The sequence below is a fragment of the Hyperoodon ampullatus genome (assembly GCF_949752795.1).
Source record: "Hyperoodon ampullatus genome assembly, chromosome: 1".
Lineage (NCBI taxonomy): Eukaryota > Metazoa > Chordata > Mammalia > Artiodactyla > Ziphiidae > Hyperoodon > Hyperoodon ampullatus.
In genome coordinates, this window is record NC_136914.1 from 229,056,184 (window position 1) to 229,300,732 (window position 244,549).

At 57.9% G+C, this 244,549-nt stretch overlaps 2 protein-coding genes across 2 annotated transcripts; one reads left to right on the forward strand and one right to left on the reverse strand.

Annotated features, from left to right (window-relative positions):
* The first annotated feature begins 49,649 nt into the window (after positions 1–49,649).
* On the forward strand, positions 49,650–229,221 carry INPP5A (inositol polyphosphate-5-phosphatase A). Its single transcript, XM_079713026.1, has 16 exons — positions 49,650–49,937; positions 111,573–111,614; positions 132,571–132,671; positions 136,159–136,246; positions 169,395–169,458; positions 177,412–177,515; positions 183,308–183,360; positions 184,782–184,901; positions 195,198–195,282; positions 209,336–209,431; positions 209,527–209,601; positions 215,452–215,525; positions 225,310–225,421; positions 228,065–228,133; positions 228,958–229,045; positions 229,129–229,221. Exons 1-15 carry the CDS (start codon positions 49,863–49,865, stop codon positions 229,036–229,038), a joined length of 1,239 nt encoding a protein of 412 aa, XP_079569152.1. The 5' UTR covers positions 49,650–49,862; the 3' UTR covers positions 229,039–229,045; positions 229,129–229,221.
* Positions 229,222–232,561: 3,340 nt separating this feature from the next.
* NKX6-2 (NK6 homeobox 2) lies at positions 232,562–233,752 on the reverse strand (the record flags this gene model as incomplete). The annotated part of the gene is made up of 3 exons (XM_079707057.1): positions 232,562–232,813; positions 233,092–233,264; positions 233,347–233,752. The coding sequence occupies 3 exons, from the start codon at positions 233,750–233,752 to the stop codon at positions 232,562–232,564; spliced, it is 831 nt and encodes a 276-aa protein (XP_079563183.1).
* Between the last annotated feature and the right edge of the window lie 10,797 nt (positions 233,753–244,549).

Genomic DNA, 244,549 nt, shown 5'->3' on the forward strand with positions numbered 1-244,549 from the left:
AGACGGTCCTGCCGAGCAGAGCAGCATTGCCCAAGGGTGGGCTCCAGGCTGGGAGGGGCAGCCAGACCGCGGGCTGGATTCCCAGGGCGAGGAGAGGGGTGACAGCCCCCTGGGAGGTGCCCAGAGGGGCTGGTGGCGGCTCAGGCATGGGGGCAGCCCCGGGGATCAGAGCCCCTGCTGGAACAAGGCTGAGAGCTGGCCAGCCCGCAGGGTCCCCAAGTCCACTTCCCACCCCACGCACACAAGTTGAGGCTCTGAGGTTCTTTGTGGCCAACATTGTAACAAATCTGAACACCACAGGCTCCGAAATGAGAGGGAGGAGGAGGGAGCGGGAGGGTGGCGGCCAGGAGGGCTGCACGCGGACTCGCTGGCCACCGGCCACCAGGAGGGGCCACAGCAGGAGCAGTGGCACCAGCCTGGGGTAGGGCTCTCTGGGCCCGTGGACCCTCCGCTGCCCCTGCCCCGGGCCCGCTCCTGCCTCCTGGGCAATGGCTGGGAGTGGCCGGGCCACGTCACAGCTGGGAGGCTCTGGCAGAGCTGGCGCTGGCCGCCTGCCCTGGGCAACAAGACACTTCCGGGGCAGGAGGTGTTTATGGCCCCTTGACCAAGAGGAGCCCAGCCAGGTCCTGTTCTGTGGCCCAGGCCCAGCACAGGGCCCTCCTCCCTGCCCCACCCCCTCCGGCCCCTTTCTTTGCTAAGTGTCCACAAGATGAAAACTCAGTGGGTTCTTCTGGCATTGGCTTTCCCTTAAAAACATGTGCTGCCTTTTCCAGTGATGCAGCTGATTTGTCAGTACAGTGGAACATCCGCAAAAACAGACATCACTCATACATCCATAGACGAAGGGACCGAGGTGACCACATTAGCCACGTCCTTCTAGCCTGCCCCCAGGACTCCTCATTGCAAATTCTGTGCCTGCCTTAGCAGTAGACAGGGTCCCTGTTACCGTGATGCTCATGCCCTGGTAGGGAAACCAACGTGCAAACCTACGAGAGACCAGGCACCAACAGGGATGAACCGGGTGTGCAGGGGCCGCCGTCCAGCCGGGCTGGCTACGGGGGTGGGGCCAGCTGAGGACGGGACATTTAAAAAGATCTGGTTGTATAAAGGAGGCAGCAGTGGGAATATCTGGGGAGAGTGTTCTGGGCAGAGGGCAAAGCAAGTGCAAAGGCCCTGGGGCAGGAGATGGTTCGTGGCAGGAGCAGAAAGGGTCAGTGAGTGAAGCCCTTGAGTAGGGCAAGCCTGGGGAGGCTGGGATCCCTGCGGGCCCCAGAGGCCCAGACAGGGGGCGGGCGTTTGGGGCAGGCAGGTGGGGGAGGTGGGGGGCGGGGATGTGCAGGGGCCCGGCGTGGAGAGGGTGTCTGCAGCAGGGTGCAAACCTGGCGTTCTGTGGTTTAACTTTCAGCAGCCCTTCCTGCACTGGGGGGGCTGCCAAGTTTGTCTCCAGGGGAAACTGCTTATTTGTTTAAGAAGATATGTTAACGGACCTTTCGTTTCTAAAAGGAAAATTGCAGGGCTTAGTCTGGACCGGAATCAAAACAGAGTCAAAGTGCCCCCCCTCCGCCCCAAGAAGGAGGCACTCTGGAAGTAAAGCTATTAGGTGACGCCCCTCCCCCAAACCTTGGGCCTACAGCAGTGGAGGGAGAGGGAGAAGGCTGGACCACGAGGTAAGGGGTAAATCGGACCTAGTTTTCACTTAATTTCTCTGATGGCTGGAGAGGTTAAGTACTTTCACTTTAGACATTTGAATTATTTTATGTAAATTGTTTTATCCTAGTCTTTCCCCATTTTCCATTGGGATATTTGTCTTTTTTTTATTAGTTTTGGAAATCTTCATCTGTTACAAATATTTTTTCCTATTTGTCACTCGGCACTTAATTTTTCAAAGATATTTGTATATATAAAAATGTTAAAATTGTATGCCCTCAGATTTATCCGTATTTTCCTTTCATGATTCTTCTTTGGGTTAATACTTAGAAAGCTCTTATCAAATTTAAAATTGGTGCAGTACCTCCATATGCCTTTTTAATTTATATCATGATTTTATTTTTTATTTGCTTCTCTAATCCATCTGGAATTTAATTTATGTGGATACTTGGCTAGGGATATAAATTTATTTTTCTCTCCAGATAATTAACCAATTATCCTGTCAGTGTTTGTTGAATATTCACTAGGTAACAGAGTTCTCATGCTTGGTCTGGTACTTTGACTAAGACTTAATAAAGGGGGTGACTCAGAGACGTGGGCAGGGTTTAAGGCAACAGAGAGGGACCGAGCCTTGCCCAGGAGTGTGGAGCTGGGGGTCCTGGGCCTGAAGCTGCACAGAGAGTGTCACAGGGCCCCACAGGGGAGCTGTTTGCAGAGAGACCCTGCAGAGTCCTGCCCCTGGGGAAGAGACATAGCCAGTCCAGAGCAAGCCGGCTGAGCCCGTCAGGAAAGAATTCCCTGACCTCTCTCTCCTCCCACGTACCCCCCTGGCAGGTGGAGGAGTTCTCAAAGGCAGAGGGAAACCTCTGCAGTCCCATCCCTCAGACCGGGTCTAACTCAAACTGCTGTCAGCCCCTCCCAGCTCTATCCTCCCCTGGACGGACTAGTCCAGCCCTCACTCCTCTGTCTAGAAGGTAATGTCTAGTGGAAGGGACGTCACCTGGACCTCACCGGTTCTTTCATGCACAGTGTTAAGCTTGTAACCAACCATTACCAAACATGGAAGAGGCAAGAAAACAGAACCAACAATTAGGAGGAAAAAGTAGACAATAAAAGTGGACCCGAAGATAGATGCTAGAGCTAGCAGACAAGGACTTTAAAATAACTGTGATGAGCGTATTACAGAAAACTGAGGAAAAGATGAATAAATAAGCAGATGAAAAATGGAAAATTTCACCAGAGAATTGAAGTCTTAAAATATGATTTAAATGATAAAAAAACATCAATGGACGTTTAATAACTACAGTAGTCAATCAATGGCTTTAACAGCAGAACACAGGATTGGTGAACTGGAGGGCAGGTTAATGGAAAATACCCAAACTGAAGCGCAGAGAATAAAAACAGAGAAACATGGAACATGCTCAAAAGTTCTAACGTACTTAGAGTTCCAGAAAGAGAGGAGAGAGAATGGGGCAGAAGCAAAGTGCAAAGAGATAATGACCTAGAAGTTTCCAGAACTGATGAAAGACATCAGCCCATGAATTCAAGAGGCCCTGCAAACCCCAAGCAGAAAAATCAAGCTACTGAAAAATAAGGAAATGATTAACTCCAGGAAAATATTAAGTTGTATAACAAAGGGAATACAATCAAATGACATTTCATAGCTCGAGTCTGAATGGCATTGACCTAATCTAATAACACAACCATCCATTTTGATTTAATAAAAAATTGTGATAAATCCCATAAAAGTGGAGGAAGAGAAGTTCATGGGTCTGTGTGGGGCAGAGGCAATGGGAGAATTTACCTTCATCTTCCAAACCAGGGAGCTGATAGAGAACACCTAAAACTGAAAAATCAAGCCATGGTAGGTAAATATGTTGTTTAGAAGTGGATTGGTAAATACCTGGGGGCATCTCTAAAAAGAGCTGAAGGCAGTGACCCCTGGGGAGCAGGGAGAGGAGAGGGTCATGCATTATATAACCCCAGACAGGCTTGACTTTTAAGGTTGATGATGAATGTCCATCGACAGAGGAATGGATACAGATGATGTGCTACTTACAGACAGTGGAATACTACTCACCCATAAAAAGGAAGGAAATAATGCCATCTGCAGCAACATGGATGGACTGGAGATGATCATACTAAGTGAAGTAAGTCAGACAGGGAAAGACAAGTATAATATGATATCACTTATATGTGGAATCTAAAATATGACACAAATGGAGTTATCCACGAAACAGAAACAGACCCACAGACGTAGAGAACGGACTTGTGGTTGCCAAGGGGAAGAAAGGGTGGGGGAGGGGTGGAATGGGAGGTTGGGATTAGCAGATGCAAACCGGTATATAGAGAATGGATAAACAACAAGGTCTTACTGTGTAGCACAGGGAGCTATATTCAATATCCTGTACTGAACTATATTCAATGTTCAATTATGATAAACCATAATGGAAAAGAACATGAAAAATAAAGTATATATCTATGTATAACTGAATCACTTTGCTGTACAGCAGAAATTAACACAATATTGTAAATCAACTATACTCCAATAAAATAAATTTTAAAAATTAAGGTTATGAATATTAAGTATTATCAAATGCCTTTTGTGGTGTCTATTGATAATCAGATTATCATATTTCTAATTTAATCTATTGATATGATTAAATTATCAATACAATTTAGATTGTATAATTTTAACTCATCTTTGCCTACAACGGATAAAATTAATGCACTCAATGTATTGTTAATTTACGATAGTGACTGAACTTAATTTGCTAAGAATTTATTTGTAATTCTTATATTTGTGTTCATAATTGACATTGTATCATAAGGGTTTTCTTGTAATGCTATCTTTGCTAAGGCTTAGTATCAAGGTTAAATTAGAGGTATAAAATTAATATTTCATTAATTATCAGTTGATAACATATATATGCATGTGTATATATATATATATATATATATGGCATTGAAAATATCTGTTCCTTAAAGTTATGAAATAATTCACCCATAAAATTGTATTGGTCTGGCACCACTTATGTGAATAATTCTTTGGCACCCCTTTCAGTTTAGTCTGTGGTTATTCATCTATTAAAGATTTCAAGTTTCCTAGTGAGACAATTTTGGAAGAGCATATTTTCCTAGAAAATTGTCCCTTTCTTCAAGATGTACAAACATTGTAATCGTGTTGTGCATGATTTCACTTATTATTTTTACCCTACTGTGTTATTTTTTAAGAATTGTTTTGACATTTAATTCTGTTTTGCAATCAACTACAATTATTTAGGCTAATTCCATGTGTAATTGCTTTCAAAACTCACTACAGATCGTTCCAATTTCAGGACGTCCCCATCCCTGTGCCCTCCATCTCCTTGGGCAGAAGGCAGGCACCTCCTCTGCCAGTTCCATCGCACAGTCCCACTCCTCTAGTTCGCTTTCATTCCTCTGTGATCCCGCTTCTGCTTTCTTTCGGTCCAGCAGCACTTTTTGTTCTACCTGATGTTCAGGCAGCTGCTCTCTTTTTAAAAATCGTACTTTATTCCACTGAGACCTCTCATTTGTCCTCTGGTTTCCTCAGTACGTTATTCTTGATTTTCAATCAAAGTACAAAGCCGACACTTTCAAATATACACTTGATTAGAAAATATTTTCCATTTTCATCTTGGTTGCTATGTTCTCTATCTCTCGGGATGGAGGATTTTTTTACAGGGCCCAAGTGGGTGTTTTGGGTGTATGCACATGGGTGCATGTGTATATATGTGTGCACACATGTGTGGGTTGTACATGGGCGTGCATGTGTGCACAAGTGTGAACACATGTGTGTATGTGAACATGAATGCACTTGTGCACGTGTGTATGTGTGGGTGTGGGTATGCATGTCCGTGTGCCCGTGTATTTGTGTATGTTTGCATATGTGAGTGTGAGTGTGTGTGTGTGTGTTACAGCCTGAGTGTTTCTTGTCTGTCACCCTGGAGAGGCCAGAGGCCCCGTGCCCTGTTGAAGGTAGACATCCGTGTGTGGAAGCTGGGGTACGTGGTGCCCCTGGCCACCCTGCCCTCTGCTGGCCCTTCACCCCACGTGGAGGCCACTGGCCATCGTCCCCCTTGAGAACCCAATCCTGGTGACCCCTGGCAGCGAGGGCCTGAGCGCCACGGCCCCAGGGTCGGCTGCACCCATCACAGACCAGGGGTGGAGGGGAAGCGCCCCCAAGCCGGCCTCCAGTGGGCTGTGCCCTGGGAACCCCAGTCCCAGAGAGGACGCAGGCAGGTGGGTGCCTGGGCTGGGACCTGGGAGCCCAGCTGCTGCCTGCGTCCGGAGGGAGTGCGTGTCCCACAGTTGCTCTGTGCCCTCCAGGGTGTGTGAGAGCCCACTGCTATCGATAAGCCACTTACAGCCGTGGAAAGGGGAGAGGTCGGCTGCCGGCCCCGTGGCATTTCGGCGGAAGAGCATTCACCGGCAGCGACCTTTGCGTCTGTCAGCTGCCTGGCCGGCCGGCCGCCCACATGTTCCAGAAGCCTGGCTGCCTGACGTGGTCACGGCCGTGGGGGTCCTCCCCGACTGGGAGGAACTGGGGGCTGCGGTTGGTTCCTCCCGTGACCCCGGCGCCTGGGAACCGGGGACCCTCTTGGACGCCCAGCCTCATGCTGGCAGTCAAGCGCCCTGCCTCTAACAGGCACCCCACCCCACTCTCGCCCCGCCACCTCCCTCCTGATAACACCTGGTGCCGGGCCCGCTGCGGCCTTCGGGAGAATCCAAGCTCCAAGCAGCAGGCTGCTCTGCCCCGCCAGCCCGGGGGTCCACCCCCTGCCCCTCCCGCCCCCACCTGGAGCCCTCTCCTCCTGGCCCAGGGGGTCTCAGGCCCCACCTCCTCAGCCTGGCACACAGCAGGGGCCTGTCGGTGGAGCTGTGGTGAGGGGGTCCTGTGTCCTGTCACCATCCTGCTAGTGTGGGCGGACCTGCTCCCTCCGAGATGACCTGGGAGACCCCTGCCCCTTCCAGAGCCTGAGGCCTCTGAGGGGTCAACAGAAGCAGGCAGGGCTGTCCAGGATGGCTGTGTGGCCAGGGGCCACGTCCATGTCCAGGGCGTGCTGGTTCACTGATGTGCAGGCCCTGGTCGCCCCAATCCACCTGCCTCTTGCTCAGAGGCAGCCCGGGGCAGAGGGCCCTGACGACCAGCCTGGTAATCCCTGCAAAGCCACCAGATGCCCCCATCACCGGGCACAGCGAGCTGTCCAGATGGCCTCGGCTATTTTTAGGTCTGGAGTCTGTGCCGGGGCGGAGGACGCCTCCCACTGGAGTGGCCGCCGGGGCCTGGGGACGTCCCTGCTTCCTTAGCAGGTGGAGACGCACCTGCTCAGGGCTCCCTTGGCCTCCGGGGTCCCAAGGGTGGGTCCGGGAGCCACAGATCCACAGCCACAGAGCTGGGGACAAGCTGAGGCCAGGCAGGGAAGGGGCCCAGCCAAAGAGCCTGGACACAAAGCAGGGCCCCTTGCTGAGTCCCCATGTCAGCCCGAGGCCGAGCAGGAGAGGCTCCACTGGGCCGGCCCCAGGGGCGCTGAGTGACGGGGGTGCTGGGGTCCCTGGGCTTCTGCCCGCTAGGAGGACCCGGGAAGCTGAGTCCTATGTCACTGTGTCCATGTGGGAACGGCCTCCGGGGGCCACTCCGCGCATCCACCGCGTCCTGGGCCTGGGCAGGTGAGGCCGGATGGAGGAGCGAGGGTGGGCCCAGCTCCAGGCCTCCCCCCGCCGCGGCAGAGTGTGCTGCCCCGCGGAGCAAGGCTGGCCGCGTGGCTCTGAGCCTGGCAGGTCCACCTGGTCCCGGGTCACTGAGCGATTTCTCGGGCTTCTCGGAGGCACGGAAGGAGACTGTGAGTCACGTCACGGGTCTGGGAAACGTCCTCCTGGAGGCCAGCAGCGGGCAGGTGTGGCGCCAGAGACAGGCCCAGCCTCGGGTATTGGAACGGCACCCGGCCACGGCCGCAGACCCCTTGACCTGCTACCCGATAAAACAGAGCCAGGAGGCTCCCACCCACCCAGACTCCACCAGTCGCAGCCACAGGCCACGGCCGGTCCACGCAGGCCTCCGGGAGCCCCAGCCCAAGGCCCCCGCCGGTTGGCTGTGGGATCCCCCCACCCTGGGGCCTGGGCTGGGTCAGAGCCTGAGCCCAGCACTGCTTGACCCCAGTGCCTGTCCCCTGACCCCCCCAGCCCTCCCCCAGGGGCCCGGGGCCTGGTGCCAGAGAGCGGAGTCAGAAACCAGAGCCGCCAAGCGGGCGTGTGCAGAGCCCTGGCCTCACAACACGCCCGCATGCAGGCTAGGCGGGCCCCACCCCGCGGGTCGCGAGGAGAGAGGAGCACAGGGTGAGACGGAGGCCAGGGGGCCCCTCGGCCTCGACCAGCTGATACTCCTCCAGCTAAAATCCAAGCAGGACAAGCTGCCGGGGAGAGCGGCCCCAGGGTCTCCTGAGCACAGAGCCTCACCCCACAGACGGTCCCCATCCGTGCGACCCTGAGAAGCTAGAGTCCTGCCCCGGCACCTGCAGAGAGCTGCGTCCTGCCAGTGGGTCAGAGGCCTCCCCGGGCTGGGGTGGGGCAGTGGCGGAGCCTTGGGGTGGGCTGGGGCTGCAGTCTCAGGCAGTTGCCCAGATCAGGATGAGGGCCCCGCCCTGAGCAAGCAGGGGCAGAGAACAGGAGAACCTCCCCACGGAAACGCCTGCCCTGGGATCGCTTGTGGGGAGCCCGAGGGCTGGGCAGGGCTGGAAGGAGTCCAGACCAGACCAGAGCCAAGACGAGCCCCCAGGGCCCCCCCACCCCGGGCAGCAATGGGAGGTGGTGCCCCTCCAAAGCTCTGAGCTCTGCCTGCCAAGCTGCACTTTATCTACAATTCTTGTAGGTACTTTAACCAATGAGAGTGGACACCCTTCCCGCTGTCTGGCAGCCGTGGAGCCCAGAGCAACCTTCCTGTCTCAAGTGTACATGGAACACTCAGGAAAAGTAACTGCACGTTACAACATGGAATATACCAACCAGTTTCCATGAAATGATACCACATAAACCATGTTTCCTGACCATAACACAATTAGTTAGAATGGAAAACAATATTTAAGAAATAATCTTAATGATTTAAGACAGTAAAAATAATCTTTTAAAATCTCCATTTATTTGGAAAATAAAATACACACTTCCAAACGATGCCTAGGTAAAAGCATAAAGCATAATGGAAACTAGAAACACTTGGAACTGGGTAACGGTGAAGATGCTCCGTGTCGTGCGTGTCGTGCCTGTCGTGTGTGGGACCACCTGTATGTGGCATATCGCAAAGCGGGGCCAGGGGAAGCTGTGTAGCCTTAAAAGAAGAAAAGAAAAAAAATAAAAGAGGCAAGTATGCAACTTAAATCAGAAAAAGAATAAGAGGCTAAAACCGATAAAAGGAGGAGGAAAAGGCACGGATATGAGCAGAAATCAATAAAATAGAAAATGAAAGGCACAGTGGGGAGAATCAAAGCTGAAAGCTGGTTGGTGACTGGACAGACAAAAGCGAGAGAGAAAGAGAGAGACAGACAGCCAGACAGCCAGATTAACATTAGGAATGAAAAGGGGAAACATCTAACACACACAGAAGTTTAAAAGATAAAAATATTGTGAACCACTCAATTTGAAATCTGATTCAAAATGAACAAGTTCCCAGAAAATTAGGACTTTAAAAAATGGATTCAAGAGGAAAGAGAAGACAAAATATTTCTATGACGTTTAAGGACGTTTAACCATTAGTGGAAAATATTGTTACAAGAAAACTCACTGCTGGAATTATACAGATGTGTTCTACCAAACTTCCAAGGAATGGCTTTTCCAGTCTTACACAAACTTACACAAAAGGGTAGACAAAGGGGGAAATCTCCCCGAATTATTCTGAGGCCAACATAACGTTTAAAACAAAACCATACGAGAATAGTACAGGAAGCATATTTTAGTCCAGTCTCACCGTTACGTAAGGATGTAAACATCCTAAACAAATTATTAGCGTTTAGCACACGGCACCCTGTGAACTGTGTTTGTTTTTTTTTTGCGGTACGCGGGCCTCTCACTGCTGTGGCCTCTCCTGTTGCGGAGCACAGGCTCCGGACGCGCAGGCCCAGAGGCCATGGCTCACGGGCCCAGCCGCTCCGTGGCATGTGGGATCTTCCCGGACCGGGGCACGAACCCGTGTCCCCTGCATCGGCAGGTGGACTCTCAACCACTGCGCCACTAGGGAAGTCCCTAAACTGTATATTTTTAAAAAGTGATGATACATATATATATATATATATATATAGAGAGAGAGAGAGAGAGAGAGACACACACACACACACACACACACACACACACACACACACACTTAGGTATGTATAAGAAAAACCAAGCGGCCCAACATAAGAATGGCCGAAGGGCATGAACAGCTGAGCAGGAGCAGAGAGGGAAACACAGTGACCCCGGACCACGCCGAGGAAGGGCCTTTTTCATCGCCCTACGGGAAACGCAAACTAGCAAAAGTCAGGAAGTCTGACCAGATCCAGTGCTGGAATGCTGTGTTCAAAAGGAACTCCTCCAGAGCATCACTGGGAGCGTACCTTGGCACAGCCTGTTCGGGAAGCATCTCGGCATCTCCTGTAAAGCTGAATATTCATAAAGCTTTGAGCCAGCAAACTGACTTCTGCACACACGCTGCTCCCTGGACGCCGGGGCTGCCTCCCTCACCTCCCTCGGGCCTTTCTCCGCGCGGCCCCTTCTCAGCAAGGTTCCCTGGCACCTCCCGTCCCCCCCAACCTGTGTCTTCGTTTTCTCCAGAGCCGCGTCACCGTCCAGAGCACCAGGGCCTCCTGTGTGTTTCCTTTGTCTGCCATCTCCTCCAGGATGGTGGCTCTGGGGGTTGGGTGTGTCTGCCACGCTCTCTGCTGTACTTACTCTGAGCCCCGGGCAGTGCCCGGCACGTGCTGGACACGCAGTACGTATTTGGTGAATAAAGGAATGAATGAGGGGACGGGGCAGTGAAGCACGTAACGCAGGGCCCTGGCCTGGCCTATTGGCCACCTACGGCAGGCACACCCATAATATTTCAGGGCCCAGGGAAAGGGTCAGTTGAGGCCACACCTCACACACCACACGTCCAAGCCTTAGGAGTTGTTCATCCCTCTCCGGTGTGGGGACTTCCCAGCTCCCGTGTCCACGTCTCCTGCAAACAGCCAGGGGCCTGGGGTGCCACTCAGGCATAGGGCAGCACCTGGAGACAGACCCAGGGGAGGGACTCACACAGGCCCTGGAGGAGAGCTTGTGACTGTGGCGCAGGCATGTGTTCTAGAGGTGGGACACGGCTCTGCATGGACTCCTCATCTGCGGGCAGGGGTGAAGCAGGCGCCTCTGGAACTGCGACGGGCACAGGGGTCCCGTGGGATCTTGTTGAAATGTGATCCTTATTTGGGGCCCTGGAGGAGCCTGAGGTGCTGCGTTTCTAACGAGCTCCCAGGTGAAGCTCAACATCCTTGGAGTGTCAGAGACCAAGGGCGCGGGGCCGGGGGCAGGATTCCTGTCCTGATGCTTAGGGACAGTGCTTGGTGCTGGACTCGACTGGCACAGACCCGGCCCAGCCGGGATGGGAGGAGGTGCGTGAGGGGCCTCGTGTTCATGGGGGCCTAGCCATACCTCTCGGGAAGGACTCAGAGGGAAGCCAACCGTCTAGGAGGCCAGGAAATGAAGTGCTCAGGAGAGAAGGAAGCTAAGGGGGAATGCGGGAGGTGGCCCTACGGTGTCAGGGAAACCTGCTGAGAGGGGGGCTCGGGGAGAGCAGGTCATGGGACAGAGGGGGGGCTGCTCTGCCTTGCGCAGTGCCCAGTACCCCCCACCTGTCCCGGTGTCCCCGGGTCCCGGGGTCCCTGGGTCCCGGCGTGCCGAGGTCCTGGTGTGCCGGGGTCCCGGGCCACACGGTTTTCCTCTCCTCCAGACTGGGCACCTCCATGCACCTGCTCCCTCTCCCGCCTCAGGCCCCAACTCTGGGACCACCTAATTCAGTCACTAAGGCCCTGCTGCCCAGGGCCCCAGACAGCGAGGGCACCTCTGGGGAGACCCTGTCATGGCAGTCTCACCCCAGTGAGGGCGGCTCCCTGCCTTGGCGGCCCTCGAGGGGCCTCACCGCGAGCTCTTGGGTTCCCGTCCCTCCGGCAGGACCCGGGTGACGCTCGGCCGTGTTCCTCTCTCTTAGGAGAAGCAAGAGCTCCTGACAGTGGAGCTGCCAGCCTCAGAAAGGCTGGACTTGGTCAAAAATGGCTAAATATGTTACCAGGGCCTGGGAGGGGCCCCTGGCCTGGGAGGCCAGCAGACGACTCCAGAATCAAATCAAGAAGCCCATTTAGCTCGGCAAAGCTCGGATTTGCAGCGGAGAGAATTGTGTCAGAGGCCTGGAGCCTGGAGCTAACGAGGTCAATGCTGAGAGTGTCGCGGGGAGATGTGCCTTGTGCACCCCCAGCCCGTCCAGAGGGCACGACCCACTCCTGGTCAGAACGTGCTTCTCCCTAAGGGGAGACACTGAGCCCAGGCCAGTGACGTCCAGGTCTTCTCACACCGCCCTCTTCGGGCTCCCTGGGATCCCCCTGGCTGGTCGGCCCTGAGGTGGGCGCACACCCCAAGAGGGTCTCCTTGCGTCCTCAAGTGAGGGTCACTCTGTGGGCCTTCCCTGAAGAGGAGGCTGTAGAGCTGGGAGCTGCAGGAGCCCAGGCCCACTTGGCCTTGTCACCGACAAATTGGCACGTCCATCCGCCTCTGCAAGGATCAAATCATGAGTTGCCCGCTGCAGCCGCTGACCTTCAACGCCCCCTAAAAGGAGCTCAGGGTGGAGATTGGGAATGAGGCCCTCTGTGCTCTGGGAAAAACCGGCAGAACAGGCCTTCAGATAGTTAGATATTTTCAGGAGCAGATGTTATGAGCCCAATTCTAGCATCTTCTTGTATCTAGAAAAGCACTAAAATCCATGGTGACGTCTCCTCCTCGTGACCGGCAGTAAACTGCAAAAGGAAAGCGCTTCACTGCACGCACTCCCCCTTCAGCAGAATCAGAGCTGTACTGACCTCCCCCCACCTCTTGGGGGAAGTTTCTCGGAGCTCTCTGAGATGCTGTCTCCTGGGCTGTAGGCCTCATTTCGCCCCAAGCAAAACGGACTTCCTCTCACGTTGTGCAATTCTTTTCTCAGCCAGCAGCCTCCACCCCCTCAGTGTGGAGCGGACCCTTCTCTGCCCGCGAACTCCTGTGCCGGCTCTGCGAGCGGGAGGGGCTGGGTGGGCTGGACTGGGGTCTCTCTGTCTGAGCCTCCGGGCCCTGCCCTCCATCCCCAGGACTCCCAGGGTGGGCAGAAGCCACAGTCCTGGATTTCCCCCAAGATCCGGGCCTTGTGTGTGTGTCGCCCCCCACCTCTGCTCAGTGCCCCCCACCTCCACTGGTTGCCCCTCCACCCCCAGGGCGGCGACAGCAGGGCCCGGCAAAGGCGGGCCCAGCGGGGGCAGAACAGCCGCCCCTGCGGGTCCCAGGGGGCCTGTCGAAGCTTATCGGGTCCCACCTAGCACATGCCCACCCACGCGCCAGGGCTGGGTCCCGGCGGCCTTACGACTATGGGGCGCCCCTTCCAGGTGCAGGCGTGTGACCAGCAGGTCCCACTGGATGAGTCTCACGTGGAACAGAGGGCGGAAGCCTGCTCCCCTGCCCTGTTAGCACCTGGCAGCTTGTAACTCTCCAGGCCCCCAGGCTCCAGTGGCGCCAGAGGACCAAGGGGACGTGCACATGGGGGGATGGAGGAGGTGGGGCTCGGTCCCCGGGGAAGCACCTCCGCCCAGCTCACAGCCCTCGCGCCTGGCCTCCAGGTGCTGGGCAGGGGAGGGGGCTGGGGGGAGTAAAGAGCGAGCTCAGCAACATGTGGTGAGAGGCTTGGGGTCTCCCCGCCCCCCTTCCTTCGAGGAAGGTCACCTCCTGAGAAGAGGGCCGCACAGTGCGGGGAGGAGAGAGGCGAGGCCGGGGCACCTGGGCTCCACCTGGGAACTCTCTTCCCAGGGACCCTCGCTTTCCTGGCAGGAGACCTGGCGCATCGCAGCTCCAGCGAGGCCCAGGCTGGGCAATTGAGTGCTGTGTCGGGTTATACCTTCCTCACCAGTCCTGGCTGGGGGGACCCTGAGACACGCTTGCTTCCGTCCAGGAGAGTCTTAGGTCCACCTTCTCTGCTGCTGCCCTGTTGAGAGTCTCCCGCAGTGACCTTGTGCCCACGTCCCTCCCATGTCTCCCCTGATCCTCAGCCCTGCCAGGTACCCCACCAGGCACCCCACCAGGCACCCCACCAGCGTGCCGTCTGGGGCTCCCTGGTGCTCACAGGGCGCTAACGGGGGGGTTTGGTGTCACGGTGCTGCACGGGGTCCCAGGAGGATGTGAGGACAGGGTCCTCGCCCTTAACCTGCTGCCCTGGGCTGCGGGAAGTCCACTCGCGCGTGTCCTCTGGCGCCTCTGCTGAGGGAACAGCCCTGGGTGGGGTGCGGGGGACACGAGGCGTGTAGGGCCCCTCGGCGCTCAGGAGGGGCAGCGGCACTGCTTCCTGTCCCGGGGCCACCATCGGGCATCCAGTGCAGCCCCAGAGAGGACGGCTGCACCTTGGGCTCACCCCTGTAAAGGGAGTAAAGCCCTCCCCTCAGGGCTCACCCCTCAGCACCTTGGGGCCTGCAGAGACGAGGACCTAGGCATCCCGGACTGCCCCTCGAGGGGCGTGGTCAGCTTGGGCCAGCCGTCCTCTGTGGAAAGGGCACCAAGCTCTCCTCGTCCAGCCAGAGACTCCGGGTCCCAGTCGTGAGACCCCGACGGCGGCTGCCACCTGCCCGAGGCCTGGGGGGTGAGAGCGCTCAGCCCCCAAGGTCTGTGGGAGCTGCAGGCGGCTGTCCAGTGGGGCTTCCTACCTGGGGAGGGCGGCCACAGGCTCACCCTTCTGAGGGCACACAGGCCGCTCCAGCGTTGCTCCTGGCCCCATCTCGTCCTGGCCCCCGAACCTCGATGACAAGGCCTGCGTGGTGCTACCTGGCCCCTCCCCACTCACCCACAGGCATCCTCTGGCCCCCAGCCTTGCTTGGGCCTGGGGCCCCTCCCCGTCGGCCTCCTTCTTGTTGGGCTGAGCCTGCTGTGAAGGGGCGGCCTGGAGGGCCCCCCAAGACTGCCTTGCTCCCCTGCCCGTGTCCACCCCTGAGCCTGGGGGGAGGACAGCGACCCCGCAGGCCCAGGTGCCGCTGCTCCCTGCTGTGTCCCCACATCTGGCTCCGCAGGCCCCCCACTCATCCCGCCGGTGTCCCTGAGGCCTGTCTCTGCCTGTGCTGGCCGCCCAGCCACTGACCCTGGCCGCGGGCACCACGCCTGGCCTGGCCTCGGGTGCCTCAGCCGGGGGCCAGCTGTCCTTGCTCTGCTGTAGGGCTTGAGCCTCATCCCCTGTTGCAGAGGCTCCCCCTCCGGTCAACTGGCCAGGCTGACGCCCCCAGTGCAGGGCTGGACTGTCTTCCGTCTGAGAAGGGCTGAAGCCATTTCCCCTGACGGTTATCCGGCCACTGCTTCCTTCAACGGGGCCGTCTCTCTTGGCTCTACTTGCTTTAAATTTTTTAATTGAAACGATTTGCTTTAAAAGTAATACCAGTTTATTATAAAAGTCTGGTACATGCATAAAACAGAAGGAAGAAAACACGCTCCCCTGGCCCCATTGCCCAGCCCACTCTCCCAAGCCCCCTGGCAGTATTTCATGCCCATGTGTGTTGTCACCCAAGAGAGGACACAGTACACAGACGGCACAATTCACTGTTTAACGGGTTCTCTCTGGTCGTAAAGGTGATACACACACATTACAGAAGACTGGATGCCTCAGAAAGGTGCCGTGCCCTGGAGCCCCCGCTCCGTGCCTGCAGCCACACGCGCTTCTCTGGGGTCTTCTTAGGGGCTCTGCTTTGAGATCATCCCACAAGCCAGATCAGCGTAAAAGTATCCGTTGTCCCTGGCGGAGGAAAAATGAGGAGGAGCTCGCTGTCAGGTAACCGACACTTGTGGCCTTTTGTTCTCTATGAATAAAAATAAATACATGGTTCAGCGAGAGGTTTCGTGACGCAGGAAGGCGTCCTTCACAGCCTTTGGCAAGAGCTGGACCCCACTCCTGACGCGCGCGTGCTTTTGAGGAGGGGGCGGGCTGCTCGTTTGGGCTTCTGCCACCAGGGTCTCAACCACATGAAAAAGTTCCACTGTTGCTGGGATGGGGGGGGGGCTGGCACTGAGCCACGTGGTTTGTCCAACAGGCAGGGAGAGGTCTGAACTCCAGGGGTGGGGACGGGGGGGAAGATATGCAGAAACGCACCTCCCAGAGCTGGGCCCAGGCTAGGGGCCAGCAGCCGGGCACCCGGCGGCCTTGTTCTGGCTGCAGAGTCTGCACCAGACACACGGCTACAGACCCTCATCGGGGGGCATGGGGTTCACGCTGCTTCATTTCTCATTTGGCCAAAGCGCATCTTCAAGGACGCTTGACAGTGTTATGTACCTTGTCATAATCATTATCACCGTCCTTTGTATACGAATATGTAATAAATGCCTTTGGTTTTATCAGTAATAAACGTTATTATTACTTTCTACCTTGGGGATAATGTAATAGCTGTGTTTGCATATCTGACGGGCAGTGGCTCGGTATTTGCAGCATTTTGAGGCAAACTGGGTCTGGGGTCCTGTTCCAGCAGTGCTGCCCAGCGTCTCCTCGAGGGGACTTGACAGGTGGCCGTCCTGCCGGCAGAGGCCCTGGGCCGCCGGCCCCTGTTGCGCTGCGGACGCCGTGCAGTTTGTCCTGGTCCTGACCCTGAACCGACTGCCGCCCCTTGAAAGGCCTGCTGAGGCTCCTGTTATTCACTTGCAGCATCTTCCCGATGAGTCTGCTGGTCCCCGGACTCTCCGGCCACTGCCCCGCTGGCCCTCTGTGCTTCTCTCTGCCTGTGCACCAAGGGCTTTTCCCATGAAGCCTCCTGACCCGATTCTGCTGCCTGCGGGTCTTCATCCCCTGAGGCGAGCCCCGGCCCCTCTTGTCATGTCTGGAATGCACTCCCACTTTGCGTGGGGCAGGGCCTCTGCCATCCTACGGTGAATGTCAGCGTTTTCTTCTTCCTCCAAAAGATCACCTCAGAGGTGGTGGTTCTTCCACGTCTTCAGAATGATGCTCCTGTTTTACACTCGTTTTCCACAGTCCCGTAAGCCCCTCATTCAGCTAGGGCTGACCATCCACCCAGACCGCCCTCGTGAAGTGAGGGGGGCCGCAGAGCCTGCTCCTCCTGTCACGGGTCCCCTCCCCGTGTCCATCCCACTGGTGTGGCGCTGGTGATCCCATCGCTCTGGACTGTGACGGTCGCTTCCCCTTGGTCACCCCCCCACCCCCCCAGCACCTGCCGAGCCTGTGGCTCCATCTGGTCCAGGCCCATCAGCTGAAACTTCTCCCGGGCCTGGACTGGCTGTGGGCAGGCTTGGCGCTGCTTCTCTGCAGGGCGACTTGATGTTCTTGACAATGATCGAGCCTCTGATCTCCCCCTGCAGTCGTCAAGAGTCTCCCACACAAGCGTGTCAATGTGTGAGCAGGTGGGTGCTTGGCGTCTCTGCGGAGACTGAGGCTTTCGCACTCCAGGAAACCTGCCCTGGTCTGGGGGCTGGACCTGCACCGGGGAGAAGCCTGGGCGCAGAGGGGGGATGCCTACCCACTCGGCATCTACTCTGTCCACCTTTTTGAGGTAAAATAAAGCTCAGATACAGAAAACCACACCATGAAGACACGAAGTTGAGTGAGAATAAACTGAGCATCCTTATAACCATCGCCCTAGCCAAAGTAGAACTTGGCCAGCCACCCCCAAAGCCCCTGTAAGTGCCCTGCCCCCAACACAGAACCCCAGCCCCCAGAGTAACCACTGGTTTCCCCGACATTGACAGTCAACTGTCCCGCGTTTCTCTGGAGCTTTGGCCCCAAGTGTGCCTATGCCGTAGTTCAGTCCTGCCCATCCAGGGGCTCCATCAGACGCAGGTCCGGTCCCTCTGGCACGTCTCGAGGGGGGTGACCGTCCCTCTAGAGGCGTGTAGGTCTGCTGTCGCCCTTTCCCTGACGTGAACAGCCGTGGGGCCTGACGCCCAGATCCTCACCCACGGGGGGTGCAAAAGGGTGACGTTTGGATTCTGTCTTTGCCCTTCAGTCCTGAGGCGACACACTTTTATAAAAAGTCACTTCCCCTCCTCTACCATTTGGTTGCCTCGTGGTCCAGTTCACAGAGAAAAGGCAGGAGAAACGCTCGATACTTTCCCTTTATCTACCAGCTCTCAAGATAATGACTTGGTTCATGTCATCTTCCCCAGATGACCAACCAGGTTACAGATCGCTCGGTTCTATGTAAACAATGTCAGCTAATGTATCCGATGGGGTGTGTCAATTGCAACGATTACATCTTTTGAGTGTCACGTTGATCCATCTTTGGTCAGCGGGAGTCCAGTCAGGTGACCCCTGGGTCCTTCTGACATGATGCTCGTGGGTTCAGCAGCATCCTCACTCTGCTGTGACTAGACGTCCCAGGCCCTCCTTTGTATTTCCTCTCCCACCTTGGGAATCAGCCGTTTCTCCAAGAACCCCTGGCTTCCTTGTTACCACGCTGATCACTGTTTCTAAACCTCTTCAGATGCCAATCTCAGGACCACAAGGCTGGGGTTTTTGTTTATTTTTTGTTGCTTCAGTTCTGTATTAGGTCTGGACTTCCTTCCTTCCGCACTGAAGATCTTTGTTCTCAAGGAAACGGGAGATGATACATTCAACAGCATTGAAACATCCCACAGTTACTGACTGACTTTATTCCAAGTTGTACATACAACGGAATCCCAATGGCAAAACGAATACCACAGTCACCTTATAATTACGGAGAAGAGTCTTTATAAATGTTTGCTGTGCTGTTCCCTGTTTTCTAACTGTGTGACCAGTAATAAATACTGAGCCCTCTCCTGCTTCACTCCCTCTTAATCTTAGTTTCGCGTAATGGTATCTGTAATGTCCACCACTGGTCCTTACATCACCAGTGCTGTTCTCGTTATTTTGATCGCCTGGAGCTTGGTAAGGGCTCATGGGGAAGTAGTTCCTGAGTTCTCGTATGTTGATAACAGTTTCCTTGTAGAGTTGAACACTTGAAAGTCAGTTTTGCTGGGTATGAAAACCCTTGTCTCACATTTTCTTCCTTTGAGTATCTTAAGTACGTTACCTAATTTTCTCCTGGCAAGAAATATTGTTTTTTACAGAAAGTCTGATGATAACCTGATTGTCTTTCCCTTATAAGTCACTGGCTCTTTTGGACTAGATGGCCGAGGGACCTGTCTTTTCCTTTAAGCTCCAGTTGCTTTACTGGACCATGTATTGGCTTTGGCATTTGGGGCAATATTCTCAGGTGCATGGTGTGCTCTTTTTATTCCAGGAAAAAAGTTTTGAATGTAAATGCTTATTCTGCTCCTTTGTTTCGGTTTTCTTCTTCAGGAACTCCTACTGATCTTCTTTGCCCATCTTCAATCTTTGTCTGATTCTTCCCAATAGTTTTAACCCCTTTCTTTTGTTCTTTTTCATTGTATTTTCCCCTCTCTTCACCTTCTACTCGTCTTAAGGTATTATCTGTGCTAATTCACGCTCATGTTCCTTTTCATTTAGTCTTCACTCCTGACATGAATTCTTTACTTTTATTTCTAATTCTGTCCTGAGTTCTGACACCTCACTTCTGAGTTTTTCTAATTCTGATTTATGTTATTCTTTCATGTCGTGTATGTATAATTTGCTTAACACCTTTTAACTTGTTTGAAATAGAAGTTTTCAATGTCATCTGTACCGTGGACACATCTTTCTAGTATCCTTTCATTTTCTGTAGGAATGTCATTGTGCTCCTTATTTAATTTCTTCTCAAAATAGCATTATATTGGATATTGCCTTGATAATTTTTAGTGTTCGCTTGTATGTTAAGTTGATTTGCATGGGCTCAGAAAACAGTGGGTTTTAAACTTTTTACACTTCCCGGAGCTCTCTGCTCTTGCCTCTGTGTAGCATGCAGACAGGGGTCCTCTTTCCCCGCTCGCACCTGGAACTTCTTGTCCTTCGTCTCCGTGGTCCCTATGTTGCTCAATGTTGTTTTCACCCCCAGAGGTCCCCTCGGTGTGCAGCCCTGTCCTGGAAGGGAGCCCTGGCGGTTCTGAGGGTGACAGCAGCCGGGCCATGGCAGCTCCTGACTGTCTTGTCCCAACATCCTGCCCACACCTGCTACTGGAACTGGCAAACCTCCGCTCACCTCCAGCTACCCTTCCCCAGGGGCTCTGTGTTCTCCAGGGTGGACCTGTGGGCTCTTTGGGGTTCTCCTGCTCACAGGTTTGTCAGGTGCCGCATTGCTTCCCTCTCTGTGTGCTTACATGATGCCTGCATTCTCGTGGCTGGTATTTTGTGGCAGGGATGAGGGAAGGACCAAAGATGGGGGCTCCCAGGTGCCAGAAATAGGGATGATGTTCCCACCCCTGGGCCTGGAGGGAACAGGGGCAAGTGGTGTCCTCTGAGCTCAGTGAGGGGCCGTCACGGGATTGGGAATAACTCCCAGCATGCGCTGTCCTACCCTTCCTCCTGGGCTGGTATTTTCAGGCTCACAGGAATCGTTCTCCCCTAATTTTGTTGTATATGTGTCCGTCGGTTGTGCTTTCTAATGGCTCTGCCTGTCTCTGGTGGGAATTCGGAGAGAGTCCGACGCTGGGCCGCCACCACCTCCATGCTTCCCACGTCCCTTCAGCCCCTGGCTTGGGCCCTCAGGTGGGAGACAGCTGTGTCATCTGCTTCATCATTTACCCTCTGTGTTAGCGCTGCTCCTTGTGGAAGCAGATGCCAAGGTGGAATTAGACATGAAGGAGGTTTCTCTGAGGGAAATACCGTGAAGGATGAAGGAAAGAAAGCTGGATAAAACCGGGAGAAAGGTCAGCCCACAGAGCAGGTCTGACACAGGTGGGAGAGGGAAATGAAGCAGTCTGGGAAGGGTATGAGTCAGGGTTCTGCAGAGAAACAGAACCAAGAGGTTTTGTGTGTGTGTGCGTGCGTGTGTGTACATATATGCAGATAGATGTACATATAAAGACAGAGAGAGAGATTTGTTATAAGGAGCTGTTTCACACGGTTATAGAGGTGAGCAAGTCCCAAGATTTATGGGAGAGTCAGCAGGCCGGAGACCCAGGAGCACTGATACTTTGTTTCCGTCCATGTCCGAAGGCCTGAGGACCAGGAGAGCCGATGGTGTGGTTCTCATCTGAAGGCCAACAGGCTCGAGACCCAGGAAGATCAGACGCCCCAGTTCAAAGGCAGTTGAGCAGAAAGAATTCTCCCTTCCTTGTGGGAGGGTCATCCTTTTTGTTCCATTTGGAACTTCAAGTGATTGGAAGAGGCCCACTCACAAGAGGGAGTGCAATCTGCTTTTCTCAAAAAATGTTAATCTCATCCAAAAACACCCTCACAGTGACACCAGCATAAATTAGACCAATACCTGGGAACCCCTGAGCCTGCTCAAGTTGACACATACAATCAACCATCAGAGGAAGCACAATTCCAAGACAGGCACAGCCAGGCCAGTGGGGAACCCTCCAGCCCAAGTCCCCAAGGGAGGGTTTCCCCACCTCCTGTGTCCTGCTTGTTACTGGTTGGGAACTGTCCGTGGGAAGAGTGGCCTTGGGTGAACGAAGAGGTGGACCCAGAGTCACAGCACCTGGGCCATCAGTGATGCTCCCGGAAGTGTAGGTCTGAGCCGTGTGTCTTCATGGCCACCACCCCTCCTGACGAGATCTCAGTGTTGAGTCATGGATTAGCCTCGGAGCTGCAGGGACTTTCTTGGATCCAAGTGAAAGAGACGCAAACCCAAACTTTAAGCCACAGGGGAAGGGGCCATCCTGTATCCACGAGAAGCTCGTTCCGGAAGGATGGCTGTGGACACGCTGGGTCACCTGGCTCAGGTGCTGTCCTCGGGACACCCCACCCTTGGCTTTCCTTCACTCTGCCCGTGGCCTTGTGTCTCCCTCATAGGGAGCCTCCTCCGTGAATCCAGGGAACGTGAACACGAGCAGCTCCAGCCGACACTGGCCCAGGTCCCCTGAGCCCCCAGGGAAGGAGGGAGACCCTGGTCTCCCGGCCCCGCTGAGCTCTCCCTCCAGAAGAGCTGACAGACCCGGTCTGTATCAGGTGCCTCTCCCTGGCCAATCCCGGTGGGCTAGGGGGAGGGCAGCAGGGTCAGCGAGGCCAGGGGGGCCAGGCCCCCACTGCCAGGAGGGAGGCAAGACACACCCTCCAAGCAAGTCCCTCCCCCGCCCTCCAGTCCACCTTGCACCCTCCCCAAAGTGGACCAGACGTCCTTCCTCCATCTCTAATTTGGCCACCACTACCATTCACCCTTGAACTGAGGCAGCATTTGGGGTTGCTGAGAAAGCACGAACGTCGAAGATGGGCCAACTTGGGTCAGGATCCAGCTCTCATACTCACCAGCTGGTTGACTTTAGGCAGATTCTTGACCTCTCTGAGCCCCAGGTCCCGACAGCACCAGACCCTCCCTTCTCCAACGGTGCTGGTGGTGCCATCGGGCACAGGTCACACCAGGTCTCAGGATGTGACTTGCTGTGGGCCACCTTGTGGACCTGGTGGGGCCTCCCCCAGCCTCCGGGGCACCCAGGGCCGCCTGCCTTCTCCCCTGGGAGCCTCATGAGTATCACAGCTCCTCCTTGGGGGAGCTCGCCTCCCTAGGGACAGAGGATGTCTCACTGTCCACTGAGGAGGCCCACCCCAAATGGAGACGTGGCAGGTGGGAGTCTGGAGCCCTCGTTTGGGGCTGACAGAGGGGTCACTCTCGGGCTGCACACCTGGCCCAGCCCCACAGCCTGGGACTGGTCAGGGCCACCTGGAGGTTAGTCTACTAGAAGGTTCCAGGACCCTGGTCGTTAGACACTCACACAGAATCACATGTGGATGTTCAAATTTGCCATCCAGCTGGGACCAAAGTTTACACTTCGTCCAAGTGACATGGGCCTGCTTAACTCGAGGTGCAGGCACACGCGGTTACACAGACACGCATACACACGCCCTCTGAGCCCCACGCCTGGCACCTCGTATGAGTCTAGTGAACACCCGTGCAGGTGACAGCCTGCTGATGAGTTTCCAGGGCAACGTGAATAAGGTGCCGATTTGATCTCAAAGGGAGGTGCTAAGGGACCCCACTCTTGGGGATTCAGGGGCCTGGAGACCCAGGGAGGGGGACCGGCCCAGGCCACGTAGACGTGTCACCTTTCAGGTCACCCCTCAAGTGTTGCTTCTTCAGAAAGGCCACGCAGACCCCCATCCAGGTCACATCCCCTCCCGAGCATCCAGCACTCTCACTGTCTCACCTTTGTTGCCTCTGCGACTCCTCACCGCGTTCCTGTCTCTGCGCTCTGGAGGGCAAGTCCCTGGGGGCAGAAGCGCATCTGCCCCGCCTGCCCCCCATTCCGGCCCCTCCTCATCGCCCGAACCACGCACCGCGCAGGCGGGCGGTAGGGGTGGGACAGCAGGGGCTGCGTCACTTGCTTCCGCCCAGGGCCTCCCATCCAGGGGCCCGTGGGGGGCCAGCAGCTCGGACACTTGAGCGGAGGTGACTGGGAGGCCGGCACCTTTGCCACTCAGTCTCTCCTAAACACCCCGGCGTGTGAGTTCCCGCCACATGGCTGTTCCAGGAGCAAAGCCCTGAAAACGTCCCTGGAACCAAAGTAGTCAGGCTGGAAACCGCACGAGAACCGCACTGGGACTACGTTTCCCAGGTCCCTGCAGTGAGAGCCGCGTGGTGGCCACGAGGTTCAGAAACACCGGAGTGGACAGGGCGCCGGGCCAGGGGTGCCTGTTCCCCTCTCGGCGGGAACTGGGTCACGGTTTTAAACCTTCTTCGTAGGAATTCTGGGGAAAGTTCACAGAAAAGAACAGGGACGCTGAGATGAGCTTCAGACATAAAATGAACACCTCCAGCTGGGCCAAAGGTGGTTCAGCCCAGAAACATCCTCTGCTTTGAACCAAATAGAAAAAGCAGCGAAGCCCAAATTCAGCCGCAGCTGCGCGAGAGTGCCACATGGGCCCAGAGAAGCCACTGTGCCAAAGCCCCAGCACAGGGACCCCGCCACCGCCAGAGGCTTGAGTGGAAGCCACGAGCCCTGCGAGCTCCGCACCAGCAGCCAGGCCCCCCGCCTGTCCCTCCTGGAGTTGCACCACGATGGGCCCGCAGCGGGGACACGCCCTGCACTGGGGACGGTCTGTAGCGGGCACACGCCCTGCAGAGAGGGTGGGAGGGCATATCTGGAGCTGGTCCTGTCAGTCTGGTCTGGTTTCTCAGGGCATCTGGGAGGACCTAAGCCCCAGAGCCCAGGGAAGCTGAGCAGATCTGAGGCTGGGACGAAGGCGCTAGGTCCTGCAGCCCTGCCCGAGGCCACACCCCGTCTGGGGCCTGTCTCCCCCAGGACAGATGACTGCAGGCTGGCGACTCTGGGTAAGGACACTGAGTTGCCCCGCTGGGCCGGAATGGGGGTGGGGCAGCCCGGTGCACAGAGTGACCTGAGCAATGGGTCCAGGCCCTGGGTCAGCTCTGCTTTCCACACGGTCACCCTCAGCACTCGGGTCGCTAGATGGCTGAAGCCACCCCAGACCCTCACACGAGGGAGACTTGGTCCCTCCGCGGGAGTGGAGAAGCTGCCCGGATGCGCCCGGCAGGCCTGGCCGTGTACCCCCTGGCCCCCTGCCTCCTCGGGACCAAGACTCCACCTCGGGCCACGTCTGACCCCACACACACCGGGGCCAGAGTGGGACCCATGCCTGAACCCCGGAGCTCACGGGGTTTGAGTTCTTGGAACTCAGACAAGGACTCACCCAGTGTCCGTCCTCTGGGTGCAGGGAGCTGGCCGTGGTCAGAGATGAAGTCACAGAATGTCTCCCGCTGTCCCAGGAGACGTCCAGAGCAGGGGACACGGAGGGACAGAAAGCAGATCAGTGGTTGCTTAGGGCGGGGTGATTACTAAGGATACGGATTTCTTTTTGGGGTAACGAAAATGTTCTAAAAAGGATCGTGGAGATGACTGTCTGTGAACAACACAAAAGTCATTGAATTGTATGCTTCAGAGAGGTGAAGTATGTGGGATGTGAGTTATATCCCAAGAAAGCTGGTTTTCTTTTTTTTTTTTTTTCTTTTTTAAAGGTAGTGTGCCAACAAAAAGAATTTTCTCAGCAGACGTTTCTAAGGGCAGGCACGGGCGAGGGCGGGACCCCAGGCCAGGACCCAGTCTGGGTGCCGGTGCGTGGGGAGGTTGTCCGCACACCCTGGAGTCCTCACCAGCCTGACCTTCCCCCGAGGGACCTGCCACAGACGCCGGGCCTCACCGCCCTGGACTCGCCTGGGGAAGGTGGCCGTCTCTGCTACACGGCGGGGTGTGAGACTTTGGATACTTGGTATGTCGGACATAAGGAGTCATGGAAATTTCCCACGATATTTAGGCCAAGATGAGTCAAAGGCAAAGGAAATCTTTTTTTAGATTTATCCCTTGTGATGATGATTTGAAAGGGCCATTGTTAAGGATCTGCCAGTTAACGTTTTTATGACTCAGTCCGAGCAAGCGAGCTTGTTCGCGGCGCCCACATGCAGCCTGCAGAGGGGGGTGCGGGCCAAGGGTGGCCGGGGGTCATCCTTCAGTGTTTTTTTTGTTTGTTTGTTTGTTTTTGCGATACACGGGCCTCTCATTGTTGTGGCCTCTCCCGTTGCGGAGCACAGGCTCCAGATGCGCATGCCCAGTGGCCATGGCTCACGGACCCAGCCGCTCCGCGGCATGTGGGATCTTCCCGGACCAGGGCACGAACCCGTGTCCCCTGCATCGGCAGGCGGACTCTCAACCACTGCACCACCAGGGAAGCCCCATCCTTCAATGTTTTAAAAAAAGGCATCGATAATAATTCTGAGGCTTCCGATTTTTCTGCCAGGAGTGTCACTTTTTCTGGAAGTTTCCAGAAAGCAACCTGTCCCACAGCAGCACTTTGGATACAGGGGGGCTGTCTGGATCCCCTGTATCCAGACTGTTGGGATACAGTCTGCCTGGACCCCCGGTCCTCCATGTGGGCTCCTGCAAGAGCTCACCAGCCCCCGGCAGTCCTTGCTGTGGCCTTGGAGACCATCCCTTCCTTCCTTGGCCTCCCTTCCCTGGTCCAGGGCCCCTCGAGGGTCCTGAGCACTCAGCTGGCCCTGCACACCCTCCCCCGGGAAGGGCCCAGCCCAGCCCAGGTCTGGGGACAGAAGGTGCGTCCCATGTGCCAGCCGAGCCAAGCCCCAGGAGCTGCTCAGGCCAAAGGGTGCCGTGGGCTGGGTGCCAGAGCCCGCAGCGGCTGACCCCCAGCCCGAACTGCAGCCCCAGGAACTGCCACCCGCCCGGTGGACAATTCCGGAGAGGTGTGCTGCCTGTATCCAGGGACCGGTCAGTGCAGGACTCAGGGTCTGGGGCCTGACTAAGACTCGGCGACCCCAATGGGCCCTGGTGGCCCAGAGCTCCCCGTGGGGTCTGCTGAGGCTCACTGCCCACGGGACCCTCTGCCCGGGCTGCTTCCCTCCCTCAGAGCAGGGGTCCCGGGATCTGCCCTGCGGGCCGGATGCAGAGATGCACAGCCCACTGCCTGGGCAGCCGGTCCCTCCTGACGGATGGTGAGGCGGGGCTCAGGGGCTATACCCCTTCTGGGAATATCCTTGGCTTTTGGAGACTGTGGGAGCTAGTTCTTGATAGACAGTCTCTGAATCACCAAACGCAAGGTGAGCTGTTGTGTTCAGGCTGGTGAACGTGGCAGGTGGAGCCGGGGGCCTACAGGGAGAGGCCCCCGTTCACACCCGTCCGCCCCCCAGCACTCCCTGTTGTTTCCTCCTGAAACCGGCTGGGCCCACGCAGCCCTGTAGTGCCCTGAGAAGTGTCCGGAGACGACCGCCACTGCCTCCCAGGGGGGCTCAGTCCCGCGAGGGTCATCCCCGGAGCTGAGCCAGGAGGGGCCCGTCCTCACCTGTGAGCTCCTACCTGGCGGGGCTGGCCCCCACCAGACCTCAGAGGGGCCCGTGTCCATACAGGGAGCAGGAGAGACAGGGGCTTGAGGCGGGGAGGGAGCCCCCTCGCACCCCAGCGGAGCGCTGGGGTCTCTTTCCAACGGCCGCCTGGCCCTGGGGCTCTCCCAGGGCCTTCCCTGTCAGCAGGACAGGACGGGACAGGGCAGGATGGTGGGCCCTGCACCAGCCTTCACGTCAGCCCAAGGCTCGGTGTCCTGGGTCCCCCCACGGGCCATACCCAAAGAGGATCTGTCACAGCAGACACTTGGCCGGCCTCTGGGCGTGAACTGGGATCCGGAGGCCGCAGAGCCGCTGGCCCTTCCAGATGCAGAGCCAGGCCTGTGGGCCGGGGGCCGTCCTTGCACAGAACAGGCAGCGTGTCCCGGGGCGGAGCGTCCTGAGCGTAAGTAGGTGGCTCACATTTCAATTTGGCAAGAAGATTATAAATCGTCCCAGAGGAGGCTGCCGGACGCTAGGCAGAGGAGCGAGGGCTCTGAGGAAACCTTCAGAAAGGGAGCCCTGGGGTCTGGGCTGCCTCTGGCTTCTGCTTCCTCTGGTCAGGCAGGTGGCTCTGGGGGGCGCGGGGGCCCTGCTCTGTGCACCCAGGGAGGCGCTCAAGGCCACCACGGCCACGCAGGCTGTGATATGGCATCAAGAGGGGTGTGAAGCCCATGACTTGGGCCTCCCTCTCCGCCGAGGGCGGGCATGAGGGCACGTTCCCACCACCCCCAAATCCCTGCCCGCCACACCTCCGCCGAGCGTCCCTGCTGGGGCCACACTCCTCTCCCTGCACCCATGCACCTCCCCAAAGCAGCCTGAGGCCCACACATCATGGACGGTGCAGCCCTTGCGTCTCCTGGAGAACTTGGACCTGGACCTGTGGACCTTCCAGCCTCTGCCTCACTCCAGGTCAGCCGCCCCCCCCGCCAGGACGCCTTGAAACGGAGGCGCGGGACCTGCCCCAGTGCAGCACGTGGCTGGACCTTCAGCCTCAGTGAATTTCAGTCTCTGCGTCCTTTCCCGATGACCCCGGGTGATCTGAGTTGGCCAATTGGGATTTGAAGTGACTTGAGGAAGAGCAGAGGGGCTGCAGCGGGGGGGCTGTGGGGAGGGGGGCACTCAGCTTCTCGCTCCCCACGACGTCAGCCAGTGGTTGGCCTCCTGGAGCCCAGAGTCCTGGGCTGTGGACGGCAAGGCGTGAGGTTCCACAAGCAGGAGTGTGTGAAAGCACCTTGTGAGCTGTCAGCATGTTCCCAGTCTTTGTCACAGAGGAGATGTCCTGAGTCCAGGTCGCACCTCGGACCCCCCTGGGGCGGGCCCCAGCATCAGCATTTCTATGAAGAGGCCCTGGTCCTTGAGAAGGCTGACACCCCGACAAACCAACACAGGTGCGCACACCCCTGGCCGTGCCAGGAGCACCTGGGCCCCGCGAGCAGGAGGCAGCCTCACAGATCCAGTGGCCAAGCCTGGCTGGAAGGACTGGAGAGCGGGGCTCTGGGGACCACGCAGGCCGTCTGGCAGGTGACCACGTCTCAGGTCTTATTAGCAGTTGGATTCTCAGCAGCCAGTTCTGGGCCAAGCGCCCTGGGAGCCAATCTCATGCACCTGCCGGGAGCTGACGACACAGAGGCTGGCCCAGCTTCCTGCCCACCAGCCCCAGGTGGTCCCAGGGAGGCTCACCACAGGCCCGGAGGTCAGAACCGGCTGGCCTGGCTCTCCACCTGCCGGTCCCGGCCAATTTGAGGTTATAGTTTACTATGCAGACCAGGCAGAAACCCTCCAAAGTACACAGAAGAGTCAGCCATGTCCCAAGTCAGCACACACGGGGACGGAGGACATCCAGACAGATGGGCCCTCCCGGTGGACAGGAAGTGGTCATGTTCCAGACAGAACGACTTCTCCACACAAGCGTCAGCAGGAGACAGAAACGTTCCCGAAACCAAAGCAGTTTCCTCGTTCGCTTCTTTGAGTCTGCGGAATGAGACGGGGAGCGAACACGGGGTCACCTGGGGTGTCCTCAGGGGATGCTGAGTGCACCTCCCGGAGAGAAGAAAATCTAGCAGTGGTGGGGACGTGGCAGGGCAGCCCCTGGTTTCTCCCAGGGGCGCTGGCCAGCTGGAGGCCACGGCAAGCCACGCAGAGCCCAGTGGAGCCCGGACCCGCTGCGCTGGCCCTGGGGGCTGGCCGGGTCAGCCAGGGAAAGAGCGTTTGCCCCCAGACAAACGGGGTGGGGAGGTCCTGGGGCCGGGGGCAGGGCACACACCCAGCCCCGCCTGACCCTGAGGACGGTCAACCTGGCTGCTTCCATCTGCCCACAGAGCCACCGGCCCCGCCCTCCTGCTCTCTGGGGCACCAGTGGGACAGTCTGTGGGGCTCCAGCGGTGTGGACGGTCCGATGTGCCAGCTGCAGCCCCTGATAAACGGCCTGGCCGCTCAGGGCTCAGCAGGGTCCCCGACCCCTGGGCCCTTCGGGGCTCCAGACTCTTCTCGGCAAACAGGGATGCAGCTGACAGCTTTCAGCCACGTGCAGCTGACCCTCCCTCGTGGAGCTCCCGAGGGTCCTGGTCCCCACGTGCTTCACCCTCAGGGCCAGGAAGTCAGGAGTGTGCACAGGGCAGAGGGCAGCCCCCAGACTCCCTGCCCTGCTCTCGGGCCCCATTGAGCAGGGAGGATCACCTCTGAGTGCAAACCCGGGAGCCGTGCTGGACCCTGGGCTCACTGCATCAATGAGGGGAAGGCTGAGGGGCAGGAAGCCAGCTGCTGCTGGGCCGGGGAGGGGCCGGCAAGGCAAAGGCCCGGAGGCAAGATGAGGCGGCAGCTTCTTGGGACGGACAGAAGGGTGGAGGGACGGAGGGAGAGAGGTGGGCAGGGGCAGGAGGCAGCTCCCTCTGCTGGGCCAGAGCCGGCCCGCGGAGCCCCCTGCAGCCCCAGGGTGGCGCGAGGGCAGCCCGAGCCCCACTGTGTCTGCAGATCAGGCGTGCAGGCTGGAATGCGTCAGACTCTGCGGCTGGGGTGGGATGGGGCCTCCACCCAGGACTCAGGAGGGAAGACCCATCATCCTTGGAAGGAGAGCCCAACTGGCTTCCAGCGTCCAAGTCAGCACGGTCAGGAGTGAGATTCCGGCTGCGGAGAGGGGGCCCGGACCTGGGCGTCTTGTCTCCGACGAGCTGGCCCTGCAGGCCGCTCCGGGCAGAGGGTCTGTGTTGAAGTGGTCCCCTCAGCCGGTGGGGCAAGGTGGTGAGTGTTCTCTGCTGCTGCAAGCTGCGTGGTTGGGTCTTGGATGGAAGTTGGCGTCTCCCAAGCAAGCACAGACATCCGTCTATCATGGGACCTCACAGCCATCCTCATCCCAGCCCTGGGTCCGGTCGGCCCAGGCTCGGCCCAAATGGCTCCTTCTCAGGAGGCACTGACCAGCAGCTCAGGTGACCTAATGCTGCACCAGACCTGGAGCCCTGACCTTTTGGCCACACCCTCACCTGGGACCCCGAGACTGGGCGGGGCCCTGTCCCATCGTCCCTGCCCCCACCACCTGGGGACACACGTGTTCTCGCGCCGGAGACACTCGGGCAGAAACCACCAAGAGCCTCGCTGGGCCACGTGGCACCCACCTGTGACCTCAGGCCAGCCAGTTGTGTCCCTGAGCCCAGGGCACGACTCAGGTGGAGGGGAATGCGGCCTCCTCCCCCTCGTAGGATTAATGGGACGGTCCCAGGGCCCTTGTCATGGCCCAGGGCACACACTGAACACTTGAGGGATGTCAGCCAGGGTTTGGCGTGATTAGGGATCCGGGGAGGTCAGCTGGGAGCTGCTGATCCTTCTAGAATAAAATGATGGTTTCATCGTGTAGAAATACAAGTAGCTGGAATTTTCAGAACAATATTAATTAATAGTGGTGAAAGGGGATAGGTCTGTTGTGACTGAAGCCCATATCAGTCTAGACTCTTAATTGCAAAAGACAGAAAAGCCAACTAAATTAGCTTCAAGGGCATTTATTCACTCACATGGCTTTGAGATTCAGGCATGGCTTGATCAAGCATCCCAGTCTAGCTTCTAAGTGTGTTTCTATGTTCCAGCTCAGCCTTCTTCTTTGTCATAACATGCCTGCAACAGCTCTAGACCATATGTCCACTTGGGGAAAAATTCAAGGGAAGGGTGAGCGTGTTTCTTCCAAAATTCCCCAAAAAAGTCTCGTTATTTTCCTTTGGCTATCACTGGGTCAGTTGCCCATTTCTGGCCAGGAGAACAGGATGTTTTGATTGACACACCTGGGTCACATGCCCACCCCAGGATGCGGGGGAGAGGAGAGAGAAGAAGTCTGGCAGGCAAGCATTGACCAGGATAACTGTTGTTCCACATTCTGTATTATTCTGTTCAGAGTTTGTTAAGAATGCTGGGAAAGAACTTAGAAGTTTATCAAATGCTCTTTGGCATTTGTTGAGAGGATAAGAGTTTTCTTCTTTGACCTTTGGCCGTTGTAGAGCTTATATGCTCCTTGAAATTAAACTATCTTTGCATTCCTGGGCTAAACCTTACTTTGGACTTCATAGGTTGTTCTTTTCATATCTTCTTGAATTTGATTTGCTAGTGTTCCGTTTATGATTTTTGCACCTGGGTGGTCTATAATTTTCTTTTTTGAATCAGTTTCAATTTCCTGATCAAGATTATGCTAGCATCATAAATTGAATTAGGAATTATCTAGTCTTTTTATCAGAAAAGTTTTTATACCTTGGGAATTGCCTGTTCTTTAAATGTTTGAGAGGATTACTCGGGAAAACTTGAGAACATTTTTCAAAAATCTTCTATTGTTATTTGCGTGTCTAGTCTTTCTCATGCTTCTTAAAGCCATTTTGCTAATTTATATTTTTATAAAATTATTTTCATTGGGATTTTTATATTTTAATTCCATGTCTGCTGTTATTATAATTTTGCTTACTTATATTTTAGTTCTTTTTCTGGATTCTAATAGCCATGGATTTCCTCATTTGTTGCTATTTTGTCCATAGACCAGCAGCTGGAGTTACTGATGACTTTTTTTTTTTTTTCTAATTTCGTAGTGTTTTCTTCTGGGATGATCTGTTCTTTCCCCAATTTTGTTTTTAACTGCTGCAGTTGGTTAATTCTAGATCTTTAGTCTCATTTAGAATGGCAACATGCCAGAATTGCGACAAGTAGTGTTTTCAATTTCACTATGTCTTACACACCCTGGGATTGTGCCTTTGCTGGTCTCTTTAACCCAAAAGCTATTTTGGAGGATTTGCTTTAATTCCTAGCTGCTGGGGGCCTCCATGTAAGCCATGAGAGGTGGCACAGCCCAGCGTGGAGGAGAGGCTCCGGGGCTGGCGACCATTGGCCCTTGGGGGGCCCTGGTCTGGGCAGAACCGCTCCGTCCCTTCGCCTGGTGGTGGGGGGCACCATGGGTCCCTTGTCCAGGGAAGTGATGGGTTAACATACCTGCGGCCTGGCCCCAGTGCCACAAGCTTAAGCTACTTCAGGGTCGCTATCATGTTGTTATTCATGTCTTGTTACTTCATTGTGGTGAAAACATGTGGTCTCTACGAAAATATTTTTTGGAATTATTGAGGTCTAGTATATGAACAAACTTTAGAAAGATCTAACACATGCTTGCAAAGAAATGTATTCTTTATACGCCACACGGAAACAATGAGGTCAACCTTGTTATTTAAATCCTACATCTCCTTAATGTGTCCAAAGCGGGCAGAAGGACATCATCATGTCCCAGCACAAGTGGACGCCTGTAAACGGGCCTCGGTGTCCAAAGTGTTTGCTCTTTACACTTGCTATGCTATCATCCAAGCCCAGGGCTTCAGGACCTTGATCCCCATCATGTCCTGTTACTTCCATCTCGGCTCACCTCGCCTTGCTGGCTCCTCTTGCCTCACGGAAACCATGGCTCCTCCTTGGCCTTATGGCCTCCCCGCCTTCCTGCAGGTTCCTCAGCTCCAAAGATTTGTTCTTCTGATTGAATCATCAGAATGATGACACTTTGTTGCCCTTAAACAGGACTCTGATGTGAGCCCTGTGACCTGTGTGCACGCGTGTGCTGTCGGCGGCGTGCGGGGGTGTGTGAGCGTTGTATTGTGTGTGTGCTACTCTGTTGTGTGTGTGTGTGTGTGTGTGCAGGGATCCACCCCATGTTAGCCGGCAGCACGTGGGGATTGGTCTTCTTCCTCCTGGTCCACCTGGGGGCTGGTCGCACCCTGTTCCACAGCTGGACAGAGCCCCTGGGCGTGCCAGCCCCATGTCCAGGGTTCCTGGGTCCTCCAGTCACCTTTGCCCCAGGCCCTGAGGTCATGGCTCCTGCTCACCTGGCCTACAGTCCCCTTGGGAGGCTTCCGAGCAGGGTCCGCGTGCACCCAGAGGAGGTCCTCAGACCTCCGCCTGCCCGGCAGGGTTCGGAAGGGACAGTCTCGGGGGATCCTCGGGAATCAGCACAGCCGCCTCGGAAAGCAGTCCATGGCTGAGGGGGCCACACGGGTCTCCAGTGAGCACCGGCTGGGGGTCCTGAGCGGGAGGCCATCCAGCCTCCCGGGGTGCCGGCAGAGGGAGCGCTGCCAGCCGCACTTCCCAGGCTGTCTGCCAGATTCTCAGAGGAGCGCATAAGCCCTGGTCTCCCCAGCTGTTGTGGGGTTTTGTGTTTTTCCTTGTCTTCGAGGGTATCTTAGTGGGAAGTTTAAGAGGACGCCTGGGACGGGGCAGGGAACCAGATATTTTTAATGGAAGACGCTTTTCCAAGTGACTTTGAAGTTAATGAAAACAACACAACGCGTTCCTTCTGGAAAACGGCTCCTTATTCACATCCCACTTCCTGAAAGACAGACTCAGGAATAAAAAAAAAGATGCAGAGTCAACAAGGTATAATTTACTGTCATTATCCATCTTTAGGAAGCAATTTCTTCCCTAAATATAACAGCATCCTGATACTTGAAGCAGAGAAAACAACCAACACACAAGGCAAAGACTGTGAGTCCAAGGTCAACACCAGCAGAGCTGTCTCTCTTAATGACCTCATTCTGGGAAACACATGACAGCGTGCACCCCGCAGCTGGACAGCATCGGGACCCTGTGGGGCGGTGGGAAGACACCGCAGGCAGACTGGGAGGCAAGGCCCCCGTCCCTTCTCTGGCGTCTGCTTCGTGTGTTTGCCGAGGCCGTGGCGGCCAAAACTACAAGGAACTGCTGGGAAGGTGCAGGGTCAGGGCCTGTAAGAACTGCCCTTTCCAGCCGGAAGGTTCTGGGGTCTCGGGTGGGTTCACCAAGTCCACCCCCACCCCCATCTCCAGGTGGTCCATCAGTTCAGTCCCCACCCACGGCAGAGTCGCCCCAGTGCCCCTCCCCACTTCGGAGCCCAGTGTCCCCACAGAGCCGCTGCCCCGCCCTGGGGCTGCCCCTGGCTGCCAGTGGTCCTCCTCTCCCCCTCTCAGTCCAGGGGTGCCGGAAGGCCTGACCACACAGAGACAGGCTGGGCCCACGCAAACCTCCTGCTGGGTGGGAAGGTGGCGGTGAGACGGACATCGTCTCTGGACCAGAGCATGCTGAAGAAACGGCAGTTTACTCCAAAGGGACCAAAGCTCCCACACACACACAAGTACGCACCTGTACACACGTGAGCATGCACAGGTGTGCACGTGAGCACGTGTGCCCACACGTGCCTGTGTGTCCACCGCCCTCCCCGTAACCCACACGTGCTTCCCCCAGGAGGGGACGGAATCGGGGCCTCCACACCGCCCAGGTGGTTGAGTGACACAGCTGGGCGGGAGTCCGGCTCCCCGGCTCTGCTGCGCTCTGGTGACCTGCTCCAGAAACCCTTCCAGTAATAAATGGCCCAGCGGCCAGCTGCTCACAGGAACTGGGCTGCTGGGGGCAGGACCAGCCTGGGGACACTTGGGAAGGCACCTCGGGAAGCCAGTGCCAGAGTGAGGCCGCCCGCCAGAGGCAGCTGGGTCAGGGCCGCATTGGGGTCCAGGGAGGGGAGAAGGGTGGGTGGCCCCCAGGACTCCCGGACGCCTGCAGGGAGCGGGGAGACCCAGGCCCAGCCCCCCTGGGGCTCAGCACGGCTCCCCAGGAGGTGAAGGTCAGGCCACATTCTTTGCTGAGGCTGGAATTCTGACATCAGATTTTCCATGCTCCGCTTGGGGGAGGAGCTGGCAACGCAGGGAGGGAGCAAAGGGGTGGGTGGGGCAGACAGAGGGCTGCCAGGCACCCACGGCTCAAGGCCCAAGGCGGGAGGTTCCACTGGCCCTGGCCTGACTGAGCCCTGGGCCCGGCCTGCCCACGCTCGGTCGCCTGGCGCATCCCAGCCATTGGCCATCGTGTGACTTTCTCATCCCAGCACAGGGCCTTGCTGAGTCACATGGGGCTGGGTTAGGGACTCTAAAAATAGTCTGGCAGCTGGGGCCAGCGCGGGAGTTATTATTAGGCTGGGACAGAACCCTCCTCCCGGGGGGCTCTCCCCTCTAGGGGGCCCGGAAGAGCTGGGGACTTGACCGGGGGAGGCCGGGCTGCTGGACACCCCACCCTGGACACTCAAGCCGATCCCTCCTTCCTGGGTCCCAGGGCTGCAGCTCCTCCACCTGAAATCTCCCTGGACACCCCCTTCTTCCCCTGGTCCCATGGTGCACCCTGGGGTGGGGTGGGGGCTCCTGGACCCTCTCAGAGGTCAGAGTGCCCCCAGGGAGCCTGCAGATGGGAGTGACCTTTGTTCAAAACGACCAAGGATCTCAAAGTGAAATCACAGCCGAGGAGCCTGCAGCAGCTTTGGCCACATCAGGGTGCAGGGTCCCTGAAATGCCCAGACCTGCAGTTTGTTTCCTTGGAAAAGCAGCTGCCAGGCCAGCACCTCTCGGGGCACCTCGAACCATTCACGTGAGGCCATCGACCTCAGGGTGGCCACTTCGGCCAGTGAAGGAACAGTGGCCCCCAGATGTGGCTCTGTGAGCAGACCCCGGATGAGAGGGCTGTGCTCTGAGCCCCTCCCTCAGAAACTCTTTGGTTAACTTCTGAGACCCTGTAGGGGACTGACCCAAGGGCATGCTCACTGGGCCTCCTGCAGGCTGGCCCCCTGTGGGCCAAAAGGATCACCCCAGGGCTCAGGCCCCTTCCCCCCCACCCCACCCTCATGCACCATCTGACCCAGCACTTTTGGAACCAGAGGCCTCGGTGACTGAGAAAGCCCCGATCCAAGCTCAGCCTCCATACCTCCAATCCAGAGACCCTTCAGGGGTGAGCCCACTCGAAGGCCGGACTCTGGCCTGGCCCCAGAGCAGACCCGTCCCCATCCCGCCCACGTGGGTCATCTCTGGTGCTAAAGCTGCATCCACTTGGTGGTGCAAGAAAGCGCTCGTGTGCCAGAGTGGACTTCTGGACTGAGAAGTAAAGAGCCGACAGCCTGGGGCAGGGCCACCTGTTTCCAGAAAGGGGGTGAGGTCCATGTGGCTGGCGGGGCTCGCTGGAGCAGCAGCTCCCCGGACCAGCGGCTGTGACTTACGGAATGCGAACAGGGAGAGCCCCTAGGTCGGGCTGCCTAAAAGGTACTCAGGCTACAGGTGTTCAGTGCCTCCCAGAGAGATGGCAGCTCCCAGGGAGCCAGAGACAGCATCGCAGTCACATCCGCGAGTTGTCCCAAAGCACAGCAGCCACCCGAGGGCGACATGGCTGGTGGCTGAGGTCGAGGCTGGCCCCCAGTGGCGGGCTCACCCCTGACCCTACAGTGGGCGCTTCCAGATGCCCCTCCTGGTCCTTTGACATTCTAAAAGAAGAGAGCATTTCCACACTTGCCTCCCACACCTTCTGGCAAAGACAAGGCTTTTCCTGCTGAAAAAGTAATTTGTGGCCTGAAAGAGGCTGCCAGCTGGTCCTCACCTGCCCGCCTCCTGATGTCCTCACGCCGGGCCGTAAGTGCGAGCAGTGCGCGTGTGGGGTGACTGTTGAGCCCCCGCATCAAACAGTCAGCCCCCCTCCCCAGCAGAGATCCCCTGGGCGCACAGGGTCCAGCTCTGCTGGGCGAAGGTCAGCGTCCACCCGCGCTGAGGGTCGCGAGGCGGCAGATCTGAGCTGTTGGGACGAGAACAAGTTTGTCCTGGGGCTCAGAGCTGCCCATGGTGTGGGCTGCAGCCTTCACATGCTGGCGGCAGCCACCTGCAAACCTCCCACTTTCCTTCCACTCGCCATCACATACATCACCAAGAGCATCAAATCTTCCTCGAGGTCGAGGGGAAAGCGGGAATTCTGCACCTGATTTCTGGCTGGTGCCCTGACAGGCCCATCTTCCCAGGCGTCCTGCTTTCAGCACCGTGCCCTGCAGCTGAGGCCTGGGGAGTGGAGCCTGGCAGCACAGCCCCTGCTGGGCCACAGGATGAGGTGACCCTGAAACAGACGCTGCCCTGCAGGACCTGCCCCAGCATCAGGACCGAGGGAAACCAGCACCCCAGGCTGCCTCTGCCCTGTGCCACCAAAGTGCCCTTAGTGCCTGGAGCCCAGGACAGGACAGTAACCTGCCCACACCCTCCCTCAGGGGATCAAGCTGTGCACAGGTGAGATGCTGAGGAAACTTTTCAGGAGGGATGGACATCTCTTGAGAGGCAGCTGGGTGGGTTCTGAGTCCGGCGTGGAGGAGATGGGGGAGGAGATGGGGCTGGAGGGCGGGGTCGTGCCCACTTGCCCTCAAGCCTTGATGAGAAATTAAAAATCCACATTTACCTTTTTGCTCAAAGTAAGTGCCGCCCTTTGAAAGGACACATCTGTTTTCAGGTGAAGAGAAGACTGACAAGGGGACGGGTGTGACATTTATGCAGCCAAGATCAAGGTCTCGGCCCGGGCAGAGGGAGGCTGCAGAGAGGAAACAGAGCCACCTGCTGTCGGGAAGCTGGGGGTCCCTGGTGGCGGCTGAGGGGGCGTCTGACACGGCCCTGGCACCTCTGCACAGCCAGCAGCTGCGTGGGACACACACGCGGCCTGCTGCTCAGCCACCACCTGCCGCCAGGCGTCCCGCCCCAGGGTCCACCCGGCCCTGCCTCACCGGCCAGACGTGCGCTGAGGACAGCTGAGCGCAGGGTCTGGGCCTCGGCCGGGAGGAGCAGGGACGAAGGGCGCTGGGCTGCCCTGGAGCTGGGCTTCTCCTGAAACCGTGGGGCACGGGGGCCTTGCACAGCGGACCTGGAGAGCAGGAGCGGCGCCCACCTGCTTAACGGTTTGAACAGACCGGCCTTCCTGCTCCAAGGGCTCGGCTGCGTTTTGGACATTCCGCTTGCGGACCAGAGCTCCAGGAGGGCTGGGTTCCCTCCACGTCCATTGCCATCCCCACCTCCTTCCTCCTCCCACCTCCCTCTCCTCCCCCTCCCCCCTTCCCCTTCCAGAGTGTGGGAACCTCCCCCCACCTCTAGGCCTCCAGGGGGCCAGACAGAGTCCAGAGGCCTGGGATCGGGGTGGACATGAGAGGCTGAGACAGAGGAGATGCAGGGAAGTGAGAAAGCCCGGGAGGTGTGGGACCAGGAGGCCGCCCAGTGAGCAGGGACCCCGTGTCCCGCCTCAGGGCAGGGCCCGGGTCCCTGGAGCAGATGACGTCCAGGCCTCTGCGGTGCTCAAGGTGGGGCGGGGCAGGGGGCACTCAGGCCAATAGCTGCTCTCCGTGGGGAGGTGAGAGACCAGCAGTCAGGCCCCAAACCGGGGGAAGCCCGGTGCCTGAGGCTGAAGACCCCGGCCTGTGGGTGAGCGGCTCTGGGGGGCGCGAGGGTCCCCCACGGTGGGCTCCCGCCGGCTCAGAGCCCCCCTGTGAGCACAGCCGAGTAAGAACCAGAGACAGGACCCTCAGCACCGACCTCTGTGCACACAGGCTAACGGGGGTCCTGAGACCTGGTGCTTCACGGCCTCACCAAGGTCTCCACTGGGGGAGGTACCACCCCAAGCCCTGCCATCTGTGTCTAGGCATCCAGCCCCATACATGCCGGGCAGTACATGGTCATCGGGGACCATGCAGCAGTGGGGTGGGGGCCACAGAGAGTGAGAGGTAGCCAAGGGCGCAGGCACCTGGCGGCAGAGGAATGCAGGAAGGGTCCCCAGACACCATCGGGGACCGTGGCCTGAGCCCTAGGGGCGGTCCTAGGGAAAGATCCAGCCACATGGGCCCCGCTGGCCGGCTCTGGGAGGGTTGGGCAGGGCTGTGCTCTCTTCTCGCCATCCCAGGTGGTGGTGGGGCCCCGCTGGGTACACCCGCCCTGGCCTCTGTCCAGCCCCCCACCGGGTGAGTCACTGCCCCTCGGCGCTTGCAGGGCCTGCCAGACCGGACTGCCTGCCTGCGTCCAGGATGCACCACACACGGAGTGGGGCTGGCAGCGGAGGCCTGGACACACAGCTTGGCCAGCAGAGGACTCAGGCCTCTGGGCCCGCTGGCCAGGTCCTCGGCTCCATCACTCCAGGGGATGGAAATGTTCCTAAACCCGTTCACTTCACAGCTGCTTTTACTTCTAAGTCTGTGCTAAAAATAGACTGGAGCGGCCGCTCGGGCTCTCCTTTTCCGCGGTTGAAAAGCGGTGCAGGCAGCGGGCAGCCCGCGGGGAGCGCTTCTCCTGTCACTGTGACGCGTGCGGCTGCAAGGCCTCTATCTGAAAGCCAGGTGAACACGTTTGCTCCATCAACTTGTTCTCTTTGGGCTTCCCTGGTGGCGCAGTGGTTGAGAGTCCGCCTGCTGATGCAGGGGACATGAGTTCGCGCCCCGGTCCGGGAAGATCCCACGTGCCGCGGAGCGGCTGGGCCCGTGAGCCATGGCCGCTGAGCCTGCGCGTCCGGAGCCTGTGCTCCGCAACGGGAGAGGCCACAGCAGTGAGAGGCCTGCGTACCGCAAAAAAAACAAAAAAACAAAAAAGAACTTGCTCTCTTTGACTCGGACCAGAGGGCTGGCGGGGAGGAGTAGGCGGCACGAGGCCGTGCAGTGGGTGCGGGGGCTGCTTCTCTCACACGGCTGAGCTCAGAGCCCGGACCGCACCCAATGGGCAGCCTGGCGCCTGGGCCAGAAGCTGGCTGGGCCCTCCCCTCACCTGCCGGCCGTGGGCGCTTCTCAGCGGCCTGCCGAGGTCGCGCGGGGGCTGAGGGAGACGCCTGGAGGCCCCGCACACGCCCGCTGGCCAAGACCGCCTCCCGCGGGGATGTCCGAGGGCCCGCCACGTCCCCTCTCTCAGGGGAAGGCGGCTGTCTTCCCATCTACCTGCGAGAGTCAGGCTGCCTGCAGGGAGCCCCTGTGTCCCCCTCCAACCCCAGGGCTCACCTTCCTGTGTTGGGTTCGGAGGGGAGCCCAGCAGAGTTCCCTGGCCAGCCTGGATATGGGCCACTGGGTTCTGCAGGTGCAGGTGACAGGTAAGCTGGCCCCCGTGGGGCAACAGTGAGCACCCGCCCCAGCTGTGCTGGTCACAAGTAGCCCCTGGACGCCAAGGAGACTCCCTGGGCCTGGAAACGGGTGACACACCCAAGGCCTAGTTTAGAGCAGGTGCACGGCCCAGCAGTGTGCACGCAGGGCACCTGTGAGGGTGGTCCGGGCCTGAGCAGAGGCCACCAACCACACAGCTGACACCCTGGACACACTCCTCTGCGCTGGCACAGACGGCGCTCATCCCGTGAGCAGGTTTCCTCCTGCGACTCTGAGTCCATTCTCATGAAGGTTTTATTTCTGGTCTTGTGAATATTTCATGCCCTGCTTAATTAACATCGGCCCTTTGCTTCTGGACGAAAACAATTGCACGGCCCCTCGCTTGGCAGCCACCGCCCTGCCCCTTCTGTCCCTGGCTTTGGTCACAACAAGGAACTTCACCGTCATGCTGTCACACAGGCCAGTGGTTGGGGACTTTGGCCCTGTGCCCCCGATTTGCACGAGAGGTCCCAGTGTGTTGAGGGTCACTGCTGAGAGCTCTGCCTGGGGTGGGGTCCCCTGAGAAGGGTGGACAAGGCTGACCGTGGCGGGCACCTGGCTGGACGGCGTGTCCCGGGTGCTGATGCGCTGGAGCTGCCAGGGGCGTCAGCAGCCTCGTGGTCTCAGTCGGTCTCTTCCTCTGAGGCTCTAGCTGCCCCAGGCTCTGTCGGCCTGCCTGTCTGTAGGTTCTGCTCTGCGTCCTTGCAGGCGGCCTCTTCTTTCCTTCTGTAGACGGCTTCTTCAGTGTCATGGGAAGTTGGCTGAAGCAGCTCCAGCCGGGGAGGTGAATCCCCCCGGACCCTGCACCCCCATGAAAGGACAAGCCCAGTCACTGGCACCAGCAGAACAGGGGAGGGGTCCCCGAGGAAAGGGACCTGGAAGAGCCTGAGTCCTGCTGGCCTTGAGGGGACGCGTGAAGGCCATGAGCGGGCCGAGGGCGCCCAGACAGTGGAGGGGGTGGTCCCGCCGTGGCTTGTCCCCCTCGGAAGCCGGAAGCCGTGCTGTTCAGGAATCAGCCAGGAAAGGGAGGGGAGCGTCCCAGAGCTGGCCGGGAGGAGCCAGTGGGCTCTGAAGGATGAGGACAGCTGTGTCCAGAGGCTGGGTGTCTGTCCCTCCCTCCCCAGGTCGGCAGGAGAGTGGGGCCCTGTGGGCGCCCACGGTGTCAGGTTTACCTCTCCCCTAAGCACCCTCGGGGAGCTGGGAATCATCTGTGCTCTGTGCCTTGAATGAGGGCCTGGGTCGGAAAGTCTGGCCAGAGAAACACAGCGCTTTGCCCGGGACCAGGATCGTGGCCTTCTCTAAACCGTGCGTGTGGTTAGAAGTACAGCCAATCTCCTATCCCCGCAGGGTCAGTCTCTGAGTCCTGGGAAGAGCCCCACGCCGCCACCCAAGCAGCCCCAGCTGCCCCCGGAGAGTCTGTGTCCTCTCTGGGTGTGGCCCACTCCGCACCCCCCCTCCCCCCATGGCCCGCTTCCCTTGGCCTCCCCAGGGCACCGCTGGAGCGCCATCCCCTTGGCGGGTCAAGCACCGAGACCCTGAGAGAGCCCGGAGAAGCTGGCCTGGAGCCGTGAGGGGGATGGGACTGTGGTTCTCTGTTTCCCCGAAATTTCAGGGGCTCCTGTCTGGTTTGTTTCCTGGGCTCTGGCTGGAAAAGGCGGAATCTGCAGCTTTAAGCAGGCTTTTAGTTTTGAATGAATTTTCTAACTAACAAGACTGTTCCAGGAATTGATCCTGGACTCATTTTAAAGGTTGGAGGGTGAGGCTGCCAGCTGCAGGGCAGGTGGGTAATTGTACCCTCTGCAGTTCGGCTGCTGAGCTTTGGGCGATTTCTCCTGCTGGCCTACGAGTGCCGGCAGAAGGTGGCTGCTGAGCCGAGCATGGCGACAGCAGAAGAAACTGCGCGGTGAGGTCGAGGCTTGAAGACCCAGGCCCCCAGCGCCGCCCTGCCCGGGCCAGCAGGACCTGCCAGGAAGGCTGTTCTTCTTAAAGAATTGCTGGAAATGGTTTATTATTCAAGGCAGGGCATTTAACATGTTCTGATAGGACAAGTTGTAAAGTAAATATGTCGTTGGCCTCATTTCAAAAAATAAACAGTTTAATTAAATCTATTTGTGGTTTGAAAAACTATCTGTCAGCTTTTTCCATTCTTGGGGATATCTTAACTTAGCTTTAAATAGCATTAACACCGTCATTTCAAATCAGTTAATGTGATTCCCTGCCTGAAAAATCCAAGAGAATGTCTAATAAATAATCAAAGAGAGAAAACCAGAAGCAATAGTTTTAACATTTTAAAATATATGTTTAGATTAGTAGCGTTTCTATTTACAAACCCCACGAGTTGGACTATGTGGTTGAAGACAGTCACAATCCTAATGACAATACAAGAGATGAAAATACCCAGGATTAAACTTAAGAAGTACGCATGACATCAAAATTTAAAAAGGAAATGACACCAAAGGATATATAAGAACCCTTGCATTAATAGAAAGTCTTGTCTTTTATACTAACACATTTTTTTTTTTTTTTTTTTTTTTTTTTTTTTTTTTTGCGGTAGGCGGGCCTCTCACTGTTGTGGCCTCTCCCCTTGCGGAGCACAGGCTCCGGAGCACAGGCTCAGTGGCCATGGCTCACGGGCCCAGCCGCTCCGCGGCATGTGGGATCTTCCCAGACCGGGGCACGAACCCGTGTCCCCTGCAGCGGCAGGCGGACTCTCAACCACTGCGCCACCAGGGAAGCCCTATACTAACACATTTTAACTTTATATTTAAGAGGATAGTAAACACTTCCTACTAAATAAACAATGCATAGTATAATATTAGAATACTCTTAATATTACTAGCAGTATATTCCTGTTTGAGGAACAAACAACATAAATACATATAACAAGAAAATGAAACATTTGGTTTTTACTAATTTTTCTTATTAGACTTGAATTTTCCTAAGATATGAACAAATGGTGAATTCAAGTAGCTCGTGTAATGAGCAAGGAGGTATATTCCTAATTAATTATAATTATACCCCAGACATCCCTGCTTTTAGAAATAAGTAAATACCGGGTAGAAATAAACAAATTAAAAAACAACTTCCCAATTTTAGAGGATTTGGGTTTATGTTACTGTGCATAAGAAACTGTAGATGTGCATAATCGTAATGATTAATTCATTTTCCTTTTCAAACATTTTAGATTCACCTTATTGAGGTATGATTTTCTTACAATAAAATGCACCTTTGTTCAGTGGACATTTCCATGAGTTTTGACAAACGTATACACCATGTAATATCACTACAATTGAGATCAGGAATGTTTCCTTCTCTCCAAAAAGTTCCCTCCTGTGCCCCTTGCACAAAATCCTCCCCCACCCGGGGCCCAGCAACCACTGATCCATTTTCTGTCACTGGAGAGAGAGTTACCTTTTTCAGAAGTTATGTAAATGTTGTCACTCCTTTGTGTGCGTTTGTGTCTGGTGTTCCTGAGCCTGTCCTGTGTCGTTTCTGTTACTGAATAACAGAATAAAAGAACAATAATAATAATAGTCCATTGTGTGCGGACTCCAGGATTCTTATTCTGGCCATTTTCTTGATGGACGTTGGAGTGTAAAAAGGATGGCTCTTTTCATTTTATTAACGGTGTTTCTCAAAGAACACAGTTTAAAAATTTCGATAAAGTGCAATGTTTTTCTTTTTCATTTATGAGCAGTGCTTCTGGTGTCTTCTCTAAGAAATCCTCACTTGCTCCAAGTCTCAAAAATGTCCTCATGTGTTCCTAGAAGTGTCATAACTTTAGCTTTTGTGTTTGGGTGTGTGATCCAGTTTTAGGTTAATTTTGGTATCGTGTGCGTCAAGGTTTATTTTGTCTCATATGGATGTCCAACTGATCCCAGCACTATCCACTGAAAAGACTATTCTTTTCCCATCGAATTAGCACCTTTGTCTAAATCCATGACCACATAAATGTGGGTTCTCTGTTCTGCGCCAGTTATTTACGTGTTTGTCCTCATGCCAACAGAACTGTCTTCATTTCTGTAGCTTCATGGTAAGTCTTGAATCAAGCAGTGTAAGTACCCCAACTTTGTTCTTTTTCAAAACTCTTCTGGCTATTCTATGTATTTTACATTTCCATATATATTTTAGAATCAACCTGTTAATTCCTAAAAAAAAAAAAAATCAAACAAAAAAAAAAGCCTTCTGAGATTAGATTGGGGTTGCATGAAATCTATTCATCAATTGAGGAGAACTGACACTTTAGTATCTCTGAATCTTTCAACCTACAAACATGATGTATCTCCCCATTTACTTAGGTCTTCTTTACTTTTAATCCTCCATGTTTTGTAGGTTTCTTGTACATCTTTTGTTACATTTATTCCTACACATTTTAATTTTCATGCTATTGTAAACAGGAATGGTTTAAAATTTTATTTTCCCATCTTTAGTTACATTTATTCCTACACACTTTAATTTTCACGTTACTGTAAATGGAAATGATTTAAAATTTTATTTTTCTAGTGTTCATTTCTGATATATAGCCATATAGTTGATTTCTGAATATTAACTTGTATTCCATGACCTTGTTAAATTCACTTATTCAGTGACATTTTTTGTAGATTGCTTAGGCTTTCCTATGTAGATGATCATGCTGCCTGAAACCAAAGGCAGTTTTACTTCTTCCTTTTCAATCTGTATGACTTTTATTTCTATTTCTTATTTTATTGTACAGACAGCTCTTTCGTTCATGTTGAATAGAAGGGGTGAGAGTGGGCACTCCTGCCTTGTTCCAAGACTCAGGGAGCAAGTGTTCAGTCTGTCAGCACTAAAAATGATGTTAGCTGTGAACTCTTCCCAGATGCACTTTATCAGATTTAGGAAAAGCTCCCTTTATTTTTAGTGTGTGGAGAGTTTTTATCCTAAAAAGGATGTTCAATTTTGTCAAATACCTTTTCTGAATTCCTTGACCTAATCACGCAAAACTGGAAACGACCTCAACTTACAACACTAGGGTGTCACTGGTCAGGTGAATCGCAAAGTAAATACTTCACATTAATAACATATAGGGAGAGTTTTCAGTGGTGCAGAGTGTGCAGCAGGGTCAGAGCGCTGGGGACGGGGCTGAGCGTAAACAAACCTCGACAGAAGTGCTACGGAGATGGTGAGATGCTGGGGATGTGTCGTGAAGTCCTGAGTGGCTGCTTCCCCTTGTCACACACACTCTGTGTACAACTCTCTTGTTTCAAACATTCTACGATGAGCGTTTGGCTTCCATGAGGAAATGTCCAGTAAGCTGGCAGGGCACCACCTCAGTGAGTGCCTGCGCACGCGTTCCCCACCTGCTCTCCTGCGGAAACCTCGGGCTTCCTGCGGACCTTTGCCGTCTTAGCCATGGTGTCCAGAATAGCACACAGCACACAGAAGGCGCTCGATGAATGTCAGCTGAAGGAATACATGAATGAATTGGCTGGATGGAGGTGAAGGCCGCATGATGCTGCTGGGGACCAGCTGGGCCTGGAGTTCTGGCCCCATACCAACTGGCATGTGAAGTTGGACAGCTTTTTCATCTTAAAGGCTTGGTTTTCTTATCTATAAAACAGGGATACATATCTCTTAAGACTGCTGTGAGGACTAGAAATAAACATTGCAAAGCACCTCACACACAACTGGTGCCTGCGAAGTGATAGAATTACTAAGCTGATTAATGAGGAAAGTATCCAGATAATTCAGAGGGAAAGAAACCTCACTTGCTCAGATGAATTTGAGGCCAGGGAATAAAATTCCCATTACCTTACTAATGGCAAAAAATACCTCTGGCTAAAGCAACCGAGTGCAGCCCCTCAAAAAGAGGACAGAGCCCTAGATTCCTTTCACTGTGCGTCCAGCCAGCCTGTCTGCCTACAGAAAATTAGCTTGAGTGAGTCAGTTAACCTAGTGTTTTTATATACAACAGAATAAGGTTGACCCACCCTGCAGGAGCATTGAAGATTGATTATTAAATGATTGAAGCACACTTTGCAGCTACCAAGTGCCATCTATCTATCTATATATCCGTCTTTCTGTCTATCCATCTGAAGGAGAACTCTTTTTTTAAATTTTTATAAATTTATATATTTTATTTAATTTAGTTTTGGCTGTGTTGGGTCTTTGTAGTTGTGGCTCACGGGCTCTAGAGCACAGGCTCAGCAGTTGTGGCTCACGGGCTCAGTTGCTCCGCAGCATGTGGGATCTTCCCGGACCAGGGCTCGAACCCGTGTCCCCTGCATTGGCAGGCAGACTCAGCCACTGCACCACCAGGGAAGCCCCTGAGGGAGGATAACTTTTAAGCCTGTGGAGGAGGAATCCCAGCTGTAAACCTCTCAACCATCGGCTAATCCGAATCCATAAATAAATTGGTTACTATCTTAAACTAAGTAAACATGTGATACACTTAGTGGCTAATATACTGTCCTTTTTTAAAAAAAAGGTTACAGCATATTGCTGTTTAATCAAAGAATTGGGTCAGCCTCCCTCCTGGGAGCCCAGAGGGTGTCTGGCTTAGCGGGCCGGGTCGCAGTGGGCTGGCTCCCCTGAGGAACCCATGCCGCAGCCCGGGCTGCCTCCACCTACCCTCCACAGCCCTCGAACACTGGGAGCTGAGCAGGCCTCTCCTGAGCCGGGGAAGCAGCCTTTGCAGAAATTCTTCTTTCTCCTCCTCTTCCTTCTTCTTACTATGATTGCAAAGGTAACAGACATGGAACAGTGTTCCAAAGGTAAGAAGGGAGTCAAGCAAAAATGATTTTAGGAACATGGCTTCTAACACAGGTGGTCAATGTTCCATGTCTCTGAAAGTTGGGCAGCCCTGGCCCCGGGCATGGTGATGGCTTCGGCGTGTCATCGATTCCTGTGATACATATTCACGGAGTGTTTCTCTTTGACAGGCTGTGCCCAGGTGGCGGGGGAGGGGAGGCAGTCAACAGGCAGAGGGAAAGGAGAGCCTGGCTTCCATGGTGAGATGGGTGATGTGAGGGGGATGCATGGGGTGCACTGGGGGCGCTCAGAGGGGTCTGATGGAGGAAGGGGCATTTGAGAAGCCTGAGCAGAAGAAGCCAGTCAAGTCACCTCTGGGGCACAGAGACAAACACAGCTGCCATGGCCTTGACATGGCCGCGGGCCCACAAGGCAGCACGAAATCAGGGGGGTGTGGCCACCCGCTGGGTTTGAGGTGGCTCTGCCCAGTGCGGCGGCCGGGCACACGGCTGAACCAGGAGACAGCGATGACGGTGAGCACGGCCCCAGTGGGCTGTGCGCACAAAGAGGCGCGGTCTGAGGGCTGGAGGGGACGGGGCCACGGGTCCCGGGGCAAAGGCTGGTTGACTTTAAGGAGTGGGTTTGCAGCAAAGGGAGTGGAGACATGGAAGAAAATGGTGGAAGATGGCACCACCCAGAGGGGGTGGCCAGACGGAGGAGGCCCAGCTGCTGGGGGGCCTCGGACTGCAAATGTTCCCCTGTGAAGGGTAAGGGCATCCCCGGGCAGGGAGGACCCGCTGGCGGCTGGGAGAGAGAGGGGAAGGGGTGCCATCTTGGAGTGAGGGAGGCACCTGTGCAGAGGGGCCAGGAGGTCCGGTGCTCAGCACGGACACCCCCTGAGACCTGAGCTAGGGCCGTGGGGCTGGAGGTTCTCTAGTTAGTTGTCTCTAATTTAGGCGCAGTCTCAGAGTGTGTGTGTGTGTGTGTTTGTGTGTGTGCGTGCGCACACCAGCGCATCTGTACCTGTGTGCCGGTGTGCACGTGGGCGGTGGTGTTTCTGGGCCACAGAGGGCTGGGGAGGGAGTGAGAAAACAGCCCGAGGGGAGGGGAGGGGAGGAGGCGATGCCACTTCCTAGGAAACAGGTCCCAGGCATCAGTGATGCCCTTGCATTTGGCTTCTGCTAAGGGCATCCTTGGCATGTGCTGCTTTTGTAAAAAGGGAAAACAAGAGATGCTGTGTCGGTCAGCTCATGCTGCCATAACAGACTGGGCAGCCTAAACAACAGAGGTTTATTCCTTACAGTTCTGGAGGCTAGAATCGGGGATGCTGTTCCAAAGGGTTCTGTGTCTGGTTTGTGGACGGCCACCTTCTTACTGTATGTTCCCATGACCTCTTCTCTGTCCTCTGTTCAGGGTGGGAGGCTGTGAGTGAGGGAGAGCAGGTGCTCTGGGGTCTTTCCTTATAGAGACGCCAACACTGTTGGAAGAGGGCCCCACTCTTAAGACCCCATTTATCCTGAATTAGCCCCCAGGAGGCCCCGTCCCCACAGGCAGCCACACTGGGGGTTGGGCTTCAATCTACGAATTCTGGGGACACATTCAGTCCACAGACGACAGCTGCTGCATGGACGGGACAGTGGTTTTAAGTGAAATGTGTTCAAGTTGTCAGGCTGAGCGGTCGCTGTAGGCAGGAGGGGATGCCTTCCCTACAGGGCCCGCAGTCCAGGGCCTGCGCCCAGGCCCTGACAGGCGGTGGTGTCGCCTGCCCTAAGGGAGCAGCGCGCACATCTCTCGTCTCCCCGTGGACACTGTCCAAACTGGCGCCGTGGAAAGGCGGCCGCGCGGCCGAGATGCGCCTTCAGAGCCTTGAGAACCTTCCTGGACACGCGGTCACCGCCACCTGCATCGACCAGGTGGACAGAACCTAGTGCCACCGTCAGTGTTGGCGGCTACTTGTTATCTTTCACTGCACTGTCCGCGCGTCTCCCGTCACCAGTGGCCGTTTCATTTCCGCGGACGGCCTGGCGCGGAGGGTGGTTTGGGAAGACCCCACCGACCCCAGCGCGCCTGCTGCCTTCAGCCGTCCGGTCCGGCGGCCCGGCCTCGCCGCCCTCCTCTCTGCGGGTCCGGAGCAGTCCGCACAGAGACACGCGTTCCCACCGCAACCCCTACCCGGAAGCAAGGGGTTCGCGCCCGGTTGAGCCCGGAGCAGCGCGCGGCCCCTTTAAGAAGCGCCGTCGAAGCAGTGCCGTGACGTCATGGGGTACGGGTGGAGTCAGTGCGCAGTCGCGGCGTGGGGTGAGGCGGGGCGGCCGCTGACTGACAGGAGCGTGGCTGCGAGCGGCCCAGGCTGGCGCAGGAGCGCCCCGCGCAGGCCCCGCCCCTCAGGCCCTGCCTCGATTCCACACCCCGCCCCTCCCACACCCTCTCCGCCCTCCCCGCAGTCCCCGCCCCCGCAGTCTCACCCCGCCCATATGCCCCTCCCCTCCCCAAGTCCCCGCCCCTCCCCGCCCCTCATATCCCTGTTCCGCCCCCCTCAGGCTCCGCCCTGCCTCTCCTATCCCCGTCCCACCTCCCGCAGGCCCCGCCCCGCAGCCTGCCCCGCCCCCTCGCGGTCCCGCCCCACCCCCGCGCTCGCCCCGCCCCCGGCCCGGGCGGGCCTCGTCTCAGCTATCGGCAGCGGCGGCGCTGCGGGAGCTCCGGCGGCCGCGATCTTAATGGCTGCGCGCGGGCCGCGGTGAGCGCGGGCGGAGAGCTACGGGCGTGGGGCTGCGGAGAGCGAGAGCGAGCGCGGCCGGACCCTGGCCAGGCCCTGCCCGACCGGCCGAACCCGCGATGCGCCCCGGGGTCGCCCCCCGGCGCAGCTGACGCCGCGGCCCGCGGAGACCCCGGCCGGTCGGCCCCGGAGAGCGGCCACCCCGGCCCAGGCCGCGATGGCGGGGAAGGCAGCCGCCCCGGGCACCGCGGTGCTGCTGGTTACGGCCAACGTGGGCTCGCTCTTCGACGACGTAAGTGCGGCGCCGGACGCGGCACCCTGGACCCCGGACCCCGAGCCCCGGGACCCCGGGCCCCGGTCCTGAAGCCCGAAATCCCAGGACCCAGACACTGACCCCAGAGCCCCGGGACCCCGGACTCGGGCCTGAAGCCTGGGACCCTGGCACCCTGGGACCCAGAGACCCAGACACTGAGTCCTGAGCCCTGGGACCCTTGAACCGAGACACTGAAACTTGAGCCCTGGACCCAGGACCCCAGCCCTGAACCCTGGCCCTGGGCCCTGGAATCCTGGTCTCCTGGTCTCCAAGTCCCAGCCTTCACACTCCATAGGTTGAACCCGGAGCCCAGTCCCTGAACCCAGGTCCCTAAACACCAGTCCTAATCCCTGTCCAAGGTTCCCAAATCCTGGCCCCTGAACCCTAGTCCGAGGGCCCCATACCCTGAAGCTGGTCCCAACCTCGGTACTGAATTTTGTCCCCAGAAGCTCAGCCCTGAATCCTGGTTCCCAAACCGTAGCCCGTGTCTCCCGAGCCCCAACCCCTGACTTCTGGCCTCTGACTCCCGACCCGACCCTCCGTGGCCCTTGCTCCTGCCCGTCTGCCTGCTTTGTCTACAGAGCTGTCTGTGGCTGCTCGGAGGTGTGGGCACCCTCATCTTACCTTGTAACTTAGTATCTCTCTAGTTCTCAAACAAGGGGTTTCTGTTGAAAGCCCTGGAGGACTTTTATGTTTCTTGTCTGTTAAAGAGAAAGATGCAAGAAGCTTTTCAAGGCCAGAGAAAAGGATGCTGACTGCCCAAGGCCTTTACCTTCTGGGACCTCCCACCCAGGCACCCGAGGCCTTTGGGAGAAGAGTCTGCCAAGGCCCGGCACTCCCCCGGCTCCCGAGGCAGGCCGAGGCTGACCCAGTTCGGCGTTGCAGCCACCGTGCCACCCCGCTGTTGGTACTTATACTGCCAACCCAAATAAAGCAGAATGCGGCTCCAAGTGGCGTGCTTGTTTAAGAAAAAAGGGTGATGGCCCAGATGGAGCCTGAGGCGGCCTCGCACTACCCGCCCCCCTCCTCCCCCAGCTCCTCCCGCCGTGAGGGTGCGGCCACTGACCACGCAGACCACTGGTGCAAACATGACTTGCATCCCTGCCTCTTCCGAGCCTCCCTTTGCTGGCAGCGAGCATGGGTGAGATGTTTCTGTAGGCTAAGTTCATGTACAGGCGAGGTGTGATTTTATTAATCAAAGGTAGGCGCTATTTTTGTGTTTTTCTTATTTTAACTTCCAAGCGCCATGTATTATACTTCCCTGCTGGAGATGAACTGCTGGCCCTCTGACTTGGGCACAGACAGGACAACTTTATCTAGTTTCGTGATTGATCATTTTCTACAAAAGTGCCCGGTATGGGTGTGTGTCTGTATATTTAGCATTCTATTCTCGGCTTTGCAGTAACATCCACGCTAACATGGTTTTACTCAGATGATTCAGATCCGTTAGCTGTGGCTTCAAAGCCTCAGAAATGTCAGGAAAACTAAGCACGGTGGGGGCATTTCAGTCTCAAAGGGAGAAGAATTTTGCAGTGCAAACATTCTTTCCAGTAATCTTTGATTCTAAGTTATAGCATTTTTGTTGTGTTCCGACTGTATACACACACTTCTCTCTGTGGACATTAAAGTGGATCACTTAACTTACTTTTGTTTAGCAACAGGTTCTCTCTGAGTTTTCATTTTTCTTAAAGGCTGTATGGAGCTTTGCAACTTGTTTGTATCGGGAAGGAACCTTTGTTTTGGTAAGCAGTGCATGGGTTAATTCTGCAAGGTGGCTTTTGACTTAAGGGCCAGTAGAGACATATCTGTCCTCACCCACAGCTTTCTTAATGTGTGCAGCTTGGTCTGGGGCCGTTCTTCCTCAGTGGCCTGGAAAAGCAGGGGTGGGTGTTAACCAGTCCCCTGTAGCATGGCTGGTGAAAGAAGCCGATTCTTGAGTGAAGGACATTTTAACTCCTTGGTTTATAGTAGGTTTCAGAAGAGCTGCTTGGTGAGTCTGTCTTTGTGTGACATGTGCCCCTGTTGACCAACTATTCAGACGGTGGCCCGGCCTGGGCAGGGATTTGTTCTTGCCCAGTTTCATGGTCTGGAAACCAAGCTCCACTGTGTGGCCAGGCCTCACAGTGTGTGGCATTGGCCTCTTCCTGGAGGGTACGGCCGAGGAGGAGGGGTCTGAGTTAGAAACAGGCTCTGCTGGGAAGGGCGGGCACTGTTGCCTTTTGTGCTCAAGTGACAGGTGATGCGTATCTGCTTCCGTAGTTTCGTGGTCTCCCCACGCTACCTGTTCGCCATCCAGAGGCGATCCCGTTAAAGCTCTGGATGTGGACTTTCACCGTGGTTTGGCCCTGACGTCCTGAGACCCACAGGGCGTCTTGTCTGGCAGGCAGCTCTCTCCTCGTCTGCCCGCCCGGCCTGGTTGGCTCTGGGATAGTGCGGCCACTCTAGTCCCCACGCAGGCCCTCGGGTTGCTCCTTACCCTGTGATGTTACACACGAGGGGGTGGTCACTGTCCAGAGCACACTGGTTCCCAGACTTCTACCCCTTACACCCTTAGAAAGTATGGAGAGCCCCATAGAGTCCTTGGTCTTGTCGGTCCTAACCACCAGTGTCTGCCAGGTCAGTGGGTAGACCCTGAGGCAAGTGGAAACTGAGACAGTTTCAGTAGCCCTCGGAAGGATGATGTCATCGCATGTCACAGCCCCGGAAAGCTCTGCCGTTCATGCTTGAGACAGCGGGATGGAAAGCGAGCCACGGTGCTGCACTGTTGAGGGCATAGCCGTGACCCGCCGAAGCCCTGACCTCCAGGGCCCCTGTCTGAGCTGGGGCCCGTCCCGAGCCTGCGGGGAGGGGCCTGGCCTGGCTGGGCTGCCTGGGTCTGTTCCAGGGGGCCCCCAGAGAGCCCGGAGCTCTTCCCGGCAGTCCCCAGTCGGACTGTGCTGTCACCGCCCACCCCGTTGCTGGCAAGGGGTGGCTAGGGTTGCATACCTAATTGCTTTGCTTGAGATGGCTGGATTTTTGACAAGGGAGGTTTCTAGCTTTTGGTTCTTTACATGGTTTTGTTGTTGTTGTTGTTTTGCTAGAAGTGAACTGAGAAGGTGGATTCTTGCAGGCTGTCGTTTCAGAACTCAGTCCCACCCTTACATGGTAAGACTGTTTCTTGGGAAAGAGACGTAGCCAAGCGGTAGGATTCTGAGAGCACAGCTCGCTCTTGGGTGTCTGCCTGGAGGGCCGTTGTCCTGCTGCGTATTCGGAGCTAAATGTCAGTTTGGAGCTGGTTCCCTTTTTGCCGGGCCAGCTCCTGAGCAGCCCCTCTTTCCGCCTGGTCCTGGGGATGGCAGCTCGCTGCGCATGCGGCTCTGGGTCGGGGGTCCACGAGCCCCTGCCCTGGACTGGGCACCTCGGGCACTTGTCCCTGTCTCTCCAGCACCATCAGTTTTGCCCTTTAGTCCCTATTCTCATCCCACCCCGAAAGCTCCCTGGCCCTGTGTCCCCCTCCAGCTCCTGCGGGGCGTCCTCTGTCTCCCCCGCCCCAGCCCCCTGTGTAGGGCCTCCCCTCTCCGTCCCAGGGTGCGGGGGGCCTGTTGGGGCCTCATGCGGGGCCGGCCTCGGGTCCGGGCCTTCTCACTTGCTCTGATGGTGTGGATGCCTCCACTTCTTTGGGGAATTTCGTTTGGTGATGGCTTCACTGAGGCGTCACTCACACGCACGGACTTCACCGTGTAAAGTGTACGACTCAGTGGTTTTTAGTGTGTTCACAGAGCTGTGCGACTGTCACCGCAGTCAGTTGTAGAACTTGTTTTGTACCTGAAAAAGAAACTCCGTATGCCATAGCCGCGCCCCGCCGCTCCCCCCAATTCCCTCCGTCTCCCCTGAAACCCCCAGCCCCTGATAATCACCAGTCTGCTTCCTGTCTCTGTGCATATGCCTATTCTGGATGTTTCATGTAAGCGGAATCACGCACGCGGCCTTTTGCATCTGGTACTGTGTTTTCAGAGCTCAGCATGTCACTCCTGTTGGTGGCTGAGCGCCGTTCCACTGTATGGCTGTGCCCTGCTGTGTTTATCCAGCGCCAGGTGATGGGTATTTGGGCAGCCTGCACCTCTGGGCTGCCGTGAACACTTGCTTACAAGTCTTCATGTGGACGTGTTTTGCTTCTCCTGGGGACATTCCCAGGGTGGGGACTGCTGGGTCTGCGGTGACTCGTGTTTAACCTCTCGAGGAACTGCCCACTGTTTCCCCGCGTTGGCCCCGTTCTGTGTTCCCACCAGCGGCGCACGAGGGTTCCGATTTCTCCATGTGCTCCAGTGCCAGGTGTCATCTGTCTTTTCTCGAAGACTTGCATTGGGCCCCCCACCTCCCGGCCTCCTGGGGAGTTAGCATCTCTGTGGATGCCCAGGAGGCAGGGAGGAGACCCAGACCCAGTGAGGACTGCCTCCCTCCTCCTGCCTTTGCCTGGGAAGGTCCAGCACTTTCGGCCAGTGCCATGAAGCAGGGGCCGGTGCTCATCAAAGACGTTGGGTTTTCCGAATTTCAGAGGCGGCGGTTCCTCTGCTGTCCATCAGCCCCTGAAGCCCCCAAGGGCTCCGCTGTGCTGGGGCAGGGGTGGGGCTGAGCGGGCCAGGCCTCTTCACAGGCCCCGCTCCGGGATCTCCCGGCCCCTGTCCCATGGGGATGGCCGCGGGGGCATGGCCGCGGGGAGGTGTCTCCACATTCTTCTGGCATTACTGCCTCTGACCTGAGACCTCAGTGTCCTTTCTCTGTGGGAATTTGGTCTGTTTGCCCGAGTTGGGGACTCTCCGTAGATGGGGGCCTGCCCGTCCCATCCCCAGGGTGGTGGGGTCAGAGGAGTCTGTGGGCTCATACTGGTGGCGTTTCAGCACTGCTTCCTCCACGCTGGGAGGCCGTGCCTGCACCCCGCACGCCTCCACGCAGCCCCGACGAGCTCCTGTCAGGCCTGCCTTGGCCTGCGGCTGGAATTTAAACCGACGTGCGGTCATCCATCTGGGGCCATGCCTGCCTCCTGGTCCCTCCTGCCCTCGTCCCCGATCTCTGCCGGCCCTGGATCGGCCGCGAGAGCGCGCTTTCATCTGCAGCGCTTCCTGCTTTTACTGGCTCTGGAGATGCTGAGGGGGGGTTTAGGTTACTGGTGGGGGAGGCACTTCTTAGGTTTGAAGTCTTAAATGCTTTGCGTGTCTTGAGTCCAGAGGAGTGAGCACTGCCGGGGGACCTGCTGGACAGCCCTGGAGGATGCTGACACGGGGCGCGTTCACGTCCACTGCCTCTCAGCCCGCACCACTCCACGAGCTCACGCTCTGGGCCCATGTCGTGAACTCCGTCAGCACGTGGACTGCGTGCCCTTCTGGGAGCAAGCGGGCGGGGGAGGAGGGGCCGGCGCTGCTGCCCTGCGGTCGTCTCTGGTGGGCGTCTCTTTCTGGGGAGAGAGGCCCCTGCTGGGGGTGATGCCATGTGTGTCGGATCTGATTCGGAAGTTACAGGACTCGGACCAGGCCTGCCTGCCCACAGCTTGCCCTTGTTTATAGAGCCCCCTGTTTGACCCGAAGGGAGGAATGCGGAAGCCAGGGAGGCTGCCTGGGGGAGGGGGCAGGGCTTGCTAAGGGACTAGGGTGGGGTGCCTCCTTAAATGTTGACCTCCTCAGTGTTTGCCCCGGGGGGCGGGCGGGAGCATCTCCTGTTGGGAGCTGAGCTTGGTCCAGGAATGGGGTCCAGTAGGTGGGGGTCAGCACAGGGCCAGGAGGCTAGTCAGAAAGCAACGAAGGGTCTGAGCGGAGTCTTGGTCACCTGTCTGTTGTCGTTTCTCAGGACGCGGCCCTGCTCTCCCTGTGTTTATATGGGTGGGGCGGGGAGGGGGACCCTTCTGATGTGAGTGAGCTGAAGGAGGCCGATCGCAGGCCCGGGGAGGAGAGGATGTGGCGGGTGCCCCAGGTGGACACGGAGGTGACTTTCGGGTTCTCCCTTTGGTTGCTGCTCTGGGTAATCGGGGTACACGGGGCTCTCCTATCTGAGCCTGAGAAGCGTCCAGACGTGAGCTCCTCTGCAGGCCGGGGCTGGGCGGGTCCACTCCCAGCACGACTCTGAGCTTGTCGGAGAGCTCATCGTGACGAAGGTACCGCCGAGAATGCCATCAGGTCTCGTCTCTGGTGGCGAGCGAGGGTGAAGCAGCAGCTCGTCTGGGGTGTCTGGAGTGTGGGACCAGCACGGGGCCACCACCTGGCCGAGTGACTCCAGAGTTGGAGGGGGCGGGTAGCCTGTGGGACCCCCGTTCCTTGTGCGTCTGGGGAAGGCCGGGCACACGTGGGCCTCTGTTTGGGAGCATCCAGGCCCTTGTTTAGTCATGGTCCCTGCGTCTGCTTGGCCTCTGGTGATTAGACCTGTTTTCTAAAACTTAAATTTTGAGTTTACAAGGTTTGTTTTGGGAGATGGATGTTGCCCTGGGACAGGGCATCCCCTTGGATCTGCTGCACTGCGGGGGGCGGGGGACAGTGTGGAGGGCTCACGGCTCCATCGTAGGAGGAGGTGAGCAGGGTGAGCCGGGCTGGAGCAGCGAGGTCCGTGGAGGTGTGGCGCGCGCTGTGCACACCTGACCTGAGATGCCCCAGGAGGCGGCTCAGCCTGCACAGCTGTCAGAATCTGAGGATCTGGAGAGGTCAGGGAGGGACCAGCCTTGCCCCATGGCTGGTCTTGGTGCTCGCACACAGCAGGGGGTTTCCTGGGCTGACGCTGTGCCTTGACAGTCAGGAAGCACACTGGTGCCGACCAGGCTCAAGGAGTTTTGATTTTCCCTTGAGTAAGAATAAGTCAGCTCCATTTCTGGAAGCATGGCTGTGGGGTCATGATGGGTCATCGTGACCTTAGGCCCTGTTTTCCTGGTCCTTTGCTGAGCAGAACGCCCCGAGCTCTGGCCCCGTCTGAACTACCCGGGACACCTCTTGGGTCTCCGGGCACTGCACAGCCTACGCTGAGTCTTCCTCCCTCTTCCTGTGCATCCTGGCCTGGTCACTTTATGTCGTGCTGGCCTTCCCGGCTTATCCGGCCTGCAAGCATGGGAGCTGGTGTCTGGGGCTGCATCCTGGAGGTCGGGGGCCCCCGTGTCCCCCCTTGGCAGAGTCTGGCCACGGCCCTGCTTTCAAGACAGCCCTCAGACAGCCCTCCTTCTCTGCCCCACCGCTCGGGGCCTCTGAATGATGAGCAGTTGTTCTAGGAACTGAAAGGGCTTTGAAAGCAGAAGGCCCGGCTTGGGCCTGGGTCTCGGTGGAGGGCAGCTCCACCTTTAGTGCCCGTGCAAGGTGGCGCACTCCAGGGTCTGTGGGGATGAGCGGGGACGCAGGACAGCTCCGCCTCTGTGCACATGTGATGGGGCGTGTGATTCAGCCCCTTATGGCCATTTGCGCGTCAGGGAGTGCAGAATGACAGCGGCACACTGGCCGCAGCGGGGCAGGGAGGGGATGGATGCCCTGGCAGTCGTGAGGCACCTGTGCTGGCTGGGCCCTGTCCTCTCCTTCCCCACAAGGCCTCCGTGGGCGGCAGTCTTGTCCTCACCTGTGTCCAGGGCTGAGCTGCGCTTGGGCTGCTGAGCCGGTCTGTCCCGGCTGCTCCCCGCCTGGGGTCCTGACGTGCGGCTCCTGCCCTCGCCTCCCACGAGCACCTGCAGCTATTCCGGTCCCCGCTGCCCGGACGGAACACGCATCTCCGTGCTTTGGCCTAAGCCCCGCTTTTCCCACGAGCCCCCCAGCCCCCGGGAAGGCAGGATCGCACCTCCCTACCGGCGCGGGTCACCCTGCCCAGCTCTGCTGCCTTGTCCGCCCCACATCCCTTCCCCGCCTCCAGTAATTACAAGCTTTGGGCTTTTGTCATGTTTTATTACATTCAGTTGTGCTGGCCTCTGACCAGCAGTGCAGGGGCGGGATTTGGGGCTCTGCCCTGATGAGCGCAGGGGCAGAGCGGACATGGCTGTAGGGAACCGGAGTTGCTGCCAGCCTGCTGGGTTGCTGGACCCCCCTGTCAGACCTGGGTGGGGGCTGAGTTGGGAAAGGCGCGTGCCCCACTGGCCTGGCACCTCGCGGGCACCGGGGGCCAGTGTTAGAGCCGCTCTCGGTGGTCGGTGGACAGGTCTGTGGATGCCTGGGCTCCGGCTGGTGTTTCCTTCTCGCTGGGACGGTCTGGTGGAGGCATGATTCGCACCTCGCACGGCTCACCCCGCGTAAGTGTGCGCTTCGATGGTCTTCAGAGAATATTCGCCACCGCTCAGCTGTCACCATGGTCCAGCTTGAAACACTGCCCTCCTGGCCTTCTGCAGAGCTCGGCCCCAGCCCCTGGGCTGCTCCCCCCTCCACCTGCCGTCACCGCGGATCCCACAGCACCGACAGTCCGTGGCCCTCGTGGTGCTTCTCCTGCTGAGCGCTCTTGTGTGGATGCACCGGCAGCGGACTCGGGGTTGTTCCCGGCTGGGCTGCTGCACGCGGCAGGGTGCAGCCTCTGGGTGCCAGGGCTGGTCGTGTGGCGGGTGAACGTTTACTCTTTCTGGGCACCGCTCACCTGCTGTCAGAGCGGCGGCTCCACTTCACGCCTCTGGCTGCGTGGGCTCCAGCTAAGTGTGCTCCGGCCCCTCCACGCCGGGCCACACGTGCTGCCGTCCCTTTGATGGTGGGTGTGGGCGGAATGTCCTTGGGGTCGTCATTGGCATTTTCTGGCCTCTGCTTCTGAACAGTAGGCCTCCCACTCAGATGGACAGTTTGCCATATTTGTGACAGTTTTTGGCAAACTGTTGACTGGGTTGACAGGGGTGGCTCCTTGGGGCTGTCGCCCTTCTCACTTCCTAGGGGGGGACAGAGGGTGCCAGAATCCCCCCCAAGAGGCCTGCTTTGCCCAGGCAGAAGGGGGCTGTGGTCATGGCGCACCTCTGAGCACAGTTATGCGGGGGAGGCGGGGTGAGGACGCAGGTGCGGGGCCGCCGTACGGCGGAGCCCGGTGTGGATGGTGGGACGGCATGTCTCCCCGCAGGGCTGGCGTGCTGGCCGAGCCCCACGCCCTCCCTGGAGTGTGCTGATTAGTCTGTTCGAGGGGGCAGTGTGGCGAGGGCTCCCTGGAGGGGACGCGGGTGTTCTTCTCCCTGCCCACTGTCCCCGGACGTGGGGGACACCACCCCAGGTTAGGGGCAGAGCGTGCCTCTCCGAGGGGAATTCTCTTCTCCCAGCCCCTGAGGTGTGATGGCCCATCTGAGGGGCTGTCCTCCCCCCCCACCTTTGCCTTTCTCCCCCGGCTGAGTGGCTGTTAAGCCCAGTACAGGTCTCGGAACGTCTCCGATAGGCCTGCTGGTGCATCGCCTGCCACCTGCCGGGCTGCCATCCCTCGGGGCCCTCACCTGGGCAGCGGGCATGCTCTCAGGTGGAGCATCTCCGTGAAGCTGCCCAAGATCGCCTGCCTGTGGCACAGAAGCCCAGCCCTGCAGGTGCGTCGCCTCCTGGCAGGCACGTGGCTGTCCTGGTCTGGGCTTGAGGTCCGGTGAGGACGGTGCCTCCGCAGGACGGTGGGGGTGGGTGTCAGATGCCAGTGTTTCCAGCCCCTTCATGGTAGAAGAGCAAGAGGCGTCACTTTGGCCTGTTCCTCCTTTAGGGAAAACCTTGTGTGACCGCAGAGGTGACAGGTCTTCAGGCTCTGAGAGGCCTGTCCCCAGCCTGGCCTGGCCTCCTGCCGTCTGTGTCACACCTGGTGGTCGTTTCTTTGCAGCTGGACTTCATGGAGGCCTTTGGTGGTGCACCTCCCCTTGCTGGGGCCTGGCTGTCCTTCGGGGGCAGGGGGGCGTGTGCTCAGGGCCCACCTGCAAGGGGCTGCACTGGGGTCCACTTGGACCAGTGGCTTAGTTAGCTACACTGCCCGTTATTCCTGGGGTCCTGAGGACGAGTTGGGGGCAGCTGCCCCGACCCCAGCACGGACCCAAGCTCCGAGCACCCTGCCGTGCCTACGTGGGCTTTGGGGCGGCTGTCAGTGGTAGGATGTTGAGTAGAGAGTTGGGCGGGGGGGGGCTCTGGCCACGCGGGTGAGCCTGTGTGTGTGAAACAGACCTGGGTCGAGGGCTCCGTGCTTTGAAAACCATCACGAGGCACCCTCTGCAGCATCCCCGGGAGCCGTTGCCCTGAGAGGCCGCCGCGAAGGCTTAGGAGCGGACAGGCCCGCCTGTCCTAGTTTGCCTGACGATGCCCCGGGTGCTTTCAAGTCCTGTACCTGTTCTGGCTCCCAGGGCTTCATTGGGGTGTCCTGGGGGCACTTACTTTGTCCAGTTCAGGGCAGAGCACGCTCTATGTTCGATACATTGTAATTCGGGGTGATGTGGGCTTTACTTTCAGTTGGATTCGTTCTGTTAAGAATGACATCTGTCCAAGTAACAAACAAACTTGTGGGGACATGTGTTTTGCTTTTATTTTCTCCTTCATCACTGTGACGGTTTTTCAGATCTGTTGCAACTTCCTGTTTTTGCTGTAGCACGACCGCTCCCCTCGCTGTGTGCGGTCCAGGCGGGAGGTGGCAGGCTGGGCCGTGAGGGCCGAGGGTCGTGGTTAGTAGTGGTGCTGACAGACATCGGTGAGCGGCCAGAGCTGACCAGCATGGGAACCAACGCAGGGCCGGGGGCCCATCTGGGGGCTGTCTCACCGGGGCAGGCGGCGTCTCACCTCAGCTGCTGAACCCCTGCTCCCAGGACTCCAGCCTGACATACGGGGCCCGGAGGACGCTTGGTGCTTTTGGGGGGCGTTCGGGCTCCCAGGTTCCATGGGGTTCTGCTGCGTCCCCGGGTTCAGCCTCAGCCGAGATTGCAGGCGCACGGTGACACGGGGACCAGGAGGGCTTGTCTTTAAGGGCTCCTAGTAGTGCGGCCCCAGGGGCCACGGGCTCCCGAGTCTCTCCAGGGCTGGGCCCTCTTCCAGGGGCTGGAGCCTCCCGTCCCCACGCCGCGCTCCCGCCAGCCCCACCGCCAGGCCCGTCTGGGGCGTCCTCTGAACTGGTGGGCGCGGCGGCCAAGCGCTGGGAGCCTCCCCGAGGCCCCTCGCGTGGCGGGCTGTTCCCTGGCCCCACACCTCCCGCGCCTTCCCTGCAGCTCAGGGGGAGGCCCAGGCTGGAGAGCAGCTGAGGTCACGGGCAGGTGGAGGCCCGGAGAGGTGAGGAGGGTGAGCAGGGCCCCGGGAGGGGCGTTTTGGGAGCTCGAGGAGGAGTATTTCGAGAAGGGCATGCTGGGGGTCTGAGGCGCGGGGCCCGGGCGGCCCCAGGAGCCGACAGGTCCGACTGCGCGTAGCCTGAGGCGCCTGCCCGTCACCAGGGCTTCGCCCTCCGGGGCACGGCGCCTCTGTCCTGGCCGTCCAGGGACGGGCACAGCCCACCTTCAGGGCACAGGGGACCTTGCACCAGGCTGCCTGGCTCACGGCTTGTCCAGCAGCTGAGCGGAAGCAGGAGGTGACCAGGGATCTGGGTGGTGACTCGGGGTGGCTTAGGACGCCCAGAGGTGCCCTGAGCACAGAGAGCACGGAGGACCCCCCGGGGCGAGAAGCAGGGGCCGGGCCTGACGGCTTTGGGAGAACTAAGGAAGGGGGGCCTTTGGGGCCACAGTGGGGCAGGAGCAGTGGCAGGAAACGGGGAGCTGGGTGTGCTGGAGGAGCCACGTGGCCGGCGTGGGTGGCGAGCGGCGGAAGCCTGGCGCTGCAGGCTGAGAGGCCGTGTGCCTCTGATTGTGCAGGAGCCCCTGTTTCTGTCGTGCACGGGGGACGCGGCTGGTGACGCAGCTTCTGCAGCCGGCGGGAGGAGGCCCTGAGGTGCGGGTGCTGCCCCGGCCCCCCCTTCTCCTGCACGGGCCTTGGGTGCGGACAGTCGGCTCCTCCTCCAGGGAGCTGCCTGGGACCTGTCTGTATTTTTTAACGACTGATAAGTGAGTCAGTCCGGAAAGGGAAGAAGGGGGAACTCAGGGCCGGGCCCAGCCGGGAGGGTGAGCAGCTCTGAGCCACTCAGGGAGATGCAGCCAGAGGTTATTGGCGCCCCCGAGGTGCGCCCCGAGGTGTACGGGAGGGGCCGTGGAGGACGGGGTCCGTCGGGAAAGGCGCTTGAGGGGCCCGGGACGGCAAAGCGGAAGCACCGACATGTGTGCTTTCCATTGCTGTTTTTCCAGTACAATAAAACTCCGCTCAGAAATGTAAAAATTTATGCTAGTTCCTAGGAGAAAATTGACCTCTCTGAACCTTGATAACCTTGGTAATTTTAGTTCCCTCTAATGAGAAAGATTGTGTGGTGTGACCCACAAAGGCTCTGAAATGTCTCCTCTGTATTCTGCACGGTGTTGCCTTCAACGCTACCAACCCGGACAGACCGCAGAATGATTTCAGCGTTTTGTGGCAGTGGCTGCATTCCGAACCTGTGCCGTGTGAAAACAAAGTTCTAACTTTGTTCTGTCAGAGAATGGACACCCCCTTACTGCTGGGTGGAGCCGCCTGGGGGTCTGTGGGAGCCTCTGGTGCCCAGCGGGCTGCGGAACTGGGCACCCGTGCTGCGCCTGCTCCCTCGGGAAGGAGGGGGGCACCCGGGCCCAGACCTGTCGCGGCGTCCGTGTGTTCTGGGGTGCAGAGCTTGGGGCGGAGGCACTCCCAGGCCGGCCCTTCCTGTTGCAGGTGGGCCGTCGAGTCCCTGTGCTGAAGTCACAAAGCGCTAGGGTCCTGGGGCACTCCTGCCGCTCCCACCCTGTGCTGCGTCCCCTCTCGATGTCACGCCACTTCCTTGGCGTTGTAGCTGCCATGGGATCCGCTCTCCCACACACAGCGCACTGCTTTCGCACGGGGACCCGGAGGGCCAGTGAGCGCCCGTTTCCTGCGGTCACAGTGCCGAGCCCCCGGCGTCTGGAGGGCCCGGCCCACGGGCTGGTGTGAGCCGCCGTCCTGCGCGCCTGGGCAGTGTCACGTGCCTGTGTGTCATGTCCACCCCACGCACACGTGCGTGCACGTCCCACACATGCACGTGCACCCACGCCTCCAGTGATGTGGGGACGCCTGGTAATCACATCACACCAGCTGTTGGTTCTGTCAGATGGGTATGACATGGAGTCTGTTATCATTTACTTTGTTACCCTGGTTGCTTGTAGTATCATTTTTGAGCCTTTTTCCTTGGATTTTCCAGGATCTCTGTTTTAGAATTATGTAGCTCCTATGGATCTTGTATCTAAATTATTGATAGAGTTATTTGGACAGGGAGGTGATCATAGGGTCTGTAGAATAGCTATTGTCCTTTTTGTTACTGACACTGTTATTTGGGGTCATTTATCTCCTCAGGGCTGCGATTACACAGAAGCCCAGGGAGGTCTGTCTGTATAGGACTCTTGACTGCAATTTCTTTCCTGTATCTCATGTTGTGTTCACGAAATTTTGCAGCTTTCTTGTGTTTTTTCTTCCCTGTGCCGTGATACTGTTTGAAAGTCCCTGACCAGAGACTTGGTCAGTCTACCCGCCTAAAAGCACTCGGAGTTCCCGAGCGATCCTCCTCACTTGGTCCAAGGGCATCTTTCTGTTTCCTGCCGTGGGTGACTTCCTTGGACCTGAGACTTGGGCAGCCTCCGGCAGTGCGGTTGGGACCTGCTGACGAAGTAGGAGTCTCTGTATCTGGCTGGGGGCAGATGAGTGCGCTTGGAGCAGGTAAACTTAGGGACGAGTGTCGGCCCTGGGAGCAGCCCCTCCGCAGGAGAAGCCCTTTTTCCTGCTGTCCCCCAGCACCAGCCATGAGTGGCCCCCGTGCTGTGGGTGGAGGATTCCAGGCTCCTGGAAGCTCCTTAGCTTGAATGAGAGACTGCAGAAATGTGAAGACAACGGCCACTTGTCACTTTGGGGCTTAGTTTGCTCCTTTTGTGTAGGGCTGAGTAGATGTGTCTCTTCTGGCTCTTTCCCGAGTTGCTGTGACTGTGGGGTGGCAGGGCCCCCACCGGGGGCCTGCAGGCCCGCTGTTTGTCAGCCTTGGGTTGTGATGGTCCTGAGGTCAGACCGCATCCAAGTTAAAAGGTGAGGGAGGGCGAGTCTGGCCTGCAGTGAGCGAGGACCACCTGGGGCCCCGTGTCAGTCTTCGGTCTGACACGGGTGGCTCAGTGCAGGGTCACAACCTCAAATGGGCTTTTTACCCCGGGTGTCTGTCACAGCATGGAAGCCACTGCCCCCGCTGCCCTCCTGGTCCCCCGCGGCCTGGCTGGTGGGGTGCCCGGCTGAGCCCTCTGAGATGGGCCTCCATCCTCTCCTGCTTCAGTCACTGCTTTCCCAGGGAGCCTGTTCCTGTGAAAGTGAGCAGGTCCTCCCCCACGATGAATCACACAATAAGGGGTGACTGAACATAAATGTGACAACCAAGACTTTTTAGCTTCTAGAAAAAGCAGCCTGGTTGCCAGACGACGAGTTTCTGCAGGGCGGGCCGGGGACTTCAGAGGTCCCCTTCCCTGGACGGTCCTTCCTGCCCCCCACCCGTGCGTCCTGCTCTGCCCTGCGAGGCTCTCGCTCCACGGAGAGGGTTAGCGCCCTGATCGGGATGGTTCCATGGTGCCCACCAGTTCGGATCTCCTGCCTGGACCCTGAGCCCAGCGTGGCGCATGCGCCTGAGGTCGCCGTCGCCGTCCCTCCTCTGCTCTGGAGACCCGAGTCCCCGTCGGGCTGGCTGCCTTTGGAGGGCGGGGGCTTGGCTCCAGTGCCGGGGAGTGTTTGGTGAGGAATCCCTTTGCTCTTCTCTCCACGGGGCGGGGGAGGGGGGCGAGCACAGCCCGCGTCACTGCCTTTTCACCCACCTCGCCACGGTTGACGTGCCTTGACTCGAGCTCCTGGACTGTTCAGAGGCAGATCGGGACCCAGGTGCCGCGTCCCCGCAGCTCGGCGCCCTCTGTCGGCAGAGCTTCTGGGCACTCGCTGGCTCTAGCACGGGTCCAGCCCCACCAGGGCCTCCGGCCGGGGCTCTGCCTGCCCCTGCGGGCGCCCCACGTCCAGGAGGCACCAGGACCCGTGGACTTGTGGCCTCACGGGAACCAGTCATCTCAGCGTCCCCGACGGGAGGCCTCTCGCCGCTGTGCCCACCAGCCCCCTCCAGCCCGAGGCGGCCTCCGCCGGGAGCCTCCCAGCTCCGCCCGGACCCCTGAGCTGGCCTCTCCCCGTCTCAGGGTCCCTGATGAGGACCTGATGAGGTGCTGCTGGGCCAGGTGGGTGGCGGGGGGAGTCCCACCTGGCTTCGGAGGGAAGCTGGCTCACCACGGGTGGGGTGCTGTGCTCTAGACTTTGTGCGCGCTGTCAGGTGGGTGACACGCAGCTCCCTCCCGCATCTGCCCTGAGGCCTGGGCTCCAATCCGGCCTCGGACCCCCGACTGCAGCACCCCACGTTGTAAAGGGTTCCCACGGTGGAGGATGAGGTATTCCGTTTGGAGGGCTGTATTGGCTGCATTTATTATTGGTGTTATTATTATTTGAAAGTTGAGCCAAATTCAGGTACCGTAAGGTTCGCCCTTTTTGTGCATACACTTCAGTGTTGTAATATAGCCTCAAGGTTGGGCAACCATCACCACTAACCGCAGAATGTTTTCGTCACCCCTAAAAGAAACCCAGTTCCCCTTAGCAGTCACTCCCCGTTTCTCCCTCCCCCCAACCCTGGCCACCACTAGTCTACTCTGTGTCTATGAATCGGCCTGTCCTGGACGTCTCATATACATGGAATCAGACAACAGGCCTGACGTCTTTTTCTTGTCAGGTGTTCAAGGCCTGTCCACGTCGTACGTGTATCAGCACCTCACCCCATTTAATGACTGAGCGCTGCTTCATTGTACGCCAGACCGCGCTTTGTCCATTCAGCAGTTGATGGACATTTATTTGGCTTTTATGAATAGTGTTGCTATGAACGTTTGTGTACACGTTTTTGTGTGAACATGTTTTTAATGCCCTTGGGCATATATCTAGGCATGGAATTGCTGAGTCATATGATAACTCCATGTATAACTTCTCGAGGAGCTGCCAGACTGTTTTCCAAAGTGTCTGTACCATTTTGAATTCCTACCAGCAATGCACAGGGCTCCGATTTTTCCACATCCAAAACAACCGTTGTTATTGTTCATCTCTTTGAGTCTAGCTGTCCTGGTGGGTGTGAAGTGGCGTTGTTTTGCGTTTCCCTGATGACTGACAATAGATGTTGCGTGTTCCCTCCATGTGCGTATTAGGTATTTGTATATCTACTTTGGAAAAATGTTTATCTACTTAAATCTTTTGCCTGGTTTAACATTTTTTTAAATTGTTGAATTTTTCTTTATATATTCTGGATACTAGATTCTTATCATAAATATGATTTGCAAATATTGTTTCCTGTTCTTTGTGCTGTTTTTTCACAACCTTGATGGTATCCTTTGAAGCACAAACGTTTAAAATTTCGATGAAGTCCAATTTATCTGTTTTTTCTTTGGTTGCTTGTGCTTCACATTGTCACATCTAAGAAACCATTGCCAACCCTCCTGCACGGTTGGTGAGAATGTAAACTGGTGCAGCCACTGTGGGGAACAGAATGGAGGTTCCTCCAAAAATTAAAAATACAACTACCATATGATCCTGCAATGCCACTCCTGGGCGTGTGTCTAGAAAAGACAGAAACTCTAATTTGAAAAGATACATGCACTCCTATATTCATAGCAGCACTATTAACAATAGCCGAGACCTGGAAACAACCTAAATGTCCATTGACAGATGAATGGATAGAGAAGATGTGGTACATCTACACAATGGAGTGTTACTCAGCCATAAAGAAGAATGAAATAATGCCATTTGCAGCAACATGAATGGACCTAGAGATGATCACACTAAGTGAAGTAAGTCAGACAGGGAAAGACAAATATCATATGATATCACTTATATGTGGAATCTAAAAACATGATACAAATAAACTTATTTACAAAACAGAAATAGACTTATAGACACAGGAAACAAACTTATGGTTACAAAGGGGGAATGGGGGGAGGGATAACTTGGGAATTTGGGATTAACAGATACACATACTATGTATAAAACACAGAAACAGGGCTTCCCTGGTGGCGCAGTGGTTGAGAGTCCGCCTGCCGATGCAGGGGACGCGGGTTCGTGCCCCGGTCCGGGAGGATCCCACATGCCGCGGAGCGGCTGGGCCCGTGAGCCATGGCCGCCGAGCCTGCGCGTCCGGAGCCTGTGCTCCGCAACGGGAGAGACCACAGCAGTGAGAGGCCCGCGTACCGCAAAAAAAAAAAAACAACAACAACAACACATAAACAACAAGGTCCTGCTGTATAGCACAGGGAACTGTATTCAATATCTTGTAACAAACTGTAATGGAAAAGAACATGAAAAAGAATATATATATGTATGTATGTGTGTGTATATATATGTATATATATATGTGTACATATATTTATATATACACACACGTATATGATGGAATCACTTTGCTATACACCTGAAACAATGTAAATCAAATATACTTCAATTAAAAAAATACCACTAAAGATGTATTAAAAAAAATACACATAGGGAAAAAAAAGAGAGACAGCAAAGAAAAAGGAAACCATTACGTATCCAAGGTCACAAAGACCCCGTCTTTTCTTCTAAGGCTTATAGTTTCAGCTCTTAAATTCATGTCCTTGATCCGTCTTGAATTAATTTTTATATATGGTGTGAGGTAGGGCTGCTCCCTCATTCCTTTGCGTGTGCATATCTAGCTGCCCCAGCACCGTTTGTTTGAAAGACTAGTCTTCTCCGTTGAATTGCCTTCTTGAAGATTAATTGATCACAGATACATAGATTATTTTCCTGGACTCTCAATTCTGCTTTCTTCATCTGTATCTGTCCCTGTGCCAGGACCACAGAGTCTTGATAACTGTAGTTTGTAGTAAGTTTTTTTTTTTTTGCGGTATGCGGGCCTCTCACCGTTGTGGCCTCTCCCATTGCGGAGCACAGGCTCTGGACGCGCAGGCTCAGTGGCCATGGCGCACGGGCCCAGCTGCTCCGCGGCATGTGGGATCTTCGCGGACCAGGGCACGAATCCGTGTCCCTTGCATCGGCAGGTGGACTCTCAACCACTGCGCGGCCAAGGAAGCCCTGTAGTAAGTTTTGAAACAGGGAAGTGTGAGTCCTCCAACTTTGTAGTTCTTTTTCAAGCTTCTTTTGTCTGTTCTGGGCGTCTTCCATTTCCACATGAATTCTAGGATTAGCTTGTCACTTGCCACAGAAGAGGCAGCTGGAATTTGATGGGGATGGCATTGAATCTGTAGATTGCTTTGGGGAGCATTGCCATCTTAACGTTATGTCTTGCTGTCCATGGACCCAGGATGTCTTTCCATTTATTGAGGTCTCTTTAATTTCTTCCAGTGATGTTTATACTTTGCAGGACCAGTCTTACACTCTTTTGTTTAACCTGTTCCTAATCTTTTTACTTGTAATTAGGTCTGCCCGGATTTCCTGTTTTTTTCTGAGTTGGTTTCAGAGTTTGTCTTTCTGGGAATTGTCATCTCGTGTAGGTCACCAGTTTGTTGGCAGACCTTTGGTCATCGTACTCCCTTGTGATCCTTTTTATTTCTGTAGGGTTGGTAGTACTATTCTCTCTTTCATTCCCAATTTTAATAATTTGAGTCCTCTGACTTTTGTCAGTGTAGCTAAAGATTTGTCAATGTCACTGATCTTTTTAAAGGACCAACTCTTGGTTCCGTGGACTTCTCTCTGTTGTTTTTGTGTTCTTTGCGTTGGCTGCGTTTCGGGTTAGAAGCCTATCTTGGAAGTCTCGTTGCTGCCGTGGCTCCTGGGGAGGAATCCGTTCTCTCCTTCTGTCTTGCCTTTGCCTTGTGTGTGGTCGACACTGAGCCGTCCCCTACTTGTTCCTGAGGCAAGTGGCTGCCCTTCTCCTGAGCCGCTTGTGGTGGCCACAGGTGGCATGTGGCTCTGACTTTGGGTCCTCTTCCCATGCGACAAGCTTCGGGGAAGTTTTCCTCTGTGCCCGGGCGAGGTGGCCCTCACTGCAGATTCATTGGCTTTGCCTGTTGCTTGAATGAATGCAAAGTAAGCACGAGTCTGCTTCCAGCCAGGTGCCCCTCTGGGCACTCTGGCGTCCCTGGGCCCCGTGCCGGCAGCTCCGCGACCCAGAGGGTCGTCATGGATGCACACGCTCCCTTCTGCGTGCGGACTCTCCTCGCCGACGTAGGAAGGCGCAGCGCGTGCCTGGGGTTGTCTGCAGCCAGCCTCCCGCTGGCCCGCGGAGGCCACGGACCGAGAGGAGCCCGCACAGTGCGAGCTTGGTTCACCCACCTGATTCCAGAGGATGACCCTGCAGTCGGCCCTGGTCCCCAGGGAGTGTGGACACTTCCTGACTCGGGCAGTTTTCTAGAGCCCATTAGGACCAGAGGTGGCCGTGAACCCCGCTGTCCTTCCCCCGTGTGTCTGCCCAGGAGGGAACCAGCTTCTTGCAACGAGGCAGGTCTTGCTTAACAGTGTGAGCAAGAGATTGACTTGAATCCGCGAAAAATGGAGCTTCTTGTGGAACGCGCTGTCCCCCACTCTTCCTTTCCCAGTGAGGCTGTTGGCGGCCCCCTGCTGCTGCTCGGCCACTGCATGGTTGCCAGGAGCCCTGAAGGTTAAGGTCACAGCTCCCAGTGTGGAGCCTCTTTGGGGGTGACCTGAGGGAGTCTCAGCTCTGAGGCTCGACCGGAGTGGTGGGCTGGCCCTTGCCGACCGCAGCCCTGGCCCCCGCCTGGCCTGGGAAGAGGCCCGCCTCAGCCCGCGTGGTCAGCCTGGCGTCCACACCTGGCACTTGAGGTCCTCGGTGGTCCGAGCTCCGTCCAGTGCGCGTGGGTTCTGTCTGAGGGCGAGTGCTGGGGCCTCCTCGGCTCGGGGGGGGGCGCGACTCTGCCCGCCCCCGCGGACCTGGGCTCTGAGCCCTGCCCTTAGCGGGGCGGAGTGGGGGGAGGGTCACGGCCAGGTCACCTGCTGCCAGCGCAGGGCTCGAGGCACAGGAGACAGAGCTGCTCTTGCACGTCTGGGCAGAAACGGAAGCTTTAACAAACAGGTGGCTTCCTTGTCAGGCTGAGTCCACCCCGCCTCGGGCCCTTGCACTGCTGTCGGGCAGAGGGCACCGCTGCCGGCCCCGCCTGGCGGCTTCGGACAGCTGGGTCCTCCGCCCCTGCCCTCGCCGAGGTGGGTGCCAGGCAGGCCTCCTCCCGTCCCCGGTGTTGGGCTCGGCTGTGTGGGTGGAGCCCAGGGAACCACAGTGACAGGAGGACGGCCCCGTGGGCCCTGCCAGGGGCACCGTCACCATCAGGCTGCGCTTCTCCCCCTGCCGGGCATTCTGACTGGTAGGTCGTTGACACGCCCCAGGTTTAAATTCTGGTTACTGTGAAAGACAGTAATACTTGGGCTTAAAATATTCTTTTCCAACAGCTTGTCATTAGCCGCCTGAAAACAGACAGTTTAGTCTAAAATGTGAAAAGAAGAATTAGAAAGTGACAACTCATTTCATGGCTCCTGTTTGATTGACAGGTGCTCCTGTGCAGCACCTGAGACAGCAACCGCAGGGGCGAATGCAGGGCTGTGTCCTCGGCATCTTGGAGGCCCAGTCAGGACCTGCAGCCGCCAGGCGCGGAGCTGCCCGTGTGTCCCCTCTGCTGTCCGCGATGTTTGGAATCGGTTTGCGATGGAACACAGGGTGTTTGTTTGTATTTTCCTAGACATTTTAACAATGGCATTTGCGGGGCTCTGAGATGGAGACCACACGAGTGTGTGTGAATTTAACACGTCTGCATGTACGTAGGTGTCGTTTAAACAGAAACTGCCTTCCACTTACTGCTCCCTAGTATACACTGGTTTTTAAACATACGTGAGTGGTGAGCAGTGTGGTCTCTGTGAGTTTCACTTCAGGGTGACAAAGGACGCAGAGCAAAGCGTTGATTTTAAGGAGGGGCCTTGGTCCTGGCGGGGCTAGAAGGCCTGGAAGTGTTTGCCCTTCACCTCGGGCCTCTCCTTCCTGAGTCTGCGTCACGAGAAGGAGCGGGCGGCCATGGACATTGTTCCTGGGTTCGGACGTGGCCTGGGGACTGTCGCTGAGCGGCGAGATCCCGGACGTGTTGCCCAGGCCGTTGACCCGGGAAGGGAGGAGGGGAGGCCCCCCTGCCAGTCGGGGTCTCGAGGAGCAGCGAGGCCCCAGCAGGACCGACTCTGTGTCTGGGCTCCTCCCGGAGGCCCGTGCAGACGTGGTACCCACACCCACACCCCTGCCCCGCCACGCCGTGTGCACCCGCCGTCGGCGCGTTCCCACACGGCCCACCTGGCTCCTCCCTCGTGTCCCTGGGAGGGCCGGGGCGACCATAGCTGGCTTAGATGCCACAGAGGCCTCGCTTTGCTGCTGGGGATCCGTGCCCGTCCCAGAACTGGTCGTGTTTGGAGGCGGCTAGTCCGTCGCCCACCCTTGAGGCAAAGGGCAGTGACACCCTCTGGTCAGACGGGGGGCGAGGGATGGCATCCCTGAGGAAAGGGGGCGCCCCGAGGGGCTGGCCTGGCAGCAGCACGCTGTCTCCTCCGGGGCTCGCCAAGGCTCTCCTGTTGCCTGGTGGCCGGCCGTGGGCCTCTCTTCCCGCACTTTGCTCACTTGGGGGCACCCACCTGTGGGCTCCCACCTGTGGGCTCCCACCTGTGGGCTAGGGCTCGCGGGGCTGGCGCCCTGGTGTCTGTGCGTGTGCTGGCCAGCTGGGAAGCCCTCAGAGGCTTAACCAGAGTCTGCCAGAGGCTGAGGGGTGGCTTTGGCCAGTACTTTGAGGTTGGGAACTTTGGCTTTGAGCTGGACGTGGACCGATAAGACGTGGCAGGGATGGATGAACTTGCACTCGTGTGCAGCCCGCTCTCGTCTGCGGACCAGCTCTTGTGCCCGCAGTCATCTGTGGGCCAGCTCTCATGTCCGTGGGCCAGATGTGCAGAGTGCTGGGGTGGCACCTGGGAGTTCGGGCACCTCGGGGCTGGGAGGGATGACTGGGCTGGCCGGGGCCTTCGGTGCTGTCCTCCCCGTCAGGGCCACTCGTGTTGCGGGGTCAGTTGGCCAGTTTTCCAGCTGCAGGAACTTGAGAGTTACTCCTGGCCCTGCTTGATTGGTCACCCCCCCCCGCCTTTGTTCTTTTAAGACAACAAGTTTCAGACGTGAATGTCTGTGACTCAGCTTCTACGTCCAGCCTGGCAGAGTGCACTGTGGCATCCCTGTGGGCGCCCTGCTGAGCCTGGGCCAGTGGAACGCTCACTGGTCCACCCACCTCCCGGGTCCCCTGTGCACCCAGGCAGCCCTCCTCCCCGCTGGGGCCCCTCCTGACCCTGACTCCTCTCCTCAGCACCTTCTCCTGAGGCTGGGAGGGCCAGCGGACGGAGCAGTGCCCGAGGCTGCTTCCCCCAGAACTGTCCCCGGTCCGGACCTTCCCCCGAGCTCCTGGCAGCCATCCCCCGCTTCCCAAGGTGCTCAGCCAGTCCACACCCGAGCTCTGGTCCAGACATCCCCCAGCCCAGGCCACGCCAACGCCTTCACTCACGAGCTGACCACCTCTTTCCCAGATCCAGTCTGTTAGCACAGCGCTTCCCAGCTCGCGAGGCCATTGTCTGCCTGGGGCCCCGCAGGGCTGTCCGAGGCGGTCAGTGCTCCCCTTCCCCTGGCAGGTGCCCTGTAGGGCCGGGGGCCGGGGCACATCCTGGAGTTCACTGGGGACGTGCAAAGGCCTTGACGTTGATCGTGTCAGCTCTGTATCTTGGTCTCCAACCCTGGGAAGAAAACCTGAGTCAGAGACGAAGGCTGTGGCTTTTCCCTGAGGTGACACGTGTCAGGCCTGGACCGCTGACCGTGGTGGACTGTGCTGTCGCTGGGACGTGGAAGGACCGGGGGTCAAGGCCAGACCCTGGGAGGCCCCGAGGACCACTTCCTGCCGGAGCCTGAACAGAGGACGGCCTGGCGGGCCGCCCGCTTCCCGGCCTGCGAGCCCCCGGGGCCCGGCCTGCTCCCCGCTTGGGCTGGGCTCACATGCTCCTCGTAACTGAGCTGCCCTCGGCCTGCTGCGAGCGGAGCAGAACCTCCTGGAGAGTCTTCAGAGGAACCGTCGTCAGGCTGGAAGAGTGTTTAGTACTTGCGGCAGTGGACCGCCCTGGGCCGGGGCCCCTTCGGGGGGACCCCTGCCGCCCCCAGTCTCTGGTGGTGCTGACATGTGGGGACACGGCAGAGTCAGGACAAGCTCCAGGGCCCTGGCGAGCGGGAGCCGCAGGGCCCGCTGGGAGGAGGCGCCCGAGGACCTGGGGAGACCCCACCCTGGGTGGCGGGCCCGGTCGGGGGAGGGCGCCAGCCGCAGGCCTGCACCTGCATCTCTTGCAGGAGGTCCGGGCGTGGGAGGGGCTTCTGGGGGGCGGGGTCTCCTTGGCCGGCCTGGGCTGGGCGTCCGTGTCCTGGGCCCGGGTTGGCAGTGAGGTATGGGGGTCTGAGGGTGTGGTGCTTCTGGGACCCCCGGCCACGAGGAGGGGAGCGGATGACGGGGGCCTGTGTCCTTGTGGCCTACATGTAAGTTTTCTCTCTGAAACGTTCGCCGGACGCCTGCTGTGGCTGTACGAGTGGTAATGGTGTGACTTGGGAGCTTGGGCAGGACCGGAAAGCAGCGTGAGCTTTGTTCAGAGTCCGGGCTGTGAAGCCGCTGGGGCCCCTGGAGCCGGCCGAGGGGTCAGGCCGGCGCCGGGTCTCCTTGTTTCCCTCCCCACTGCCCTCACCCCGGCCCAGGGTTCTGGTTCTGGCGTTTCCGAGCAGAGAGCGGCCCTGTGGGGGGGCGGCTCCCTCTTTCCTGGCCGATCAGGTGTCTCAGATGCAGATGTTGGCTTCGTATTTACGGCAAGGGAATTAAACAGGAGCGTATTCGTGTTCGCTAGTTTTACAGAAAGGCTCACGTTTTGTTTTGTGTCAGTGAGTGTAGAATGTGCACAGGGCAGGAAAGCAACAGAAGATACCAGCAAGTCTGAAAGGATCATAACTATGGGTTGCCGTAGTGAATAACTTTAAAATCAAAAAGAATTCTCAGGGTTGCTACTGAAAACGAAGCATGAGGGGCGTCCCCAGAAAGGTGACACCAGAAAAAGGAGCGGAAAGAGGAAGACAAACCCGAACTCTCCCCAGCACACGGGGTCGGCGCTATGGTTTCACTGTGATTGCTGGTCGGGGCCGACCCGCAGGGGCTTTAGTGCCTGGTCTTCATTACTCTGTGCTTCGGGCCGGGCGTCAAGGACGTACATCCACTCGAAGCTCATCAGTCAGGGCCCCCAGCACAGGCTCGCAGACCCCACCTCGGAGGGCTGGCGGGCGGGCCAGGCACAGCTTCGGGCCCTGGGTCTGCGGTCTCCTCTCCTGTCATCGTGCTGGTCGCCGTCCTCTGGGTGTGGTGGTGTGTCCTGGGGGGCCTGTCAGTGACCTTGTCAAGCCCTGGGCTTCCTCCTTGGCCTGGGCAGCCCTGCGTGTTGTGAAGAGCATTTTGAGTGTGTCTGGGCAGCTGTGACCCTGCCTCTGTGGGCGTGTGACTCAGGGCGTGGGTCGTCCCTGGCTGTCAGGCCAACGCCTCTCATGCTGCTCCTGGGCCCCACCCTGCCTGTCGGTCACTTGGTCAGTCCTTACGCACGCATGTGATTGAGGGTCAGTTCTAAAAGTTCTGGAGTCATTTGGAATAGAATGTACATATCAAGAGTGTTGTTTAAGTGGCTGAAAGCTCCTGATGGAAACTCAACAGTGGGGTGGGGCCAGGAGGGGGATGTGCAGTGTGATTTCTGGGCGCCCAGCATGGCTGTTGGCGGGGTGACTTTCCACGGGGCCTGGGCATTCTAGCCTCTAAGGTGATACGTTCAGGGTTTATTCACGTGGCACGTGTGTACCGTGTGCCTGCTGTGTGCCGGACCCAACGTGGCCCGCGGGGCGGTGCTTGTGGGCAAGCTGTGCTCGGAGAGGCCGCTGGCTGAGCCTCACGGGGCCACCCCTGCTCTGCGGGGAGCAGCGCGGACACGGCGAGCCGTCTCCACGGCGCTGTCCTACAGCCTCTGTGCTGAGCAGAGTTTGACATGTCTCCACATGTTTCGTAGAGCTTGTTTTTTTTTTTTGTTTGTTTTTGCGGTACGCGGGCTTCTCACTGCTGTGGCCTCTCCCGTTGCGGAGCACAGGCTCCGGACGCGCAGGCTCAGCGGCCATGGCTCACAGGCCCAGCCGCTCCGCGGCATGTGGGATCTTCCCGGACCGGGGCACGAACCCGCGTCCCCTGCATCGGCAGGCGGACTCGCAACCACTGCGCCACCAGGGAAGCCCTCGTAGAGCTTGTTTTAAGTGATGCCTATTTGAAGATTTATTTTAATTCCAAATCTAAAAACAAGAAATGAGCCAGACTTTTCTCTAAGGCACTTTTCACCTCTTGGTCTTCAGCCTACAGCCGTGGAGGCACTGCTGGTGTGGACGAGACGCCAGATGTTTGGGGTTTGCTGTCGTTCTGAGCGCGGCCCTTGCAGGTGCCCCTGGACTCGAGCGTTAGACGGTGGGCGAGGTTGGGGCTGGAGCCTCCGTTTTGGCCTAGACCTTCAGACCAGCAGCGTCGCCTTCTCCACACGCACGGATACCGCTGTTCCCCCTAATTTAGAGGCTCTCAGTTTGGGCCTGTGTCTTGGAGGTGACTTCAGCAGGGCCTCAGGGCAGGCCGTGCCGGGGTGATCTTGGGGTGTGGCTGCCGCCTTGCCACCTGCACTCCTCCCCTTGGTTCTCCAGGGACACTTATCAAACCTAAAACAGCTCTAAGGCATTAATTTGTTCAAATATGTTCAAATAATTTTGAAAAAATTAACGAAAGGGATACTTTTCTAGCAAAATATACATGACCACGTTGACCCTAGAGGAGAGAGAAAAGCTCAGTTGTTTGAGAAGAAAAGCTCAGTCGACTTGTCATGGCCACGGCCCCAGAAAGCCTCCAGGTGCAGATGTTCCGGAGTGGGTCCCACCAAACGGTCAAGGAACAGCCACCTGCAGTTCTGCTTGACCTGTCCCCGCTCCAGAGTGACCCCGGGGCCACGGAGGCAGGACCGCAGACAGCTGCAGGGCCGTTCCCCTTCTGCCTGGTGGCGGGATGGCCCCAAAGCGGGTCAGCAGCAAATAAGAGGGGTTAGACCCGTAAGCGCTGCTTCGTATTCAGAAAGGTTGGGCCGTGTAGCCCGGTGTGTTATGGTTGATAATTTATCAGTAGGAAGAAGCCCTCGCTCGGTCGCCTCTACAGCTGCCAAAGGCGTATTTGATGAAGTTCAGCATCTCTGGCTTAAAACTGATTACTCTTAATAAAACTGAAACAGGTAGCTATTTCCTTAATATGATTTAAAACATGGAAATCAAACATCTGCAGTAGATTCAGTGGTAAGACAAAGATATTTGCTATAACCATGATTATTTAATATGTTCTAGAAGCTCTAGCTAGTGTAATTAGCAAATAAACAGGAGTGTAGCTATTGGAACGTTAGAATGGACAAAGTGATTCACATCTGGAAAAGTCAAGAGAGTCTACTGCAAACCTACAATGTACAATAAAAGGATTTAGTAGTGAATTTAATACATAAAGTCGGTAGCATTCTTATATATCCAGACAGTAAACAGAGGAGATCCCATGTGTGATCATAAAATACACAGGCATGAACTTAAGAAATATGCTCTCATTATGTCACGTCAGGGGGGTGACCTCGGTGGGACTTGGGGCCATGATGCTGGCCCCCATCTCCGGTTAATCTGGTGCCTGCATCTCCCCACCATCAGATGACCCTCTTCCTGTCCTGCCCTGCCGTGGGGGCCGGTCACCAGGTCCCCACCCCCCCACACTCAAGGGGGTAACAAGCCTCACCTCCCGGGGCATCCACTTGTACTGTTGGGTATCTCCCAGTTCTTCCCGTTTATTTATTCTTTCAGTTGTCTGTTTACGCCAGTGTGGATTCATGGACATTTGTCCTGTTCCTGGGTCACAGCCCATCACTGTCATACATGGGGGCTCAGATGGCCCGACTCTGGCCATGGCTCTGTGTTCACGCCCATCCTGCTGTTTTCTGAGCACTTCCTGACTTTGCAGCCCGACAAGATGCTCCGAGCAGCTCGGCTTGGAATTTCTCTGCCCGGCCCTGAGTCGGCCACTTCTCCAAAGAGTCTGGTTCTTCATTGGAGAATGGTATTTAGAGACAGGATCTGGGCGCTGGTGCGCCCGTTTACCCCAGCGGTGTCACGTGCAACTTCCTATCACGGAGGGAGTCTTCCTGGAAGGCACCCCAGGATTCCCCGGTCTCGTCCAGACTGTCTGCTACCTGCCCCAGGCCAGCCGGCCAAGGGACGTGGGATTGCACAGCCCTGGGATACCCCTGGGTGGGCACATTTGCATCTGCAAATGTCTGGGCCTTTGCCCCCCTAGAATACCCGCAGTGCTGTCTCAGATCTCTACTGCACCGCTTTGGAATTCGACAGGTACAGAAACATGCAGAGGCAGCCAGGAACACTCTATAAGAAGAGTGGTGACTCAGAAGGGACACTTGAGCAGATGTTACAGTGGACCACAGAGCTGTGGGACTCAACAGTTTGGAACTGATATCAAACAGAGGTCAGGGGACTACAGTTGCCAGGGCCGAGTTGTACATTTGAAAGTTGCCAAGAGAGTAGAGGTTAAACGTTCTTGTCACAAGGGAAAATGTGTAACTCTGTGAGGCAATGGCTGTCAACTAAACCTACTGTGGTGATTATTTTGCAACATATACAGATATCAATTCATCACATTGTACACCTGAAAACGTACACAGTGTTTTGTGTCAATTGTATCTCAGAAGAGCTGGGGGGAAAGAGAGGTAGGTCAGGGGAACATGACAGTGCTAGAAAGAGACACAAAAGTGCACGAGAACTTGCCACGTGACGAAGGCGGCGTTTCCCTCCCAGCAGACAAGTTTCAGTGAGGGTTTCTGAGGCGGCCTGGTGGCCCTTGAAGAGCAGAGCTGAGTCAGAGACTGACTGTATTTCACCACATCTGAGAGCATCACTGGGGTGGGGGACCTTGATTTTCTGCACCAGATTCTCAGGAAGGAGAAAGAAAACCACTGCCAAAGTAGGATCACCCGCCATGCGTTCACTGGTAAATTTGCATGTGAAAATAGATAAAATATAGCAAATTTGAGAAACAGGAGCAGAAAAAGTACCAAAATAATTTTTAAAAGTCTAAGCATAGAGAAGACCTCTCTGAGAAGCACACGTGCACACGCACAGGTACATGCGTGCACACACACGCACAGAATCCACAGTCATCTTAGGAAAGGTCCGTACGTTTGTTCTACATGTGTTGGCCTGTCTGTTCTGTTCCAGCCCCGTTCTGGGCTCCGGGGAGAGGCTGGTGAACAGAACAGAACAGAACAGAACAGAACAGAAAGCCCTTGTGTTTGAGCATCTTATATTCCAGCCACTGTCTAACTCATGTTCATGTTCAGAATGATTATTTCCATTTAGAACTGCCTGTTAAGGTGAGGCTGCAAGGCTTGGTGTGCTTCTGAAAGCTGCTCTTGCACCCGAGGCCCTGCCGTCTGCCCCGAGGTCCAGCTGACCTTCCAGTTCCATTATGCCAGTGCCTGGTTATTTAAAATACATGATTTAATTTTCTCTAAATACAAAGTTTATTGTAATGTGAGTTATACTCCCACTTTTTTGTGAGTCATCACATGATAACTTAGTGCTCAGTGACAACATATGGAAAACATTTTTGAAAATTTTGGCGAGACCTCAGCTGCTCTTCCTGTGTTCGTCTGCTGCCACCCGTGTGAGGTCTAGCTGACGTTTCGCGGCCAAGTCCTCACGGAGACCGTTTTCATGAGCGCTGATAGTCGTTTGTCCTGATAGTTCAGAAGGGTGCCTAGCAGCTCCATGAGAGCAACAGGATTTTTAACCTGTCTTTAAGTAAGCCCTGAGTTTTTCCATTTCAAGCAAATCATTAAGAATTTTTGTGAAACAATTGAAGCTTAGTTAATAAGGATTGAAATTTTATTGCCAAAAACGTGTAAATTCATTACATGTATTTGCAAAAGTAAACATAGATTGCAATGGTATATTATTTGTACGTTTTGGAAATTCTTTTAAATACTGGACATCTGAGAACACCCGATTAATTCTACTCACGCGATAAACTGCTAAATTCCGATACTGCATCTTTTTCTTTTGGACTGTCGTTGATTCTCTGTGGTTACAAACAATTTAAGTTTTACTTAAATGTCTCATTTTATGAGGCTGACTTAGGATAAGTCTTGTAAGGTCTTCCTCATCGGTGAGCCCCGTTTGTACTCTTGCTGTGAGCCGTGCCTGCCTGGACCCCCACTGGGACCCAGGGCAGCGGGACACCCGCGAACCACTGGCCCTCGGCACGGGCGTGGGGAGCAGCGTCCCTTGGCCGGGGGGTGGTTTCCTTCCAGATTCTGTTCATAGCCTCTTCCTGGTGCCCCGCGGTTCTGGGCAGTGTCGCAGGCCGCAGGGAGGGCTTGGGGCTGGGGAGCTGTTCTCCGGCGTCCCTCGGTCTGCTCGGACCCCTCCCCTGGCGCACCTGAGGACGAGCCACCTACCCACACAGAGGCCTTCGCTGTCTCTCCGTTTTGGGTGTTTGCATTTAACACTCTGTTAGATGTTCTCGTCTTTCTAAGTATCAGCGTCCTCGCACTTCCCCCCAGGTTCCAGAGCACTGGTGGTAAACCCAGGGGCCAGCTGAACCGTCCGGAAGGGGCAGTCACTGTCGTTTGGGGTGTGGATGAGGGAGTGACTCTTCTGGAGGGACAGGGTAACTGACGGGAGCTGGGTGTCTCTCAGCTGTCAGGACAGCGGGAGGCTGGACCCCGACCTCAGGGGTGTCCACGCACGTACTCAGGTGCACACGCCAGTCCCCCTCCCTCCTGCGCTGTCGCTCACCGCCGAGGCCGGCATCCCGAGGGCTGAGGGCTGAGACGACGTTCCAGCTCCACCCGGCCGCCCGGCCGGGGCTGGCTCTGCCGCCACGGGCTCAGGCCCTGGGTCCTTCGGGCACGTTGCCTGGCCCTGACCAGCGGCCGCCTGGGAATGCCAGCGAGGCAGGGACCCTGGGCTGGAGGCCGTGGGTGAGCGGGGGGAAGGGCAGACGAGCAGCAGAGGCGGGTCCCCAGATTCCAGACTGAGGTCCAGGACCGGCCTGTGGGGCAGGCGGCGGACGCCCGTGTGTGCACCTGCCTCCTGAGCCCGCAGGGCCGGCCGGGGTGCCCCGCTGGTGGCCCGCCGGCCCGCCTGCCACTCTGTGCCGCCACGCGTGCCTCTGTGAGCAGGACCGTCGGGTCGCTCGAGACCGTGGAGAGTCAGGACCACCACCTCGGACCCAGACAGCTGTCAGGGAGCTTAGCTGACTCAACCCCGAAATAGCCAGCGTGGGTCTGGGAGCCCCGGGCCAAGCGGTGCCGGGGGCAGGGCCAGGCCACCCCTCTCCGCTGCTGCCGGCTTCCTCCCTCCTCTGTGGCCCCGTGGAGTTGGGCTGCGGGACGAGGGCCTCCGTGCAAGTGCGCGTGGGGAGTTGCAGCTCATGTCTGCGTCAGACGCCCAGCTGAGGAGGGTCATCCAGTGAGAGAGCATTGTCCACGGAGCAAGGGCTCTGGAAGCTCCAGGCTCCGGACCCGGGCACCCCGACCCTCAAGCCCCGGAGAGGCCTGCCCCGACCCAGGTGTACCGGGAGTCCAGCCCTGCATGCGTGTGGCCCAGTGCTGCTCCCATGTGAGGCCGGAGGCTTCAGTGGAGAAAGTTAGTGACAGGACAGTGCCCTTGGCCCAGTGGCGTGTCCTTTGGGAGGACACTGAGAGTGTCTTTCTCAGCCGGTGTGATCCCCTAAGCGTGGGGCTGAAGACGGCTGGATGGAGAGGTTTTCCCTGCGGTTCTTGTAGGCGAGGCAGGCGTTGGGTCTTGGGGGAAGCCACGTCCGAGCGGCCGGCAGAAGCGGAGGGCCGGGCGCTAGGGATGCTCGGAACTGTTTTTCCCTCGAGTCCACGGGTTCACGGTGAGGTGCATCTCATTTGCTCTTTTCGGTGCGTCTGGTTTCATGAAGCATTTTAATGTCGCGTGTGGTTGTCTGGTCACGCACGTTGGCTCAGGAGCTCATCTGGCTTTCCTCTGTCGCTTTTGTCACTGGGGCAGAATTCAGGGGAGGCTGCGGCTAGGCAGGGAGCGGGGGGCTCCCTCGTTGTGCTGAGGGCTGACATGTCGAGACCTGGATCATTTCCTGAGTCAGAACGAAAGTCCCTTTTTTTTTTTTTTTGCGGTACGTGGGCCTCTCACTGTTGTGGCCTCTCCCGTTGTGAAGCACAGGCTCCAGACGCGCAGGCTCAGCGGCCATGGCTCATGGGCCCAGCCGCTCCGCAGCATGTGGGATCTTCCCGGACCGGGGCACGAACCCGTGTCCCCTGCATCGGCAGGCGGACTCTCAACCACTGTGCCACCAGGGAAGCCCCCCGAAAGTCCCTTTTAAACGTCAGCTGAGCTTAGTTTGTGTATGCTGCTTTTTGCAGACGTTGGGTTTCCCTGAGCTGTTGCTTGTGGTGGACGTGGCACGTGGGCCCCGTGAGGACGGGCATCGTTCCTGTTTAGGGCGCCCCTGGGGCTGGCATGGGCCCAGTGGACACAGGCTGGGGGAGGCTGTTTTTCCCTCTAATTTAAAGGGGTCTATGAAGGCGGCTTCAGCGAGATGCACCTGTAGCTCCGGGGCACGGGAGCAGGTGACAGGCGGGACGCCGTGCTTTCCCAGTGGGGAGGAGCCTCCCGTCTAGAAGCCTCACAGCTGAACGGACGATAAAAAGCGCAAAGCACGACTCGGGTTGCTTTCGGGGCCCCTGCACATTAGCAGACATCGTCTGCAGCGTGGCAGGTGAGGTTTCTCTCCAGCACAGGCGTGCCGGCTGAGGGGTCTGCTCCTGGAATTTTGAAAGCCGGTTAGGCAGTTATAACGGTAGCTGGAGGAGGGAGCCCCTGCACACGGGGGTTGCAGGCCCGTGCGGCTGTCCAGGCTCCTCTGTGCGTCACCTAAAGGCCCATGGTCTTCCTGGTGGCCTGGGGTTTGCTGGCCTCTGAAGGGTTGCCGGATGCCTGCCTCTGTGGCGTGGGCGGCACCTGCTCTCCGCCTGTTGGTGCTTTTACCTGATACCTGGGCCCCTTGCAGATGCCCACGGACAACCCCGTCCCAGGCAGGGTTTTCGGTGGCCACCGGCTTTGGCCCAGTGAGCTCACGGGGTCAAAGCAGGTGGGGGGCAGGGGGTGCACAGCACAGGCAGAGGCCCCGGCGGGACCCGCAGGAGAGAGCAGCGCCCTCGACAGACACGCCATTGGAGCATCAGGCTGGCTAGAGACCGTAAGATGAGTCACCAAGTGATGTGACCACATCCACAGTCATCTGGAAACTAGTGAGAAAGGGAAAAGACCACATCATCCCACTTCCTCACCCGACCACAGCATTTGAGTGTATTTACTTCTAGGCTTTTTCTTCTAGAAACCCGTTTATTTGAAATTCTGTGAGCAGTGTTTACACCGGCTATAGGAGCGGCCAAGCGTGAACGTGAGCCCTCGGCTCGCGGCGCCCCCGCTCTTGGCCCTCACAGCTGCCCCGCTTGTGCTCAGTGGCCTCGCGTATCCGCGCGCCCGGGTCCAGCGGGCAGCCCCTCTTTGGCTTCTTTCTTTCTTGTTGAATCGCTCGCTGCCAAAGGGCCGTCTGATGTAATTAACGTCGTGGCTCTTGTGAATTTAAAAACCCGTGGCCCCTCTCCGCTCCTGGACACGGTACTTTGGGGAAAGGATTTCCCCTGCTCCACCCCAGGCCTCTATGCACCGCAGCTGCAGGCTCGCCGCGAAGCCCCTGCAGCAGCCTTCTTTCTGCCCTTCCCCGCTCGCCCTTGGTCATGTTGGTGGAGGCCAGGCCGGGTGTGCAGCCCTGACGGAGCAGCGGGCTGCGGGCTGGGAGTGCTAAGGGTTCCATCTCTCCCCCTGAGGGCTGGCCCCTGTCTCCTGTGCTGGTCACAGCAGCTGGAGCTCTGGGTTGGTAGGGTTTGGGTTCTGTTTACAGGTTCACGGTTGGGGGGAACCTATGTTTCTAGGACCTAGTCCTGGGGGAGTCGGGGGGGTCCCTCCAGCCAGGGTGGACAGAGGGAGAGAGCCCGGGCCCGGTCCCCGGGGCAGCATCCTCCTCCTGCCCCTCCGTCGCTCCCCGACCCCCGGCCCCGCCCCAGGCCTGCACTGCACGACACGGACACCTGCCTTCTCACTGGGTCGGCCAGAAGTGCACGTGCAATGTTTCGGGCTGTCCTGGAACACGGACTGTCTGTGTTACTTTTTTTTGCAGTACGCGGGCCTCTCACTGTTGTGGCCTCTCCCGTTGCGGAGCACAGGCTCCGGACGCGCAGGCTCAGCGGCCGTGGCTCACGGGCCCAGCTGCCCCGCGGCACGTGGGATCTTCCCGGACCGGGGCACGAACCCGCGTCCCCTGCATCGGCAGGCGGACTCCCAACCACTGCGCCACCAGGGAAGCCCATCTGCGTTACTTTTAAGTGTTGTGTTCACCTTCAAGATGAAGGGCATGTCTCAACAGGCTCGTGCCCTGCCTGCACTGACCAGAGTGCACGCTGTCTGTTCTCCTGGACCAGGGCCTGGGAGAGGCCGGCCAAGAGGTGGGCGGCGGCCCCCACCGTATCTTAGAGAAGATCCGGTCCCTGTGGGTAGGGTGTCATTCCCGGCGCTTCTCCTGGATGCTGGGTGGCTCTCTCCGTCCCCCTCTGTCCCCCTCGGGCCCCTCTCTCTCCCTGGTTCCTGGGCAGCCTTGCAGCTCCTCATATGAGAGAGAAGCGTGGGTTTCCAGGCCTTTAGGGGCTCAGTGGCTGATACTTAGGGGCGAGCTCTGAAGAGCGGGCAGCGAGCAGCTGTGACGTTGTGATTTCTGGTAATTTTAGTTGTGGGTGTATTTGCTAAATGTCAGCAGTTTGGCCTCACGCAAAATTTGTTTTGAGATTAGACTCAATATTGAACTTGAATTGAAAGGAGAAAACTAGGGCCCTCAAATTAAAATAGTGCAGAAAATGTTATTTTACCCTCGGGAGGTAATTATGCCCCCAGCAAAATATGTTGCAAACTTAGATTCGGCATCAATAAAAAAAGACAGGCACCCTCGCGTTTTTGTGTCTGTTTTTGATGCTGTGGCACGTGACCCTGCACGGGACCAGAACTGAGTAGCTCCACCTCCCGCCCCAAAACTCAGCCTCGGATCGTCCTTGACATTGTCATGGTAGGTTTTGCAGCACAAACAAAACTCTACGAAGGCCCGCGTACTTGTGTGGGGCGCTTCAGTGGACGCTGCTGACACGTGCTGCTCACCCCTCTGCTGGCCTCTGGAAACCGGAGGGAGTGAGACCCCTGGCTGGAGGGGCTCTGGCTGGGGCAGGGTGGAGGCCCGCGAGGAGGAGGGTGGGTTGTGACTGACACCCGGGAAGGTGTGCGGAGGGGCTGGGCCACAGGCCCACCCTGCAGAGCAGGGTGGGCAGCCGGGAGTTAGGGGGCCAGGGGCGAGGGCGGCATCGGGCTCGGCGTGGGCAGGGGGTGGGGGAGTGGTCCAGTGCGGGATGGCCAGGCCGCGGGGCTGTGGCCCTGGGAAGGGTCTCCCAAAGCCTGCTGGGGAGCTCGGTCCCGCTGTGGCTGAGGCGAGCCGGGGAAGCTTAGGGCTGCCTGGGTTCACATCCTGTAGCGCCTCTTCCTGGCTGTGACCCTGGGTTTCCTCCGTGTGCAGCGGGGTCCAGGGACCCATCCCCCAGGTGGCGGCGAGAGCAGCTCCATGCTCCCCTGGGGGTGGTGGCGCTGGTGGGGTGCAGCGGGAGGGGCGAGCGGGGCAGCTGGGGCGCCCCTGGGTGGGAGTGCTCCTGGGAAGTAAGGCCACAGATCCCGGCCCCTGTGTGAGAGCCGGTGGGAGCCACGTGGGAGCCAAGGGGGTGCTGGGGCCGCAGGAGGGGCCGGGTCTAAGGAACAGGCAGAGAAAGGGGCAGAGGCACGTGCCTGGCCAGGGATGCAAGAGCGGCCCGCTGGGCGGCAGGAAGACCGGTCCCGGGTGGCCTTGCGTTCTCTGTGCAGGGTTGAAACCCGCGGGGAAGGGGGCGTGGCAGGCCCTGGGCGCTTCCAGAGTTCTCCATGGGTGGGGGTGGGGGTGGGGGAGAGAGCTGGTGATGTTCAGGGCGCTCTGTTCCGCACCGCGCGCCGGCCGGGGGGCCCCGGAGGGCTGACCCGCCATCGTGGAGGCGCCCGCGGTGACTCGGTGCGTCCCGCAGGTGTCCTGAGCAGAGCAGGCGTGGTTTGTGTCCCGTGGTCCCTGGGGGGCTGCTGCCGGCTCCAACAGTGACGCTGTCACCCGTACCGCGCCTCCGGGGCTGGTCTGTGTCAGCTGGGCCTTTGGTGATGACCTGAGGGGGTGACGCTGTGGCTCCGGACGAGCCCCAGCCTCTCGGGCAGGGCAGGACGGCGGGATCGAGTGGCTCTGGACAGAAGCAGGGACAGGAGCGACTTCCACGGGGTGGTGACGCTTCATTTCAGGAAGCTGCTGCATCCAGGCTTTCTTCCAGCCTCTTACCCGTTTGCGTGTCTGGATCGCACTTCTACAGTCCTGCAGCCTCTCGCCGTGGCTGGAAGCTTTCTGCTCCCCGGAGCAGCTGGGGGGCGGGGGTGGGAGGGTGGCGCCCGTCCTCTGTGGCCTCCCCGGCTCCGGCACTGACCCCACTCCCCCCCTCACTCATTGTTCGCGGATGCTCCCTTTCTTTACTTAATATTAATTCTGGAAAAGTGCATGTTTTATGAATTCACTTGATTTTCAGGAAGATGTTTTCTACTTTTTGCTTTGGAAATATGATAAGATTTGTAAAAGCGTATGTTTCAGGTGTTTGGAAAACGTCGACATCCTCCTGCCCCTGTGCCGGCCTCTCATCCCCTCCCCCTCCCCCCAGGCAGCCCTGTCCCTCAGGACCCCACGCCTTTCCTGCCCCAGTTTCTCCCGACCCCCAGTCCACGCCCGTTCACCCCTGCCCCCCACTCCCGCCCCGTCCTCATCCCCCACCCCGTCTGGTCCGAGATTGGGGGTACCACTGTGGACTTCCGGGGCAGGGGACCAGGAAGCGGGTGTCACATGACACAGCGCTGGCTCCCGTGTGCATCAGGGTTGGAGCGGAAGACTGTCCACCCAGAGCTCAGTGGAGCTGGGGTCAGCGGGTCCCTCAGTCCCCGTTTGGGGCCCGTTGTGTGTATTGACTGGGGTGCTCACCTCCACCCTGCACCTGGAGCACCGGCCAGTGCTGGGCGGGGGTCCCAGAGTGTTCTAGGTCAGGGGAGGGGACGCTCTAAGTCCTTGGGGGGCTGGTGTATGTTCTGTGTCCAAGTGGTTTTCTAGGTGGAGGAGGAATGTTGTAGTTGCAGGGGGAGATGCTCCAGGTCTGGAGAGATGCTCTAGGTCCAGGGAGGAATGTCTTGAGTCCAGGGGTTGTTCTAGGTCTGGGCACGGAGTGTTGCAGGTTGAGGGAGCCCTGGAGGGGGAGGGGCTCCCAGGCAGGGCCAGGACCTCGGTGTTGCGCTGCCCCCGTGACCACCCTCCCCCAGCCCCGGCCTCTATGCTTTGGCAGCCCAGCACTCAGCTGTGTGCCTAGGCCGTGGGACGCGGTGCACATTCTTTGAACTGGTGCAGTTTTGACTTAGTCTCCCCAAAAGCAGTGGGGGCCTGTTGGGGGTTTTCAGTAAGAGTGTAAGGGTGGGAGTGCGGAAGGGTCGCTCTGGAGAGTGAGCTGGTGGGAAGGGGCGGTCCCAGGGGAGGGCGATTGGGTGTCAGGTGGCCTCCAGGTGACCTCAGGGAAAACTGAGGCTTACTAAGGTGAGGGCACCCTGAGGGGCTGGGGCAAGGTCACACGAGGTCACGCATTCTCTTTGGTGTCAGCAGGCCTGGAGGGGCAGGGTCTGCTGCAGGACACATCATGAATAACAGGAGAGGCTGCTGGTCTGGAGCAGTGTTCTCCGTGAGGCCGGGTGGCCAGAAGAAGGGCTGTGCTGGCTGGAAGCAGCGGGCGGTGCTTGTTTGTTCGGGAACGAGTGGACAGGAGGGGCTCTGTCTTGTACTGACCATCTGATTACTTTGAAAACAAAACCATGATTTGGGGAAAGCACAGATTTTTTCCAGGCGTACATTTAGAGCTGGAGAGGGTGAAGCCTGCCCTCTCGGAGCCCGTCCCCTTGCTGCTGTGGTCACGAGCCTCCATGTGCACCAGGAGGCTGGGGCCACAGACACCGTCAAGGGTTCCGGTGGGAGCTGGCTCCGCTCAGGGCCTTCTCTCTGCTGAGACTCAGGGGCAGCCTGGGGCGCCCAGCCCTGAGGAGGAGGCTGCCAGCCAAGCCGGCCAGGCAGAGGTGGGCGCCCCAGGTGTGGCCTCCAGGTTGCGTTATGTGACAGGTGTTTCGGGTTTTCTGTTCCGTGCATCAGATCTAGTCCTGACGTATTCACATGGTTTAGGGGAGTCGGTGACTCAGCCAGTGCCTGCTTACCCGGCTGCAGTCTAGCTCTCCAGAGGGGGCCCTGGCTCCTCAGAATGCCGATGTCTGCACAGAATTCCTCAGAAGGAGAGGCCTTGTCTGAGTGGGTTCTGAAAGCTCCTGCCTCCCGGGGGGTGGGGGGACTCTAGGGACACAGCAGGTAGGATGCTGAGTCTGGCGTGTCGCCTGCAGGGCATGTTCACGCGGGCTTCATCTGCCGGGGATAGCGGTGGGGTGAGATCCTGCCTGGCCACCCTTCCACAGATGCACATGTGCACACACCCTACGTCACAGGCGTCGGTGACCCCACGTCCTGCAGGCACAGGCGGGACTGACCCCGCATCCCTGCTCGAGCCTGTGCTCGAGCTGCCCACGTGCCCTCCTCCCCACCTGCCTTCCTTTCCTTCCGCGGTTCAGGGTCCTTGTGACAGTGCACTCCGGGCACCATGTTCTCGTTCAGTCGGGCAGCTTTGGGTGAGAGGAGCAGGACCCCTGGCCTGGAGAGGCTCGAGTCCACGTGGGACCTCCTGGCTCGTGTGGCGTTCTCCACGCCGGGTTGGCTTGGGCCACAGGCTGTCTTGCCTCCTGGTTGCAAAGTGGCTTCAGCCTTGCAAACTGAGCTACACTCACCATATCACCCAGGGCGGGGTGGGGAGATAGAGGCAGGGAGTCCTTGGCCCCCAGGGCTTCACAGTGACCGGATGGCTGGTTGTGGGGCTCACCCCACCCAGGGCACCCTGCTCTGCCTTTCCTGCCCAGAACACAGTCCCAGAACACCCACTGTCCCTCAGCAGTTGTGTGCCGTCTGTTTTGGGACCGGGCTGCACGTTGGGTGTTTTGTGTTTGCTGGGGCATCCCTCGGGGAGGGGGAGCCCAGGGCCGTGCGCGAGACTCCCACCGCACCCCCTGCCGCCCCCGTCCCCCGGGCCTTGACTCTCTCTGGGCCTGGGGTCGGGCATCGGGCTCTGGGGGCTCTGAGCCGTCTCCCAGCACTCTCGGTAGCTCGAGGGCGCGTGCAGAGCCACCCTGGCAGGGGTGGCGCAGGGTGGTAGCCGGGGTTTCCCGCCAGGAATGCCGTGCAGCGCTGACAGTGGTGGTCCTGGGCCGGGGGCCGGCGGGGCACGCGGGCGAGCGCGCAGCTGGTTTATGCATTTCCCCACGTGTGTGTGTCAGAGGCCACGGGAGGACGATGCGGGGAAGAGGCAGGGCCTCCCGTGCGCTGGCGGGAGCCCCACGGGCTGGGCTGGTCAGATGGTCGTCGGACGTGGGGCGGCCCGGCCCCTGATCTCCGCCCCCCCCGCCCCGTTCCACGCCTCGGCTGCCCTCGCTGTCCCTTCTCTTGTCCCCAGCGGGCGCTCGTGTGGAGAGCGGGCCTCTCTCTTGGCAGTGGGCAGGCTCGTGTGGGTGCCGCTTCACTGAGCGCACGCGGCCCTGCGGTTTTTCAGCTGAGCGCTGATGGCAGGGCCACCGAAAACTGGGGTCGGGCGACCGGGGCTTCTTGGCTCCAGCTGTGGGGAGGTCAGAGGGACAGCGTCCAGGGAAGTACCTGGGGCGATCTGGCTCCCTCACAGGAGCGACGTGTGGGCGGGGGGTGGAGGGAGGGAGGGGGAGGGTGCCAGCCCTTGACCTCGGAGGTCGGCCGCCGTTGGGGGTCTGCCTTCCCTGAGCCCGGGGAAGGGCCTCCAGCGCACAGACCTGGCGCCCCTCTTGCCGAGTTGCGCTTAGGTGGGCCGGTGCTGGCGGTCGGCCGGGGGGACTTGAGGGGCCGTGCCCCTGGGGGCTGCCGCGCCTCCCCTTCTCATCAGCCGGGCCCTTTGGGGCCAATGTGCCCCCTCCTCTGCGGCCTGATTCCCGCCTGCTGTGCCCAGCGGGGAAAGCTGGGGCTTGGGAGGTGCTTGTGCGCGTGAACCAGCCCTGCCTGCAGCTGGGGGCTTCAGGGGACCCCCGGCACTGTAGCCCTGTCCCTCTCCAGCCTGCGGACCCCGTGGGGCTTGGGGTGGGGCTGTGACACTCAGCGCTGCTCAGGGCCTGGCGCCGTTGTGATTGCCAGTGAGAAGGAAAGGAGAAGCTGGAAACATTTTGCATGTATTTATTTTACAGCGGCCCTATTTTTAGACTTAAGTTACTTTGGACTTGAATTTAAAAATTTTCAGAACTCTCCCGAGACTCAGAATTAGCATGTCTGATAGCTGCAGGCAGGATGTCGGGCTTTGCCGCTTCGTGACCCTGACTGTCCTTCCTTCCGTGGCTCCCGACTCCTGGCCTCCTCTTCGGCCCCCAGCTGTCCTGGCTCATGGGGGCCACTCCCTCCGTCCCCCAGCATGGGCTGCAGAGGGCCCCTGCCCGGAAGACGCCCACCCCCGCTGCGCTGCTCTCCTCCTGGTGGGGACTTACGGTGGCTCTTGGGTTGGGGCTGGATCAGCTTTATCAAGTAACCTGCCCAGAGGTCCCCGGGGCTGTGTCTGCTTGGTGTGAGAGGAGGGTTCATTCAGTTTGAGAAAAAGAAAAGCAAAATCTGTTGTCCTGGAGCTGGCCATGCTCTGTGGCAAAAGTCACAGAGAGGACCTCGGAGACCATCAACTTCAGCCCTTCAGTTTTTCTTTTAAACTCTTTTCCAACATTTTATTCTACAAATTCCAAGAATGCAGTCAAGTTGAAGCTCTTATCCTTAGCACTCGTTTGTCAACCCCTTGGACTCCGTCACTAACACGTCACTGGGCTCGTTTTATCGCGTTTATTACACGCCTGTTCACCCGTCAACCATTCTTGTCCTTTACGCATTTCAAAGCCAGTTGCAGACATCAGTATCCTTCCCTCTAAATACCTCAGTAGGAATATCATTTGCTCTAATTCAATATTGCTTTAGTTCTTTCTTTGATATAAGATTTATGTACCGTGAAATGTGCACAGTTACGCGTACATTCACTGAGTTTTGACAGATGCTTATGTTTAACCCAAACCATCATCAGAATATAGAATATGACCGTCACCCCGGAAGGTCCTCCTTGCCCTCCCCCCGCCCCCCCAGGCAGGCGGGCTCCGACTGCCCCTCTGTGGCTAGCTTGGCCCATCCTAGGACGTCGTATCAGGGGTCCCACCTGTGCTCCTGCTCTGTCAGTCTCAGCCCGTCACTGTGGGAGTCCCGACGCGGGCCGGGCTCCTTCCCCTGTCTTGCCGGGCACATCCCTCTGCCGAGTTCCCCTCGTGCTGTGGTGGCTTTGGCTCTTCTCCCGGAGACACACACCTGCACTGTTTCCACGTGTGGCCATTAGGGGCAGAGACACCGTGAACGTCCTTGTACAGATCTTTTCGTGAGCATATGTTTTCACTTCTCCTCGGCAGTTCCACCTGGGAGTTGAATTGGGTTGTCATGGGGTGCGTGTGGGTTCCGTTTCGTCAGAAACTGCCGAAGCTCTTTTCCCAAGTGATCCGGCCCCCTTCCCCCCGCACCCCTGTCCCGCCGTCACTGTGGACGTTGTGTTACTCCTCACCGTCCCCCCCGCCCAGGGCTCAGGTCTTTGTAGTCTTAGCCCTTCCGGGGGGTGTGCGCTGGCACCTCGTCGGCTTTGCTTGGTGTCTCCCTGACGACTAATGACTGTAGGCGTCTTTTCAGGGGCTTGTTAGCCATTCGTGTATTTTTTTGGGGGGGTAAAGTATCTGTTGCTACCTTTTGCCCATTGTTTTTGCTGAGCTGTTTGTTTTTATTACTGAGTTGTACGAGTTCTCTATGTATCCTGGATGCCAGCCCTTTGTCAGACGCATTTTTGCAAGTTCTCCCAGGCTGTGGTTTGCCTGCTCATTTTCTTAACGGTGATTTCAACCCCCGGAAGTTCTTACCTGTGACTCTTGCATGAGCGATTCTCGCTTTCTGTGCCCTAAGAAATCTTTGCTTACCAGCAAGTCGTGAGGACGTTCTTCTTGCTTCTTTCAGGAACTCTGCATTTAGGGGTTCCATTCATCCCAGATTAACTTTGTGTGTGACGTGAGGTCTGGGTTGAGGTGCGTTGTCCCCACATGGACGTCAGCTGGTTCACTGCTACCTGTTATAAGAGTTTGTTTTCCCCCGTGCATTGATTGCTTTAGCACCTTTGTGGAAAATCACAGTATCAGTGTGTGTCTCTTTCTGGACTCTGTTCTGTCCCATTGATCTGTTCAGTGAGTTTTACTGCAGGACCACCTGTCTTGATGACAGTAGCTTGATCGTAAGTCTTAATGTCAGGGCAAGTCCTCTGTTATCCTTTGAAGATTGCTTTGGGTATCCTAGGCCTGTTGCATTTCTGTGCATGTTTTAGAGTTGGTGTGTCAGTTTCTACAGAAAACCTGCTGAGGTCATGGCTGTGGGGTTGCACTGAATCCTTGGGCCAATGCGGGGAGAATTGCCATCTTAGCTATTCTGTGTCCTCTGCTCGTGGACCAGGCGTCACTTCCTTTAGGTAGGTCGTTAATTTTTCCTGCAGTATTTCGTGGTTTTCAGTGTAGAGGGCTTGCATGGCTTTTGTTAAATGTATTCGTATGTAATTTACATATTTTGGATGCTGCTGTAAATGGTATTTTTAAACACTTGATATTCCAGTTGTCTGCTGTTGTTACATAAATGCAAATGAGTTTTTGTGTATTAATCTCGTGTCCCGTGGCCTTGCTAAATTGTAGCTCTTCAGAGACGTTAGGACTCTATGTCAGCTCCACATCTGCAGACAGACGGACTGTCCATCCCTCTCTCCGCCTCCCTGCCCAGTCAGGACCTTCCACACCACGTGAATCAGGTAGTGAGTGTGGGCCTCCACATCCCTCTCTTCTTTTAGGGGAAAGTATTTAGGAGCTTATCAGTAACAATGGTGGTGGCTGGAGGATTAGTTTTTTCTTCTTTTTTTTCAGTTGTCCCATATCAAACTGAGGAAGTTTCTAATTCTTACTTTGCTGAGAGTTGTTTTTTTTAACCATGAAAGAATGTTGAATGCTGTAAAATGCTTTTTCTGCATCTATTGAAATGATCCTGTAGTTTTTCTTTTTTAGTCTGTAAATTTCATGGATTATATCAGTTTTTCAGATGTTGAACCAAACCTACTGCATTCCTGGGCTACTTTGTCATGTTATATTCTTTTTTCTTTTTCTGTTTTTTTAATGTATTTTTGCACTTGGTTTCTGTATGTATTCATAAGAGACATTGGTCTGTAATTTTCTTTCTTTGCCATGCCTTTGAAGGCCTTTGGTATTAGGGTTGTGTTGGCTTCGTAGAAGAAATTGGAGAGTATTCTCTCATCTATATTTTCAAAGAACCCTGTGAGATGGTTGGTGTTTCTTCCTTAAGTGATCAACGGAATTCACTAGTGAAATTAGTGAAATTCACTAGTGAAATTAGAAACACTGGTCTGTGTTTTGTGGGAAGGTTTTTGGTACAAATCCAATTTCTTTAACAGATGAAAGTGTTTCATTGTGTGTTGTTTCAGTTTTAAGGAATTTGTTCATTGCACCTGCATTGTCGAATTCGTTGGTGTAATGTTCATACTCCCTTGTTAGTACTTTAATGTCTGTATTGATAGCTCCTTTTTGATTCCTGACACTGATCACTTGTGTCCTTTTCTTCTTGCTCATTCTACTCAGGGCTTATCAATCTTACTAGTCTGTCCTCTTGCTGCTATCTTGGCTGAGGGTGGTGATGGCAGCTTCTTTCTGCTCAGGACTCCCTGGCCCGGCTGGGGCTGCTTTGTTTTTGTAGGTTGAAGTGGAGGGTCCGGGCCCCACTTAAATGTTTCCGGTGTAAAATGCGGCTTGTTTACAAACCAAAGTAAATCGAGTGTTGGCCCTGCGTCCTCACCATCCCTCCTGGGCCTGCCTGAAGCTGCCTCTGGGAGAGACTGTCCTGCTGCCTGAATTTCTGCCGGTGAACGAGCCATCCGTGTGGCAGGGTGGGCGCTTGCTGGGGCTCTGGCTCTGGCTGGACCAGGGCGAGTTCGCTCCTCGCACTTTTCCGTGGACCTGCGATCGTGTTCTTCAGACACCCACGCTGCCTTTTCCCCTGAACTCTGCGCATTTTGTAATTTTCCCCGGGAATGCACTCCTCCTGACATGGACGATCTGCAGTCCAGCCCGGCGGGAGTCTCGCCCTTGCTCCGCGATCGCTTCTCCTGGCCCTGAGCCAGGCCACATGCTGTGGCGGGAGGTCACACGGGACGGCTGGCCTCCCCAGGGTCGCCGCGACAGCATCAGTCCACCGTGATCAGAGCCGGGAACTGGCCACGCGTCCCCAGACCCCAGCGTCCGTGTTTGTGTGCAGACGAGGGATGGTGTTGTGTTGCAGGTGGGAAAGCCTGTCGCTGAGCGTGGCGTGTGTCCTGCGGGAGAGCCGGGTCGGGGCTGCCTGGCCAGGCCGGGCTGGGCCTGTTCTCCCCTCGGGGTCTTCAGAGAGGCATAGGGAGCTCCGTCGGAGGTCACGGCATCTCCCGTCCTCCCAGGACCGTCTCTGGCTCTCGTGCTGCACCTGGGTCCACCTGGCAGGGGTGAGGGGCCCTCAAGCCCACCGAGAGGGCCGCTGTGGAGTCCTGTCCTCGCGACAGTCACCTGGACAGTCCCCTCCCGGAGAGGGATGTGTGAGCCTGTCCCCGGAATCCTGCGGGGACTCCTCCCCCCGCACTCAGTGGGGTGCCCGCTGTCACTTGTCACATGGGGTTGGGAGGCCCCCTGACTGAGCAGCCGCGCTGGACAGCCAGCTGGAAGGGTGGGGGGCAGGGGACCGGGGACTGTACCGCCACCGATGGTGTGGTGATGGGTCTGAGGTCCCCAGGGGGACAGCAGCTTAATTGTATTTCTGGGCTCCCCTCTTGCTGAATTTCCCAAAATTTCTGAAAAGACTGTGATTCTCTTTTGAAAAGAAACCTCCTTATAAATCAGACAGAAGGGCATCGGTGCCCCAACTCGGGAGAGGGGCAGTCGGACCCCGGCCCCATCCCCTCCCCAGGCAGCCCCCCCTCCCCTCGGGGTTTCCTCTGGTGCCCTCCCGTGTTTCTAAGTACAGGCTCATGTTTGGGGTCTGTGGCGTCTGTGGACTGAGCTGCTCTGAGCCCCGCCCTCCCGTGCAGTTCTGGGCCGGGGCTCCGTCAGGTCTGAGGTCCTTGGGACCACGCGCACGTTGTTCGTGGCTCAGCTGCGTGGCCTGCTCTCATCTTATTTCTGCTCAATCACCTTTTTGTTAAAAAGAAAACAGAAGCAGTGGGAGGAGAACAGCACATGGACCGTGTTAACGGGCTGTGGAGGATGGGAGGGAGACGGCCGGGCGGCAGCTCAGGTGTGGGCCCCTGCACCAGCTGATGCCACATGGGGGCAGCAGGATGGAGGCGGGCCTGCGGGAGGCGGGTGCGGGGCAGGACCGGCAGCGGCGGCCAGGTGCCCGAGAGGAGCCCCACCCCTCCTCTGCGTCCCCAGGCACCGCCCCCTGTGCTCCGGCAGTGCTGGCCAGGGGTCCTGGCGCGCCCCACTTGCTGTTCTAGCCAGAGCGACGTCTGGGAAGGATGTCGTGGTGCCAGAGGGAAGCCTTGGTCCTGGGGCGAGGTGCGCATGCGTGAGACTCTGTAATGCGGACGCGCTCAGATCGGAAGCTGAGGTATGTTTCCATGCTGATGTGCACACCTGCCTCAGGTGTCAGCCTTTTAGTCCGTTTCCTTCTGCATCTGCTGCTTAGACTGCAGCTGGATAGGTCTCTGTTAAACGGGCTCAGTTTGGCCTTAGCCCTAATGGCTGGCCTGAAAGGTGGATAATTTCATTTTTTATAGGCCGTTATTTCAAAGTTAAACTTGCTTTGTTTCTTAGAATTTGATCCTGTTTGATGATTCACTGTCATTTAAATATACTATGTTCCAGGGCACTCTTTAGGGGAAAATGTTTATTTTGTTCTAAAAGTCCCCACGCCCTCCTTCCCAATGACTACGGTTCTCAGAGTATCCATCTTTGTGAGAGGTTTTGGAGTGATTTATAGAGACGTACCCTGGCTTTTTGTTTCTCTTTAATTAAAGGAGGATGTTGCCGAGTTATCCTTCATGGGAAAACCTCTCTCGCGTTCTTATTCTCATTTTGTCCTGATTCTCTTACTCTGCCAGGTTTATCTAAAGGCACAACGTGTGAAGAGGAGAGACGGGTTTCAGAGCGTGGGGGCTGCAGGCCGGACCGCCCGGCCTCCCCGGCCCCGAGGCGCCGGGCGCTGCTCTCAGCCCAGCCCGATGCGGTTTGCCCTTGCCATTTGGTGGAAGGCCCATCGTTACTTCCTTCTGCAGAACTATTTTTAGCCTCAGTATTTGTGACCGCACAGACAAGATTTCCTTTCTCTTGAAAGGAAACGGTTTTCCGCAGGGATAAGCGGATGGCGTAGGGCAGGATTTCCTGAGGAATCGGGCAGCAGGGCCGCTGCACGCCTTGGGGCGCATCCCCAGAGGCCTTGCCCGCAGGGTGAGGGAGCCCAGGGCCCTCGTTTGTTTCTAAATGACTCCCGTTTGAAAGTTTTAGGAAGTGCTTGAGAAAGACGAGCTTGTGTCCTGTGTCCACGGTCCTGGGTTGTCACTGTTTCCTCGGAAGGCAGGTGCACTCAGCTCTCTCGCGAGCTGGGGCTGCTGCCGCCGGGACTCTGGGGCTTTGGCGGCCTTGAGTCCGCATCTGCCCCGAGCCCGGGCTCCAGCGCCATGCAGCTTCTTTCCTGCCGGTCACAGTTGTGCTTCCCGGCTAAAGGACAGCGCCCGCGCCAAGCAAGCGGGCAGACTTCCTCCTCTTCCCGTGGGTCCCAGAGGAGAGGGATCTCGGGAGGTGGGGGAAGGGCCAGAACTGGGGTGGGGGCCTCCTGGTTCCCGGCCCTGAGAGCCCCCAGGAGGACGTGACGCCCCAGGGGCCGGTCAGCTGCACAGGCGGCCTGCTGGCTGCTTTGCGGCGCCTTTGCGGCCGCGCGGCCCCTGCCCCTTCCCGCCGGCCGCCTGCCCTGACGGGCTCCCCTGCGTCCTCTCCTCGAGGGCCTCCCTCTGCCAGCTCTGCCCCTGCTCCCCGCGTCCATCCTCAGGCCTCCCGGGTGGAGGGGGTGCTTCCTTCTGCGCAGCCGCTGCCGCTCCCAGCACTGTCCTCCCCGGAGCCAGCGGGCTCTTGCGGCCCCGGGCTGTTGGCCTCCTTCGGGGACCCTCCTTCCGGATGCGTCTGCAGGTTTCACGACACTACAGTCAGTCGGTCGATGTCTGAGCACCTGCTGTGTTCCCTGCCTGCGAGGCCCGGGCAGTAACAGAGGGACAGAGGGGGCGGGGCCCATCCTGTCCTCTCCCGGCCCTGAAGGGACCAAGCCGAGGTGCTCGTGTGTCTGGGGGCTCTCTGGCCCGCCCCTCGCACCTGGCGCGTGTGCGTGGTGTCTAGGGTGGAGGGTGGCTCCCCGTCGCCCGTCTGGCGCCCTGCAGCCTCCTCCGGGATGGCACCAGCGAAGAAGGAGTCGGGGTGGCCGTGTGATGGGTGGACGCCCGGGCACGTGTGCTGCCAGCACAGCTCCCTCAGAATCCTGAAGCCACGTTTCATGGATTCTCAGAGTACGTTTTCCACATTTTCCGTCTGTCTGAATTGAGACTAGTCTTCAAAGTTCAAAACCTCATGGGGTGGCTGACGTAGGGGCGTGTTGGATGCGTGAAAGTGACCGTCATCACTGATGGAGGCGTGCCGTGGCTGAGGGACCATCCCAGAGCTGGCGGCCTTCTCGTGCGGCCTGAGTCTATCCTGCGGGAAGAGGGGGCCCTCAGCTCTGTTCCCGGTGGGGGCCCTGGGCTGGCGGGGCAGTGCCTTTCTAGGGCCCTGGGGGGGAGCTGGGATCTGGCCCCTGGCTCCCTCCGTGACGCGGGGCCCTGGGCCGCGGAGAGAGCGGGGTTGGCAAAGCGGGCGGCCGCACAGGCTCAGCTGAGCCCCCGGCTGGGAGGGCAGGTGCAGAAGCTGGGGGGCCCAGGCCAGCGGGAAGCAGAGGCCCCTCTCAGGATGCTGGGCGGCGGTTGCTCAGAGAGACCACTGGCTGGTGTGGGCAGGATGAGGCGCCAGGACCAGTGCCACCCTCCAGGCCGGCCAGGCTGTCACCCCAGGTGACCACCGAGGGGTCGGGGTGGGAGAGGGAGGGGGATGGAGGGGGCGCTCGGCGAGAGCTGGGACCTCCTCTGAGGGTCACAGCGGCTGTCGGGATGCACGCGCCCTGCTCACGCTCTGTTGGCCTGGGATCACGGTGTGTCTTTCAGTCCCGTCCCCACCCTGGGCCCTTCTGCCGCTGACCGTGGAGGCTGCTTGTCCTGCAGGGGTCCGCAGTTTGGGTCCGTGGTTGTCCCTCCCTCTTGGTTCCGGGTTGGATGTTGGGGGCCAGGTGCCCTCTGCCCCATCTCGGGAGCCTGGCTCCAGGAAGAGGGCGACCCCCTTGCACACAGAAGGTCAGTCAGAGGTCTCTTTTGCGATGCTCTGTTGGGGTTTTCTCATATGTTGCCTCTTTTTTCCCTGGATGTTAAGAGTTCTTCAGATATTAGGAAGATGAACTCTTCATCTGAGATACATATGACAGATATTTTCAATCGGTTTGACAGTTTTTGATTTGGCTAATTTTTTTGCCATGCAAAAGTTTGTTTCTTTTTAATTGTAGACGAACATATCATTCTCTTTAAAAATTGTATTTGGATTTGAGTCATAGTTTGTTTCTCCGAATGAACTTTAGAATCAACTTACCTAGTCGAGCTGGGTGTGGGCGGGTCACTTATTGGCACCGTCTGGGGGAGAACTGCTGACTTTATGGTGCTGAGTCACCCTGTGAGGACCAGAGAGGGCTCTCCAGTGATTCACGTCTGTTTCCTGTCTCTGCCAGGAATGTCTTAACACTTTTCTCTTATAAAATTGTTACATTTTAAAATTTATTCCTAACTTGTACCTTTTCTTACGTTGCTGTTATAAATGGGGATTTCTTTCCCAACGCATCTTCCTACTGGCTATTGTTTGTGTTTATGATGGCTGTTGATTTTGGTATGTTAACTTTATATCCTGCTATTTTCCCTGAATTCTTCTGTTGTTTGTTTTAGTTTTACCATTGATTCCCTGGGTTTCCCAGATGCACTGTCACATCATCTGTGGATGCAGGCAGCCCCGCCTTCCGTTCAGCCGTTATACCCGTAGTTGTTTTCTCGCTTTGATCTCATTCCCTAGTATCTTCGATATAAGGTTACGTGGACGTGGGAATAATGGGCCTCTTTGCCAAGTTCTCGACCTTAGTGGGGGGGGCTAGTGTTTCCCCCACAAAGAAGGGGCTAGTTTTAGGATGAGGTGCAAAGGTGTGCGTGGTGTATAACTTTTCCAATACATATATTCTGTGATATTCAAAGTTGTTGCTATTAAATAAGAAGTCATAAAAATAAAGAAAGCTTTTCAGTCCAAAATAAAATACAGAACTATGCCATTAACTGAAGGAACATAGGAAGGATAAACACAAATCCAAATATTATTGAATAAGAAAACAGGAAAAACCCAGGAAAACAGTAAATTAAGGAAATGTTAAGAGTTGTTTACTCTTAAGAGTTGAATACGTTAAGTGAAATAAATATTTGATCAAATATTTATCAAATAAATAAATATTTGATAAGGCTGATTATTGGAGGGAGGGAGGAAGGGAGGGACAGGCAGATAGACTGACCACACAGTAGCACTTGGGGACAAGGATTACTCATACAGTTTAACCATTTGGATTACGTTGTAAATTAGATCCTTACCCTAGACGTTATACCAAAATAAAAGCTGAGTGGGGAAAAATGTTTAGAGTGACACATTTCATTTCGTTATACACACACAGACATGTTTGTAATAGCAAGGACATGTATGGGTTTTCTATGCTGTGTAACAAATCATCACAGACCTTGTGGTTAGAATAAGCACCCGTTCACTGTGTCAAGTTTCTGTGGGGCAGGAGTCAGGACAGCTGAGCTGGGTCCTCTGCACAGGGTCTCATCTGGAGACCCCAGGAGGGAAGGTCTGTGGGTCAGCTCCCTCAGGCTGTTAGCAGAAATCATTTCCTTGTGGCTGTAGAATTCATGGCATCTTGCTTCTTCGGGGCCAGCAGGAGAGAGAGAGAGAAAGAGAGAGAGAGAGAGAGCCCTTTGCTCCCAGCCTCTGACCTTTAGATCCTCTTTTAAATGGCTCACCCGATATCTGATAAGGTCGGACCTACCCAGCATAATCCCCCTTTGATTAACTTAAGATCAGCTCATTGCGGGATTTTATGACATCTGCAAAATCCCTTCACCTTTGCCATATGTTACCCAATCATGAGAGTGACATCTTACCATATTCACAGCTCCCCCCGCAACTCTTGAGGGGGAGGGGTGGTGCAGGAGTGAACACCTGGCTGGGGCACCTGCAGGCTTGTTGGGATTCTCCCTGCTCAGGGAGCACCTATCAATTCCTGGTTCATTACAGTTTTTATCATAAATGTTGCTTTTATTGAAAAACTTTTCAGTTCATTTTTTTAACCTTCATTTATTTCTTCTCCATCATTTTCCCCTTATTTAAATCCAAATATTTGACCTATATAATTTTCCTTCTCCCTAAAAAACTTTTGAAAACAGTACTTTCAGGTCATGTCTACCTACCTGTGATGAATTTCCTCAGTTTTGTTTGTCCAAGTAAGTCTATCTCCTCTTCACTTTTGAAAGATGATTTTGCTGGATACATAATTCTAGGTTGGTATTTCGGTTTTCTTCTTTCACCACTTGAAAGATTTCACTTCACTCTCTCCTTGCTCATGTGGTTTCTGTCGAGAAGTTCATGTAATTTTCATCCTTGTTCCTCTATAGATTAGGTGACTTTTTCCCCTTTCCTTCTTTCAAAGTTTCTCCTTGTCTTTGGCTTTCAGCAGTTTGTGCCTAGGTTCAGACATTTTGGTATTTATCCTACTTGGTGTTCTCTAAGGCTTTTGGATCTGTGGTTTGGTGTCTGTCATGAATTTTGCAAAGTTCTTGGCCATTGTTTCTTGAAACTTTTCTTCTGCTCTCTTCTCTCTTTCTCCTTCTGGTATTCCTGTTACATGTACGTTTTATCTTTTGAAATTGTCCTACAGTTCTTGGATGTTCTGTAATCTTTTCATTTTTTTAATCTCTGCATTTCAGTTTTGGAAGTTTCTGTTGACATATCTTCAAGCCCACTAATTGTTTCCTTGGCTGTGTCTAGTCTGTTAATGAGCCCATTGAAGGCATTCTTCATTTTGTTACTGTTTTTGACTTCTAGTATTTCCTTTTGACTCTAAGAGTTTCCATCACTCTGCTTATATTACCCATCTGTTCTTGCATCTTGTCCACTTTTTCCATCACAGTTATTTTAAACCCCCTTTCTGGTAATTCCAAAATCTGTGTCGTAATTGAGTCTGATTCTGATGCATTTTAAAAAATGTCTTTAGGGAATTCCCTGGCAGTCCAGTGATTAGGACTGTGTACTTCCACTGCCAGGGGCCTGAGTTTGATCCCTGGTTAGGGAACTAAGATCCTGCAAGCTGCAAGGTGCAGCCAAAAAAATAAATAAATAAATAAAATAAAATAAAATGTCTTCAGACTGTTTTTTTTTTTTTTTTTCTTGCCTTTTACTATGCCTTGTAATTTTTTTGTTGAAACCTGGGCATGATGTATTGGGTAATAGGGACTGAGGCCTTCAGTGTGAGGCAGGAGCTGGACTGTGTTTACTGTTTGCTGTAGCTGTGGTGTCAGAGGCTTCACATCCCCCAGTGTCCTGGTTTTGGGGCTCCCCTAAGTACTCCTCCTGCATCTTGCCCCTGTTTCGGCTGGAGTCACTGCCATTGCACTGGAGCCCTCCTGGTGTGGTGGTAAGGAGTGGGGGAAGGTGTGTTCTGCAGTCTGTGATTAAATCTCAGTCTGCTAGTGGCCCTGTGTCCCTGGGCTGTCATCCTCACACATTTCTTATTTCCTTCTCCCCATCCCTTAGATGAGGTAGGGAGGCTAGGAGGGGGAAACGTCCTTCCCACAGGTGGGCTAAGGCTCTGGCAAAGTCCTTCTCTGCTGAGTGGGCTTTTGAGAACGCATTGGGTGTATTTCACAAAGGTTACTCTTTCCCTCCCTCTGCCAGAGCCAAGAGGGGATCTTCACTGTGAGTACTCTGTGGGGTGCCTGGAAGTGAAACCTAGAAAAATGTGGAGGCCTGCTTAAAATTGTGGTCCCAAGGAGCTTCCCACGTTCATGCTGTCTGCACTCAGCCTCCAGCCTTTTTTCAAAATTACCATCTATTGTAAGTCTTCCAATGAGGTTCTGACTCAAGCAGCTTCTCTTCCAGGTCTCAGGGGGTTGGTTTCCTAGCCATTTCAGCTCTCTGATGGGTCCAAGAAAAGACGTTGTAAGGATAAGAGTGAGGAGTTGCAAGCTTTTTACATCATGGGTTGCAGCTGCAAGTTTCTAGTTAACGTTTCGGTTCATTTTAGAGATAATCATTTGATTTTCTTAGTCTTGCTAGTATGGTCGGTTGTATTAGGGACTTTCCTCATATTGAACTGTCCATGCATTCATGGTTTATTGCACTTAGTTCTGATTGTGAATTTTCAATGTGCTGCTGCATTCTTTACTGTAGGGTGTTTGCACTGATAGCCATACGTGAGACTGGCTTGACGTTCCCCCTCTTTATGTATGCTGTCTTTATCTCGTGTGTATGTCAGTATTGTATCCTTTTTTCATGATAGAGACTTTAAAGTTTTTCTTCTTTTTCTGTGACCTAGAGCTGTACTGTCTAATAATGGTTAATTATATGTGACTGTTATACTTAAATTAATCAAAATAAAATAAAAGTTAAAAAGTTCAGTTATTTAGTCCACACTAGCCACATTTCAAGTGGAAATTTAGCTGGTGCCAATAGAGAACATTTTTATCTTCACATGAAGTTCCCCTGGACAGTGCTGATCTAGAGTCAGAGAAACTTCCCATGTCTCTGAAATCTGCACTGTCCAGGCCAGTGGTCAGTAGCCACAGGTGGCTTTTGAGCAGATTTGTATGTGTGGTGTGTTTGTGCTGTGTGTACAGTGTGTGTGTGATGTATTTGTGGTGTGTGTGTGTATGGTGTGTATGTGTTTGTGGTGTGTGTTTGGTGTGTTTGTGGTGTGTGCAGTGTATGTCTGTGTGTATGGTGTGTGTGTGGTGTGTGGTGTATGTGTTTGTGGTGTGCTTGTGGTGTGTGTAGTGTATATGTGGGTGATGTGCTTGTGTGTGTGTGGTGTGTGTATGGTGTGTGTGTTTGTGGTGTGTGGTGTGTGTGGTGTGTTTGGTGTGTGTGGTATATGTCTTTGTGTATATGGTGTGTGTGTGGTGTGTTTGGTATGTGTGTTGTATGTCTGTGTGTGTATCGTGTGTGTGGTGTGTGTGGTGTGCTTGTGGTGTGTGTCTGTGGTGTGCTTGTGTGTGTGGTGTGTGTTTGGTGTGTGTGTGTGTGGTATGTGAGTTATTGGTCTTCTGACTTACAGTGACTTTTTGTGCAGTAATATGCAAATTAGCCCAATAGCTTTCATGTAAGCTGCAAATAGTTTTCCCTGTTTGTCATTTGCCTTTTTTTTTTCTGTTGTTCATAGTATTTGTTTCAAATGTTGCTAAAGTCTTCTGAGAGCTTTCGTTGTTTTTCTCTTTCTCAAGCTTTTAAAATTAACAGTTAGAAACATGAAAGTAATGCATGGTAATAATTATAAGCATATTAAAAATGGAGAAAAGGAAAGAAAAAGAAATTGCTTCAAATAGGACTACTCAAATTTTGGTGTTTCTTTTCTCAGTCTTTTTTTTCTTACCCTGATAGAGGGTTCAAAGCAGCTGCCCCACAGGGAGGGCCCACGGCTACCTTCCGCTCAGCCGTTCATTCCTCATGGACCCACGTGGGTCTGTCCGTCCTGCGTTAGCCTTGGCTCGTGGGTGAGGAAGTGGAGGGCGAGGGTGGCCCGTTCCCGCAGGGTCCTCCGCAGATGGGCGTGCTGGTCTGGTCCTTGCCGTCGGGCTTGTGCGTGGGCACGACGTACTTTGTGTTCCTTCCATCTCTGTTAAGGTATAAACTGCTTCCATGTTAATATGTGCTCATCAGATGTTGTATTTTTTGGTAAAATACACCGAGCATAGTATTTATCATTTTAATCTTTTGTAAACATACAGTTCATCGGCATTACGTCCATTTACAGTGCTGTGTGATCGTCACCACTATCTATACCCAGAACTTTATCATCTCATGGATTTCTTGCTGTTGCCTCCCTCTTTCTTTCAGCAGACATACTACATGACTTTCTTTATCAGTGAGCCATCTGCAGTGCTATTCTGGAGTATTCTTAATTGTAATTCTCTTATAAATGATGTTATCGTGAACTTCTTTGTGTGCAGAGCGTTTTTGTTGTTTAGAATTACATTTTTTAGGATCGACGTCCAGAAATGGAATTTCACATTTGGAAGGAATGAGCATTTTTAACATTTTCCCAGCCACATTTTGATAGTTTTTGTATTATTCTGCAAGGTCATGAGAGCAAATTGAGGGTGTTTAAGAGGTAAGTAAGGTGTCTGCTTTCTTCGAATACACACAGAGCCCTGCCTGGCTCACGCTTTGGGCTGAAATGAGAGTATTTCTTTAAGAGCTAGTACGTGTGTTTATCTTTTATCCTTACTTTAGTGGCTTTAAAAATCACTCTGCACTAGCCAAATATGGGCTGCAGCTCCGAGGAGGCCTCCAGGCCTTGCCGAGAGCCGCGCAGAGTCACCAGTTTGTTAATTTAGCTGCTGGGACATCAGTGGCCCCGTGATTGCAGTCCAGCAAGACCTGTTTGGGTGGGGCTCTCCGTTAAAGGGTGCCGTGCTAAGGTAGGTCTAATTTTATAGAAAATTCTGGGATACGTACATTTGAAAAAATCGTTTTTGTGTTTGGCTTGGCAGAAAAGCAGGCCTGTGTGTGTGTGTGTGTCCATGCACACGCACTCACGTTTTAATGTGTGAGCATCTATTTTCTAGATACTTGGAACCACGGTGCCAAAGCTTTTCCGGTGTTTCTGCTGTACCTTCCCCCTTCCCACGGCCTCGTGGCAGGTGTGTCAGGCGTGTGCGTGTGTGGCTGTGCTGCTGTGCGCTCACCCCGGACGGGCCCTGGGCGGCACCCACTCTGCTCCTGCAGTAGCAGGAGCTTTCGGTTGCCCTGATTTACCTCCTTGAGGACATCGGGGTCTGTTGTGAAACTCCTTACATTCTGTGAGATAAGATTTGAGGCAGATATTAGGATTTCAGGCTATAATTCCAGTTGTAACTTTCAAGAAATTAGTGTTTTTCCACACATCTTCAGGAATGCATTAAGAAAGGGAAACAATAGGGCTATATGCTGGGTGGGGACATTCTTATCTGTAGAGTTTAAAAATTATGTATTCTGTTGGCATTGCAGACCGCCTTCTCATTCTTATTTTTGTTTCCAGTGTTTGTCCTTTTTTTTTTTTTTTGCGGCACGCAGGCCTCTCACTGTTGTGGCCTCTCCCGTTGCGAAGCACAGGCTCCGGACGCGCAGGATCAGCGGCCATGGCTCACGGGCCCAGCCGCTCTGCGGCATGTGGGATCTTCCCGGACCGGGGCACGAACCCGTGTCCCCTGCATCGGCAGGCGGACTCTCAACCACTGCGCCGCCAGGAAAGCCCCCAGTGTTTGTCCTTTTGATGTGTGTTGTGTGGTCACGGTACATGGTGACATTGTGCTGTGTTCGGCAGCCCCAGAGTTTTCTGTGTGTCTCCATCGGGTGGACCTATGGGACTTCCCCTTCTTATCACTGGGCTTGAAACTTTCTTTCTTTTTTTTTTTTTTTTAAATAAGAGTAAAATGCAATAACATACATAGAACAGCTCCAGAGACTGCCGAGCCACAGCCTTGGGGGCCTTGCTCCAGTGGAGCTGCAGCTACTTCAGACTTGTTTCTCTTTAGTTTTGTCGTGGTCAGATACACATAGCATACGACTTACCATGTGACCCAAGTGCCAGGCTCAGTGGCATCAGGTACATTCACATCATTATGCAGGCGTCGCCACCATCAGCTCCAGGACTTTTTCGTCTTCCCAAACTGAAACTCTGCCCCCATTAAACACTCTGCATCCCCTCCCCACCACCTCTGGCCCCCACCATCTGCTTTCTGTCCCTAGGGACTTGACTGCTGTAGGGACCCAGCATGAATAGAGTTATGCAGTATGTGCCCTTTTGTGACTGGCTTCTTTTACATAGCCTAATGTCTTTAAGAGTCATCCATGGTGGAGCATGTCAGAATTTCCTTCTTTTTTGAGGTGGAATAATAGTGCAGTGTGTGGATAATACCACATTATGCTTGTCCATTCATCCACCAGCGGACACTTGCGCTACTTCCACCTTTTGGCTGATTGTGAATAACAAATGCTGCTGTGAATGTGGGTGTGTAAATGGCTGCTTGAGTTTCTGCTTTCGAAGCCTTTGGATAAATACCCAACGTGGAATTGAAGAATCATATGGTGAATTCTATTTTTAATATTTTGAGGGACCACCATACTATTTTCCAAAGTGGCTGCACCATTTTACATTCCCACCAACAGTGCACAAGTGTTCTGATTTCTCCACGTTCTCACCAACACTTGTTATTTTATTTATCTATTTTATTTTTATTTGATTTGATTTTATTTTTTTGCGGTACGCGGGCCTCTCACTGTTGTGGCCTCTCCCGTTGCGGAGCACAGGCTCCGGACGCGCAGGCCCAGCGGCCATGGCTCACGGGCCCAGCCGCTCCGCGGCATGTGGGATCCTCCCGGACTGGGGCACGAACCCGTGTCCCCTGCATCGGCAGGCGGACTCTCAACCCCTGCGCCACCAGGGAAGCCCGATTTATCTATTTTAAAATAATGGGTATGAAGTGATACATCACTGTGGTTTCGATTTGCATTTCCTTGATGACTAGTGACGTTGAGCATCTTTTCATGTGCTTATTGACCCTTTTTGCACCTTCCTTGGAGAAATGTCTCTTCCAGTCCTGTGCCTGTTTTGAATAGTCTTATTTGTCTTTTTGTTGTTGAGTTGTAAGAGTTTTAAAAAATATATTCTGGATGTTAACCCACTATCAGATATATGATTTGCCAATATTTTCTTACATTCTGTGGGTTGCCTCTTCACTCTATTGATAGCGTCTTTTGATGCACAAAAGTTTTAAATTTTGGTGTAGGCCAGTTTATTTTTTCTTTGGTTGCCCGTGCTTTTGGTGTCATGATCCAAGGAATCATTGCCAAATCCAGTGTCACGAAGCTTTTCCCCAATGTTTTCTTCTAAAAATTTTATAGATTTAGGTCTTTGATCCATTTTGAGTTAATTTTTATATGTGGTGCTAAGTAATAGTCCAACTTTATTCTTTTGTATGCAGATACCCGGTTTTCCCAAAATTATGTGTTGAAATTACTGTCTTTTCCTTATTTCATGGTCTTGGCACCTTTGTGAAAAACCATTCGACACACATGTGATGGTTTATTTTTGGGCTGTCTTCTCTGTCCCACTGGTCTATATGTCTGTCTTGGTGCCCGTCCCATGCTGTTTTGATGACTGTGGCTGTGAAATCAGGAAGTGTAAGACCTCTAATTTGTTCTTCTTCTTCAAGACTGTTTTGACTATTTATGGTCTCTTGAGATTTCATATGAATTTTAGGATGGGTTTTTCTATTTCTGTAAAAAAAGTAGTTGGAATTTCAGTAGCGAGGGCATTGAATCTGCAGATTGCTTGGGGTGGTATCAACATCTTAACAATACTGTCTTCCAATCCATGAGCTCGGGATGTGTTTCCATTTACTGATATCTAATTTCCTGCAGAAATGTTTTGTAGTTCTCAGTGTACAAGTCTTGCCTTGGTTATCTTATTCTTTTTGATGGTATGGTAGATGGAATTTTGTTTATCTCCTTTTTGGATTGTTCATTGTTAGTCTGTAGAAACACCACTGATTTTTGTGTGTTGATTTTGTGCCCTACTACTTTGCTATAATTCATTTATTATTTCTAACAGTTATTTTTTTTTTTTTGGTGGAATCTTTAGGGCTCGCTATATATAAGATCATGTCATCTGTGGACAAAGATAATTTTATTTCTTCCTTTCCAATTTGGATGCCTTTTGTTTCTTTTCCTTGCCTAATGCCGTGGCTAGGACTTCCAGAACTGTGTTGAATACAAGTGGTGAGAGTGGGCATCCTTGTCTTATTCCTGATCTTAGGGGAGAAGCTTTCCATTTTTCACCATTGAGAATAATGTTGGCTGTGGGTTACTTCAGTTTTGAGTGTTAGAATCTATAGGCATTTCCCCCCTTAGGTTCCTTTCTGTGCTTTTATGTCTAGGAAGGCTATCTTTCTACCGTAAGGACAGCTATTTGCTTATGTCTTCTTCTGATAGTTTTTCCTTTTTTCAAATTTTGTGTTTATCTCCTGAAGTCATGTAGAGCTTATTTTGTTTGCAAAGTAAAGAAAGGATCTAATACAGCAGTTTATTTTTTTATTTTTTTTTTATTTTTTTTTTTTTTGCAGTACGCGGGCCTCTCACTGTTGTGGCCTCTCCCGTTGCGGAGCACAGGCTCCGGACGCGCAGGCTCAGCGGCCATGGCTCACGGGCCCAGCCGCTCCGCGGCATGTGGGATCTTCCCGGACCGGGGCACGAACCCGTGTCCCCTGCATCGGCAGGCGGACTCTCAACCACTGCGCCACCAGGGAAGCCCTAATACAGCAGTTTAGAAGTAAGCATTGAACTAGTTGACTACTGCCTTGGCCCTCACCAGTGTGACATGCCCCATTACTGCCTGCAGCTGCCTCAGTTCTGTAGTTGGGAAGGAAGATGCTGTGTCTTCGAGAGTCTGGGTGCTTTTCTCTGTCAGGGGGTGTGAGACAAGCATGCTAAAACGATTCTCAATTCCTTCATGCTTCCCGCCGAAATAGAATTCTTTTATAAGGTCCTTTTTTGTTTTCCTTAAAGTCTAAGCATTATCGAAAAGTACAAATCATCCCACAACCCAGAAGGAGCCGTTGTACACGTGTCCCCAGCTCTCTGTGTGCAGGGAGATGCAGTGAGCAGGGTGGGCTGAGTGACCAGGGGCCACACAGCACTGCTGTTTTCGGTCCAATGTCAAATTGAATTCTACTGGAATTTTCGGGAGAAAAAAGTACTGGCTTGAAACTGAAGGAACTTCTCAACTTGAGAAAAATGCAAACTGTATATCTCTCTAAAATTCTCCCAAGTATATGAAAACTTAAAAACAAACTTTAGGGATTTGTAGTTTGAAAATACATGTTAACTTTAGACCGTGTTCGTGAACTGCCTGCTGTAAAGAAGTCACTCTTCTTCTGCAGTGGTTCTTTGCTTGCCCCGCCCGCCCTGCCCCCGGTATAGATTCAGTATCTGCATTTTGTCAGGTTTCTGACATCACATCCCTCCACGTCTAGCCCTTAGTCCTGTGCGTAGGTGGACGCCGGGCTCGTCCCCGTGGTCTTCCGGTTTCTGTTTCTGTTCCTGAGTTCTGGGCCTACGGGTTCCGCACCCGTCTGTCCGTCAGTGACCGGGTTGGTCTTGCTGTCCATCTTTCCGAATCCCCTTTTCTCAGAATACTGTTCCCTTTCAAGCTTGGTCAGTTTTCCTTCCCTTTTAGGGAAGCATTTGCTCTACATTTGCTTCTGGATCTTTTTTGTCCCGTTTTCCAGCTCCCTCCTCGGGGATGCCCATTCCTGCTGCTCCCCACCCTCAGGCTCCCGCGCTTGTGGACTCTGGACTTGAAGCTGAATCTCTTTGCCCTCTGTCTCCAGGCCGAGCCCATGAGCTGAAATGCTGGTGGGCCCTCTGTGCCCCCAAACCAGCACCCTTGCCCTCAGCCCAGGACAGGGATGGGGGGCTGCCCTCCCCATTCACTCGCTCCTGGTCAGGGCATCTGGGACCTTGCACTCGAAGTCCTCTTTCTTTGATCACCCCGGGCCCCAAGGCCGACTGACTGGCCGTCCCTGCTCGCGTCCTGGCCATGGCGCGGGTCGCCCCGCATCCCTGGTTTAGGTGGGGGATCATTTGGGTTGGTGGGAGAGGGGTGCGCGGTGCTCTCCGTGCTGTCAGAGCTGTGCCGCCGTCCCCACCGTCAGCTCGGACCACCTCCACCCCTCAGCCACACCCGGGGCCCGGCAACAGTCTGCTGCCTGTCTCTGCGGACCTGCCTGTTCTGGAGTTCCGTAAACCGGGATCGGACGTCGTCTGTCCTTTGGTGACGGGCTTCTTTCACAGAGCACAGTGTTCTCGAGGCTCGTCCACGCTGTGGCCCATGTCAGTGGCCGTCGTGTTCTCTTGGACCACGTTTTGTCTCTCCGTCCATGCTGGGCTGGCCTTTGGGCAGTTCCTGCCTTTCGCCTGCCGGGATTCCGCAGCTACAAGTGCTCGTGGCCGAGCCTCTGTGCGGACAAGCGTTTCCACGTCTCTTGGGCGCATCGCTGGGCCACGGCCAGCGTTTTGAGGAAGAGCCAGACTGTTTCCCACAGCGGCTGCACCGCCCGCACCCTCCTCCCCCGCCCCCAGCTGTGTCTGAGGGTCCGTTTCTGCCCAGTGTCCCCAGACTTGCAGGCTTCTCGCTGTGTCAGCGTCCCGGGGGTGTGGCGCGGAATCTCGCCGTGGTTCGGGTTTGCGTTTCCCTGGCGCCTAGTGCTGTTTGGCGTCTTCCATGGGCTGTTGGCTGTCAGTCTGTTCAGACCCTCTGCCCGGTCTTCCCGTGGGCGGCCTGCCTGCTTGTGCTTTACTTTGCTCACCTGGGAGGGTGACAGACAGAGGCACGGCGTGCCCTCCTCCCCGTGCAGGAAGTGGGGGCTGGAGGCTGGGCCCCGGCCCCGAACTTGGCCTTGGAGACTGGAAGGCCCCACACCCGGCTGGACTCCGGCCACCGTCTCTGTTGGGCGGATGCGCGGAGCCTCCTCCACACCCTCCTGTGTGGTCTGCGAGGCTCTGGTTTCCCAGCCGTTTTTCCCTTCGTTCGTTGCTCTGCCTGCAGTTCAGTCTTCCTGCCCTCGGGACACACAGAAACATCAGCGGGCGACAGCACCTCCCTGTGTGGCAGCCGTGCACGCTGGTGTCTTGGGCCGTGGGTGACGCGTTTGGGCCCAGCTGTGGTCAGCCTGGACCCTGGCTCCGGGCCCACAGCCTCGGCGTCCAGAGCTCTGCTTGGATCAGGGGTCTGAGTCCTGAGGCATGGTGGGTGGGGTTTTGTTTTTTTTGTTTTGAATTGTGGTAGAAAACACATAACATTAGATTTATCGTCTTCGCCGTTCTTAAACATGGTCCAGCAGTGTCAGGGACATTCACACTGATGTCACCAGATCTCAGGAACTTTTCATCTCCTGTGTGTGAAACTCTGCACCCACTGGACGTACGTCCCTGCCATGTCTCCCGTCCCTGTCCAGGCCTTCCGTGACCTCTCAGCACCTTGGCCACGTTGGGTTGGGTTGGACCATGCCCCTCACTTGGCTGGCTGGCCTGGTGGTCCAGGACCCCAGCAGGCCGTGTGGGAAAAGGCGGCGTCCTGTTTTCTCAGGCACCGGGCACCCTGTGTTGGCTGTGTCCTGGGGTGTCCGCAAGCCCGAAACCAGCACTTGGTGCCACGTGGCTCTTTACACGTTCTCAGAGCCTGTCCCGGGCCCCCTGCCGCTAGGTCCTGCCGACACCCCCGCCTGGCTGCGGGCAGCCCCTCCAAGCCCCCCGCCGCCGCCCCGGGGCCAGAGCAGGGCTGGAGGTCAGCTCTGGATCCAGGGCTGTGGTGCCTGCCCATCACCAGGCGAGGCTTGTCCTTGCTTGTCCTTTTCCCTGGACGAGCTGTGGACCAGCTCCCCATGCAGAGTGGGGTCTCCTGAGTGGAGCAGGGTGTCCTCCGCCCCGTGTCACTCCCTAGCCCCCATGGTGAGGACAGCAGATAGGCCAGCACATTGGCATCTGCTCGTGGACGTCAGGGCTGTGCCACTGGCCTGACTGTCTTTTCTTCTTAATTTACAGCCAGAAAACCTCCAGAAGAACTGGCTGCGGGAATTCTATCAGGTAAGAGCCCCGTGGCGGCCGGGCCCACGGGAGGGGAGCGGCTCACACTGCGAGAGATCACGATTCGTCCTGTGGCCTCGCGCGGGCACCTGGGGGGCCCCATCCACTTCCCGGTTCCTCCTCGGAGGCCCCTCCCTTCTCAGATGCCCCCACCCCGGCCGGGGTCTCTGGTTGTTGGAGGGGAGGCTGTCGAAAGCTGGTGGGGACATTTGGGTGCCTTTCGGGGCACCCTGGGTTCTGGGCAGAAAGCACGGTGACTGGCTGGCGGGTGGACACTGGCCGGAGGCTCTGGGGGAAGCCTGTCGGGACGAGCTGCTAGTGCCCGGCACCTTCCGTGGAGCAGCTGTTCGTTGGGCCCCTCACCTGTGGTCAGTTCTGTCCTGGATGCCGGGGGGCTGCTCTGGAGGGACGACAGAGGACTCTGCTTCTGGAGCCTGTGCTCCACGGGGACAGGCAAGGAGCACAGCCAGGACCAGCTCAGACGTCCCCCCACGAGGACCAGCCTCGCAGTATCGGCGTCCTTGGTGGAGCGCGTGGGACCCTGACGGGGCATTGAGAGGCCACTCTGGGAACTGGTGGGCAAGTAGGGCATCCCGCTCAGCGGGGCTGCAGGCTGACTGTGGGCCGCCAGGAGGCCAGTGTGGCCGCAGCCCGCAGAGCCAGGGGTAGGGACAGTGTGTGACGAGCCCAGCATGTGTATTCTGTGAACAGGAGGAAGTGCGGGTATTGGGGGCCGGCCTCAGGGCTGCTGAGACCCCAGGGGCTGAGGGGTGGCACCTGGTGGGGGCGCTCGGTGTCCTGACCATCCCACGCGGGACACATGGGCCACTGGGCAGCCCTGGGCTCCTGCCGTCCCTGCGGGCACTTGGGGGTGGCCACCTGTCAAGTCTGTTGGTCTGAGCTGCCCACGCCTGACCCCACCAGATGCTCAGGCCACTGGTGGGGATGGGGGTGGGGATGGGGGTGGGGTGCGGGTCCTGCTCCCGCTCTGGAGATGCAGCCGGATCCAGAGGGAAGAGTCCAGTGAGGTGTGTCTGCCTGGGCTATTTGGAGGCAGGCGGTGGTCTCGGCTGGGAGGGCAGGTGGGTCCCTGGGGAGCATCTGAGGCCCCGGAGGGTGGGGTTGGCAGGAGGCCGTGGTGGTGGGGGGCTGTGGTAGTGAGTGGGGCTCGTTTCCCCATCACCTCCTGGGGGTTCTGAGCTCTTCCTTCCCCACATTCTGCCCTGCCCAGGTGGAGAGTTGACCTCAGGGCCCCGGCCGAAGCCTGGCCTGGCAGAGCCGTTACGTCAGCTCCAAGCAGGCAGCTGTCCGAGGGGGCAGGGCGAGACCACCTTCCTGGTTGAGGGCTCACCTCGGGGGCGCGGTCTGGCTCCAGCGGCTCCCTCTGCCTGTGGCCGTGGAGTGAGAGGCCCTGGTGTGTGGCCGGAGCCATCCGTCCAGCTCTGTCTGTTCCCTGGTCTGTGTTAGTTTCGGCCAGAACAGCTGTCATGTTTGTTCGTTTGTTTTTCATTTTTATTTATTTATTTATTATTTATTTATTTATTTATTTATTTATGTATTGCTGTGTTGGGTCTTCGTTGCTGCAGTGCCCGAAGAGCACAGGGTGTGAGATGTGGTGGGTAGCGGGCCTGGCTCTGGGCTGGGAGGGGTCTTGGCAGTGACGGCCTCAGGGATGCAGGTGGGAGGCCTGTTTGGGCGCCGGGCTGCCCTCGGTGAGAGGCCCCTGGGAGTGGTCACGGGGAGCCGGCGTGAGACGCCGACTTGACAGGCCCCAGACTGAAGGCGCGGGGCTCACGTCCAGCCTTCCTTTTCCCTCCTGTTTTACTGATGACCTGGAGCCTCGGTGCAGTTAGGACAGTAAGTAGCCGGTGGTCTGGGGGTGAGTTCAGAGGGCGGCGGCTCCAATTTTTGTGAACTCTGACCCCCAGGAAACACAGACCTCCTCCTTTCTGAGCCTCCTGGCTGCACACTCAGCCGTGTCGGGCTGTTTCCGGAACCAGAGCCCGACCGGCGGGCAGGCAGCTTGGTGCTTCTCTTGAGGTCGGTGTGCAGGGCGCCTGCGTCCTTTCTGGAACACTCCGCCTTGGCAAAGGGAATAGAACGGAGGAGTGATGAGAGCTGCGGGACGTTCTTCCCGGTTTGCGAGCAGAAGCCTGCCTCTTCAGGGGAAGAACTTTCAGTGGCAATTCTTTTTTGTGGTACGCGGGCTTCTCACTGCTGTGGCCTCTCCCGTTGCGGAGCACAGGCTCCGGATGCGCAGGCTCAGCGGCCATGGCGCACGGACCCAGCCGCTCCGCGGCATGTGGGATCCTCCCAAACCGGGGCACGAACCCGTGTCCCCTGCATCGGCAGGCGGACTCTCAACCACTGCGCCACCAGGGAAGCCCCAGTGGCAATTCTTAAAAGTAAGGTTTTAACACAAGCCCCCCCTGCCTTTCTTGGGCCGACTTGGTCAGTGGGGTGCTCAGCCCCCTGCCCGCAGCCCAGCAGCTGTGGGTCGAGAAGCTGAGCAGCCCCACCCAGAGCAAGGCCGGCGCTGGCCCAGGGCCCAGGGGGCAGGGCCTTGAGACATGGGGTGCTGCGTGGCTGTACTTTTAAAAAAAAATCCTAGAGTTTCTATTATGCAGTTATGATATTTTTCAAAGTAGCTTTTTAATGACCTGCTTTTATAAACAGGAGAACTGAATACAACCTTCATGTTTTCTAGAGCCCTTGGAATAATTTTTGCTTTTTTGTCAAACTTGATCACCGTAGAAATGCAGGAGGCAGGAGGAAATACCGTTTGTGTTCCCGTCCTTAGTCCTGATCTAAGATTTTCGTGTGCTCTGTCCCGAACGTGGCCACGGCACCAGAGAGGGTGGTCAGCCTTCCAGAAGACGCAGAGCCTGGCCTCACCCCTGCTGGCCTCCCCATGCTTCCCTGCCCTCTGTGCCCATCCCAGCTCTGACCTCTCCCCAGGCCTCAGACTCCTGGAACCATCGCCTCACCCACTTCCAGGCCAGCGGCAGCCTTGCCAGCCCCCTTCATGGTCCCTCAGGAATCTCCCTCGGGGCCGCCACACCCCCGTCCTTTCTCTGTGAGCAGCACAGTGCCCTGCAAATGGAACCCAGGTCCTGCTGCCCTCCTGCTTCCTGTCTCCCGGGCTGAGGGCCCAGGGTCCATGCGGGGCCTCCAGGCGGCCCCACTCACCGCGCTGCCTCCTTCCGTCCCTGCTCTGTTCCCAGGCACGCCTGGGGTCTGGGCCTCTGCCCTTGCTCCCCCGCCCCACTCTCCTAGTCCTGTGGTTGCTGCCCCTTGGAGAGGCCCCTCCCGGTCACCCTCTTGGCCTCCCCCAACCTTATCTTGCTCTGTGGATTCATCACTATCTGAACTTGTATTCTGCAAATGCAGCCTCCACCTCTGCCGTGGCCTGGATGTTTGTGTCCCCTGCCCCCAAATTCATACGCTGAAGCCTCATCCCCAATGTGATGGCATTCGAGGCGGGTCCTTTGTGAGGTGATTAGGTTGGGGGCCACCATGGGATAAGTGCCGGTATACAAAGAGGAAGAGACCATGGCTTGGGAGGTGCCAGCCACCGTGCAGGGTGCTGGGGGCCAGAGGGGAGTGGGCCAGACACCCCGCCCTCGGGAACTTCCACGGTGCTGCTGAGATACAGCCGGAAACAGCCCAGGGTGGCCTAGGGCCGCCCTGGGCTGGGCTGCAGGAACCTGCTTTCAGGGTCCTCAGGAAGGCCCTGGACGAGGCTGCAGCCAGGCCTGAGGACGGGCAGGCGCAGCCATTCTGCCTCTGATGGTCACTAATCCTAGTGACTGCAGGCCGGGTTGGCGGGAGGTCGACTTTAACTTTCCAGTTTACAGAGACGGCGCACTTGGGGCAGGGTGCGTCCTGCTGCTGCATCCCTGGAGCCTGGAGCGTGTCTGCACGTGATGTGTCTCAGCTCTCAGCTGAACAGCAGTGAGGAAACAGCACAAAGCAGAGGAGGATACATGAGTGTCCCCACCCCCATTCTGCCTCTGCATGATGCCACACACTCATGTCTAATGTCTGTGTGTCCTGGGGAAAAGGTACCTCCTTAGCCAGTCGCAGGTCAGCGCACTTGGACAGCTTACTCTTTGTTTGGTAAACTGGGAAATCTTTCTATGTAGATTAATATACACTCTCTCTTTTAGTGGCTTCAGGGTATTTCATCAAATGGATGGATAGACCATCATGTTTTAAAGTCATTTTTCTATCGATGGCCCTTAGCTTGTTTTAAGTTTATAGTAATGCTATAGATAAATTATAAAACAGGTATGATGCTGGCTCACATCCAAACATGAAAAATGAGCAAGTATTGATGATTTTTTATTGAGATAATAAATATTTGTTATTTACTAATGAGAGATCCAGTAAGATGTTAGAACTGGTTCAAAGAAGAATCCAAAGAGCAAACATGTGGGCTCTCCTGTCTGCGGCGCTGAGATGACTTTGCAGAAGGGATGCAGGACTGGCCAGGAATGAGCTGTGTGCCACCAGACACTGGTGTTCTTAAAAAAAAAAAAAAAAAAAAAAATATATATATATATATATATATATATATATATATATATATATATATTTATTTATTTATTTATTTATTGCTGTGTTGGGTCTTCGTTGCAGTGCGCGGGCTTCTCATTGCTGTGGCTTCTCTTGTTGCAGAGCACGGGCTATAGGCATGTGGGCTTTAGTAGTTGTGGCACGTGGGCTCAGTAGCTCTGCTCGCGGGATCTAGAGCGCAGGCGCAGTAGTTGTGGCGCACGGGCTTAGTTGCTCTGCGGCATGTGGGATCTTCCCGGACCAGAGCTCGAACCTGTGTCCCCTGCATTGGCAGGCGGATTCTTAACCACTGTGCCACCAGGGAAGCCCGACACTGGCGTTCTTGAGGTCAAGAGTCTTTGCATCACTGCTGGTGTTTAGAATTCACAGAACTGTAAAACAGCTCAGAGATCATTAAAGACAGAGACAACCCGAACAGGGACAGGGCACCTCTAATCTTTTATGCCCATTTGAAAGTCTTTCACGATTTTCCCTGACAATAACTTAAAGAATAATGGGATGAGTAATATCTGCTTCCAGCTAACATGGAGAAACAGGTACCAAATTTATCCTCCTGCCTTAAATTAAGACCAGAAAACATATATGAAACAGTAGTTTTCAGACCTCAAGCAGCAGGCAGGACTGAGGGGATGAGAAGGGAGCCTGTACTCACCCCAGTTTACAGCCAGAGAGAACTTCTAGGCTAGTGTCCAGCAAGACAAAATTTACAATTTGATGGTTTACAACCAATAAAAAATGACCACGCAGGCAAAGAAGCAGGGAAATAGGACCCTTAAAGAGGAGAAAAGTCAGTCAACGGTATGGCTAGAGGTTTATCAGTTTTATTGACCTTGGAGAACCTGCTTTTGGTTTTATTGATCACGCCAATGTTGTTTTCTGTTTTCTCTTTCACTGATTTCTGCTCCTTATGTTTTCCTTTCTTTTCATCACTTTGGGTTTAATTTGTTCTTCTATATGTAGTTTCTGAAAGGAGAAGACAAGAGTGGCCAATTTTAGAAATTTGACATTGGGGAATCATCACTAAAAATCCTGCAGACAATAAAAAGATAGTAAGGGAAATATCATGAACAACTTTTTGCCAATAAATTTGGACACTTATATGAAAGGAAGATGTTTTTGGAAAAACAAAGGATCAAAGCTAAGTCAAGAAGAAATAAATGAGCTCTCTATTAAATTAAAATTCTGCTAAACACTTTCCTACAAAAAAAAACTCTCTAGGACCAGATGGTTTCACTGACGAATTCTGTCAAACATTTAAGCAAGAAACAATAACAATTCTATAGAAACTTTTCAAGAAGACTAAAGCATGGGCGATGCTTCCTAACTCATCCTGTGATGCAAGCAGTGCCCTGACAGCAAGGGCAGACAAAGGCGCCACAGAATAAAGAGATAGATCCGTATCCCCCATGGAGTAAATGCCAAAATTCATGGAACTTTAGCAAATCGAATACATGAAACTATATATATATATATATATATATATATATATATATATAAAGATACAAGCGACACAAGCATGCGTATAAACAACAACATATCAAAAAGTTAATGCATTAGTACCAAGGAACACAAGCCTGGCGTTAACATACAAAATTAATAAATAAGATTACCCATGTGAACCGATTGAGGAAGACAAACCACATGATTATCTTGGTAGATGCACAAAAAGCACTTGCCAAAATTCTACAACCATCTCTCATGCAAACTCCCAGCAAACTAAGAATAGAGAGGAGCTTGCGCAGGAGCTGCTGTAAAGGGCACTACCAGCCCCACAGCTGACGCGATGCTTTTGTGCCTCGGGAGTGGGAGTAGAGTAAGGATGCCTGGTTCCACTTCTCTGTTCAGCGTGGCAGTGAAGGTCCTAGCCAGCGCCGCCAGGCAAGAAAGGAAATAGAGCCACACAGATCTGAAAGGAGGAGGTTAGACTGTGTCTGGGCCGAAGGCACGACTGGAAGTCATGAGGAATCCACAGAAACTTCACTATTACAAATATAAGTCAACTTATTTAGTTTGCAACATACAAGATCAATTTGAAAACATCTTTTCCTGTTAGATATGATCACTTACAGTAGCACCAAAATGAAATACTTGGATATAAAGCTAATGAAATATGTTAACGTCTGTACACTGAAAACATAAAACACTGCTGAAAGAAATCAGGGAAAATACAAGGAAATGGAGAGGTGTACCATGTTCATGGACTGCAAGACTCAATTATGTTAACATGTCAACTCCACTAATTGATCCACTGGTTTTGCAGTTCCAATCAAAATCTCTGCAGGACATTTTGGTAGAAGACTGCAAGATGATTCTAAAATGTAAAATGTATATGGCAGAGCAAAGGAACTAGAATAGCCAAAACAGTGTTGGAAAAAAAACAGTTAAGTTTAAGGAGTCACACTTTCTGATTTCAAGACTTACTGCAAAGCTACTGCAATCAAGACAGTGTGCTTTTGGGAAAAGGACAGAGATATGGATTAGTGGAACAGAAAAGAGATGCAGAAACAGACCCACAAATATGTCTAAGTGATTGACAAAGGCTAAAAAGGCTATTCATTAGATAAGGGACAGTCTTTTCAACAAATGGTGCTGGACCGATCAGACATCCATTTGCAAAAAAAATTTTTTTCCATACTTCGCACCATACACAAAAATTAAAATACGTTGTAGACTTAAATGTGAAAGTTAAAATTGTGAAATTTCTAGAAGAAAACTTAAGACAAAAATTTTGTTGATGGAGCTTCCCTGGTGGTGCGGTGGTTGAGAGTCCGCCTGCCGATGCAGGGGACACGGGTTCGTGCCCCGGTCCGGGAGGATCCCACTTGCCGCGGAGCGGCTGGGCCCGTGAGCCATGGCCGCTGAGCCTGCGCATCCGGAGCCTGTGCTCCGCAATGGGAGAGGCCACGGCAGTGAGAGGCCCGCGTACGGGGGAAAAAAAAAAATCTGTGGATGGCAACTAGACTTGTGGTGGTGATCACTCTGTAGTGTATACAGGTGTCAGATTACAATGCGGCACACCTGAAATATACATTAAACAAACAGACATAAATTTAGCTCTAAGTCCCCCCCACCCCGTCCCCTCCCAAATCTTTATGAGCTTGGTTAGGCAACGATTTCTTAGATACAACACCAAAAGCACCAAGTCTTAAAAGGAAAATGCTGATAAATTAGAACTTTGCATAATTAGGAACTTTTGCTCTTTGTCAGACACTGTTAGAGGAATGAAAAGGCACCCCAGATGTGGGAGGATACTTGTAAGTCACATTTGATGAAGGGCTTGTATCCAAAAGGTGCAAGGCACTCTCAAAAGTCAATAATAAGAAAGCAGAGAACCCAGTTTACAAACGAGCAAAGGATTTGAATAGACACTTTACGGAAGAAGATACACAAATGGTAAACGTGTGAAAAGGTGCTCAACATCACTAGTCTTTCAGGAAATGCAAATTAAAACCACAGTGAGATATCAGTTCGTATGTGTCAGACTGGATACAATTAACAGAACCCTGACCACGTCCTGTGTTGACAAGGATGCAGCGCGTGTGGAGCCTGCTGGCAGGATCGCAGGATAGCGAGGCCACCGTGGGAAAGCCTGTCTGTCCATTTCTGTGAAGTCAGCACATGCCCACCACGTGACCTGAGATTCCCACCCTGTTTACCCACCTGACGTGGACACGTATGTTTGCCCGAAACCTGAGGCGGTGTTTGCGCCGCTTTCCTTGTCATCCTCTGCAAGCTAGACTCCGGCGCGTGCCCTGATCCGCTAATGTGGCTCGTGGGGACAGGAACGACACACTCCTACAGGAGGGACGGGGGCCTGGAGGAGGAGAGGCCGGGGTCAGGGCCCTGCTCGGATCCTGGGTGGCGCTGGGGGCGCGGGAAGTGCCAGTTCTTCCCCCCCCGCCCCTGCTGTAGGCTCGGCCGCCGCGGGTCTGCAGCTGCCCGCCTCACCCCGTGCCCGGCCTCACCCTATGCATCAGCGTTTGAGGTTCTTTACAGAGACACAGAGCTGGTGACAGGCTGCAGACGTCGCCCGCCTGTGCTGTGCCCGTGGACGCCGGCTCATCCTCACGGCGAGCGAGGCACAGCACGGCGGCTCCGGGGGACCCAGTGGTGCCCCAGCGGAGAATCCTCATTGGCCCTTGAAGAGCCACTCGCTCGCTGGTGTCGGCGTGGCTGCATTCTTTGCCCCTGATACTGGGACGAAGGCCCACCCCCCTCGGAGCCCACTGACGTGGTGGCACCCGTGTGTCCAGGCTGCCCTTCTGGAAAGTGCTCTGACCCCGGACCCCGGGACCCCCTCTGAGGTGGACACTGGGGGGGCTCACGTCCACAGGGCCCCGCAGCTCAGCGACTGGTCGGGAGTGATGGACTTTCAGTGATGGGGCAGCGGGTTCGTTGTGCTGCTCGCTGTAACGAGGCGAAGGCACCTGCGTTAAGTCCACACGCGTGGGAACAACGGGCCGCAGGACTCCAGGCGACCCGTGTGTCACGTTCCTCCGGCCCGTTTCCTTTAGTCGTAGCTGCCGCGTGGCGGGCGCTTGCGGCCTTTCACTCCTGCGACGGGCTCAGACTGCCAAACTCTGTTTCCCACATGAGGAAAGGGAGGTTTGGTTCAGAGACCTGCCGGGTTGCATTAACAGGAGGGCGCCCGTCGCTGTGATTCCAAAGTCCCCTGAGCTGGGAGACGCGGTGCTGGGGGCGCGGGGGCCGCAGAGCAGGCAGAGGGAGGCGGCGGGGGCGGGGCGGGGGGTAGTTGGTGGGAGTCAGGCCCCGGGTTGGAAGGGGGTCAGGTGGCCTCCCTGACCGAGGACAGAGGAGGAGGAGGCGAGGACGCGGGGATTCTGAGGTGGGGAGGAGAGCGGCGGGAAGAAGCGGTGGATGCAGGCCGGCCGGAGGGGCGGGGCTGGCCAGAGGGGCGGGGCCTGTGGACCTGGGGGAACTGGGCTCACTCGGGCACCCGGGACCCCAGCGCAGGGACCACGTGGCAACTGGGAGAGGCTTGGAGCCCCGGCAGGGAGAGCAGATGGGTGCAGGGCGGGGGGCCTGTGGGCCGGGACTCCGGAGGCCGCCTCCTCAGGGTTCAGGGTCCCTGTGGAATGGGGTCCCAGGGAAGAGACCGTCTTTAGGGGGTGGCTAGGGGCTGGGGGAAAGCCACTGTGATTAAAGGCCGGGGCGGGGGTGGGGGCTTATCTGGACTCTTTTAGACGGTGATCACAGTCCCCTGTGCGCTGCAAATGGCTCCGAGGAACATGGGCCGGCTTCAGGAAGGAGGGTTCCAGAAGGGATTCCAAGGCATCTTGTGCTGTGCCCAGGAGTCTGTGGCCACCAGCTGCCCCTACGGTCAATGTGGAAAGCCGGGTGGGTGCGTGCGGGGCGGGCGGTGGCCTCACGTGTCTGCCCAGGACCCGCTTTGGTCCTGCTTCCACCTTGGTTGGGGAAGACTGCTTTTTAAATTAGAATCAATCCGTTCATATACAACTCTGACGTCCCAAAGCAACAGGTTTTGTTAGGAGTCAACCAAGCTCCATATTTCTGCCTCTTTAAAAGGAGCAGTCTTGTGTCCAGGTGTCTGGATCTGGTGTAAAGCAGTGGCTTGCCCTGCCTGCCGGATGCTGCTTCAACTGTGCAGTCGGCGGTCCAGCGTGCCTGTAGGTGCCACGGCCAGTGGCTGCACTAAGAAAACTCCAGCCCTGCACTTTGGGCTGGACGGCCAGGCCCGCACCCACCCCAAGGACGCGGAGCGGCCCTCCTGCCTCACACGGGGCCAGGGAGACAACCTCGCTGATCGGACGGCCAGGCCCTCTGCCTGCTGGCGAGGTCACAGAAACTCGTGGTGTCCTGGGTGCTGGCCGGCGGCTGCTATGGGGCCTGGGCTCTGGGACGGCGCCCCGTCAGGGCACCAGGAGCTGAGTCTGGGCCTCCTGGGGGCAGGCACCCAGCCTCCACCCACAGCCAGTCCCAGCGCAGCCCTGGGGCAGAGCGGGGGCAGTCTGGGTGTCCAGAGGACACCCCCGCCTGCCCAGGCCAAGGGTGGGCAGACGTTGTCCGCAGGGTGTTTTCAGGCGTAGTTGGTAAATAGCAGCCATCTTTCCTCTGGAGGAATTCCTTTGTCCCTTTTCGACTCCTTATCTTGGCTCTCCCGGCTTCCACTGGGTTGTTTGTAGGATGTAATTCCTTTTTAGGTCACTCAGATACTTCTCTTTGGAGAAAGCCTAACCAGGCCTGGCTGTTTCTATTTTTAGTGGGGGGTGGGGAGGGGAATGGCAGGGCTGCTCTCCTGGTTCTGGGAGCCGAGGGCCGCCCTCTCACTAGGCCACCTGCACAGCATCAGGAAGGGGCTGCTTTTTGGCCGCATGGTGTGTACTTTTTGTTTTTTTTTAGTTTCCTAGGCTCTTCCTTGCCAAAATTTCTACTTCGCACTTTTCCAAAATATTTTTCTTGAGCCTCCCTATGAACGAACCCACCTATTTTTATCAGTTGCCTCCTTTTTCCCTAAAGTTCGCAGAAGCTCCTTTTTCTGGTAAAGAATTTTGGCCGAGCACGTGTGCAGTTTGGGCAGTGACCTTGTCCCAGGTGGGCAGGGTGGGAGCCAAGCTAGAGCCCCGGTGGGCGGAGGCGCCAGACACCGACCCTCCCGGGGGCCTGGAGCCCTCTGCCCCGTCCAGTTCCCGCTTTACTGAGTTCCTCCCAACCAGACGTGGCCCGAGCGAGCTGCCCGCACCTTGGAGGGACTTTCCTGTCCATCCTCAAGGCGTCCGTGCCGTCGGCCCCAAAGGGATCTCTGTCTGGGCTCATTCAGGTTCCAGAGCTCCTTCCCAGAGGCTGGGGAAGGCCAACAGCTCCATCCTCAGCTGCCCAGAGAGCTCTGCGCCGGAACTGGCGCGTGTGGTTCTGGGGCGGGAATGACTCCGCGGCCCCGGGGCCTGGGGATATATCCCCGCAGCCCGTCCCGGCACCGCAGCATTTGTGGTGGCGTCGAACTGACATGCCGTCTGGTGCTTGCTCTGTGTCTGGCCTGTGCACGGCGACTGTCCCAGGCAGGCGCCTAGGGACGCGGACGCTCAGAGAGCCCAGGGCAGCAGGCACGGGGGCTTATTCTGTGGCCCAGCAATGACCCTTCTTGGTGAGTGGGCCACGGAAGCAGGTGCGTCGTGCAGCTGCAGCCTGGACTGTTCCGTGCGGTCTGTTAGGGCAGCGTGCGCTCGCGCGCGCACGTGTGCACATGTGTGTGTGTGTGTGTGCACGTGTGTGTGTGCTCCTGTGAGTGGGAGTTTCTGTTACTGGCCATGTACACACGTGTGGTTGTGTGTCTTTCTGACGAGTTCTGTCTGGTTACCATGCATGCTCTTCACCCCCTGGGGTCCCCTGCCGTCGCTGAGGAGGCCTCCCAGGCTTCGCGTGTGTCCTTCCGCCCGTTCCCTTCCACGTGTGACCCTGCACGCCCACCTCCCGTGGTGCCGGCGCTGCCTCGTCCCGCAGAACCTTCCATGCTGTCCCGTACGGGGGCCCCTGCAGCCCTACTGCTCAGCGTGGGCCCGGACCATCCACATTTAATGTAACCATTGATACGGTTGATTTGGGGTCGGCCGTTTAATTATCTGTTTTATGTTTGTACCTCCTGGTTTGTCCCTTTGTTTCTCCATTTCTGCTTTTTTTTGGATTCTTTCTTTCTTTCTTTTTGCATTCTATTTAAATTTGCTTATTGGTCTCTTGCCTTTTGTGAACTATTTTAACGTGGTTGCTGTAGGTTTCGATACACAGGCCAAAGGTTTCCCCCTGCTTCTGGTTAGCATTATGCTCCTTCACATATGATGTATAAACGTTGGCATCGTATGGGTTTCTGTGTGGCGTGTGCTTTAGGTCCACACGCGTGGAGGACTCCAGCAGGCGGTATTATCATTGCTGCTTTAAGTAGGAGTCAGCACCACCTCCCCGCCCCCCAGCCCATCCCGCCTGCTGCCTGGTTTGGGATCAAGTTCCTGGGGGGCGGCCACGCCTACTCACACAGCATCTTGTCCACACCTGCCCAGTGGCGTTGCCGCGGAGACTGCTGGCCTGCAGAGCCTAGCGTTTTATCTGGCTCTTGAGGTTAACGTTTGCCCGGCCCTGCTCTAGTAGATCCCTCACGAAGGGCTCATGGGGACAGAACTGACCAGATTTTGTATGTGGAAAACTGTTTTTCTCTGGCTTTGATGTTTGAAGGACAGTTGGCTGATATGTATGTAATCCTTGCCTTACACTTTATCTCACTGAGGTTTTCAGTAAAGGTTGTTCTGCTGCTGCCTTGACTTGTACGTTGGTCCTGAAAGTTTGGTGAGGGTCTCATTGATTTTGTTTCCTGGGGACCTGGAGGATGGTGTCTTTACCTTTGAAATCTAGTAGTTTCACTAGGATATGTCCAGGAGTCAATTGCTTTGGGTTGATTTTCTCAGGTGCTCAGTAAGCCCTTCAGTGTGTGAGTTCGGGTCTTTTCCTATTTTTGGAAAGTTTTCTTGGGTTATGATTTTAAGTATTAGTTCTGGTCCATGGTTTCGCTCTTCTTCTCTGGGGACCGTGGTGGCAGATGTTCTTCTGTTGCTGCCTGTCGGCCCCGTTCACTCCTTTCTCCCCTGCGCTCTTCAGGATGCTGTTTTCACTTTCCTGCTGAATTTTCCTTGAAGCTGATTCTCCCTTTGGGCACTTTGTAATTTGCTCTTCTTCTCTGTGATGATTTTGTCTTTTTCTCCCATTTCTTTCCTGAGGCTAGTCAGCACTTTCCTTTCTCTCTTTTGGGTCCATTTCTAGTTTAGTTTTGTGTTTCTAATTCCAAGTGTTTTTTCATCACCTCGATGCTTGTTTGAGTGTGTTTAACTCTGTTTGCAATGTCGGCTTGTAATTCTGTGCTGCTTGGTGATTCTTTCTCAGGGGCGGAGGGCCTTTTCCTGGGGTGGGATGTGTACATTTTTGCTGACTTGTTCACAGCAGCTTTGTAGGGACTTGCACTTCCTCTGGCTTGTCCCCATGGTGTCGGCATGGGTAGGATTCCTAGCTCCACGGTGCCCTCTTCTGTCCGTCCAGCGAAGTCCGGAGCGCGGGGGCCACCCTGCCTGGCGTCGAGCCGTGAAGGAGCAGCCTCTCCTCTGTCTCAGGGTTTCTGTCTCCCCCTTTCTCCTCCGCTCCGTTTTCCGGTTGCCAAGGCCACCTGCCCTCTTGGCCGTCCCTTTTTCTCTCCAGAAGCAGAGTCTCACTAGCGCCCTGCAACCTGCTCCTGTGGGCCGGTGCTCCCGGGGATTTTCCCTCGAGGGTTTCTGGCCTCCAGCCCCTCCCGCGCCCGCAGGGCCTGGGGCGTGCAACTGCGCATTGTGGACTGGTCACCAGGCTGTGCATTAGATCCAGAACTTGTCATCTTATCACTTGAGGCTTGTGCCCTCTGACCTACATCCGCCATCCCCTCCTCCCGCCCCAACCCTGGAAACTGCCTTTCTGTCCTCTGTTTCTCTGAGTTTGGCTTGTTTAGAGTCTACGTGTGAGTGAGGTCATACAGGGGGCCTCTCTGTGACGCGCTTCGCTAGGTGGGGTGCCCTCCAGGTCCTCCGTGTGGTCGCGACTGGCTGGGTAGCTGGGACGCTTTCCTAAGGAGACGCTTGCCCTCCTTGACTTCCTTCCCCAGAGGCGCAGATCCAGAGCCGGGGTGGGGGTGGGGGTGGGGAAGGGTACATTCTTGCTTCCTTCTCTTTACTTACCAGTTTTCAAAAGAACAGCCTGACTCCAAGGCGACTAACATGTGGGGCTTTTAGTATCGCTGTGAACTCGTGGATACAAATATATTGGTGTATGTGATTTTCAATCCAATTTACGCCCTAGTGGCCTGTCCTGGATGGAGTTGGAGCGTCAGTCACTGCTCTTAATGTGCAGGAAGGCATCCAGCCGTCCCGGTGACGCCGTCAGGCTCCTCCTTCCCCCTCGTGAAGCCCCGCGCTGCCCCGCTGGTGCTTTTGCTGCCAGAGGTGGGAGTGAGGCTCTTCTGAGTCTGCGCTTTCAGCAGGAGCTCCCCGTACTTGGCTGCAAGTTTATCTCCGGCTGCTCAGGGAAAGCCTGTGTGGATCTGTTCCGTCACCTTTGGTGGTAAATGAGACGTGCGACGTGTGGACGTAGAGAAATGGCAGCAGCGTGTCCCTCGGTGTACGCTGTTCGTTTCCATGATCATTCGTTACTTTTCTTCTGAAATGTTTCATGATAAGGATCTTGTCATTTTAATAGCTTCGTTTTCAAATGAGACGTGACTTTGGCCTCTTTATGTTACTTTTCGGCATGATTTCATCTAAACACCTCCTTTTGGCTTTTGAAACGTCCTCTCGTGCCCGCTGTGTGTGGAGGGGGCACCTGAGGCCACGCCAGCTGGAACCTGCGACCAGGCACGGCCGGGCCTGGCGAGCGGCCCTCAAGGTCGCCGACGTGTGCGGGGTCCCGGTAGGTGGCATGTGGGGCGATCTCTTAGCAGCCCTGAACTTGGGGCCTGTGCCCACGCCACTTGAGGTCACTGTGGTTCGACAGGGCTGCACTGCTCCCTGGAGCTTGGTTTTCCAGGGGTGCCGCTCCCTGCACCCCTTGGCCCCCTGCTCTCGTGGGGGGAGCGAGGACCTCCCCTCCTCCACTGTGTCCCCATTGGGTTCCCTGCACCTGCCGCCCAGGCTCCGCTGGCAGGCGCTCCGCCAGGTGCGTCCAGGTAATGCAGGTGGCTCAGGTTTAGGTGGACGGGACCTTTGTCAACAGCCGGGCGGAAGCACGTGCTGAGGCCTCCTGCACATGCTTCTCCACGCAGAGGGGAACCCAAGTAAGATACACACTTGCTGGGAAGTTCATAACTGTCGTGACGGTAACCGCCCATGATCTGACTTTTCACACGTGTGCGCTTAGGGCAGGTGTGCCTGTTGTCCCTAAAGGTGATGGTGCTCGGCCATCGGGAAGTGTCGTTTGGGTCATTGTGTAGAAGACACTGAGTTTCAAGAGTTAAAATAATATCAGTCATTTAATTTGGCTGTTGATTTAAACTGATGATCAATTGAAATTCAGTTTCAGGTTAATTTAATTTCACTATAATTTAAATTTGGAATTAAATTTAGTTTAATTGCGTTTAAATTTAAATCTAATTGTGATTACCAATTAAAATGTGTTGGATAGGGGTCGTCCTTCCCCAGAAAGTGGCTCAGTCGGGGACGGTGTTGTGGGCACACAGGGGCTTCACCTCTGCTGGGTGGGGCTCCCCAGCGCTGTCCGGGCAGAGCTGCGGTGCAGGGAGTCCAGCCAGAAAGTCTCCCTCCCACTGAGCTAGGACGGATGACTTGGTGTTTGGGTGAGACCGGAACGCAGTGGCGGGGACTGGAGGCAAGGGGTGGAGGGGCGGGAGCTGCCCGCACAGCTCCAGGCCAAGGACACGTGGGGACATGTGGACACGCGGACACGCGACACTGGCTGTGTGCCGAGTCGCAGGCGCCAGCGCTGGGCAGGCCGGAAGCACCTGCGTGTCTGTGGCGCATTCGCACTCAGCACCTCGGCTGGGCTGGAGCGCGGGCTTCTGAAGAGGGGCTCAGGTCAGGGGGGTGTCAAGAGAAGAGGGACAGCAGGTTCCTTGGTCAGCGAGCCCTTTGTCTGTGCCCAGGGCTTTGCTAACCCGTGGTCTTCAGAGACCATGGCACCAAAGGGGGTCACAGATGTGTCCACCCTACAATCGTCCTTCAGCCTGGGACTCGGGAGACTGGAAGGTAGGTACGTGGTGCGGCGGGGGCTGCGGCAGAGGGGGCAGACGGCACCCCCACAATGTGCGGTTGCACGTGACGCATGCCGGGCTCTGTTGCTTGCAGAGTGCCAGCCAGTGCCACCTGTGCGTGGCTTCTGGGGGCGTCCTGTGACACAGTGTGTAGGCAGAAGTCCCCGGCGAGACCTTTCTTGTCTAAATAAAGTAGGCAAAGCACTAGAAAAGAAGCCTTTTCCCCTTTTCCTTTAAGCCTATACCCTTTCCACTTCTTCCTGCCTGGAACGTAGGCATGAGGCCTGGGGGCTTTGCAGCCATGTTGCAGTCACGAGGATGACAGCCAGTGCTTGCAGTGGCAGAGCAGACATGGTAGAAGCAGCTGGTTCCTGGATGCCGTCTGCGAGCAGGTGCACCATCTCTGCCTGCCAGCCCGACCTCCTTATGCAAGCGGCTGGTTGTTGGTTTTCTGTTGTTGGCCAAGCACAATCCTAATGGAAACCTCGTAAGCCAGCTTTTCTGAGAATTTTGAATAAAACTCATTTACCTGATCAGTTTATTTACTGATAAAGCTCAACTCTTCATTTTGTCACTTTCCTCTGTGAGTTTATAGCACGAAGAAGTGCTCCTGGAGGGCTGTTCAGCACCACGTCTTTTCTTGGAGGTGGAGATGCAAGAGGCCCTGGAAGGAGCACAGTGGGGCAGGGCAGACACACGTGGAGCTGAGCCTGGGGTCAGACGGACTCGGTGCGCAGATGTGCGGCCCGGGAAGACGGGAGGCAGAGGAACCCCAGCTCTGCTCTTGCTCTGGGCGCTCCGTGGTGCAGGCCCTGGACCCCAGCCTCGCACGCCAGGGCGAGATGGAGCCGTGCATCCAGGAGCCGGCAGACCCGCCGGGTTGATGCTGTGTCACCTCTTCCCAGTTGTTAAAGGCAAAGCCCGAGTGGACGGGCTGGTCCTTCGGGAAGAACATTGGCAGTGCTGTAGGGAGATGCGCTCTGCGTGGGGTGACCTCGGACTGAGAGGAGTGGGCTGTCCGGCCCCGTGAGTGCCCGGGAAGGCCACAGCGTGCCCATTGGGGTGGTGCCTGCCCTGTGCATCCCCCGGTGCCGCTGTAAGCTCAGGCGCGGCCTCCCACGGGCGCGAGGTCCCAACCTGCCCACCCCTGGGCCGGCGTTTGCTTCCTCAGCTGTGAAGGGGCTTCCCTGGCCCACAGCAGGGCTGGAGCCCCGGCAGCTCCTGGAGCGCCCACCTTGGTGGTACCGCCAGGCCCCTTCTCTCGCCGGTGCCCTGTCCCCCCGCCATCCGTACGCAGGCCTCGTCTCCTTTGCAGCTGAGGCTCGGGCGGGCAGGCGGGGGCTGCCCTGGGCCCCTGCTCCTCCAGGCCCTGTAGCTCAGGCAAGACCGCCATGGGTTTCAGAGATAAACCACTGCGGAGACAGCGCCACGTCCCAGCAAGGGGCCCCTCTGCTTTGCGCTGCCCGGATGCTCTGGAGTCCGCAGGAGGGGCGTCCGCCCACTCCCAAGGAGCTGCTGTTTTTGGATTTCTCCATTTTCTGAGATTTGTGGGATCAGAGTCAAATGTCTGAGGAGTTTCATATGATTTAAAGAGTGAATTCTGTGCCATAAACGGCTATTTCAGTTTAAACCACAGCAGAGAGTCGTCTTACGAGGGAGACGTGTATGTGATTCGGGTGAAGGCAGACAGGTGGGCAGGCCTGCCCAGAGAGACCCCGTGTGTCTGTGACTTAACGCGGCCACACGTGGGCCCCTTGTCCTCGCTGTCCTAATTCATAATGGAAAGTCCTTGGAAAGCGGCTCCACTTGGCTTTTCCTGGGGACTTGGGTCGTGGTCCCAGCCACGATCTGGTGACCTGCAGCCTCGGTTACAAGAGGTGACAGGGTGAACTGCAGGAACCTGTCACTGACTCGGGGCCCCGTCTTCACCCACAAAACCCAAGCGTCTCTGGGGCTTCCTTCTCCTTTTCCCGCCCCTGTTGTAGAGCTGGGCAAAGAACACGCTGCAGCATTCAAGGAACTGGTGTCACGAACCTTACAGTCACGGTCGTGACGATCTGCGTGTGTCAGAGCATCGCATTCACTTTGTGTGACGTCACCAGCTTCCCAGGGAGGAACTGCTCCTAGGGGCATTCTGTGCCGCCTTTGTGAACGTCTGGTTTTATATGTTGCTCCAGGTACTGCAGAGGGTGGGTGACAGAGCGGCACACATCAGGGAGCCTGTGGTGGCTTCCGTGTGACCAGGCCGCTGTGTGCACCTGTGGGCGTGGCTGGCATTGTGCACACTCGACCTTGGGCCTGAGGGCAGATCGGTCTGGTGATCTGACCCAGGCTGGCCCGGAGCCTCTCCTGACTGGGGTCCCTTGTGCCCTTTGCATCCAGGCTTCAGGCCCGGAGACCATTCTGCAGTCTTTTCTGGTTGGTGAATGTGATTTGCTGCATGGACACCCCTGGGATTCCTGAACTTTGTCTTGTGATCATTCCATGCCAGCAAGGGCTGCACGGGGAGCATCGTGTGTGAGGGCGCCTGCCAGGGGGCCGCCGGCGGGTGGCATCCAGCTTGTCTCGGAGTCTGTGTTTTAGCGCCTGCGCGGAGCAAGACTGAGCTCGCACGAGGCGAGCTGCCTGTTCCCCGCTCCCCCCGGGCAGGGCTGTGGCGCCGCCGGCTGGGGAAACGTCTGGGCCTGTTCTGGTCCCCGTCCCCGAGAGCCTGAGCCCTGAGGCTGGTGACCAGGGACAGAGAGGGTCCACGCCTGTGTTCAGTGGGAGGCGGAAGCACCCCGGTGGGTGCCCCGTAAACCCGCTTAAGCGGAGCGTAGGGTGCGAGCCAGGGCAGGCCGCTCTACCCGCGGGTATCGCCTTTCCCACGCGGCTGAAAAGCACACTTTCTGGTCTGAATTTTCCTCCTGTTTAAAGAACCTCCCCGTCTTGGGGATTGTGTTTTGATGTCACAGCTGGAGCAGGACCAGGTCCCGTCACTCACCCCGAGGCTGGACGTGCTGCCTGCTGTCTGCGGGTCGGGGGCAGCTACTGCTGGGCAATGCTTCCTTCTGAGACTCGCAGAAGCATGGCTCCCAGGGCCTGATGCCCTGCGTCCTCTGTCCCCGTGGCCGACTTTCTGGCGTGGCCTGGCTGAACCCTAGATGCAGCCGCTTCCCATCAGGGACCACACAGCCGTTGTTCCCAGAGCACCCATCTCCGCAAGGCCCGTTGGATGCAGCCCTCACCTGTCCACGTGCACTGACCTCCGGGCAGGACGCGGTGGTGGCCGAGGTCGGGTTCAGGCGCCGACACTGTGGCCTTAGGCGCGGATGGCCTTGTGTAGGGGACCTGCCTCTGGGATGGCGGGCTTGCGGAGGGACGAGGTAGTTCTGTGGGTTTTGGTGAGGGCTTCAGAGCCGGCAGTGTTGCCGTGTCAGCAGGTACCAGGGAGGGGCGGAGAAGCGCAGAGCCGAGGAAGGGCGGAGGGGCGGGCGCAGGCGGGGACAGGCAGCCTCTCGGCCTCCAAGTGCCCTGCCTGGCCTCCTGGCACGTCTCCATCGCTGCCCTTGGCCGTCGGCTCCCAGCGGCCCCTCTCCACTCCCAGGAGCCCTTGCCCTTGCTGCTCCCCAGGCTGTGCTGACGCCCCCGGGGCACGTCCTGGCACGGCTGCCTCGTCACCGCTGTCCCCGGCGCCCCAGGAGGGCAGGGCTGTGGGTGCCTGGCCCCCTCGTGAGCACGTGTGGGTCGACACCTGCTCAGGTGACCTGTGGGTTGCCCTGAGACGCCTAACGTGGCTTACCACAGGGGTGAGATGCAGGTCTGTGCCACCGCCCGGGGGTGGCTGGGTCCGTGCTGGGTTGGATGTGGGCAGCGGGGGGCAGCTGGACGGTGCTCTCGGGGCCATCCCTGTGAGCTTCCTGGAGGAGCCGCTGCGGGGGTCAGCGGCTGCAGCTTCGAGGACGACTCCAGGTTGAGTGGCCAAAGTGTGGGCAGGTTGGGCGCTCCCTCGGGGCCAGTTTAGTCGGAGCCCAGCGGGCAGGGGACCCTGGTGACCAGGGAGACGCAGCGGGCCTGGCCCTGTGGGCTGTGGTGGGCGGGCAGCGCTGAGAGGATGTGGGCCAAGCTGGCTCCGCTGCCCAGGGGCCGCGTGGCTGGAGTGGGTCCCGCTGGTGGCCGCAGCCGTGTCCCGTGCCCTGTGTCCGGCCTGCCCCGTGGGGCTGGGGAGGGGATGTGCACGCTGGGCGTGAGCTGGCGTCAGCTCCTTGCATGGCCAGCTTTGCTCCCTCCCGGACGGTGAGAGACGTGCGCACACACACATGCACAGCACTGACATGCACACGACACGTGTGTGCTTGCATCCTCATGGGGGCCATAGTAGCATCAGTGATGGCTGCCCTCACATGTGAGGTTAGGATGCGTGTTTGTTCCTCTGGGCCTTTGCAGGTGCCCTGCAGCTGACACGTGGGACTCTGTAGTTGGGAGGAAACGCCCAGATTGCTGAGGAAGGTTCTGAGGAGTTGTGAATCCTTTCTGAGGATTCGTAGTAACGGGGAGGAAATGGCCCTGGGGACCGAGATGCTCAGGATTTGTGGGGAAAGCACTGTGGCAGGAGCCCCGTGGGGCCTGACGCTGCCGTGTGTTCCTCCCCAGGTCGTGCACACGCACAGGCCGCACTTCCTGGCCCTGCACTGCCAGGAGTTCGGAGGGAAGAACTATGAAGCCTCCATGTCGCACGTGGACAAGTTCGTCAGGTACGTCCCGGGGCAGCTGCTTGTCCCTCTGCTTCCTCCTGGGGTGGGGGGGCACGCTCGTGTGAGCGTGAGGCCTGGGGTGGGGTGACAGCGCCCCCCGGGTCCAGGCCGAGATGCGGTCACGTGGCCCGATGGCTGTGAGCCTGCTGCTTCTGCCACTGCTGCGGCCGGGGACAGACGGGGCTGATGTCCACGCAGCAGCTCACAGCTTTCCTGTCACAGTGGGCCGGGCACAGAGCACCATCGTTGGTGTGGCTTTGTGGACGGCGGGCCTGCCTGGCGCCGCACGGGAAGCAAGGGCCCGGGCCTCGGGAAGTGGATGCAGGAGCGGTGGCAGGACAGGTGGGACGGCAGGCCTGGGCCAAGAGGCTGCGTGCCGGACAGCCCCGGGTATCGGCAGCTGCCGGAGCGTCCTTCCTGCCTCTGGCCCCAGTGCCTGGGGCACCCTCTCTGCACTGTGTCCCCTGCAATGTGGCCCTGTCCTCCCCGACCCCGGACCCTGGGCCCCGTGACTTCTCCCACCGGCGGAGTGTGGGGAGGTGACACGTGCCACTCGTGAGGCTGGTCGCTGAAGGCGGCTGTGGGTGGGGTGGGCCGGGGCCACGTGTGGTGTGCAGGTCTGCGGGTTGGGTGGCCTCTATACGCTCTCAGCCTGGGGCCCCGTCCAAGGCTGGGTCCAGCTGCTGTCCCAGGCTTTGGCCCCTGTCACAGTCCCCAGTGGCGTGGAATGACACAAGCCATCCGTGTTTTCAACTGTCAAATTGCGGGGTCCTTTGTTAAAAGGCAAATTTTTAAAAGCTGCCAGACTTTCCCCAAATAATCTATAACTTAAGGCAATTTCAATCAAAATGTTTTCTTAACACTGAAACTAACACTAGAATTAATATGGAAGCGCAGACAGGCAGGACTGGCTGCAGTCCTTCTGAAGCACAGCAAGGGGGGTGTCCTCAACTCCCCCGGCCCGAGGGCCTCCTGTGTGTGTGTGTGTGTGTGTGTGTGCGGGCGGCACCTAGATGCGTGGCAGCGGAGCTCCTGCCCCGCTTCACCCCAGTGTGCAGCAGGTGGCAGCTGGGTCAGGGGGTGGCACCACTGGTGTCCTGGGCCAGGAAACCATGAAGCTGGGTCCCCAGCATGTTGTAGTCCTCTCCACACACAGGGATGAATTTCAGTTATTACCGAGTCAATGTAAAAGGCCCGAGGACAATTCGAGAGTAAAGGGTAGGAGAGCATCTAGGGAGAGATTTCTTTAAAAAAGTGCGAAAGTGCAGCCCGCAAGAGGAAAGACTGACGCATTTGCCCATGTTGAAGCTAAAAGCTTTATCCAAAGACACTATAAACAAAGTAAAAGTTTAGCCACACTTGGAAAAAGATATCTTCAACATACTTTACTGACAGAAATCGTCAGTATTTAAATATATAAAGAACTGCAGTAAGTCAGGAAGAAAAGAACCCCTTTGGAGAAGCTGGGCACATCAGCGACAAGCAGACTCAGGTGGGGGGCAGCGCCTGGCAGGGCCGTGTGTCCGAGCTCGCGGGATCCCACGGCTCCCGTCCCCTGCCGTCCCCCGGCTGTCGTCGGAGATGTTTTCCTCCTGCCTGTGCTCTGCGTCCCATACATGTTGTTATTTTTGCTTAAAACAGTCAGTTGCCTCTTGAAAAGGTTAAAAAGTGAGAGAACATGTCACCTGCTTGACTAGTCCCCTGCCCCTCCCGGGGTGAGTCCTTCTCCGTACAGTCAGCTTTCTCTCCAGCACCATTTTCCTTCAGCCTGAGAACTTGAACATTTATCTCAACACAAGTTGCTGCTGGTCAATTCTCTCAGCTTTTGTTTATCTGAAAAAAGTCTTTGTCTTTGTTTTTGAAAGATACTTTTGTTGTAAACAGAATTCTAGCTGGTCCATTTTGTTCCTTTCAGTGCTTTAAGGATATTGTTCCATTGTTTTCGGTGTGCCATTGTCCTGAGGAGAATTGGGCTGTTGTTCTCGTCTTAATTTTCTGTATATAGTGTGTCTTTTTTCCTGACTGCTAAGTTTGTCTTTCTAGCTGGTTAGCAGCAACTTGATTGTTTTGCTTTAGTTTGATTTTCTTTGTGCTTATTTTGCTTGGGGTTCTTTGAGCTTTTTCAACCTGTAGGTTTATGACTTTACTGAGATTTGGGGAAAGCTTTTGCGTGCTTTCTTCCCTTCTCTTTTGTTCTTGGACGCTGGCTTCCTGATGGTAGACTGTCACACAGGTCTCTACAGCTCTTTCAGTTTTTTTTTTTTCCAGTCCATTTTTCCTCTTTGCTCCAGTTTGGATAGCTGTGTCTGTTCTTCTTTACGTTTTAATCTGCTGTTAGGCCTATTCAGTGAATTTATTTCTGATGCTGTATTTTTCAGCTCTAGAACTTTCAGTTGTATCCATGTTTTCCTGTAAATCTTTGGTTACATTTATAATAGCTGTTTCAAGTTTCTTTTCAGCCAACTCCATCATTTTTATCCTTTCTACATCTGTTTCTGTTGCCTTTTTTTGTAGATTATGGGTCCTATTTGTTGCTTCTTCAACATGTCAGTAATTTTGATTCTGCTGCTATGTGTGTTTCGTGTCTGCGTCTTGCCTCGCCCCCTAAAGCATGTTGGGGTTCATCCCAGCAGGCAGGTAGGTGCTTGAGGACTACTTGGATCCCCTCGAGGCTTATCTTCTTCCTCCCCCTCCTTCCTGCTCCTTCCTGCCTTCCTCACTGTCACTCCTTAAAGCTGGAGCCCCTCTTCTTCCTGCTCTGAGTGCTGGCTGCTCACACGGCACCCATGTCCTCCACCCCCTGCTGGGGCGCTGGTTATGGGGGGGGTCAGGTGCCTCTGTCCATCCGGCTCCATCACAGAACTCGAGGGTGCACGGCAGCTCTGTCCCGGCCATGTCTGTAGAGATGGCGACGAGGTCGCCTGCTGAAGGCTCTTCTGGTGACAAAGTGTGGCCATGAAGTGTGCAGTCAGGGCTGGAGCCTGTTCATAAGGGACGTCTGGAGACCCTTCCCTCCTTCTTGCTGCAAAGCCTTGGCCACTTGGTCACGGTCCTCAACTTCTCTCCCGTGAGGAGTGAATGTGGGAGGGACTGCCCAGGCCTGGGGGTGCCTGTGTGGCCTCTGTGAGGACCGGGCGCAAACAGCCAGGACGCCCCACAGGCTGTGGACTCGAGCTTTCCTGGCGTGTGGCCCTGGGTGAGTTCCCAGTGTCAGCTTCCCGAGGGGCCCCCATCCTGCTCATCTCACGGCCGGCATGGAGCGGCCTGCGCGGAGGGCGCATAGTGGGTCTCAGTTTATGCCACCTTCGCCTCTCTTCCCCCCCCCCTCCCCCTCCCCCCTTCCTTCCTTTCCCCCCGTTGCTGTTGTTTTCAGGACAACGTAAAGCGTGGTTTCTAAGCTGCCATTCCTGTGCTTTGTAAGCGCTCCTATAAGAGGGTGCGGTGTCCGTGTGGCTGTGCGTTAAACAGCTCCCTCTTTGCCTTCCAGAGAACTGCTGTCCAGTGATGCAATGAAAGAGTACAACAGGGCACGGGTCTACCTGGATGAAAACTACAAGTCCCAGGAGCACTTCACGGTGAGCGCTCTTTCCTTCCGTGGAGTAAGCGTTGGACAAGCCAAGCGTCTGCTGGAGCTGCCATCCTCTGATTACGTAAAGAGGCTCGGTGGCCAGCTCTGTCACGGGCACAGGCAGCCGTGCGTGAATTACAGTGCGACAGTGGTCTGGGGGATGGCGGATGCCCGGGGAAGCAGCCCCGGCTGGCATGGTGGCCGCGGGTGTGCCGGGTGCAGGGCCAGGCAGGGGCGTCTCGGAGCAGCGAGGTTGGCCGGCGTTGAGTGGCCGTTGCTGGTGGGAGGCTCTCACCGTGTTTGGGGAGCCCTGAGACCGCCTGTGCTCCTTTGTGTCTTATGTCATCTGTCCTCCGCAGCCTTCCCCTCACGCCGTCCCCTGCTTCAGGTGCAGGTGCTGGTTGCTGGGTCCCCTCCTCAAGGCATCCCTGGCCCAGGGATCTGGCAGCAGGTGACCGTATGCCCGCTGCCTGGACCGGGACTTGCGTGCGGGGAGTGGGGGCTGGGAAGAGCGTCCTGCATAGAGCGGCCAGGGCAGAGGTGCCACTGCGCTTCCCCTCTGCTTAGAGAGGCTCCTGCCAGGTTTCAGTCCTTAAATTCGGGGCGTCTGATGCCAGTTATGAGGTAGTCACGGACTGCAGATTCGTGTCTCTGCCTTTAGCTGCATTTGCAAGATCCTGCATCCCGGGGTCTTGCCTCTGCCACACTGCTCGGCCGGGGGACGCTCCCCGCATTTGCAGGGGCCTCAGCCCACGGTGGCGGGCCCACCAAGGCCTCGAGGGCGGGGACACAGCCCCCCTCTCTCTCCCATTTCTCCCCGACGGCTCCCTCTCCGCAGCTCATCCTGCAAATAAAAATGCTTTCCCCAAGTGGGACTTATTCAGATGAAAACTGCAGCGTCTGGAATGAGAACCACACTGTTATCAGCAGGTTAGGGCCACAGTGTCAGGAGGAGCTCCCTGAAGGGCCGCAGCCGCAGGAGCTGTGGAGAAAGAAGGACTTGGCGATGGGCGTCGCCCAGTGCCAGGACGTCAGGTGGTGTCTCTGGAGCGCCAGGAGGGCCGGGAGAGGAAAGGGCTTGAAAAGGTCATGGCTGGGATCTGTCAGAGTTTGATACAATGTGTAAACCCCATAGATCCAGTCACTGTGACAAGCATCAGGCGGTCAGCATCGTCCCCGGGTTGCTGCTGGTGGGTTAGCGGGGCCCCTCGTCGCCTCCCCCTCGCAGAGGCCTCGGTCCCTGCTCGGCCAGTAGAGCCGCCATGGCCCACCGTGGCCCTGGTCGCCTGTGCCTCGTGGACACCACGCTCGGGTCCTCACAGTCTCCTTTAGGTGGCAAGATGGGTATTTTACAAGTAAAAGGATGAAGAAAAAGACCATCCACATGGGTTCTGAGAAGGTAGGAGTGGCCGAGTTGATATCGAAGGAGCCTTCAGAGCGAGGGCTGTGACGGGGCCAGGGCGCAGGGGGCAGCTCCCCAGGGGGATGTGGCAGCCCATCGTGTGGGTACCCGTGTCAGAGCTACGTGGGCGGGAAAGCTGGCACAGTCCCTGACAGCCGGCGTGAGCTCACGGGCCTCCGTGGGACACGGGGCTGGCGGCTGCACGCGCAGCCCTGGGACGTGGACAGGGCATGTGGCATGTGGCACGTGGCATGCCAAGGGGCGAGGCGGGGCTGTCGGCCTCCACTCTCATCCCTGGGAAGGCGAGTCGCTCTGACATTTGTCGGGGTGGGTGCAGGGTCTCCTGTGGTTGGCAGGGGGCCTGTCCCGAGGACTCAGGCATTCCCACCCTGGCGGCCAGAGCACAGGCGGTCTGGGGCCTGGACGAGTCTTGGCCTGTGTGTGCACATGGAACATTCCACACACTGAAATCTGAGCCAAAAACGCAGCTCAGCACGTGTGGGAGATTGAGGTCACACAGAGGAGCTAAATTAGGAGTAAATAAAAATGGTATCTGGAGAAGCCCCAAATATTTGGAAATAAACAAGAAACTTGTAAATAACCCATGAGTCACAAAGGACATTAGAAATTATTTCCAATTACACGAAAAACAAACTAAAAACCTTCAAAATTTGTGAGATGCACCTAAAGTAGTGCTTAGAGGGAAATTTCTAGCATCAAATGCTTACATTAGAAGTTTTTAAAACGAAGAGCAAATTTAACCAACGCCCGCACAAGAAAGGAAATCATAAAATAAGACAGAAATCAGTGAAATAGAAAATAGAATATTAGAGAAAATCAACGAAATCAAACCGATTTCTCAGAAAGGCTGACATATCTGATACGCCTTCCCCAGTGGACCAGAGACTGAGGCAGGGGTGGGTGGCCGAGGGAGAGTGGAGGCGTTAGTTTCCCTGGGGCGGAGGCCATCCGTCCGCTGAGGGAGTTATTCTGGGGCTCTATGTGCGCCTGGGGCTGAGTCAACAGTGAAGTGTGGGTATCAGTTTGTTAGTGGAGGCTGGGGCCTTGGCTCTTGTGCACAGAAACTGCGGCCTCAGGAAGGCCAGGAGCTCCCACTGTCTCTGTCTGTGGAAGTTTTCCATAGTTTTTTGAAATGCTGAGTTTTCTAGTTCTCCATGGTCCGTTTTGTGTCACCTGTCGTGACATGCTGACGTAAAACCTGCGTCTCTCCTCCGACCAAATGCTTGGTGGGCTGAGAAAAGGTTTGTGTTGGAGGCACCTGGGGGCTGAGAGCTCCATTTTGGTCTTGCTTATCCCTGGAGATTTATCTTAAAATGTGATTTCACAGTTTGCAACGGAATACAGAAACCTGCCAGAGCATTCCCGTCACTCAGCAGCTTCACTGGAGAAGTAGCCGTCTTGCAAACTGTTGTGTATAAGGATGGTCATCAAAAATTATGTGATAACAAAAGTTGGAAGTAATTTTAAGTACCCAGAATTAGGTATTTTTACACTGTGGACCAGCCACATGGTGGAGTAATCTGCAACCACTGCAGACACTACAGATGACACGCCCGGAAGATCTTCCTGTCCGGTTGGTGCATTGAGGTACCTAAGGACGATATTACATCCAGTCTGTTCTTCCACGAGTCGATTATCACGTTTACATCTGAGACCAGGGTGCATCTAACAGCCACAGCATCTCTCAGTTAGAACCGGCAGCGTTTTCCTCTCTTGGTCTTAAGTACGCTGATGGCACATTAGTCGGTGACAGGGCCATCCTGCTTGGTTCCAGTCTGGGACGGCGCTCGGGGCTGGCACCTCCCTGGGCAGGACCGACCCTGCACGGGACAGCACCACAGCAGACATGGGGATAAGCCCAGGTCTGAGGCCCTGAGGCTGTGGCTCCCGGTGTCTGCGGGACTGGACAGTGTCTGGGAGTTGAGGATGAAGGTCCAGCCTGCCCAAGGAGGGGTGGGTGTGTCGGCTGGCCCTGCGAGGCTGTGGCCTGGCTTGCCTTCCAGGGTTGCCGTCCTGCCGGCGGTCCCCTCCTGCAACCACAGTCCAGTGCGGGCATGTTTCCCGGGGCGGGGGGTGGGGTGGGAATGGCCAGCGGTGCTCCACGCTCCGGGTCTGGACCTCATCCCAGACTCTTCCCTGGGGGCGGCGTGTGTTTGTCACCCGTCTCCTGACTGGGACCGTAATGGCTTGTGATAAAATCCTGCTTGGCCCTGGCCCTGCGGCCCCGGCCCCATTGTGCTCATCCATCGCCCCTTCAGCGTGTCGTGCGTGGAACCGCCTTTGCTGGGTCCCCTGGACGTCCTGTTGGAGGGGACCTGGGCAGCGCTGTCCAGGTACATGGCCACCCTGTCACCCCAGCCTGGTGGCCTCTGGCTGTCAGAGGGAGGAAAATTTAATTTTTACAAGATTAATAGTATTGGAGCAATATTTTTAGCTGAGTGTGGTTCAAATAATAGGCCATTAATTGAAAAAGGAAATTGAAATGAATTTATCTTGTACGTAAATGCTGTCACAGGTATTAATAGGCATCAGAATATCGCAGCTATTCCCAGAAAGAGCTGAACCTGCAGCTGCACCTGCTGATGAGCATAACGGTGGGGGGCTCACGGAAACATGGGGAGCTGTGTGTCCTGGGGGTCAGCGTCCTGGGGGGCTGTGTCCTGGGGGTCAGCTTCCTGGGGGGCTGTGTCCTGGCGGTCGGCGTCCTGGGGGGTTGTGTCCTGAGGGTCGGCGTCCTGGAGGGTTGTATGTCCTGGGGGTCGGCGTCCTGGGGGCCTGTGTCCTGGGGGTCGGCATCCTGGGGGGCTGTGTCCTGGCGGTCGGCGTCCTTGGGGGCTGTGTCCTGGGGGTCGGCGTCCTGGGGGTGCTCTGGGCCAGCAGGGTCTGCAGCCTGGAGGAGCTGTGGCTGGGTGGGCAGCGAGCTGGGGGGCTGTGTCCTTGGGGGCAGTGGCACACCAGGAGCCTGCAGATGCTCATCTTCACCAGGAGATGGCGGCAAAGCAGCATTTCCCATCCCGAGCAGGAGCTGCTCAAAGGGCAAGTTTTAGACGTAAATAAAATGATTATGGGAAGTTTTGTCTGCTCCTAAGAACCATCCCGAGTGGCCACTCACTTAAGTACGTGGCTCGTCTGGTCTCCTCAGGCCTGAGGAGGCAGAGTGTCCCCCACTGGGCGTCCTGCGGCAGGCCACCCTCCCTCAGGCCCTGCCCGCTGGCCGGGTCCCTGCCCGCCTGCGTGTCCTTCGGGAAAGTCGAGTTGGACGTCTGTTCGTTCAGACGTGCCACCAGCCTGGCGCGCTGACATCGCCCGTCCCGCTCCCGGGAACTCATTGACCGCCATCATGGGCCAAGGACCTGGCCCCGGGCGTGGACAGAGCCACGGGTGAGCCGGACGGGACGGGACGGGGGGAGCTCGCGGGCTGCTGCGGCGCCTCAGACCCCGGGCCCCCCCGTCTCTGGGCACCGGCCACCTTGGTGTGCTTGGTGTGCTTGGGGTTGGCCCGCTCATGACTGTGTCTTCCTCCTCAAATCCAGAGTCCGGGAGCAGCAGCCTGTTCCCTGTGCTGCCCGGGGCCTGGGCTGGTGCCAGCGCATGCCGGTGCTCGGCAGACGTGCTCTGAGCAGGGAAGGAGGCGTCCCGGGGCAGAGGGGCCAGGATGCAGTGGTGGGTTGGATGTGGATGCCCCGGGCGCCCCCAACGTGGGTCCAGAGCCACGGATGCACCACTGTGAGCTCACGGGGGGTGCCGGCCTGAGGACAGACCTCGAGGCCATCGGGGTGTACGTGCATTGAAGACCGCGGGTTGGGCGAGTTTCCCCGAGAGGAGGCTGGGAAGACAGAAGGCTCATGCGGGGCATAGTTGGGGAGGTGGGGGCAGGGGCGGGCTGGAGGGCACGCGACAGTGAAGGAGAACCCCCGAGGGAGGGGCTGCCCCCCAGGCACCCGCCCTCCCAGCCCCGCCCCGTGCCCAAGGCTGCTGGAGTGGACGTGGGCTTCTGGGCGGGGCGCCCAGCAGAGGAAGGGTGGGGCCGTGCAGCCAGCGCCCTGGAGGGCCTTCGCCCAAGCGGTTTCCGTGGTGAGGTGGTAAACACCCTGGGTCTCCTCGCGGACGTCGACGCCCGACATCCCCCAGTGATTTTGTGTTTGCCGGAAGGAGGCAAGGTGGCCCAGTTTTAATCCCCCGGTGAGAGTTCAGACGCGGGTTCTGTTCCCACCATGCCAGGTGCACTCAGGGAAGGTGACCGTCTCCAGGGTCGTGTTCACGGCAAGCAGGAGTGCCCAGAAGGGGGCGCTCCGGTGAGCCCCTCGCGGGGTCCCTTGAGGTGTGACTGCGGGGGACCCGCAAGGCCTGACCCACCCGCTCCCTGTTCCCGCGGCGGCTCCCGAGTCCCTCCCAGGCACCACGTGGTGGGATGAGCCCGGTTATTGTTGGGACGCACGCGTGGGGTGAGGCCAGGGGCCATGTCCCGCTCACCCGGCTGATCCTCACCTGCGCCTGTAGGACGTTTGCAGACACAGAGGAGGGGGGACTTCCCTGCCTGGTGGTCCAGTGGTTAAGACTCTGCGCCTCCAGTGCAAGGGGTGTGGGTTCGATCCCTGGTCGGAGAACTAGATCCCACGTGCTTGGCAGCCAAAAAACCAAAACATAAAACAGAAGCAATATTGTAACAAATTCAATAAAGACTTTAAAAATGGTCCACGTGAAAAAAACATCTTAAACAAAACATGCCTTTAAAAAGAAAAATGCAGAGGAGACCAAGAGAAGGGGGCACGGCTGTCGCTCAGCCGTCCCTCCTGGACCGCGATGGTGCCGCGTTCTGCAGGCCCGCGTCCCGAGGAAGGTGGCTGCCACCCCGACGCACCCTCCGTCCTGCTCTTTCCCTCCTCCGTCCCCTGGAGGTACTGCAGGCCCTTTGCACCAGCCCTGCCCTCCCTGGGCGCCCTTGCTTCGCAGGCCCCGTGGACCGGCTGCCCCAGGAGAGGTCAGAAGTGCTAGCCGTCCTCCTCCTGGGCCTCTTCCTTCCCTCCTCCCTCCAAGGCCCCTCCTTGTCATACGCACATCCTGCCCCTTCCCAGGGCCTGGCTCCCCGCGTCTGTGTCTGTCATGCGTGCTCGTGACCAAAGCGTCAGCAGTGGCAGTGTGAGCACCACCCCCTGTACATCATTGGATTTAACCATGGAATCCGGTGGAAGAGCGTTAATAGTCGGGCACGTGATGTGAATCTGTGACTTTGTCAGAAAAGTGATTCGTACAAGAATGCTTGGAAGAAACCTTCTCAGTTACAAGGGTGGGCCCCAAGGTGGGTTGGGACTTTCCTCAGAGGAAGGAGACTGGGCTGTTTATCAGTGTAAATTCAGGGCTTGTCAGGGCCAGTAAAGGCTCCAAGCAGGCACAGCCAGTGGCCACTCACGTGCCCCCCTCATCTGGGGACCCCGCATCCTCCCCCCTCACCTGGTCACCTGTGATGAAGAAGAGGAGGAGAATGGGGTAGGCGCCTTGCTCCCGAGGCAGGACATGCAGCCTGGCCCAGAGACCCCAACGTGCAGTACCAGAGGGGCCACCTGAGGGGTGGGACTGACGCAAGTCCCTGGGGAGCCCCCCGGTACAGAGGGTTGGTGCTCCGAGCACGTGAGGTGCAGGCGCAGACCCTTGCTTGGTTTTCTCCCTGAAGCACTGCTGGTGGAGCAGCTGGCGGCCACGGGCATCAGCTCCAGCCTGCTGAGCAGGAACCCCCAGAGCCTCCCGACCTGGCCAGCTCGGGCGACTGTGCAGGGAGCCTGGAGGGCATCGCCCCCTCAGAGGGCAGGCGGCCCCCACCGTCTCTGCAGCGGGGCGGGCATGGCTGCCCCGTGCCGTGGCCTCACCCCTCCCCTCCCCTCCCCTCCCCTCCCACAGTGGCACCGCGTCAGCACCGCGCGCGTCCGTGGCGGGAGGGGCCTTTCTGGCGGCGCCTTCGCGAGTCTCCCTTGTCCAGTGTCAGCCTGCAGGACCTGAGCCGCGTGGCCGTCTGTCCAGTGGACGTGACGCCCGGGGAGCGCGGGCCGGAGGCTGTCGGAGGGCTCTTCCTGCTGGCGCCGGGCCGGGGTCATGGGCCCAGGGGGAGCCATGCAGTCGGGGCAGCCACGCAGGCGTCCGCGGGCTGGGAGAGTGCGCAGCGCGGGCGCCCTGGACGGCTTTGGTGACCATGGCGTTGCCTGAACACGCGGTGGTTCCGACTTCCCCTCAAAGCTCGGAAAGTGGGGTTGCATCTGGGCAGACGGGTCAGCGGCCGGCACCTGTGTCCCCAGGGCACCGGGAAGGCCGGCGGGGGGAGGGGCTCTGGGGCTGCGCCTGGAAGATGGAGGCCCCGCGCTGCCCAGGGTCCCAGGCTCGCCCTCCTCCGCTTCCCACCGCCGGCCTCCACCTTCATCCGCGGTTAACTTGACCCCTGGAAGGAGGTGCATGGTGGGCTTCATTTCCTGTGGGCTGAGAGTGCGGCCAGACCAGAAACCCACTGACTCAAATTCAAGGCTCACAAAAGTTTCCCGGGACCGTGGCCTCGCTGGTCGGGGGGGTGAAGTCGAAGCTGGGAGAAACGACCCTTTCAGGCCCCTCCAGGAAGCACCTCTCCATCCCTGGCCTAAAGCTGCGCTTTGCAAACCCACCTGTCCACGGGTCCCCAGGCCAAGAGGGCGCAGTGGCCTGATGGCATTTCTCCCTCCACGTCAGACCAGGAGGCCCAGGGACAGGCCCTGGCGCCTGGGGTGGGCATGGGGGTCTGTGTGTGCCCCGAGGAGGTCCTCGCCCTGGAGGGTCCATCCGCGTTCCCACTCACTCCACTGTCCATGCTGGTGGCTCCTGGGCCCAGGACCCTTTGAAGGCAGGTCACCAACAAAGCAGTTCCCTCTTCTTCCTTCTCCTCCCTGTTTTGGGGGCTCCTTCCCCTCCTCACCGGGGGAGCACAAGTCTGGAGGGTCCGCGCTGGCCTCGGTGGTCTCCTTCTGCAGGAGGGTCTGGGCCTGCCTTCCAGCCGTGGTGGCAGCTGCTCTTCTCCGTCGTGTCCCAGGGCCCTCCCCGCCCCTCGGTGGCCCAGTGCCTGTGCAGGGGGCAGGCCGGAAGCCACGCTCCTTCCGAGGAGACGCCCTCCTGGACCCGCCTGGTTCCTTGCTCCGAGACCCGCCCCTTCCCTGTCTCTGCTCTCCTGGATAAGATCTTCGGGGAAATTTATAGGAAAGTAATGGAGCTACTGATGTCCTCTGATCCAGGGAAGGGGAGAGCAGGGCAAATGCGTCCTGATGAGGGAACCGACCTGCTTTGGGGGCCCCCTCCGGCCCCGCCCCGTCTCCCAGCCTCTCGCCCTGCCTGTGGTCCAGACAGGCCTGATAAAGTGAGGGAAGCAAGATTGGTTTTCCGAGGGCCCCGGGCCCTCCACGCTCAGCTAAATCACGGCTGTCGGCCTCGGGGGTGGGGGACGGCCGCTCCCGCTGCGGCCCCTGCAGCCCCCTGGGACGTGGTGATGTGCGGCCGGGCAGCGGCAGGGGCTGCAGGGAAGGTGACACTGTCATATCGATCTTTTTAGCACTAAAATATGAGCCACTTTACTCTGCTCCCCGCTGCTGTGATGTGAAAAATAATAACTCGGATCCAAATTAAAAATATTGATCTCTGGAAGGTGCTGAAAGTAAATAAACACCTTCCGAAGTTTTCGGGTCAGCCGAGAGACGGCACTCAGCAATAAATGTGTCCGCGTGCCAGAGTCCAGGGTTCTCGATCTGTTTTTTCTTTAAATTGATTTTTCATTATTTACTTCCTAAAAGTGTTGGAATTTGGTCCTCAACTGTTAAATCCCAGTGTTTGGGCAAATTATTTCTTTGGGGCTTATGAGGTGCGCCTAATCCACTTGTTCATTGATTGATTGATTTTTGACTCAATAAGCTTGCAGCCTGGGCCTTATTTAGGGCTTCCGTCATAATTTTTTATGCATTTAGGCTAGACTTTTTTATTTCCCTCTAACGGATGAGCTGGCGTTGGGCTATGAAGCAGGGAGGACAGTTGCCGGGCTAGTTGGATCTGGCTGTGCGTCCGCGGAGCTGGGTGTGTCCTGGCTGAGGGCCAGCGGTGGGGCCGAGCCCTCGGGGCCTCTGAAAACCCACTTGCCCACCGGGGTGTGACCCCGGGGGTCCAGAGCCGTCTGCAGCCACGCGGCTTAAGTCTTGGATGCGGTGATCTTCCGGGAGCCCAGGAGACGCCAGGCCGGGTGCTTCCGGAGGCTCTCCTCTCCAGAGGCCCAGAAAGCCTGGGCGCATCGGGTCGCCGCACAGTCTGGGTCCGCGGGCCTGGCAGGAAGGCGGGAGGGCTGGGGACTGGGGGCCACTCGGGAAGGACAGAGGAAGTGCTGTGTGTCGCCTTCTGTGGGGGCCGTTGTGAGGTGAAAACTCACCTGGGAAGACCGCAGACTTTAAACGCGTCTCGTGGCCGACAGCGGGCCCTGCTGCCCCGAGAGCCATGGCCGTTCCCACTGGTGGCTGGAACAGGGCACCGCCAGGCGCGGGAGCTCCCTGGGCTGGACCCCAGGGCGGCAGGAAGAAGGGGGCTGTGCCTAGGGCCCTGGGGGGGCGGTGCGCTGCCCCACCCCGCGCTCTGTGTGCCCAAGGCCACCGTGCGGCCCTGAGTTCCAGGAGGGCCCCTGTGTGCCTGCTCGCGGCCGTGGGAAGCAGTGGCTGCAGGTCCTGTGTGGGCCGTCCCACAGGTGATGCTGAGTGCTGGTGACACGGAAAGCACGTGTGCAGGGCCCCGTGTCTGCTCCAGCGGGAGCCCTCCATGGAAGGCCTCTCCCGGGATCCTCACGCGGCCCACCGTTGCCCATACTGGGTGGAGGAGGTGGTCAAGGCCGTGGAGGCTTCTCTGCCTCACCTGGACTTGAATCCCAGGCCATGAGGCTGCCTCAGAGCCTTGCCCGAGAGCCTGGAGTCCTGACTGCCGCCCAGGCCAGGACAGGTCGGGAAGGCTGGAGACATTCTGAGAGTGGCTGGCGTGCTGGCCAGAGGGAAGGAGGGCCACTGGCTGGGGCACGGAGGTGTCACTGGGTCCCGCAGAGGACAGAGCCCTCGGGGGTCTAGGCGGGCCTGTTTGGGAGGGATGGAGGGCCCAGGAGGAAGGAACTGCTTTTCTCAATCCTGTTTGGAGGTGGTGGAGTGAGGGGGACATGGCAATAGCTGCTGTACCAGCATGGTGGCAGGGTGCAGGACCCCAGGTGTGGCGTCGGCCAGTCGGGGTTTTGGGTGGGAGGTGGGAGGAGCCCTGCCATCCTGGACACGTGGCCTGCCCTCTGGGGGCTGAGATGACCCCTCTCTAACAGGGAGCTTGTCCGAGTGCCAGACACCCCTGAGTGTCCAGTCCTGGGTCCTGTTTTCCAGCCATAACGCCCATTTCTGGAGCACTGGTACCTGCCCCTCGCTTTGGGCACCACTTCCCCCCAGAAGCCCCATTTCAGATGAGAACATGTGTCTCGGAGGATGGCGTGCCCTTTAGGTGCACCCGGGAGGCTTGCTGGCTGCCGTAGGAAGTTCGGAACACTGCCCTCCATTTCCCACTGAAGACCAAGAAGACTGCCCGGGGGCAGCTGCAGAAGGCTCCTTGCGGCAGGCTTGGCCCGGTCCTGCTGGTGTGTCGGCACGCGCGGAGCCGAGACCACAGGTGTCGGCCTTCTGAGAGCTGAGTCTGCTGTTCTCAGCAGGGAGCTCGAAGGTACGGTGGAGCCTTTCAGTTTGGCTGCAGGACACGCGTGCTGTGCTCTGTGTGCTGGGCCTACTGTGGGTGCCACGGACGCAGAGACACAGGACACACGCCACGCTGCCTGCGATTCCCCATGCACTACACACAGCGCACTCACGCTCTTTGCCCTCGTGGAGCTTGCACACTCCAGTGAGCAAACATGCAGACACGCAACACTCAACCCACAGCGTGTGACATGCTGCATGTGACCCTACATGTGACCTGACATCCTCACACTCTCTGCCCTCGCGGACGCTGGGGCAAACACACAGCTGTGCAGTTGTGAGGTGTGAAGAGAGCTGATGTGCCCGTGTCTGCTGCCCGGAAGCGCCCGCGGGGCCTGATGGTGACAGGAGTGGAGAGCAGGCTGCTCTGAGGATGGCATTCAGTGAGACCCTGAAGGAGGTGTGGGAGTGGGTGGGGAAGGAAGGGGAAAGTGCAGTCCAGGCAGGGCAGTCATGTGGGCACAAGACCAGGGCAGACTCAGAGATGTGCCCCCTGGGCCCCTTTGGGGTGGCCTGCTGCTGGCCGTGGGGCACGTGGTCCTGGGTGGCCTCCCCTGCCTGCCTCCCCCTGAGGCCGTGTCCTGCCTGGGCAGCCCACCCTGGTGACTGAGGGAGCGAGGGCATAAAGACCCAGCACCGAGGCCCCATGGGGCAACTCTGAGGGACGAGAGGGAAGGGCAAGGGCCAGAGGAGCAGGGGCCCTGGCAGTGCCGACTCCCAAGGCCACACGGAAGGCAAAAGACAGGCCTTAACCTCCGGCATGCCGGCATTGCCATCCAGAATTCCCATCCAGCCAGCTTATAAACGTGCAGGCAGGGAAAAATGAAAATGGTACCTCAGATATGTAAGGCCTTTTAAAATAGTATGTCCCCAGTGCCCTCCGTCAGGAAGCTTTGGTTCTCTACCCAAAGATCCAGGAAGCACAGGAAGCAGGGGTTTGAGCACAGCAGCTCCCTTGAGGGCGGGGGCAGAGCGCTCGGACGTGAGGGTTGGTTCCCTCCGCCCTGACCAGGGGTCTGCTGGGCTCTTAGCAGAGGGCCGTCCCTGGCTCCCTGGGCGTGAAGAGTGGATGCCCTTTCTGTTCGGCTTGGGAAACACTGATGTGTGCTCCTCTGTGCTAGGCCTGATTCTCAGCTCTCAAGGGAACCCCCAGGTCAGTAGTGAAGGGAGATCCCAGGAGGATAACCATGTAATAGGCGAGAGAGCAGTCATGCAGCTGGTTGAGTTTCTGAGAGAGAGTCTCCAAGCAGGTGAGATTGATGTGGAAACATACGGAGACGAGGTTTAGAGAGTGTGTGAATGACTTACGATAAATGTATATTAAAGAACTCAGTTAACAGAAAAAGAAGGCAGTAACGAACTCCAGGGAAAACAAAGAGCTGTTCAAGAGAGGAAAAGCAGTGGTAACGAAATAAGTGGTTCTATTGTGAAGAGCATCTTCAAAGTTATAATGATATAAATACCGATTATTAATTTAAGTAAAAATGTGTTTTTATCTGGAGGATGGGGATGAGGGATAGTGTGTGTGTGTGTATGTGTGTGTGTGTCATGTGAATGAAGGAGGAAGGTGGTGTAAAGGGGTTAAATCCTCATCTTCCACAGTGGAAAAATCAGTAGTCAATATTGAAGACTAGAAAATCAAGAAGTAGCATTGTAAGCTTTAGAGATACGGAGGGACATGCCAAAGGAAACCATTAAAAGAGAGTAATAGCCTCTGGGGAGTGAAACTTGTAATGGTCAGGGCACTGCTATTTTCCCATTATAAGCTTTGCAGAACTGTGACTTTTTAAGACAAACTTTAAAAAACAGAAATAGCAGGAAGAGATTCCTTCCCTTATTGGTGACCTCAGAGGAGACAACCGAGGAGCAGGTGGAGGTGGTGCTCGGGCCGCCTGGCCTCAGGGAGATGGCATGTGGATTTGTGCGCTGATGCACAGAGGCGGCTGTGGGCAGTGCATGGGGGTAGTTCCAGCCGTTGAACACAGGCTGTCTGAGAGAGATTACAGTGAGGGAGGAGGCTAGCATCCTGGAGATTCCTTGAGCATCAGGCAGAGGAAAGTGAGTGGTCGGCAGGGAACCCCTGCAGAGTTTTGGGAAAAGAGGTACGGCCATCAGAGAGGCAGGGAAGGGATGGGCGGGGTGTTTGGAATGTGAAAGGCCTATGGATGTGGCTTTGAAGTTCTTGTTGACATCAGTCCCCAGAGTGCACCAGGAGTAGTGACCCACTGTGGTTTTATGTTCTTGACCCTGTGCCCTCCTCTCTCTGAGCCTGAGCCATCCAGGGCATGTCCCCTAGGGAACACTGAGGAGAAACGGGCTGAACCCAGGAGGTGAAGACAGTGCAGACTCTGAGTCTCCTGGGATGAGGAAGCCAGGGTGTGACCAGTCCTGGAGCACAGCTTACAGCCCCCATCCCTGCACACACACCCTTTCACTCCAGCCAAATCACACTGCACCTCCAAATGCATATCTCCACCCCTCTGTGCTGTAGTTTTGAAAACACAGTCCAGAGCCAAGGGCAAATTGTTTGAGGCTTGAGATCAACTTTACTGAATTGACTGCATTGAATGTAATGAGGACAATATCTCCTTCAGGGAAAAACAATACAAAATGCAGTGCTTTCATGAATAGTCAGAATGGATTTGCTAATGGAAAAGTATTTTGTTGGGCTTCCCTGGTGGCGCAGTGGTTGAGAGTCCGCCTGCCGATGCAGGGGACATGGGTTCATGCCCCGGTCCGGGAAGATCCCACATGCCGCGGAGCAGCTGGGCCCGTGAGCCATGGCTGCTGAGCCTGTGCGTCCGGAGCCTGTGCTCTGCAACAGGAGAGGCCACAGCAGTGAGAGGCCCGCAAACCGCAAAAAAAAAAAAAAAAAAAAAAAGTATTTTGTTTATGTCTTTAAAATCTGGTCATGTAGTTACAGCTTGTAAGCTGTCAACTTGTAAATGATTTAGGTGGAAAATGAAATTCAAATAACATTACCATTTATAGTAGCACCAAAATGTGAAATATTTAGAATAACTTAGGCCAAAGATAAGCACTACAACATACTGTTGAGAGAAATTAAAGAAGAATGGAGAGATATACCATGTTCATGGATTGAAAGACTCAGTATTGTTAAGATGTCATTTCTCCCCAAATCTATGTGAAGATTCAGTGCAGTACCAATCAAAATCAGAGCAGACTCTTTTTTTTTAAATACAAATTGACAAACTGGTTCTAAAATTTATATGGAAATGTAAAGAACCTAGATTAGCCAAAACAATTTTGAAAATGAACAAAGATGGAGGAGTCATACTACCTGATTAAGATTTATTATAAATCTACAGTACTCAGGACAGTGTAGTCTTGTAAAACCAGAGAAATCGATCATGGACCAGAATGGAGAATCTAGAAACAGGCCCACCCCACCATTGATTTTTGACGAAGGTATTGGGGCAACTCAGTGTGGGGACAATAATCTTTTCCCAACTGGTGCTGTAACAGATGGCCATGTACAACAACAAAGCCTCAATCCTTACTTCAAAACTTATGAAAATTTAACCCAAACAGACTACAGACCTAGTATAAGAGCTAAAACCGTAAAAGTTCTACAGGAATACATAGGAGGAAATCTTAGTGACTTTGGCTTTGGCAAAGAGTCCTTAAATATGACACAAAAAGCTGAAACTACTACTAAAGAAAACATTAAGCTATCATCAAAATGAAAAACAGTTGTTCTTCAAAAGATACAAAAATAGTTCACAGCCAAAGAGAAAATATTTGCAAAATATCTCTGATAAAGGACTTTTTTTTTTTTTTTGTGCTGTACGCGGGCCTCTCACTGTTGTGGCCTCTCCCGTTGCGAAGCACAGGCTCCGGACGCACAGGCTCAGCGGCCATGGCTCACGGGCCCAGCCGCTCCGCGGCATGTGGGATCTTCCCAGACCGGGGCACGAACCCGTGTCCCCTGCATCGGCAGGCAGACTTTCAACCACTGCGCCACCAGGGAAGCCCTCTGATAAAGGACTTTATCTAGAGTACTACACATAAAGAACTGTTACGAATCAGTACTAACCAGACAACTGAATTTCTGAAAGATCTGAACAGACAGTTCACCGGACGAAGTATAGAAATGGCAAATAAGCATGTGAACATATACTCAACACCATTAGTCACTAGAGCAATGTGATGAAGAGCACATTGTTTGTTAAAGATCACAAATGTTCCACTATTGGCTTAAATGAAAAGACTGACCACGTCAAGTGCTGGAGAGGGTGAGGAAGAGCCGAACTCTCAGATATTGCTACAGCAGAAATGTCAGGTCACACAACCTCTGGGGAAAACACATGGGGAGTGTCTTAAGTTAAAAACACACCTACCATATGACCTAGCCTTTCCACCACTAGGTACCCACCTAGGAAAGATGAAAGCACATGTCCACACAAGGACTGCACATAAGTGTTTATGGCAACTTTACCCCCGAACTGTAGACGACCCAAACATCCACCAGCAGGTCAGTGGATAGAGCAGCTACAGTGGAAGGTGAAGAACTGTTGATACAGGAGATGGTACGGATGGATGTCAGAGATTATGCCAAGTGAAAGACGCCAGATGAAACACACATTCTGTGTGACTCCATTTGTATAATCTTGAAAACGAAAACTGATCTGCAATGACAGAAAGTAGTTAGTGGTTTCCTCAGACAGGGACTGGAGGGATCCGGGGACCGAGGGACACAGGGAAACCCCCCTGGGTGATGGACGTGCTTGTTACCTTGATTGTGGTGTTGGTTTCACAGGTGTGTAGATACGTCATGCCTCATCTAATTGCAGACTTTAAGTCTATACAGTTTTCTATATCCATCAATAACACTTTAAAAAATATCTAGTCATGTGGTTAATGGCTGATAAGCAGTCAAACTTTAAATGATTTAACTGTAAAAGGATATTTCCATTACAAGCCGACTCCAGGTAAAAGCCATACAAATTGTTCTGTATGTCTTATGATTGAGGAAAGTTAACGTTCCGCACGAAGTAACAGCAGAGTGTGAATAATTTTCCATTTCACATGTGCCCTATGCAGATATTATCAGTATAAAATTCATTCTTTAGGTGAAATAAGGCTTTATTGATTTTGAATGTAACATTGTTCCAACTCAGTGAAATAGTGGTGACTTTGGTGCACATTTTCTCCTTACTTTGGGCTGGCGGGCGCTCTCTTTTGGTGTGTAGTTGGCCAGTCCGTTTGCACGTGATTTACATTCCTGTGGTGGGGCCTGTGAGACGGGCGTGGGGCTTGCAGGCTGGGTGTGGGGTGGGGCCAGGAAGAAGCTCCTGGGGCGGGGGTGCAGGAAGTGGCCCACGCGCAGCCGTGTGGTGTAAGCAGTGGTCCCCATTGTGGCCGCGACTCCCCCGCCCACCACAGGCTGATCACACAGCTGCCCGCGCTTGCCCGCCCCGGTGTCCCCAGGCTGTCCCCCCCCCCGACATAGCGCTCACTGTGTGCGCAGGGTCACGGCCGTATTGATGTGATTCCTTGGTGAAGGGGCCCCTGTTCCTTTGCCCAAAGCCCCGCTTGGGGCAGTTTTCCTGATCCAGGCGGTTGTTTGTCTCTGCTTCCGTCCCACCACTGCGGGCCACTGGCAGGGCCCTTCCCTCACCCTCGGCCGGCTCTCTGGGTGGGAATCAGGCTGGGCTCTCGGTGGCAGCGGCAGGGCCCGGGTGGCGATCGCTCAGGGGCAGACAGGTGTGATGGAGCGCGTGTCACCCGCCACCTGGAAACAAATGCAGCTCCTGGAATGTCCTGGTGAACAAGTGAAAAATTGTAAAGCTCTTAAGGACTTCCAGGCTTGTTAGCATTTTTTGACAGGAAATCAGTGAAGCAGTGAACATAAAGAGTGGTCCCGTCGCCTCACGGTTTACCTGTTGTCCGTTCATTCAGCCTGAGTGACGCGCCCCCGCCCCCCAGCCCTGAGCTCAGCCAGATTACCAGGCCCCCCGTCCTTCTCCCGGGACCCTGCGCCACTGCGCCAGGGCTCCAGCCTCATGCTCCCAGGGGACCCCCAGGGGACCCCCAGGAGCAGACCCCTCCTCTGACGCCTGCGGCTGGACAGCAGACTCCGGGAGCTGAGCCCCAGGAGTGTGGCCCTTTGGGTTTCACAGCGCGTTCCCAGAGGAGGGCGGGCACAGGGTCCCGTGAAGGCCTGGTGAGGTGGGGCTTCCTGAGGCCTCCCCGGGGCTCCCGGGGAGGTGGGCATCAGCCAGCCTTCCGTGTGGGCGACGCCTGAGTTCTTGTGATGGGTGGGCTGGGGTCCAGGCGGAGCTCGGGGTGGTGTGGGCTGGCCGGGCTCTGCCTTGTAGACCGTTTGCAGCCCGTCGAGGAGAGCAGGGTGCAGGGTCTCCGGGGAAGGACGGCCTGCCGCGGGCCAGCACCTGGCTCGTGCCCAATGCGTGCACGGAGCTGCATCTGCCATCCGGGCGTTAGTCCTCACGCTGGACCATGAGGGTGGCCAGTGCAGGGCTTCGCTGGCCGGTCTCCGGTTGTCCTGTGCCTTCATCCCCAGGCCCACGTGTGTGAACAGCACAGCCTGGTGCCCGCCACGCGCAGCCAGCTAGCAGAGGTCCTCATCCGTGTCCGGGCCTTGTGGTGCCCGTGGGTTGTAACTCAGTGGAGGACGTGGCCATCGGGCTCCGCGTGTCGGCCACATCCTTTCTGGATTTATGTCTGTTAGACTATGCTGCTTCCTGTTGGTCCCAGCCCTGTCCCCCAAAAGAGAGGAAATGGCATCGGGCAAGCCTGGTGCAGGGGTCCCGCCAGGGGGCCGTCTGTGGCTGCTGTCTGCGGTGGCGCGGTGTGGCTCTCAGGGCTGGTGCTGGATCAGGGCCCCCATTGGCGGGGGACTTGTTGGCAGGGGCTCCACACCCCCCTGTGCAGCCGGGTGCTGAGCCGTCAACAGGCCGCCCCTCCCTGCCCAGAGCTTTCTGAGGTGGTGGCTGGGCACCAGTGTCTCCGGGCTGCACCCTTCAGGGTGTCCCGCCAGCTGAGCTGTTCCTACTCCGGGCCCGTCGGACAGGAGGAAACTAAAAGCGGACAGAGCTCGGCAACTGTATATGCGTCCCGTGTTCCCTGCAGAATTCCTGGCGTTTTCAGAAAGGCCCACGGTGTCGAGCCCGTCACCTTCCACCTGGAGCCACCCTCCCGGGTGCCTTGTGTCCCGAGAGCCCCGGACACCACCTCTGAGACTCACACAGATACCTGTCCGGGATTTGCTAGATAAATAAATGTTGCTGAGGCAGATGAATCACCGGAGAATTGATGCATGGCAGCGAATGAATAACCTGCAAGTATCACACAGATACTTGACTTTCAAGTCAGTGTGTCCCATGGTTTTCCCTTGATTTTGTATCTCTTGCCTTTCAGAAGTCCTGCTTTTTAACTATTACAAGGAAAAGTGGGTTGAGATTTGGGGTTTTCCTCGTTGTATGATTGTGTTCCGGGTTGAAAGGAGGAATGTCTGCACCCTGATGGCCCCTCCCCGCGTCTGCCTTAAAATCGAATAATCGTGTGTCCGACTCTCCTCCACGTTGTGGTTGATTTTAATGCATCCTTAAAAATCCCTTCCTGTCTAGTTCCTCACCTTCGAACATGATAATCTGTAGTCGGGATGTTTGCAGTTAGAAGCCGAAGAGGGGAACCACGTGCAGACACGCTGCTACGATTGCGTGGATTTTCCACTGTATCCTGCTGGCGGGACGGTGAGGACAGGGAGGTTGTCACATCAACAGACGGGCAGCCGTCAAGGCCCGTTCAACATGCAGGCCATGGTGGGGACGTGCCAGCCACAACCTCCCTCCTCTGCAGAAAGTGGAGGGACGTTCAGGCGACGGAAGGCTGCGAAGCCCGGTCAGCTGCCCTGGGTCGGGGAGGCCCTGGCCCCCCGCGGCGGCTCTCCTGCTCCCGGCCGCCCTCTGGGGTGGCCCAGTGTCCGCGATGGTCCAAGGAGGCCCTGAGAGATGGGCCGCAGGGCGCTTGCACACCTTTCAGACGGAAACTGCTGCACTTCTCTCTTCATCTTGATATTAATGTTTGGTTGTCAGCTTTTATTGGTGATTTGAAGGATGAGGCCCAGGGACGGCAGGTGTCCCCTTGGAGCAGCCCCTCCAGTGCTGTGGACACCGTCCCCCGTGTGTGCCCCCCCACCACCACCGTAAGTGGCTCAGGTGGAGAAATACCTGTGCAGGAGAATCAGTCAGAGGGTCTGACTTGTACTCTGGGCCCAGTGCTCCAGGTACTGAGCGAGCAAAGGTGATTTTTTGTTTGTTTAATTTTTTTTTTATTAATCCTCCACTCCCACCCGCCACTCACGAAAAAAATGGCCGGACACATCTTTCCGGGCTGGGGCCAGACCAGCCGGGAATGGGCAAGGCTGAGGTCTGTATATCAGTTTACGAGAGCCCGTAATGCATGATGTGATTGTGCCTGTCTAAAAATGGCTGCCACGAGCGGCAGCAGACGTTACACTGTGACCTGAAGTGGCGGGGCTGCGGCCCCATTTGGGTCAGAGCTGCGCTATTTAATAAATGGGCGCTCTTGTTCCAACCATCGAAATTATTTAAAGGGTTTTCAAAAGAGAGAGAACAAATCAAATCAAATCACAACTGTTGTATCTCATTCCGGAGTCAAGTGTAGTTTTTAAAATGTGGGCCTCGTATAGCATCTCCTCCCAGTTTTCATCTATTATCACGATAATTGAGTTTGTAGCTGGAATTAAATTTATCAAATTGTGTTATCCTCTTTAGAAATTGGAGAGGTAGCCTGGCAGGGCGCGGCAGAGTTAATCCGCTTTGCTGAAGCCCCCGGTGGCTCCACGAGGCCCATCCAGGCAGCTCAGACATCTTCCTGTCACCCTGGACACGCTGTAATTTCTCCTCAATCCCTTGTGCAAATAATGACATTTGAATCGAGCATTAACAGGCTTAATTACTTTAAAATTGTCATTTTAATTTACACTGATATAGTATTGATCATACAAGCAGAGATTAAGCTGTTCAGTGGAGCGGATGATGGGGAATTAAACATTAAAGGGCCCTCCAGGGGCTGCGCGCTGCCCAGCGAGAGCGGAAGAGGGATGATGCTTCTCGGTAATGAACTGGCAGCATGCAGGGACATGAATCTCGGGCTCCTGGAAAAGTGGAAATAATGGGGTTTGGGAGGCATTTGCAGGTTATTCATTCGCTGCCATGCATCAATTCTCCGGTGATTCATCTGCCTCACCAACATTTATTTATCTAGCAAATTCCGAGCTGTGACCTTTTGGCTGAGCACATCGACCAGAAGTTGGAGTGGAGATTTTTCAGGTGTAACTTTTGTAAGTGTTTGTTATGTTTTCTTATGTCTCTGTCACACCCAACAGAGGCCTCCGTCTTTCAGATGCACTCGGGATCTGGGCCGCGTGGCGCCAGCGGGACTGGCGGGGCCGGTTTAAGTGTCACTGGTCCCTTTTTAGACGACATGACTTGAGAGTCTTGCATTTCCACCAAGGAAGGCTTGGCCCTTTGCCTCCTTCCAGTTGGTCTTTATGTTTTCTTATAGTCAGAGCGACCCCCGACCGTACCGGTGCTGCTGGTGGAGAGAGCGTGGAAATGAAGCAGAACATCCCCTTTGCAGAAGCAAGCACGCTGACACACTCCTCCCGGCTCGTGCCAGGGCACATCACATATCTTAACGTCAAACCGTTTCACTCTGTAGAGGTTACGTAATAAAAACTTACCGTGACTGATTTTATAGCTCAGCAGGGAAAAATGAAAATCTTGATCACTGTCCACGATGGCTTTATTTTAAACAGCGGCCTAGAGATTTAATTAGAGCCTGGTCAGGGAGGTGAAGAAATGCTGCTCCCTCGCTCAGGAGAAGCGTGGATTTGCACTTGGGAGCGTTAGAAGGGCTTATCGTTTCTCCTCAGTGTGACTTAAAAGCTTGTTTTCCATTTTACTTATTCTTGACTAGCTCACTGATCTTCAGCCCTCAACAGTAGCACTTTTTGTTTGGTTGAGTTCTGTGGCTTTCTGCAAAAATGGCCGCGCTCTGATGCATCACAAGCACTACTCGCTTTTATTGGGCACCTACTGTTTGCCAGGATTGTTCTGAAAGCGTGACCATGATTCCCCCATTTTATAGCTGGGGACTTGGGGACAGAAAGGCCCAGAAACACTAGTGACTGGACCTGGTGGGCAGTCCAGAGGGTCACAGGCACGGCCCCTGCAGCCCCGCCCGAGGCACAGATAGACGGTAAAGAGAGGGAATGCACACGCGTGTTATCTTAACCCTCCGCTTTTAGACCTGCCAGCACGTCCTTACAGAGGAGGACGGGGCCTCAGTGACCCGGGTTCATAAACTAGTCAGGACGATTCCCAAGGACACTCCCGGGACAGGTGGCCATGCTCTGTCGGGCCCTTTTCCTTGACAGCCGTGGGAGAGTGACGGCCAGTCCTCCGTGCTCTCGCCAAGCCTCACTGGAGTGGCGTCGACGCGCCCGTCAGCTGGTCAAGGGCGGGGCGCGAGGCAGCTGGTGGGGCGGACTCCAGGAAGGCTGTCCTCTCTGACACGGGACGAGGTGCCACCAGAGGCTCGTTGAGACTGTCCGGGCATGGGGATGACAGGCTTGCAGCGCTGGGCTCTTGGCTGTGAGCCCCGGGGCAGCCGGGCTGCGTCGCGGCCCTCCCAGGTCTCGTTACATGTGTTTCCCGAGGTGGCCCTGCTCTCCTCGCTGGGGTCGGGGCTGAGGCTGCACATCACACAGTGACTCAGTGGCTCCCAGTGGAAGTAGTGTGGTGCGTGCACACAGCAGGGCCTGCCCTCCGTGCCCTCACTGCCCCCAGCACTCGAGGGGCGTCCTGCGTCCCTGCCCAAGTGGCCCCCACCCTCCCTGCAGTCTCTGCAGCCCCTGAGCCCCCGGGTCCTCGGGCCGCCCCGGCAAAGCCCAGGCCCACAGACCTCCTCCCGAGAATCCCCGCTCCCGCCAAAGCCTGGCGCTGCCCCCAGGCCTCCGGATCCGCCTTCTGCCCTGGCCCCGGCCCCGGGCCCCCCGTGTCCCCCTCACCACTTCAAGCCCCGTCCCCTTCCCGCCGGCGTCCACCCGCGTGTCAGACCCTCCCCCCGATCGTCTGCCAGTGACACTGTGACCAGTGGGCAGGCAGGACGTGTGAGGCCCCGGCCACTGAGGAGAGGGTGCCCCTGGGCCTCGTCCACCCCATCCCGACCGTGCAGGACGTTGGGCTCACGGCTGGGGGCTCGGTGTCCCCAGTGGCCTCCTCGGAGGGGCCGTCAGGAGTCCCCGCACCATCGGTTTTTCTCGTTGGGCCTGATTGTCCCCATCAGCACACAGGCCCGTGTTTCTCTCTTTTATGGAAAAAAGCTCTCCTGACCTTCTCCTCCCCTCGATTCTCTATCCTGGGGAAGCACTGATTTCTCTTACTTCCTAAGGGAAGGGAGCTCCGCGGTGCCGGGGGGAGTGCAGGCGGGGAGTGCTTGTCGTGCTGCTTCTCCGTGACCTCGTCAATAGGGTCAGTAGGTCCCATTCCTGTCGAGGCCGCAGGGGGCGACTGTTGTGACCTGGCCTCAGAGAGAGGCAAGGGAGGAGGGGCCTTTCTTTCACGTTATGGGCATCACGCTACCCGCGTGGTGTGAAATGTGGGGTGCGTGGGAGCCACCGCCTTCCTGCCTTTATCTGGTGCAGCGGGGGGCGGGCAGCAGGCTCCCCAAGGGGGCGACGCAGGGACACATGGGAGCCTCTGCCGGCTGACCGCCCCTCCCTGCTGTGCCATCGTGTTCCCCGGGCCGTAGCAGGGGCTCCGCGTGGTGGGAGAAGCTTCTCACCATCTGACCGGCCTGGTGGTCAACTCGGAGCCGCTGTGTCCCGATCCAGCGCCGCCGGCCCTAAAACGCAGACACGGGGCGCACCTCCCACGCCACCAAGGGGGGCCCAGGAACGGGACTGGGGTCCCCAAATTAGGAAGAGCAGGTGAGGGAGGTGAGCTCGGGGCTCTGCTCCAGAGCCGCGCTCTGAACCCCTGGGCTGCCCACGCCCCGAGGACGGGGAGGTGAGGAAGGTGGGCTGGAGCCAGGGCGCAGCGGCGGACGGTCAGCGTCGGGGCGCGACCTAGAGGCCGGTCAGGTGAACGTGGGCTCCGAAGCCTGAGGACCGGTGTTTGGAGTGGGCGGGGCCCTGACTCCAGGAAAGGACAGGAGGCCGCGTGGCTGGTGCTCATTTAAGGACACTGTGGCACGTGGTCTCTCACAGACCTTTGTAGGCAGATTGGACCAGGCACCCCTACAAATGAGGCTTTCCTGGTGTGTTTGCCCAGATCGCAAGGCTAGAAACTGCAGAGCTGAAGACAAGATTAATGAACTGCAGGTGGGCCAGCAGAAAATGGTGAAAGGAATCGTGGAAAGACAAAGGGTGGGGTGGGAGGTGTGTGGTCTGACAGACGTGGAATTGGAGCTGAGGGGAACGCTGAGGGCATCAGAAGTCGTGTTTGAACAGAGAATAAGTGACAGTTTCTAGCATATAAGAGACAAACACACAAACTCAGCAATCCCAATGAGCCCCAAACAGGATAAAAAAAAAAAAAAATCTGTGTCCAGACAGATCATAGTAAAACTGAACAGAACCCTGGACAAAGGGGACTCTTTAAAAGCTGTCGTGGGGCAAAGACGGGTCCCTCCCAAGGGGCAGCGGTGACGCCGACGGCCGCCTTCCCAGCCAAGGCCGCGTCCCAGAAGGAAGCTGCCGGCGTAGGATCCCAGATCCACAGAACACCTTCAGGATGGAAGGTGAAATCGACGTTTTTATTCAAATGAAACCAAAAAGGATTTGTCACCAGCAGACCCACCCAAGGGGCAATAAATCCTGAAGGACGTTCTTCTTGCGGAAGGAAAAGGACCCCAGGTGGAAAGTAGAGGCTGGAGGACCGAGGGCGGTGAGCACGTGTGGGGCGAACGTGGTGGGAAGATTGCCTGCAGTGTAGACGCGGGGTTGAAACCCACCAGCACCAGCACCAGCACCAGCAGGCGGTGGTGTCAGTGGAATCAGTGTCTACAGGGCTCTGCCATGTTGAAAAAGGGCTGTGAGGCTTGAGCAGCTGGGGTCCTGCGAGCCATGCCCTTTGCAGATGCTGCTGTTTTAGCATTTCTGTGAGCTCAGGACTGGGTTAAATTATTTGAAACAGAAGTAGATGGCAGTTTCCCAATATAATTGAAGTTTAAAAATCAATTAAACCTTTTTAGTAGCATTTTATATTCCCAGGCTTTTCTGATGGCAGAAGGTAGTTTGTAAACAGCGTGCATCCGTGTTGGCTGGCTCTTAAAGTGCATTTTACTTCACTTAATCCTACATCCATGATGCTCATAGCCTATTTCTCCAGAACATCTGTAGGAATGAAATTGTAATTGAAAAGCTAATGATTTTTGGAAGACAAAAGATGAGAGTCAGAGCTGTTTTAATAATTATGATGCAAACTCTCTACATAATTTAATTGGGATAAAAGTTTATTGATTTACTTTGGTAATCATTTAGACATGGACATATGACAACAAATTTCATAATTAAAACTAGTCGTTATTTTAAGTCTGATATTTTTCTTTGCTCATTATCAAAACTTTCCATTTGCAAGGTATTATTATTGAAAAGAACATTCATACGGCAAAGGAATCTCATTTTGGGACAAAATACTTAGGTGATGTAAAGTTAAAGATGGTTTGGGGGTGCTTGCTGAGGGGCTCGAGGTCTGCGGCATTTCTCACCATTGCCTTGGAGGTTGATGGGCCCACAGCGTGAATTCTGTCTCGTGGACGGATTTACTTTCCCACCTGCTGCCAGGCTTCAGCTCCTGGAACTTGTTAAATCAGGCCAAGTCAGTAGCATTTCCCTTTTGAAAAGGAAGGTCCAAGATACTGCCTTGAACAAAAGCGAGTGATTCTGTGGGGGGAGGAGGGTGTCGGGTCGTGGACAGGGGCATCTGAGAGCGTCTCCCAGGTGCTGGGTGTGTCCGGGGCCCCCACGAGTCCCTGCCCTCGGGGAGCAGCAGCTGTCTGGGATCCTCGGCTGCGGGATCCTGCCAGAATTTCTTCCACATCACCACTGCCCCGAGCTGTGGGATCTGGGCTCGGTGCCCAGGCCCAGGCACTCAGAGTGCCGGCGGGTCAGGCCCCGTGGCCATGCCCCCTCAAGACCACTCCCAGGACTCCTCCTGCCCTTGTCCTGTCCTCTTCCCTGACTGTGCCTGGTCCCCGCTGACCATTCCTGGTCCCCACTAACCATTCCTGGTCCCCACTGACCCCCTATTCTCATGACCTCCCTGTGTCCCCGCTGACCTCCCGGGTTCCTTACTGACCTCCCCGTGTCCCCACTGACCTTCCCGTGTCCCCGCTGACCCGCCGTGTCCCTGCTGACGGCCCCCTGTCCCCTGCCTTTTGCACTGGCTCTTGTCCCTCCTGGGGGGCTCTCCACACACCAAGCATCCCATTTACATCTGGGCCCAAACGTCTGTCCTGGACTCCGGGCCTGATGTCCCCCTGAGGTGTCTTAGGGCCATTTCAGCCCCAGCTTGTCCAAAGCTGGACGCCTTCCCTCCCAAACTCTCCCCGTCTCAGGTGATGGCAGAGCCCACCTCCAGCTGCCTGGGCAGCACCCTGGCTCCACCTGTTCTGTCAGGACGTCCTGGGGATAGTGCCCCCCGCTCAGAAGCTGACCGTCCCTGCGAGGCCCACGTCACCGCCCCGTGCCCCGCACCGCCCTCAGGCTCTCAGGCCAGACTTTGCGCTGCCTGAGCGCGGCTCGATATGGTGCAGATGGTTTGCGGGGTGCGTGGGTTCTCTGGGAGGGCTGTCCTGGGCCCACGGTCACCATGCGCAGGTCAGGGTGGGACCAGAGTCCTTGCAGCGCGGGGCCATGGCGATGTGCCCTGCCTGCAGCCCGCCTGCGAGGCCGTCTGGTGACACGTCAGCCCTCTTCACGCGGCCGCTGGGAAGGGTTAGCGGCATGTCACCCTGGTGGGGTTTGTCGTGGGCCAGGGGACGCTGAGTGGCCATCGCCGCGGTTTGCCTCCCGTCAGGACAGCAGTGCCTGCACTGGGTACTGGACAGCCCAACGGGGGACAGCGCTGTGACAGGGCTCGGCGCCCGGGGCACAGCACGCCAGCCGCCCTGGTGCACGCTTTGTAAAATGCTTTTTAATTCAGCAACGGAACATCATTAACTTCGTAAGTGGATGAATACAGTGGACAACCGATTTGATTAACTTCTGGTGCCGCAGTCGGCGGGAGACCAAATGACATTACGCACGTCCCTGGCGCAGGTGGGCTGCCTGGAGTGGGGCTGCAGGGTCAGCGGGGGTCCGGGGGCGTCCTTCCACGTTTAGCCCACAGGCTGACGTGGAGAGTAAGTCAGTTCCTGTTCGAGGTTGCAGAGCTGCTCGGAGAAGCAGCAACACCTCGGCGCAGCGTCCCCGCAGGCCGCCTTCTTGTGACGTGGGCTGACACGGCCAGTCGTGCCTCCTTGTCCAGTTAGGCTGCCCGTCCGAGAGTTTATTATACGGAGAAGATCAATGAAGCTTTGCATTGATGGAAGCAAGAGCCTTGTTTCATTTATTATTGTTTATAATCTAATGAATGTTATAGTAAATTTGCTTTGATTTATTACTCCATCTATTAAATTGTTTTAAAACCCGGAGTCTTGGGGCTTACTCTTGTGAAATGGTTGTTCCCCTTATCCGTGAAACTGCGTTATTCTTCGCAGTCAGGCTCAGCTTCTTGGAGGCGCTGGAGGCTGCGTGTTAGGTTGTCCTTTGAACTCTGCGCGTTGGCTCCAGAGCCGTGGACCCATCTCTCATCGGGGTGCCCTGTGCCTCTGTGACTGTCTCGTCTGACCTGTGGACTCGTGCCATGTGCCAGGCCTTGTGCTGGGGACTCAGAGGTGACCAGACCACCCTCAAGGAGCTCCCTCCGCTCCCGGTAAAGAAGGGAATAAGCACACAGCCAGAGTGGGCAGCACTGCAGAAGGACAGGGCTCTGCGGGGCTGCAGTCCGGGAGGGCTGCTCAGAGGAGGCAGCATTTCCTTGGGCCTCGTGGTGCCCGTGAGGCTCTATTCCCATGGAAACCTGTGACCTCAGGCTCTCATGAGAAGAAGCTGGCACAGCAGGTAATGCCTTGATGACGGCAGAACTTGGCCATCTCCAGGCCTGGAAGGGCCAGTGTGGCCAGAGCTCTGTGAGCTGGGCGGGCTCACAGAGGAGGGAGGGTGAGGGAGGGTGGCTGGAGAACAGAGGAGTGCAGGCCAGACTCCTGGAGGCCCCGGCAGCGGGGGCGGGGGGGGGGGAGCAGTGGAGGGAGCAGGGGTCCCGCCTGGTGCGGGGCAGGGGAGGTTAGAGACACGTTTCTGTGACCGCGGCGTTCCCGCGGGGAGTGGGCGTTTGGGGCGGAGGTGGCGGTGCAGAAGCAGCGGGAGGCGTCCAGAGAGAACGAGGTTTCCAGTGGGCGCAGGAGGGGGACCGGCACCCTAATGTCCTGAGTCGGAGAGGCTGGACTCCTGCGGGAAGTCACGTGGGGACTGAGTGCCCTGCACTGGAGGCTGGCCCCCGGGGCGGGCGCTGCAGGGTGAGCTGGCGGCTGCTGCCACGTGGAGCTGGGGAGGAGACCCCGGCGAGGCCGAGAGTGGTGTCCTGACACCCGTAATGAAGGCCGTGCAGGAGGGCAGGTCGGTGACAGGAGGACAGGTCCCGTGTTGCTGGGAAGCTGAGGGTCCCAGAACGTCTCCTGTGGATTTGCAGCTGGGCTGTCACGGAGACTTGGCTTAGCGATTTCAGCGGGTGGTGAGGACAGAGACAAGGCTGGGAACAGGCAAAACCCTGGGCACGGCACAGCAGACAGAATCCAGCGTGGTGTAAACATGTGCGTCGTGAGCAAGCCAGGCCGATGCCAAGAATGCAAGGCTGGCTTAACATTTTAAAATCTCTTAAAGCAATTCACTGCTTTAACCATCCGGAAAACAGACCTCAATATGGTTAAAGATATATCATGTTTATGGGCAGGAAGACTGCGTAGTATCACAAAGACGTCAGCTGTCCCCAAGTCAATCTGTGTTTGTAATCCTAACCCCAGCAGGATGCTTTGGGTGTAATTTGGCAGTTGTTCCGGAGTTTTATATGCAAGTATAAAGGGCCAAAAATCACAGAAACAATTGTGAAGAAAAGCAAAACGGGGCATTTATTTATGCTACTAAATATCAAGACTTATTATAAAGCTAAACTAGGAAAAAGTGCTATTAGAAATAGACCAATGGAACAGAACCAAGAGCCCAGAGAACAGATCCCCAAACGGATGGAAAAGTGGTAAAGGAGTCGTCACATACGTGCTGGGGAAACCGGACAGTATGGAATTCCATATGGAATGAAGTAACGCTAGATCTCCCCTTGCGCCATACCCACGAATAAGTCCCTGTTATTGTAAAAACCTAAATGGGAAAGAAACAACCTTACACGTTTTACATGGAATATTGAGACTCATTGTGGGGTCAGACTAGGGAACTGTTTCCAAACAAGACATAAAGACGAAACCCTAAAGGACTGTGTTGGCTAATTTGACTACCTTAAAAATAAAGGCTTTCATTTCATGAAAGATACCATAAAAAATTGACTAGGTAAGACACAGAGAGTGGGGGAATTCTCTGTAATACAAGTAGTAGACAAGGGAAATAGAAAATAAGCAAAGGATAAGAATAAGGTGTTCGCAGGAGAAACCCAAGTTTCCACTCCTCTTAAAAAGAGGTGCTCAGCTGCGCTAGTCTAAGAAAAACGCGAATAAGACAACAGCGATGTGTAATCTCACCCCAGTCGGCTGGCAGAGATCCAGGTGTGCCGGCACCAGGTCCTGGCAAGGGTGTGGGGCAGCAGGCACCGCTGGGCGCCGTGTAGAAACCTGCGTGGAAGGTGCCCATCCACCGTGACCCAGAAACCCCAGCCACGTGTCACATACACGTACACGCACATTTAATGCACCCGGGTGTGTATCTCTCCCATGTGCTCAAGGACACGGTGCAATGTTCGTTTTAGTATTGGTTCTAATAGTGAAAACATTGGAAGCAGTCTTCATGTCCAACAGCAAAACTGGATAAATAACTTGCAGTATTATTGTATATTGGATCTTGTAGCATTAAAAATAAGCTCACGTTACATGTTGCAACATCGAACGTTTCTAAAATAGAACTTTGAATGGAAAATAAAACAAGTTCCTTAGCCAGAGCAACGTTGAGGAAAAGACGTGGAGCTGCAAGGATCAGACTCCCTGAGTTAAGACTATACTACAAAGATACAGTCATCAAAACAAGTTCCTGAGGAGGGAGGAGGTACGATGGTGCAGATAAAGTTGGTGAAGGCTCTGAGCCCTTGCAAGGGTGCCTTTGACCTTGGTCATCGACACTGAGGATGGCAGCCACCTCTGGGGGGACAGTTGCGTTGGGAGTGTCCAGCACAGCGGACACCTTGGAAGTCCCCACGCGACCTCAGGCCGTTCTAGAGCAGTGACACCCGTGTGCGCCTGCTTATCGCCCTGCTCTCCCCATAACCCCCAGGCTGAGTTTTGTGCCGATCGCTTTATTCCTTCGTTCTGTTTAAACGCACTCTTTTGATTGTGTTTCTGTTATCCTGGCACCACGCCCTGTGAAGTTTCAGGAACTATCCTCTTTCTCAACATTGCGAAGCCCCTCTGTGGTTTTTGGTGTGACTTGCTTGTTCTCCTTGCTGTGTCGTGCTCCACTGTAGGACTGGATCACGAGTATCTGTCTTCACGTTGTTAGGCGTTTGGTTGCTGGGTCTGTTGGTGTTTCTGGCAGTGCCGCCTGCCTTCCCATGCGTGTGTCCTGAGAGCCCCAGCTTCTGAGAGAGAGCTCTGTGTGTGTGTTTATGCACGGCTTCCCTTGGGTGTAAACTAGCTGTGAGGCCGTGGAGCTGTCCGTCTCCCCATGGCTGTGTGCTCAGAGCTTGTGGGTCCCCCGTGTTACGAGGGATCCACAGCCAGCCTGGGTGCACATCACAGCCTCTCGTGTCCTGAACTTTGTTCTCCAAGGGTGGAGATGTTTGCATCTGATCCTGATGGAAAGTCAGTGCTGAGCTGAGCACAGCTGCTTCCCTGACACCACAGCGCGTGTGCACATGCAGGGCCGTACCTCATTTGGGGGCCCTGTGTCCACGGGGCGCTGTCTGCTCCCCGGGATGGAGCAGGTGACATGTCAGGGGTTCATCATAATCTCCAAACCAAGGGGCCTTTCCAGCCGTGAGTCATTCACGCCCATTGATTCTAACGTAGAGCAGCTCACGTTCTGTGGTTTGCTGCAGACTGGAGGATTAGTTATCAGCTGTGTCTTAGGAAGTTCTTATCCTCTTCTCAGGCATTTATTTTATTTTTTTAAAAAATGACATGTTGAAAATGCTTTATCCTTAGAAACAATGTAATGTAGTGCCTTCCGGGAGGAGCTGTGTTGCATTTAAAGGCAGTTGGCCTTCCTGATGGGCAGATTCCCTGGCCCTAGGCTGTGTGTGACCCCCTGGCACGCCCTCTCCTGTCCTAGAATGCAGCAGCTGGCTTCTCGGAGAGCCCCCTACCTGGGGGACGGCGGTGGGTGTTCCCTGAGACTTGGAGGAGGGAAGCTCCCTTCTGCAGGCGCCCTGGGAGCTGAGACCCAGCCTTCCTGTTCCCACGGTGCCCTCAGAGGCACTGTTAGCGCCTTGGGGTCGTGTGCGAGAAGCACTTGTATGGTTTCCTCTTTCATTGTATCTGGAGAAGAAAATTTCGCTCCTGTGCCCCTTCCTGCTCAGTCGATTTGACTTGAGGGTTTGGAACTGTCTGAAAGCCAACTGGACGCGGGGGCCGAGGGCTAACCTGTACCTGGGCCTCTAACGTCGGCGCAGAAATGATCGGTTAATGAATGTCTGATCTGTTTGCATATAAAAGGTGGAGGGGTGTTTCCAAGGAGTAGCTTTTGCCGGTGAGTCCCCGGCCCGCGGCAGGTGGGTGGCGGCTCCGTCCGTGGTGCCCTCCGCAAATCCACGCTTCGCCGATGTCTGTGGATGCATGGCTTCCTGTCCAGCATGGGGGCCGTCTGCCTGCGGCCCCGTCCCTTGCCCTGGCTCTGGGTACCTGCAGAGCGGCCTGCGGCTTTCAGAGCTCACCTCCCGCAGGCAAACGAGCGCCCAGGTGTGGCCTGTGGTCCCGTCAGCCGTTAGCCGACCTGCTACAGGCAGGGGACTGGCTTCGCAGCACTGCAGACCCTCGAGGATCCAGTGGAGCCGGGCAGGTGGGACCAGGAGCCACACGGGCCGGATCTGGTCCGCACCCAGCGCCCCTTCAGAGCCCTGTCGCGAGAACTGTGGCCTTGGGTCCCCGTAGCCGCGGGGCGAGGCCGCCCCTGAGGCCATCTCGCTGCCAGAGGTCAGGGCGCCCGCCCCGTGTCTGCTGCTCCGGGGACACAGGAGCGGCTGGACTGCATTTCGCTAATGGAGAATTAATAAGCACTCTTGACAGTCAGGTTTATAAATATGTAAAAAGTATTTTAATTGTTTCTAGCAAAACAGGCAAGGAGTCAATACTCTTGAGACGTGACGAACACACTGCTGACAGGTGCGGGGTCAGAGGACGCGCGAGCCGGCGTCCCGTCGGCAGGCTGCTTCCCGCCACCTATCCTCACAGCCTGTGACAAATGGGCCCTGAACTGTATCGATGGAGTCAGTCAGACGTTGAAAAAGTTGAGTTGAACTTTGACTTGAAATATTCATTAGAGCTAATTATGGATTTTCTGACTCTCTGAGTTACAGCTCTGTACCTGCATTGGCAATTTATTTTCCATTTATTTATTGTAAACTTCTTAATATTATGTTAGCTTTATCACAGCCAATGAGGCAATAGTTCAAATCTTTGCAGTTGCGTTCTTTACTTACGCTTTTTCTGAGTGCTTTCTTTACCCAAGCAAACGGGAGGATATCCGTTCGCTCGTGGGCGTGTCCTGCCGTGTTCCAGGGTCCAGTGCTGCCCACGCCCCTCTTCTTGGAGGGGCCTTGACCGTCCACGGTCAGAACAGAGAGCGGAGGCTGGTCCTCGCGTGTGTGCGCCGTGGTGCCCAGCTCCTCTCAGAGAGGACTCGGGGCAGAGACCTGATGGGTGAGTCAGGCAAGCAGCACGTGCGCTCCGTTTATTTTGTGCCTGCGCTGTGGGGAGCCTGTCGGCACTGACCACATGCCCGAGTCCCCGTCACACACACGGATACACACGAAAAAGATGTGTAACTACACACGCACACATACACCCAGTTAAGTCTGAATCCCAGGTAAACAAGTGACTTTGGGCGCCAGATGCCCCATCCCCGCCCCAGCCCAGTCCCTGCACTTTGGCCTTTTCCTGAGGGGGGCGAGCAGGGCTGACTCATGGCCCAGGACAGCTCCCGGCACCCGGCGGGCGCCCCGTGGCTGCTCGTGCTGTTGACCGTGGATGGGCAGGGCCGGTGGCTCCAGAGGCTCTTGAGGTTGCAGCTCAGTCCTGAAGGACGAGCAGGTGACTGCAGGGGACTGGACCGGCCGGCGGGCCTGCCGAGGGGCAGGGGGAGCCACGGCGAGGCTGTGCTGCCCGGAGCGGAGCCGTGTCCTGCACTCAGGAGCCACCCCCTCTGCCCCGACCCTCGCCCGCCGGACCGCTGGACCCTGCAGCGGACGGGAGGCGGGGGGGGCGGGTGCGTCCACACGGGAGATGCCCACTCGGGGTTGGCTAGCGGCCGGCGCTCCTGGCGTCCTGGGTCGGGAAGTGTCTGCGGCTGCCTGTTGAGTTTGGGGGCTGATTGGGCTGCAGTGAGCTGAACTCCTTTTCTCACCCACAGAGCTTCTTAGTCACCGCTCAGGACTGCTTCAGAAACGCTCCCGGGCTGGCCTCACTCCATTTCTCTGTTTGCTCTACAGGCACTAGGAAGCTTTTACTTTCTTCACGAATCCTTAAAAAACATCTCCCAGTTTGACTTTAAAGGTAAGACTCCACGTGTGCCCTGCTGTCTTCTGGGATCCTCCATCTTGGTGGAGCCCCGACCCCCTGCCCGCTAGTCTGGCTTCTCCTGGTCCCTCCCACCCAGTGTTCCTGCCAGAGCACCGCATGGTCTGGGTTTGATCGAGGGGTTTGCGCAGTCACTAAGCAGGGAATCATGAGGACACCTGCTTTCTGGCTTCTCTGAGGCCGAGGTGGCCGGCCTGTGCTGGGCGGCTTCCCGCTTCCCGTTCCGCCCCGCCCGCGGCTCCCAGCCCGTTACCGCACCTCTGCCACCCCTCACGGCTCTGGCGGGTGACTCTAGCTTTCCTATAATACAGTTAGGAGCAGAGGGAACTGTTTTGTATCTGTGTTCCTGTCGCAAGTGAGAAAGTAAAAAAAATGAAAAACACAACTGGAGGATAGCATATTTCAGAAAAAAATGGGCGAGAGCATATGTTTGTGGCAGAGTAGAAAATGTAGCCCCGTGTCTAATGGGTAAACACTGTGTGTCTGTACCGAGAAGAGTCACCCAAGATGCTCATGACACGAGGGTGTGTGAGTCTGTCCCCTGATCTGAGGAGCTGCCGTCCCTGCTCCATTCAGTCTGCGGGATGCGTGTGCATTTATCTTCCACGCAGGGTTGTCTCTTCATGTTACATGTAAATCCGTCTGAGCTCCACTTGGGCTGTTGAGCCAGGTCACATTAATCTGAGATGCCTCCCGAGGTGGGATAACTGTGGGAGCGGCTGATTATGTCGGTTTGTTCAGATTCATTTTCACCACTCACTCGGGAGACGGATCGCACTCACCAAGCTGGGAAGCAGTGATTCCATCCGCGTTGAGAACAGGGTCCCAGCCAGCAGGTGACTGTTCGCCGGCCCCGTAGCCTGAGCTTCCTCTGCGCTTGAGACGCAGCATCTGCCTTTCCTGCCGAGGAGCTCGGAGCGGCCCAGCAGACCTGGTGGGAGCCGGAGCTGGGGCCACTCTTCCCACGACCCTACCAGACGCTGGACGTCGAGTGTCCTGTCCTCGGGCCACGGAGCTGTGAGCAGAGGGGCTGTGCAGACACAGCGGCTCCAGACGAAGCTGGAACAGAACAGGCTGCGCTTCTAATAAACCTGCACCTCAAACTCCACAGGTGCCACGTCTGTTGAACTTTTCCTTCTTCCAAGTAACCTTGTGCAGACATGTTTTATCACTAAATCAAACTCGTCCTACAGTACCTGGCTGGCCCACAGTTTATTCACAGCTGTACCTTCCATGTACATTTATCTGACTCTAGCAAAACCTCCATGCTGTCAGTGACAAGACCCATGACAAAACGGGCAGCGGCCGTGCCCTGAGCAGGCGAACCTGGCAGGAGGCTGTGTCGAGTCTGAAAACACCCCGGGGCGTGGCGTGGCAGGTGTTGCTGCCTACCGATCCCTAGCGCGGGCGAGGCTGGGGTCTCGGGCAGGCTCGCACTCCTGCCTGGAATTGAACTACAGCAAAAGCAATCCAGGCTTGTGAAGTTTGAATCAACTTTTGAAAAGAAACAGCCTGAATTTTAACAAAATGTGTTCCTACTTAGAAACTTGAGATGAAAAGGGATGAAAGGGACTCCAGTTTCTGGTCCAGCACGTGATGAGCTTGGAAGCTGTCACTCAATCCTCATGAGAGACGATCCAAACAAGCTGAAAAGAGATGATTCTTCTTAGGTCCCTCAGAGGAGCAAGGTCACAGGGCACACTGCTGCCCCCCAAACCGGGGAGAGAGACAGACGGGCCCAGAGAGTCAGAGCCCACTGAGCAGAGAGCACCGCACGGCCAGGACACTAAGAGAGGCCGAGTGTGGGCAGCTGGCGGGGAAGCGCACCCAGGCTCAGGGCCTACCCTGTCGTGGGCTTTACCTCCTGGAAGCTAACCCGGTTCTCACACTGAAGATCAAAGAAAAATCCCCAGACATTTCTGGCAGGGGAGGGGAAAGTAGCTATTGTGAAATATGCCCAGACAACTCTGTTCTTCTTAAAGGCCTGCCCTCAGGGAAACCCTGAGCCCAGCCCACTGGGGTCTGATCAGGGCCTAACCAATGGGGGAGGAAGGTAGACGATTGCAGCCTCCTCTAGCCTTCCTGTGCAACCTGAGAAAACAAGAAGAAGAGCAAATTAAATCCAAAATAAGCAGAAGAAAAGAAATAATAAAATTGGAGCATACATCAATGAAATTGAAAACAGACACTCAGAGAAAACTAATGAAACCAAAAGCTAGTTCTTTGAAAAGATCAATAAACTTGGTAAACCTTTAGCCAGGCTAGCCAAGAAGAAAAGAAGACACAAATTACTAGTATTAGAAATGAGAAAGGGGTCATCAGTACTGATCCTGTGGACATTAAAAGGATGATCAAGGTATATTGTGAACAAGTCTATGCCTATAGATTTGATAACTTAGATGGCCCACTTCTTTGAGAGATACGATCCACCAAAACTCATTCAAGGAGGACTAGATAGTATGCATGGGCCTTTGTCTATTAAAAGGAATTCAATCAATAATTAATAACCTTCTAAAAGCATCAGGCCCAGATGGTTTCCCTGGTGAATTCCACCAAACATTTAAGGAAGAAATTATACCAATTCTCTACAATCTCTCCCAGAAAATAAAGGCAGAAGGAAAACTTCCTAATTCATTCTATGAGGCCAGCATTACCCTAATAACAAAACTAGATAAAGGTATTACAAAAAAGGAAAACTATAGGCCAGTATCTCTCATGAACAGAAAATGCAAATTCCTCAATATAATATTAGCAACTCAAAACTAACAATGTATAAGAAAAATTATACACTATGTCCGATTCAGATTTATCCCAGGTATGCAAGCCCGATTCAACATACAAAAAATCAGTTAATGTAATCCATCACATCAATAGGCTAAAGAAGAAAATCACATGATTATATCAATAGATACAGAAAAAGCATTTGATAAAATCCAACACCCATTTATAATAAAAACTCTCAGCAAACTAGGAATAGAGGAGATCTTCCTCAATTCAATAAACAGAGATTCTACACTAACTTCAAAATTAATGGTGAGAAACTAGATACTTTTACCCTAAGGTCAGTAACAAGGCGGGGATGCCCACTCTCACCATTTCTCTTCAACATCATACTGGAAATCTTGGCTAATAAGACAAAAAAAAAAGGAAATTAAAGGCTTATTGATGGGAAGGGGCTGTCTTAGTTCTTAGGTGACATGTTTACATAGAAAATCCCAAGGAACCACCACCAACAACAGTAGCAACAAAAACTGGTACCAGTAAGCAAGGTTGCAGGGTATGAGGTTAATAAGCATACGTCAGTGGCTTTCCTCGATACCAGCATTGAACAGGTAGAATTTGAAATTTAAAACACAATATTATTTACCTTAGCACACGTACAAAAAGAAGTACTTAGGAATAAATCTGACAAAATGTATATAATATCTACATGAGGAAAACTACAGAATCTGATTGAAGGAATCAAAAAAGACCCAAAGAAGTGGAGAGATAGTTCATGTTCATGGATAGGAAGACTCAGTATGGTCAAGTTCTTCCCAACTTGATCCATAGATTCAACACAAGCTCATTCAAAATCCCAACAAGTTATTTTGTGAATATTGACAAACTGATTCTAAAGTTTATATGGTGAGGGAAAAGACCCAGGAGAGCCAACACAATATTGAAGAAGAAGAACAAAGTCGGAGGACTGACACTACTCAACGTCAAGACTTTCTATAAAGTTACAGTAATCAAGACAGTGTGGTGTTGGTAAAAGAAGAGACGGATAGATCAATGGCACAGAAGAGAGAGCCCAGAAATGGACCCACACAAATACAGTCAACTGATCTTTGACACACGAGCAAAGGAAACAAAACAGAGCAAAGAGACTCTTCTCAACAAGTGGTGCCAGAACCTGCTGGACATGCACGCACACAAAAAGGAATCTAGTCACAGACCTTACACCCTCACAAAAACTTAAAATGGATCACAGACCTAAATGTAAAATGTGAAACTGTAAAACTCCTAGACGATAACATAGTAGAAAATGTAGGCGAACCTTGGGTTCAGTGATGACTTTTTAGATGCAACACCAAAAGCATGATCCATGAAAGAAATAATTTTAAGTTGGACTTTACTAAAGTGAAAAACTTACATTCTGCAAAAGACACTGTTAAGAGAATGAGAAGACAAGCCAGAGATGGGAGAAAATGTTTGCAAATGACACATCTGATAAAGGACTGTTATCCAACATATACAAAGAGCTCTTAAGACTCAACAATAAGAAAGCAACCCAATTTAAAAGTGAGCTAAAGATTTGAACAGACATCTCACCCAGGAAGATATACAAATAGCAAATAAACATGATGAAAAGATATTCAACATCATATGTCACCAGGGAAATGCAAATTAAAACAACAATTAAAACCACTACACACCTATGAGAATGGCTAAAATCTGAAAACTTGACACCGCCGTGCTAGCAAGGACGTGGAACAACAGGAGCTCTCACTCACTGCTGGTGGGAGTGCAGAACGGTCCAGCCTCTTTGCAAGACAGGTTGGCAATTTCTTGCAAAGCTAGACATACTCTTACACATCCCTTGGCATTTACTCAAATGAGTTGAAAACTAATGTCTGCACAAAAACCTTTACAGCAATGTTGACAGCAACTTTATTCGTAATTAGCAAAACCTGGAAGTAACCAGAATATGTCCTTCATAGATGAACAAATAAACAAGCTGTGGTCCAGAGACAATGGAATATTATTCAGCAGTAAAACAAAGTGAGCTATCAAGATACAAAAACTCATGGAGGAACCTTTTAGGAGGAACCTAAAATGTGTGTTCCTGACGGAAAGCAGCCCCCTGGAGGAGGCCGCCTGCAGTATGTGGCCAACGACTGAGGAGACGATGGAGACAGTAGAAGCATGGCTGGTTGACAGGCGCTGGGGGAGGGAGGGATGGACAGGTGGAGCACGGGGGTGGGGCCGTGGAGGTGCTCTGCGTGCCACTGCAGCGGTGGGTACATGGCGTCATGCGTTCGTCAGGACCCCTAGCGCGTACGAGCCCAGCAACACGAGATGTTGGGAAGCTGTTGGGGGGGCGGATGGGAACTCTCCACTTGCAGCTCAGTTTTTGTAATCCCCAGACTGCTCTACAAATACAGGCTCTTTTTTTTTTTTTTCTGTGGTACGCGGGCCTCTCACTGTTGTGGCCTCTCCCGTTGCGGAGCACAGGCTCCGGACGCGCAGGCTCAGCGGCCATGGCTCACGGGCCCAGCCGCTCCGCGGCACGTGGGGTCTTCCCGGACCGGGGCACGAACCCGTGTCCCCCGCCTCGGCAGGCGGACTCTCAACCACTGCACCTCCAGGGAAGCCCCAATACAGTCTCCTTTTTAAGAAAGAGGCCTCCTCCCCCTACCCCTCCCCAGTCTCCCTCTCTTTCCTCAAGGGAACTGGGGTTTCATCTCAGCAGAACCGCCTGCTGTGCAGCCCCCGCCCTGTCCTCATTTCCAGGAGCCTGCAGGTGGCTGCCCGTGCCTCAGAGCCGGTCCTGCACCTGTGCCCGCCTGGCTCACCGAGGGCTGCTGCGTCTGTCCTCTGGGCATCCATCCGTCCTGAGGATGTCCGTTTGGGGGGGCGTCCACCCCTTTGCAGCTCATGAACCGATGCCCCCAGTGGGCTGTTTTGGTGATTCAGCCTTTGCTACGAGGATCCCCATCCTGAGCAGACCTTTAGAAAGAACTTTCTTTATTCTCAGGTCCAGGCGGTACTCGGGCCGTGGCGGTTAGCAAAGGGGCATAGGAAGGAGGGATAAATAACCCCCTGCAGGGCGCCCGGTCGGTGGGCCCGAATGGCCCCAGCAGCAGCTCAGCGCCTCCCAGGGACGAACCCGGATGTCGGGAGGAGGGGCGTCCCTAGGACCCGGCGGAGGCCGGCCGCTGCCAGGGGCTGGACCTCCGCCCGGCCCTCACCCTCCTCAGAGGCCTCGCGGGGGCCCAGGGCCACCCCTCGCTCCTCCGTCAGGCTCAGCTCCGCCCTGCTCCGGGGCTCCCCTGACCGCCCCCCAGGTGACACCCTCCCGTCCTCCGCACTCGGCCGCCGTGCTCCCCGGTCCGAGCGGCCTCCCTCCTCCTTCCCACTGCCTCAGGCTCGTCAGCAAGACCCGGCTCTGGCCTCTGCGCGGCCACACTCGGGGAGTATCCACGTCCCGTGTCCTAATCCACGTCCATCTCCCCGCCTCATGCCCAGGCCCACTCTCTGGGTCATGTCTGCGTCCCATGTCCGCGTCCTCAGCTTCTGGCCGGGCCTCACGGCACTCAGTGGACGTCCTGGTGCCCACGGGTGCAGGGAGGGCCCAGGAGGGGAGCTGGAGGCCCGGGCGGGGTGGAGGGAGGGGCGAGGCGGGTGGGTCTACACCACACCGCAGGCTGCAGCCGCCTGAGAGCCTGGCGCCCCGGGCAGTCTGTGCGGGACAGGCCTGGCGTCAGCAGGAGTGGTCAGCTGCCCCGCTCCGGGGCCGGGGCCTAGCGCAGGGGAACTGGACACGACGTGCCAGTGACGGCAGGTGTGCCTCGCAGACAGCACTCCCCCCCGGCCCCCTGCCACCTGGTGCCGGCTGTGTGCGGTGATGTTTGATAAACGCTGTCCTTCCACGGGGATGGATGGGTGGTTACAGTAAGCGCCTCCTGTGATTAACACACTTCTGCGTCACTTCCCACCACAGGTGGGTGTTGTGAGTGGTCGGGGCTTCGTGCCTTGTTTGTTTACACCGGCCTGTGCCCACCTTCCCAGGCACCAGCCTCCTGGCTCGTGGGTTCGCCTGCGTTTCCCCCGATGGGCAAACCTGGGGGTGGGAGGGTAGCCTCAGGGCCAGCTGCACCTGTCATCTGAGGCTCGTCTCCGTGGTTTGGGAGCCAGGTTAGAGGAGCAGTGGGTACAGCGCAGCTCCGTCCTGGGGGAGGGCTCCACGTCACGTGCTGTCTGTGTGTCAGTGGGCCCGTGGGGGCAGGCGGCCCAGAGCCTGCAGGCGGGGCTGCCCGTGGGACGCGGAGCAGGGCCTCCACAGACACTCTGACGGGACGGCTCGTCCTTCGTCCCAAACACCAGGGATCTCCACACACCCCAGGACCCTCACCCCAGTGTCCTGGCCTGGGAGCAGGGGACAGGTGATGCTCCGGCAGCCGGGGGGGGGGGCAGTCTGGCGACCGCCTGGGCTGGGGTCTCCCCGTGGCGGTCTCGGCAGGCCCCCCCGCTGCCTGGGCTCTCTGCTGGCATCTCGTGGGGAGGCTGACAGCCTTCCCACCCACCAGACAAGAGTTTGAGGAATAGACACATTTGTGCATTAAACCCCACGGTGGTCTCTGAAAAGGAACGATCCCAGGTCTGGGTGTAAAAGGACCAGGCCAGGCCCTGTGTGCGGGGCGTCAGCCAGATGCGGGGAGGGCCCGCGGGACGCTGGACGGGGCGGGTGGCCAGGGACCGCTGGCCCAGAGTGCCTGGACATCTTTCCTTTCCCCTGTCTCACGTAAGGACTCCCCTTCCCTGGTTATGAGTGATGCTGGCTGGATGCAAGGAGGAAATCGATGCTATTAAATAAATTCATCTTAAGTGTGAGTGGACGGTAACTCCACGGCCCTTTTGAATACAGTCGCAGTTTGCTCAGAGGATGCCAATTAGCCCCTGTAAATCTGCGGGCTGGGAGCTCGGAGCGGGTAATGAAGCCCAGTGTCAGATTCTAGGTCCAGGGATGGGAATGCACGAGCCAGGGCGTCCCCGGGAGCAGCTGCCCCGCCTGGGGTCGTGGCCCTCGTCGGGTCTGCCTCCTGGGGCCTCCCTCGCCTCCACAGCACTGCCCGGGTGGGACGCGGGACCCCACGTGGCCCTGAGCTGGGGGGAGGGGTAGAAGAGCTGAAGTTACCCCCGGGTTCTTCTTCTGCTCTTTCCTAGCCAAGAAGTATAAAAAAGTCACTGGTAAGGAGATCTACTCAGACACGCTGGAGAGCACGCCCATGCTGGAAAAAGAGAAGTTCCCGCAGGACTACTTCCCCGAGGTACGTCGGGGCCCCGCCGGCCACACTCGTACTAGTGCGTTTACTTTCAGGTGGAATTTAGGACGTGAAATCTTCATACTTCACAGTGGGGATCCCCCAGCTGCCGTCGTGCTCCAGTATTCTGTCCTTCTGGGAGGTTCTAAAACCCGTGTGGGTTCATCTGGGTGGTCTTAGATGAGGGCTGGGAGAATCCGTGGTGTTTACCGTTACATCGGTAGGTAAATTTTCCAATCATCATCGTTTCTAGGCAAAGGAACCTTCCCCCAGAGAGGGAGAAAAACCATAACCTGTTCATCTGGGGCCTGGGCTGTGCCAGGGGCCTCCCAGTAAACCTCAGTGTGAGCAGGTCGATCTGGCCAGTGACGCAACCCGACCAGAGAGCTCGGGCGTGCTGGGACAGTGGCACTCGGGGGGCTCTCCCCATCCCCAGGGTGCTGAGTGAGCCCCCGGCTCTCCCCCGGGCAAAGCCTTGGGTGTGGCCAGAGAGGCGCAGCCGCAGACTCAGAGCCGGGTGTCCCCACCCTGTGCGCTTCAGCAGAGGGAAGTGCAGGGTTACGGCTCACCCTCTGCTCAGACACAGTCGGAAAGCGTGGATGCGTTTCCTCTGGGTTTTAGTGCATTTTTGTATAGTTTTGTTATTTTTATGTAGCCGTTACGCTGCACACATAATTTTGGGTTCTGGTATTTTTAGTGAATGCTATCATGACCAGCGTTTTTGGAGTCTCATAACCTGTGTAGTCCAGGTGTTGATCCAGACTGGATCACCTTCCCTTTCGGGGCCTGTTGACTCGCAGTAGGAAGTGACCCGTGGCTGAAGCGTTCGGGGGTGAGACTGAGAGCCGGGCGGCCCCTCCTCACAGCTGCGTTTCCACACGGCCCCCGAGCCCCCACAGAGCAGGTCTGCTCGGCCGAGGATTGCCCGCCGTGGCTCTGCGGAGCCGCCCCTCCTGGGGCACTGGGAACTGATTTCAGCAAGGCCGCAACTTTATTAACTCGCTTTATGACCCGATCCTGCAGTGGAGGAAAGGCGGCCGCCGCCTTGAAGGATGGGCCGCGTCCCTGGCCAAGGACGCGGTGTCAGGGGCCCGCCTCCCGCCCCGCCCGCCGCTGCCCCTGCCCCTCGGCACTGCTCCCCTCTGCTCTGCGTCCAAGGTTGGAGGAGGGTGTGGCTGGAAAGATCCGGAAGCTTCCCTTCTCAGCCTCCCATGAGTGCGGCCGAGCCCATGAGTCCTGCCGTCCTCCCGGGACATTGGCCAGTGGACGTGTCCAGCAGGAGGCCGGCCCAAGGTTCCCCGGATCAGGGCAAGGGCTGAGAAGTCAGTTTCAGAGGCCGTCAGTGCCGGTCTCCTGGCCCATCCCGATCCAGACTCACCCTCGCTCCCCTGCAGGCAGCACGGGAGCCGGCACTGGCCCTGGCCTGAGAGCAACCAGGGACCCGGGTGAAAACGGCGCAAGCTGCGGGGAGGCGGGGGGCGGGGCCTGCAGCACCACAGACAGGGTCTCCGTCTCTTCCCCCACGCGGGCACCTTAAGAGCAGGAGAGGCAGCGTACAGAGGCCCGCTGGGGACAGCCCTTAATGGGCTAAGGAAGAGGCTCTGGCATTTCAGCCGCTGCTCTGCAGGACGGACCCCTGACACCCCTGCTGATGTCCAGGGCCCACGCACCTGGCAGAGAAGGCAGGGCCACTGGGGATGGCCGCGCAGGGGCTGGATGGCTGGCAGGCAGTGCTGGGCCCGGGCCTGCGTGGGGCTGGGCGGGGAGCATTTGAGGCAGCCCTCTGAGCAGTTAAGTATCTTTGCAGCTCTCCCCTTTAACTGCCACTGAAGTCCTGAGCCGCGGCAGGTGCCAGGGCGAGCCCGTGGCCTGTGACTGGCAGGTGGCAGGGACGGCAGGTGGGCCTCTGCTCTTCCCGAGCCCGCCCGTTCCCTCGAGGCGCTGCTCCCCCAAGCCACTGCCCACCCCGGGGACGCCTGGTGCCTGGGATGGAGTTCCCACGCCGCGCCCCCCGCCAGGGACTGGGACGCACCTGGGTGACGTGGCTCGAGGTGGACGCCCAGCGCGTGGTCCCCGTCGCCCCAGGGACTCGCTCAGCCCACAGCTGTCCCTCATCCTTTCGTCACTTGCCGATGACTCCAGAACTCGGGGTCCTCTCACGTCACCTGTGCCCTCGGAGCTGGGGTCACCGGAGGCTCCCAGCATCTGTCATCCAGGAGCTGTGATGCTCCCGAAGAGGAGGCTTCTGTGACAGTCACCGTGTCCTCCTGGGTGGGCGGAGGGGGCCCCACTGCTTCCTCTGGAGAAGGTGTCCGGCACCTGGCAGGAGCCTCTGCGTTCCCGCCTTGCCCGCTGCCCCCCGCCCCTGCAGCTCGGGCCTCCATCCCTCCCTGACCGTGGCCTCCTCCTGAGGGTCTCCCTGCCCCCCCGGCCCTCAGGCTCTGCCCTGCGCAGACTCCCTCCCCAGGCCGCGGCGTGTCTGGGCGTCTCCCTGCATTTCTCTTCCCTCCAGGGCCCAGGCGGCTGTGAGGCTTGGGCTGAGGTTGACCTGTGGGTGGGGGTGGGGGCAGGTGTGGCCGAGGTCCCCACCTCCCTGCACACCCCATGTGCTGTGCCCTCCGAGGTGCTGGCCGGTGCCGGCTGGGGTGGCTGAGCCCTCCTCAGACCCAACTCCAGGCGGCCTCACTGTCATCCGCAGGCAGAGGAGGAAGTGCGTCCCTGGGGGGAGGAGGTTGGGGAGTCTCTGGGTAGACCCCAATGTCTCGACTAGAGCGGCGTGTTGCTGGGACAAGGTGACCCCTGCCCTGGGGTGCTGGCCTTCCTGGGGGCCCTGTTCTGCTCCACGGAATTGCCTGAGTGTGTGCTCCGCTGGGTCTGATGACATATGAGTTTTCAGGGCTTGTTCATTTCCCTCTCATCTCGATAAATTAACAGAAGGAAAATCTTACTGAGAAAAACCCAAATGCTTCTGATGTCAACTGCGTGGAATTTCTCAGGTGTAAGAAACTCCAGGACCGTTGACGGGCTCCCGTGTGCTACTAGAAGCCTCTGCCCGGCGTGTGTCAGGTCAGCAGGCCGCCGGGCAGGGCCGCGGTGCCCAGGAGGCTGCGCTGTGGCTGCTCCCCTCCTGCTGGGCCTGCAGGCCAGGCCTTTAGCTTTCTTGGAACACGTTTTGGGGGAGGGAATTAGTTTAAGACTGATTTCTCTTTCTTTTATTACCGTCACTAAGGGCAATCTAAACGTACTTACCATGATGGAGGCATGATGCAATTCCAAATAATTACAGCCCACTGCACATAAAACCGACAGAACTTTCCCTGGTGGCTTGTGGGCGCTCTTGGCTTGACGCGAATTCCACATGCTGCCTCTGGGGGAAGCACTCCAGACACCGTGAGACCATTCTTAAAAAGCAGGTCTGTGTAGTCAGTCGGGGCCGAGGCATTTTTTTGCTCTTGCCCGTAGTGAGAAATTGGTTGTTACCATACATCACAGGGACTGCTCCAAGCTCTTATGAAAGATGAATTAATTTCACTAATGCTCTGAAGCGGGCCTTTCACGGGGAGGCTGGGTGGTGATAACCTTCCCGCAGCCCCCCTTTTCTCACCGTGATTTATGCCGTCTTTTAGTAGATGAAACCGCCTGTATTTGCCATCCATCTGCTGGTAAAGGAATCCTAGTAACAGGGCATCTGGGCAGAGACGTAATATTGTCGGGTGGACGATGCGGCAGTCCCCCCCTCCCCCCGCCCCAGGCGTGACATGGTCCCCACTCCAATGTGAGAGCCTCTCTGAGAACTGGGGGGGGGGCACCCCAGGGCCACCCCAGCCACTGCCGTCCCGCCTGCCGTCGCCTGGAGGCTTTGGTGGCTTGAGAAGGCGGCCGATGACCACGGAGCCTGGGAGCGTGCACTGGGCTGGGAAGAGGCAGAGAGGCCCAGCCCCGCCCGCTTGCAGCCCGCCTCCGTTTGCAACGAGCATCTGCATCCGGAAGCTCCTGTGCTGGAGGCCCCAGCCTCCCTGCATGTGTGCTGACCGCAGGCTGCCCTGCCGGCTGCTCCCAGGGAACCGGCCCAGACCCTGGTCCCGCTTCCGCAGGCTCGCCCTGAGCCCAGGAGTCAGGCCGCCCTGTGCCGCGGCTCCTGGTTTTCGAATGTGCACGAGGGCACCAGGGTGGCGGCGCCCGCTTCCCACTCTCTGCAGGAGGACGTGGCTCCAGACGGAAGACAAGTCGCTGGTTCTCCCGGAGAGGCCGAGGCGGGGCGGGGCGCCCTCGACAGCCGGTGCGCGTGGCGACCCCCTCCCACTCCCGCTGCGGCAGTGGGAGAAGGCGACGGACCTTTGGGTGGATTTGTCCGGGCCCACGTCCGGCCTGCCCCAGCGGGTGGCCACTTGCCATGTGACCTTGGGTGCGATTCTCGACCTCGAGGGCTCCTGGGTCCCGCAGGCGCTGCACTGAGCAGCGGGCTGGATTCTGAACCAGACGTGGTCAGAGAGGGTCAGTGAATCAGCGGTCCCGTTGAGGACGCGTCCGGAACTCAAGGCCGTGGCGACCTTGCGAGAGTAGTCTGGGCGGGGGGTGGGGTCAGGAGCCCACGGGGCGCCGAACGAACGGAGCGGAGGAGAGAGGAGCCCCTCGTGACGGGTGGCTGTCGGGGGAGTAGGAACAAACGGGACAGTGGTTAGGGAGGCGCGTGGAGACTGTCTGCACGAAGTAAAGAAACTCGTGGCTGGCCTGGGCCCCCGCTTCCTTGGACACGGCCGTCAGGAGGCAGTGCTTTTCGCCGCGTCGGTCTCTGGGTCCCACTCGGCTACCATCTCCGGGACCACACGGTCTCCGCCCTCTGCCCCCGCCTGTCACCACGGCACAGCCCCACGTACCCCCGCCCAAGGACCAGCCCCTGTGCTCTGGGGACGCTTGACACGCTGCCCTGGGATGTGGGCGGAGGGTCCCGGAGAAGGCAGACGTTCCCTCCAGCACCCTAAAGTTTGCCATCAGGGATTCAGGAAGGTCCCCAGTGCCTCCCGCGGACTTGCAAGGCGTGCCAGGCGGAGCCCCGCTCCCACAACTGCTCAGGCCGTGAAGCTGCCCTGTGCTGTGGGGCCATTTAAGTGAAAGTTGATTATGACACTGTCACACGCGGCCCCCAGCACGGAACGTCCTTCGTCACAGGGCGGCTGCTGGGCAGCCCGGCTGCATCCCGCCCTCCTCCCCGCCCAGCGTGAGCACGAGGGGACGAGGTGGCCGGGGCGGGTGCCACCCCAGCTGCGGGACAGCAGGGCGGGCGGCGGCCCAGCGAGGCTTCTCCCAGCTTCTCCAGCAGAAGTTCTCTTCTTCGAGGTGGGGTTGGAGGAGCAGAAGTAAAGATGGGGTTTCTGTGTCTGTCTGCCTCCCGGGGTCCCGCACGGCTCTCGCGGCGATGACGCCACAGGCCCCGAGCCCGCTAGTGGCGGCCTCTCCACGCAGACCGCGCAGCTTCCTTCCGGCTCAGACGCGTCCTGTCACCCGCCAGGCCTGCCAGCTGCGTAGGAGGTCTTGCTGGAGCCGCCGCTCGGGGCCCCCTGAACTTGGCCAAGGGCGTCCTCCTGTCCACTGGGGCTCCCCATGGCCTGGCCGACTGAGCCCCTGCAGCCTCCCCCAGTCTGGGAGACGGTGGTGGTCGTGCCTCGTGGTCCCCTCCCTGCCCGCAGCCAGTGCGGAGCCCGTGTGGTCCCACTTATCTCGGCGCCCCGACTGCCTGTGAGCCAGGCGTGCCCTCCTCCCCCCTCACTGCTGACAAGTGCGACCTGTTTGTTTTTCAGTGCAAGTGGTCGAGGAAAGGCTTCGTCCGGACGAGGTGGTGCCTTGCGGACTGGTACGTCCACTGTGGTCCCCTGCGTCCCAGGACGCTCCCCCTTTGGCACTGCGGGGGGCAGTGCGGGGGGCACTTCCGTCAAAGGCTGCCCGACCTGACCCGACCCTCTACTCTTTGACCCTTTTTGTTCTGACGACTCCGTGGGACACAGAGCGTGGTTGCCCGGTGCATGACTCTGGTGTCCCAGCACTCACTCCCGCCCGCCCCCCCACCCCGTGGGTGCCCTGGCAGCCCCTCCCCATGGCGGTCCCCCTGCTGCTGCATCCAGCAGCGGGTCCTGCTTCCCTGACGTGCGCTCAGCCACCTGGGGTCGGGCCCGGGGGACTGAGGGCCACAGTCTGCACTGTGAGGTCCTGGGGTTGGGGTGTCTCCCTGGGGAGAGGCCCGACCTGCCGCTAGCTTGTTCAGGCCAAGGCTGCAGCCCATCCTCAGGAGCCGCACTCCCGTCAGGTGCCAGCGTCAGCCAGTGACCGCAGCCCCCCGCTATTTCCACGCGGGCCCCCCCCCGTGGGGCCACGCAGGTCGGGGCGTTCCCTGGGGCCAGGGTCCCAGAGCGCGAGAGGGAGCTGAGACAGCCGCAGCCGTCCTGACCTGCCCCCCCGACTCCTGCCCTTGCCCTCAGTCCCACGGGCCCCCCGGTGCAGCGTGGGAGGGGCACAGGGTGGCCTCCTGGGGTCAGTGGGTCCTCATGAGGCCATAGGAGAGAATTCGAGCTCTTTACCTGGCCCGGGACAGTGCTGCCAGGTCAGCGCATGTGTCTCACTGGATCTTGGGGCCCGGTGGTCCCAGCTCCGCGGATGACCCCCACCTTGCTGTGCGGCAGACAGGCTGCAGCGATGCCCCGGGGCTCCCTGGGCACGAGAGGCTGACAGGCCGAACCCCCCTCGCCACGTCTGTGCAGAAGCCCAGGTGACACTGGGCTGCCGGGGTTTCCCCAAGGATTTTCCAAGGGCTGTGAGCTTGGGGCTTCTTCTGGAGAGTGAAATGAATCCCGTAGTGACCCCCGTGGCACAGGGACCCCATGGTGAACACTGAGCGGCACAGGGGGCTTCGGGCTGTAGCACCAGCTGCCCGCGGAGGGAGCTGAGGCCTGGGGAGGGGCCTTGTCCCCTCCCCCCTCCCCGTCGTCCCTTCCCCGGGCTCCCTCCCGCTCCCCCCGCCCCCCCCGCCCCCGTTCTGAGGAAAGTTCCTGGGATCCTGTGTAGGTCCCTTTCTTCAGAGAACCAGCTCCCTTTTCCGCAGGCCGAGTACCCGCGTCCATGTGGGGACTTCAGTGTGTGAGGACTCCGGGTCTTGTGTGTCCTCTCTGACCAAACCTCGGGGGAGGACACGCCTGGGCAGTGTGGGTGCACCTGCCCTGAGGACCCAGGTGGCCCGGCAGCCCCAGCCCGCCTCCGAGCTTCCTGTCTCTGTCCCCGCAGTGCCTTTGACTTGGTGAACATCCATCTTTTCCACGATGCTTCCAACCTGGTTGCCTGGGAGACCAGCCCTTCTGTGTACTCGGGGATCCGGCACAAGGCCCTGGGCTACGTGCTCGACAGGTAGGTACCGAGGGGGGCCTCCCCACGCCTGCCTCTGGGGAGCAGCGCGGCTGGCTTTTTCAGCCATTTTCCTAGTTAGCTGTATCCTATTTACCCAAAACTACGAAACTTGCCAATGTCGACCCAGGGATAATGCGCAAAGCCCGACCCCTGCCCCAAGGCTCCCACTGTCCCGTCCAGACGCGCTGGATGGAGGGTGGCCTCACTTTCTTTTCCATCTGGGGGGGGGGAAGATGAGCCATGGCAGACGGAGGTCTCGTCTCCTTTGGCCTGGGGTCCCGCTGGCCACGGGCTGAGTCTTCCCAGACTCTGGCCCACCCGCCGGGCTCCGGCTCTAGGCCCCTTGCAGTGGCTGGCCAGGCAGGTCTGCCCTGCCCGCCCGAGCGCCGCCTCCCGCACCTCTCTGCCCCAGCTTCCTGGCCCGTCTGCGGGCCCCTGGCCAGAGGGGAGGCACCCTCAATGGTCGTCACAGTGCGCGAGCTCCTCCCGTCGCCTGCCCGGGCTCCCAGCACTCCCCTCTGACCGCCCTGGCCCCCGTCACAGCTGGTTTTCAGGACCTCCCCCCTGGGCCCTCTGGGGCCCTCCCTCTGTCTGCGACGGTCTCATGTGACCTCTCACGGGGTCGCCGCTGATGGGCTGTCATCTGGGAAAGAAAGGGAGCTCCTTGCACCCGATTAACAGGCTGCGTTGGGCCCTGATTTGCCGGAGCGCGTCCAGCGGCCGAGTCCTCAGCTGGAGTCCTCTCCCACCAGCGCCCGTGCCCTAAGTGGGGCCTTTGGTCCGCGTGGGCTTGGGGCGGGGCCTCAGATCTCCCCAGGACCTCGCCAGCCTGCCTGGACCACGAGTTGTGCCTGTTCCTTCTGTGCGCGTGCTCGGCCGAGACACGCCCTGGACGGAGCCGGAAGGCCAGGAGCCTGTCCCCGTGCCGCCATTCAGCGGGACGAGACAGTGGCCACCAGTTCGCCTCCGGGCTGCCGGAGAGCAGGCCCCTTGCCCCGTCCGAGGGCCCCACGTAGGGGACACGGGGGTCTGCTTGCCCTCACCCCGTCCACAGCCAGGCGCCAGCATCGCCCAGTCTGTGCTGAGGCCCCGGGCTGTCCGCCCTCGCGGCACTGGCCTGATGCACACGGTGCCTTGGTTCAGGAGGAAGCCCAGGGGCGCGTGCGGTCACATCAGACTTGGGAGCAGCCCTCCTGGGAGGGGTCATCTCGCAGTGGCGAGACCGGCCTCCCGGGGCTGCTCGGCTGGGGCGCGGCTGGGGCCCTGCGGTCCCCGGGCCCTCCCTGGGGCCTCCTTTGGGGCCAGAGCCAGCTGGATGGGGAATGAGCTGGGCTTGGCGGCTGTGGTCAGTTCGTCAGACGGATGGCCCGAGGATGCGTCACTGCCCCCGACCGCCTGTGCTCTGCGGCCCCCGGGAAAGCGGCCTCTGGGTTTCGGGCCCTTCCCTGGCTCTGTGTCCCCATGAAGGGCTTCTGTGGGACGCTCAGCCAGCCGCATCCGGACCTCCGCCGCGCGGGGCCGGGCCGCCCGCACAAAGGGCCGCTCTGTCGGCGGTGAATGACGGGCCGCCCTTTCATCGGGGATGCTAACCTTTTGGCAGCCACCAGCAGACCGCATTCTCTCTGCCGACTGGGAGGACAATGCCATGCTGGCCCTTTGAATGGACGCTGCCACCAACAGTTTCCCATTCAGGGCGTTGGGAACCTCTGGGAACATTGTCTGCGGACGGCGTGGATGCAGGGAAACAGTGCGGGGTCCGAGGGGAGCCCGCCTTCCCGGCTTAATCTCCCTGTAAAGCCTCGCAGGCTCGCGTTTCCATCCGAGCGAGGGTGTCAGGCCCGGGAAAGGTGGCACGTCAGCCCAGGTCCTGTCCCCACGAGCTGGTGGGGGGACCTCAGGTTAAAACCGAGAGGCACCCGGTGCTGTGTTTGCAGTTTTTCTGTGAATCCAGGATTATTCCAAAATAAAAAAGCTTATTTAAAAACAAAAAACAAAAAACCCTGAGCATCAAACTCTCGTCTGAAGCGTGTGAACTTTCAGAATTGTTTACGCTACGAGCAGCGCCCGCCATGCATGTCCCCTGCCGAGCACCGCGCCCATGACGCCCTTGCTGCGACGGGCTTAGTGGGAAGGGTTCCCCCTTGGAGACTCTGGAAAATAGGATTTCCAGTGTTAATGAAGGGCGGCCAGTGGGTTCGTCTGGGTTTTTATGGTAAATTATAACTGATGCTTTTGTGCAATAATTCTTTGCTTTAAATCTCTTGTTCTGGGACTTGCCTGGCGGTCCAGTGGATAAGACTCTGTGCATCCAACGCAGGGGGTGTGGGTTTGACCCCTGGTCAGGAACTAAGATCCCACGTGCCGCGAGTCGGGGCCAAAAAAAAAAAAAAAAGAAAATTAAAAAAAAAACCCTCTCGCTCTGCAAGGTTAAAAGAAGACAAACCTCTAATTAGCAAAGGCCGTCAGGCTCAGAGACTGCAGTAGCTGTGTTGGGGCCTCTGCACGGGGCCTGGGGTCCTGTCCGCCTGGAGGGGTGGCTCAGACCCTCCTCGGGGCTCTGGGGGGGCTGTGCGGGCCGCGTGCACCTTTGTACCCACCGTGGGGACAGGTGGTCCCTCTCCAGGCGCACAGTCACGCTCTTGGGAAATGTTTGGGGCATTAACTCGGCAGCAGAGACTGCAGCTCACACAGTCCTTCCTGGACTCTCCCAAGCTTTCGGCCGCGAAGTAAGATTTTTTTTCCACAAGTGACAGGGCTCTTGTGTCTCCCTATGCAATGCGGCCGGGCCAGGTCCTCAGGAACATTTTTACATCACAACTGTGAAATCTCGGCATAAAGCGCCCCTTTGTCCCCTAGTATCTCTTCACAAATACAGTCCATTGTCACAGCGCTGAAGTTAATTTGATCAACATTGGGACATTTAACTTTTATGTCCGGTCAAAAGAGTTGTTTCATGCTCATTTTGGGCTTTCAAAGAAAATGATTGCCAGAAAAATAATGCCGCCCGGAACAATTCGAAGCAATTAGTTTCCCAGGGCGCGGCGGTGTGATGCGGCCGCCACACAGCTCCCCTTTGTCGTCTGCGGGCGGTCATCCGTCAGCTGTCAGCTGCTCAAAGACCCTCGTCTCAGGGTTTCTCTTAGGGCCGTTCCCAGAACTCGCCTCGCTGGTCAGCCAGCAGAAGAAAAGCCGCCGGTCTCCAGGCAAAGACAGGCTCCGTGCTAAGGATGCGGGTCATCGGGACGCCCCACGTGGCCGGTGGCCCCGAGAGCGGGCTCTGGTGCCTGTGGCCCCCACCTCCGCACTCAGGCCTCCCTCCGTCCCGTGTCTGTCTGGAGCCCAGCTCGGACGCAGGAGTCCCGGGCCCGCCAGGCGGCGTCCTCGCCGCCCCAGCTCCTCCTCAGCCCGGGCGCTGGGCTCCCGTGTGCTCTTGGCGTCAGGCCTCCAGCGAGGTGTGGAAGGCGACGATGAAAGTCACGCGCCCTCCCCTCGGCAGTGTCGGGTTTACGGTTTTCCGTGCTTGTCCTTCTGTTCAGAAGTGAAACGAGGGGCCGTCGGTGCCCCCGTGCTCTCCGTCCTGGACCCTCGTCGTGCCCGCCCCGCCCCCCCCCGCCCCCCCGCCGTCTTGATCCAGTGCCTGTCTTTCCCGGACCCCGTGCACGTCCCTGGACCGCTTGTGTGCGTTAACATGTATTGTATACGTTCTTATTGTATGTTTGCATCCTCTGTTGTTTTGGGGGATGCAGGCGTCCGTGAGCCCCTTACGTGATATCCTGGAGCGTCACGTGAACGGCAGCACGGGCACCTCCCACTATGGCTCGTATCCTGGCCTCGTCACTCCCACACCAGCTCCATGTCCCTCGTGGCAGCTCCGTCCGTGCTCGTCCACCATCTTGCTGGCCTGACTTTGGGGTGTTCTCAGGGCTTCGCTAGCATTCAGGACGTCTCGTCCTTCTCCGCCGGACTGCGGCCCTGCCGGCTGCGTGCTCACCCGGGCCGGGGACCGCAGGATGGTCCGCATCTCCCGAAAGCTGCTGACATTCAGCAGTGTTTCCGACGTTCTTTGGTATCAAAAGTCTTAAAGCCTCCCTCGGCTTTCTGAGCCTCCAGCTCTTGTTTTCTCTTCTGGGTACGTGGGGGAACTGAGTGGCCCCAGGAGGCTAGGGGTCTTCTCTCCTTCTCTGGCTTTTGGTGGCATCTGAGCAGAAAAGGCGTATTTAATATTATGATGCTATTTAAAGAACGAATGAGAGAACTGCTGACGGGAAGCTCAGCCTGACGCCTGCAGGAGGTCTCCACCCACAGCCCTGCCCTGGAGACCGTTGTCATCAAAGGGAGCGTGGACATCCAGAGGGTGACAAACAGCGATTTGATTGGGAAGTGCCGGCCATGGTGGGGCCTGAACCCCTCCTCTTCCCCCCGACAGAGGCAGCCTCGTGGGCTGGAGGACATCTCGGTGCACAGACAGGAAACTCAGGCCCAGGCTGGAGCCGGACCAACCGTGCAGATGACTGGAGAGCCTACGGCCACGATGCACTTTGTTGCCCTCAGCTCTGGAGACCACAGGTCTGGGGTCAGGGGCCAGCGTGGTCCGGCTCTGGAGAGGCCCCTTCCTGCTGGACGCCGCTGGCTGCCTTCTTGCTGTGTTCTCAGGTGGCAGAAGAAGCCCTGGTGCCTCTTCTTACGAGGACACCTGTCCCATCGGATCAGGGCCCACCCTCACGGCCCCATTTGACCTGGATCATCTCCTGAGAGCTGCGTCTCCAGTACTGTCTCAAGGGGCTGGGCTTCAGCGTAAGGCTTCAGGGACAGTCCAGCGCCCACGAGGCCTCATAGCCTCCTTCCAACGGCTGAGCTCCGGCCACCAGCTGGCTGAGACCAGAGGGGCATTTCAGAGCCGGGCGCGGCCCCTGGAAGCTTACGGGAAAGAGGGGGTTCTGTAACCGGCCACAGTGGCCGCACCGGTGCTCTCCCCGTTCTGCTGCCCGAGGGTGTGGCCTTATTGTGCTGCAGGAGGTGTGGGAGACCTCACAGGTCACTGGGGCGCCAGGCCTGGGTAGACGCCAGGCTGGAGGAACGCGTGGTGCCGGCTGGCGGGGCGCATGCATCGCTGGGACTCAGCTCAGGTTCCGTCCCCCAGATGTGTCCTTCCTGCCTTCACACGGGATCCTCCTCCTCTGTGTCTGCCTCGGGTGCGTCTGGGACAGCCCTCCTCCCCACGGGCTTCCTCATGCCTGCAGCTGTCACAATAGGGGACTGTCCCCCGGGGCTGCCAGCCCCACCGGCCCAAGCCCGAAGCCAGCACGCGGGACAGAGTGAAGCGTGCAGTCCTGAGAATAGCTTCCAGGAAGGTCGGTCTGTAGAAGGCGGCTTAGATGCACGTGTGATAAACCCTTCAATCCGATGCTTTAAGACTAAGGGGAACTCCGAAGACCCTGAAGTCAGCGGCCAGTCGTAGGAACCTCCTGCTGTCCGTGCTTTGCTATTTCAACTTGTTTGACCTGAGCACACGGCCTCTCCCAGATCTGAGACGAAACCTGAGGTCGGTCTCCACCACGTTCAGTAGCTAAAAATAACAAAGGAAGGACCCTGGAGTGCAGCCTGGTGGGCAGGCCCGACGGCCCCTCGTCTGCCCCCCCCCCCGCCCGGCGTCCTGTCCAAGGCCCGAGCCGCCCCCGGTAGAAACGTGTGACCTCAGGTATTCGATCTGTGGCCTCTTCAGGGCTGTCGCCTCTGCCATCGGGCTCTTCAAGCCGCGGGGCGTCCTCGGCCCCTTCCTTCCGCACAGGCAGCCTGAGCAGGTGGGGACACTTGGGCACAGCAAGGTTCCTGGCGTCATGAAATCGCCCGTCAAAACAGAAAGAGACTCCATTCTCAGGGCCTAAAGCATTGATTTTTATGGCTCTTCTTGTAATTCTCTTTCTGAATTAGGCACATGGTATTGATGTGGACCTACTTTTTAATCATAATAGCTACTGACAAGGTAATTAATTTTAAAACAACGCTTTTTTCCTGCTGGTCCAAATGGCACTATGTTGAAATTAAAAGTGAGGGCTGCGGGCCGCGGTCTGGCACTCGGGCGACGGCTTCCCCGTGACAGCCCTTCCATCTCGCCTCAGACGGCGATGTTATTTATGGGCTCAGGCCATCACATCACCAGGAGCAAGGCACGGAAAGATGATAAAGTTTAGGGTTTTAATGATAGAATTACAAGATCCGAGACACGCTGATGAAATCACGTCACCAGTCACCGTGGGCCACCCCGTCCGTCACCGGAGGGAGGCCGCGGGGGCCGGGTTCCAGGTTCCAGGAAGGCCGCCAGATGCAGCGTTCTCTCCCTCCGAACCCCCAGAGATCTTTAAAGTTGATTTAGTCCCATATTAAATCTGAAATTTGTTTTCTTTTAAAAAGGAAATTACCTCTAAATGGATTCTGCCATTTAATTAGCCAAATAGTCTTTTGCTTCCCCGGTGCAGTCGGCCGTCTGCACTGCTTCCTGGTCCCTCGTTTCCCACCCATCCGTCAGCGGCGAGGATGGTCAGCCGGGGTTGTGCTTCACCCGGATCGTCTGACACCCGCCCACCTCCACACGCCTCCCGGGAAACCGCCCGCGTGGGGACTGGGGCCCGGGCCCGGGCCCGGGCCCGGGCCGGACCTTCTGCGCGTCCCTCGGCTCCTGGGCCCCTGGCCGCCTCCCCCGCGGATCCCTCGTGGCCCCCTGGATCAGGAGACCTAGCGTGGCCGTGACCTCCAGCGCCTTCAGGCACCTTCCAAGGCTTCGACCCCAGGAAACGTGGAGCTCCCAGCCTTTCCTGCCGCAGGGCTGGAGCCCGGCTTTCCAAGCCAAGGTTTAAGGCAAATGCTCTGGCTCGAGAAATAGTTCAGGACCGAGGGGCGCTGTGAGCGCCCTGGCCTCACGTCTGAGCGTGTCCCCGTCGCCTTGCTCAGGTGTTGCGTGTGACCCGACACCACGTTAAGTGTAAGAAGCTGCGAGAGAGCGGCTGGTTCGCCTGTGGACGCAGAGGCTTCTCCGCTTGCCGCACCGACTTTTCTCGAGGACGTTGTGCTCTGGGCTTCTTAATAAACAGAAGCTGATACACCCTCAGGATAAAATGTGTAGGTTTAAACTGGACATTTAAAGTGTTTCTGCCCAGGAAGCATGACAGCTCGCCCTCCTTCCTTCAGTAAATCAAGTCGAAGCTTCTGTTTGGTTTAGTTTTTCTTAAAAAATAAATAAAAAGAACGAAAGAAAAGAGAAGTCCCCTTGAGTGGCCTGAGGTCCGAGTGGCGATGGTGAGGAGGTGCTGTGCGACCGCTGAGCCCAGACCTCGCGGGGTCCCAGGCGTGGTGCTAGCTTGCTCCCCAGCCCCCTGCCCCGGGGACACCCCAACGGGCACCCCCCAGGCTCCTGTTTGGAGGCAGCCTTGCTGGGCCGGGGGCGCAGGGGGAGGGGGCTGAGGCCGGGAGGTGCCCCCGAGGGCCTCCGGGCGGGCTGGGGCCCACGGGCCTCGGGGAGCTGCAGGGACTGGCGGTCCTTGTGCTGGGGCTGCGCGGCTGCTGGGCGCAGAGCGGGTGACGTGGGGCCCCAGAGCCGTGAGGCTGGAGGGTGAGGGCACGGGGGGCAGCCCCTGTGCCCACCCCCAGTCACAGGCCCCGGGGCTGCAGGCGTCTCTGGCCTCTGCACACAGCCAGCAGTCACTTGGCAGGGCTGCAGTGAATAGTTCTGTTTGGGGGTTTTTTAAAGAACAGTGTGGTGGAGCCCCAGTGGTTGTGTCTCTCTCATCCGCTCACTGGTCCTGGGAGGCGGGGCCGGGAGGGACGTTGCTGCTTCTCCTTTCCTGGTGGGGCTTGTGCACGGGGTCCCCCTCCCAGAAGATGGGCGGCCATGGAGTCCGTGCCCCGATGTCCTGAGGGCGGGACACCCTGTCGGCTTTTCCAGGAACCTGTGCAGGTTGTCTGAGGTCGTTTCTTCTTCTAAAGTTGTGTAAGGGCAGAAGAGATTAACTTTCTTCACGATGGCTTGGACAGCCTCCCGCTGGCAGACAGTCGGTGGGGGCGGGGTCCTCCCCCTCACCTGCAGGTGCCAGGCGGGTGCCAGGCGGGTGCCAGGCGGGTGGGAGGGGGTGGGAGGGGGTGGGGCACACGGCCGGTCCTGGACGTACGGCAACCCCAGGGCCGACCCGCCGGCCTCCCTGTGTTTTCATCCCTGAGTGACGTCTCCTCCACAGAAAGACTTCGCTTTTTTTTTTTTTTTTGCGGTACGCGGGCCTCTCCCTGTTGTGGCCTCTCCCGTTGCGGAGCACAGGCTCCGGACGCGCAGGCTCAGCGGCCACGGCTCACGGGCCCAGCCACTCTGCGGCATGTGGGATCTTCTCGGACCGGGGCATGAACCCGTGTCCCCTGCATCGGCAGGCGGACCCTCAACTACTGCGCCACCAGGGAAGCCCAGAAAGACTTAACTTTTAACACAGGAAGTGACGTTACTTGTTATTTGCACTGTTTATGACAATCTGTTAAAATACGTCCGTTGTCTTCAAATTCGCCTGTGTGAGAATCAATCCAACTAAACAGGAAAACAAGATTTTTGTGGAATTATCTATGTGATACAGCAATTAACATGCAAGAAAATATGAAAACAGCTGAGACAATTCCTAGAAGAATTTCAACAAGCAGGGCTTCCCCATAAGAAGTCCTGTGATTTAAAAGCATACAGGAATAGATAAAAGATCTGCAGAAAAGGAGAGTCTCAAAAAGACCCATGTAATCTAGGGACTCCTGTTCTGTACAAACTCAAGGGGAAGAGGATTGAATGTTTCATAAAGGGTTTGGATCCGTCGACTGCTGGGAAAATCGATAAACTAAGATCCCTTCTTCACACGTAATTCCAGATGGATTAAGGCTGCCCTACAGACTCTGCCAGGAAGATGAAAGAAGGACTTGTCGGGAGTCAGCCTTGCGGGGAGAGGGGCCAGCAGCTGGGGGGATGTGGGTGTGTTTCCTGCGTGAAAATTAAGGCTTGTGCGTGACAGGTACCGTGAGCACAGACAGAGCATCACCATCACACTTTACAGGGAAACTCTTGGAGTTGAAAAAGCAGGAGGCAAGGAACCAGAAAGGAAAGCAGGCCAGGCGCAAGCAGGAGCCGCCAGCTCGCCGTCCCCGGGGGTGCGGACAGGACTGTCCCTCCAGCCCAGCGGCCACCGTCATGAAACAGCGGTGATGTCATCGCTGTCAGTCACCTTTCCTTTCTCAGGCTAATGCGTCAAGTTGGGAAGGCCGCTCCCCGGGGTTGGGGGCACGCCTGCTCCCTCTGCACTGGGGGCCGGACGGGGCAGGGCCGGCGGCGCCCGGGTTTCTCGGTGCTGGCCAGAGATTTCTGAGTTGATCTGGGTGAGGGGTGCTCCCGGCTTTGCCTGCCTTTAATATTTATTTTCTCAGAGTCCATCGCAGCACGTGGGCCATGGGCACGGCGCCCCACCCTATGCCCGTGGGCCCTGCTGCTCCGTCTCGGCGGGGGTGTCAGTGCAGCCACCAATGGGCAGCGGAACTGGGGACCTGGGTCACCGAACCTCCCTTCCCTTCCACCCAGACCACACGTCTGCTCTGCGGGTTGTCTTGTTAGCCGTGGTTCGCATTCTGCTTTGAGTTGGAAGTGACCCGCGCTTGCTTCCTTTGCCCTTGAGGTCAGTGCAGCCGGGACCCTGCTGCCACCAAGGGCGGGGAGGGGGTGGGGGAGTGAGTGAGTGGAGGATCGGGGTTGGGTGGTGTCCTGGCCTCTTACCGGGGAAGAGAGGTCTGTTCGGGGCCAGGGTGGGGGTGACGCTGACGTATCACTGTCACATTTGCCGTGTGTGCGTTTCTCAGCTGAAAAATCTCTCTGAAATAAGTTGTGATTGATTTAAAATACGTGGAAAAAACTTTTTGAGCAAAGGCAATACTTAGCTTAAAAAAAAAAAAATAGTTCCTCTTACTTTGTGGCTTCCAAACATCCACGTGGGGATAAGAAGCTACAACGCTGAGAATGAGGTCAGGTGCCCACCACCGAGGGGAGGAACCGCCCACGGGCCAGACGGAGGCGTCCCGGGCTCATGTGGGTCGCCCGCTGCTGGCGGCTCTCCCGTGTCTGGCGCGTGGCGGGGCCCTTTTCCTTCCCTGGCGCCGTCTGGGGAACGCGTGTCGATCACAGTCACTGGGGTGCAGGTGTCCTTCAGCAGGAGGCGGTGGGAAGTGTGGGGTGGGGAGAGGCCGGGCGTGGCGGGCACCGTCCCTCAGTGACCCCCCCTTCTGTCCCCCCAGAGTCACTGACCAGCGATTCGAGAAGGCAGCCTACTTCGTCTTTGGCGATTTCAACTTCCGGCTGGATTCCAAGTCCGTGGTGGAGGTAGGCCACGCTGGGAGCCTCACGCGTGTTCAGTCGTGTTGGGAAAACCGCGGAGGCCCCTGATCCTCGATGGGCGCGTTCCCACCGCCCTGCTCACTGGTTCTATTTAAGGCGGAAACTCCTAATGGAGAACGTTTTACTGTCCAAAGGGGGCTGTTATGGGCGCCCCTCCGAACGAGTAGCTGGGCAGCGGTCGGGTCGCCAGCCGTCGGCGCACGTGTGCCGAGCCTGGAGGTTCCGCTGTTGGCCGTCGGGAGAGCAAAGAGGAGGAAGCGGCCTGTGTGAAGGCAGCCCCTGGTCAGCGTACGCACCAGTTCCCCCAGCTGTGGGAATCTCCTGGGTGCCCTCAGGCCCCTGGGGGACGCTCCCGCTGAGTAGCAGGCGTGGGTGGAACCTGGATGGGCACCAGCCGTGAGGCGCCCAGGTCGGACGGCCAGCTCGTCGGCCCCACCAGGTCCCGCCACGTGGCCTGGAGCGTGGTCTCCTCCGCGTGGGGCCGGCTTCTCCCAGACGGTCCGCGGTCCTGAGCCCTGCTGCCGCGCCTGCCCTGCTCTCCTGGGGCTGCAGCACCGATGGCAGGGCCCCAGGCTGCAGCAAAGGGGCGCCCGCTAGCCACCCAAGGTGAGCGGGTCCACCCAGGCCCGGGTGCAGGAGGGAGACCACAGAGGGCAGGGTCCGGTCCAGGCCTGTCCAAAGCGGGGCACACACACGCGTGCGCCTGCAGAGATGGTGGAAACAGCAGGGGGAGACCCCGGTGGTCCCCTCTTGTCATCCTCCTTTGGCGTCTCAGGTACAAGTAATCCTCCCTTCTCGGCAGAGGATTCTCTCTTAAAACTGAGCGGTGAGAGGCGCCTGAGTGTGGGGAGGGGGCTTTCGACCACTCGGAGTGGTTTCAGATAGACAAATGAATTCCACTGAGGACCATGACATCCTGCATTTGGTTCTGCTGCCTTTTCCCCCCTCATTTTGAGTTTGGCTCAATCAGCAGCCTGGATCCAAGGTCCCATGGGTTCTGGGCCTTCGAGCCACAGGTGCAATGCCCGCCTGTTGAAATCCGCCGGTGCACGTGTGATGCTGTGAGGGGCGCAGGGAGCCCGGCCCAGTGCCCGCAGGCCAGGCACCCTCACCAGCAGCGCCTCCTCTGGTATTTTAGCTGCGCTGGTTTTCCTGGGGTGAGCCCCCGAGTGCACGTCACTTCTGGCTGGTACTTGGACCCAGTGAGCCCGCTGTGCTGGAACGGCCTCTCTGCTCGCCCGAGGGCCCCGTCTAAGGGCCGTGGACAGACCGGAGCTGATGGACGGGAGCCACCAGCCGCAGGCACATTGGGAAAAGGTCCGGGAGGTTTCCAAAGTGGCCTTTTCTTTGCCAGCAGAACAAATGCCACAAAAAGGGCAGCGGCTCTGGACACGGGCAGAATTGTCACGGGACGTGTGGCGCATGCGGGGTTCCGGTTTCCATGGGGGGCGCCAAGCTGGGCGTGTGGCCGGCGGCGGGGAGGCTCCTGCAGAGTCGTGATTTCCTTTTCTTACTGAGTGGGAAGCGGGAGGACACGGCCCTGGACCTGAGCGGGCGTGAGGGAGCATGAGCGGAGCCGGGCCGACTACGCACGGTCGTGACATGTGTGGCTGCCGCTGATCACGTGACCCCCTCCCCGTCCCCAGACTTCTCTGCCCGGCGCCCTTTCTCCTGACCCTTCACCTTCAGACCTTGGCTTGACCTCAGGGACCTGTCCCATCCCCTAGAGGAAGGACTCCTGCCACACAGTGACCGCACAGGTGGCCGGTGCTGGCCGGGGTCATGATGGACCCTGGACTCGGCCAGGGAGGTGCTGCCCGCGGCTGGGCTGCTCCATCCTTCTGTGTTTCCTCCCAGAGTTGGCAGGCCGGCCCCGGTATCATCAGGATGTCGGGGCTGGTGGTACAGGACCCACGGCCACACGTCCTTGACCGTGAGTGAGAGGGTGCAGAGCCTGAGCAGGGACGCAGGCGCCCACTTCCTGGTCAGGAACAGCCCGAGGTCGTCCCCCGAGCAGTGGAGCTTTGAGGACCAGACCGCGGAGGAGGGAGAGGGCGTGCCCCCCGAGTGCTGAGGGGCTGCCTGGTCTGTGGATCCACAGTGAGACCCCCGATGGGTGCATTGTTCTGAAGGCCACCCGGGGGCCCCAAGCGTCTCCAAAGACCAACAGCCTGAAAGCTCCAGGCCGAAAGCCTTGATATTTGGTGGACTGCCCAGGTTTTAATAAGTTCCTCTTCCTTCAGGAAAGTACAGGGGATCTTCGTTCTCGAGAGCTTTTCCAACTAATTAACTGACTTAGATAACGAACTACGTGAAATGCTGTTTTCTGTAGGCAGTTCTCACAAACAGCTGATTTTTCAGGGAAGCGGAACTGTGTGCATAAGCTTCCCCTCCTGGGCCCCTGCGGACCCCGCCTTGGCCTCCCCCGCCCTCGGCTTCCCTTGGCCTGGCTGCCCCTGGACCTGCCCCCGGCCTTGGTGTCCCGCTATCCGGGCAGCTGGTGAGCACACCTGGGAAGGTGTGGGGCGCGGAGTGTCTGCCCCTTTCCTGTGTGGGCGGCTGTGTGTGAGGTCAGGTGCAGAGCAGCAGTTCCGCTGCTGGTAAGAGTCACAGACGTTACGCATTTGTGTGGCCCCTTCCCCCGGGAGGTCATTTCCTAAACAGTCAATCATCCGTCGCTCTAGGCTAGGCATTTCCATGTGCCTTAATCGCAAGCCCCTTGGACTGTGCTGGGGACCCCATGTCAGTGGTCCTGAGAGGTCAGAGGGACCCATGGCAGGGACGGGTCCTGGGCCCACGAGGGCACGCGAGGGCTGACCCAGGCGGGCTGCCCACCACAGCGGGGCAGGAAGCAGGGGCCCTCCACCCCGCCCGCCCCCCCAGCCCGCCCCGCCCCACGCGGGAGAGCGGGTTCCGGCGAGGGGGCGTGGCCAGGACGGTCTCGGGCCCGAGGAGGTCCCACTGCACCCCGACCGGACGTGGTCGTTTTGAGCAGCAGCTCTTCCCGGCGGGCCTGGTGGTAGGCGTCGGGCTTGGCGGAGCGGGGCAGCTCCAGGAGACCCTCGTGCTCCGGGCACACGGAGTCTCCCTCACGGAATCGGCGGCTTCACCCAGGGCTCCGTTCAGCCTCCTCGCAGCCTCTTCTGGGAGCCGCCCAGAGTGTGGCAGCACATCTAAGTGGACCTGAATGCCACCAGGACACCCCCGCACCCCCAAGCTCTGGGCCTGCCCACGACAGCTTGCTGGACACTGCCCCTGCCCCGCTGCTGCCAGGGAGTGTTTGCTCTGGCCGTGCACCCGCACACGTGAGAAACCCAAGGCTCCGTTGTCCAGGGCTATGAATTTGGCGCTTTCAAAGGGGGGAGGAATCCATAGTGTTTAATTGAATTATTTGCTCGATGAGTAAACAGATGTGTCTGAGATTCGTGCATTAATTTTTGGAGGGTTTTCTTGTGCACGTGGTTCTTTAAACCATACGGTCCATCTATCCTGTGGATAAATGGCTGTTCAGTTGATGAAAACTTATATCTCTGCACACAGTTTACTGTGTAAGTAAAGCAAACCAATGGGAAATGATTTTTATTCCCAACACGTGGAGTATGATTCTTGGTATAGCGAGTTTTTAGGACCGTTTGGTCAAATGAAGACTTTAGCCCTAGGAATTGAAGACCGTCTTCTCCTCACGCCTCATCAACACAGTCATCAGCTGTTCACAAAACGTCCAGGCTGTGCAGGAAGCTGCCAGGCAGTCCCTAGGCCGAGCGCCCTGGCGGAGAAGCAGGGATCCAACGGGGGAATCGTAGACGGATAGTGTGGCGCGTGACACCCGGACCCCACCCTTGTGCCCGCGTGTCCCCTCCGGGTTGCCACGTCCCCTTTGGCCCCAGACGTGTCCAGCTGATCAAGAAAATTATAATGAACTTGGTATGTTCTGAAGTTCCCACAGAAGACACAGCTTGTGCCTGGTGGCGCCTTCCTGTGTTGTGTTTCGTGTCCCCGCCTGTGCCAGTGTCCCGGGACAGACCGGGCGGCTGGGACACCGGGTCTCGAGGCAGAAGTCTGAGGTCGGGGGGGCTCCCTCCTGCCTCCTGGGCTCCGGTGGCCCAGGCGTCCCTGGGCTGTGGCCGCGTCACCGCAGCCTCTGCTCCGTCCTCACGTGGCTCCTCCCTGCCTCACTTTCCTTGTGAGGACAGTCACTGGACTTGGGCCACCCTGAATCCAGGGTGAGCTCGGCTCGAGAACGTTGACCAGTCACATCTGCCAAGGCCCCAGTTGACAAAACAGTCGTGGGCTGAGGTCTGGGTGGACGTGGACTTGGGGACTTCCTGCCGGAGCCCCGTTTCCTCTCCCACCGCTGGAGAGATCGATGCTGACTCAGAAAACACAGTTGTGGGCAAAGCTAGATCTAAAAGTTTAACTGAAAAAGACCCAGTTTCTTTTGCTGAAGATTAATTTCAGTAGCATCCGTTAAGCTAATACCTGTTAAGGTCTTGAATTTTCAAACACCATGGAAGCACCTCTTGGAACATCACAGTCTGCTGGCCGGCATGGCTTTTTGAAAGGGTTTCTAACTGTAGAAACAACTTAGAGATAACTTTGTGGACACCAGAGAAAAGGTCTCCAAATTTTCCCGAAAGGCTGTTAGACCGAGTGGATGGCTTCTCGAGGCCTACCAGCCGCCCCAGCTCCCAGAATGCACAGAGCAGCGTGAGAACAAGGCCGCCCGGGTGTTCCGTGGCTCCGGGACACCTCTTCAGGGGCTTTGCCTGTTACAGAAGAGCCTTGTATGGAGGCGAAGGCGGACACTTCTTGGGACTTGCACAGCGGGGGGTCAGCGGGGCACATTTGGGGATGGGCCGCCTGGTGGGCAAGGCCTGGCTGGGGCCACAGGGTCCTGCAGGTTCTCAGGCACTGCTCGGGGGCATCACTGAGGGTGGCAGGCGGCCTCCAGGTGGGCACTGGGGCACCGGGAAGAGGGGGAGGGGGCTGGGATGCAGGCAACTCATCCTCTGCCCCACCCCCGCCAAGGACTGTGCCCAGGAGGTGCAGCCACCTGCCCTTTCCTTCCAAACAGCACGGCCCAGGAACGAGCACCGGTCAGCGACGAGGCGCCAAGGCTTGAGCCGGGGCCCAGGCCTCGAGCTGTCCCTTCCCCGGGTGAGCGGCTGCCCTCAGCGGTGACCCTCTAGAGACACCGGCGTTTCGTGCCTACAGACCGGGTCCTGGGGTGGGAGAGGCCATGCCGGCCCCGACCCGTGTTCCTGGGGAGGCCGGTGTCCTCAGCTGGTGGGTCACCCCACAGACGGTTTCCAGATTGCCCAAGGTCAGCGTAGCACCCAAGGTGACCATGAGCGCGCCAGACAGCACTGCAGTCAGTCGTGTGGGTCAGAAGGTCCGAGGAGACGCAGGGCTGGGGACGCGGGACCTCCGTCTGCCGGCGGCGTCTTGTCTGGAGGTGGCAGGTGACCCCCTTGACGAGGAAAGTTGAGGTCATCCTTTGGGCTGGCCCAGCGAGAAGCCGGCTTGGCTGGGCTTTGGTGTTGGTGGCTGGTCCCCCACTAGAGTGGCAGGTACACCCTCCCCACCCCTGGGCCCCTGAGATGCCCAGGGATGCCCTGCCTCTGGTGCTCACCCCGCCAAGCTCCTGGAAGCGCCCAGAGGGGAGTCAGGTCCTTCCGGAAACACGAGCATCCTGACCACCAGGAAGAAAGAGGCTGCGAACGTTCACCCTGGGCTGCAGCGGGCAGGGGCTTCTGGAAGGACAAGTCGGCGAGGGGCTCCAGGGCACGTTGGAGACCCGCCGGTCCTCTGCAGCAAGGGGCCGCGGGCATCCTGCTGGCACCAGCGTCGGAAGCGTGCTTTGTGCAAAGTGAGCGGCTGCCCCTCCCACCCCCGGAATTAGAGCTTCGCATTTCAGATGCAAATGAATACAAACATGCTTGCAGAGCAGAACTGAAAAGATGATCCTGTGATCAAACTTGGCACCTCGTAAGCCGTAATTAAAGCAGACAAATTAAACACGCTGAGCATGTGCCATCTAATGGGCTGTGCAGCCCACGGGATGGCTCAGAGAGTATGTTTCATGCCTTGCGCAGTGGCAACTGGCAGCTGGGCGCTCAGCTGGCCAGTGACAAAGGGTGACAGCAGTGCCAGGCGCTCCCATCTCTGCGTGGCCCGGCCGCACCCACCTGCCGTCCGTCACCACTGACAGCCATGGTGTTGGATGCGCTTTTGGAGGCTGGCGGCTGTTTTTAAAAACCGGTTGCTGGCTGCTGACAGGTACAGGTTCAGGTGCCAGCGGGGCCTGTGAGGACCCTGGCTTCTCGGAGGTAGCAGCCGTCCCTACGCTCACGTTCGCGGGGCGGGGGCGGGGGGGGGTGGGTGCCCAGGCGGTGCCCCAACAGCCGGGGTCCCAGCACTAACCGCGCCCACCTTGGAAGAGGACCAGGAGGCACTGCACAGCCCGCCCCGCATCGCAGTGCCGGCCAGGGAGACTACACAGGCTGCCCGGTGGCCTGAGCCCCTGCCCCAGACCACGGGCATTTCTGCCACCCAGCCTCCTGCCCTCTGGCTGCACAGGCGACCTGGGTTCCCACTCAGCCAGGAGGGGGCATCGCACCTGGTCGTTACCTGTGCCGGCCCTTCGGAAGGCCCCGTGGACTGTCCCCAGCCTGTTTCTGCATTGTCTCACTTCTCTGATTAAAGTTATTCTTTGGAACTCAAGGAAGGCCTAGGAGGCTAAAGTTTTTCTGCAAACAGAGGCAGGCAGGGGACGGGGGCAGGGGGTCTGTCCCGGGGAGGCCCCGGAGCGTCCTGCTCGGTTACAGAAGGAGGTGACAAGGGGTCCTGCTCTCCCCCCTGCCCCTTGTTCCCCGCTGCCCAGCAGGTCTGAGCCCTGGTGTGTCTGTGGAAGGCTGGGGACGTTCTCAAGAGGCCAGACCAGGAGCGTGGCAGGTCCCCCGGCCGGATCTCCTGTGGGCAGGGCGACCCCCGAGCGGCAGTCCTGTCCTGCTGGACCCGAGCCTAGAAAGAGCCCGCGCTGCTTCCTTCTAGAAAAATCAGTCAAGCTCCCCTGGTTTGCCCAGCCGGCCGCGGGCGGGCGCTGTCGCCCCTCCGTCAGCGGGTAGGGAGCTGGCGGGGCATCTTGGGGAGGAGATGAAAGGGTCTTTATGGCGGTTGTTGTTCTCCTGAACAGCTGATGTACAGAACAAAAAGGACGAAGGCGCCTCTGACGCTGACACGGCCTCACAACGGCGCCTCTCACGGACCCCGGGCAGCGGCCGGCTGCCCGCCCACGCCCGCCCGGCGATGTCTGCGCCTTCAGGCCCTCGGAGTCCGTGTGCTCTCGGCCATCAAGGATGTCCCTCCTCCCCAGGGCCGGGGTTTGCCAGGAAAACCTCTGAAAAGCTGCACTTCTCCAGAAGGGTCTTCCTTGGGAAGTCAGAGTAAACGGAATGGGGGGTGTTCGGGGTCGCTCCCGCCCGATGCAGGACGACCACCCCATGGTGCTTCCCGGTGAAAGCCCGATGCGGCCACCGCCCCTGCTCGGCCTCAGGTCCTCGGCGCGCACCCAGCACGGTCCTTCTCTGTGTCAGGCAGGCCACTCGGACCCTGAAAACCTAGGAAGTTAGCACTCTGATGACCTCCCCCGAGGGCAGGGTCCCTGCCAGGCCCCTCCTGCGGCCAAGGCAGCAGGTGTGTGTTTCTTCAGGGTTCTCACGGGCGCCTGCTCTGGGCCCCACTTGGTGCAGCTGAGAGGCAAGACGCTGCCCAGTGGCCTCGTCTTAACCACACGAGCTCCCCCGCCCCCCGACACCCAGGGACAGCAGTCACGGCCCGGCACCCGGCCGCAGCCGTCCCCCCTAGAGCACGGTGACCTCCTGGGCCTCGGGCCGGCCTGGCCACCACAGGAGGGGCCCTGGAGCTAGCGTGGGCCAGGCAAACCAGGGCTCTTGCTCTCCAGAAGATGTGTGTGTGGGTGTGCGCGCCGAGGGTGTGTGTGTGCATGTGTGATAGGGAAGGAGGCTGAAGCTCTGGCTGGAGCTCGTTGGACCACATGTCCGTGCGCTGGGAGGTGCTGTTCCTGTCGCAGGCTGAGTGGCCCCGGCCGTCCCCCGAAGGCTCCCACGGCAGCGTGTACCCCGGGACCTGCTCACTCGGCCGCAGGCGGTGTGGGCGGCTCCGAGATGCATGTCTGTCTGTCTGCCCAGCGCCTACTTTTCAGGCCGTGGCACGTGTCTGCCCCGAAGGGGGTGGTCAGAGGGCTCGTGAAGTCTTTTTCCGAGCACTTTCCTGCGGAGCCGTGAGCACCTGTGACTGAGGCAGGTTCTGAAGCCGCTGACTCCGCGTCCCTTCTTCTCTGCTCCCTGGACGCCTTTAGGACTGAAACGACGTCTGTAGACGCTGGTGACCAAGGACTGGCCCATCCCTGGGACGGATGGTGCTTCTCTCCTGTTCCTGGCGGGTGGGTGGGTGTCCAGGGCACGGGGCTGGCTGGCTGATTCTCCGTACCCACCTCCCAGTGACCCAGCGTTGGACCCAGACCTCCCACACGCTGACTTGTGAGTGAGGTGCCAGAGGTAGCCTTTAACCCCTCGATTCCAAGAGGTGGATCTGGGCAGCCCAGGTCGGGGCCGCAGCACTGTGGGTCCCGGAGACCCCGTTCTCCTTCCAGAGCTGAGGCAGGTGTGGGGTTAAGGGGATGCAGCACAGCAGGAGGCAGACCCGGGTTAACGTCCAGTGTCATGGGGAGAGTCATCGCAGAAAAGGTCACGTTTATCCTCTAGAGTGGGATCTGTTTTCCAGTCATTTGAAAAAACTCTAAATGTAAAAGGTAATGATTTTCCATTAACTTGTTCTAAAGAACACCTGTGTAAAGGACTCAGGTCTTTCTTTGCACGCCGTCGTTTAGAAATCCTTCTCTTTCTCTCTGTGGTCTGTGCTGCAGACGGAACGTTTATTTGTGCGCCTGTTTATTTTTAAACATTTTTATGGCTAGGATTTAACCAAAAGTAACAGAATGATGAGAGCAACCGTGGGACGGGGGTGAATTTCTCCCTGACGCCCTTTGTTGGCTGGTTTTCAGTGAACGCCGTGGGTGCCGAGGCCCGGTTTCTCTGACATCTCCGTGATATTGGGGGGGGGACCCCAAGGACTCAAGGCCCTGCAGCCCAGCTGGGGCGGCAGCTCCATGCCGAGCTCCTCGGGTGCAAATTGCTGGCCTCAGCCTGGTTCCTGCTGGACGCACAGCACAGAGGCGGCGAGGGTGTCCGAGTGCCTGGGGAGGAGATGGCCGCCCCCGCAGGAAGGAGAAGCTGCTTGTGGCTGCGGCTTGCTTGAACCAGGAGCTAACCCTGTTCCAGCTCCCCGACGGCTTCCGCTCCCAGAGCGTGAACCCCCTCTGCTCAGAGGACGAGGAGCGGAGCGCGCGGGCCGGCGGGAAGCCGGGTGCAAGGCCGGCCGTGCGTGGGTGCAGGTGGGCGGGGGGTCTCCGGCCCCTGCTCCCGGGAGGTGCCAGCACCGGGGCTGCAGACACAGCTGATGAAGCACCTGCGCTCTTCCCGCTTCTGCTTCCAGCGGGTGGACCCAGGGCCGGGCTCCCCACGGCGCCCCACCCCCGCCTGAGGTCTGGGCCTTTCTGGCCTCACTCCCTGCGTCTGAAACGCAGCCCAGAGCAGCCAGCCACCCCCTCACGCGGGGCCTCCAGAGCAGGGTCACTGTCCTTTTGATACTGTGCAGGAGACGAGGGCATGGATGTCAGTGGGTGAGGGTCCTCGAGGGGCCGGGCGGGGCCAGGGCTCCCCGCGTCTCCCCCAAGATGCCAGAGGCCAGGCCGGCGGCCCTGCCGAGCATCCTCACCCAGGGGCACGCCACGTCCGGGCTGTGTTGAAAGCCCTTGAGGACACGTTTCTTTTACGTGCTTTTCCTTTCAGCTTCTCGGGGGTCGGTCCTACGCGCACGTTTGTGGCTGAAGAGAGAACCGGCGGCCACGGCCGGTCGGCCTCTTTGTGCCCCGGCTTTGTTTCCGATTTCACGCTATCAGAGGGTCCGCGTGTTTTCCTGCGTGAAGTTGTCAGGGGATGAAAGCTCTGGAGCGGGGTCGCACGCCAAGGGCCGGGCATGGAGCCCACCCGCCAGCCTCCCGCCCTCCCCCCGGCCCCTCCGCACGGTAACGATGTTGAGCAGGCCGGCCCGGCCCTTCACTGCAGAACCAGCGCTTCCGTCCAGACCGGCTCATTCCTCTTCCGTGGGGCCAGAAGGAGCCTCGTCCAAGGCTGAAACGGGGCAGCTAGCTCACCCTCCCAGCGGTGACCCACTGCCCAGGCGCGGACGGCCGAGCTGGGTCCCTGACGTGGTCAGGAGAGGGGGAGGTGAGGACGCTAGCAGCTCCCTGTGTTTTCGGGAACATGTGGCTCTGTGACGGGGCAGATGGAGTTCCCACCCTGGCCTCACCCGGGAAGGACCCCAGCGGCGCAGAAGCTGTGTCCAGTCTGGTGGGACGCAGTGTGCACCGGGCCTCACATTGGAGGCTGCTGGCTGTCCTTCCCGAGGACCCGCGTCCAAACAGAGACGCTGGAGACCAGACCCCAGGCGGCGGGATGCACCACGGGGACAGGGTGGACCCTGCGGGGCTGGGGGCTTCACAACTTCAGGAAGCCGCTCTTTTGGTTATTTTTCATTTTAAGGCTGTTGTATTTTCCACTTGATGGAAAGAAAAGTTAATCCAGCCCCCAAGGTCTGAGCAGGGGACGGAGGACCCCTTGTAGGTGCCGGCACGCCACCCACGCCCTTGACTGGAAGCGGCCTTGTCACCGGCAGGTGGGCGCCGCTGAGAGAATGCTGGACCTCCAGGGGGCTGGACGCCCCTGGTCCAGCTGGTCCCTGTTTCTGGGGGCCCGTTCCGTGGTGTGAGCTTCTCCTGGGGGCCCAGGCAGAAATGGGGGCTACGCGTTATGTCCTTCAGGGGGTCTGCATTTGAATAAAAAGAGAAGACCTCTTGCTCAGAATGAACTAGAATATTTCCAATATCTGCTGGTAGTGTCTAAATTTGGGTGCCAGAGTGGCTTGGTGGTTCGTTTTGATTTTGTTTAAACCTCCTTGCTTCCCACGTGGAGGGGAAGAGCGCAGAGAGGGCTCTGAGGAGAGATGCAGGGGGTCGGTCACGCCTGTACCCGAGACAGCCTCAGTCGTCTGGCCAGACGGGTTTTCCTCGCTGCCTGAAATCAGGATTGAACCTGCCCCACCCTCTGTGCAGCCCATGGGTGACAGCACGCCAGACAGTGACCCGCTCACGCCGTCTGAGCTCAGGCCCTGGCGAGCCCCCTTCCCCGGGCGCAGAGGTCAGGAGGCCACGGGGACGAATCTGCACGCACGTCCCCTGCTGCCCCCTGGGTTCCGCAGCTTGGACTCCTGGTCACCTGGCTATGCCCAGCCGTCCCGGGGACCCAGGCGCTCCTCGGAGCCTCCCAGAAGCCAGGGCGTGAGGCCCGTCGCTGAGAACGGGGGCGCCCGTGGCTCTCGGGGACCTGGGGGGCTGGCCGCCGGAAGGGAGTCCGTGCCTCCACCAACACCCAGTCTGTGTCAGACTCGTAAACAGCCGCCAGGTTAACTCGGGAACGAGGTGTCGCTGGGGCAGGAGGCGCCCCCCCTGAGCCCAGCCCCTCATCTGCAGGCCCAAGCGTCCTGCGGGGCACGAGGGGAGGGCGCCACGTCCCAGGCCGGCAGGGAGCACCCTGGGGGGCCAGCCCCAGCGCCTACTGACCCCTCCCTGCGCCCGCGCCCTCCGCGGGGTCTAGAACCCGCAGGGCAGGGCCCACACTCGGGCTGTGGGCCGGTGGGCCTCTTCGGGGTCCTTCAGAGACCCCTGCATGCTCACATGTCAGGACTCCCGACTCCGGTGGAGACAGACCCAGACGCGGTCCCCAGGCCACACCGGGCTTTGCAGACAGAAGCAAGCTGTCCCCACCCCACCCCACCCCGCCCCAGTCTGGCAGAGAGCAGAGTGGGTTCTGTAAGGCCGCACTCATGGGCTTGCCTGTGGGGACCCAAGGGGCTCTGCCTGCATAGAATTTGGACCCTGGTGGGGAGCGTTTGTGACGGCGGGATGGGGGCAATGGGGCGGGCGGCTCTGGGAGGGGCGGGGCCAGCTGCACAGGCACTCTGAGCCCCAGGGGTTTGTGCGGATTCAGTGGCTGTAAAACTGCGGGGCTTGCAGAAAACGCTGTGCATTGCGCTTCTGGGCTGACACCGGCGCCGGGTCCTGCGGGCACCACCCCAGCAGCCTGGGCCCCTAAATTCCAAGTGAAAAACCAGGGGCTCCGGGTGCCGGTAAGACGGTGCTGGGCCGCCCCTCCTGCACCCTTCATGCCGCTGCTGATGGTGAAAAAGATCTTCGACGGCTCATTAAGAACAACATTTGGGAAGTTTTTTTCTCCTTTCAAAAGAGGAAAATGCCTTCCTGTAAGGAGGCGAGCCGGAAAGGCCCCGGCCCGGGGGTTTCTGCATGAGTGGTCACGACTGCGGATTGAAAGGCCCGCCCGGGAGGAGGCCTGGCGGGTGTGGGAGAGAGGCCCGAGGCTCGCAGAGGCCCCTCCAAGGGCTGGGCTGGTCAGATGTTTATCCTTTGGGAGCCCGTCTGAAGTGGCGAGATAAAGCAATTTTTTAAAAAAGTTTCCAGCAGATGCCTTTGGGAGAAGACCATGAATTTCCTGAATCGCGTCCGAGAGGCTACAATGCCGTCTGCCTGCCGAGCCCTCCCCATTCACTGTGCTTAAGCCACTTAAGCGCATTAGCATCTGGATGGGGTGACCTCCTCGCCGGGGGGCTGGGCAGGGTGGCCGCGCTGGGCCGGATGGTCCAGGCGCTTGTTCTAATCCGGCCGTTTGAAGGCGGCCAGACTGATTTGTGACACATGAGTCCAGAAGCCACTGTGGGGGGCTTGACCTGATTAGCTGTCTGTGCTCTGAATGTCAATGCCTGTCCTGGAGCGCGCGGTCCAGGGGGATCGGCTTCCGGGCTGCCCGGGGCCCTCGGGCCTGTTGCGGGAGGATCTCCCCAAAAGCTGGCTGCTTCGAGCCTCTGAGCCCCACGGCCTCTGAGCCCCGCGGCTCCGCCGTGAAGTGACCTCACGAGGGCTCCTTAGATGAAGAGGTTTTTTTTTAAGTCAACATTAGTTCAGTTGCGGTGGTCTTTCCTTCTTTCTTTTTTTAATAAAAATCACCTAGTGCTTTTTCAACAACAGCCCTATCGAGGCGTAACTTACACACAAGCTGAAACCCAGCTGTGACCTCTCACCCCACCGGCCCCGCGGCCCCTGATCTGTCCTTTCTGGACTCCACGTGGATGGACTTTCCCGAAGGGAGGCTGCGGGGCCCCGGTCTCCGCACGTCCTCGCCGGCACTTGCTGTGCACCTGGGGTGTCTCTCAGCCCGTTTAGAGCTGCACTTCGTCTCTGCGGTGTTGGTGTGGTCAGCGCGGCCCTGCGGTGTCCCTAACTGCACCAGGCCTCGCGGCCCCTGCGCCAGCCTCCAGCCTCGTCCTGACTGGGGAGCGACCCTGTTTTACCCCCATCCTGCTGCCTTTCCTCGCCCCACACCTAGGTTGGGACAGGAAGGATTTTCTAAAGGAGCCTGGATTTAATAGTTTTCAGCCTATCCGCAGTCAGCCTGTCACCCGTGCCCTTCCGTCTGCCCCGCCGCAGCTGGTGGGCGTCCCTGCGCAGGGCCCCCGGCGTGGCCTCTGTGTCCCCCGTGCTGCCCCCGGGGCCTGTCTGCCTGCCCTTCACCGTCCCTCCCGCTGTGGCTGTGGAGGACCGCTGCTCAGACTGTTCCCTGCGGAGCCTCTGCAGGCCTCCCGGGTCCCGGTCCTCGGGGCAGCCTGGGGCGGCAGGCAGAGGGCCGGGGGTGTGGCCCTGCCGTGTCTGGAGCCACGGGTCCGTCCACGGGAGGTGTGAGCCCCTGAGCCGAGGTCGGGGAGCGGTGGAGGCGGGCAGCGGGCTGGCATGTCTCCGGGGACTGAGCTCCTTTCGTGTCTTTCCCAGACTCTCTGCACAAAGGCCACGATGCAGACCGTCCGGGCTGCCGACACCAACGAAGTCGTGAAGCTGATATTCCGAGAGTCAGACAACGACCGGAAGGTGAGCACCTGTAGGTGCGGTGGGTGCCGAGCCCTGTGGCCCCCGCGGCGGGAGAGGTGGGGCCCCACCTGCTCTGACGGCCCTTCCCGCGGCAGGTGATGCTCCAGCTCGAGAAGAAGCTCTTTGACTACTTCAACCAGGAGGTTTTCCGGGACGACAACGGCACCGCGGTGAGTTCTGGTGTCCGACGTGTGGCTGGTCCCCCGGCAGCGGCTCTGGGGCGGCGCTGGCCCCCGGCCCCTCCCAACGCCCCCACTTTCCCAGGACCATGCTTCCCGGTGCCGTCACAGCCTGTGGGTCGGCTTCTGAACCCTCACTCTCCCGTCACTTCTCCACTGGGCCCTTCCTGGGGGGGCGTCCTGCCGCCGGCTGGGCTGCGGCCACCGGCCTCGCTGCCTGTGCCGGCCAGTGTGGCCCTCAGCACCGGGGTCCTCCCCGGTGAGAGGCAGAGGGCTGGGGGCTTTGGGTGCGGAACTCCTGGTTCAGGGCCGGCCCACAGAGGCCGGGGCTTCCTTTGGAAGGAAGAGAACCACCATGCAAATTTGCGGGGGCATCTCTGTGGCCGCGAACGCACGTGTGAGCGTGTGTGTGTGTGTGTGTGTGCGTGCAGAGGGAAGTGTTGATATGTGTGAATGGACGCCTGCAGTTCAGACCACCCGGCGAGCACGGTCCCTGCAGCGGGATAGCCTAGGGGGGCCTGCACCTGCGGTGCCCTGTACTTCCTGTGCTTTTGACGCATCGGCGACTGAGGGCGGTCGGGACACCTGTGGGAGCATCACCGCAAGCCCAGGTGTGCACCTGTGCCTCCCCCCTCCCGCCTCCTGGGGGCCTTTCTGCTCTTCCCACCCTGCTAAGGGGCTGTCTGTACCATTGTCCCCATTTTCAGTTCCCCGTTCACCCCACCTCGCCTGCTTGCCACCAAGACCATTGTCACCCCTCAGGGACATCTTTAGCCCAAAGGCCAGGGGTGGCGCTTGGACTTGAGGGCCTGCCTCCGAAGCATTCCCCCCGGGACCACACCCCTCATGGGTCGGCTCCCTGGTCCCCCTCTGCTGCTCTGGGCGCCCTTGAATGGCCTGGTCACCCGTTGGGTCTTGAGTTTCCAGCTCTGGACGATGCCTCCGTCTCGCGTCTGCCTCAGGCCCCTCCGAGCACTCGCACCGGCCCGGCTGGGGGCTCCGTGCCTCCGTGTGGGGGGGCCCCTAGCTCTCGTGCCAGGCGCTCAGAAGAGGGCTCATGTCTAAGTGGAGAGGGGCTCTCCAGATGTGCAGCAGACTCTGCCAGCCCGTGTCCCCGCCTTGCCTTCCTGTCCTCCCCGGAAGCCCTCGTCCCCCACCGGGCCTCCCTCGCCTTGCACGTCCGGCGGCTCCTGGGCCTGGACTCGCCGCACGCCTGAGTCTGCCGCCCCCGGCCGTCGCCCCCCCTGCCTCCTTCCCGACCCCTGCCCCTCTGTCCACCCCCGGCCTGGAGCCCACCCGGGGCCGGTCACACGCCCACCCAGTCAGGCCCAGCTTTGGGCCTCGGCCACCTCCCACCGCCGTCGGGTAAAGCCCGGGACCCTGACCTCTCCTCCGAGGCGCGGCTCACTCCCGGGGCCTCTGTGCTGACCCCCCACCCCTCCTGCAGCCGCACCGGGGGCACCTCTGCCCCCGCGGACGCTCCGAGCCGCCTCACGCACTTCCCCCTGCCTGTCGTGCTGCGTCCCCGCGTCCCCGCAGCCAGTTCCCGGCTCGGCTGCGCAGGGGGCCTCGGGTCCCAGTGAGGTGGGCTCCCGCTGTATCCTGCAGCGCCTGGGCTCAGCACACGGCGCTCACGGCTCAGCTGCGGCCCTGCTGGGCTGGACGGGAGGCTCTGTAGGGCGCGGCCGTGTCTGGCTGCCGTCCTGTGACTTCCCAGGCCCGGAACACGTGGGGCAGGTTTGGGGACACGACGCGTTCGGTGTGCCTGTGTGGGGTGAGGTGCCCAGGAGACTCGGGGTGCCGTCCGCTCCCTGGGCAGCCGTGCGACCCTCTGAGCTTGGAGAAGGGCGGGCGGGGTGGGTTTTGAGGGCCCCTAGCACAGAGACGGCCCCTCGAAGCCAGGGACCGTGTGGTTACCAGGGCGAGCAGGAAGCGGAGATGCCCTGGGAGGGGAACAGCGGACACAGAGAGTGGCGCTGCAGTGGCCAGGGGGCCAGAACGTTCCGGAAGGAGCCGGGACACTGGCGAGAAGGAAGGTCCACTATCCAAGAGAGAAACCAGGGTCCTGAGGCAGGTGTGCGGGGGGGGGGGGCGGGGGGGGGCACGGGGATGTCACACGTGGGTCCAGAGTCCCCGCTGCCCTCGGTTAGCACTTAGAGAGCGTGTCACCACCCTGGAAACTACAGATGTCACCGTTAGACGTAAGCTCTAGTTCCGTATTTATTTGCCATGCGAAACTGTGCTCCCTTAAGGTGGAGGAAAGTTAGTTTGAATATCTGGGAGAAGTTTGAGCCTGACTTAGATGAGAAGACGCAGTGGAGTCGAAGCAGAGATGAGGTCTCCACGTGGGTCCTGGAAGGCCCGCGGGCCCCGCCTGTCGGGTCGGGAATCTCCGGGGAAGGGGGTGGCCTCGTGCGTCCCCGTGGTGCAGGGCCTAGGCTCAGCGGTAACTGCCCTGGCAGCTCGGCGTGTCGCGTGTCAGTCCCACTTGGGAGGCGGTCGTCCAGACCCCCCTGGGGGACGATGAATGGCCTGAGGAGCCCTCGGAGGACATCTCACCTTCACGCGAGACGCCCACAGCAGGATGGATGTGCTGCTCCGGCCTCGGCCCCCAAATCCATCGCATCCTTGATCAACCACCAGTCTTGTTCCCGTCTGACAGAAATTTAATTCAAGCTGGCTCTGAAAATAATTATTGTATTTTAAGAGTAGTAATCATTGGCCGGGACATGATTGAATGTGTCCATGCCTATTGACTTTTTCTATGATTTATAGCTTTGTTTAGTCGATATTCCCATCGAAATTGTATAATTAATTATAAGTGTGGCTGTCAGGGCTGCAGGATGGAGTGCCCTGGTGAGGATTTGGAGAGATTAAATTTTCTGCAGCTGTCCCAGGGCAGGGCGCGTGAGTTTTCACCGCGCTCGGCCTGTTGGATAGAGATGTTTTCTGGGTGTGTAGCGACTGCTCCAGCTCAGGGCGCATCGATTTTCCGGCCTCTTTCCCTTTATCAGCGCGGCGTCTCTGCAGTAACAGAGGAATGTGTGCAGCCGGGACAGCGCCTGACAGATACGTACGATCAGCGGCCGCTTAATCATTGTCCACACACGCCCTACTCTGTTTTTCACTCTGTAATCAAGAAGAATGTTAAAGATACATGTGAAATTGGTTACCAGTTTGTGAAAAATCTCAGAGAGATACAGATTACCCTTTCAACAGGAATGCACTGTCATTTCTAATCAGAAACACCTCACGCTGGCCTCCTGTGGCAGCAGCCGTGGCTCCAGCTCCCATCGTTCCCGTGGACTCAGGGCATGGAGCCCTGGGGGCCGTGGGGCAGCAGGAACAAAACAAGCCCCGGGTACAAGGCATGTAGGAAGCACTGCACAGTAGCAAGAGTCCACGGACATCAGATAACTGAATACTTGATAAAAATTATAAGATGAGATTTAAAGGTATTGAAAACGTGAGAGAATCAGAAACATAAACAAATACCATACCCTGAAAACAGCAGGCAGATTAAAAGCTATGAGAAGTGCTAGCAGCAGTCACTGAGGTGGACGTCTCCACAGGTGAGTTAAGTGTCAGGACAGACGCGGCCGGACAGCGGAGCTGAGACCCCAGCGCAGCCAGACCTCGAGGGTCGCTCGGAGGCAGTGCCTGGAGGCTCAGGGCGGGGCCGGAAGGCCTGGTCCTCAGGAGCTCGGCGAGTCCTGAGCCTGAACGTCAAATGCGAAGACGGAGAGCAGCCCGAGCGCCAGGCCCCCACAGGAAGGACTCTGGCAGCGGGCCTTGTGGGAGCGACAGAGCCGCCGCCGACCGAGGCATCGGCGGGAGGCCCGCGGCGGGGCGGGAGCAGCGGGACTGAGCGTGCGCGCGGGGCTCTGCGGACACGCGTGTGCCCGTCACGCACAGGACGGGGCGGCGAGCCCGTCGGGACGCCTCACGGACTCGCTGCGTCCAGAATGTTTCTTTTCTTCTCTCAAGAGTCTGAGTTAAATTTGGGAGAAGCTGAAAGGCTTGGCAGCTCTCGGTGGGTGAGGCTCGGGCCGCTCACCGCCTGCAGGTTCCCAGGTGCTGGACCGAGGCCTCTGGGGGGAGGAGGCCACCGCCGGCGTCGGGCTCGGTGGCCGGTCGTCAGGGGTGCCGTGGATGCTCCTCCCCTGACGGTCGTGCCTGCCTGCAGCCGCCACGCAGCATCACGGCTGTCTTCCCGTCTGACCTGCGGAGACCAGGAATTCACGCTTGGAGCGTTGTGGATGAGACACGCTCGCCAGCCTCCGCGGGGGGGTGTGCGCCTGCGAGTGTGACACGAGGGCATCCCCAGGCCCACGTGCGTGCAAACACGTGTAAGCACGGGACTGGTCCAGGCCCCACGCTTATGCTACACACACACACACACACACACACACACACACACACACACACACACACACACACACACACACACACACACTTCCCCTCCATCCCCGGCACCCCTGAGGCGCGAACTCCGCAACCTTCCGGAAGCTGTTTGGCCTGGGCTGCTCCCTGGAAGTGGGGTGTGTTTCTCCTCGATGCAGAGGCAGGGGCCACCGGGGCCGGGAAGCTGAGGGGCTCGGCCGCCCCCCATGCCCCCCCACCCCTGCCCCTCCCGCACCCACAGCTCCCGCCCTGTGCCTCCCCTCCCCCACCCACAAACCCTTCCTCCACCCCATGCCCCTCCCCATCCTGCATCCCCACTCCTGGCCCTGCACCCCTAGGGCCCCCCACCCCCGGCAGGGCCGCCAGGGGGTGCTGAGTTGGGTGAGGTTTGCCACGGGCGCTTCCTCGCAGCAGATATGGGCTCCCGAGTGTCACCTGTGGGGTCCAGTATCCACGCCTCGCCAGGCAGGGTCCGAGGCTCTTTGTGCCCCCGTCTCCGGGTGTCCAGGATGCTGCAGGAACCTGTGTGAGACTGAAATCAGGCAGCTGTGTCTGAAGTGGTCCCGTTTATGCAAAAGGAGCTTTGGTTTATCCCCCCACCCAAACCACAGACACCATCAAGGGCTCCTGCGGGGGGAGTTGTCAGCTCCGCCTCCCTCTGGCCGGCCGATGGCTGGCCTGGTGCACGCAGGCTCGGCGGGGAGGGCCACGTGCAGGTGGCTCAGGTAGCAGCCTGGCGCCCGGCACTGCTAACTGCACGCTCCGGGAGTGACGGATGAGGTCGCGGAGGCAGAGGGGACGGGTGTGGCTTCGGGGGCCCGCACGATGCCGTGCTTCCGCACCGCTGCAGGGGACGTGAGTGATGGCCGCACCCCCAGGGTGTGCGTGGCCCGATGCTGCCAGTGCCCTTCCCTCCTGGGGGCATGGTGCCCCGTGGGGTGTGGCTCTGAAGAGTCCCTCAGGGCCAGGTCTTGTTTTTTATCTTCCTGTGTGAGGCCAGCGCTCTTACTCTCTTAACTTAGTTTGGGCAAAACGGTGTCCCCCCTGCTGGACACTGCCTGAGGGCACCTCGGAGGTGACGCCAGCGCCCATGGTGGCTGCGCCGCGTGGTCTCAGCAGGGCAAGGTGGCCCCGCGTGGCCGGTCAGCACAGGCAGTGTGGGTCCAGCGCCGGCGGCAGAGGGGCTGAGTCTGGAGCAGGCCTCGCACAGAAGGGCCTGCAGGGTGCCCCGGGTCCCTCCGGCCACACGCCCGGGGGGCCCGCCCTCGGGAGGCCTGCACGCGGCCCGGGTGATGTCCAGGGCAGGTGCTGGAGCGACGCCTGTTTCCCGGAAGTTGCAGGTCCCTGCTGCAGACAGACCCTCCCCCCGGGCTTCTCGGTGCCCCCTGGGAGGCAAACCAAAGTGACCCTATATCTTTTTCTGTTTCTTTTCTTCAGCTCTTAGAATTTGACAAAGAGCTGTCTGTCTTTAAGGACAGACTGTATGAACTGGACATCTCGTTCCCTCCCAGGTAAGGACCGCCGCTTGCTGGGCCAGCAGGTAACTGTCCTCCTGTCCGTGCGTCTGTGTCCACCTGTGCCTCCCCCCCCACCCCACCCCCCACTGAGCACAGCAGGGGTCTGTGCTCTCCTTTCTCCCAACATGGCCTCTCAGATTAGCCTACGAGGGGTCCACACAGGCAGCTCTACGTTCTGGAACTTTCTGGAACCGTTGTGGGGTGGGTTTTGGTTTGGTTTGTCCGTGTTTGTCTTTCTCGGGTATGTAAGCTTTTGCTGGGTTTTGCTCTGGTGTTCATAGAGTCTTGAAATCTGCAGCAATAACAGTGCGTTCCCTCCCGACCAGCCCTGGGCTGCAGAGGGCCGGGGTGAGGGGAGAGAGAAGATTAAGAAGTGGCCAGGACACTGGGTGGGCGCTCGGCCCGCGGTCCCATCTGGAAAGACACGGATGCCCCATCATGGGCTTCTCCCACTCGTCTCTCTCCTTTCACAGCTTCCAAGTACGGATTCTTATCACTTGGGAGAAAATGGGCCTTGGGCAGGTTCAGGGAAGCTTTCTCACGTAGACGGGGCCTGGTGAGCAGCTGCAAGTGGGGCCGAGAGCGCCGCCTGGCCCCCCCTCGTCTGCGTCGGTCCTGGCAGTAAACGCGTCAGATCCACGTCAGGAACGGTTGGCATCCAGAACGCTCTGGGGGGCCAGGTCCTCTCAGGCTCCCTCTGAAGGTCACCCCCTGCTTCCTGGGCCACACTCCAGTGGTCAAACATGTGCAGGCTTGAAGGGCCCCCCACCGTCCACTGGACATGGGACTCTCTACGGGTCCAGACTCTGGCCAAGGTGGCCGGGCGCTCGCAGCTCAGGGTCGGCGCCCAGACCAGCAGTGCGAGGTTCAGGGGCCAGAGAAGCAGGGACCTGGGCCCGTGGGGTGCCTGGTGGGCCCCCAGCAGCGGCTCCAACACCCGTGAACTCGTGACTCAGCGCTTCAGGACCAGAAGGGCGGCCCTCGGCAGCGCCGTCCAGGGGCTGACCACTGCGTTGCCCTCAGTCTCTGACGCTACTTTAAACGTACACAACACGTGCGGTGAACCGTGCTCCCAGGTGCAGCTAAAGTCTAAAGACGTCCCGAGGGACTTGTTCAGCCCGCACCTCCTGAGGGTCGTGCCGGAGTCTGCAGCGTCCCTCCCGCTTGTTCGGGGCCCAGCGCCTCTCTCAGGGCTGTGGAGCCGGCCAGGAGGGAGGGGGCCTGGGGCTGCCGAAGGCGTAGCCCTGTGGACACGTGTGCCCTGAGCTGGCGTCAGCCCCTCGAGCGTCTCCCAAACGCCGCAGCCTTGAAGGTCACCCAGGTGCAGGGTGCAGAAAATGCGGGCAGGACCGGCCACAGGACCTCATGGTCCGTGCTCAGGTGGCCGAGGGACGAGGCCCCGACCCCTAGGCAGCAGAGAGACTGGCACGTCCAGAGTCGGGAGGGACAGGGCTGTGTGGTCCAGCCAGGCCCCAGCTGGCGGTCTCCAGGAAGCACAGGTCGTCCCCCCGGAAGGCGGCCGTAGCCCCAGCCTCTGAGATCCCACTGGTAGGTGGGGGTGGGCATGCTTTGGTGCCAAGCCGGAGGAACTCCAGGGAGGGCCTGGGGTTCGTCAGGGTACCTGGGGCTGCGGGCACCTCGAGGTCACCTGTGCTCAGTCTGGGGCACACCTGCCTCAGGAGAATGACCCCTGGAGGTCCCGCCCTTGTCCGGGAACCTGTGGACGTCCTGTGACTTGGCAGGTGCGTTAGGAATGTGCCTGCGCTGTAGGGGCGGTGTCCTGGGCCGCGGAGCCCCCCGCAAGCCCGTCACAGCAGAGGTCCCCCTCTGCCTGGAGGTGGCGGCTGCCACCCGAGGGAGGTGGCCTGGGCGGGGCAGGCAGTGGGGGGCACTGGGAGGACCGTCGGTTTAGGGGTCAGATTTTCTCCCTTTAACTGGGAAGTAGCACTCGAAGTTTTCTGAGGTGGGAAAAATCGTGGTTTACAGACTGAATCATCGGCTCCCAAAGCTGGGGGTCCAGCTCACAGTAGGAAATACACCTGACCTGTCAGCCCTGTCACAGCCGGTGGTGCAAGACCCACAAAAGGCTCCTGAGGCCTTTCCGGCCACTGCCCGGCTCATCCATCCCTCCCCCACTGCCCAGGTCATCTCCCCCCACTGTCCAAGTCACCCACCCCTCCCCCCGTCCTGGGTCATCCATTCCCCTCCCGCACTGCCCAGCTTCCCCTCCTCTGGTGCCTGGGTCACACCCATCCCCCTCCCTTGGCTCTGTTGCATTTTAAAACCATGTTTGTGACCATCGGGTAGAGCTCACAGCCCCCCTGGGTTGCCACGTGGGGTCTGGAGGGCTGTTCCAGACATGGGACAATGTCAGCGGAAGCAGAAGCGGGACAGCAGCAGGGACTTGGTTAGAAACGGTGGCTGTGTGGTTTGGTACCCAGATGTGTTCTCTGACTCTGCCGGAAAATAAGTGATCTCAGGCGTGCTCTGTGTGTGTGTGTGTGTGTGTGTGTGTGTGCAGGAGCATGAGCTCCTGTGCACATGTGTGTAGGGTGTGTGCACAGAGGATTGTGCATGGGTGTATTCACTTGTGCACACTGTGTAGGCACGTGTCCATGGATGTGGCACTGCATGGGTGTGGGTGCATGTGTGTGCAGAGTATGTGCACGTGTGTGTAGGGGTGTGTGTGTACCTGTGTGTGTGTGTGCAGGATGTATGTGATCGGATTATAGACTGATTGCATGTGTTTGTGCAGTGCATGGGTTTGCATGTGTGCATATAGTATCCACACGTGCACAGATACGGATGTGCACACATTGGAGTGTACGTACATGGTGTGGGTGTACACGTGTGCATGCAGAGTTGTACGCATACATGGTTGTATGTGCACACGTGTGGTACGTGGATGTATGTGCATGGGTGTGTGCAGTATGTCTTGGGGTGGGGGGTGGGTTGTGTATGCACATGTGCACGGTGTGTGTACGCATGGGCCTATTTTTGGTGTGTGTGTGTGTGTGCATGGAAGTACATGGCTGTGTACAGGTGTGAATGGCATAGGTGTGGGTATGTGTGTGCATGAGCCGTGTTTGCACATGTAAATGGTATGTGCACATATGAGCGAATAGGTGTTTGCATGTACATTTACATGGGGGTGTGTGCATGTGCATGGTGTGTGCATGAGCTTGTGTGCAGTTCGTGCGTGTGGTGCAAAACTCGTGTGTATACGTGTATGCATGTGTGCTTCCTGGGTGTATGCACTGCCTGCACGGGTGGGGGTGTCTCTGGGGCGTGCGGGGGGGTGTCCTCTGTGCACAGCCGCTAGCCTAGGGCCATCTCCCGCTCTTGGAAGCTGTCGGGGGCTTCTGGCCTGGAGCGGTTTCCTTGCAGACCGTCCGTCTCTCGCTTCTCTCCGAGCTGAGGGGTGGAAGCCGCTGAGGAACCGCCTGAGGAGCCTGGCGCCCGGGCTGCCCTGGTCCTGCGCCGGGAGGGGCAGGCAGGGGGAGGTGGGCAGGGGAGGCGCCCGTCGCGTCCCGTGTGCCCAGCATCCCCACCCTGGAAGGAGGCAGGAGTCTGCCGGGGTGCCCGCCAGCTGTGCATCTTGCCCACAGGGCCGTCCTGCGTCCAGGCTCCACCAAGCTGCCCTCTTTGAGGCGGAAAGGCGGAACCTCCCGGTTCTGTTTCTACCGGTGTGGCTGAGCCCCGTGGGGACCTTTCTGGAAGCCGCACTGGTCAGTGAGGGACACCATGTCTGCGTTTGTCTGCGTGGCCTCGGGCAGGGCGGGGTGTGCACGTGGCAGCCCCTCAGTCACAGAGAAGGGCCACGCCAGTCCCTTCCCACGCTCCCGAGGCCCGTGTCATCCTCATGACTCCGTTCTGTGAAAACGGCCCTTCCCTCCCACGTGGGCCAGGCGGTCGGGACAGAGGTGCGTGGGCTCCGAGGCTGTGGGCCCTCGCGCATGGCTCTGGGCGTTTGTGGGGACGGTCTGTGCTTCACTGGCTGCTGGACTCTGGCACCTCCGGGGGGCGGGGGACGGGGGGTGTGGGCAGTGTCCGTTCAAGGGACAGTGGGCACCCCAGGCCGTCGTGCCTGTCCTCACCCAGCTTTCCTCTCTGTGAGGCCTGTTTGCTCCAGCTTGTCAGCCAGGGAATTAGCAAGAGCCATGGGCATCCCTGGTGCCAACGGGCAGTGCCACGGGAGCAGGGTGTCCTGGGCGGCATCCTCTGGCCGTCGCGCCTGGTTTTCAGAACCTTTCTGCGCCTTTTGACTTTGTTATCCAAGCAGTGGACTCACTGCAAACTGACTGCGGAGTGCTCGTCCCCGTTCTGGTGGAGGCGAGCTCTCAGCTGCTGGGGGCCAGGGGCTGGGGGCGGGGTCAGTGCAGAGCCTGGAGTGGAGGCCGCCGTGCCCCCCGTGGCTCCAGGCTGTGGCTAATCGCATACCTGGGACAGTCCTCAGAGATGCTCGAGCAGACAGGTCTCCTAAGGAGAGCGGGGGGGGCGGGGGCGTGTTTCTTGTGCAGAGGCGTCGTGACCGTTCTCCGCGGGCTAATAGAACCCCACTCCTAATGGACCGTAACTCAATGCCGTGTGTCACTTTGCTGGAAGAGGTGCTAATATTTCAGGCGTTTGTAGAGCCTTCAATTCTCGTTCTTCTCAGCCTCGGGCACAGTTTTGCACCTTCGTGAGGGACAACCACGAAGTGACCGGCGGAGTGGGGTAGAGGCAGGGAGCGCGGCCAGGCCAGGCTAGTGGGCGCAGGGGGTGCCCGCCACAGAGACCCTCCAGGCCCCACCCTGCGCTGCAGATGATGCCCGCCAACCCCGAGTGGCCAGGGACGGCGCTCGGGACCAGGCCAAATGAAGGCCTTTAATGCCACGTGGTGTTTCCATGTGCTGGTGACATAAAAGGCTTTAAGTTCATGCTCAGAATAACTGGTGGACAGAGAGCGTGATGCTGGCGCTGGCGTGAGCCGTGCCCACCTGGTCTGTCTGTGTGACCGGCCTCGAGTGGATGCAGAGCCGACCGTGAGGCTGGTGGTTTGCAGTGGACAAGACGACGGTCAGCTTTCTGTGTCCTGCGTTGTCATCCTGTCCACCCTCCCTGCCCTCCGGCCCAGCGTCCGCTTGCGGCTCCCACTCTCAACCCGGATTTGGGCCGATCGCGGGAGCCCCCCTGCCCTCTCCCCAGGATGGCCCGGAGTGAGTGGCAGTGATTTGGGGCCCCAGAGGTGACCACCAAAACCTGTCCTGTGCATCCAGCAGGGAGTTTCTAATGTAGAGCGTCATTCTGAGTTACTGTCGTTGGTTTTAAAATAAAGAGATCAAAGCGTGAAGATGAGACGGCTTAGCTGCCTTTTCCACTAATGTGGTGGCAGCAGGCTTCCCGCGGTGTGGAATCCTCCCCCAGCCCTGCACGCGGCCCTGCCCTGGACCCAAGTCCCTGTGGAGCGCTGCTGCCCACCTGCGCCCTCAGACCGCCCCCGCCACAGGAAGCCTCCTGTCACTGAGGCTCGAGAATTCCCAGAGGTGGCGGGATGCGCCCCACACGCTCCCCTCTCGTCCCACTGACTCCTAAACTGTGTCTCCCAGGCCTGAGATTCAATCAAGGAAGCATTCGTGCGGCCTTGCCCGGGTGGGGCTGAGGAGGGGACCGCCCCCAACACCATGACAACGCAAGTAGCGTCTCCGTGTAGTCGCAAACATAGAGTTTACCTTCCAGCCCCTGACAGGGCCTCGGGGCCCCTGGGGGTCCACACGTCACGGCCGAGAACTCCCCAAACCTGGAAGTAACCAAAACGCCACCTTTAGCGGATAGATGTCGGCTGATGAAGCGGCCGGACCGCTGCTCCCCGTGGGCCTGGGAGCGGTGGGAACCAGGGGGCCGGGGGCTGCTGTCTGTGGCACGGGAGCCGCCGCGGGGTGGAGGGCTGCTGCGCCCCCTGCGCTTGTGGCTCTGTGTGACACGTGTGCCTCAGAGTGAAGCTGACCGGGGAGGTGGACAGACGCACAGTCAGAGTACACACCTCGCCAGAGAAAAGTCACACCTTCCCAAGGACAGACAAAAACGCTCCACGGTGGGAAAGAGGTTTTTACTGGGCAAATTAATTACAGAAAAAGATCCAGCGAGAGCTTTCGAAAAAGACAAAAATATATATAACACGGGGATAAAATGTATCACACGGCTGTGGCCGGAGGAGGCTGTCTCTCTCCAGTGGATACGTTTATTTTTTACAGTAAAGATTCGGAGGCACTTCTCAGACTTCTTTTTGGGCCATAATTCAACTCTGGACCATCTATAGATTCCTGTCTGGAACGATAAATACAAAATGGTGACATTTGGACAAAAAGGCTGAGCTCCCTGCTGTGTGCCCGGCCTGGTTCTTGGGAAGGGAGCCAGGAAGCTTGTCCCGCTGGTCACCGAGCCCCGGGTGGACACGGCCCACACGGAGGCACGGGGGCAAGCGCTGAGGGGCGAAGGGCCAGGGCACCGGTTCCTCGGGAGCCACCGGTCACCCCACGGGGACGCTGCGGGCACCTGTGTCCACAGAGCCGGGTCAGCTCTACAGCTCGGACCACAGGCCCCTCGTCCCCACGGCGGTGTGAATGTTATTGCCCAGTTCAGGTGCAGCTTCCTTCCACCTCCTTTTCTTTCCCAGGAGTCTCAGGTGCTTGGAAACTGAGTTCCTGCGCGGCCACTGCCTGCCGGCCTCCGGGGCTGCCGTGCACGGGTGGACGGTCCGCCGATTCGCTGGCTGCGCGGGCCCGTCTGCCCTCAGCAGGGCCGTGACTCGGGAACACTCGCGTTCTCCCCGAGCGAGAAGCCCAGGAGGGTCTCCCGCAGCACCCCCAATTCTCCGCCTCCCGCTTCGGTGAGAACTGGGTCTGTCTGGCCAGGTGCAGGGGCCCCCGCCCCCTCCACACTCGGGGTCCTCCTGAGCCCGCGTCTCGCGCGCACGGCGGCCGGCCCTGCGGAGTCGGGCGGCCGACACAGTGGGCCTTTGTGCCTTCCCGGCCTGGCTGCTGGCCTCGGGCCCTGGTGACACCACCCTCCCGCCCGCCACTCAGATGCAGGCCGAGCCTTGTCGGCAGCGCCCTGGCAAGGGGGCCGCTTGCCCACATCCTGCATCCTGCGGGAAGGAGCCCGAAGGGCTGGGAGGACAGGTGGGCGATTGTTAGCTTTATCGCAGGGCCATTCGCCGTGGTGGTCACTCCCCACCATGCGGGGGGCCAGGCCGGCGGCTCGTCCCGCGACCCCGCCCTGCGCAGCGTTTGCTTTCAGATAAGTCCGCGTGTGCAGCGAGCATTAATCATCAGCAGCTCCGGCAGGCAGCGCCGGGCCATCCTCGGAGTGGCGTGGGCAGGGCCCCCCTCCCGGGCCCACACCGGCCTTGCCCAGCCTGTCTGCACCGGCACCACCCTGCTCACTCCTGGCCTGGCTCTGGGAGTGGCTGGCCCCTTCCGGGAGTCTGTCCACGGCAAGGGCCCCCGGTCCGTGGGGTGAGGGTGACGCCCCCAACCGCCCTGCCCAGCCCGGCCATGGCGCCCCTCACGGCCAGCTTCTTTCGCCTGCTGAATCGCACGTGGGCAGGCCCCACGGCAGCAGCAGGGTTGAGAACACGGACTGAAGGCCCGGGGGGAAGCTTGTCACGGCTCCGGGCCTCCTGGGCCCTTCCGTGTTACTCCCCACCAGGCTGACTGTCCCTGTGATGGCCCGTCAGCTCCTGGCGGTGGACAGGGGGCTGGACTCGGGGCCTGGCGCCCTGTGATGATGGCTCCGCGGTGTGCGTGGGGACTGTCCGTCACTTACCTGAGTGGGCTTTTCGTGCTATTTCTAACCCAGGACCCACAGCACTTCCCTGAACCTTGCCCCCTAGGCAGGTCCCCAGGGGGCTCTGTGGGCTTGGGGCGCAGCCTCAGTGGGACCCCCGATGGCCAGGGCTCCCGAGGGCTTTCCCGTAGCAACAACGTCATAGGTGCAGCTGAGGGTCACGCGGTGGTTCCCGAAGCCCCCGGGCCTCGATCCCGCTCCCGTCTGCGCCGCGTCTCCGAGGGATGCTTCGAGCCGGCCCTCGCTCCTGGAACAGCGCGCGTCTGCACGGCCCCTGCCCGGCGGGGAGCGTGGGCGAGGCCCGGGGTGGCCGGCTCCACCTCCCAGACCTCCCGTTGACCGCAGATGTCCCCCCGGGTGAACCTGTCCTGCCCCGCCTCACAGTCAAGGACCAGCTTGGGTGGGCTCAGAGCACACACGACCTTCCCAGCCCTGGCCACAGCCCTGCCGGCCGCCCTCTCCCCTGACCTTTGCCTCCAGTGGAGGGGGCTGGGGGCTTGCTCTGTGCTCAGCACATCCTGCTCTGGACGCTCAGGGTCGGCCCGTGCAGACCCCGATTCCTGAAGCTCCCGGGAGGGTGGGGTGGGCAAGCGTCCCTCCTTCAGGACCACAGCCAAGCTAGGCTGGGACGTGCCTGAACAAGCCCGCCGTGGGCCCCCCTTTTCCCTGAAGGAAGTTGTAGGGTGGTCAGTGCTCCGTGCTGTCAGCAAGGGTAATGCTGTTAGAAGCAGAGATTAGGGACGTTTTGTTTGTAGCCGTGTTTGTTGCTTTGGGTCTTCAATGAACTAAATTCCTGCAGGGCCTGGGGCCGTAAGTCGCCGTTTCTGGCGAGAGTGTGGGACGCTCTGGAGGATGGAGCAGGCTGAGAACCGTTAACTCGGGTTCCGCGGACCCTGACCACGGCCGCAGAGGGCGGGGGGAGGGGCAGAGGCCCCACGCGAGCAGGTGCCCAGGACAGAGCAGCCCAGGAAGACAGTGGCATTTTTCTCCTCCGGCTGAAAGCACAGGAAAATTTAATAGAGAGTAAAGTGCCATTCACAGCAAATACCACGTGGTATTTTGGAACTAACCTAAAAAGCACATTAGACCTTGGCAAGGAAAATGTTAGACTGTATTGGAGGCCATAGGAGATGCACCTCGAGAAAGCAGACCCACCGTCCTCACGGGTGTGCAGGGAGCACGGCTGCGGGTCCCCCAAAGCCAGTTAGTTCATTCTGGTTAAATGCACCTGCTGTTAGTTCAGTGCAGCCCAATCCAAATGCCCACGGGGTGGGGTGAGCAGCTTTACATGGACCAGGGCGGGCCCACTGGGCACTGCAGAGCCCGGAGCCGGAGGTTCCGGTGAGTTCTGGGCCTCAGCCAGGCGGCTACTGTCAGGGTGTCGGGGGCTCAGCTGGTGGTCACAGGGCCCCACCTGCTTCTCGCCATGTCAGTCGGTCGGCTGTGGTGGCTCCGTTCCCAAGGGGCCCCAGGCCTCTCCTCGCTGCCTCACCGGGCCGGTGGGCGGGAAGCGGGGCCCGTGCGGCCAGGGCAGTAAGTCAGGGCCAGGCACACACTCCGCCACAGCGAAGGTCCAAGGCCACGGCCCGGGCACCTGGGCGCTTCCTGAGGTGGACGCCTCGGTGGGACAAGGGTGTGGCGTCAGTCTGGGCCCAGGCGTCTGTAGGCTCCCGGGCAGGTTTTCGTTGGGCTGTAGGCCGCCTCCAAAAATAAAACCAAGTTTAATAGACGTGTCCATGTCCGTGGGGAGGGTTTATCTGAAGTGCTGGGTGGGACAGTCCTTTGACTTTATTCTGGAAACTTCCGTCTGCCTGTTCTCCCCCTGGACAGGCTTGGCCTTTCTGAGGTGCATGGGGCAGAGCCCACACCACCCTCCCCCCGGGCGCGGAGGAGGGGCTGGAGGAGGGGCCCCGCGGCTGCTGACCGGTGCCTTCCTGTCCTGTCTCCCCAGCTACCCGTACAGCGAGGACTCCAGCCAGGGCAGGCAGTACATGAACACCCGGTGCCCCGCCTGGTGTGACCGTGTCCTTATGTCCCCGTCCGCCAAAGAGCTGATTCTGAGGGTAAGTGTGAGGGCCGCGCAGGCCAGAGCCCGGGCGGGTGGGGAGCCTTGGGCCAGGGGACGTGCCCTCCTACCGGCCCCAGGATGAGCCCTGACCCCGTTCTCGGGGCTGGGATGGAGCCCGATCTCCAGTGTCTTTCTGGATTCAAAACAGGCATAAACTGTCACCAGTGCTTTAGGAATCGTTTTAGTTTATTGTGTCCTCGGGGGAGTCAATGAGCTCTTGTCTTCGAAAGAGCTTGGGAGCTGTGAAGTCCGTCCTTATTTTCCTAAGTTGTAAATCAGAGCCAGAGTCACAGTGGGGCTTGAGAAGTTACAGATGAACGGCCAGCACTCAGGAGGCAGCCCCGTAAGACTGGGTGTGGGGAGAGTTTGAGTTTCCTGGAGCCTCTTGATTTCCCGGGGTTTTTCAATGCCCACATTTAACACAAGAGGTCTGCTCTAAAGAATCAATACCTGTATTGGTTTTGTCAACCCCATCAGTGAAAAAATATAATAACGAGGTGCACTGATTCATCAGCGCAGCGGTCTGGCCTCTCTGTGTGATGTGGGCAGCCAGTTAGGAGCGGGCAGGAGGTCCCCACGGCCCAGGCCGTCCCCCAACCTCAACCCAGTACGTTTTGGGCTCTAGTCACCACCCTCCACAGCCCCCCGAGGCTGCTGCAAGGAGCCCTGTCTGCGCCACTGGGCCCTGGGCCCTTTACCCAGAGACGCAGCCAGGAGGGCAGAGCCCCCTTGGCCTGCCCAGGTGCACGCCCGTCCCCCTGCTCAGCAGCCCCTGCAGCCCTCCTCCAGGAGGCCCCACTGCTGGCCTTTCCGGGGCGGGCCGGCCCTCCACACTCTGCCTTGAGCCAGAGCCCCCGGGTGCATGGGGAGGGAGGCCACTGGGCCCTGGTTGGAGGTGGGGACGCGTCGGGTCCGCGGTGAGCTTGCTCTGATGGGGCCTGGGGGCTGGCCGGGGCAGCCTCGCCAGCCCTCCCCAGGGCCTGTGGGCAGGGCCTGCACCCGGCTGTGACACGCCCACCCCCAGAGCACATCACAGAGGACAGGCGCTGGCTGGGCTGCTCCCACAAGCAGCCTCCCCGAAGGGAGCTGCACGGGACATTGGCCCTGACCACACAGACCTGGGCAAGCATGCCTGGTGCCTGGCCTTGGACGCAGCCCTGCCCTCTCTGCTGGGCCTGCCCTTGGGGCCCTGAGATGCCATGTGAGGAAGCAGAGAGTGGACAGTGGACATAGCGGCTCACACCGGCAGGCGAGCTGAGCACAGGGCTGCGTCCAGAGAGGGGGCCTCAGGGGCCTCAGGGCGCAGAGAAGAGGCGAGTGTCCTCTTCCAGAGAAAAAGGCATCCTGCAGTAAACCCACCAAGACAGCAGGAGCGCGTAGGCTGGTGAAGGGGGTTGCCCAGGGCTGCAGACGGGCCCAGCAGAAGGCGGCACTGCAGGCTGTTCTACCTGCGTTCACATCACGTCAGCTTCGGGGCCCGAGATTTGATGCTGCAGACACAGTGGAGACAGAGCTCGGCTGTGTGGCCCAGTGTGGGGAGGGCCCAGCGCCTTCCTGGGGGCGGTGGGAGCCCCGGCAGGCCCTCCCCTGGGGGCTGCCCGGCGGGCGGCAGGCGTTACCAGCCCACTGGCCGTGGCGCGAGCAGCCTCCGCCGCGTCATCCATCATGCCACGCTCGGTCACCTCGGCATCGTGTTCGTTCTGCTTCCCGGCCCCGGAGCACGGAGGTGGCGGGCGTGGTGATGAATGCGCAGCGAGGTGTGCGGCGCCCGCTTAATCTGTTTGTCTGTCTCACGATTATGCACTTGGAAACCCCCAGTTTTATGCTGCCTTTGTGAATTACCACGCTGCGCTTGATGAACGTTTCCCGACTCCGGGAGGTGCTGTGATGGCGAAGGCTGCGCGGAGGCGTCTGTCTTTATGCCTCTGGCAGACGACCGTGCTGGAAAGTAAATCTGACCTTAAGCTTCCTACTGCATTAAAGATAATTCAGTTTATAGCCTCAGACGCCGCAGCCGAGGATGTGAAATCCTGGCCCAGTTGGAGCCAGAGCCGACTGACTGCGGGAACACACCCTTGGCCGCACACCTGGAGTTAAGGTGCCTGCAGGCTGGCGGAGGAGGGAGGGCACCCTGTGCACACAGCCCTGCGTCACTGGGCGCAGACCACTGGGTGCGGCAGCGTGGCGTTCGGGGAGTCTGTTCTCGTTTGAACAGGGAGTTTTGGGTCAAAAACAAATGGCAACGGGGAAAACAGGAACCAGGTGGGCTTCCTCAGTGCCGGGGGCACGGCTGGAAAGAAAGCTCACAGCCGCCCCGACTGCGGCGAGCACGGTCCAGGGCCCGGCCCAGAGGCAGAGGGGAGCTCGGGCTCCACACCAACGGCCCGTGTCGCCACCTCCCAAGGCCGGAGCCCTCCCACCTGGGAGAGCCGGGTGCCGAGGTGCTGCCCGGACTGCCCGGACCTCCCTCCTAGGGGCCAGAGGCACACCGGCGGCTCTGAGCCGGCCAGAGCCCCACGGAGACGTGGGCAGGGTGGCCACGGGCGGAGCATCGCTGGGCTGCCACCCGCTCGCTGCTCTCCCAGGAAACCCCACCATTTCCGCCTCCCATGCCTCTCCCTCTGTTTGCTTTTCCCAGTCGGAGAGCGAGGAGAAGGTTGTCACCTACGACCACATCGGGCCCAGCGTCTGCATGGGAGACCACAAGGTGACAGAGCCGCGCTGCGGTCAGGGGGCCGGGCCCGAGGGGCGGGCGTGGCGGGCTTTCCAGGCGGGGGCCGCGGTGGACGGCTTCTGCTGCCCCTCAGCTCCGCCTCCTTAGTCTGCTTCACAGAGGAGGCCAAGTTGGTCTGTTTTTATTTAACTTTAATAAAATACCAGACGGTAGGTAGGTAGGGGCTAGATAGGCAGGTAGGTAAGAAGGCAGAAGTGACTGGTCACAGTAGAATAAAATACACAGTTTTACCATTTGTAAAAGGAGGCTGTGTCCACCGCTGGCTATTTCCGGAGGCCGTTTCCTGAACGTTCACTCAAGTATTTTCCTGGCTTCTGATGGCAAGCACCCACCGCCAGTGCAGGTGGGAGACGGCGTGTCACCGACCCAGTGCCTCGGGGGAAACACCGAGTATTTGTTCCAGGACTAACGTTGTACGTGTGACTGGCCCGGGCCCCTCCGAGGGGCGTGTGGTGACGGGTCGTGTGTCACCATCAGCCACATGAGAGACGTTCACCAGTTCCCATTTTCGGGGCCTCTGGGCGGTCGCCCACACTGCCCAGTGGGCCGCATCCCAGGACGGGCTCTGTCCTTCCCCGCGTTCTTTGGGCCTTGAAATCAGCTTTCACGTTGTCTTTATCTGGAAACAACACCGTCTTTAGACAACGCGAAGGCCCTTTGCCTCTAGCCTCTGGTCGCCCAGTCCCACCAGCTCCTCGGGAACTGGGGCCCGACGCTGGGCCCGCGGGCCGCGGCCGGGTAGCCCGGGAGCGGGGTCTGGGCGCCCGGTTCTGACAGCCTCTCTTCTCCCGCTGCAGCCCGTGTTCCTGGCCTTCCGCATGGCGCCCGGGGCAGGTAAACCTCACGCACGTGTGCACAAGTGTTGTGTGGTGCAGTGAACTGGTGGTAAATATGCCTCCTCCCTCGAGTTCACCTTTCTGAGCTTTTCGTGGTGTGTCTGTCCCCTTAACAAACGGCTGATTCCACAGCAGGGAAGCGATGCCAGCGCCACGAGGGGACCCCCGGCGAGACCTCCCTGCGGCACGCGGAGCCACGTGCTCCGACAGCCGCATCGACAGACCCGCCTGAGCGCCACTGCTAGACGGCCGGCCCCACACGTCGCTTCCGCCCCGGACGGCGCTCCGGACAAGCCTCACATACCTCACTGTCGTGTCTGCTCGTGTGACATCAAGTAGAAACATTGGGATTTTTTAAATAAGTCACAGTCCTGTTGCCAAAACTCTAATAGACAGCAAAGAGATTCTGCATTTTAGACTTCACGGTTTTCGATTTTTAATCATTGTCAGCGTGGAGGAGCTTCTCCGGCGTAGAAACCCCACAGGGCTCGGGGTCCCCTCCGCGGCGGGGCGGCCGGGGCTCTGCCGGCCGGCGGCGCGGCCCTCGCTTTCACTTCTGGAGGCCCCTTCCCTGTTAGTCACTCTACTGCCATGTTACATGGTTTTTGAATCACACTGCAGCTGCTTTCCATTTTTATATATATAAATATATATAAATATATACTTTTTAAAAATAATTTATAAACCTTACAAAACTTACGCTAAATATACTTTCCAGTATGAACGCTTGAGTGTCATATCAGCAGGTAGAATTGGCGTCTAGGAGTTTGGTTACGTGCACGTCAACACACAAAGCTATAAAGCAAGTACTACGACCCAGCAGAGCCGTCAGGGGTCAGACCGACCACAGCACATCCATACGAGCAGTTGGAGACTCCTAGGCCTTTTTCTGTCTAATATTAAGAACTGAATGTGAAGTTTATAGCTAGCTCGGGTGTACCTTTTAAGAATTTTGTAAACCGTTTTGTCTGTCTTTTGTTACTGTTCTATGGTGCCAAGTATTCTACATAAAACAATAATATCATGGGAGAAATAAAAATAGCTAGTCTGCTTCTGATAGAAACTGCTTGTAACGTGGCCTGTATATAAAAATATTCAGAGAGACAAACTGTAGGCGTCCTTGGATGCCGAACCTCTAACGACCTGTCGTAACCCTGCTGCACGTATTTGCTCCTGGCACCCGGCGGAGCAGTGAGAGGTGGTCCCAGGGCCCGTGGATGAAACACAAACGAACGTTTTATTGATTTGCTTTAACACTACAGAACTCCTGGGCTGGGTGAAGGCGCTGGGTAGAAGCTTGTTTTGGATAAATCACAACCGTTGCAAGTGAGCTGGCGTCCACGTGCCGAATCTATGTCCTTGACAGTACCGTCGGGGTCTGTGTCAAGCTGTGGTCGCTCTGCTCTGGCCGGCTCACGGCGATTCTGTGCAGCGGGGTTTCAGCTGTTGGTCACTCAGGAGGCCTTTGGAAATGACCGCTCTGGTCCCTAAGCAATAAAATCGATCGTGGTGAAAATATCCCGTCTGCTTTGCGTTTCCTCCTCCCGTGCTCCGGGCCCGCTGTAGCCCGCAGTGCAGGCTACGCTCGTCGGCAATCCTGGACTTCATTCTGTCGTATACCGTTACAGAACTGAGCTCTGGCGTGAGAGCAGAAAGATCATCTTTTGGATTTTTACTGCAGAGGTTACTACCGGGATTTACCCCTCAGCATTGTTTAAATGAGATTACATACATGTGTTGCTTTCCTCAAAACTTTAAAACTGGAAATTCCTTTGCTCTTAACTTGAGCTGAAAGAATAGTTCACTCACATAAATTTTGAAAAAAAATTAATGCTCCCTTAGAAAGAAAACCAGCCAGTGAAAAACGTCTGTTTTTTAAATTGATGCAGCCATGTAGCAAAAAAAAAAAAAAAAAAAACCCAAAAAACAAAACTTCAGCCTTTAACATTGCTCTTTAACATTTTCAATAATGCCTTCCAAGAGAAATCTTACAGTAATACAACCCTTTATATTCAACTTTTAAAATTAACACAACAGTTATGCAGCCACGGGGAGCGTCCAGAGTCTGAACGGATGGGGTGGTCTTCTGTGAACCAGAGCAGACGCAGGCTGCTGTTAACTGGAATCCTGGCCCTTGGATTCCGGGGTGCGGGACAGGCCAGAGAGACGGCTTCCCGGGCCTCCGCGGGGCTGGGGGGCTGGGTCGGTCTGGTCAATCCAGGGAGGTGTCCTGGGTGGAGGCCGGAGCTGCCCAGGAGGAGGACAAGGCCCAAGCGCCGGCCAGATGTGCTTCCCCCCGCATCGCAGGGTCAAACGGGCAAAGAAACTTCCAGGGCCCCTGAGAAAACTGACGCCGGGGCAGCAAAAGTATTTAGGATGTCTCTTTGTAGTCCCAGTTGGAGTTAAACCCTGCTTTCTACCGATGAAAAAAAATCTATTAAACGGCAGGAGAAGGGCCATGGCGCTGATGAATTTAAAACCTGATTTATTTCACCCCCGTGTGAGTTCACTGCTACTTCAAATTATGTAGCTACTAAGGTTGGGCATGTTTCAACCTACATAATCAGAGCAAAGCACATCGGCAGGACCTAGGGCCCAGCGGCGCCCCTCACCGCCCCCCCCCACCCCCGACCAAAGGGGAAAGGTACCACTCCGGGTGGGGCAGGAGCGGGGGTTCACCTGCCTTTTCCGGCAACCCCAAATGTGTTTAAATCTGCCCAAACCTCATCCACCTAAGCCAGCGAAACAGCGGGCCTCCAGAGCCCTGGGGAGGGCGCCCTGGCCCCAGCCCGGTGGAGTTGGGGAGAGGGACGGGGACAAGGGGTCCTACCTGCTGCCCCGCGAGCCACAGCTGCCTGCTGCCTGCGCCGGAGGAGCTGCCGCCGCCGCCGAGCGCCCAGCGCCCCGCTCCATCCCCCCGCCGTCGGCTCCGCTGCAGCTCGCTGAGTCCTGGCTCTTCGCGGCCCTCGGCCCCGGGCGGCCCCTTCCCTTGGCCGGCGGCCCGAGGGTTCTCGGGCGGGGCCGCCTTCCCCGCGCCGGGCCTCGCGGTGCCCTCGGTCCTGCGAGATGCTGCCACCCGGGCAACCCGGGGCGCGAGGCGACCAGGACTCCATCGCGTCCCGATTCTGAGCCGGACCTGCGCCAGACCCAGGCGCCCCTCCGGCCGAAGGCACGGACCCCGCGGCACTAAAGACCGGACAAGGGGACCCGGGACAGCGGGCCCCGGCAGAGGGCCGCGCGACCGCGCCTCGTCCGCGGTTTTCGATAAGGAAGAAACACGCGGTGCAGCCTCGGGAGCCACGGCTCCGACGGGGACGTGTTAAATAATTTATTGATTATACAAAGTGATTCCTCCTAGGACGCGCGGCAGCGGCGGTCCCGATCCCGCGCCCACGCCGAGGACAGGGACGCCGGCGCTCTGGGGTCCACGCACGCCGAGCCCGAGCCAGGCCGCTTTATAACTTATTCTGTAAAAATATATATACACACTCCGGCGCGGGCGGCTGGCGAGTGGCGCCGGCCCGCGTCCCGTACCCTGGTTGTCCGGCCTTTTGCCGCCGCGTCCTCACGAGGCGTCCCCCGCGCCGCCGCACGGGCTAACCAGCGCCAAGTTCGAGGGTTTGTGCTTCTTGAGCAGCCGCGTGATCTTCTCATCATCCGAGTTGGGGTCCAGGGGCCGGTTGTACTCGTCGTCGTCCTCCGCGTCCGAGCCGCCCACCTTCAGCTTCTCGGCGTCCGAGTCCTGCTTCTTCTTAGCCGACGCCATCTCCGCGGCGTGCCGCTTGCGCCACTTTGTCCGCCGGTTCTGGAACCACACCTGGGGTGGAGGGTGCCCATCAGGCGGCGCCTCCCCAAGCACCCGGCCCGCGGCAGCTTGGCCCCTCGGCGGCCCGGCCGGAGACGCCGCCGGCCGCGCGGACGCGGAGGGACGCCCGAGGCCACCCCTCTGCCCGGGACCGGCCGCAGGGCTGGGCGCCCCCGGGACCGAGGCCAAGGCCAGCGGCCGTTCGCAGACCGTTCGCAGGACGCGGGGGAGCGGGTGGGCCTCGGCGCAGCGGGACCCGCGGGGGGCCGCCCGGGCCGCAGACGCCTCACCTTGACTTGGCTCTCGGTCATACCCAGGGAGTAGGCGAGGCGCGCGCGCTCCGGCCCCGCCAGGTACTTGGTCTGCTCGAAAGTCTTCTCCAGCGCGAAGATCTGCTGGCCCGAGAAGGTCGGCCGCGAGTGCTTCTTCTTGCCGTCCTTGTCCAGGACCCCGCTGGCCTGGGCTGCAAAGGAGGGCGGGTGAGCGCGGCCGGCGGCCCCGCGCCCCCGCCCGCCCCACGCCGAATCCGCGCGTGGGCCACTTACCCGGGCCGGCCAGGCGTGGGTCCCTCCAGGGCGAGCCCTGCACCACGCCGGGCCAGAAGATTGGCGGGCGCCCGGGCAGCTCGGCCAGAGGCTTGGGGTAGCCGCGCGCCACGGCGGCCGCGGGCCCGAAGTAGACGCCGGCCGACGAGGCGAGCCCACTGAGACGGGGCAGGCCGCCCAGGAGGCCACCGCCCGCCGCGCCCACGGGCCGCCCCAGGATGTCGCTGATGCCGTGCGGGGTGCCGAGCGGCAGCTGCGCGCCCAGGCCGCCCAGCGCGGGCGCCTTGAAGCCGGCCGGGCCCTGCAGCGCGTACGGGAACAGCGACGTCTTCATCTCGGCCATGTTGTGTAGCGCGGCCAGCGGCGCGCTGCTCAGCACGAACGCGCCCGGGCGGTTAGCGTCCATGGGCGCCGCCGCCGCCGGCCCGGGCGCCCATCCGGGCCCCGCCGCCGCCGCCCGCGCCCGCCGGCCCGGGAAGTTTGCGCGCGACCCCGGCGGGCGCCGGCTGCAGCGGGGGCTCGGGGCGCGGGCGCCGACGGCGCGGATGGCGGGCGCGAGAGCGGGCGGCGGCTCCCGCGCGGGGTGGGCGGCGGCGGGGGTACTCCGCGCTGCGGCGGTGACGCCTCCGGGGCCGGTCGGAGCGGCGCCGCGCCGCGCGGGCTGGACGCGCTGATAACCGCGGGGCCCCCAGGCGGCGCGCGCGCTGATTGGCTGCCGGCGACCGCGGCCCGGCCATTGGCCAGCGCCCCCGCCGTCTGCGCGCGCCCCCGCTGGCCGCGCACGCCATGAAGGGCCCATTAGCCCGGCAGGTGCCTCCCGGGCTGTAAATTTGCCCCCTGATTTACCTCCCCGGGGACGAAATAAATCCCGTTGGATGGGAGTTTAGTTAGGCAAAGGTTTTAGTGGGAAATCAGGAAAAAAATACGAGAACATATTTTATCACCGAAAGAATGCAGATTTGAGGATCCACTTGGCACATACACTCCGTGCGCCCCATTCGGTGAAGAGGCACAGGCGGGAGGGCGCGAAATTCAGCAGGCACCTTCGGAGTCACAGTCCGCGCCCCGCCTTGCGGCTTCCCGGCCGCCCCGGGCTCAGGTTTGAGGGAGGAACGAAAACATTTCCGGGAACATTCTCCTCTGGGACGCAGAAGGGCGGAAGAAGCGGGACGTCAGAGTCCACGGGCCGAATGCTAGACTTGGCCCGCGAGAATCTGCTCTGGTTTCACCAACCAATGGCTGGCGCCGTGGCGAGGCCTGTCCCGGGGCCACACGCGAGGCTGCCGAGTCGCGCGCGCTGCCGGAGGGGCGGTACCCGGTCCCCTCCCTGCCCGCAGGACTGTACAGTGCCGGGTCAGGGCGCGGGGACCGCCCGGGCCTCCCGGTCAGGCGTTTCCCGGCCGCGAAGTCGCAGCTTGTTCCCGGGAGGCAACCTGAGTCCGGAGCTTGGACCTGGGCGCCCCGACCTAGGGCACAGCCGTTCCCTTGTGAAGCGCGGCCCGAGCCGGCGGTCGGGGACCCTGGCAGGCTCAGAGTCCCGGTCCCAAGGCGTGCGGGGCCACACTCAGGGCCTTAACGTGGGTGTGCGCCCGAAGTGCAGCCAGCGGGCAGAAGTGTGGCCTTCTGACGGGCACGCAGGGCCCATGGTGTCCTCCTCCGGGTGGAAAAGCCTCCCGCCCCGTGGAATTGCTGTGCGGGTTCATGTAAGATCGCAGTGGACCGCGGGCGCCGGCGGAGAGCCAGTGCTGAGTACAGTTCTGGACGTGGCCTCCTTGGTTCTCTTGGGTGGTGTCACATAGCAATTACTAAGTGGCGGCTATTATTATTATTCGCTGCCTGCTGGGAACGTGACGGGAACGTGTGAGAACCGACGGCTGCAGTTTCGCGGCTGAGCAGCGGTGTGCGCCAGGCCGGCCTCTCTTGGGCCTGGTGTGGTCGGTTAGCAACGACGTTCCCGTTTCACCCCGGCCGCCAGGGTTTCTGTGGCGCGGACGAAGGCGACCCTCTCGGCTCTGTGCAGGGACCCAGCGTCCGCTGGCACTGAGGCCTTTGCGGGGGGGGGGGGGGGTCTATTTTCGTTTTGTGCAGTTAGCTTTCGGGTCTTGGCGCTTTGAGTCCTTACGCCAGATCGCCGCTCAGAAAGCCATTGGCCGCCGGGGCGGGGCGGACGTTCGGTAGCCGCCCCTGCCCGCGTGTGCGCGCACCGTGCTGTCCCGGGCGGCGCGCCGTGGCGCGTGGTGCCCCCGGCTTCGTGCGCGGAGCAGTCCGTGCGCATGGGGATTTCTCTCTTCCCGCTTCCCCGGCCGGGGCTGCACTCGCGGGATCCGGGTGTGGCTGCCCCGCGGGCGATCGGCACCTGCGGAGCCAGGCCCAGGATACCTAACAAGCGCTCACCTCTCGCATTCCCGTGCTACCTACGGGCGGCCAGGCCCCGAGACCCGCCCCGGGCCTCGCTTGAGCCCCACCGCCTCGGGCACAGCGTAGGTGCTCCCCGAGAGCCCAGCCGCAGGGAGGATCCTTCCCAGCTGGGTTTGGGGCCCTCTGGGCTCCTCGGAGGCGGCTAACGGGGTGGCCAAGGCTCGGGCTCTGAGGGGGGTGGCAGTTACTGGCTTGGGGGCGGGGCCAGAGGAGGCGGGGGCGGGGCCAAGTGAGAGGGGCGGGGCCGCGTCCCTACTCCCGGCACCAAGGAGCCGACTCTGGGCAGCTGTGGCCCGACAAGTCCTCTGGGGCGGGCCGGGAGTGGCGCGCCCGGACGGGACGACAGGGCGCACTATCCTCCCTGCGACTCTGGCTCGGTGGCTGGAGGAACACCGCAGCTCTGGGCGCCGCGCTGTGGCTCCTCGAGCACCCGGGCTGGGGCCTCCGCAGCCCTTTTTACCGCTGAGGAAACAGACACCATGAGTCGCTGCCCGGGTCTGTCTGCGCCGCCGGGCCCTCCCTGGACTGCGGCCGGAATGCTTGGGGTCGCGAGTGGGGCTGCTTCTCCTCTGGACGCAGCGTGCTCGTCTCTCCAGGGAGCCAGTAGTCCTGGGTGCAGGATGGGGGTCCGGAGTGCGGTTTGGAGGGCCCAGAGAAGATTGGGGGCGCCGGGGGTGCGGGGTGAGGGCGGCCTCTTCTCCATGCTCTCTGGCGGTGGGTGTCTCGATGCCCTCCCCATGCGCCCTGTCCTGCCCGGCGCGCGGGGGTTCCCAAGCCCTGGACGCAGCCCCCCAACCCCCCCCCCCCCCCAAGACGCCACGGCACGGGACACCCTCCCCCAGTGCCCCAGTCCCGGGTGTGTAGTCTTGTTAACTTGCTCGACTTGCCTGCCCGCCATCTCTGGGCGCTCCGAGGCTGCGCCCTCCACCTTCTACCCGGCTCCCACGCCACGCCCTCCTCCTGTGCTCCCGGGAGCCGCCCCCTGGGTAGGATCAAGGGAAAAGCCCCTCCTCCGGGGAAGGCCGCCTGCGGGGAAGGAGCGCCTCTCGGCTCCTGCCGCCCGTGCTGATTGCCGCCGGGGTGGAGAGGTTCGCGAATGCCACCTCCTGGTGCTGAAGGAAAAGCCCTGCCTGGGAAGGCGGCGGGCACTTCGGTGCTCACACTTAGACGCTGTGGGAACACGCAGAGCGCGCGTTTGACAGAGACCTTTATTTAGTCAATGTTTATTTATTGGGCACCTACTAGGTGCCAGGCAAGCCCTGGGAGAGCCACGTGAACGCAGCGAACTCCACCTCTGCACCCCACCCTGCCCCCAGGGAAGGAGTGGGTAATAAACAATAAACCAAAAAACTTCCGCAAGTCCCTGCAGGAGGGGAACAGGACCAATGATCGCTGGGAAGGGGGAGGTCAAGGAAGGTGGTCCTCCTGGAGGGCCAGCCGGGGCCAACAGGTGTCCAAGCCCAGGGTGGGCCAGAGCCTGGCCGGCAAGGGGGGTGAGGGAGGGGGGTGGAGAGGGAGGGGGTAAGGGCGCTTGCACCTAGAAGGGGCTTGGATTCTATCTCCAACCACACAGGTACCCCTGGAGTTGGCAAAAAACCTTGTCAAAGGAAAGATTTGTCATTTTGTGGGGCTGGCAAGTCATGGAGCTGCTACCTGCTCGGTGGCTTCCTGCAAAGGGCAAAGGGCCCTGGCTTTGTCCTCCCATGTGTGAGCAGTTCTCAGCCTCTGGGAGCTTGAGGAGGTGACCACGCCTGGGGGCAGATTCAGGGGGCTGCTGACCCAGGGGTTGGTGGGTCAAGAGAACCAAGTGCCGCCCGCAGCTCTGGGATGACGGGGCAGAGGCGCGGTCACCTGGGCCCCGGAGCTGCAGGAACTCCCAGGTTCTGGAGATGCTGAAGGAGCCCTGCTGGCGCAAATCCCACCCCCTCCCAGCAAACGCCCGGGCCACAGGGAAGACCAGACCCCTGCCCATCCCGCTGGGCGCCCTCCACTGGCGGGCGCCCTCCACTGGCTGGCCCCCGGAAAGGCGGCTGGTAGGGGAGACCCGGCTGGTCACCGGGCCCCGCCTCTCCCCTCTCCCGCCTGCGTTAGGGCCGAGTGACGCCCCCCACGCTCCAACTCGGTCTAATCCCCACCTAGCGACCCGTGTGCCTCAGACCGAGGCCCCCTGTGGCTTCGCATCCCTCTGACCCCCACACTGGTCCGTTTGCCGCCACCCTGCCTTCCGCCGGCCCCCGGACCGCTGTCCCCCCCCCCCCCCCCCCCCGTCTTCCTGTGGCTCACTTCCTGCTCCCTCGGCTCTGGGCTGGACCCTCACCCCCAGCCTCCACCAGGCTGGCCTGCCCCTCTGCACGGCAGCATCTTCCAGAGAGTTAGCACCCGGGTGCAGGGCCCCCATGCTCCGGCCACCTGGAGGGCTGAAGACGTGCTGCGGAGCCAAGGAATGAGCATGCACCCCGGTCCCAGGCTTCAAAGGGTTTTCCGGAGCCCGTGCTCCCCCAGGGAGATGGCACTGCTAAGAGGCTCCAGACACCCTGAGCCAAAGGGCACCATGGGCGTGTGGGCCCCGGAAGGGACGTCCCTGGGAAGATCCTGGCAAGACCCTGGGAGGCGGGGACCGTTGATGGGTGGGAGGGGCCCCCGAAAGTATATGAAAGAAGCAGCAGAGGCCTGGGAGCCGGCAGGCCGAGGGGCCCCAGCTGCCCCCCTTCGCCGATCTCCGGGGACCTCCTCCCCCTCCCCCATCCTCTGTGGTGCTCTGGCTTCGCTGGACTTGAAGCCCCTCCCCCAGCCTGGGCCGGGTGGGCGTCTCCCACCTTGCAGAGCCCCTCCCCACACCCCCAGCTCGCCTTACGCCAGCTCCTTCACGTCTTTAAAGGTTCTGTATTTTGATAAACGTAATAGCCATAGAGGAGTCTACAGAGCTATGCTTCGCATTCTTGTCGTACAAACCTGAGTCTCTTTTACCATTTAGCTGTGCTGGCCTCACCTTTCTCCTCCTGAAGGAAGAGCCCATCTGCCAGGTGGAGATCTGACACAGAGGCTGGGCGTCCGCCAACACGCTGGTCTCCCAGGACCTGTGGCTGTGCAAGCCACCGGTACTGGGTGACGACCTCACGACTCTGGGTCATTCTCTCTTTGGGGCACGTGGCCACAGGCCTCTCGTGGCTGCTGGGAGGTGCCCACATATGAACGAACCCCTCTGTTGATTTAGGTCCATTTATTTTCATTCCCTTCTCAGGCAGCTTCTTAAGAGGGTGGCACCCTCCACCCTCCCTGGCCAGTGCATCTGGGCTCAGCGGGGCTGCCCTATCTGATGGGCGGCCTTGGGTTTCAGGTACCTGGCCTCTGCACTTGGGGCGGCTCTGGCCATGCTCCGACGGCTACCGGCATCCTGCGTGCCTGGTCTTCCTCCCTCTCTGGCCCCTCCCTCCTCCTTCTTCTCCTTCCAGGGTCCCTCCCCCAGGTCTGCTACCCTCCACTCATCTCGCATTCCCCACGTGAATGTCCAACAGCCATCAAGGCTGTGCTGCCTCTTCCTTTCCAGCTGTCCTGCAGGGTCCTTGGTGCAGGACAGGCTCCAACCCACCAGGGGCCCAGGCTGCTAAGAGCTTGAGTGAAGGAATGGCTGGATGAATAACTCCCTGGCAGAGAGGATTTGGGGCTCAAGAGGGAAACCTCCATGTGGGTCTGGTCCAGGCCAAAGGCTCAGACGAACCTGCCCCCCAGGCCCCCCTTCGCCCCGCCTCCAGGCCTGCCTGGCCCCAGCTCTGGGGCACCTTTCCTAGGGTTGCCATTTTGCTCTGCTTTCCTGCTTCTGGGTGGCACCTGGCTCTGGGTTGGAGACTGTGGCCACCTTTCCCCTCAGCCACATCCAAGCTGGACCCGGCGAGGGCTCCGGCCCCCTCTCCACACCCGGGAGCGGGGCCACCGCTCCCTCCGGCTGCGGAGTGCCGGGCTGGGGTGTGTGCCCCCAGATGTTCTCACCTGAGCTGGAAAGCGTCCCCCAGCCCATGGCTGTGGAAACGGGAGCCAGGCGAGGGGCCCTGGGAGGAGGTGGCCTCTCCCCTGACTGCAGGTGGCAGGCCCATGGCACCTCAGAAGCACTCTTCTGGGGTCCCAAGACTCTTTTCTCCCTCAGGAAAGGACAAAAAGCGGCAGCCGTAAATCCGCCCCCGAGCTCATCCCTGGGGCCTCGCGGCACCAGATGAGCTCTCTCCCGGGGGTCTGACCGCGTGCCAAACACGCTAATTGGGCGCCAAGTACAAGATTTGTGTTAGGGCGTCTGCTCCAGTGCCTTTGCTGTGCTCCCAGGATGGGCTCGGACAGCGCTGGCCAAGGAGACGCTTCCGGAAGGGCTCCTGGCTACACTCCAGGCCGCTCCGGCCCCAGGGTGGGGCTTCCTGGTGGGTGAGGGGTCCAGCTGTGCCGTGGCCAGTGCCCTCCCATCACCCCACCCCCACCGCCGTGCGGGGCCTGGGCTTGGGCCTCAACGTCTTTGTCCTCGTACCCCCAGGTCTTTATTAAGTGCCTTTCATGGCGGAGAGGGGCAGACAGGAGGCAGATTAATAACCGAGCCTGACACACGCAAGGTAGCATTATTGACACGGTGACCCCTGCACTGCTGCTGAGGGCGCTTGCGGCTACCTGGGGGAGGGGCAGCTTCCCTCGAGACCCGCCCAGGAAGTGGGGCTCAGTATTCAGGGGAGGAGCTGCCTATAATGGGAACCAATTTGCACTTTTAAAGGGTCACTGGGCAGCGGATGGGGGCCTGGACCAGGCGGGGTTTCAGGTAAGAGTGATGGGGTCCACTCCGCGTTCCCGGGTGGGGGCCGGCACACAGGGGGCCTTGGTCTAAGGAAAGCCTTACAGCCGGTGCACAGGTCGGGGCTACTGTTTGCCATAGACTGGGCAGCCTGTCCTGTAGGCTCCTATACATGAGGAAGAGCCAGGCTGTGAATAACCCCCCTGACTTTGAGGCAAAGAGCACCCCACGCCCCTTGCAACACATGAGGGGCTTCCGGCTCCCAGCCCAGGCTGCCCGCTGCCTGGCCATCCAGCTGTCTGGGCAGTGCATCCGGCAGGGCTGGGGAGGGGAGTGAACTGGGCCCGGGAGCTGGTCTGGCACATGACCCCCAAAGGCTCAGAGGCTGTGTGCAGCTGCCAGGCCACTAAACCCCTCTGCCACGGGGGTAGGGGGTTCCCCAGGCGCTAGTGGCCTGTGGCATCAGTATGTGGCTTGGTCTGCAGGGGCCCAGTGAGCTGCCTGAATTTCATGGTCTGGCTGCCTCTTCCTACAAAGGGCCCAGGAGAGGTTGTACCTAATTTAATTCAGCTAAGGAAGTTAATCCACCCTCCCAGCCAGAGTTCCTCCTGCCCGGCCCAGGGGACTGGCTTTGCTTCTCCTGGGAGGACCCCACTCTCTCTCCTGATGACCAGCTTGGCCATGTGATTACTGTGGCCAGGGAAAGATGGGCAGGAGGACAGACGCCAGCCCAACTGGAATCTTTAGGATCCCCCGCGTCCACCGGTTTCCTGGCTCTTTGTCTTACCATGAGAATGGCGTGTCCCAGACCTGCCCCAGGTGAGAAGACCGAGATTTGGTGGTGAGGATGTTTCTTATACAGCATTACTGAGCAGAAGCTGGCTAATATATGACCAGAGAGTAACAGGGGGCTCTTTCCAGACCCCCAAGTGAGGAGGACAATTTATGCTTCGAAGTCTCTAGTTGGGACAAACGTTTATTTGGGTGACCCTGGAGGGATCCTCGTGGTTTCCTCACTGTCACTCTACCTGGTTTATGGGGCAGACAAGGAGCGTGTCCCAGTGCCTGTCTCCAGGTCGTGCACGGAGACTTGAGGGGCAGAGACTGAATGCAAGCCCCTGCCCTCCACTGGCAGGGACAAGCTGGCGGGAAAGGCCTCTGGGCACTTACTCAGGGTCCTGGGACAAGGAGGGGCCTAGGGACTCCCGGAGGCTCCCTGAGGAAGGGACGGAGAGCTGAGCCTCCGGGAGGGTAGGAATTGAGGCTGGTTTCTCCTGCTCTCAAGGGAAGACTTACAAGCCCAGGAGAGAGGCCCACACGGGCAGGCCGGACCCCAGCCACCACACGACTGTCCTCACGGGTCTCTGGGAGCCCACGTGGCGGCCTCACCTGACACCCTGGGATTTCCACTGCTGGAAAGACCCCAGGAAGCCCCCGAGGGAGCAGTAGGCAGGGGCTGGAAACATCCAGCTGCCTAAAGAGTCGGAGGCCAGGGCAGAGGGCAGATGTCACCGAAGGGGACTTGGGCCAGACCACAGAGGCCAAGCACTGCATCCCTGCCCGACCCAAAGGCAGAAAGCAGGCGGCTGCTGGGTCCCCGACTCAGTCTGTGTGCGGTGCCCCCGAGGCCTCCCTTAGAGGCACAAACGTGAGGAGGGACACGGAGAAGAGCCTCAAGGCCCCTCCTCCCCAAGGCCTCTCCTCCCCAAGACCCCTCCTCCCCAATGCCCTACCCCAGAGGGTCGCCAAGATTTCCTCTGCAGCCCCTGCCCTGCCACCCAAGGGCCAAGGGAGAGCCTCCACCCAGCCTGGGTCTGGACATTCAGGGGCCTCTGGGCACACGGGGTGGGCACACGGGGTGTCCCGGGCACACAGGGATGCAGACTGGGACTCCATGTGCTTTGTGGGCTGCAGCCATGGTGGAGACCGACTGACTGTAGAGTCTGGATTGTGGTTCCACCGTCGGGGAGCCCTTGCCGGCCCCAGGCCAGGGCCGCATTCTTGACATCTCTGCAGAGGTGACCGCTGTCAGAGATTTGGGTGGAGAGAAATTGCATTTTCAAACAAAACTTTTTTTTCTGGTTATGAAGGTGACAGACACCTGGTGTGAAACATTGAACACGATGAAGAAAGTAACCGTCTGCCGCGTCTCAGCCCTCAGCCCCAGGTGGCGGTGTGGCCAGCGTCCTGCCCACCTCTGTCCACTCACACTTCTTCACTCGTGCGTACGACTGCTGAGTGAGCACCTGCCGGGGGGAAGACACTGCCCCAGGCCCCGGGGACAGCGACCCCCAAGGACAGAATGCACAAAAGCCCCCGCATGTGGGAGGTCTCACTCTCTGTAAGATCTGCCCCCCACAGAACTAACACACACACACACACACACACACACACACACGGTCCTGTCTGTGCCCCTTTTCCCACGGGGCCTGTGTCACGGCATCTTCATGGAACCACTGTTCAGGGCCCAGAGTTGCTCGGTCCTGCAGACCAGTTTTGTGGGTGTCCCATAAAGGGTGTCACCTTTAGCAGTTATACTGGGAAGACCACGGGGTACACATGCAAAACCTCTGATATCCTTGTTAGGCCAGATTGCTGCAAGCCCCTGACCGGATCTGAAGATTTCTGTATTAATCCTGTTGGTGTGTGTAGTTACAGCAGGTGTCTTTGGCCTTCTGTGATCTGACTTTGCGTCTTGCTTTCCTTCTCGCCTGTGGTTCCCCTAGTTCTCACCCTTTGTCATCCGGTCTGCTTTTTAGTCTCTTTTGGCTTGGGCACAACGTGGGGACCCAGGAGCTCCCCCGAGAGTCCTGGGCAGTCCAGGCGAGGAAGGTAGGGCTGTCCCTGCCAAACAAACGCAGTTTGTGGCTGACGTACAGACATCTGTGAGTAGAAACCGTGGGCCAGACAGTAAAACCTCTAAGGGTCATCTCAAGACAAAGCTACAGTTGACAACAGTGGAAGCTACAAGCTGTTCTGAAGACAAACCTGGCACCAAAATCCTTAAGAGTTAAAAAAAATGACAGAAATGCACAAAGAAGCAAAAAGAAACCCAGTTGTGGTCATGAACTTTAACTCACCTTCCGCATCCACGAAGGCCCAAGTCAGCTGCAGGGACGGGAAGGATAAGTGATCAATGCTGGGATCTAATAAATACATCGAATTCTCCGTCCTGAACACAGAGGCATGACAGAGTTACATGAGTTGACCATACATTATTCACAAAGAAGATATCAATAGTTTCACCAAAATAGACAGATTGCTTGTATCCTGGGAGCACAGTAACCCGGGGTGCGGCCATGTATGAAGTGTGAGACGCCCACGAAGACATGCAAAGTGGGGGGACCCCGCTATGACAGCACTTCTAATATACTAGCACTTTGGGAAAATCTGCGCGTCGTTTCATCATTAAATATATGGACACTTACCCAAAGAAAAGTCCTGGAAGTACCCGTGGCACCAAACCCTGCCCTGGGGAGGAGCCTGGGGAGGAGGGGGAGGAATTTGGAGGAGAGGCGGGGCTTGGAGTGGAAGGGGAGGGCAGACCTTGCCTTCCTTCTTGTAGTCTCTGCTGCTCTCTTCGGTTTTTTCTATGAGCAGGGATTACTTTTATTTTTTTTTATCTTTATTTTTTTTGCGGTACGTGGGCCTCTCACTGCCGTGGCCTCTCCCGTTGCGGAGCACAGGCTCCGGACGCACAGGCTCAGCAGCCATGGCTCACGGGCCCAGCCGCTCCACGGCATGTGGGATCTTCCCGGACCGGGGCACGAACCCGTGTCCCCTGCATCGGCAGGTGGACTCCCAACCGCTGCGTCACCAGGGAAGCCCAGGGATTACTTTTATTAATAAGAACGACAAAGGCCCTCATGCTGGGAACTGAGTGGCCATTGGTCATGACTGATGAGGCCGGGCTGGGGTCCAGGAAGACCTGCGTTTGTTTGACCTCGAGGACCATTTTCTCCAGCTGAAGTGAGTTCGGAACAGCCTGCCCTGTTGGTTGTGGGTCTGTCGGCAAAACCA

Coding starts and splice junctions, on each gene's coding strand:
- INPP5A (XM_079713026.1), top strand. CDS start 49,863: ATGGCGGGGAAGGCAGCCGCCCCGGGCACCGCGGTGCTGCTGGTTACG. Junction 177,516..183,307: donor CGCAGGACTACTTCCCCGAG/GTACGTCGGGGC, acceptor TTTGTTTTTCAG/TGCAAGTGGTCGAGGAAAGG. Junction 228,134..228,957: donor TCTGCATGGGAGACCACAAG/GTGACAGAGCCG, acceptor CTCCCGCTGCAG/CCCGTGTTCCTGGCCTTCCG.